Here is a 263,542-nt window from a genome sequence, read left to right on the forward strand (position 1 = left end):
TCATCCACCATGTATAGGAATATTTAATACAAATGAAAGGAAACAACACTTGAATAATATTATGCTCATGATGCACTGTTTGGAACCTTTGGTGTAGTAATGAACATTACTTATATATATATATATATATATATATATATATATATATATATATATATATATATGTTGAATCTGAAAGATAAATGGTCGGTACTTGGGGAGATTCAGTTTTCGCGTTACATGGGAACCGTGAGAACATCTCCAATAATGTTAGTAGCTTTTGCGGATGCCAGCATGGATGGATATGGAGCTGTGGTATATGTGCGAACAGTAACAGAAAACGGAGAAATTTCTGTTAATTTGTTATGTGCGAAATCCAAGGTTTCCCCCTTCAAGATTGTTACAATTCCTAGACTAGATGAGTTAGTGGCAGCTCTTCTTTTATCTCAGTTGGTCCAGCAGGTTTTGAAAATTTTCAATAATAAAATTTGTATTTCAAAACTATTTGCATTTTCAGATTCTACGACAGTTCTTCAATGGATGAATTCTACCCTGTTGAAAGATATATTTGTCGTCAACAGGGTTGCACAAATAAAAAAAAATATTTCAAATGCTGAGTGGTGTCATATATCTGGGTTAACGAATTCTGCGGATATTTTATCTAGGGGTGCAAGTCCTTCCCAATTGATGGAAAACTACTTGTGGATTTCGGGTCCAACTTGGATGAAATTACCGGCTGAAGATTGGCCTATTAGTGAGAAAAGTTGTTTTGAGAATTGTGGGCAGGACATCGATTCCATAAAATATCTCGTTTCAATGGAGGACACGGAAACGCATCCATTGTACGAGATGGTTATGAGGTCGTCATCATACATTACAATTTTACGGATAACGGTGAGAGTGCTTCGTTTTGTGAAGCTCCTTCCGATGAAAGAAATAATCACAGCAAGTGATATGAATAGAGCTGAACTGGTCTTGGTGAGATTCGTGCAAGGCAAATATTTTGCATCCGATATTAAACTTTTGAATTCGGGAAAGGAAATTTCAAATAGATTGCGCAAGTTGAACCCCTTTCTTCAAAACGGAGTTCTAATGGTGGGGGGTAGGTTAGAGAATGCTCCCTTATCTTTCGCGGCTCGGCATCCTATCATACTGCCTGGTAAGGATCCTTTCACGGAGAAATTAATAGATTATTATCATAAAATATATCTTCATACCGGTCCATATTTGATGGAAGCAATTTTGAGGCAAAAATTTTGGATATTGGGAGGTAGAAACGTCATTCGACAACGAGTTCATGCATGTATATATATACTATATATATATATATATATATATATATATATATATATATATATATATATATATATATATATATATATATAAGGAAGGATTTTTAAATATTCCATCCCCCCTGGGGATAAATGGGGCGCGTTTACATAGGAAAATTAACTTTCAATCACTGTTTCTATGTACCGCTATATTTTCGGAGGTCGAAATTTTGTATATAGATTCGTTTTATGCCGTAGATGTGGAATAAAAAAGGATTTTTAAGTATTCTAACTGGGGCGCCAGCCGCGGGGGATAAAGCGCGTTCATAAAATAAACTTGGCACTTCACCACTGTTTTTCCGTGCCGTTATATTTTCTAAGGCTGAAATCTTGTATGTAGGTTCGTTTTATAGTGTAGATGTGTAATAAGAAAGAATTTTTATTAAATATTCCAACTGGGGTGCTAGCTGCGGGGAAAAAAGGCGCGTCCATAAAACACAATTATCTTTTCATCACTGTTTCTCCACACTGGTAAGCGAAGATTTAGATTATAAATAACTGATTACATCGACAATGTTTATATCAAATACTTTAAAATATTTGATGACCCCCTGTAAATAAAAACATTTCTTGTTTTTACAACAGTTTTTTATTTATCTTTTCATTGAATGGATAAACTGACGTTTTGAATGTTCTTATCAAAAGGTCAGCGACGTATGATTTTTGGTTTGATTCCACCGATTTCGAAAACTTGAAGACACCGTATTTGAATGTACACGTGACATCATGTTTTCGCGCCTCATTTTCAAGTATAACAACTTTTCCTCAGGTCAGGTAAGCGTTTATTTTTGCCCTTTAATAGATTAATATGTGGGGATAATTGAGTATTGAAAAGTGAAAGTGTAATGCAGTACATCAAACCACACATTTTTGTACCGAGGTTGGCCAATGCTTCACATTTATTTTACTGATTATTCTGACCTCGTTGTTTTTGTAATAGTTTGAGGTTATCAGTTATTCTGAACCGCGTGTATCCAACATAAGTTTTAAATTGAAATATATATTTATATTAGTATAAAAGCATCCATCTCAAGCTTTGTTGGCATTTATAAATCTAATTCGAATAGTAGAAGGTTTCAAAGGTTAGTATCATAACCTATAAATTAAGTAGAGGTTCTCTCTGAAAACTATGAATATTTTTATTGGATTTATTCGTTTACAGATAAGGACATTAATCACATCTCAACGAGCAAAGATGAGCAAAGAGTGTAGTGACATTTCAAAAACACTGAATGCAAATCTTTGGGACTCTGATCCGGAATTATGGGAAATCATAAAGAAAGAAAAAAAGAGGCAGCTGAGAGGTTTGGAAATGATTGCTTCAGAAAATTTCACCACTCTACCTGTATTACAATGTCTTAGCTCATGTTTGAGTAACAAATATTCGGAAGGAATGCCTGGCCAAAGGTTAGTTTAAATAGGAATATATACATATAAAAAGAAAATAGAGGGAATAATTATATAATTTAAAGGGGATACTTACATACATTAATTTTTCAATAGAGAAAACTAGTATTTAACAACCATATTATATAATTTCTATGACTGCAATACAAGACAGCAAACAATGACTTCTTGAATCACGTCCCTCAAAATTTGAGGAAAAGTCAGTGTTCTATTTTGTAATTACAATATATACGAAAAAAAAAAAAAAGAAAAAACCCCAAAAAAAACAAAGAGGCCTTATTGTTACTATAATTTAATTATCAATAGGTGCTTTACACTATTGATTGGTTAGGATTCAACTACCATTTTTTTTTCTTACACATTACTTTATTCCTATTGAAAATTCCATGTTTTTTTTGGATGAGCTATTCACTATCTTTTTTGTTCTTGGAGGTTGGAAATATTCAAAACATTTATGTAGGTATATTCACCCATTTGATGACCTAGTTCAAAAGAGCAGTAACTTAAAAATTCATTTTGGAATCTTTCAAACAGATCTATATCTATTTCATAATGAGAATATTGAAGAGGATTTCAGAATCGATCTTTCCATCAATCTCTTAATGAAAGAGAATCTATGGCGGCCGTGTTCTGTGACCTATCGAAAGCCTTTCGATTGTGTAGACCACGTGCTACTTCTTCGCAAGCTAGAAGTTTACAGATTTGGAGGATCTGCATTACTTTGGTTTGAGACGTACCGCTCTCACCGGCGGCACAATGTTCTATTAGATGGAATTTCATCAGAGGAATATTTCATTGGCACTGGGGCCCCACAAGGTTCCGTTTTGTGGCCGGTGTTGTTTCTTATTTATGTCAATGACACTCCATGTTGACATAAGTGGTAAATTCACATGTTCAGCTGACGACACCACTATCCTCTGGCATATCAATACCGTCTTTTACTTGATCAAATCATCGTCGACATAAGAAGGGTGAAAGAGTGGTGCGATTCCGATCTTTTATTATTCAACATCAACAAAACAAATATGGTCACGTTTAGATGTAACATAGGGAAGTACACTTGGAAAATGTAAAAATTGAAAATTTGGAGAAAAATAAACTTTTAGGGCTCTACTTTGATGAAAATCTAAAATTTGATTCCCATGTCAACTACTTATGTAACAGACTAGCAACAGGATGCCATGCAGTCAGAGTTGTTGCAAGAGAGTTAGATACTATTATTACAAGATCGGTTTATTTTCCATAAATTGAGTCCTATTAACACTCTGGAATTTGTTTCTGTGGAAATTGTGCACAATTTCGTTTCAATATGGTATTCTCTCTACAAATAAATTCCATCAGATAATTATAAAAGGCTAGCTTCAGGGATTCATACCGCCCTTTATTTGTGAAGCAAAAAATTCTGACCTTAGGATTTCTATTTATTTTGAAAACAGTGTGTCTTATCCACAAAAAATATTAAAATAAATTCAATACCATCTCAACTTAAAGTATACATAAGTCTTACTTCATTTCCTTTCCAACACTCTAGCCCTTACACAAAATTCAATAGCAAGAAGTTATTTAATCACCTTCCTATTATTTCAAGGTTAATACATAATAAAAAAAAAGAATTTCAGAAAGAAAGTAAAAGAATACTTTTTTGGTAAGCCCTATTATAGTGTGGACGAATTCTACCTAGGCTCTATTGAGTAATTGGCACATAGCTTGGTGTAAACAAGCTATTGAAATCAACACGAAACAGCTATCAATGTTCACCACTTAGCATAATATATTTATATTTACTCAATAATCATGTACTTATATTTGTATCTGTTCAGCTGGGCTTAATATTGTTCTGTCCATATACACTTTTATTGTCTCTAAGCATTATTTTATAGCTTGTATTTGTTCCATATGTTCCATATACACGTTTTACTTTACTAGACTTTGCCAATAAGGTGTTCAAATGTTGGGTAATAAAGCATATTTTGATTTGATTTATTCAACCATTCATTTGAATTTGTATTTGTTGAATAAATAACTTTTTTTTTCTGATTCTCAACTATACTTGAACTATTAAATGATTATGAATCATTTCAGGTATTATGGAGGTAACCAATTCATAGATCAAATAGAATTCCTTGCTCAAAAAAGATCCTTAGAGGCTTACAATTTGAATCCAGAAGAATGGGGGGTCAATGTTCAGCCATATTCCGGTTCCCCCGCGAATTTTGCTGTTTATACAGGTAATTAAACTATACCAGATCCTGAAATGCTTTCTGATATATGTAACATTTTATTTTTTCAGGGGTTGTGGAACCACACGGTCGTATAATGGGTCTCGATTTACCTGATGGTGGACATTTAACTCACGGTTTCTTCACGCAAACTAAAAAAATATCAGCAACATCAATGTTTTTTGAATCCATGCCATATAGGGTATTTTCCATAGATATTTCAAGAAGAAGACATATTTTTACAATGTGTGATTTTTTTAGGTTAATCCAGAAACTGGTTTAATCGATTATGATAAAATTCTGGAGACTGCAAAGTTATTCAGGCCTAAATTAATAATTGCCGGTGTAACTTGTTATTCCAGAGCACTAGATTACAAAAGATTCCGTCAAATTTGTGACGAAGTAGGAGCTTATTTAATGGCTGATATGGCACACATTTCAGGATTAGTGGCGGCAGGTATGATGAGTTGATAATATTTTTTAAATAATGGATCAATTGATATTTCTTCATTTCAGGTGTGACACCAAGTCCTTTCGAATATAGTGATATTGTAACTACTACAACACACAAGAGTTTAAGAGGACCAAGAGCCGGTATTATATTTTTCAGAAAAGGTGTGAGGTCTGTGAATGGCAAAGGTGAAAAAATTCTATATGACCTTGAAAGTAGGATCAACCAAGCAGTTTTTCCTGGATTACAAGGTATTCTGATTGACTGTGAAAAAAATTAAAACAACAGGTTGATTTTGTCCAATTTCACACAGTATATAGTATAATCATTTTTGTATCTTCATTTTCCACAAGAATATCTCTTGTTACCTTTTTTGAATTCACCATTTTTGGCATTGAAAGCAATGATTAAGGTCAGAACTTCACAGTATTGCTATAAATAGAATGTACAAGTGTGAATCATCAAAACCATAAGCAAATAACAATTGAGCATTTCCAGAAAAATCCTGCTTTTGTTCTCCTTATAGTTATCAAGGGTATTTCACTTCAATATAAACAAGTAAACTTGATCTGACTGGGGGGATTTCAATTATTTCATCATTTGTTTTTGTTTCATCACATGTGATGACGTCTTATCATTTCAAAAGTCTATTGCAATTTCAATAATATAATTTTAAGTATCACTTATCTATCATATATTATTACCCAACTCTTTTTTTATATGGCTTGGGAAATATTCTGAAGTTTGTATTTTATTATGAAATACTTAATAAATATGTTGTACTTTTCATTAATACAATTTTTGAATTTACACTTTGTTGTACAATTGTTTTGAAAACAATCATTATTTACTGAGGAAAATATCCCTGTTGATCAACATTTTGTTATCCAAAATGAACACCAAACAACACAACTGCAAAACTTTTCTTGACAAACATTTCACCCAGCTTACGTCTACTATTTCAGAAGTTATGTCTGAGGTTTGGATGAAGATTTGTTCAGTCTGAGAAAGTTTTATTGAGGCAGATTCAAGTAATTTACTACATGGTTATGGAATTTTCAATAAGGACTTCATTAGTAACGAAATGAGAAAAGTCCAAAGTCTATAGTTGAGTTTGACAAACAATTGTAAATATAAATATTGACTTTTTCTTCACTTTTTCATTTTTGGTAACAATTAAAATTTGTTTTGGTACACTTATTGTTGTTGAATACGCACATCAGTATACTATAAAATAGTTTTTTGAGAGAAATGAAACTTTCTATGTTTTTTATCACTTTTATTTGTAACTAACGTTACTGCAGTTTCGTCCTATACAGACATTTTCAAACGTTTACAATAAATTTCAGTTTGTAACGTTAGTTACAAATAAAAGTGGTAAAAAACATAGAAAGTTTCATTCCTCTTTTCTTTATTATGATTTCCTACCACATAGTAACAGCTACATCCATCCATTTATTCAACCAAAAAATATTCAAGTTACACTTTATTGTGAGATTTTCCTTGGGAAGTTTACAAAACCACAACACATGTTTCGTTATACAATAGCTTCCTAAAGTAAGATCCTAGCAAATGCAATAAAAGTTACCATGGTTTTAATGTTGTTATCAGAAAGGATTTTTTTGACATCTTCAATAGCTGCATCTTTTCTGTTTTTCCAACTATTGTAATAATGGAGATATATCTTGTTACTAAAATTCTGGAACTCTATTCATACTTATATTTCACGAAAAAACTGTATATTACCTTATCAGTCTACTGGTGTTTCGGCAATAAACATTGAGACAAAATGAATTTGTAGAGGATGGGTACAAAATATTCAATAAATTGATGGATGTAGCCGTTACTATATGGTAGGAGATCATAATGAAAAGAGAAATGACAATTTCTATGTTTTTTACCACTTTTATTTGTAACTAACGTTACTGCAATTTCGTTCTATATGGACATTCTCAAACTTATACAATAAACTCTGTTATATGTCTTATACAATAAATTTGATACTTCTTATGTAATTAATGGCCATGGATTATCTTATGTTTTGTCTGTGAAGGATCTGGGTGTTTTTTTTATGAACAACTTCAATTTTTAGACCACTTGAACTATATTGTGGTAAAGGCGGCAAAATGTCTTGGATTTATTCTACGACATGGTTAACATCTGTCCCTTTAAGTCTTAAGGATAGTTTACTTGTCTCTGGTAGTATCAATATTAGATTATGGCTCAATGATACCCTCTCCATTTTATGACAATCACAATCTTACTCTTGAAAGAGTTCAAAACAAATTCCTAAGATTTTGTGCTCTTAGAATGAGTATACCTGTTATTGACCATGATAATAGCAACATTTTAGAAATCCTTAATCTCAATCTGTTGATAAAAAGGAGGGAAAACTTTGATCTAATTTTCATATACAAGTTACTGAATGGCTTAATTGTTGCTCCTGAAATTCTAGAAAATATTAATTTCAATGTCCCAAACAGAATTCTAAGGTCCAGCGATTTGTTTCACTACTGTTTCATTCTACAAATTATGGCTTACATAACCCTGTTGATCGTACACTTCGACTTATTAATGAAAGAAAATTGGAAGCAAATCAAATCAGCAAATTCAAAAACAATCTCTTAACTGCATGGTAGTATTATGATATGTATTTTATAATAACTTAAGTTAATGTAATGTAGTATATTACTTTATTATGTAATTGTTAATTTTATTCTCAAATGGGGGTGATCGCGTAAAATAAATAAATAAATACTGTTTATTGTATACGTTTGAGGATGTCCATATAGGACGAAACTGCAGTAACGTTAGTTACAAATAAAAATTGTAAAAAACATCGAAATTTTCATTTCTCTTTTCATTACAAAATATTCATTTATTCAACAAAAAGAGAAGACAATTTAGAATTGATCCTGATAACAATATCAATCAATTGTGGTAATGTGATCAATATAACATAATTTGATGGTCATGTTTCATCCTCTTTAATTGACAATACTTACGACTGTGTTTTCTTTAGTTTTGTTGCGTGATAATGGTAGTAAATTGAGATTCTCGTTAGAGTTTTGAACTTATTACAAAAAAAAATTTATCAACATTATTTCTTCATGAACATTATTTTCCGATTTCTCATTATTTTCTGATTTCTCATAAATATTCCATAGAAAAAATTCGTGTTCAATTTACATGTCATATTTTGTCAAAAGTTGTGTCATAAGCTATATAAATAAATATTTTTATCTGGGATTTATGAAGTTTTATAGTACGATTAGTACAGTAATAAATCTAAAAATATCAATACAAATAGAAATTCTTTTGCAGGTGGTCCTCACGAAAATGCCATTGCTGCAATTGCAACAGCAATGAAACAAACGAAATCCCCTGATTTTGTAACATATGCAAAACAAATTGTTGCCAACGCGAAAAGATTGTGTGATGGTCTTCAGTCAAAAGGCTACAAAATTGTGACAGGCGGAACCGAAGTGCACATGTTGCTTATGGATCTTCGGCCTAAAGGTATATCAGGTGCTAAAGCGGAATATATTTTAGAAGAAGTGTCCATCGCATGTAACAAAAACACTGTTCCTGGAGATAAAAGTGCGTTGAATCCATCGGGGTTGCGAATAGGTAAGATTTTATTGATTCTTTAATTCATGAAATCAACCAAAGGAGTTTCAATATTTTCAATTTTTTATGAAAAGAAAGAAAATTTCTACTTCAGAAAGTCTACCGTTCACTTTTTTGCTCTTTGGGAGCCATCCAACTCGTCCATTTCTTTTGAGTATCCAGAAAACAGCATTACGTTACATTTTCTCCTATCATCTTTCCATGATATCCATTCTAAGCATCGTGTTTACTGTACTAGTTACGTATTCTTTGTTGGATTTTTGTCATTTTTCCATTGGTAATGTTGCCCTCGAATCACACTGAAACTAGTAATTTGATACAATTTTAGAGAAAGTTAAAGATGATGATCCGTTTCCATTTTACTTTCTGTCATAGTAAATTCATTTTTTCAAAAGAATGATGTGTACTTGATATGTAGAAAAATATTTTTTGTTCTTTGTTTGGTTCATTTACATAATTTGTAAAATTCCAACTGTTATTGATTTTTGCTCAACTCAACTTAATGGTCTCTAAAATTGTGAGTTGTAGAAACCTTCAATTTTTTTCATAGGTTGCGATTTATTTTTGATTGGGGTACCTTGAAACCAAATTTTTCAACAATATTACTGATTTTGTGAAGACTTCAAGCAATTGTGAAATTAAAATTATTGGAATCATATCTTTTAGAAAATTGTTTTAAAATTCTATCAGCATTTTTTAAGAATCCACAAGTCGGCTTCTTTTTCTTTGCTATACTTTATGTTTTGTATATACAATTATTACACGTCTGAAGACTGTATCGAGGATCTTTCCTGCACTGATGAGAGGTAATACCTTGACACCGATCTGTAGGTGATCTCGAATAATTTCAGCATAGTCCTGTTTCTGGATGAACAAGAAATATCTGCAAGACTAACCTCTGTGGGGTATCTTTCATAAATGTCTTCGGATATAATTCAATAACCAGCATGGTATTAGTCGGGAAAGAAGTTGTTTTCCGGCAGGCATTTACCAGAACCTACTGTGTATGTATGTTGGGAAAGATGATTATTTTGAGATTTTACTTTGAAATATTTATTTTCTAATAATTAAAACGCAACTTTCAATTAAAACAACGATAAAAATAAAATAAAAACAACAATAAAAATTAATTGGCGCTCAGGGGCGACTTCATTATTATCAATAATTTAATTTTACTAAGTAGAACGTTGTTTCAAAAATCAAACAGTATACTGTACACACTTTTCATTCTGCAGTTTCATAATTACAAGCTTTTGCAAACATTTGAGAGTAAAGCATCAGTTTTAACAATATTTCCAAGATAGTTCTCGAAAGCTTGTCCAGCATTATCTGTTCTGTTTAAAAATCTGTTGTTCCGTTAACCAGCTGTCGCACCCCTACGAACGACAACCATCAGAAGTAGAAACTTGTGCGAGCTAAGGATTAACGAGGTCTTACCTTTTAACGTGTGATTCTTAGTCTTTAGATTTTTTCAGAACGATTCCACGTTCTTTTTACAAATATACTTTGATATTTAATAACAGTGAAATTAGTATGAATATTTGTTTTGAACAGGAACTCCTGCATTAACAACCCGCGGTTTCAAAGAAGAAAACATCGATGACGTAGTGAACTTCATAGACTGCGCCTTACAATTAGGAATAGAAATAGCAAAGACCTCTGGACCAAAGCTTGTGGACTTCAAAAAGGCAGTTCACGAACACTTTTCATCAGAAGTTACAGCCCTTCGAAATGAAGTTGAGAAGTATAGCGAGCAATTTCCTCTTCCTGGATATCCAGAATATTAGATCATACCACTACTATTTAATTTTTCATTTTGTATTGTTATTAAACATAATTTTTTTAAATGAAAAAGTTCTGCATGGAAGAATTGAACTGACTGAATATCTGGCACCAAAATATTTTTTTAAGATAAAAACGAGTTTTTTGAAGCGCAAAATTTGTTGAGGATAAATTTATATTGTGATAAGTAATGTTGAAGATATTTCGGTTATTTTATTTGATATAACATTCAATTTCGAATTTTTTATCAGACTTATTCTGGAAAGTATAGTTTAGAAAGAAATGGGTGCCTAATGTTCATGATCGAAACATTAAATGTACTAATAAGGCTTTTATGTTATCACACTTTTTTAAATAAAAGGTAGTTTTATTGCCAATTGGATAAGTCTTTCTGTATTTTTTATTGTTGACCTTTCAGCGATTCCCAGTTTTTTAAAAACTACATTTGTACTTCATCATTGGAATGTTAAGGCATTCGAAGTGAGAATATTTTTTTATGTGTATAGAGAACAACCGTTCCCAGTTTGGTTTCCAGCATAAGGGCAAAAACATTTTTGAGACTGCTTCTTCGATTGAATATTTTAATTTTCAACAAATGTCCTTAAAGTAAAAACTCTTATTCACAAATCCCTCAAGTAATAACTGTGAAGGGCTCCAAGAAGCAATTAAAGCCAGATTATTCAAACTTTCGTGTCTTCATTTGTAGAAACGGATTTCAGAAAAAAATTGTTATGTCAACAACCAACTAACTTTCTTTGAAGTGTTCAGAAAACATGATTTATACAAATTTTGAAATTGTTCAATATTTGTGATGGAATCGGTCAATACTTGATGAAAATCCAGTTTTACAAAAATGTAACTTGTGTTTCGCTTAATAATAGCGCCTGAAGAAGCTAGTGTATAGCAAAACACGTATTTCATTTTTGTAAAGTTTAGTAAAAATCTCACAAAGTGTTTCTTGAATTGTTCAATATTATAAACAAATATTTCATACATCTGTCTTTAACGGTGGCGAGTCCATGTTGTAACGGACACAAGCAGCCCTATTTTCAGCTATAAATAAAAATTATGATTAATGGAGGAAGTTTTAAGAGTTGGCACTTTGTTTATATCTGCCGCAGTGGCAGTCAAAACGTTTGGTATTCATGTTTCCATTAGACCACGACCTACCAGTACGGATTTTATTCTCTTTAATCATCCTCACCCGTGAAAGCCTGTTTTCATACTAAATGCCTTGTTAATCCTCATTTGTTACTAATAATTGAATTTTTTCTGTTCCACACAAAACATTTTTTTCTACGGGTCATTCTGAATTGAATGAGCTATATCACTTATGTCTACTTGACATGAATTTCAACTTGTTCACTATAATATGAATCCCGATTATTTCGATCAGGATGTTTAGAATTATGTTGGGACTGAAAACCCATATCAATCTTTGAAGATACTATATACAACTCAAGGTACTATTTCATGAAATCCAGTTTACTCATGTACTTAAAAATTTAGTAAACAAATAGAACTCTTGTATAAATTTTATTTATAAATTGATCTTTAGCAAAGGTTGTTATTCAATTTTTTAATCCCAATGATCAATTGAAGTAACTGGTCAAAATATGAATAATAATTCTTAATTAATATAAATTTATTCAAATCAATACAGAATACTTGAATATGAGCCCTGAATCCCAATATGTTCGATTATATATACAAAAATGCAAGTATTTTATACATAAACATCCATATCAAAACGATGTTAGAATAAAATTAGATGTCTTTACAAAATATATATTCTACAAAATATTACGTATCAAAAGAGCAATTGGCTACAATATTAATTCTTGCATAGCATATGGTTATAAACGTACCCGATTAATTCAAAAATGATACATATAAAATACTAGTATACTCGACAGATAAAAAATACAATCGAAAGACAGTATAAATGTATAATAATCTGTATAAATAAAATGCATCATATCAATCAATCAAAACATAAAAGTTATTCAGTAAACTTTAAAAAGATAAGCACAATAATTCTTGAAATAATAATATTTCGTGTTTTCCAGAAAATAAAACTTCTATATTCCAATACACTAATATAAGATAAGTTATATAAATGCTTCTGGCCATATATAAAACTACTCAGTTAAAAGTTGATAAGCTATTTTCTGTTAAACACTTGCTAAGTACTAGACAAAATATATACAAGAAGCCATTTTATTTGCATGGAATTTTGTTGTGAAAGTCAATAGTATAAGGGCGATTATTATCATTAATATAAAATTAAATAATTGAATGGTTAAAAAAGCATCGACACCTAATTGGGAGCATCATCTCCGTCCATTGCTTCGTCTTGTGTGGTTGAATCATCCCCTGATCCATTGCCACTGGTTTGAATTGACCCACGTTTCGAAGAACTTAACCGAGACGATGATGAAATACCCATTGTACCTCTTCTAGAAAAAAAGTGATAAAATTATTTTTTTCAAGTACTAAGTTGAGAAAAGTGATTTTTGATGAGAAGTTAACTTGATTTTAACCATAACTGTACTGGTAATATCAGTTCGTTTGCTTAATCTTGGAAGAACTTGCTTAGATTCAACACAGAAGTATCTTGCCATTTCATAAAATGATATCGTATCCAGTCTGATAAGTTTTATACACGTGTGTATGCATAATGCCTTGTATTACCTTTGATTGATGAATGAATTTTATTATTATTATATCAAAAGTTAAGGTTTGAAAGCCTTTTATGATAAATATTTTGAGATTATATTTGAAGGTCAATGTTTTCGAATAGTTGTTAGATTTGGGTGAATTATAGATTGCTGTAATGAATTACTCCTATGAAACTATCTAAACTTCAGAGAACCAATAAAGAAATTGTATAAGATACCTTGATCTTGTGATAAAAGTTATATTGGTAAATCAATTAAAAGTATGTGAGAATGAGATTACATCAGAAATAGACAATTAACAGGATCAAAATGATCAGAACATATTTTGAAATCAGTAACTTTTCGGTGTGAACTAAATAGTTTGCCTTTTCTACAAGTGACCAAAGTTCTCCATTACAATTTTCATATTTTTTAGATTGTGGAAGGAGAAAATACCTAAAAAGGTCGATGAAAATTCTTGATTTCCTCCACAAAAAATGACTCTTTTTCAATATAAATAAAAACTATTTTTCAATTTGAGTCGATCCAAAGCTCAGTTTCAATGCAATTATTTACAAAAATATATTTGTATTAGCATGCCCATGGAAACTTGAAAAAGTCATGCCACCCATGCCATACAAAAAATGCCGACATTCGGTAACTATTTAGTTTTTATGCCATGTGAATTGACTTTGTATATACTATACCACTAAAAGTATTTAGTTATTCTTGTTCCAAGCATACAATAACTTTATTTGATCACGCTATAAATATTAAAATTAGGCATTCTAATCTGAAACTCACCAAATCTCTGAATCGCAATTATTGAATGATTTTTTGTTTCAAAAAAGTTGAAAAGATATTAACTAAGGGTTTTTGAAGGGAATGCTTGGTAAGACGTTTCGATTTCAAACTACTACACAAAATTAATTTGTTTTTTTTTCATTAATAAAAAAAGTGACAATTCATCTTACCTTTTTATTTTAACCATGAAATTTAATTTTGTTATTATACCTCTGATCTTTGACTTCTGAACTTTAATTTCTGAGAAGAATAATATTTTTATTTTTCCATTAGTATGAGAGGGAAAATTCTAAAGAACGGAAGATGTGTGAATTGTACAGAGAATTTTCTTTCAAATACAAACCATAAAATAAAATTTAGTTGAAACAACTGATTTCGATTAAGAATTTTGAATTTGAAAAGAAATAATTTTTTGTTACTCAGTTTGTATAACAAAAGTAGTTGTTATTTTTTGTGGTTTGTATCTGTAAGAAACTTTTGAGCATAATCTACATATCTTTGTAATACATTTCTTTTGATAGTTTCAATTTTTTATAAATTATGTGTAAGTTTATTTCTCCTTACATAAAAATAGAGAAGCAGAAAGCTAATAAGTTTTTTCTAGCAATTTCTTGTTTTTCATGGTTTCAGATTATCTAAATGAAATATTCTAATATAAAAACAAGTTACTTCTATATATTACAATGAAATAAATATAATAAGAAACTGACCAAAAAAATCAAAAAGCATAAACATTGGAAAGATCACCATGATTGATTCTGTAGGAGGTACTTATTTTTGATTTCCCTGAATGTTCTTATCGTTTTAACATTTCTGCTTTGAATAAAGATCTTAGAGTCATTGTTTGTGTTTAACTTTTTATAAAATGTGAATCTGGTGAAAGTACTGCATTAAAATTATCATATTAGTATTGAACTGATAAGGTTAATATGAATAAAACACTACAACTCAAACAAACTATTGTTATTTGTTATTTCATGTTATGTTATTTCAAAAAGGTTAAAATCAAACTTTGCACTCAATGAGCTGAAGCTGATAAAATATTAAACACTTCAAATCCAACAGGTTATTTCACACATTTTAAATATGTTATTTTTAAAAAGGTTGAAATAAAACTTTGCACTCATTTGAAATATCGACAGCAAGCTATAGCATAATTCAATTGGATTCCAGAATGTCAGTGTGTCACATTTTGGGAAACAATACCCTCTCTAGGGTGATTCTACCCTGAAGGAATTCCAGATGATATTTATGAAGTTTAAAGTGAAAAAAGAAATCCCAAGTTTGATTTTTTTTGTATCCCAAAATTTTTTGAAACTGAATTGAAACATTATTAACTAACTATAGCACACAAAAAAGAAATCTTTTTAATGGTAGGCGTACAGGACTTCATCGAATTCAACTATATGCTATAAAATACAGGATGTGACACACAAACTGCGACACTCGAAAAATAAAAACTTTTTAAAAAAGTTTTGCCCATGCTAGAATTTTCAATAGTTCAAATTGTCGTAGACTGGCTGATACAAATTCAGTTATTATTGAAGATACGAAATCATTAAAATTGGCACACTAAAAGCTATCTTCATGATGAAAAAGAGAATAAACTACAGAGAAACGCATTTTTAAGACTCCATGCTTTTTTCAATACATTATTTTATTATTTCTTATTTCATTCTTCAAATAAACTCTCAAAAAATGGAGAAGGAATTTGATCATAAGACCATTAGATAGTCAGACCTTCCTATCCATTTATCATTTAACAATGACACCAGAAGCTACATTTATCTACAATTATGAACAGGTGCTGCAGAAAATATACAGTGTGTAATAACGAAAACTTAACAGAGCCGTTTTTTAATATAAAAATTAAGATTTTAAAAAAATCTCAGACACGTCGATTTCTTATTAAAGGGGGACACCTTTCAGACACATTAGATTTTTTGTAGTACGCACCCCCTCAGAGGGGTGCGTCCAACGACCCTTATTTAGATAGGGAACATAGGTCGACTGGCACCTTGTTTTAAAGGTCTTTCGAATACCTTCACAACTCTGTTAAAAGAAAGTTTTTGTAACGATTAGTTTTCGAGATAATTTGAAGTTAAAATTGCCATGTTAATAATACATTAGACAGACCACTCGGTAACTTATATGCCTAAATAAAAAAAATTTCGAGCAGTTCTTCTCATCAGTTTTTTGTTAAATAAAATCCCTTTTTTAAAATCAGTACCCACTCCTCTTCTTCCAGTTTTCATTAGTACATCGTTCAATTGTTTTGTTTAAACGGGTCGTGTATTGTTATTTGTTTAAAAATGCCTTACACTACTGCTGAAAGGGTTTCAGTTATTGCTTTATTTTTTGGCAACGACCAAAATGCTAATAGAACATCAATTTTATTTAACGAGCAAAACCCTGGTAAACACCTAAGCAGAAATCACGTTCTGGATTTGGTCACAAAATTCAGGGAGACAGGTTCGGTTTTAAATAAGAAAAGAAATGTTCAGACAAGGGTAGTGAATGACGATAATGCGATTGGAGTGATTGGTCAAGTAATCACCAATCCCAGGTTAAGTACCAGAGGTTTATCAGCAATGGCCGGAATAAGCCATATGAGCGCATGGAGAATCCTTAAAAACCACAAATTCCATCCTTACAAAATTAAACTTGTTCATGAACTCAATGAGGATGATTTTGACCGAAGACAGGAGTTTTGTGAGGGCATGAGTGAGAGAATAATGCAAAATCCTGAGCTGCTTCATAACATCTGTTTTTCGGACAAAAGCTCATTTTATTTAAATGGTTGCGTGAGCCGCAACCATTTAAATTGCCGTTATTTGTCACATGCCGTTATTTGTCAGATGAAAACCCAAGACAATACGCAGAAATACATACTCAACATCCCCAAAAGTTGAATGTCTGAGCCGGAATATTAGGTAATCATATTATAAGTCCATTTTTCATTGATGGAAATTTAACCGGTGATTCTTATTTACAACTTCTTGAAGAGGCAATACAAACTCTTATAGTTGAAATAATTGAACAGGATCCAAGATGAATGTATCCATTTTCAACAAGACGGTGCACCACCCCATTATGCCCAGCAGGTTAGAAATTTTTTGAATAATAATTTTGAAGGACAATGGATTGGCAGAAGAGGTCCAATTGAATGGCCAGCACGATCACCAGATTTAACACCACTGGACAACTTTTTGTGAGGATATTTAAAGTCTAAAGTTTATGATACATAGCCAGCCAATTTGGATGAATTACGTAGTAGAATTAATGATGAATGCCGAGCTATAACTCCCGAGATGTCGAATAATGCAAGAGCAAAATTCGAACAAAATCTTTATTGTTGCATGGAACAAAATGGCGCACATTTTGAACATTTATTCTAAATTTCGTATGTGAGTTACCCTTATTAGGTGTTACTTTTTTTGTGTGTGCTTTAAAAACAATAATTGGGATTTATTAACCATAAAACAGTTTTTTAAACTTTTCTGTGTCATCAGCATACAAGGAAACCAGCAGGTTGTATTCGTTGTGTAGGTAAGTTTTTAGTATGATTCACTTTTTTATCAGAAGCATAAAATATCCACGTCAAAAGGCAACCTTCATGAGGAGGTGCCACTCAATTTACCTAAAATGTAAGAGTGGTAACCAACATCATGCTCCGAAAAAATCTCCTCGTAATAAACAAATAATTCTTACTTTTTTACGAAATCAAATGGACACGTATTAGCAGGTTGTCATAAAAAGTAAACATTTTTTTTTTTGAAATTTCTGAACGTAAATTGTACCTTGAAAACAATTTGATTTTATTTTAAAAAAAGTTTAACTCAATACAAATACCTTTAAATCTTCAAATCATCTCGAAAACTAATCGTTACAAAAATTTTCTTTCAACAGAGATGTAAAAGTATTCGAAAGATCTTTAAAACAAGGTGCCACTCGACCTACTTCCCCTATCTAAATAAGGGTCGTCGGACGCACCCCTCCGAGGGGATGCGTACTACAAAAAATCTGATTAGTCTGAAAGGTGTCCCCCTTCAATTAGAAATCGACGTGTCCGAGCTTTTTTTAAAAATATTACTTTTTATATTCAAAAACGGCTCTGTTAAGTTTTCGTTGTTACACACTGTATATTATAATAAACTATACATGAATTGAAAATATAAACTAAAGTATCATTTTCTATCAGAAAAAATATATACAAGGTTTTCTATCAGATAAAAAGACATTCCAGTCAAAGTCAAAAATGTGTTTGTTTTTCTGTAACTTGCATCTGGAAGAGTATAAAAAAGGCTACATACCCGCCAACTGAAACAATTTCATATTCCCAATAATAACAAAAGTTATTCATAGAGCACAATCATTTCAGATAAGCCTGTTTCTTATTGGTTCAAATGTAGGATATTGGAAAGTAGGGGTAAAAACACACCAACACTCACTTGATCTCGAATGAGACCCCCCACATTTTCTTAATTGTTTCAGGCAAGCTTGCTTGAAGTTGCTCATTTGTTGTGAAAGCGGGTAAGCTAGTTATCTGAGAAATGCTTGAATAAAAAATATATAGGGATGAATATATAGGTTAAAAAACTGAAAAAAAAGTTTTTGTACCAAATCACTCGAAACGAACATCGGAATAGAAGTTTGAATAATAATGCTAAATGAAAATATTCTAGAAAGCTCATTATTTCTGAAACTAATTGTGGAAATTTTTTAACGAACTCAACATTGATGAATATTCATTAAACAGGCAATATTAACTGAGCCTTTCGTTACATTCCTTTATCTAACACTATTTCACATTATCTATATTACAAAAGGAAAAACTACTTCTTGAGGAGATGCATCAAACATTCATAAATGAAACAATCCTCGTTGGCACATGTTTATTAACATAATTTTTAATTTAAAAAAATTGATCCATACTAAGCTATTGAGTGGAATGTGGGCGATATATACATTGCAGCCAAAAAAGCAGTTTGAAACATTTTGCAGCAGAACACTGTTTCAATCACATACCAAAATTTACTTCATCGATGCAGTAGAACTCGTATATTCATTTAAGGCTGTAAAGTAATTGTTTTGGTATAGAATATAACATGAGGTTCACAAAGAGATCTAGCTTATAAAATGGAAAAGTTCAAAACCAATAAATTCCTGGCAAAAAGATCTCTTTAGATAGGTATAAGGATAACACAAAATAATTTTGTACGATATTGAATGATCCTGAATTTATAAGCAGGTAAAGGAGTTCAAGAGAGATGTTAAAACTTTTTGTCCTCAAAACTGACTATTCCAAAAACCAAGAATTTTAGTTATCAGCTTGGATAATATAGATCAAGAAAATAAATTAAAGGTTTCAATTTTTCAAAAACAAATTTTCAAACATACTTCTTATGCTGGTCGCAACAATTAAATTCTTGAGCTATCAAAAAAATAATTCTTTACAAATCTGATCACTTTGAAGAAAATCATAAAACTGAATTTATTCAAACTTTCCCTACTTTGAAGTGAACAAATTTCCTTTAATTTATTTGGCATTCAATTCCCATGCCATATACGATTATTCAATTTAATTTTGAACATTTTCAACAAAATTCAAATAGAAGAATATTTCTGGAAAATAAGTAAAAGATTACCCATTTTTCTTTTTGTAAACCTTATAAAAACGTTGAATTGTGGAACTTTATTAAAGAAGAACCAAAGTTGCAGATATTTGAAATTATTGAACTTCTTGAACTCAAATACCAAAAACGTAATTTAACCAATTCTGACGCTAAGACTGGTAAAAAACTTCATCAATAAACTCATAGGCAACTTACCTCAATTTACTTTTCAAATTATTTATTTCCCTAGTCATGGACTCATGTGATTCTAGCATGTCCTCGCATTCCCTTTGAGCTTTGCGTTTTTGTGCCTTTTCTCTTGTTATTTCTTCTTCCGCTTCATCTAATTGACGCTTAAGAGCCTTTACCCTGGAGTTACCCTTCTCAACTTGTTCTTTGTACTGATCTGCGTGACGACGTTCATCCTCCAACTGCAAAAGCAACTCCTTCGATTTCTTGTCGAGTTTTCGGTTTGTTTTTTGTTGTGTTAGCCTTTCTTTAGCTTCAACCTGCAAGAAAAATAAAAATAAGTTACCTCGTGAGGGTCTACTAGCCCAACATGATTTACCTCAAGCTGTTCTTCCAAGTTTGCAATCTTACTTTCGAGAGCGGCGATGGTTGCTTTGGTCTTTGTCCTTTGAGCTGTTTCGAGCTCTGCAAGTTTAGCCTTGAGATCTTTATTTTGCCTTTCAAGTAACAATCTTTGTGATTCTTGTTTCTGGGCGGCGGATCTTTCATTAGATAGCTCTGTCGTCAACTGTTCGATAGTCAACTGAGCTTTCCTGGCTCTATCTTGTAATATTTCATTAGTGCTCTGTTCTTCCTCTATTTCCTCCTCTAGAGTGGCTATTCTCGCTTCTAACCTACGTTTTTCGTCGATAAGTAAACTGCTTTTGTTATTACTGCTATTGATTTCTTCTAATAGTTCGTCTCTTTCAGCTTCAGCTGCTCTTCTGGCTCTTTCTGAACTTGAAACGTCTTCTGTCAATTGAAGAACTTCGGCCTCCAAAGTTTTGACTTTTCTTTCAGCTTCTTTGCACGAAGCAGCATATTCATCTCTAGCAGCTCGGCATTCTTCAGAATCTCTAATGGCTTCCTTGCACTGCTGCTGAGACTTCTTCAGTTGCTTCAGAGCATCTTCCTTCACCTTGCAGTGGAGCTCAATCTGACTTTCAAGTTCCTTGATGTCACCTGGAATAAAAATTAGATATCATATACGAACATACAAACTCTTAACCTACCTTCAAGCTTTTTTCGGGCACTAACTGCAGCTGTTCTTTGCTTCCTTTCTTCATCTAATTCAGCTTCTAGATCCCTCAGCTGTTTAACGATGCCTCTTCGCTTTTCCTCGGCTTGTTCTTCCTTAGCCTGGATGTCTCTTTCAAATTGCGCCCGAAGAGCTTGCATGTTGACTTCCAAACGTAGTTTAGCGTCTTCAGTGAGTTGAAGTTCATCTTCCAGTTCTTCATTCTGAGCTTTCAGCTCGGCTAATTGACTTTCTAAAGACCTCTTTGCTTTCTCCAGTTCATGAACGTTCTTATCCGCTGTACCTTGGTTGTTCACGAGCTCGTCTAGTTCTCCTTGCAGCTGTCTTCTTACTCTTTCCAGCTCTTCAATTTTACCGTTAGATTCGTCCAACTCTCGTTTCAAGGACAAGACCAGCGTCTCTTTATCTCTGGCTTCTTTTTCTACGGCGTCTTTCTCGGCAGCCAAATGTTCGCTAACAGCTTTTTCTTCAGCCAACACTTTGTCAAAGTTCTTCTGTTTCTTTTCAAGCTCAGAAACTTTTTGTCTCTGCGTCTCAAGGTCTATGTTAGCATCCTCGAGTTCGGCTGCGATCTTTTTCTTGCTTCTTTCTAGTTTGTCATTTGCGGCTGTCAATTCTTCAACTTGTCTCTGAAGAGCTTCCAAATCTTTGGCGAGCTTCTTCTTACTCTCTTCCAAAATGGCAGATTGTTCAGCCTCATCTTCGGCTTTTTTCTTTGCTTCAATCAGTTGAACACTCAACACAGAGAGCTGAAATATTAAAAATTGATTAAATGAATATCAATCAGAGAAATTAAAAAACTAACTTGTTTCTCGAGGTTTTTCTTGGCTTCTTCCTCTTCTTCTATTTGTTCTTGAAGGTTTTCTTTTTCGGACTCCAATTGTCTCAACTTCGAACTCAGAGCAAGTTTTTGTTTGGTTTCTTCCTCAAGCAGACCCTGAGCTTCAGCAAGCTGGGATTCTGTTGTGGCCTGGTTCTTCAGAGCCGCAGAAGCCCTAAAAAACAATTTATATATCTTTGAAGAAAAAAGTTCACTAAAGTGCATACTTAAGTTCTGCTTCTTCCAGCTGTTGCACAATATTTTCGACTTCTTGTTGTAATTTGATAGTTTTTTCCTGAAGTTCCTGGCGAGATCGTTCTACCTCTGTTAATTTCAAAGAAATTTCTGCTAGCTGACTTTCAGCTTGCTTACGACGTCTTTCACCTAAAAAAGGAATCAGATATCACAATAATAATTTAAAAAAAACACTAGCTCACCTTCTTGTCTACTAGCACCAACATTTCTCAATTCACTAGTGAGGTCAGCATTTTCTGCCTCAAGAGACTGTTTACTCTTTTCAAGATTAGCTTTCAGTTTTTTAATGTTTTCTAGCTGTTCACTCAATGCAGCAAGTTCCTGGGAGTGTTTGTGTCTCGTTTCAGCTTGGGATACTTCATGTATTTGGGTTTCCTCCTCCAAAGCCTTCTTCAAAGTGGCCAATTCCTGTTCTCTCTTAGATCTCAATTCTTGTTGGGCTGCCGTGGAATCCAGAGAATCAAGCAACTCATTCTTGAGTGCCTCCAATTCCTCGTTGAGATCTCTCTTCATTTTTTCGGCTTTGCCTCTAGCTGCCTTCTCTGCTTCAAGATCTTCTTGCAGTTCAGTAAGCTGGCTTTCTAATTCTCTAAGTGCTTTCTGAGCTTGAGCTTTTTGCGCACTTTCTTCATCTACCTTAACCATGGCTTGGGTTAATTCTTCTTCCCTCTTGCCCAACTGAAGTTGCAACTCTTCAATTTGAGAACGTTTTTCATTGAGCTGTTCTTTCAAATCATTCACTTCCGTTTCAACTTTCCTCTTTGACCTATCAGTTTCTTGTCTCTGTTGATGGTCTTTCAGGAGACGCTCCTCTAGTTCTGCGATCGTGGATTCGTGTTTAGTTTTCAGCTTGGCTAGGTGCTTCGCTTTCTCTTCTTCTTCTGCCAACGCTTGGCTCAAATCATTGCTGCGCTCTTCAAGAACTTTCTTTTCTTTCAAAAGTTTCTGATTAGTGTCATCACTAAGTGCCAGATCCTCCTCGAGTTTCTTGATTTTATTATCACACTGTACTTTCTCCAACTGGATTTTCTGCCTAGCAGCCTCTTCTTCTTCTAGTTGTTCCTCCAGGTCTTGAATGGTTAACTGTAATTTCTTTTTGTCATTAGTCAAAATATTTGCCCTCTCTTCCTCTTCCTCAATTCTAGCTTCCAAGTCGTGGAGAATTTCTTCCAACTCTAGTTTTCGAGCAGTTAATCTAGCGCGCATTTCCTCAGCTTCTGCGCATAATTCTACTTCAGCTTGCAGCTGTTCCTGGAGAACAATTTTTTCTTCTTGCGCCTGCTGATATTTCTTCTCGTACTCTTCAGCCGCTTTGATATGATGTTCGAGGTTATCTTTGACTAGTTTTAGTTCGTCTTCTTTCTGCATGAGCTTCTCTTCTTGCTTGGTAACTTCCAGCAAAGGCTTGACTTTGGTGTACAATCTCCACCACTGCCAGTTCCTTAGCTTGAGATATGCAGAACAATTCCTCTGTATAATTCGAATGGCGTTGAGCTGTTGGACTCTTTTTTGGTAGTTTCGCCGGGATAAGAAACCTCTACAGAATGCTTGGAAGTTGACTATGAGATCTGTGATTTTATAATCTCGTTCCTCTTCCAGATGGGCCAATACTCCAGCTCTGAAGAATATCTTCGACTGACCAACTCTGAACAAATTCTTGTCCAGTTCGAGAGATTTGATCATTGCCTCACAAGCTTTCTTGCCATCCATAAAGCCCTTATTTATAACATTTGGGGTCAGAAGCTCATACCTCTGCCTGAATTCTTGGAAGGGTATCCTGTTAGGGAATCCTTGACGACAAATACGGATACCCTCGAGTACACCATTGCACCTGAGTTGGTCCAGCACTAGAGGAGCATCAATTTTGCCAGCTCTCTTGTCGTGGTTGGGGATGATGCAACGAACAAAGTTGGGGTTGGTGTTGCGCAGAGTGACCATAAGATTAGCCAGCTGCTCCTTGTACAAGTAGGAAACGGTTCTGAACATTCCTTTGGCACGTCCTAATGTTTCAGCATCTTTCCAGATGTGAACAACGAAGGGGTCCTGGGAAGTTTGAAGCAAAGACACGACGTTTTCGTTTTGAGGATCCATGTTCTTTGTTAACCACTGGTTGGCACAATAATCGACCTTTCCAGCATAATGGATAATGGAAAAGTCAGCGACGCCTCGGAAGTCGCTCTTTTTGAATTTGGGGTGAATAGAATGAGCAGTGACTAACTTATCAACGAAAGTTTTATCAGTAGCTTTCGGGAAAAGGCATTCTTCATCGAGAAGGGCCATTATACCCATTGGTTTATCGATCAAATCGATAGTGGGTTGCAGGTCGAGACCAAAGTCGATGAATTTCCATTCAATGCCTTCGCGTTGGTACTCTTCTTGCTCCAGGATGAACATAGTGTGGTTGAAAAGTTGTTGCAACTTTTCATTAGTGTAATTGATACACAACTGCTCAAACGAGTTAAGTTCGAATATTTCGAAACCGGCGATATCAAGAATGCCAATAAAACTAGCTCCCTGCCTCTTAGTTCTGCCCAACGACCGGTTAATCCTAGTCACTAACCATTTGAACATTCGTTCGTAACAAGCCTTCGATACTGCCTCCACTGCAAACTCTACCTGCTCTTTTGTTTGGCTCTTGGTGACATAATCGCGACCGACTTTAATTCTTGGTTTGAGGAAAGCACGGGTCATATCGGTGACAGAGAGACCAAGTAAATGGGCAATCTTCTGGGCGACCGTGTTATCAGGAAGCGTTGCCTGATCGGAGCTACGATCCTGTTTGAATTCCATCTTGCTGAAGAGCATGACAGAAGACACGACGCGGAAAATGGCACTGAAATCATCATTGGTCATTCCCATGATGTTCATACTTTTGACGGTGGCTGCGAATTCTTGGGAGTCGTCTACGCCGGGGACTATATGATTGTCGTCTCGCAAGAAACTGTACGACCTGGCATCTTCCAAAATGAATTCCTCTGAAAAATTAATTCATTTAATTTCATGCTAAAAATAAGACTGATTTGAGGATCTTTCAAAACATAAAAATTACATAACAAGTGCTAGTTTCTACGTGCTTCAATTTGATCCAACCAAGCAACATAGTTTTAAAAAACTTGTTGCGCGAGGAGACTGGTTACTAAAACAACCAATCGAAACATTTTTAATTTTTTTTGGACATATCAACTGGAGAACAAAATACATTCAATACTTAGTAAATCTCAATATCAGATTTTTACTGTGCTATTATAGCACAAAAACTAAATTCAGCCCTCAACCTAAATCGACTTCAATATACTTTTTCCTTAATAACAGGTGATACCGACCTATAAGAACTGAAATGAATATTATTAGATATAAAAGTAATGATTTTTGAAGTCTTCCTATGTCTGCCTTGAATATAATTGCTTTTAGGTTTGGATAATTTTCTTTGTCTCAAACTAGCATTGCAGTATTGAAAGGGGGGATATAAAGGGTACATCTAATTTCAGACTTCTCTCTGTTAACATTACTTTCAAAATTAATTGAAAAATTATTGGAAATAAGAACGCACATAAAAGTCAACAACTCTAAAACAAGCGCTGCTCCCAATGATCAGAAATGTAATACTCTTCTCGACGCGTGCTTCACCAACCAAGTTGGCTCCCCGGGAGATGAACACAGCTTCATCTCCTGACGACGATGGCAACCAAGTTGGCGTCCCAGTTATTTTTGAAGGACAGAACACAAACACTACAGGAAACTCATTAAGGCGGTCTAAGAAAGGTGCCTGTGCCAAAGTAGCGATTCGCGTTGGAGTTTGCATCGCCATGATATCACTGATAGCAAAGCGACTGGTCTATAGTTGTTTGGAATATTTTTTGTCCTTTTTGGAAATAGGCTGAATGCGAGCAATTTTCCAACAAGAAGGAAAAACCCCTTCCAAGTATTGCATTTCTGGTGATTGAGAAAAGTGCCTGTTTTGGAAAAAGTGATCATTAACTGTTTTCGGGTTTATTGGCCGTGGTCTGCAAGTTTTTGAACCTGACATATCATCTGCAACTGCGGCATACTTTAACAGAGGCGATGCGGCTGTGGTCGCCGATACATAAAATGAAACTATAATGGGACTGGATAATCAGGAAGTCTCAGTATCTGTTCGGCGCGACTCTTCTTGAATAATTGGGATAATCTATGAATTGTGTCATACCATTATCAATATTTTATTGATAAGGTATATGGGTCAAAATAACAGGTTATACTGAATCCCAGGTATTCAGTATTAAAGAAGGCCAGCAATACAACTCTGATCGACATCCCGCCAGCAGGTTACCTATCAACAACGTGGACCAGCTGGGTCAGAACGACCCAGCAGAAGTGCGGATCAATCAAAACGACCGAGCAGAAGTGCCGACCAATCAAGAATGAGCATTCGCATGTACGCCACATTGGCTCTACCACCTATACCCTCCAATATTATAAATAGGAGTCAACAGAAAGCTCACCAGCCAGTCGTTGCTGAGACTTATAGATATATCCTTCGTCCTCACATACCGTCTCGGTGTAAGTTCAATGTCTGCCGCAATTAACCCATTATGACCTAGCATTACTTATAGGTAACGCAGTTAAAGGTTTCTTCTAATTGCAATAGTTGCTCTATTTATGAGATTTTTCACTAGATGGCATTGTGTACCTCATCTTCGAATGTCGAAATATCAAAACGTTCAGTTGCATGGTGATAGTCCAGCTGTAAGGTTCACTTTTTTTGAGTTATTCTGAAGCTAAGCATGAGCAGGGACGATGAGATGGACATTCGCTTCGAGTAAGTATTAGATAAAATTAATTTGTCAGTTATTTATCATCATTATCAAATATGTGGGTATAAAAAATGTATTTTGCATGTAGTATATGTTGAATTTGATGTTTGCCAAAACAGTATTAGCTATGGGGATTCGTTTGTTGATGTTACAAATAAGTAACGCTAGGCTTTCAGATATTTGGAACTGGACTTTTTCAACTTATGTCGTATTTTGATTCCAGGGCGGGTTTTACATTACAAGAGGCATTAGATATGGTCTATCTAGATAATATCGAAGAAATTTTCATTGAACCTCCTGATTCCAATGCTCTCAGCGATGAAGACTCAGCCACTGAAGATGATGGAGGTACATTGGATAATCTTAGTGGGCGGCAACTACAAAGTAAAGTTGAAATAAAGTTTGCAAATTCAACAGAAAGATTGACTTCTAAAAATCATACGAATGATCTGGTTACTTCAGACAATACCGCATTACATAATGGTAACATCTCATTACCTGAAAAGGTCAAACCGAAAGATAAGATTATCTGGGAGGAAAATGCCGATATAGTAGTTTTCAGAAGTCGAATATTCCCAGTACAAAACTACAATATGTTTCTTGAAAAGTCTCCTGTTGAAATCTTCGAAATGTTTATTGATGACAATAGAATTATTTGTGAGAGAAACTCAGAAGGATTCACTATTCAAGAACTGTCCCGATCCTCAAGTCACTTCCGAAGAAATGGAAACATTCATAGCCATATTGATATTGAGTGGTCATAATGGGTTAAAGATGAGGCCGAAAATTTTGCAGACCACGACTAATGAATGAAAAATAATCTGTTAGAAACTGGTCGTGAAAGAATGCAAACCACGAGAGGGAATATATCTTCTGGGGTGTTTTATTTGAACGATTTGGCTGTTATTCCGATTCAAGGAAGTTTAATAACAAACTTTTCTTACTTTTCTGAGCCTCGGAAGCACCAGCCAGGAGTTGATAGAAAATGTGGAAGGTCCTTTCCTGTTTAGCTTGTCTAATGGCACGGGATTTTTCTAATAAATAAGTTTCTATGTTCGCTCCAGCTATATAACCTGAAGCGTCGAAGTTAATCCTAATAAATTTTCCCTGAAATATGAAACAATCAGAAAATGTGTAAATCATCAAAATCAAAGTTTGTGTGGCATCCACGACTGCCGTTGATTATTAAGCTTATTTCAATTTGTGAAACGTTTCGGTTGATAATGATTTTCAACCAACATGAGATTATTTTGAAACCAATTAAACTTTTTCATGTACCCTAATAACCAGTAGCGTAGCCAGGAATTTCGTTCGGGGGAGGGGTCCAAAACCAGGGGGGTCCAGGTGTACCTCCCGGGAAAATTTTTGAAAAACAGGGTACTAAACTAAATAGAGGGTTTTAAACTAATTTTAACTCTTTCCATAATCGAAAAAACTTCATATTTCAATGAAATCTTTTTTAAACTAATGAAATTTCAATATTTTTATTTATTTTATGATGAAGCAAAGTAATTGTGATTTATCCAAATAAACATAAATATAGTGTTGTAGTTTGTCCAGTGTTTCACAATCTTTCAGATAGATGAGTAAGGATAGAGAAAAAACAGTATAGAGCAATAGTTAACATATATTTATAACGTTAAACATAACAAAATAATGAACTAATCTCCTATTTCCACTTCTGACCATTGCATTGATTATTTCGCCACTATTGATTCGAGCTGGATAATGAATTGGCAGTAGAGTCAATAATTCATGATTTAAACAAAAGGACAAACCAACAATGATATGATAATTTAATGTTTGTAGACAAGAGTAATGATAGCTTTTCTTTCTTTAACCTGTTCCATGCTAAATTCATTTTTTAATATGTCTTAAAATATCGGAGAGGGGTCCGGACCCTTTCCCCCCTTCACTACGCTACTGGTAATAACATTCAGATGTTATTGAAAAAATGCGAAAACAACAAGTACACCCAAGAACTGCTATGAAAAATTAGTGATTAAATGCCATTTACGAATCTGAAAGAAAATGAACTGTAAAAAAATTGAAAAACTACTGTGAATTTAGTTAAAATCCACCAAGCATCAGGTTTATAAAACCAAACACATGTAACTTTTATGAAACAAGCTGTAAGCACTAATAGTTGTACTTGTTCTGACACAGTCACAGTTATTTTCAAGTCTCATCTTGTGTATGTTGTATCAACCCCACTTATTATGCTTAGAATTTTGGCTTTTCGGCTAAACTTATATTCTAAAGGTCACGTTTAGATAGAAACATATACTTACAAATCTTGAAGAATTGTCATTCTTTATCGTTTTTGCGTTACCAAAGGCCTCTAGAATTGGATTGGCTTGAAGCAACTGTTGTTCGAGTCCGCCCTGTTCATAAAAAAATCATTTATCTAATTTCTAATAAGAATTGACAGGAATACTAGAATGTTAGTACTTCGCCACAATGTGAGAAATGATCAGTTAGATGAACGAAAAAAAAAAAATGGAAATAAAAATTACTGACGATCCCGACAAAGTTCACAGTAAAATTTATTTAAGTTTGTGATTTGAAGTATTCTTATTTCTGAATATCGTTGTGATATATCAGATTTATTCCACTGATCATGATTCCAAATTGTAAGGTATGAAAAATGTTGAAATGATTATTCAAATTCATAATTTTTTCCCAGGAAATAGAAAAAAATAGAGACTAAGAATACAGTAAATATTAATAATTCAATAGATAAAGAAACATTATATTACAAAACGTTTTCCCTACAAGCAACCAGTTATTTGTTTAAATTGTACAAAGTATAACAGAGAACTTCACAGTGTATTTTGATATTTCCAATATCTATTTCAAAATTTTATAATTCGCTTCATACAATTCTAATTTGTGAATTTCATAGAGTTGTCAATAGAATATTTCATATTTTCGAAACCGAACTTATATATTCCAATGTTATTAATTAACATATTTTTAAAATGTATCAATCAAACCTGAAATGTGATAATTGAAAGAAAAACTGCCTGAAGACTGTATCGAGGAAAGGTATAGTCGAAGTAAATGATATTGTGCACATTTAAAATTGGCGGCACTCTCAAAGGCAAAAAAAACAATACATAGAAATGAACCGGCAGCAAACTAGTCCATGTGGACTGAGACATTGGCGGTTCGTATTGGATAATTTTACTAACCGAAATTTATGATTCTAATAGCGATGGTGAACAATGCGAAAAAGACATACCAGTGAATAAGATTCGGAAGCATTTGAATATTGAAACATAGAGAGTATGTTTCAATGTATATAAGAATCTACATCTCAAGTTTGGTTTCGAGGGAAACAAACTATTACAAGCAACATCAGATTTGATGTTGCTTAACTGTACGTAAAATAGTCAAAAACAACACTTATGAACGCAAGACGCGATGTGATACAAGATTACCAAAACCTTTAGAAGTTCATCTAATAAAATCATTGAAAAAAAAACAATATACGACTGTTCCTACAAATGAAATCATAAGGAAGAAATTGAATACTTCCGGCCATAAGGTGAGCTGCTGTGACAAAACTCTTCAGAATTGGATAAAGAAACTAGAATTTATATTTAAAATAATAAACAAACGTCAAGCAGTTATCGAAAGCAGAAGAATAGTGGAATTGCGTAACAAATACTTAGAACAAATAACTAAATATAGACAAAAACAACGACAAATTTTCTGTTTGGACGAAACTTGGTATGACACTCACGACACAGTTACGAAAGAGTGGACTGATTATTGGAGAATGTGTACGCCTAACATGCCTGCCAACAAAGGATCGCTACTAATCATTGTGCATTGCGCAGGAAGTAAAGGATGACTGCAATGTTGACTATCTTAAGAACATGGAAGCTAATATTTTTGAGGAACGGTTTAAAAACACATTGATGGAAGTTACTTCCAATGGAGAGGAGATTTCTATGAGCAATTAGACGGCTTATCGATGGGAAGTCCACTCAGCCCAGTGTTAGCCAACTTCTTCATGGAGAAATTTGAGAAGAAGAAATTTGGCTACGATACGTGGATGACACTTTCGTTATCTGGACATATGGGAGGGACAGACTGAACCTATTTCTAGACCACATAAATGCTCAACACCCTAGCATCAAGTTCACCATGGAGACTGAACAGGAACAACGAATAACTTTTCTAGATGAAATCGTCTAAAGGCGTGGCACAAGACAGACACATAAAGTGTACCGAAAACCGACACATACGGACAGATATCTGCATGCACTTTCGAACCACCATCCAATACAAAAACGGGGAATTACTAACAACTTGACGGAACGTGTCCGTAGAATAGTAGAATATGTCAACCGGAACACCTACAAGAAGAATTGGAGCATCTCAAGTGGCTTTACGATCGAATTGATACACTGTAACCGAGATCAACAAGGCCATGAAACTGAAGACTTCTACAAGTCAAAATAGGGAGGAAACTCAAACGGTTGCACGTGCATTTCTACCGTACATCCATAGGGTTACAGACATAATTGGAAAAATCTCAAGGAAACATAAACAGTGTTCAAGCCCACCAGGAAAATACAACAAAGCCTTAGATCTGCGAAAGACAAAAGGGATCCACTATCTGCTGCGGGGTATATCGTATACCATGCACCTGCGGCAAAGTTTATATCGGTACCACCAAAAGATCCATGGGTACAAGGCTGAATGAACATCGAAGAAACTATAGATTAGGTCAAATAGAAAAATCGGCAGTGGCAGAACATGCGTTTGGTGGAGATCATACGATACTGTTTGAAGATGAAGATGAGAAACTACTTGCACCAGATCATGGATACCGCAGTCTGCTTGTACGGGAAGCCATAGAAATCCATAAACATACGGAAAACTACAACAGATAAGAGCAGGCGATAACGCTTAACAGGATTTGGAAACCCATACTGAAAGATGCTAAGGTGGCAACAGTGAAATGCAATGCAACGTCACAAACAGGTAATAACACTTCGGCCAATAGCAACGCATCAACAAAAAAGGCGGGCTACCTTAGTGAACATAAATACAACCTACGAACTAGAAATCACCAGTCATCGGTGAATCATCAAGATGAATAAACCTCTGAAGAAGCCAGCAACTTGTGCTGGCGAAACGTTAGGATACAATTCCAAACCACGACGGCCTTCGAACTCGAATGAAGATCGAAACACTAAAAATCTCGTCCGCGAAAGCCTTAACCAATTTAAAAAAATGTTTTTTTTTTGTTATCTCCATTTGGACTACCAGATAATGAAATGTGAATGAAGGCATTTCTTATTCAACGAAAGTCATTTTTTTTGTGGAGGAAAATCAGTTTTTTATCGACCTTTTTTGGGTCTTTGTTACCTTCCACAATCTGAAAAATATAAAAATTATAATGGACAACTTTATACAAGTGTAGAAGGGCAAACTTTTTAGTTTACCCCGATAAGTTACTGCATAAAAATCAAAGTATTTTTCACGAAGAAAAATCTTCTATTTATCAGTAACTTGTATTTAACAATTTTGCCTATCAATAAAATTGTTAAGAAATAATACAATACTTATCTTAACGTTTCGGAGGTCAAAATCTGCCTCCGTCTTCAGAAATTGACAAAAAAAATTTAATATATTGGCAGTTATTCCTTTTTGATTATTTATTTTTTTAAATACGACAAGTTACTGATAAATATAAGATTTTTCTTTGTGAAAAATACTTTGATTTTTACGCAGTAACTTATCGGGGTAAACTAAAAATTTTGCCCTTCTACACTTGTATAAAGTTCTCCATTATAATTTTTATAATTTTCAGATTGTGGAGGTAACAGATACCCAAAAAAGGTCGATAAAAAAGGCATTTCTTATTTTAGAAAAAAGGTATTTCTCATTTTCGGATAAAATTTTTGTATGGTCATTTATGAAAGTAGATGAATGTTAATGATACTTCAATTCTGTTGAACTTCCACAAAATATTCACACAACTGTAACAACAGAAAATTATAAATATCATCCACATCTGTTTTTGATGATTCATGGACATATGATCGCTGTGAACTTTGTGAAAATTGAGGAAAAAATAAAATACACATTGAACTTCTAGAATGACGGTTATTAAGCTGGAGTTAACAACAAAAAAACGGCACTGCTGCAATGTATTTGTTGAAATGAACCATCGGACAAAATTGCGTAAGACACCAAACTTACATACCGAAAATTCTCTCGAAGGACTCTGGCATTGACCGCATGTAAGGAAAAAAATAATGCTAATATCAATTTTTGTCTATAAATAGAAACCTTCTAATATAACTACTACATATTTTAGATAATGACATCACCAGGGCCTGATAACTTTAAAATATTTATAGCAGGAATACCTAATTGCGGGATATTATACTACTTTATCAGATTTCCTAATTGTTAGACGTAGACTCATTATTGTTGCAACTAATTCAAACGAATAGAGATACCTATGCACAATAAACATTTCTACTAAGAGTCTATGTCAATTATTTCATTGTTGCTAAAATATATTTATGGCAAACTTGGTTATTGATAACTAATTCTAACTCCACAAATGAAAATACTTTTGAAGTGATCTTCAACTATGTTAGTAAAATTTGGGCGTCTCACTCAATTATAGAACATTAAGCCTACTTCAGTTATGATGCCATCAAATGTGTTTTATTAAATCTATACTTATATAAATGTGAAAGTTTGTGAGGATGGATGGATGTATGCATATTTGTGCCTCTTTCACGCCTAAACAATTGAACGGATTTATATAAAAATTTACATAAATACAGTTTAGGGGGCGACCATTAATTACGCGAGGTGTTCAAGGGAGGGAGGGGGTCGAGTCAAATCTCATCTAATCTTACGTTGGAGAGAGGGGGGTCTCGGCGAATATCACGCAATTTTTATTTCTGATTGAAACAAAAAAAAATTATACTATTTTGGTCCATTCAATCAAGATTGTACATGCTTAAGATTTAATCTTAAGCGTAATCGTAATACGATTAAGATCATTCACTAATTCGTTCGAAAGAAAATAATTTCATTCATACTTCGACGTTATACATCTACTGACTGTTGAACCACCATATTTGTTTTATACCAAATAGCTCAATTTAATGAGTTTCTATTGAGTTACTGTGCGCAAGCGCCAACGGCTTAGAGTGACTAGATCAGAACGAAGTTGAAGGAGCAGATGATTTTACTGAAAATCATATGGACATGTTGGTTCCAATAGTCTCTCTTAAGACCGCGCATGATTCACCATGGACTGAATTAGAGTAGATATTCTTTTTTTAATCACAGTAGTTACGATTTAAGTATTCTATTGTTAAATTTTTATTACACTTATAATTAAACTCTCAGCAATATTGATTACTAGTTTTAACTAGTCGTAAATGAAAGCACGAAACAATTTTTTTTCTTTTTACAATAACCATCCAACGTGTTTACGTAAGAAACCCACATTTTGAAAAATCTCACGTGAGATTGGGGAATGAGGGAGGGGGTTGAGTAAAATCTCAAGACATCTCACCAGGGGGAGGGAGGGACAGAAAATTAAAAAAAACACCTCACCTACGATTCACAAAGGTTTTGTGTAATTTTGGTCATAATATAACGATACAAGTAAGTTGAAAAAATGCTTGCTCCATGTGAGCAATCTTGGCGTGCGCTGGCCTATACCGTAGGAGTTACATGTAGATACTGTACCGTAAGATTGTTTATCTTAAATAGTTCTAAATAAAAGTCCGCGATAGCATATACGATGGTTGCCTTTTATACAGGCTGATTCACGGTGGATGGCACATTAGACGTTTCTGGTGAACCAGACAACGGATCACTTTGAAAATTTAATAGAGGGCATATTCGGACATTCTCTAGCCAACTAAAATATTTTCGACAATGCGGTGTTGCCGCTTCTATTAGAAAGCAGTAGCAACTTTGATTTTTCAAATGGAACACTCTGTATATAATATTATTTTTGGAATCTCCAACAATTGCCCGACAACTTTTTTTGATATTTCCCTATACCTATCTGTTACCGTTTTCGAAATAAAAATTAATTTCAATTTTTTTCTTCGAAAATCATGACTTCTAAAAATGCCGATATCTTTTAGTTAAGAAGTACTATGATATCGAAATTTGGTTTGGAGTTAGGTGATACTTGGACACTTCCCACACGTCAGCCTAATCTCCGTTACTTCAATACAGGGTGGTAAAAAAATACAGTTTTTTCGTTTGCTTGAAAAAGTTGCTGAAATTTGATTATTTTGAATGGAACACCCTGTATATTATTGAAAATTCGGAAAGCTGCTGAAATTTGCTTTCTTTCTATGTATATCATACCTATACCTAACTAGTCAAGTTTCGGACTTATGAACATTTATTTGTGAAAATGTCCCTTCAGAATGGTATTTCCATTCGGTATTTGGTAAGCAGGCCATGATTACTATTTGACAGTAGCGTTGTGACATTCTCCTAATAATATCGACATTTTCGTCACTTCAGAAGTTGCAAATATCTTCAAAACGATAGAACAAAACTATTCAAACGAAGTTCTTATGAATTTGTTTATTATTTTTGGACAGTGTGACAAAATTATCAGCAGAACATGTAGAAAGTTCAATGAAATGTATCCGAATCTACCGCCAATGAACCTCAAGAAATTTATACGAATTCAGAACAATTTCAATATGTTTGGATAAACTTTAAAAAAGCACCAAGAAACTTGAAATTGGAAATATTGATATGAATAATTATAAAAAAGTAAAACAATCATGTGGAATATTTCAAAATATGTTCGAATCGCTGGCCGTTCACTTCCAAGCACTTTAAAATGCGGGTGTTGACTGCTTTCGTGGTGGCAGATCTGATTTCATTGGGATCCAAATCTTCAAATGTTTGGGCAATCCTTTCTAACAATTCATCTCTCGAACGCACGGGTATTTTGTAAACTTTTTCTTTAAACATTCCCCACAAATAAAAATCTAATGGATTAAGATCGGGTGATCTCGCTGGCCAATTCCATGGTCCCAAGCGCCTCATCCACCGATCGTCAAATAGTCTATCCAGTTCTGCGCTCACTTCTCTTGTGCAATGTACAGGAGCTCCGTCTAGTTGGTACCAACAGTTTCGATAATCTTCGAGTGGCAGATTATCCACGAAACTGTCTACAGTATTCTCCAAAATATTCAGGTAGCTTCTGGATGTTAATGACTCCTCGTATATCATGTACCTCAATTTGTTGCCCATCAACATGCAGAAGACATTAAAACTAAATTTTTCTTGAAATCCGGCTTCTTTTGTGACGTGAGGATTTTCACTGGACCAATAATGACGATTTTTTCTATTGAAAATCCCTTCTCTCGAAAATTTCGATTCATCAGTCCAAATAATTTTATTTAAAAAAAGTGGATCTTCTTGAATGCGTGTCAACAACATTTCACAAAATTCTACTCTCTGTTGAGGATCTTGAGGCTTCATTGCTTGAATTTTGGTGAATTTATAATCATGCGTTTTATGTCTTCGCAAGATTCTTTGAACCGATGAATATTTTATACCCAAATCTTCTTCAGCACTTCTTATCGATGACTCGGGAAATGCGTGAAAATATGCTAAGACATTAATCTGGTTGTCTTCGAAAGTTACGGGTCGAAGCAAGTTTCTTGGTGCTTTTAAAGTTGATCCAAATGCATTGAAGTTGTTCTGAATTCGTATAAATTTCTTGAGGTTCATTGGCGGTAGATTCGGATACATTTCATTGAACTTTCTACATGTTCTGCTGATAATTTTGTCACACTGTCCAAAAATAATAAACAAATTCATAAGAACTTCGTTTGAATAGTTTTGTTCCATCGTTTTGAAGGTATTCGCAACTTCTGAAGTGACGAAAATGTCGATATTATTAGGATAATGTCACAACGCTACTGTCAAATAGTAATCATGGCCTGCTTACCAAATACCGAATGGAAATACCATTCTGAAGGGAGATTTTCACAAATAAATGTTCATAAGTCCGAAACTTGACTAGTTAGGTATAGGTATGATATACATAGAAAGAAAGCAAATTTCAGCAGATTTCCGAATTTTCAATAATATACAGGGTGTTCCATTTAAAATAATCAAATTTCAGCAACTTTTTCAAGCAAACAAAAAAACTGTATTTTTTTTACCACCCTGTATTGAAGTAACGGAGATTAGGCTGACGTGTGGGAAGTGTCCAAGTATCACCTAACTCCAAACCAAATTTCGATATCATAGTACTTCTTAACTAAAAGATATCGGCATTTTTAGAAGTCATGATTTTCGAAGAAAAAAATTGAAATTAATTTTTATTTCGAAAACGGTAACAGATAGGTATAGGGAAATATCAAGAAAAGTTGTCGGGCAATTGTTGGAGATTCCAAAAATAATATTATATACAGAGTGTTCCATTTGAAAAATCAAAGTTGCTACTGCTTTCTAATAGAAGCGGCAACACCGCATTGTCGAAAATATTTTAGTTGGCTAGAGAATGTCCGAATATGCCCTCCATTAAATTTTCAAAGTGATCCGTTGTCTGGTTCACCAGAAACGTCTAATGTGCCATCCACCGTGAATCAGCCTGTATTTCGGGATTAGAGAACAAAAACAAATATTAATATAATCGAAAATCACTTTATTGTTTTTGACAATATTTCCCATGAAGATCTATACACTTTGCATGCATTTGAACCAATTGTCGAAGCACTTTTGCCACTCTGATTGAGGTATCTCCAAAACATGCATGCTGAATGCAGCAACCGCTTTTTCAGGTGTCGAAAAACATTGACCTCTTAGTTTGTTTCTTACGTGCGGGATTAAAAATAATTTGGTGCCAAGTCAGGACTATAAGGCGGATGACTCATCAAATCGATGTTTTGGGTGCTCAAAAATGCAGTTGTTTGAGCCGATGTGTGAGAGCTCGCATTGTCGTGGTGAAGAGTGATTCGTCTTCGGCGGTTAGTTTTCCTGATTTCTTGGAAGACAACTGGCAAACAAATGGTTGTGTACCACGCAGAATTGACTGTTCTGCGTTGTACTAGTGGTACGGTTGCGACATGTCCAGTTTTTCAGAAAAAAAACAGGCGACCATTTGTTTGGAAGTGCTTCGTGCGCGAACAACTTTTGGTGGATTTGGCCCGTCCTGAAACACCCATACAGTCGACTGCTGTGCTTTGACAATTGGTTCAAACGCATGCCAAAGTGTATATATCTTCATGGGAAATATTTTGAAAAACAATAAAGTGATTTTCGATGATTAATATTTGTTTTTGTTCTCTAATCCCGAAATATAAAAGACAACCTCGTGGTACTAGAGGTTATGTAAAGTTAAAATACTCCTTTTATGCACACTACTAGTAAAATGAATTACTGAAAATCCTAAATACTTTGGGTACATGTTCTCTTAGTATTGTAACAAAAAAATATTTGCACAATTGAAAGAAAGGAAAAAAAAAAGAAAAGTTTAAACTAACATCTCCAAGTTTCTCTTCCAGAAAATATAAATTGATAGAACTATTTTTGGAAATGAATCACTTTCAAGGGTATCTTATCAACGAATGAGACGATATCAGTCATGTCACTGAATAAATAATTCAAATTCACGGTTCAGTTTTTGTATTTACAATGAGAAGCGAGATTAATAGAAAAAAATAGGTACTACTTACGATAATGTCTTTCTGCTGTTTATCCCCAAAACGACAACATGCAAAGAAAATTATTATTAGAAAATATCAATCACCACAGAAACCTGTGTATGTATAAAACAATTGAATAGTGACCTGATGGCGGACACTGTGCAAAATTATTGAATATAAACTTTATTTTCGACCTAGACATGCAAATTTATGCATAATGTACAACTAGTCTAACAGGGTATATACAAAATGCTCGTATAACAGTGGAAAGTTGTAATAAAATTTCTTACCGCCCCCGCCCCTTTAGGAGATTTTGAAGCAGCTACGTAGGCTAAATATTGAATAACTTTCTTCGTGTTTTCTGTCTTTCCCGCACCAGATTCTCCAGTACATAGGATTGATTGGTCTTCCCTTTCTAAAAAAAAAAATCAAATTTGACAAAACCTATTTATCTAATGAATATATATTTCGATTCTTTAAGTCGGCTGGTAGCCCATTACAAGTCATTATTTTTTGCATAATATAATTTTTAATGAATTCAAACAGTTATGGCTATAAAAAAGTATCTATCATGACAATGTTAAATCCCTTCTAGATATTGGTGGCAGTTCGGATTATGTTATCTGTTTAGAAAATGGTCGTAAATGACCTACCAGAAATCTAACAGCACGAATAATAAACTCGCCTAAGTAAGTAAGACTTCATTTCCTTCATGACAAAATGATTTGTATGATAATTGATAAATATATTCCAAAAATAAAAAATGGATTGCCACAATACCACAATAATACACCTAAATAACCAATAAACTACCCAGCTACCAGGAATAGAACAAAATTGAAAGGTCAAAATATGAGGAGGAACAAACAATTAAACATGTTCACGAGCCACATGACACCGAAGTACACTTTAAACATGAAATCAATGGTTGAAGTTACTAACCGGGAAAAATGAACATGCCTGACGGGTCAAAAACAACATGGAACAGGAGCCGATAGTTTGTTGAACATGTAAGAAAAAAGTTTCCCATTTTAAATGGGAGTATCTATAGATGTTTTAGATTATCAAGATTGCATGTGATGTTTGTGTCTCCAATCAGGCGGATGGCTCCTTTCTGGATCGATGGAATCCGTCAGCAATACTCCATACTCGTTTGAAACGTCCGTTTTGATATAAATATGTTTTTATAATGATTTTTTTGATGACACGTCTTCGGGTGATGACTGTCATCACCCGAAGACGATTGTAGATACCAACAATCGAAACGTCGTGAACTAACGTGACTTGGAATCTCTACACTTTTTTATTTTTATTATTTTCTTTTTGCATTCCTTTAATTTTTATTTATTCAATTATTATATTTTTACTTGTAGGTTATTTTACTATCATTTCATTTCAGGTTTATTGTTGCTTAATATAATTGTTATTTTCAACTATTCTTTTTAATTATTCTTTTTTACTTGTTTCAGGGATTTCAAATCATTTTATATAATAGACAATGGAAGTCCGAACTAGTGAAATTCATCACGAAACATTGTCAATCACCTTCAAACAAACGAAAAAGAAGGTATATACAGCGTGATCAAACTCAAGTCCGCGATATTTTATCATTGAAGATACGAGTTCGGTTGAATTGGAGAACTAGAAGTGTTTCATCCGCCGATTAAGGTAGCATTAACAGAACAATAACTGAACATCGCGATTTCGATTTATTTAATTTTTTTTATGAGAATTCTTTTATGTTTCTACTCTAATCGATTACCAACTGAAAGGTTACATAAAACTTCATTCCGAAATCAAGCAACAAAGTTATGTGACTTTTTCACTTGTCGTTTGCCATGTACTTCATGGGCTGAAAATTACCGAGTCTAACATATAAATGGCGTTAGCTGTTGAAATTTCATGATATTCTACTCATAAGTTTCTGAGTCATTGTGCTAAAAGTGACACTACTTTTGTTATTTTTAAAACAATGAACCAAAAACAACTTCGTGTTTTAATTTTATACTGCTTCTTGATGGGAAAAAATACCGTTCAAGCAAAGCAATGGCTTGAAAAGTGTTATAAGGATTCCTCTCCATCAGAAGCAACAATAAAACGTTGCTTTGCTGACTTCAAACATGGTCGTAGAGACATCGATGATGCAGAACGCAGTGGACGTCCAAATGAGGCAGTAACACCAGAAAACATAAAAAAATACACAAAATCATTCTGTGGCTTTTGAAAAGTTAACTAGCATAAGTAAACTGACATTGTTACGATATCAAAAGAAGGTATTGGCATTATATTGCATGAGCATTTGGCTATGACAAAGTGGGAGCCGCGCGTGCTCACTGTTGACCAAAAACAAGAAAGTCTTAATGATTCTGAGCAGTGTTTGGTCATGTTTGATTATAATAAATCGGAATTTTCGCATCGATATGTAACAATGGATGAATAAAACGATCATCATCTGAGTGGAAAGCAACTGGTGAACCTCGTCCAAAGCGCCCGAAAGTACAACAATCGGCTGAAAAGGTTATGTCCTCGGTATTTTGGGATGTGCATGGTTCAATATTCATGGACCATCTTTTGAAGGGAAATACCATCAACAGTGAATATTATATAGCGTTATTGGAGCGTTTGATGACCGAAATTGTAAAGAAACGACCGCATATGGCAAAGAAAAAAATTTGTTTCATTAAGACAACGTACAGTGTCACAAGTAAATCAAAACAATGGCAAAACTACATGAATTGAACTTCGAATTGCTCCCACATCCACCGTATTTGCCAGATTTTCCTCCCAGCGACTACTGGCTGATCGCAGACCTCGAAAAAATGCTCAGAGGTAAGAAATTTTGCTCGAATGAAGAGGTTATTTCTGAAACTGAGGCAAAAAATAAATCGTTCTACAAAGGTTGTATTGAAATGTTAGCCAGCGCTGGAATGATTGTGTGACTCTTGATGGAGAGTACGTTGATGAATAAAGCCACACTTCGACTATTGTTCCTCTATCCTATATCTATTCAATCAGAATAAATTGTCTCAACTCCAAAAACTTCAGAATCGTGGTATGAGAATCATTTTGAAGTGCCGTAGAGATACTCCTATCACTATTATGCTCAATGTTTTAAATTGGCAATCCATTTCCCAAAGACTGCTATACTTCACAATGATCTTCGTATACAAAATATTGAACAATTTAGGACCATCTTATTTTAATCAGTATATTGTATTTCATCACGATATTCACCACCACTTCACTCGAAATAATAATAACTTATATATTAACAGAACAAAAAACAAAAATACTATGAACTCATTGTTTTTCAAGGGTTTTGATCGGTTCAACAAACTACCTAATGCTATTAAAAATAGCCCATCTCTGAACATGTTCAAAAATGAACTGAAGAAATTTGTTTTAAATGAACAAATATGATATGTATTATGTCTTTGTTACCTGTAGCTGTAATTTGTATAATTCCATTCATCTAATGTTCGTTATATATTTCAAATAATTATGTAATTTATCTTTCTACATGTTGCATTGAAATTTTTCGAATGTATAATGTTGCTGTTTTTGTAGTAATGTCTTCAAAAATATTTTATTGAACTTATGTTTGTCATACATTTAAGTCATTTCTAGATGTAACACATACCTTTTTTTTTTTTTTTCTACCATTCTAGTTGATTTGTATATTATTAGGATATCCTATTTAAATAAAGATCTATCTATCTATCTAATTTTGAACAAAAGACGCGTTTTCTTTCTAAGGCCCGGGGCTTTCAGCCCAGGTGTTAATTTGAAATTAAAACAAAATAATACATATCGGTTGTAATAGTTATTGTTTAAATTTCAAATCATTGTCAAAAACTGAATTTTTGAATACATTAAAAACCCTCATACTCATATCATAAATTTAACTTTCAAATTGGTCAAAATTCCGGCTCATTGGAAAGAGGCACTTGTTACTCCGGTATATAAAGCAGGAAAACGTAATTTATGAGTAATGATGAGTTTTTCTACTGAAAATCAAGTCTCATAAAATAGCTATTTTTGATATGAGTGTTGGAAGTTAGGTTTCATTTTGTGAGTAAATAAGTTTGCGAAACGAGCGTAGCGAGTTGAGAAATTTTACGAACAAAATAAAACTTTCAATACAAATATAATACAAAGTTTTTTGTACAACTGTCCTGTTTTCATAATGAAATAAATAAGTTTAATATTTCTATAAAAACACATTTTGACATTTCTTTTTAGTTAACTATTTTCATGTTATCGCATTTGCTGTGAAGCGACCTTGTCAGGTGACGCCGAATCCCCTGGTTATCAACAAACAGTATAGTTTAATGTCTTGCATAATGAAGAACAATAGTGAGGAATTGTGTGTTCCTGACGATATTGAAGAGGCTGCAAAAAGAGCTTCAATTGAATTGTTACCAAAAAAATCCGCTCAACAGTACGACATCGCATATTCTAATTTTTTTAGCTGTTGTAGACTTAAAAACGCGAAGGAAATTTCAGCGAAACCGTCTTCTTAGCCTACCGAGAAGAGTAATAAAAAATATGGAACTCGTCAACATTGTGGAGCAAGTTTTCAATGATCGCTCGTTAAAAATGTTGTTAATACAAACAAATATTTCAGGGTAATATCATTCTTAAAGAGGAAAAATGAAAGTTATAGTCCCAAAAAATCAAAAACTCTTACGTTTGAACAAGTCCCGAGGTTTACAAATGAGGCGCCAGATGAAAAATATTTGATGATAAAAGTTGCTAATATTTTCGGAATATATGGAGCCTATCGACGTGAAGTGCTGTGCCATTTATCAATAGAAGACATTAAATTAATGGATAAATCATCGATTGTTCAAATTCCAAATACAAAAACCAAAATAGGTCCTTCTTTTTACATTGTTGGAAAAAACATTGACTATTTCAATAAATACGTTGCATTACGCCCTTCTGTTATCAATCAATACTCAAATTATAAATGCAGTGCCAACCCAGCTGATATAAACACGTTTGGAAAAATGCCATATACTTTTGCCAAGTTTCTGAACCTTCTGGAACCAAAGGAATATACAGGTCACTGTTTCAGAAGTTCTTCTGCTTCTTTGCAAGCAGAACCAGGAGCAAATATAACGGATATTGAGAAGCACGGAGGATGGAAGTCTACAACAGTAGCTGAGGGCTACACCGATCAATATATTTCTTATAAAAAGGCTATTGCTGAAAGAATAATCCCAATAGCTAGCTCCAGCGTTACAGCATCGTTCTCTTCACTTCAAGAATTAAATGTCAATGCCCATGAAATTGTCAACTCATATAGTTCAAATATATTACAAGGCTCTTCAACATCGCAAGGTATTATTATCGGCAGTTGTTTTAATTGTACTTTTCATATTAATATTCATAAATAATAATAATAATGTTATTAATGTATTTATTACATTTGTAACAAAATTTAATTGTATCTATATCTATTTTTCATAATAAAACTTCCCTGAAAATTGAATTATCATCATGTTTTGTTTACTGCTATTTTGTCGAAAAAAATCGTGTTGAAAATACTTTTAATACTAGTGTTGAAATATTTTTAACACGCTACTTTGTAAACATCATCTTTTAATACTCTTGATAACCATTAGAAATGTCACTTTTAATGACATCAATTGTACAAAAAACATATTTTTTTTTTCAACTAAAAACGCAATGTTCAATTGTTTATCTGTTAGCACCACGTTAATCAGCGAAAACTAGTAGTTCTCTCAGTCAACTGAACTCGTATCTTCAATCTTCAAGTTAACAAAGCTGCCGATCACACCGATCGGTCGGTAGCCGGTCGGTTCGACATGGGTGCTTTGTTCACTCACTCAAATCGACCGCCATGTTGGTCGGTGGTTCAAGCCCCAGGCTGAACGATCGATTTTGACTTGCTATCGTCCAACCCATCTAAGGAATCACACGTTAAAACGTAAGACCTCGTTAGTCCTTAGCTAGCACAAGTTTGGACTTCTGAGGGTTGTCTTTCGTAGAGGTGCGACAGCTGGTTAACGGAAAAACAGATTTTAATCAGATTTTTCAAACACACAAAATTCATTTTTTTCTTACAGTACACGAATGATGATGAAAAAGTTCAAAATAAGTAACTGACCTTGTAACATAGACCGATAGGCAGTATCCGTAATGGCGAAAACATGAGGGGGAACTTCGTGCCTCTTTATGCCCTTGTACCTTTCCATAATTTTTTCTGTGTAAATTGGCAGTTTTTTGTAAGGATTCACCACCACACAGAAAAGGCCGGAGTATGTCTGAAAATCAGAAACAGGAATATAAACATTTGAAGAGTAAAAAGCGTTGAAAGAAACTGGTCAAGAAAATACATTATTTTTTAATAAACTGAATATATGTGGATCATTTTGGTGAAAGTTAAGGAACTTTGATTCCGACCAGTTGATTTCAACAAACACAGTAAACAATTCAATTAAGTCTTAGTAACGATCTCACAAGAATCGTATAGATATACGAAAAAGATACTGAAAATACTTGAAAAAAAGTCAGGGGTGAATCTTGCAAAATTTTACAATAAACTGACTGAATTGCTCATAGAATGAGTAAGTCTGTAAAAAACAACAAAACAACATAATAGTATATTTATGCGAATAGTATAATCAGTTATCAGAACTCTTCTTGATGGTATATGGTATCCATTATTTAAAACTGTAGGTACTTACGTATTTGGAAATCCATTACAGTGCCACATTCGTTAATTGTCATTTCATGTGAAACATTTTGAAGTTCCATGTTACAGGTCGACTTGAAAACCTATTCATCCAAAAATTCAAATTTATAGTTCGAATTAACTACAGAAAAAAAGTATGACAAAATAATAATTTTCGATCGAGTTTTACTTTTATTTCTTTTATGAAAATATAGGTGAACAAAACAGAAATTAATTTTCATTTTAATCAGTTATTAACATTTGGTGAACAAACTGAGAAGTGATTTCTGTATCATTCAAAATCCACAGGGATGGGAGAAATGGAACTGTTCTTCTGGTTTATTTCTAAAGGAAACATTTGTGGATGATCAGCTCATTGTTTCCAATTGAAAATGATGTTTGTTAATTTTATTTTCGTTTGCAAGAACGCTGTCTGTTCAAAAAATATGGTTTATTTTAATTTTTCTCTAAAGACATCTATTTATTTATCTATTTCTATTTTGTCCCTTTCAAAGTAGTCTCCCTCAGATATAATAAATAAACTTGTGCCAGCTATCTTCTCAATCGTCGCAAAACGCCGCCCTTTCATGCGTCTCTTCGACCTTATGGACAGAAAAAAGTCGCAGGGGGCCAAATCTGATGAATACGGTGGGTGAGGCATGATTACTGTGTTGTTTTTGGCAAAATAATTACTAACAAGTAATGACGAGTGAATAGGTGTATTATCGTGATGCGACAGCTATGAATTGCTTTTCACAATACCGGGCGTTTCCTTCGTATTGCTTCTCGCAAGCGGCGCATAACGTCAAGAATTCCCCTGATGGACTACACCATGATGATCGAAAAACACCTTGACCTTTGATCGAACTTGACGGGCTTTTTTGGTCTTGACTCTCCTGGGCTCTTCCATTGGACGATTGTACTTTGGTTACGATGTCATAACCATTTACCCATGATTCGTCACCAGTTATGACCCTTTAAAGCAAATCTGGATCACCATTGATGTCATTCAACAATTCTGGAGCGATGCTCATGCGACGGGTTTTTTGGTCAAAATTTAACACGCTTCATGCCCAAAATTCCCGTGAAAATTGCATGGCATGTGCTAATCGATATACCGACATCCTTAGCAATTTCTCTAATGATGATTCGACGAATTCCCTTAACAATTTTCTTCACTTTCCCAACATTTATATCTGTTGTTGATGTGCTGGATCGTCCTTCTATGAAAAGCGTGTATCACTTGTAAACATTTTTCTGACTCAGAGTACAATAACCGTATGCCACTGTCAACATTTCAAGTGTTTTTTGAGCACAATTTTTTTTTTGTTTTTTCAACAAAATGTGATGCAAATTTTTGTATCCATTTTTCTCGATAGCAGAAAATTGCCGAAACGTGGTAAACAGTAGAAACTGTGAACATACAATCGAGAAGAGTGTATAGCTCAAGTAAACGATTTGTGCAACCTACCTTCTTCCAACAGCTCCCCTTATATAATATAGTTAGGGAGCTAACTGATTTCGTTATTCAATAATCATTTCTGATTAAATAAGAATCACAATAATTAGATACTAACTTTCTTCGAAAGCTTCTGATAACTCATCTTCCATATTCTCTGTTTCACTATCACCGGCGTTATTTAAATCAATAATGAATTTATTTCCACCATTAATATGGAAGTGTCCAATCTCCATATAGTCTTTTTGATATGAAATTACTTTTTTAATCTTTTTCTGCCAGTCTTCTTCGGTAATATTAGACAGTACCTTCTCACCAAAGTTTGGAACATTATTTTTACGTCTCATGCTTTGTTTCAATTTTCCCCAGATCAACTCGATGGGATTGAAAACTCCAAAATAGGGGGAAGTTTCAGCAATCCTCTCAAAGGCATACACTCTTTCAAATGTTTTTGTCTGTAAAACTTCAAGTAGGTGGTTTTTGGTATAGGTAATAAAAATTGTTATCAAGCTGTCGCGAGTGATAGGAATCTATGTCTAGAACTATTACACTATTTGTATCCAAATTTGGGATCAATGTGTTTTCAAACCATTCCTCGCAAATATTTGCTTCCATGTTCTTATGATAGTCAACATTGCAATCAAGTTTTTTCTACATAATTTCAAATAATTCGGAACTCCGCAATGCAGGATGATTAGTCGCGATCGTTTGTTTGTAGGCATGTTAGGCGTACACATTCTCGAACCATCAGTCCACCCTTTCGTAACTGGGTTATGAGTGTCATACCAAGTTTCGTCCCAATAAAAAATTCGCCGTTGTTCTTGTCTATATATAGTTAATTGTTCCGAGTATTTGTTACGCAATTCCACTGTTATTCTGCTTTTCATAACTGCTTGACGTTTGTTTATTATTTCAAATCTAAATCCTAGTTTCTTCATCCAATTCTGAAGGTTGAACATCTAAAGGATTTGGCAATCCTGTATCACATCACGTCTTACGTTCATAAGTTCAGTTGAGGAAGGAATTTCGGTCAAATCTTATGTTGCTTGTAATAGTTTGTTTTCCTCGAAACTAAACTTGAGATGTAGATTATTATATACTCCAATATTCAAATGCATCCAAATCTTATTCACTGGTATCTCTTTTTCGCATTGTTCACCGTCGCTATTGGAATTACTACACTGGAAAAAGTCCGCGTTGCTATCACACTTGTTATTACAATTAGTACTTGTCCAAGGATGCCACATTTCAAACAGAACAAAAATTTTAAGTAATTATAACTGCACCAATATCGAATTTCAACACTCAAATCGCTATCAGTTCCTGAACTGAAGAATGATGGCACGACGGCGACAACCATCCCCGCATTCCCCGATTTCTATTCGTCACCGTAACAAGATTTCAAATTTAATTTTATGACTATTCAGCCAATCATAAAACTCGGTTAGTAAAAATTATGCAATACGAACCGCTAATACTACAGTCCACGTGGACTATATCGCAGCCGGTTCATTTCTATGTATTGGTTTTTTTGGCCTTTGAGAGTGGCCGCCAACTTTGAGTGTGCACAATATCGTTTACTTCGACTATACCAACACAAAAATTAAAAAAAAAAAACGCTTATCGAGTGTACGTAGCCTGCGAAATTTGAACATTTATCTTATTATTTGAACAGATCTCGTATTTATAATTAAAAAGGAGATAAAAAATATTTTATTGTGAAAATATTATTGTATATTGGAATATTTTTTCTAATTATCAAATATTACTATTTCCAAAAATAATACTGGTTTTGTAATTGTCTCATTGATGTTTACTTACACTTAATTACTTTACGTTTTGATATTGTTACACTAGTTCAACTTTGCAGCGTCTCTACTTTACTGTATTCTTTCGTAAATAAAAAACATAGGGATATATAATTTGATAATTATATAACTTTTTGAAAGCATTAATTCTCCGTATTCTTTTTTCTCAATGGTATTCTCAGTTAAAATAAATCATCGAAATATTTGACTGCGCATAATTTAAACTGACTGTTTGCCATCAAATGATGTCAGTGAATGAAATTTCTTTCGGATTATTCTTACACCTAGACGAACAGGTTTGGAACCCGTCAAAACGACGAACTCAGGTATGTGAAAACGTTAAAAAATTCGTATGACTAAGTCGATGAGTATCACTGAAAATATGGTTTTACCGACTACAATTTAGCCGTTACAGCTGCTTCAAGGTATACGAGATGACTCATGCGACTGATTTAACGCAATATTTACAACAAAACTTGATCGAGTAATATTTTTACGAATATCATTAAAAATCGTCGGAAAAACGGATAATAATGAATACTTCTGTATGAATATTGAATTATACAGAAGATACATTTCTCTACTCAGTTTGTATTTCAAACTTTCGTTGTGGAATAAAAATCAGATATCATTCACATGAGTTCTACTTTAAATGAATTGTAACAAATGGCACTTACATGGAACACTGTCATCCTCACTGGTATACATCGATGTTTCGCCTTAAGACACTTGCCCCAAGGCTCTTCAGTACCAAATTGGATAACATTATAGAAAATACACACAATTCATTCATTGAATTACGATTTTTAATGTCACGGAATAAGCTTGATCTGCTTATGTCATCGTAATGACATTCATTCACCTATTTGATTTAATCCCAGCCAAGAGGAATCTTATTTTAATTGAAGGGGTTATATTTTTGTAGGAGTGATTAATTTTTGGGGAAGAAAGTTTTTGGCTTTCTACTACTCCATCTTGATACCTACAAAAAAAGGATGAGGGAATCTTCCAAAGAAAGGAAGGAAGTAATCAATTTGAAAATAAGTAACTCTATACCATTCATTTAAAGACATACAGTATTGAAACAAAAACTTAATATTCAATTATATCAAATCACAAAACATCGAAATGAAATAGGTATTTTGGAACAAAGTCATTGATTTTCTGGAGATTATTTTGGAGAATTATTTTGTGCTCATGCACAAGTTTGAGCAACAAACCGATCTATTTCCTTATATTGAATAATTGTTATTGTAATTTTATATATTTTTGATGGCAAATAAAGATTGAAAGGTGTGATGGGTTTTTTACATATAATTACAAACGAGGATGTTGCTATTAGTCGTCTGTATGTAGTTTTCAATTGAACAACAATTGACATTTTGAACAATTCCATGTCCTTATTTTGTCTATGTACTATTTTTGCTTGTTGTATTATTTGTTGCGGTTGTTTATCTTTTATGTGTTAAAAACAGAAACTAAAAGTCTCGATTTTCAGTTCCGCATTTCAGTTCTGTTGTTGAAGTAGAAATAATTGCCTTCTAGTTGGAATATTTCATTGAAAGTATATTTGAAAACGGTTTTTCATTTTGAAAAATGAGAAATGAAACTTTCTATGTTTTTGTACCCCTTTTATTTGTGACTAATGTTACTGCAGTTTCGTCCTATAAGGACATTTTCAAACAATTACAATTGAAAATACCCTTATAGGACGGAACTGCAGTAATATGAGTTACGAATAAAAGTGGTAAAAAACATAGAAAGTTTCATTCCTCATTTTTCATGATGATTTCCTACCACGTAGTAACGGGTACATATATCAAGTGTTAGGAGTCACACGTTAAAATTTAAGACCTCGTTAATCCTTAGCTCGCACTAGTTTCGACTTCTGAGGGTTGTCGTTCGTAGGGGTGCGACAGCTGGTTAACGGAAAAATAGATTTTAAATAGAACAGAACAGATTTTTAATTCCAGTATTTTTTCAATATTCCCTATGAAATGTTCGAAAAATGGTTTGGTGTGTTAAATAACTTGCAATTTCACTTGACACATGACGTTCATATGAAAATAAATGGCGACCCTTTAACTGTACAGTTTTACGTTTGTTTGAAGGTGGTTGACAATGTTTCGTGGTGCATTTTATTACTTCGGACTTCCATTGTCTAATATGATATAAATTGATTTGAAATCCCTGAAAGAATCTGTGAAAAATTAAAAAGATTAGCCACTTTCACAATGGAGAAGGAAGTCCACAACGAATTGCCATTCTTAGACGTATTGGTGAAGAGGACCGACACTAAATGGGAAACATCAGCATATCGAAAACCCACTCACACGGGACAGTATCTGAACTAGAAACCCAACCACCATCAATCGACTGAGAGAGAGAGATCATCAAGACTCTACTAGACCGTGCTTTCGGGCTCTGTAATACAAAGGAAGGTCTCGAAAAGGAACTAGGCATCATCAAAAATGACCTTCAACGAAATGGTTACTCCAAAGTGATGGTGGAACAGGCTTCAGCTAGAAAACAGCAAGAACTCCACAAGGAAGAGAAACCGCCACACAACCAGTAGTACTTCCCTACATCAGAGGATTATCGGAAAGGATAAGAAGGATTGGATCTAAGTACACTATCCGTAGCAGCCTCACGAAAACCAGCCCACCAAACGCGGAGTGCGATTCCAAGAATTGCATTTACCGGATACCCTTGGAGTGCGGAGAATCATACATCGGTGAAACTGAGATGCCATTGAAAGTTCGCATTGCCGAGCACAAGAAACACAAACAGCGAGGAGAAATCAGTAATAGCAGAGCATGTTTGGACTCATCAACATAACATCAAGTGGGCTCAAGCTGAAATCATCCACAAGGAGGAACACTGGTTTAGGATAAAATTCAAAGAAGCCGCATATATGTTGCCCAACAACGCGTTTATCCAAGCTAGCGTAAAGATGCGCAACAAATGGAAACCTCTAATCAAACGGAACACGACCAACTCCCGCCAAACGGTCAGCTCCCGCTAAAACCGATGAAACGAAGACAGAGAGGAATTTTCATCTCGTGTTAATAGTTCAATATTTGTGTTTTTTTGGTTGTTGCTTGTATTTTATTTCATTGTAACTTCTGGTTTGTTGCTTAATATAATTGTTATTTTTCAGCTAACCTTTTTAATTTTTTACAGATTCTTTCAGGGATTTCAAATCAATTTATAACATATCAGACGATGAAAGTGCGAACTAATGAAATGTACAGTTTTGATTTAGGTATACGATTTTTATGCCGTATAAATTTATTTATCTTTAGTAATTGTATGAACTTTATTGTGGATCTATCATTGTTTCCCACACATTTAAAATCCACATGAATGTATCTATTTCTTTTCAATATATCGGGTGCAACTATTGGAAAAATCTGAAGCAGTTAAGCGACATGCACACACATTGTTATTGATTTAAATGCTGTATCGTATGTGGGTTAAATGTTCTGAACTCGAAACATATAATTTACCATTATGAAACTAGTTAGCCTTAGCAGGCATAATTCTTTATTGAAATAATTTCGAAAATGTTAATGATAATTGATACAACAGTTGTGCTTTGTGAGTAAACAAGCGGACTCTTGAAAATGCATCAAAACATCCTGTCAAGCTTTGAGTTCATTGAAATTTAGAACAATTTTCTTTATTCATCATTTTATTATTAGTACATTTGAATGTATTGTCTTTGGGGATTAGAGGAAACTATTTGTGAAAATATTGACATACTTGTTAAAGAGAAATAACCAACTGACATTTCAATTTGATTCGCTATTATGAAACAATTAACAATATTCTAGATTGGGTTTTCACTTAATTTCAAATTATATGCCATCGGAACCATCACTCAAAATCAATTCTGAAATGTAGAAGACAACAATTCGTACTGGTCAAATTTCTATTTCTATATAACAAATAACAATTTCAAAATTTTTACTCGTCTCACTATTATGAACAAAAAATTCGTGAATCATAATACAGAGCGTTCAATAGAAAACTTGCAATTTGTGATACACTGTTTGGAATCTAAACTGTAATGCATATTACTACACAAAAGGTTTAAAATGTTTAATCTTCCTCTTGAAGATGATCCCTTGGTGATCGAAACACGTGTCGTGGTGTTAAAATAACGGTTTGGTTTTGGGATGAAACTCTAGTAATATTTTTTAGAAAACTTACAATCGATTAAACTTGTATAGTCGAAGTAAACGATATTGTGCACTCTTAAATTTGTCGGCACTCTCAAAGGCCGAAAAACCAATACATAGAAAATGAACCGGCAGCAAACTAGTCCACGTGGACTGTAGACTTGGCGGTTCGTTTTGGATAATTTTTACTAACCGAATTTTATGATTGGCTGAAGAGTCTAAAATGTCATGTTACGGTAACGAATATAAATCGGGTGTGATACAGGATTACCAAAATGTGCATCTAATGAAATCATTGAAAAAAAAACAATATACGACTGTTACGAAAGCAATGATATTCCTATAACTGAAATCATAAGGAAGAAATTGAATACTTTCGGCCATAAAGTGAGCTGCTAGGATTTAGATTTAAAATAATAAACAAACGTCAAGCAGTTATGGAAAGCAGAAAAATAGTGGAATTGCGTAACAAATACTTTGGCAAATTTTCTATTTGGACGAAACTTGGTATGACACTCACGACACAGTTACGAAAAGGTAGACTGATGGTTCGAGAATGTGTACGCCTAACATGACTGCAAACAAAGGATCGCGACTAATCATTGTGCATTGCGGAGGAAGTAAAGGATAGGTTCCGAATTCTTTGAAATTATATGAAAAAAAACTTGAGGACTGCAATGTTAACTATCATAAAAACATGGAAGCTAATATTTTCGATGAATGATTTGAAAACACATTGAACCCAAATTTGGATGCGAATAGTGTAATAGTTCTTGACAACGCTTCCTATCATTCGCGACGGCTCATCAACGTACCGAATAAAATTTCGAGGAAAAATGAAATACAAAGTTTTTGATGAAAAACAGTTTTTATTTTGAATACTACTATACCAAAAACCAACTACTTGAAGTCTTACAGACAAAAACATTTGAAAAATTGTATGCCCTTGAGAGTATTGCTGAAAAGTATGGACACTCCATACTGAGACTTCCCCTTATTTTTGTGTTTTCAATCCCATCGAGTTGATTTGGGGAAGATTGAAACAAAGCATCAGGCGTAAAAATAATTTTCCAAAATTTGAAGGTGATAGAGCTAGTTAAAGAAAAAGTATCCAATATTACCGAAGAAGACCGGCAGAAAACGATTAAAAAAGTAATTTTAGTTGAAAAAGACTATATGGAGATTGGACACTTCCATATCAATAGTGGAAATAAATTCATTATTGATTTAAATGGCGACAGTGATAGTGAAACAGATAATATGGAGGAGGAATTATCAGAAGCTTTCGGAGAAAGTTAGTGAAGTGTTTTTGAAGCGATCGATTGTATATATATGTGAGTAAGTAGTATACAGAAGTATTTTCAATTATTTATCACAGTTTTATTTGAATCCCTACTTTCCCACTCACCTATATAAACGAAATATTTTCATTATATATACATTGTGACCCATTTTTAATGGAAAGACCCCCCTAAAATTTGAAGTTGTAAATCGATTTTAATATTTTTTATAAATGTCAAATACTAAAATTTTTGAGTTGTCATAACTTTGTTAATAATGAATATTCTTTCATGAAATTTTGGTCACACCTGTTTAGAGGCACTCTGAATCCAGTGACGTAGTGATTTTTTCAATAAAAAATCGCTAATAAAAAAATCCCAATTTTCGACTAAGAAAAAATATCGTAGTACCTATGCCCTGAAACTTTATTAAACATTTCAAATTTTGTCCCAAGGTAGACCTTTAAGTACTTGACATTTAAAAAAAAAAATTATTAAAATCGGTTATATATATATATATATATATATATATATATATATATATATATATATATATATATATATATATATAGTGATTCTTTTATAATCAAAAATGATTATTGAATTATGAAATTATATGATGGAATCGGCCGATACTTGATGAAAATCCATAACTAACGTATTCCAAAAACACTTTATTGTGAGATTTTCACTAAATTGTTTTACACACGCCTGATGAAGCCATTGTATGGCGAAACACGTGTTGCGATTTTGTAAAACAATTTAGTGAAAATCTCACAATAAAGTGTTTTTGGAATACGTTAATTATGAAATTAGTTAGCTCCCTAACTATATTATCAAAGGGGAGATGTTGGAAGGTAGGTTGCACTATATCGTTTACTTGAACTATACACCAGGCTATAAACTTAAATAAATCAATCAATTTCTGACAGTAACGCATTATGAGGTAGTTTCAACGAATGCATTGAAATTTCCATTTCAACTTCTCAGTTTATTGATTCAAAGCATGACAACATCGTATATCCAAGAATGATTAATTACGTGGCAAAGAGAAATCAGAGAAAACGCGTAAATAACACAACATTTTATACTGTTTCTCAGTAAAACAAACATTTTTCGAGTATTACTTGGTAAAATGTTATCTTAATGACTTACTCTCGAGGAATGTTGTTAATACCCACAAAATTCCAGAACGCTCAAGAACTAGTCGCATATCAAAAGCAGCTTATGAAAAGAAAATATTCATAATGACGCTTTGGGAGACTTTCGTCTTCATCACACATAATATGGTCGTTACGGTTGACTTAAGTACGTATTTATTTTACATGAAGCGAACGCATTCCGTAGTGTCGAAATTAGATCTTTCCTGCTTTCGATTCATTATTTTAGTGTGAGAGTTGGTGAACAATTCTGGGTAGGGTCTTGAGGCACTGGAAAAATATTCGTAATTGTTCTTGAATGACCCCTAAATGAGATTGTCGAGGTCTGGCTTAAGGGTAGCGCCCCCTGCCAGCCCTAGATGTTTTTTAATTCAAAAAAATGTTTTTGAGGCATTTTGAAATATTTATATTTTCAAGTTGAATATTTAAAGAATTGAGAAATAAAAAGCCAGACCCATTAGTCGAGTCTTAGTGTTACCCCACTCTGTTGAAAAATTACTTTTTAAATAAATGAAAACAATGTTTTTGGAGCACGCTGGTGTTTTGGGAGAGTAATATAGATACCGAGAGACAAATAATTCCAAAAAGCCAAATCAATTTGATGGAATTTTCCACCTACAAGACGATCGAGCTTGAGTCCCAAACATTCAATTTCATCGCTACAATCAATCTTGTAATTGTCGATCCTGATAGATCGATACATTAATGATTACATATTATTTATTTTGAGGCGACAAATTATGAAAATCATTATGTGATATTCATTGACATGTTTTTCACGTACTACAAGTGAACAAGTATTTATTCCTGTATTTACCTGATTTAAATCGTTGGTAAATAATTGTACCCGCTCAGGTAGTTAAATCTAGACTATAAAACATTAATTAGCTGATCAGAACGTGGATCACAGTAATGTTTTTAGCAGTTAATCCAATCCTTGATGAGGAAGATATATAGTCTGTCCAGAAATGAGAGAAACTACAGCAGTATATCTATATATATTAATGCCATAGGCGTACTGCATTCAACTCATTCACTCTCAAAGAATTGAATCAATGAATATACAATATTTATTCTTGAAAAATCTCATTCATAGCAAATAAAAGAAATCAACAACAAATGTTAAAATATATCCAGTAGTAACCAAGACATTCTCTAACAAATAAGTATTTAGTTGAAGGGGATTGAAAAAACATTGTTTTTTTGAAAGCGGTATGAATAGATATACCTTTGAATTATACCGTCAACAGAAATACTGCAGCCATTAATAGGACCGACTTGGCTTTTTCCATAGGAAGAAAACGTTACATTATTTCCTGTTGGGAGTTTAAAAGCCACGGTAGAGGGGTTAATCTTAGTGATATTCTTCAGTTTACTGCGAGAGCGCGTGTTAGAAATGACACGTTAAAAGGTAAGACCTCGTTAGTCCTTAGCTCGCACAAGTTTCGGCTTCTGAGGGTTGTCGTTCGTAGGGGTGCGATAGCTGGTTAACGGAAAAACAGATTTTAAACAGTTTTTTTTAAACAGATACAATATGGAAACTGTTAGCATTGAATATAAATAAAAAAACAATTGTTATAAATGTTTATAATTCTTTAAGAATACAATATCCGCACGGAATAAAAAGTAAGGAGGAAGTAGTGCAAAATTGCGCGAGTATGACCGGTGTCAATAGATCGACAATTTTTAGAATTCTTAAAGAACTCAAGGAAAACAACAGCTTTTTGGAGTCGAAAGTATCCACTGGCAGAAAGTGTTAGGTTATCGACGAATAAGTCAAGAATTCTATTAGGAGAAGAGTACATTTCATTTTACACAAAAAAACGAAATACCTACATTAAATAAAGTTTTGTCAGTTATTCGTGGAGACATTTTTTTTCCTGATATAAAGAGAACTAGAATATGGAAGATATTACAAGAGCTGAACTTCACTTTTGGAAAACAAAATAGAAAGAGCATATTAACAGACAAATCAGAGATTGTAGAATGGAGAAGAAACTATTTAAGAGAACACTGGGTAAATCTATTTTTTATTTGGATGAAACATGGGTCAATGAGGGTCATTCCGTCTCGAAGGTTTTGTAGGACCAGAACATCAGGAAAAAAAAGCCTTAAGTGTGTCTTTTCAACTTTTTGAAAATGGCTTCAAAGTTGAAGCCGAAATGCAATGCAAAACTTTGAGTGTGGTTCAATCCGAAATTTAGATTTGCAAATTTCTAACCGCGGAAACCTATTCCATTTGTATAGTTATTTGATGGCGTTTCGAATCTACGATCAATTTCGATATTATCAGTGTCAATAATAATAATAATGATATCAAATTTAATTACATCAAACGACGAATTATAACTACAAATTATAATGTTTTGATTTAAACAAGTTGGATATATATTTTTTAAGAAAGCTTATTTATCAAATGCCGTCATTTTTTGCCCTTTCAACATTGTATTTATTTTTGAATTTAATATTCTGATTATTTTATAGATCTGTAGAAGGTAATGATCCGAAATAAAAAAAAACTATTTTAAATATAAATTGCTCTCCTCAAAATGAAATATTTAAACAAAATTATTCACGATATTTCAATTATCTTCGCATCATACAGAATATATCATTGGAAAATTTATATTAATACCCCCAGTCCGACGCCTATTAATACTATTTAACGCAATATGATAAACAGCGTCGGCCGCCTCTTTTGAAGTTCTTTATTGCAAGTCACTATTTTAATGGTTCCTTAGCGACGTCCTCAAGGAGTATAGCAGGTAGAAATATCTCAGTGACTTTGTGGATGAATTACAGTGCCACTTGTTTGAGACGATTATGTTGCTTTCTTTGATGTACCGGCATGTTTGCATTCTTGAAATTCTTTCACTATCAGTTAATACCGAATGGACTATAGTATAGCGAAATACGTATCGCGGTTTTGTAAACCTTTTATTGTGAAAATCCAAATAAATTTTATTAGTGAGTTTTGAGTATCTTTCTTTTGTTCAATGGTAACGGGTTTGCTAGCTAAATGCTTCTGAATTTTTAATAACCAATGATACTTTGCGGTGCCGCGCAATTACACAAACGGTCAGATATCTGTGACAGCTGTTTTGCAAGTATCGTTTCTGCATTTGAAATGAAACAACAAAATTGAGGTGAAATTTCCTTAATCGTAAAACTTTTCAGTCGGTAACCGAAACAAAGTCAATTTAATTTATAGCGACATATCCATCAATAGTCATCGAAGACGTCGGGCTGACGACTAAACAAGTGTCACTGCAAGTAACATTATGCGATAAATCGTTGAAACGCCAAGAAACGCCTTATAGAGAATTAATTTGTTTCAATCTATCCGCAAACGGCATTGGTTGTTGAGGTATTGACATGTGGAGCACTCAAACGTGCGAGTTCGTTACAAAATGTCGATTTATTCCTTGTAGGGAAACGTTTCGGTAACGCAATATAGAAACCGCTACAATCGTTCAAGTGTTTTCGATACCAGATACTAAGGGAGGACGCAGTGTTTTGGTTATGTCCTATATTTATCACGGCTTGACATTGTCCAGATCCACAAATATTTTGAATAGGCGGTGTATAATCCCTCTTTAATCAGCTCTTCATCGACGAAAAGACTGTAGAGTGTAGAGAATACTAGGGGAAATTCGAGGTTTTATCGACATTATTTCAGTATTTCACCTTCCACAATCAAAAAATATATAATAATGCTCAATTTATTATTAACTTGTATTTAATGATTTTGCTTATTTAAAAGAAGCGCTGATAAATTTCACAGATACTTATCTTAACGTTTCGGATCTGTCTTGAGGTTTTTTCTTTGTTGGTTCAAAAGAGTTTTGAATTGTGAAATATGTCAATGTTGTTGATTGACTACTGAAACATTCTATGAATGTTCAATTCTTCAAGAATGTGATTTTTGAAGATTGTTGAAGTTTGTAAAACGGGCTTAATAAAAATGGGCATTGTAAAAATAACCAAATTATTCAAGGTGGCTCGTTCGAGCTGCAAAATAGATTTTTGGCGAAAACGGTTCATCAAATTTACGTTTTTCATACACCATTGTAAAGAGGCTTCCAAGATCTTTCAAATAAAGTATCACTCAACCCCTCTCCCCTATTCAAGTTTGAGGGGTTGAAGAGCCCACTATTAGGGGGTTGCTCGTTCAAGCCTAAAGTATACGTCAAAAGATGTCCCCCAAACAAAATCATTCGAAGTGTTTCGGGAAATTTTTCCACTCGCTATAGGATAAGAAATATACGGGGTGGCTCGTCTGAGATGGAACACCTTGTATATCACAATTCGTTCTCAAGTTATCATTGACAAAAGCTTCCAAGACAGACGGACGGACGGGCAGACGAAAGGATAGGCAGAAAGATGACATTTTAAAAATATATTTCGATGGAAATCATTTTCCCCAAATCAACTAGAGGTATATCTCGTTACATAAAGGAGTCTGAGGCCGTAGAATATGACTACTAAAGGTGCTAGCATAACAAATTATTGTTGATGTTGTACATTTGTACTCTAAAAAATAACTCTTTACTTGTATATACTTGTAGAAGAGCTGTTAATATTTGTCCAACAGATGCTTTAACATCATCTTTGACTAATATGGTGGAATTTACAACTAATTTTTATTTGAATATTGTGCACCACCGACAATGTAGAGATCTATGTCAGCTGCATGACGTTCCACGAAGACTTCCTTGATCTACCTTCCCCCCCTATCGCGATCTTCATTCGATAGCAAAATGAAAATCACAATCGCAGCATCAGCCCTGGCCTGGTGACCCGGCACACTCCATATAAGGACTAGCGGCAATTTATCGAAATAACTGCCAGCGAAACATATGAGTAACTGAAGGTGAGTCAGATTGTTAGGCTCGTACGAGGAGGTTTCTGATTTCTTTATTGCTGGCGACAACCCCGTTTTTTGGCGCCATATGGCAGCACGCAAATACAATGGCGTACAACTTGTTCACAAATGTCATTCCGATATTACTCGACATGTTAGATATTCTCTAAATGCACGAACTGATCTAGTCAGAACAAATGTAGACAGGTCATAAAGTAGAATCCAAAAGTTGATATTATGCACGTGTACATATACCTACGCCATCCTACCTTCAATTATAGAGAATTAGGGAGAATGCCTGTATTAATGTCTCTTACATTTGTTTCACATTCCTATTTTTCAGATTTTGTATAATTCCATCATCTATCGATCTAGTTCTTTGTCTTTCCTCATTTCTAATTTTGTATTTCTTAGTGTTTCATTTCCTTTCCAGGATCCTTATTTCTAATCCAAGATTATCCACATTTAACTGTCATATATGATTCCTAACCACTCTTTTAATCATTCCGCTTTCCATCATTTCAATTTTTTCATTTCATGGTTTCAAATGTTTGTAGCTCTTCTCAGTTTTATCTAATTACTTGTCTTAATGATGATCCACCATTTTGGAGATCATAGATAGTAGAACGATTGGTTTATATTCGGAAATGGCTTGTTTGACTTCTTCCTTTCGAAAGGCTCTAGATGTCTTTTAGATGGAAGGGAATGAAAACAATGGGAGGAATACAGTCAGTCGTAATGGGACCAAGAAAGATTCATCATTGCTGGTCCAGGGTTTATTAAAAATATTTGAACAACGTCTATGATATCGTTTTATTGTCTTCATAAAAAGACTCTCGATATGAAATTTTTATCAACTACTGTGTCAAATACAAGAAAAAATTAAATGTATTCGATCTTGGATTTCATTTGACCTTATGTGTTTCTTTAAATGTGTTGAGAATAAATTTTTCTGTTTAGCAGTTGTCGTTTCTGTACAAAACACAATTGTCAAATCTCTCTATCTCTCTCTCTCTATTTTGTATGGTCGTTGCTTCCTATCGTCAGGCGCATTTGACCAATGCTCCTTCTGTTGGTTAACCGAAGCTTCGTCGGGGGGAGCAGCGGTCTTGCACGAAGCAATGCTACCATCCATTTTTTTCCAACTTCTTTTTTTCAATATAAATACAATTCTTTATAAGCAAAAACAATTTGGTTTTTTAGGAGTCGCCTCCTGTTCGGGAGACCTTTTGGGTTTTTTTTTCACATATACAGCCCCCTTAACGTGGTTATCCGAACCACCCCGGCCTGGATACCGACGTGAATAAAGGGACCCCTTATTCTTCACTTAAAGAATCTCATACATTTTTATTATGATCACAATGGACTAGCACACAACAGAACACAAAACGGAGCCCCACGTTAGCACATGGCATCCGCGTACCTTCTTTGTGGGCGAACGTTATCAGCACGTCCGTCCACTACCACGGTCACCACGGAACTCCAATTTTCAAGTCGAAACTTTGCGAGCTAAGAATTAATCAGGTCTTACTCTATAATGTGTATGGTCCGAACCTCAAATCGGACATATTTTAAATAACCCACCGGCAACTACTGTACAGTCTTTGATGAAAGAAATGTCATATCAACGTGGTTTTCGGAACGAGCATCGAAAAGAGCATTTGGCAGTTATTGTGTATAGATAATTTTCATAAAATTCATTCTTAGCGATAATATCCACACCTTTTGAAAATCTACAAATGAAAATATTTCAGCAACTTTCTCACTTTCCGATAAAACCTCAAACCAATCCTTGATACGGCTATGAACGTCAGTAAACAGATGACGAACGAATGACTCATCGTCCTCGTCCAACAACTTCATAATCTATTTCGTAAGGGATGCTCTAGTATAGTACAATGGGGGAATGTTCCTCATGACGAAAATCGAGTAGTTTTCATAAAAGAGCTCTAAAACAACGCATTTAAACTTATCATTTCAACCTTTTTCTTTAAAAAATTATTTAAATACTTAAAAAAGAGGAATGAAATAATGCATTCAACATTCAAAGGGATTCGTTTCTATTTCACCATTTGGCAACATCGGCTATAGCTAATAAAGGACAGTGAATCTGTTACCTGTATGAGACAAACAAAGATGACATATTTCAGAGGCGTGCTGTTCTGTTTACTTATGTTCCGAGTTCCGAGACATTCTGTGACATATGACGTTTTATGCACCTAACCTATCTTCCTCTATATAAATAAATAATGAAACAACTGTCGTTTATGTGGCTTGTGGAGTTGGTATTGAACTATAATTTTATTTTTTGCCTTAATTGTTGATTTATAAAGATAAATTTCCTTTTTTAAAGTAGAATATCTAGGTACGTATAAATTATTTCAACTTGATATAGGCGCTGTTGCCAATATGTGAATTAGAAACAAACCCCTTTAAAAATTAAAACCCAACATTTGAAACATCAATTTGAATAATTTTCTAAGTGAATTTGAAAAACTCATGAATTAAACTCAACTTTATTTTGTTCAAGCTTGCATTTGCTGTAATAACCCAAATTGAGGAACATTCCCCATTTTGAATAAATTTTGGTCCGGTCTGAACCGAATTCTTGAGTTACGTGAACTCAGAGAGACTGAAATCATCAAGAAAAAAAGTTCATTTGGAATGGAAATACACATTATGACAGACAAAAAAAGGTTTGGGAATGAAAAATAGATCTCTTGAACTTGGAAAGTAAACAAACATGGCGTATGACAGAAAACTAAGACAAAGCTACTCAGTTCAAAACTATCCCCCCCAGTGATGGTATAGATTTTTGTAAGTATTTTTAAATTTTGATGTAAATGTATCAACAACCAGGTTACAAAATAATAAGTTTTGTCTATATTAACCCAAAGCAACATCAACAGAATTCATTTTCAGAATATATTGTCTGTTAAAATTTCTATTTGAAATATGTAACGTAAACCTTTCATTTCCATTTCATGAAATATGGTTGTTAATTAATGTTCTTCTAAACTTTTTTCAAACATTTTTGACTATCTTCAATATAAAGTATAATTCAATTAAGGCTGGACCAAAAGTTGATTAATTCTTGTGTTGCAGTCATATCAAGGTAGCGTCTTTACGGCTTGAAATATGGAACTGTTTTCTTAAAACATATCTACAGTTTTTTATTGTCTATAATAAATAAAATAATTTTAGGGTTACGCTGTTTCAATAACAACAAATTTTTCGAGTATTCTCAACAATATTTAAAAGTGTACGAAGTCAAAAGCCTATCGGAAAATCCCATCAAGGCTTTCAACTGGTTTAATGAAAGTGATATTTTTTTCTACTTTAAATATCTTGGTTCTCACAGAATTCAATTAATTATTACAGAAAATATTCTCTTGTAGCAGTTGAGCAGTAAAAAAAGTAGTATGGTTTAGTAAGTTTTTTAGTCTATTCGAGAAGGGCATCAAATTATCAAATGCAGAACAAATATAATGTTTAAAAAGGGATAACCAAGAGAAATCTATATTTTTATGTTGAAAATCTGGACTTGTCGAATTGAATTTTTTAGAATCTCGTAAAATATAAAATTCAAATCCGGTGCGTTTCCACTTCATAATGGCTGTATTCAATACCTACATGGATTATAGCAACAAAGCATAGTTCCATAGGCTCAAATATAAAATCATTTGTTGCTACATTTCATCTAATAAGTTTCTTTTACTTTCATAATAACTCCGAAATAAATCCGAAAATTTAACCATGCATAATTTTCTCAAGATCCGAAACAGAGAAATGGAAAATCGTATTCAGAAAGTGTGTTTGTAGTGATCACTAACTTGCATCAAACTTTGTGTGAAAAATGAAATAAGGCGCTCAAAAACACTTGAAATGTGTATACGGTGATAATACTTTGAGCCAGAAAAATGTAGCTTTTCACAGAAGGTCGAGAAGATGTGAATGACGACGCTTGCCCTGGACGACCCAGCACATCAACCGATAAAAATGTTGAGAAAGTGAAGAAAATTGTTATGGAGAATCGTCGAATCACAATTAGAGAAGTTGCTGAGGATGTCGGCATATCGGGTGGCTCAGGCCAAGTAAATTTTTCGGTAATTTGATCCAAATTGTCATAAATCAATACTAATTGTTAATTATAACGATATGTTGTAAAACTAAGCGGACCTGAATGACATATCATGCACTGAAGATACTGAATAACGCATTATCTTCGCCCCAATGCTTACAGAATACACATTTGGAGAGATTTTTTTAATACAATCAACGTAACATTTTGTAGAAATTTTCACACAGAATGCAATTTTGACATTTCATTTGACTTTCCGTGTTAGGTTAGGAATCACACGTTATAAGGTAAGACCTCGTTAGTCCTTAGCTCGCACAAGTTTCTCAATTTCTGAGAGTTGTCGTTCATATAGGGGCAACAGCTGATTAACGGAAAAACAGATTTTTTTTCCTGAGTTTTGTACCACCATCTTGCGGCAATGGTCCCCTAGACATAATTTTATATTAGGTTAATTTCTCGAGTTTCGTGGTGGCCGTGGTAGTGGACGGACGTGCTGATAACGTTCACCACAAAGAAGGTACGCGGATGCCATATGCTAACGTGGGCCTCTGTTTTGTGTTGTATGTTAGTCCATTGTGATCATAATTAAAATGTGTGAGATTCTTTAAAAATTGAAGAATAAGGGGCCCCTTTATTCACGCCGGTATCCAGGCCGGGGCGGTTCGGATAACGTAAAGGGGGCTGTATATGTGAAAAAAAAACAAAAGGTCTCCCGAGCAGGAGACGATTTAATAAAAAATTAAATTGTTTTTATGAAAAAAAGTTCGACAAAAAATGGGTGGCAGCATTGCTTCGTGCAAGACCACTGCGCCCCCCGACGAAGCTCCTGTCAACCTTGATAGGAGGAGCCTGGCCAAATGCGCCCGAGTGGGAAGCGCAACGGCCATCCAAAATATATATAGAGAGAGAAGTCAATTTCTGACAGGTGTCAGTTCTATGCCATCAATAAGTCGTATCACTTATTTTCGAACTCCAGAAAGATTTTTAGTTTTCAGACTCGAGGAGACTGAAAAATATAGAAAAAATTCGTTTCTTCACGAAAAAGACAATAATGAAACTTTATCGCCCGTAGAAAAAAAGAAATCACTTCATGGAATGGTTCGGTAAATCACGAGAATCAATAATCGATTTCCTGTGACAAATCACGATACGTTATACATTACCAAACAATAATTTTAAGTACCTACTTCCTCTGAAAACGACTCCAACTATAATAGGTATTTTAATGCATTTCGACGTTTCTCAGACTAGAATATTCCCAGACGAATAACTAGCATATTTTAAGTTTTTCAGCGTTCAATTAATTTCTCGATACCAAATTTGTCTTTGATAATTATGAGTGGCTAGGAAATTATGACGGCGCGAAGAAATAACAAAGTAATTGAAAGATTGAGATATGCCGAGATGAAACATCTTTATTTTCAAACAGAACTATAAATACGTCACGCATAAAATCAGGAATAGAACTGGCACTACTAATTTTAAACGTCGGAAAATATTTCGCGCTGCATCAACTCTAGCCGTATTGAGGCATCTAATCATTTGTGTGACTTTCACAAGAGGATTTTTTTCAGCGACTTCTACCTATTATTGCAGCTTGTTGATTAATTGGCTGAAAAATCTCGACCAATCCTTGAGGAGCATTTTTACTTATTCGATGTCAGAGATAAAAATCTCGATTACTCAATTGTAAGATACTACCAGAAATAAAACAGGTTATTACCTTTTCAATTTTTTTTTATAAGTCACCGTTCTGAAGTATTTGGAATTTGAATTATAAGATTCAGATGTTTATGAAAATGAAAAGTAACTAAAGTACAATTCCCTAATAAAATCATCTAAAGGAACAATTTGTTCAGGCCAGCCGCCCACTCCCTACACTGTAGGTTAATGGATTGACACCTATCAAAAAACAACTACATCCCTGGCTAATACCAGGAAGGGCGTTGGATTATATCCGACAGCTGTCAGTGCAGGATTCTTCACTGAAGTTACTCCTGCATATGCTGTTGGCGATACAACTGCCGCAACATATGTTCAATTATTGGAACACACTTGCAGACCGGTGTCGGGTTGTTTGACACCACGACAATGCAAGGTAGTGTCTATCATCAACATAAAATCGATGATTTCCGATAATTGAAAATCGAATTTCTTCAGAGTATCATTCCTCGAACCAGGCTGAAGTGGACAACAAACAACAGATTTGCCATCGCGCCATCTGCCTGTAAACGAGGTAACCAAGCGCATATCCGAAATTTGCTCAATTCCTCGTATATAAGGAAAAAAAAACTTCACATATAGTCAGTAGGCATACTTGAAGACGGGCTATAAATCAAATTATCTAAAGGAACAATTTGTTCAGGCCAGTCTCAACACCCTACACTGTAGGTTAATAGACTGACACCCATCAGAAAACAACTACTCCCTTGGCTAATATCCCGAAGGGCGTTGGATTATATCCGACAGTGATTCCATAATAGTAGGCACTAAATTCTCAGAAATATTATTGCATTGAAACGAAAACGTTGTTGTCAGTTTATCATTATGTTTCCTCATCTGTTCATTATAATTTCTGAGAATTTGTTGATAACTATTTTGGAATTATAGTAAAACACAACTATTATGATATGAGTAATTATTTCATCATGGAAATCACCACAAAAACTCTGAAACATCTGGTAGTCCCATTTTAACGAAATATTACACGCGTGTCATTAATAAAATAAGTGATAAAACTCATATAAAGTATCCTTACATTACGTGAACTTAATGTTACGGAGACGTAACGCTACGTCTCCGTAACATTAACGTAACGTTTAATAAATGATAGCTTCTTCTTGGACTTGCTACATCGATGACAGATAGCTGTACCTACAAATAATTTCTTAAATTTTGGGATCATTTGATGACCTATTACTATCGTGGCAATTGAATTTTCTTAATGGAAAAGTTTCTATTGTTTCAATTCTACACAAAGTTGTTTTCATAACTTATGAACTGTGGGCATTTTATATTTCACAGTAAGTAAATTTCACATCGTGATTTTACGTTTTAACCTCAAATTGAGAATGGCATAGTCTAATGTCCGGCATACTGAAATATTTGAATTGTCAAGATATCGGAATTGAAAGTGCTGACGAATTTACGTGACAAAAATAAAAGCAATTCTTCATTGAAAGCTTACGTTGTAGGAAGCTGTAGGCACGTCGTTTCGTTATCATTAGTTTGTCGACTTATATCGGATGTAAAATGATTACGTACTTATGTATAATCTTTCGTAGCCCCAACTGTCTAGTCTTTTATGTGTATCTTGTTTTTTTAAAGTTCAATATAATTTAAATAATGTATTTTATGTATTTTATTTATTAATGTATTATTTCACAAAATGACTTGGTTGAAGTACAATTTGTAAAATATTTTTATTGAAAAAATATCAACAAACCAATTTTTTAATCTAGAAAACGATGAAAAAGGTCTGCTCATTGATCAATTCAAACTTGCTGATTATTATAATGCAGAAAATGAAAATGTAAAGAAAATAATTATGGCTGAATTTTAATTCGAAGCATACAAATAATTTTGTTTACCACTCAATATTACTTATATATAAGATCATGCATAGATAGTGATCTAATGAAAACACTGAAAACACCTTCTCCTGTTGATGCAAAACTAAATAAGTACCATCAGGAGATGAGTCATCTGTTGATAATGCTAAAAAAACGAAAATTATAATAATAAACATTATATGAGAAATGAAAAGATTAGAATATTCAAGTTCAATTACAAGGGCCACTGACAGCATTTTTTACCCAATACTGATTGTAAACATGTCTAATAATGGAATTCTTGAAATTAATGGAATGCAATAAATAATATGTTCAGTGTAAAAATGATAATTATTAATCACTCCTTTTCCGGATGGAGTACTATCAAAGCATCCGTAATTATTACAATTACATGTTAACTTAAATAATCTGAGAGGACGAACAAAATAGTGACATTACGTTCAAAAAATAATCAACATAACTGTAACTGCAAATTTCATATTCAAAATTACCGGTTTTACTAACATGAAAGTATCGATTTGAAATTGCAACTGTAAATACCCAGTCATTCAGAATGAAAGGTAATCACGAGAATAGGAAGACGAGCCGGACAGTCATAAAAGTTAGTAATTCATTCTATTAATTCATTTTTAAGGAATATGCTGTTACTTTGTAATGAGATCTATCCATTTTGACATCAAGAATTCGAAATCAAACTATTGGATGTTTTAAAAAATGTTCAGATAATTTTTACATAACTTTTCGAGGCAAACAAAATGGTTTCAGAAAAACTTCGATATCTGCAGTTGTTTTGGAGTTATTGAAATGAGATTAGTTTACAAACAAAGATATTCATTGTACTATTGAAATCAATGATTTTTTTCCAGATACTTATGGGAGAAACAGAAAAATATTCTGTAAATGATAATTTGAAAAAAAAATGGAAAACTTTTTCGGCACGGACCCTTACTTTTTCATTTAAAAGGTTAGACCCATGGCTACTCCTGAGATGTCGTTCTGAATCGAAACTTTTTTTTTTTTGAAAAATTCTATCGCCTGTATGTCTGTGCGCACGACATAATCGGTGCTCTATCTTTTCCAAGAAATTATATATCATCGATTTCAAACTGTTTTTCTAGAGATTTTACGATAATTATGTTTCAAAAATTCATAAGACCCTTTTTATTTCTCTCATGAATATGTACAAAAAAATTTTCTTTCAATATTACAGTAAATATCGATGATTTTTTGAAAAGTTCATTACAAAGAGTTCAATGAGAATAATCAGGACATTTTTTCTTCAATAAACGTACCTAACGCTTCTGGATAGATTATGACAAAAAATACTTTTGTTAAATTAGGGATAAACCAAAACACTTGACCGAGGTTTCTCAACATAGTTCGCAAAACTCGTCCTTAATTAATAGTTTGTTACAGAAATAAATGGAGAATGATTTCATATTTTCAAGTTCCATATAGGTATAATGGATATTTGTGGTGAGGAAATATTATTAGGTATACAACTTGACAGTTGAAATGAGCAAGACATATTGAATAGCCTCAACATTTTATTCAATTCACTATTTATATATAAAAAGTATTCCAGATTGTGAAAATAACGTCTAAGTCCACTGTTGGCGTTATATTTGATAATTCATAGGTGGATTATGGCAATGCCAATGCAATAATAATTATAAAAGAAATTTCACCAACTCATTAAATGGACATGTAATAAATTAATCACCAATTTCTACATTCCAAAACAGATTTAGGGAAATGGAAGAATTCTATTCTATTTGGTCATTCAGCAAATTTCCAAGGATTCCAAAAGAGTGAGCTTTTGGATTCCAAATGTAATACGTCTGCAATAAGATGGTTTGCAAATGTACTGGACTTCACATCGAAGAAGCTACTCCTATGTTCTTTCATTCATTAGGAAAAGGTTCTTCCCTATTGGCCAATATAAAGTTTTGTCAAGAACCCCAAGTCCTGATCTACCAGACTTGTTTATGTGGTTTTTTAAAAAGAATGAAGTCAATAATATCTACTTTGTAACCGGTGTTGACAGTAATATATGAAAGAATAACTTTCAGTTCCTTTAAAGATTTGCATTTAATATATTTGATAACTTCTTGAAAAAAAAACAATAAAATCATTGAAACCGTTGTATTTATTGAATAGGCCTGTTTCTATTTGAAACAGTCATTGGCATTGAAACTTCAAGTAGCATTTTCTTATCAATAATATGAAAAAAATACGGAGAACACATGAGTAGAACAAACTCAGCTAAAAAAAGACAACAGTAGAGACACAAGTAGCTGATAGCCAAAGTAAATAGTACTTTAATCATATCAATATCAGGGAATGACTAACCTGGTAATTCCAAATGAAATAAACTCAGTTGAAGAAATTAAAATTTGATAATTAGGCAGCAATCAAATATTCAACAGTTGAAACTAAAAACGAAGACATACTTACAAATTTCTAAAAACTAACCGAAGAAGAATTTGTTGACAGGATGCCTGTTAGAAGTATAGTTTCTATTGAAAATTTGGATGCTTGAAATAGATAAATCGCTATTTTTCTAAATATTATTGAAAATCGACAAAATATAAATGTTTAGAGGTGATACCCAGTATCCTCGAAATGTTGAAGTCTGAACAAAAAAAACTGAGAAACCAAACCGTAGGATCCACATTTATATGAAAATACGCGAATGGCATCGCTGAATGCAGAAATAACGACAATTGTGACGTTCTTCAGCAAGATGTGGCAATTACATATTCAAGGATGTCAATCGATGGATTGGAAAGTGATCCAACAGAATGATCATTTCGTTTTCCTAATTTGATACAATTTGATTTTTTTACATAGAAGAAAATTGCGACGTCAACAACCACTAACAATTTGGAACTGTTTGACCTACCTCTTTTACATTCCTAAAATTATTACTCGAAAACTGAGAAAAAAAACAACAAGGTGACGTTTGTTATTTGACAGTGACGATTCGTAGAAAATACGAGAGCGGTCAGTGAGTCATTGGCGTACACTAGCAAATTGAATAGGCAAAGAAATTGTATAATAAAAATGAGCCGCAAGAATATCAAACTCTTTCATTTGAATCACTGCATAGTTTGTAATATAAGAATATAAATTTCCGTTGCAAATGTAATTATACTGATGAATCTGTAATTGACTTGCGAGTTAATTTGTTTCCGAACATTTTGAACTTTACACGCAATATAATCGGTTCAAATTTCGCGCAGATTTATTACTCCCTCGCGCGATATTATTAATTGATTTTCTATAGCTAACAAATGAATGGCAGAGGTCATAATCAGATCACAGGGCCAACAAAATATCGACACTTTAAAAAATGCTGCCGATAAAACCGCAATCAATTATTTTATTAGTTTGTTTATTCCATTTGCAAGTGTTCGAGAGGTTACCTAAAAACGTAGAGTTATTGCTTTTCCATGAAAACAAACCAGATTTAGATGTGCCGACTACGGTTACAATATTTGATTGGATGAATAAGTAGAAGAAAAGAAAAAATATTAAGTGCAGACAGTTGTTGGTTCACAGATGGATCAAAAACGCCTTCCGGTTCTGGTGCAGGTGTTTTGAGTCGCAGACCCAGGACAGAGATATCAACCAGCCTAGGAACCTATGCGGAAATTTACCCTATTGAACTGTGTGCGGAGAGATTGGAAAAATCCAACCTCATATACAAGTCAATAAAAATATTCTCGGACAGTCAAGCGGCAATGGAAGCTCCTGGCTCCGAACAATGTCTAAATTGGTAGCAAATTGTCAAAAACGACTCTCCTCGATAGGAAGATTCAACACATTGTATCTGGTCTGGATTCCTGGCCTGGAAGGCAATGAGGCTGATGACTCATTTGCAAAGGAGGGTGCCAAACAAAGACTGAACACCTGGCTATCAAAAAGATTTATGGAGTGAGCCAATTTTCCAGGATTGGCTCACTCCAAGGCGTTTACTTCCCTTCGAAGCTTGATACCAAACAGTTGTTGGACTATAGTAGTGATGAACTACAATGTCTAACAGGCCTTCTTACAGGTCATTGTAAGAAGGCCTGTTCAATAACAAAATTAGTTAGCTCCCTAACTATATTATTAAAGGGAGCTGTTGGAAAGTAGGTTGCACTATATCGTTTACTTGAACTATACCACATTGTATTTACACATTGAAATGGATATACTAAGTTATCCTTAAAAAAATAGACATATACCATCGCGGCTTTTTTGTAGACCTATAAGAGATATATGGTGAATTGTTTTGTTGAAAAAAAAATAATAAAAACATCGTTATTCGGAGTAATTGAACTTCCACAACTTTAGTAAAGACTATTTTTCTACTGCACCAATAAATTCGTATAGGTAAATATAAATATCCAGTATATTTTCAGCTCAGGTGCATGAAGCATAAAAGTTTCTGGCACGACGAACCAACAATGGAACAAGTAATTGAACAATATGTACTAGTACAGAAACGTCGTGGATGCATATTTTCGGAATTTACGAGGGATATGGAAATTAATTAGGAAACATTCTAATTGTCAGATGAAAATAATGAGAATTCATTTAGCATTGGATGAAAGTAAAAATACTTAATAGTAGGCGTTGAACTCGAAAACAACTTAAAAAGAATGCTTGAATTATTGAATGACAAACCTATTAATATATAGTTTTCTTTAATAAAAATTATATACGATTGCAATGTATTATTTATAGAAAAAAAAATTTCTTCCGTATAAATTTCAGAATCAAAATTATACAAATGCCCCCTCCATACATGAAAATTTTCAATATCACAGAAACGGACATTTTTTAATATTATTATGTACTTCGATCAAGCAGTAAGAAACTTTTTGTTGGCAGTAGCGTCAGCTATGACTTACAACTTGACTGAGAAAGTTGACAGTGCAATATATTATTAGAGCATACGAAGACTACAAATGAAAAAAATTACGAATTCAAACAGGCAACCGCATGTTCCAAAAAATTGTTCTAATTCGGTGACGTCATAAGTCTCTATGTTGGTAGCGTTCGCGTGTTGTTAAGTGTGAATACTTGTGTGCACATATAAACTTGAAAAGGCGAGTCTTTTTTCTCATCAGCTTGACGACACGGGGTCAGTTTCTGCCATTCTTTTTTGGTGTTGTATAATGATGTTATATGCTTGTTTTTAGGTTAGGTTCAGTTGTGAATTATTGAGTTTGGAATAAAAATGAAATATGTTGTATTTTTGGTATTTCTGTGAAGATATTTATTAAAGAATGTGTATTGTAAAAGGACCACCGTGTTTGCAGTAAAAAAGATATTTGTGTCATTAAATTTTTTTTTGGTGACTATCGACAGTATAATAAGAAAGGGGGACGTTTTGCTATGATGAAATCCTCCACCTCCATTCCAAATACAGTATGCATATGAATCGAGTGTATCTTCGTAATGATGAAAAAATAATTATGGATTTTACTGGCGTATAAAGTAGGCTGAATTTGACCGATGACGTGTGTCATGTTGGTTTCGACGACCGCTGTGGTCTGTGGTTTATTCGCATACACCTGCAACTTGAGAAAACCCCACAACAAAAAGTCTGACGGGGCCAGAATGCACAATGTTCCCTGCCGCTCTGGAATCAGCGAGAATAATGCACCGATTACCATATTTACGCTAGCCGCAAGCATATCGACACAGTCAAGTGGACGTTACAGTGCGGTACGCGAAGTGATTGAGTAAGGTGATAGATATTCAAATAATAGTTGAAGTTTTTGTTGTATTTAAAATGAAATAAAGTTAAGTTTGAGTATTCAGTGTAAATAAGGTTCAAAACTGTACCTTGTGATAAACAGTATGTAAAAAGATATACTGATTTCAACTTTAGTAATCCGCATATCCGAAATTTGCCCAATTCTTCGTATCAGGAAGAAAACTTCACGAATTGAGTGGGCATACTTGGAGACTGGCTGTAAATCAAATTATCTAAAAGAAAAATTCGTTTAGGCCAGTCTCAAATTACCTACACATTAGGTTAATGGACTGACACCTATCAGAAAAGAACTACTTCCCTGGCTAATACCACGAAGGGCGTTGGAATATATCCGACAGGTATCAGTGCAGGATTCTTCACCAAAGTTATTCCTGCATATGCTGCTGGCGATACAACTGCCGCAATCGATTTTCAATTATTGGAACACACTCGCAGATCGGTTTCGGGCTGTTTGGCCACTCGTCAGTGCAAGGTAGTGTCTATCATCAACATAAAGTCGGTGATTTTCGATAATTGAAAATAGAATTCCTTCAGAGTATCATACCTCGACCTAGGCTGAAGCTAACAATAAAGAACATGTCTGTCATCGCTCCATCTGCCTGTGAACGATGTAACTAACCGTATATCCGAAATTTGTCCAATTCCTGTCCAACGCCCTCCAAGTTTTATATCATTTTCTCTTTTCGAGAAATCAAACTGTTTTACTGAAGATACTTTTTTTTTTCAAGTCAACGCATATCCTGAATACCCGTCAAATTTTAGATCAATATCTCAACACTCGAAATGTGTAATGAATCATTCCACACAAACTATGGTTATAACTAATTATATGAGAACTTGATTGAACCAATGCTGGCTAATTTCACTATTATTAATGATTAATACAGCCATATAAGTGGAGGGAACTCTGAATAAGGATACAGATTCCGGTGCCAGAAAAACTTATTTTAAACATGGCCATAAATGGACATAGGAATTATATCAAGTATCCGACACGTTTCTCTTTTGAAATTTCACGTCGCATTAGCTAAAGCAAATTGTTTACGAATGTCACAAGAGACACGATCTGTAATAATGAGCAATACATTCTATATTAGCCTCAATGAAAAATCTCCGATTATACCGGGTGAGTGAAATGGGGATCTCAAAAACGGTAAGAGTCACGGAGAAGGTTAAACTCTGTCCAATCAAGCAACGGAGTGCTTCAAAACATTATCATGCATAGTGCACGTAATCTCCCAGGCAAGGCTGCTTGTATAGAGTCGCACTAAGGAATGTCCAATTTTTTTAAATAATATGCGGCTGGGTACAGGAAATTTTTTAGGTGGAGCAGTCTCTTCAGCCGTATCAGTACTTGACATTTTAAAAATTTCCAACTATATGTACACTATAAGCTATATGTACACAACACAGGCTTTAAAACGTAACTGACCACTCCGACTCTGTAACAATGAATTCCGCCAGCCGATTGCAGTTAAATCTGATTGGCCAGCGTAAGGAAGCTTGTTTATTTTACCCAATGGATGCAGATGTGCGTGTTGATCATGCTCTGATCACGCATCTATCATTGTATGGGTTACTTTGTTTGTTGGATGGATATAGTTTAGAACATATTATTACGATGTTTGAAAATCTGAGCTATGCTGAAAAATCAATTTCTTTTTTGAATTCAATTCTTCTAATTATAATTTTTCAATAAAACTTTTGCTTCGTAACCTTACGTACGTAGCGGCATAGCTCAAATTAATTTTAAACGAGCTAACAAGGATGTCTGTCCGAAATTATTGATTTGCTAGTCCTCTATATTAGTCTATATCAATAACAGTAACTCAATAACAAATGATATGCATTATATACGTGCTAGGAATCGCACGCTGAAAGATAAGACCTCGTTAATCATCAGCTAGCACATGTTTTGACTTATCAGGGTTGTTGTTCGTAAGAGAACGACAGCTGATTAACGGAAAACACATTTTAACAGATTTTTTTAAAGATGGCCAGATGGCTCCAATAAGTTTGAAAATAAATTGAGTTTATTACAAATAAATGTTGAAGAGAACCCTTATCTACGAAAAATTTGGCACTAAAGATCATTTTTTTCAAAACCATTTTCGAATTTTCTCTGGCTATATATTTGTTTCAAATAATAATAATGAAAATAATAATAATAATAATAATAATAATATTACTGTTGACCGAGAAACTCAATTTTAAGTTTACTTTTGAATATCGGAAGTCAACAATTTTTCAAAGATTCTCTGTATCAATTATAACATTGTGAAGGATAGTTTATAGAAAGTGCTGTTATGACTCGGAATGTCAAAATTATCATTGGATCTAAGGTTTCTTGGATGAGATTATTAACTTGATGAACAAATCTGAGATTGTAGTCTGAAGACCTAAGCATTTTATGATCCGTCAATGTGTGCTTCTGACGTCAATCAGATAACGATTAGTGTTGCTACCAAGACAAGATATTCTCGTTCCTTGTTTCGAACGAGACAAGCGAAGATTTTTCCCTTGAGAATCGTCCCTCGACAAGACAAAAACTGGGCCATTTTGGTCAAGACAAGACAAGATAGTGGTCTCTTGACAAAAGAGAACAAGAAACATACAATAAAGTTTTATTTGAATACGTTTCTTGTTGGGTAATTCAGTCAGTCAAGAAAAGTATAGTTTTCTACTCACGAAAAATGCTCATTGCTCGCTCAAATAATTTACGAAGTTGAATCTAATTTAAAAATAATCAAATTTGTCGCTTGTTGAATCAATATACTATCGAGAACTATCCTCATTTCCAGGTTGTACAAATTATCAGGTTAGTGACCGTGTTGAAACTGACCAACATGTGAACTGATGATATAAATGTTACAAAATTTGACGAGGACATTTGTTGCCAAAAAAAGCTGCGATATTAACAAAATTACTATTACATGACTTAATGCTTCCCCAAAAAGGTAATCCAGACAGAATTATCACACAATCAAAGGAATAAGTATAATGAGACAACACACTCAAACGTGTAAATTATTTAAGTTCAAGGTTAGCTTTCAGGTAATTTGTTACGTTTAGAACGATGTCACTTACACTGCCAAAGCCAAATATTCATTGTAATTAGTAAGGTCGTTGACAAAGTAGAATTCACACATCATCATTAACGCAAGATGAATGAGTTTGTGTGCACAACGGAAGCTATGGGTAATTCGATCAAGCGCATTTCCAAATAGGAATATTTAAGATGAATAAATTGTATCTCAAATGGATATTCTTACTTTACACAATTATTTTCAATTTTTTGAATGAAAAAAATATTGAAAGAATGTCGGTAACACGTTTCAATTTTCAAAAAGTTTATAGAATTCTGAGCCACCAATGACGATTTCCACTCACCATGTTTTTTAATTGAAGTGATAAAAACTGAAAACACCAAAAACTTATTTCGCCTTAGTTTTAATCTTAAATTTTCATTTAACTGTTACTTCAAATCTGTTGAAAGATGGAAAAATCTAAACTCCCCGATAATAAAAAGTTCACTTTCAACTAGATCAATATGAAAGTCATATCATCTTCGAGTCCGTTTTAAAAGAAAAAACAATTTGGTGCCAGTTGAATCACGCAAATGTTCAATACATTTGAAACTGTAATCAAGATACCAGAAAAAAAAACGAAAAGTGGTGGGGTAGAAAGTCTCTGCAATGTATAAAAAAACTATGATTTTAAATAGTAAATAGTACTTTGAATAAACAAATTTTGATATCTCAGATCCCAGCGTTACCAGTAGAAGTATATCGTCTATTTCTAGAGCAACTTTCTTTGAATCACGTAGATGTTCAATACATTTGAAACTGTAATCAAAATACCAGGAAAAAAAAACGAAAAGTGGTGGGGTAGAAAGTCTCTGCACTATATTCAAAAACTATGATTTTATATAGTAAATAGAACATTTGAATAAACAAATTTTGACATCTCAAGATCCCAGCGTTACCAGTAGAAGTATATCGTCTACTTCTAGAGCAACTTTCTTTGAATCACTTAGATGTTCAATACATTTGAAACTGTAATCAAAATACCAGAAAAAAAACGAAAAGTGGTGGGGTACAAAGTCTCTGCAATGTATACAAAAACTATGATTTTATATAGTAAATAGTACTTTGAATAAACAAATTTTGACATTTCAAGATCCCAGCGTTACCAGTAGAAGTATATCGTCTACTTCTAGAGCAACTTTCTTTGAATCACGCAAATGTTCAATACATTTGATTCAATTGTAATCAAGATACCAGAAAAAAAAACGAAAAGTGGTGGGGTAGAAAGTCTCTGCACTGTATTCAAAAACTATGATTTTATACAGTAAATAGAACTTTTGAATAAACAAATTTTGACATCTCAAGATCCCATCGTTACCATAATGTTCCGACGCTGTTTGTGGGTAATTAAAACATATTATACCATAAATAAAATTGAGATTACTCGAAAAATTATTCTGGTTTTTTAAAGAAAATCAAATGTTATCAGGATCGAATTTTCACCGAAAGTATAAAAAACGTCGTTGAGATACACAGTCTTCTTCGAGTCATTCACCTTTCGAACCCTTTACTTTTTCCGAAAATGCACCTGTCATCAGGAAGAGAAAGGTGTGTCACTTCCCCAACCCTGCACAGACAGAGGTGTGGTGAAACCACCATAGCCGTATCGTTAAACATCTGTTTCCAAGATTAACGATGCACGAGATGGTCTAGACAGGCAGGGTTGAGGGATTATATATAGGATTGGTTCGGGAAAATATCCAAACACGAATAATAAAACATATTCATTAACTTCCTAACAATTACAGCAGTGAAAATAAATGTAAAAGAAAACCTAGAGATGTCGCTCGTACAATATATCAAATAGAATTTCATAATATCATCACATGCTTTTATTTTTAACGTCGATTCAAGTAACGTTGGAAAGTGCTAGGAATCACACTTTGAAATGTAAAACCTCGTTAATAATAATAATCGTGTTAATTATTTACACATTCAAAAGAATACAATAAATATTAGAAATCAAGGTTCATATATGGAAATAAAGAGCGAAGTTTATTTTCTGTTGTGTAAACACGACAGACAATATTCTTCCACTTAACGCCCAAGGAGGGCGGACAGCTGGTTAAGGAAAAACACGTTTTTCTTGCTTGGTTTTGCAAAATATCATCATCTGAGTCACATTTTTCTCCAAATAGCACAAAATAATATTTGTAACACCCAAAGCTGTAACTTTCGGGGAGGATGAAAAACGAAAGTTTTCTCAAGTGAAAACAATTGAGTTTTCAAAAATAACGAGCTAAACTATAATTCCAAAATAGTAGGCACTAAATTCTCAGAAATTACTGACATTTCTGCCTTAATCTGTAGCTTGATGTGGCGTACGGAAATAATATTAAATAGACGAGGAAAAATGATGATAAATATATAAAATCACAACCTTGACAACAATATTTTCGTTTTAATGCAATACTATTTCTGAGAATGTAGTGCCTACTATTATGGAATTGTACTAACCCTGAAGAGGCATAAGCCTATAGCAGGGCCCCTCTCATAACACACTACCACAAACATTATGTAATTTAACCAAAATTTTGAATAAACATTTTTGACTTGACTTGGAATTGTACTATAGTTATTTTAATGAACTACCTTATGGCTATCAAATGAAAGAATTTAGGTACTGAAAATAATAAGAAATTCAATTAAATCACTCTAAATTCAATATAGGGATCTGCCCAAGATGACAGACCAGTTATTTTTCATGCCATCCCATGATATGGATGGCATAAATAAATATAAAGGTTAGATATGATATAGAATCTTGTCGCCAGACTAACCTCTCCAAATCTCGCGACAAGTTTTCATATCATATTAATTGTGTAATATTATAAATTTATAATTGAAAGGGGTTTATTTTTATAAGATAAATTTTTGGGAAAGAAAGGTTTTTTTTTTCTACTCCTCCATCTTTATACGAAAAAATATGGGAATCTTCCAAAAACAGGAAGGAAGCAAACAATTTTAAAAAACAAACTCTATACCCCTCTCAATTTAAATAAGATTCCCATGGCTGGGACTTAATCAAATGAGCGAATGAATGTCATTACGTCATCGATTACATGGGTAGACTACACTCATTGGTGACAAAGTCATAATTTTATGAACGAATAATTGAGTGATTTTTCTTATAATGTTATCTAGATTTGGTGCTAAAGATCCGATAACATCGGATATCCACCAGTGAGGATGACAGTGTTCCATATAAGTGAAATTTTACTTCTTACATTTATTATATTTTGTAGGAATCCTGTGAATGATATCTGATTTGATTCCATTACGAATGTTTGTAATACAAACGGATTCCCACCTTTTTTTTTGTATAAAGATGATGGAGAAGTAGAAAGCCAAAATCTTTTCCTATGAATTTATGTATCCGATGTTTAATTTGATCTTTTCAGAGAGTATAAATATAAACTTTTCACAATCAATTAATTGCCCTAGAATCAGGGGCAGTATAAAAATTGATAGCGTAGTTAGTCGACAGTGAGGATTTGAAAAAAGCAAGTATGAGAAAAAGTGGGAATCAATCGTGGAGGTTTTCTTACGTTGAATATTTTTTTACTTTTGAATTCCGAGAAGGGTAACTAAGATCGGTTGTGATTCCAAAAAAATTAGAATAAAGAAGTTCAGCAATTGACATACCGTGCTATATACAAGCATCACTTGACATGTCACAGACTGCAGTACATTCAATTTATTACGAACATTTAGCTGTCAAAAATATTTGTTTCAGACTGCAAAATTTGGCTACCGTTAGAAAAAAGACTCAGTAACTGAAGAACGTGACTATATCAATCGAAACGTTTCATAATATCGAGAAGAAACCCAACTATATCAACCTTCTTTTACTATGAAAATCTTAATTGATTATTCAATTAAAACAATACATTTCATTTAGATTTTATACATTTCATTAGTTCCTCTTGAAAAAAAATTAGGCTATATCCGGGATTTTTTCCAGTAAAAATACAGAGTGTACGACTAAAAATTACTCAAACCATATGTATCGTCTCAACAAACGATAGAGCCGAGTTTCACCGATATATGAGGCGTTTCTGGAAAGATTCATACGGGTTTTTGACAGGTGAGTTGATTACTATAAATCGAATATCAATCATCAGCAGTTTATCAAGAATAAAATACTTTCCAATCAGATAATGCATATCGCCATATTTGTAGAAGCACGAGCGAAGTCAGTATGAGTATCTAGTGGTTTCTCCATAATGATAGACACGTAGGAGCGGTATAAAAAAAACAAGATAAAACGAATTGTAAACATCCATGTTACAACAAACGTGATAACAATCTCACAACTGGGTTACCTAATCCAGCATTCGAAGTGAATATTCACGATATTCTCAACTTCGACGTAAAAATCAATAGAAGGTACTTTTTTCCGCCATTGCTTCCAGGTAGAAAACCAAGCTACTTACTCGAAGATTCCGGTTTGGGATTAGAGGTGTTGATCTAAATCGAATCAAACCTTTCATCAAATGCCAATAATAACAAATCATCATGATACTAGAGAAATTGACATCGAAAGGCCGTGAGTTCGATTCCTATTTGAGCAGATCTTTTTCTCGAGAGTATTCATCAAGTCGTAGTTGGGATGATTGTGCAACGTTAAACGGCTGACGGACAGCGAATAGCCATGATGCTCTTTAGGTGGATCGGGAAGTTCTTCATATTACATGTTCAGTACACGAGGCTAAATGACCGAAGTAGTCGATGCTGTTGACACAAAAAAAAATCCTCATTGGCCAAATTGATATAAGTGTTCCCCAGGGTTCTATCTTGGGTCCCGTCGTCCTGTTGATTAGACAGAAAGTGCTGTCGAGCCCAGGCTTTGTAACAGATCGTTGCAAGAACCTATCATAATATCTGATTTGAATTTGCCATATCAAATCTTCTAAATGCGAAACTAGTAATTGTTTCATTATAGCTATACTCCGCCGTATAGTTACAAATTGCTTTTTTCGCGTCAAGCAAATTTTTTTTTCAAGACTGAGAGCACTTTGAACCGGTCAAACTTCTAGGGAAAGTGCTAACGGTTGTTTTCAATTGTGGTGGCTATTATGGAATGATTTCTACATTTTCTTGTAGCCAAAAACATAGGGAGCAACATTATTATCGTCGTCGCTCATTCGTAAGTAGGTAATTCTTAAAACCTGTGGGTTCTCTGGTGCTTACTTCGTTGAGTTGATTATATGGTATATTATTAGTTTATAATCCATCAATAACGCGATTACTACAGCAGCTATTGATGCCATAATGAATAATATTCAATATATCTGATCACTTGGAATGTTCTCACGTCTGTGGACAAAACGTTCTACAATTTGTCTGTACGATTTACAGTCCACCACAATGAACGTTCTGTTTCACAACGATTTGTATCGTCTGTAAAATATGCTTATTTGTATACCCTTCCGGCAAAACTGTTTCAGAACTCAGAATGGAATATTTCAGTCGGAAATTCATCACCAGAATGATTCTTAACCCGCTTCTGACTTTGCTGGAAACCTTCTTACTCTGGTCGCTACCGATGAATTCCACCAACTTGTATAAAGCTACCTGTCCCGGCAAATCTCGGGAAGCGGAATCATTACAAATGTCCGATTAGAGCAATTAAACGGCATTCGCTGCAATTCTGCCTTGCATAACTTGTCAATTAAAATTAATAACTTGAAACTTCTTCTGGCCTAGTAGAAAATTCATAACCTTATAGGGAACGTTGGCAGCCGCTTTCATTCAAGTCTTCGTTTGTGAACGTAGCGAGCAAAAAATACGTTCAATTAAACTTTTAATTCGCGACATAATTCCAAAGAACGATCGGCTCGCATTCCGATCTTTCAATCAATTTATAATCCGACGACCTTGTTCGAATCAGTAGCATTGCGAGTATATATAATTTTCCACAACGTGCTTTCTGTCGTGGGTTACGTCAAATCAATCCGACCACGGGGTACTCATGCAAATGAGGTCGTTACTCGTTACTGGAAGACGTTGTGCATCGGTCGGAGTTCCACTGAAAAACAAAACCGTCAAGACGGGCCGTTTCACAAAGGACCGATGATCGACCGACCATCAAAAATGCGCGGGCGTCGGTCGAGCCCGTGGTTGATGTGGACCATCGCACAGAGCGGTAAAATCACCTAAAACCTGGCCATAAATGAAATTTGTCAACTTCAATTGTCACAGGTAATAATGGACATTAAGATAGGTAGATAAATGGGTCATCCTTTGTGACCATCATCGTCACGCCTTTTTTGTCAAAGAATAGTAAACACGATTCGAGAAGCGAACCGATGATAGAAAGAAACACATCCCATAGTTATAGCTACATTGATTATACAAAACTTTACACTGTGTTACAAAACGAAAATTGGTTTGATGTTATAAATTGCAATGAATCACAAAAATCCTATGATAACTTTATTACTAAATTTGAAAAACATTTAAAAGACTGCACTACAAGACACATACGTGAAAAAAAATCTTCACACAAACTTAAACCGTGGATCACTGTAGATTTAATGAAATCTATAGGGCATAGAGATAAACTGAAAATGAATAAAAATATGAACCCAGAATTGAGAAATGAATATAAGCGGTATAGAAATGAATTGACTAAATTATTACGAATTACAAAAAAATACTATTACAGAAATAAATTAAAGGAAAATAGTAAAGATTGCAAAAAACATGGGAAACAATCAATGAAATAACTAATAGAAATATAAAACAGAAAAATATAGGGAAAATCAAATTAAAAGATAAGATATTTAGGGAAGATAAGAAAAAGGCAAACGTTTTCAATGAATATTTCGCTAGTGTTGGCACAGTTGTAAATTCAATATTTCTCACCCCGGTAAATGATAAAGAAATTATAAACATTATATCAAAATTAAAATATAATTGTGCACCTGGTCCCGATGGAATTAGTTCCAAACTTATAAAAACTCTACACCTGTATTTGGTACAACCCCTTGTCTATATAATCAATTTAATATTCAAAACTGGCAAAATACCACTGCAATGGAAATATTCCATAGTCACTCCCGTTTTTAAATCTGGTGATAAATCCAATCCCAACAACTATCTACCAATTTCTGTAATAGATAATTTTGCGAAGATATTGGAGCATGCCCTCAAAATTCGCCTACTGGAATGTTTTCAAAAAAATGAGGTATTCACAGAAAGCCAGTATGGATTCATTAATGGAAGTAATACTGAACCAGCTGTTTTAGATTTATTCAAGCAAGCATCGGATGCCTTAGACAATTCAAAAAAGTGTCTTGCAATTTTTCTTGATTTGGCCAAGGCCATTGATACAATTTCTCGTGAAGCACTCTTAAATAAACTGAATTTATATGGAATACGAGGACCAGCAAATAATGTTTTTACAGATTATCTTTCTTGTAGAACCCAAAGGGTCAAAATAGGTAATAATGTTAGTGAACTGGCTAAAATCTCTAGTGGCGTACCTCAAGGTACCGTTTTAGGTCCAACACTATTTTTAGCATATAATAATAGTTTAAGTCGCATAAATAATTTCAATGGGCACCTCATATCATATGATGAAGATACTGCAATTATTTGTACAGGTGATACATGGCAACAGGTATATAAAGTAGCAGAAGAGTGTTTGGGTAAAATACAAATTTGGTTAAGTAACAATCTTCTCAACCTTGATGTTGAAAAATCGAAATTTATTACTTTCACTCTTCTGAGCAACCACCAACCTGTCCAACAAAAAATTTATTTACATATATGCCAAATTGTTCTGAAACCATTTGTGAATGTCCATATATTGAAAAAGTAACTAAACTGAAGTATTTAGAAGTTGTAATGGACCAACATCTGAGATGGGATGAACATTTGCAATATATAGTAAAAAGACTTAGACATCTTAGCTATAAAATGTATGAACTCAGGGATATACTCACAAAAAAAAGCTTAATTATTGTTTACAAATCTCTTGTTGAGTCAGTTATACGATATTGTATCACAGTGTGGGGTGGAATGTTTGAGAATGTGCTAAATATTGTACAGGTGCTCCAGAATACAGTTTTGAAAATAATGTTGAAAAAAAAAACAGGCAATTTGATACAGAAAAACTCTATTCTGAAACTAATCTGCTTGATATAAGAAGTTTGTATGCACACCAGTGTCTTATATAGATATACTCAAACAATATCAATTATTCTAAGGCAAATACAAAGTACACCAGAAATGTACATGATTTATCCATTGATATACCCCTTTACAAAAAAAGTCATACCCAACGTTCAGTCTACTATTTCGCTCCAAAACTGTATAACATGCTTCCCCTTGAAATAAAGATAAATACCACATTTTTAAAGTATAAAAAAAAATACAAAAGAATTCATAATTGTAAATAATATCCGTATAAACAGTTTATTCAAACATACCCATTAACACAGAAATATCACTCAGTACATTTTCTAATCTTCCAATGTGTCTTTCAATGTATGTGTACCTATTTCAAATATTATGTAGACCTAGATGTATAGATAATTATAGGTACTTATTCTCATAAAATATACCAGCTTCCTCTGTCTATTTACTAATACAACTGCAACAGTTATTTAATCTTTTATTACTTTTGTGCCTGATATATTTTTAAAGTACTTCCACGGGGAGACAGACGGAAGCACATTACAAGCCACCTGCGCTTAGGCTGCTTTTCTCAAACTCCTAGTGGTCCTAACAATAATATTAATAAATTGTATATTAACATATTCCAAATAAAATTGAATTGAATTGAATCGTTTCCTGTGTATGTCCATTATTTGTGACATGAGGGCAGTTGAAACCTAACGTTTGTTCACTACGTATGTGTTTGTTTCAAATTACCCCTTGAATCTCATTTGTTTGCTTATTTATTAATTTTTATTTGTGTTATATTGGTGAAAAAAATTGCTATAGATATTGTTGGTCAAGGTATGTACTACATTTTGAGACACATAAGTTTTATTTAATAGGCTTTATTTTCGAATATAGATGTAAAATTATTTGTATAAAAAAATGTATTTTTCGTCATTCTTCGGCAATCGTGGATATTATAAACATGTGCAACTAATTGCAACAAAATAATACTTACGTATTATGGCACTTCAAAGTTTCTAGAATAAGTTTATGAAGCAAAAGCATTCACAAGTATTCACATTTCATAGAATTTTTCTGTTGAAATTAACGCGAAACTAGAGTTTTAAGTGATATTTTATCAATTGTTACAGATTGTGGACCTTCTGGTATATCTATGACAAGAAAAAACTACACGAGCTTGTTAGAGCAAGTCCACAGCGACTGCTTGACAGAAAGCTCCAGGATTGGCAACAAAAATCGGTTGAAATAACCAAGTGCCCCCCGGAAAAAAGTGATGAACTTCAAAAAGTCGTTAAGACTTTCAAAGTGGTATATAAACGTAAATGTCTTGCTTGTAATAGTAAGTCGTTTCTTAGAAAAAGACTACGAATGGCTTAATGGTGAGATTTAACTACATGGTAAAGTCTACAAGGGTGGCGTAACCGACAAAAATGATAAAGAAAATATTCAAAATGCAAAGGAACAAATTCAAAAAGATTTTAATGACAAGTTGGGATTACACTTGGATATTCCAACATTAATAACGGCAACATTAATAACGGTAACACTTCACGAACATTTTTCTAGAACGTTGAAGAAGCAGCTTCAATAACGGGCATCGACATAGAATTAATCAAAAATATTCAAAACAATATTGGAGGTTTTGTCATATGGCTTTAAAATAAACTTAGAATAATTTTCAAGCTGTGCCAAGAGTACAGCAGAAATGTACATAAATTTATACTCTTGGCAAACTGTCACCTATACCGTACACAAAATATTGGTTCACTCATCCAGCGTTATAGCTCATGTCTTGTTACCGATTGGACAATTATCGGAAGAAGCTGCGGAAGCTAGAAATAACAAGACAGTACACAGATAATTTTTCTAGAAAGTTTTCCAGAAGAGAGTGCAACGAAGATATACTTAATCGACTTTTGCTTACTTCGGATCCATATCTTAGTAGCATGAGGCAAAAACAACACAAACCAAAGCAACCATTTAGTGCTGAGGCTAAGCAGTTTTTTAAATTGAATGACAGCCTTCCTCAGGAATAATTCTCATTAAAACTTATGTTGAACTGAAATCTATTTATTTAATTGTAAAAATGTTATTATTATTATTTTCAATACAAAAAAATATTTTATTTATCTTCATTATTGATTTGTCAATCCATAACATTAAAAAAAAAAGTGAGGATTTATTTTTGGCCACGTTTTAGGTGCTTTTACCGCTCTGTGCATCGGCTAAAGTCATAGATACTCGATTGTGCCCCGGTTTGTGCACTAACAATGAAAAAATGTCGTCCTAATATCAGCAAAATAATAAAAATCCTGTATCTGGGACACATCTTCTAAAGTACTTGTGATGCACTGTTTGGAACCTTTGGTGTAGTAATAGGTTTGTTCTAGTTCTGCAAAATTCAGGTTCTAGGACGTCAGGATCATGTACAGTTGATATAGAGCGTTCTGGTTTATTGAGGATAATTTCAGACTGATGAATTCTCTGTTCTGGTTTTGACTGCGAAATGATCCTAAACTGTTTTGAACCGTCTCGAATTGTTCTTGCTCTCGAGGCTGAACTGTTGAGAACTGTTCCCGTTGCTCATGCGCATTCATGTGGAAATTTGTTTATGCTATCTGCTGGGATGTTTATTTATTTATTTATTTGATTTGAAAAAGTTATGATTGAGGGTAGATAACATTTAAGCTGACTATAGGGATACGTTACATAACAAAATGGACATGATTAATAGTATTTTCTCGTCTTCATCTCTTTATATATACGATAGGTGGCGCAGTGGTCTCCTCAAAAGCGTTCTGGTTTAAACAAGTGTCCGAGACTATTTCGGTCTGTTTGAGATTTTTTGTTTGTACGCACCATGTCTTGCGCAGTTTCCAAACGTTTTGGGATGTTAGGACCAGAACAAACCTAATGAATATTACTGGAGTTTTTTCCCAAGACCAAACCGTTATTTTCAACACCTCCACACGTGTTTCAATCACCAAGTGATCATCTTCAAGAGGAAGATTGAACTGGGCAATTCAATCAAACACAAGTGCCTGTAGCGCTTAAAAAAAGACATGATACTGGGTATATCTCAAATACACTATGATAACTGATCGTACGTACAAATGTGGAAACTAATTATTCGACTGACGGTCAATTGCGACCGATCATTCTGCAAAGTATCCTGCCTGGTGAATATTAGAGGTAAGACATGGAAGCCAGAGCGAGGTCATCAATAGAGGATTATGGAATAAATACGATTTTGTGTCGGAAACTGCAACACAATCGAGAAGGAAGCTCACAATGAATTACCGTTTCTAGACGTGATAGTGCGACAACAAGTGAATAACGAATCTAATCTCCAATCCACCAAAAGAGGAATCGATAAGACCCTAATTGATTGTATATTCAGGGTCTGTAACACAAAGAGAGAGCTCTGGAAAAATCAAGTCAAGTCACCATCGTCTGATCTCCTTCAACAAAAATAGTTACTCGAAAAAGTTGTTGGAATCGACCCTGGTCGCCAGAGAGACAAGTCGTCACAGCCATTACCATCCCTTCCTAACATTGGAAAACTGCCAGAAGGGATGAGAAAAATTGGATCTCAGTACATTAACTAAAACTGTTATGTTGACACGAAAGCAAAAATTTAGATTGTCATCTCCCGATGAGGCTAACTTGGCTAGCAAAAGGCTCTGAGATACATTATTTTATTTGTTTGTTTGTTTTTTCCTTTAACCAGCTGTCGTACCCCTACGAACGACAACCCTTAGAAGTCGACATTTGTGAGAACTAAGGACTAACGAGCTCTTACCTTTTAACGTGTGATTCCTAACAGGGGTTGGACGATAGCACGGCGGTCGACTGAGTCAGTGTAGAAAGCACCCACGCCGAACCGATCGGCTACCGACCGGTGTGGGAAAAGAGCTTTTAATAGAATAATACCAAGAATAGCATTTGCCAATTAAATTCGCTAAAACTCCTCCAAGGGAGGATAAACCAGCAGCTGGATCCACCAACATAATATCAAGTGGTCCGAAGCTGGAACGACAGGGAGGAACGCTTGTTGAAAATAAAATTCAAAGATGCTGCTTACATGTTTAAGAACAATGCATTCATCCAGACTAGCGTGAAGATCTGCAACATATGAAAACCTCTAATCAAACGTGAAACCTGGCTAAGGTGTATTGAAATGAAAAACCGAGCATAGAGAGAGAAAAAAATTGACGTTCTGGTATACCACAACTTCTGAAACATAGCCCCCGGTATGTCATCGGGATTGTGCAGGTTATTATCCAGTTTTTTTTTCGACTACATCTTTGAGTGTGATGGTTGACGATTTATTTGCATCAAAACAGAGGGTTCTTGACAGATCATTTATTACTGTTGATATTCTACATCGTTATTACATTTCAAGGTATTGTTCGTTCTGATTGTAATTCTAATTATCCTATATCATTATTATCGTTAACTGATTATTATTGATTGTTACAGAGTGTTGTATGCTGAATATTAGACCCGTAATGATTCTGTTTTATCATCGGTGAAGATTTTTTTCGTTGCAATTGATGGTACTTATTGATCGCCCTAATTTTTGGATTATATTGCATTATACTGGCGGAAAGCTGCACTGAAGTGGGGTTTGGAAGTTCCTAAGTCGGGAATATCTCTACAGTCCATATTGATGAGAAAAATTTCAAGCGATTTCAAAAACATTGTATCGTATTACTAAAAAACCTCTTAGATTTTCAAGGCAAATCCCGATTGTAGACCATTCAAACAGCTGAATATTACGCAGCGAATCAAAATGCAAAGCACTTGTAAAATTTAAATACGGCAATGAATCAAAGCTTCTCCGCGTTTGCGACCCAGAATACAGAATAATTCGGTTCCATATATGGCATATTAACTCTCACTTTGAGCCCGATTTTTTCTCGTTTGTGAGGTAATTAGACGTGCCATTACGAAACAGGTTAATTCACTCCTACCAAAACGACTTACAAATTTTTGAATGTGTGTCAATTAAATACGCAGGAGCACTGCTTGCATTGTGGTTGCATTGCGTTTTTCTTTTCGTCGAATGCTTTATTGCGAAACTAAATTTATTGCATCAATAAATGCCTTAAAGTTGTTCGAATTTTTTACTGCCAATTCGTGAAATAATAAAGTCTTGTTTATGTGAGACGTTTTCTGAAATGTTTTTCCATGATGTCATCGAGTAGGAGTGTGTCCTAAATTTTTGGTAAAAGATATCATGGTGGAAATACATCCACATCTGTTTGTTAATTATTATGTTATCAAAATGTGTAACCATTCAAGGTGTTGACAGTTGAGCTTAATGAATAAAACTCATAATGAAAACCTTGATAAGATGAAAAACGTATTTGAATTGTGGCTCAAAAATAGCAAAAACAAAAAATGAATTTAATCGAAAGGGGTGTACGGGGATGGTCACAGAAGTACCCGGCCTGACCTAGAGATGGCGGCAGTTGTTTGAAAAATATCACTGCATTAGCTACCTATCGGGCGTGTCCCCAGGTGGAGGATAGGGGAACTGGTCAGTGGCAGAAATAAGTAGGGTGAGGGGAACTGAAACCCCCCAAAAGCCTTCGCAAAACATGCAACCGGGAACCAGCCTACCCAAGCTAAGGTGTAAGGAATCGTGCCGACAGCTGAATGGTCGCAGGGTGATATGCGGTCACGAACGATTCCCTTTTGGGCAACTGGGCGAAACCTCATCGTAATCAGCCTACCTCTGGTAATTCGAGGCTCAGCCAGAGGTGACCAACTCTTCCCTTGCTACTCGTTGGAACACACATGAATGAAACAAACACGAAAACAGAAACAACAAAAACCAATCCCGAGGTTGGACAGAAGTGCTCACCTCAATCTAAGGCGGTGGCTGGGGATGAACAGAAATGTCCACCCCAATCTACCGCTTGGAATGAGGCTGGACATAGCAGATCACCTCCAACAGCAAAGGCACTTCCTGCGGCGGGCGCCAAGAGCTCCGCATTGAAAAAAGGCAAGGAACCGGATAGAAAACTGGGAAGCCGTTAGTAAACCCTCCAAGACCATCCTGACAAAGAAAAGAACTAGATGAATAATAATGAAGTACTGAAGAAAAAGGAAGAGCCCTGAACCATCACTACAGTCTGCTATTCCGAAGTAATGCCCGAGGGCGGTTCCAGAGTAGCCTGCTTGACTCATGAGTGGTTTTTTAGTCGGTAAAAATCCGACACTATCTGGTCACAGGGCGACCAGGTGTCTTTTGAAGATTTTTCTACTCGCCGAAAACAAAAGTGCGCGAGCTAGCAGACTTTGTAGGCATTTCGAAAATTGCGGTACATTGTATATTATCCGAAAATTTGGTGTGTGCAAGATGGGTGCCGCGTTTGCTCACACTCGAGCAAAAACAGTGTCGTGAAGATGTTTCACTTGAGTGTTTAGAGAAGTTTCACAGCAACAAAGCAAAATTCTTGCGTCGTTTCATAACAATGGATGAAACGTGGATCCATCACTAATCACCCGAGACAGAAAAACAATCAAAACCGTAGATTCAAAAGGGAGAACCGGCTCCAAAGAAGGCGAAGGCCGTTTCATCTCCAGGCAAGGTCATGGCATCGGCTTTTAGGGATGTGCGTGGGATAATTTTCATTGACCGTCTTAAAAAAGGTAAAATTATCAACGGCGAGTATTATGCAGACGTATTGCAACGTTTGAGTGGAAAAATCAAGCGAAAACGGCCGCAGCTGGCTAAGAAAAAGTGTTGTTTCATCAAAACAATGCAGCAGCTTACAATTCCATTATCGCAATGACCAAAATTAACGAAATAAAGTTTGAATTACTACCTTATGCACCTTATTCGCCGGATTTCACCTCCTCGAAATAGTTTCTGTTCCCAAAATTGAAAAAATGGCTCAGTTGTCAAAGATTTTCCAACGATGTAGCAGTTATCGGCAGTTAATGGCTATTTTGAAGAGCAAGACAGATCTTATTATAAAAACGGTATCGAACTTATTGAACATCGCTGGGAAAATTGTATAGAGCTGAAAGTAGAATATTATGTTGAAAAATAAATACATTTTTTCTAAAATTTTTCTTTGTTGGGCCAGGTATTTCTGGTACCACCATCATATTTTTATAAGATTAATTTTGTTTGTATGAAGATGGAGAAGTAGAAGGCCAAAACCTTTTTTCCAAAAAAAAATATTGCCTTTGATGCTATCCAAATATCGGATGAATAATAAGTACCAGCTTAGATCGCCTAATAGAAGTCAAAGAACAAATGGCTCACACAAAAAGAAAATATTTTATTTTTAGGACGACGATGACGTTAGGACTGGGGTTTTCTCTGGTATGAATATATCAAATATTTACAAACCAAAAAAAATATGATGCTGACTAGCCTAAAAATATCTGAAAATATGTCGATTCGAGTATTGTCAAAAAATTTCCTTGTAATCCATCATGTACGGACTGTTGAAAAAATAACGTGAATGATCAGATATCGCGGGCTACATACATTAGAATAGAGATTTTTTTATGCTGGTACACTCGTCTCGAACATATATTCCCACTTTCAGCTGCTTACCATGTTTAGTTTGTTAGTGAGAGACATGAAAGTTAGAAGTGTTTTACGTGTTCGGCGATTTTCTGTTCTGTTGTGTGTTTGTGTTGAGCTCAACTTGAAATGTTGAGAGTGGCATGCGGTGATTGTTTTCCGAGTAAAAAAATGTACAATTGGTCAAAGGCGATCCAGATTTGTCCAAAATGGTCATAGCTGGACCAAAGTCCAATCTTCCCAATGGAAGATTCCAGGAGGAGCCAAGACAAAAAAGCACGCCAAGTTCGATCAAATTTTAAACGTTTTGCACACTGTTTTTTTCGATTACTGTGCCTCACTGCATCAGGAGTGCTTGCCACATGGTCATATGGTCGAAATAGGAGTATTGCTTCTCGCCGCTTGCGACAACACTGTAATCATGCCTCAGCCACCGTATTCACCAGATTTGCCACCTACAGAACTGCTTCGAGGATTGGAAAAAACGCTGGCACATGTGTATTACATCGGAAGGGGGCTACTTTGAAGGGGACAAAATAGAAATTGGTGAATGAATAAATATTTTTTGAGAAAAATGAAAATTCACTTAAATTCATCGAACATACAGCGTATAACCAATTTTTTCAATCGCATCTATTCTCAAGCAGTACCTTTGCAAAAATGTCTAGTTTAGGGAAATAATTTTATCGGATCATTTATTTCTGTTATCTGGTTTTCAACTGAAAATTATATGATATTACTGGAGTTTTTTCCCAATACCAAATCGTTATTTTTAATACCTCAACACGTGTTTCGATCACCAAGTCATAATCTTCAAAGAGGAAGATTAAAACTAAGAACTAGTTCGAGCTAATCCTATTTATGCTATAAAGGTAACCCATACAGGTAAACCATCCAGGCGTACCAACCATACAGGTATACCAACCTAAATTTTGCCTTATCTATTATTTTACAATATATGTTTATATAAAACAATTTTCAGCTATATAAAAATTAATTTCACAATATTGCCTATCCAAATTTATTTTTGCAATGTGTCCTTATGTAGTAATCAGTAAACCAACATTATTTTATTTTAACAAGCTATATAGTATATGCTCTTTGGTAAAGGTCCGTCATCGTTATTCATAATATTATTGTGTTTACTTATTTCTACACTCTCATAGACATCTAGTTGCCTGTTGTTGTTAACTTGTCCAACTAATCTCAATGAACTGAAGTCTATGGAATGGTTTTGTTGCAAAATATGATGGGCGACTGCTGATTTTCAGGTCTTCCATATTTTAAGTGTGCTGTGTTCCTTATATCTCACTTTGAAAGATATTTTTGTCTGTCCATAATATTTTGCATCGCAGTCATTCAATTTCGTAAACTCCAGACTTTTCCGAATTCTCGACTTTTTCTTTTGAACTTCCCAAAAGGCTCTGTAGTTGTATGACTTGTTTTAAAAACCACCTTCATACCTATTTCCTGATTACTACATAAGGACACATTGCAAAAATAAATTTGGATAGGCAATATTGTGAAATTAATTTTTATATAGCTAAAAATTGTTTTATATAAACATATATTGTAAAATAATAGATAAGGCAAAATTTAGGTTGGTATACCTGTATGGTTGGTACGCCTGGATGGTTTACCTGTATGGGTTACCTTTATAGCATAAATAGGATTAGCTCGCACTAGTTCTCAGTTTTAACCTTCCTCTTTGAAGATGATCACTTAATGATCGAAACACGTGTCGAGGTGTTAAAAATAACGATTTGGTGTTGGGGAAAAACTCCAGTAATACTCATTACTACACCAAAGGTTCCAAACAGTGCATCATAAGTGAAAATTAGATAAATCTTATTATCTATAAAACAAAACGTAGTATCGAACAAGCAGCACATGCCCAATTTTGGAGATCCGAAAAGTTTAGTGTCGCCGCCTTGGAAAACGGCTATGAAAACGGTTTGAAATCATAGAGCCAATTGTTTATCTTTATATGAATAACTCTGTTAAAATCATCGGAAACTTACACAAGGAAATTTCCCGTCAATTTTTATCAAACAAATTATTGACGTATCTAAAAGTGAAAGTTGGACATAAATAGGCGACTTTTGAAGTTGGGAACGAGTCTGCTTCATCTCCTGAAGACTCTAAATTAGTTGTTGAACGGCGCGTTGAGAAGATTGTTCTGGTGTTTAGGAGCAATGCTCGTTTTAGAGTTATTGAGTTTTATGAACGATTTTTTTATAGTTTGTGTTATTGCACTTTTTATAGCCGAAATAATTTTTTGAAGCGAAGGTTCTACCGGTGCGAAAGTTATCGAAGTGGTTGAGAAGATAGTAATCGGTTGAGAAGATAGTAATCGGTTGACAAGAGGTCTGGGGAGTATGGTGGGTGAAGCAGAGCCTAAAGCTCAATTCGTTTAATTTTCTGGCGGTGATTTGTGAAACGTGCAGACGGACGTTGTTGTGAAGCATAGGGCATCTTCTGTTGACCAGTGTCGGCTGCTGCTGACGCAATTTTCGGTACATTTCGTAATGGTTTGGCTTGGTTGCAGAAAGTTATAGTGAATCACACCAGCCGCTGACCACCATACAGTAACCATGGTCTATTTTTTGGTGGGTGGAAACTGCTCATCAGTGTTCAATCACAGCCATCAACGTCTCCTATTGTAAAGGATCCACTTTTCATCTCACGTGACGATTGGATCCAAAAAAGGATCGCTTTGGTTGCCCAAAAGCAAAGAAGAACAGACCTCGAAACGTGACAGTTTCTGTCACGTTTTAAACCATCTTCAAGGCTAAAATCTCCAGAACGAAATTTCGCAAACCAACGTCAAACAAGTGCGTTCATCAACACATTGCCAAATGCCTGGGTGATTTTTTGAGCTGTTTCGACAGGGCTTTAGTTCAATTTGAATTCGTAGAAAAACATTTGCCAAAAATCGCTCAACGACATCATATAGTACTAAGCTGAAACCGGTCAAAAAATTAAAATTTGGGGAAAAAATAACAGCATCAATGTATAGAGCACAACATTATCTATCGATCAGTATATATCACGACACAGTCGGTCGGTCGTTAGTCGGGCTGTTCGACGTGGGTGCTTTGTTCACTCAGTCAATCGGCCGATGTGTAAGTCGATGGTTCAATCCGCAGACTGAATGCACGATTTTCACTTGCTATCGTCCAACCTGCGTTAGGGATCATACATTGAAAGGTAAGACCTCGTTAGTCCTTAGCTCGCACAAGTTTCGACTTCTGAGGGTTGTCGTTCGTAAGGGTGCGATAGCTGGTTAACGGGAAAACATATTTTAAACATTTTTTTCAAACAGTAGAATAAATATTTATTGAGATATTGAGGTACAAAAACACATGAAATTGAAACAGACACAACTAGTGAAACATCCTAATATATTGCATAGACTAAATACTTGAATTGAATGAGTAAATTATAATATACACAATTAATTCAAATTCTGATGTACTTTTTAAGAAACTTCGACTAATTTTCATAACAATGTCTTGGTACTGATGTGTTTGTTGCACAAGGATTGCCATAAACTCAGCCTGGTCGCTTTATTTGAATATTCCTCATAACATTTTCCATAAACATCGCTTTCAAGTAACACTGTGTGGTTGAATAATGAATCGAGATTCAAATCTCAACATTGAATCGCATTCGAGAAAGGAAATTCCATATAAATGGATTAATGGATAATGATAATGAAGCCATTTACTCAATTAACGAACGAGAGTCGAGAAATTTATTCGTTGCTTCATAAAAACCGAACTGCATGTTGTCTGAGAATTATTTATTAATAGCCGTAAGTGTACACTTATTGGTTGAATGCAGACACTTCAAAATAGCAAAAGCGCATCGGGTGTGATTTATCAAAGGTAGGTTAGCTCGTGTAACATGGATGTAATAGTAATATAATAATAAATCCGTATTTTTTTTATAAATGTATGATTAACTATGTTATGTCTCACAAAAACACAAATTTTATCTATCTGAGAACAAAGAAAGTACTGAATATATGGGGCGCCAAAGTTGACAACTATCACTGCTACCCCTTTTTTTGAAGGGCGGTAAATTTATCGCGGGGTTGTTTGCGTTGATCTGTGTACAAAAACCAAATTATCTGCTATAATTCGGTGTCAATATTTTACAATATTAATAGCACCACCACTATTTAAGCAAGACTTTTTGTGAGTAAATTACTTTGAAATAGGAAACATAATTTTATTATAATTCACAATGAGCCTACATGTCCTAGATACTTTTTGATATCGTCAGTTGTTTGTGACAATTCAAAGAAAAGTCTTCGTATTTTTCATATTTTATCAAACATTTCCTGAACTATAACAATTACAGAAAAATTATTGTGATTGTGATTTTTTGTTGAACTTTTTGAGGCAAATAAGAGTGTTTTCACATAAATTTTTGATACTGTGAATAGTTTTGGAGATATTACGTATAAAGATTTGTGTTTTGTCTGTACTGTAAAAGATATCGGAAAATAGTTTGAATATTTTCTATACACTCTAATAAATGCAATGAATCAGTTCTCTTTCCATTCCCGGGATACAAGAAAATAAAATATGGAAGTGGCTCAAATTCTCAAAAAAAATTTCAGCTTGTTTTACGATTTTGCCAATTTCCAAAGATTTTAGAAAAAGTATAGAAAAACAATCCTCCGCAAAACGGAATTTGTAGGTACAATCAAAATATTGTGAAAATTTCAATTTATTCGGATGATTTTTTTTTCAGAAAAATATAGGCAGTGTTTTTTTCCTTCTTCGAGTTTTTGTATTTCAATATATCGCATAGTCGTAGTCAATTTCGAAAATTACACACAGCAGGTACATAAAGACAGAACAAAGTATAGGATAGGATATACATGTAATACATGGATATAAAGTAATTCTCTTAGAATTACTGTATATCCATGTCCACATCCACAAATAGATTTATTTTCTGTTGTTTTGTTGGTTTAGACAGATATTTGGTGGCAACCAAAAAGATCCATAAGAAACATCTCCTCAGATAATCTTTACCATGAAGGGAAGCACATTTCTAATGAAGTGATGACAAAAAGAGCAATTAATGGGGTAACTTCCACCAACATGATTCTTAAAATATTCCTACTTGGATGGATAAAAAAATTCTAAGAGACGTTTTGAGGATGTTAGAATTGTAATTGAAATAATAGAAAATACTCTTGTACTTTCCAAGATCTTCTGCCATGAAAATTGAATTTGATGATCTGATGGCAACAAAAAAAATATAATGAGTATCGCATACAGGATATCCTAGAATTGCGTATAATGTCACAGTTTTCTGTTGAGAAGGATTTACAAACAGTGAAAACAACCTGTAGTAATGAACCAGACTAAAAAAATTGCCAGTTCATTTGTTGTAAATAGGACCTATCTCTCTCTCGAACTTTTATGGCCGTTGTTTGTCATTCAAGCGCATTTGGCCAGGCTCCTTCCGTTCATAGTGAACAGAAGCTTCGTCTGGGGGAGCAGCTGTCTTGCTCAGGGCAATGCTGCCACCCTAATTTTTTTCATTCGCTTCTTCTTTCAACAAAAATACTTCATTTTTTTACTGGTCGTCACCTTTTCGGGAGGTCTTCGGATAAAAATAACACAAATACACATCGTCATATATTTTACAGAGCTAACGACCTCGTCGAATCCGTAGACATCCAGCCTGGTTACTGGCGTAGAGGACCGCCAGTCCTCTCATATTTCACTTCAATATGTATTTAAACATAACTTCATTTCAGATTACACTTCATCTGAGCCTTAACCTTTTTGACTTCACTCAGACCACGACATCCACGTGCCATCTTTGAGGGCGGTCGTTATCAGCACAAACGCCCTCTGTCGCGATCGGAGAGGAAGTCCAATAGAGCCTATCTAATCAAGACCTCTACCTATTATCATTTCATAGTTAAAGAATTTGGATGACAAAATATACCTGATCCATGCAGTCGAAAATACGATTTAGGTCACAAGGACACCCATACGGGATTTCTTCTACATCCATGTAATCTATGTTATTGCTATGGATTGCTAAAGTTACCGATCTGTCACAACAAAATCTATGTTGGTTTGTAAAAATAACATTCATTAACCTATTCAGGAAGCCATACTCAAAATACTTTTGAAAAACCGTTAATACAAGTAGTTAAAGGTCTATAATTTTCCAGTTGTGGGCGCATGAAGAAAGCGACCACAGTTGCGGCAGAAAAAATCGTAAATGCTTAATTAAAACAATGCTCCAGCACCGAACTGATTGAGTCCTTTTTGGCCAAGCATTAGATCCCTGTGTTGGAACATCCACCCTACTCATCGGATCTAGCTCCGTTAGAATTTGTTCCCGAAAGTGAAGGAAGCATTGAAAAAAGCCAGTGATGCAGAGAAGGCTAAGAAAGAAAAAGCGACGGAGACTATGAAAATGCTTTCAGAAAATGACTCAAAACACTGTTTTGAACAGTGGAAAATTCAAATGGTAAAGTGTAAGAATATTAGGGCGGAGAGTATATTGAAGGGAATAAGAATTACACAAAAAATTCTGATATTTTCTGGCCAAACTTCGTTGTAATGTTTATGGCGAGTGAGTGAATGGCTTCAAAGTCAAACAGTTGTATCATTATGTTGAGAGTTATCAAAATCCACATTCATCAAAATATCATTATTATTAGTAGCGTTTTCAACACGCTTTTATTAGCTTCACCTGTATGTATCTATATATGTATGTATGTTTATTTGTTTGTAACTCTCAAGCTAGGGATCAGCATTTGACAGAATTATCGACATTATTGCTTGACCTATTCGCGGGCAGATGACGCTGTAAGTAACCTCTTTGATATATCGACATGATTGCTTGATCTATTCGTAGGCAGATGGCGCTGTATGTAACCTCCTTGATATATCGACGCTATTGCATGATCTATTCGCGGGTAGGTGGCGCTGTATATAACCTTGATATATCTACACTATTGCTTGATCTATTCGCGGGCAGATGGCGCTGTACGTAACCTCCTTGATATAATTCGAACTCACTTTATATGTATTTCTTCATTCGAAAAAACTTTTTTTTTATCAAAACGTGCGGCTGCTGCCTTATTTGTAACCCTCCTTTGCGCGCCTGCTGCCTTAGGCTTGGTAGCTGTTCAGGCTCCCTCTCCGGAATCGGAAAATATCGATGGTCATTTTTCTAAACAATATACGGCTGATTGATCGCAAAGTTTAGATAACATAAATATATAACTTAAAAAAACTAAAAAACACAGTTTTAAAGAACATCGAACTAAAAAGTTAAAAAAAAAATTAATAAGCTCAAAACAATAACGAATGCTTTTTTCACAATAATACTAGTATTTTTCGTTCGTGTTTTAAGCTTATTTAAAAAAATATTTTCAACTTTTTAGTTCGATGTTCTTTAAAAACGTGTTCTTTAGTTTTCAAACTATATTTATTTAATAATGCGATTGAAAATTATCCGTAGAAGGTTCGTTCAATCTATATCTGAAAATCAATAAGTTACCAACACTTAGCACTTCCATTAAACAATACATAAGAAAATATGATGGAAAATTAAAATCACTCTTTCACATACGTTGAGCACACCTGCGGTGATTCAATTCCTACTCAACGACATACTAGGTATATAATGTCTTCTGACGTCATTGAAATACACCGAAATTTTAGCAATTCAACAACGGGTAAACGACCTTCACACAGCATGCCTGTTCTTATCAAACAAAACGCGTCCTACTTGAAATTCATTTCAGAAATTACAAACCAAATATTCGACATGTTCATTATCTTTGGAAGAATAATACACCAACAAAAATGTGCATAGACAAAAAATAAGACGTCGTGACATTCGCGTTCGAGCATATTCATAATTAACAGGCTTCCGATCGTCTTAATCATATTGTTTTGGAAGTTTGCATTTTTTTATGCATCGCTAGACAAACTATGTATAATCGCCGTTGATCAAAGTGGGTCATGAGCTTGGTCAGCACATTTCTTTGAACATGAGGTGGTTGAATCATATATGTACAGCATTGTGTTGCATGATAATGTATCTGATGAATCAATCTTTCATTATACGTCAATCCCAACTGTGTTTAATTCTTTGATTGCAAGGAATACGATGTAACATGGCCAGAAGGAAGCTCGTTGAAAATATTTCAGGATTCCTCGATATTCTAGTTCCATTCGACAAATGACTAAACTCGATTACCAAAACAGAGATTTGTTTAGTTTTACAAGGCATTGAAAAGCGTTTTCTTTTTCTCCATATCAGAGGAATTGACCTAATTTATTTAAAAGTACAATAAATTATAAGCTCAATAATGGGAAGATTAGCAATATTGGATACTGCTTCAGTTTAAGATCCTTGAATATTTACAAAAGTAAAACAACATGTTAACGGTTTTATCATTATTCATGCAAGATCTCACTACACTATGTAGATTTTCCACATGCTCACGAAACATACCTGAAGGGTTAGATTTTCGTCAGAAACTCTGGAGCATTTTCTTATCATGCTTCGACAAAACACCGTCGCTTCACAAAAATGATTTGGAACGAACTTCTCTGCCACACGCTTCGTGACCAAAATTTTCCAAAAAATGCATGGCATGTGCCAATCAGTATACCGACATCCTAAGCAATTTCTCTAATAGTGATTCGACGATTTCTTTCACTTTCTCAACATTTTCATCGGTTGTTGATGTGCTGGGGCGTTCAGGTCGATCATCGTCATTCACATCTCGACCTTCTTTGAAGAGCTTGTACGTAACACTTGTGAATATTTTTCTGACTTAAGAGTACGATCTACATATGCCTCTGTCAACACAAATGTTTTTGAGCACCTAATTTCATTTTTTACATAAAATTTGCTAATTATTTGATCCACTTTTTTCGATAGCAGAAAATAGCCGAACACGCAAAAAACCTTAATGCCTTTCACCAGCAAACTAATCATGCTTATTAACAGCTGAAACTGTGTATATTAAATTAGGTATCGAATTTAATAATGTAGAAAATTGTATAATTATCATCATGGATAGTGTGAATAGGTAATTTAATAATGGAGAAAAATCTCAATTGTAAAATGCCTGTTTTAATGTTGAAGACAATCATAAAAAAATGTTAAGAAAATCTGTAAAATAATCTCAGAAACACCATGTCTAACTTCGCTTGAGGAAAAACAATGGAGCTGAAACTAGTGATGGGACAATTCGAATTAAAAACCTTCAGTAATCCGATTATCCAAATATTTAAATATGTTCCTTTTATGAGGAGAATCGAATAATCTGCTCAGGTTGATTTCAATCGTACTGCTTGCTTGCTACCTTCGTTTTGGGTTATAAGTAAATATTGGTGGTGTTATATATACAGTGCCTTCGTTTCAAAACTTCCCACCCCCCTAGTACTTCGTTTAGCAGGGACAATTTGCCGTAGGCAAAAAACACGTCAATTTAGATATCGAGGGGGAAGTTTAAAACCAGTGCCAGTAGTATTTTAGGTTTAACCCCCTTACCCCTAGCTACCCCCACTTAATAATTTTAAATAGCACCCCCTATATTGTAACACATCATTTCAAAGATCTTAAAAATCCTTACTCAACCCCGTTTAGAAAACTGAAATTGGTTGATCCGTTCTCGTAAAATAGGGCAAAAAGAAAATTAATTATAATAAAAAATAAAATAATAGCTATTGCAATTAAATAAATGTACCTTACTTTATTATTAGGTGTTCAAAAAGTTCACCATTGGTAGCTAAGCAAAAGTACAATCTATTCTCGAATTCCTGTCGGACTTTTGTAAATGTTTCGTTATTAATTTGTCTGCATGTAATCCTGTGTCTTAGATCCTGAATGTCCTGCGGGGAAGTTTTGTATACATTTTCCAATAAGTTTAAATACAATTGACCAGTTGAATTTTCTTCAATAAAAATAGGGCCAATTATTTGGTTTCCCAGAATTTCAGCCCAGACGTTTATTTTTGGTAGATATTGCGTATGATCCTCTCGAAACAAGTGTGGATTTTCATTATCCCAGTATCTACAATTATGCTTATTCACAAAGTCATCAAGAAAAAAGTTGATTTGTTACTGAAGCAAATATTTTTAATTAAATTCGGGTCATTTTGAATTCTCGCAGTCATTATTTCACAAAATTCAATTCTCCTATCATAGTCATCCTCACTGAGTTGCTGAAGAATACTCATTTTGTAAGGAAAAAAACTTGTTTACTTTTAAAACTTTGTGTATAGAACCAACTGAAATATTTACTAACTTAGCGACTTTCGAAATTGAAATAGTAGGCTCAACAACGAATTGGCCTAAAATCTCAATCTGTGCGGCTTTGGTAAGAACTCTTGTACTCTTCAAATTTTTGAACAAGGTCTAGAACATATCGGTGACACATTTTGGTCTGCATGCCTTTCATTAAAAACCCGGGCTGTCCTACGAACACACCTATCTTCAGCACCATAAATAAAAGTAACTTCAGTTCTTTCTTGTAAAGAGTACATCATTGAGATTTGTATTACTGTCAGTGCAACTGACACCACTTGACAAACACTTTAAAATCAGGAATAACTAATTCTGATGAATGTTTTAACCATATAATTGTAACTGACGCCAAGAAGTAACTGTGTGCCCTAATCTCACTTTCAGCTAAAGCAAAAAACTCTGTAAAAAAGAGACATAAACATACCGTTATTGAGTCAGTGGTAGCGGTTCCATACATTTTTGCATTTTGTTATAATTAATTTTCTTTTTGCCCTATTTTACGAGAACGGGTCAACCAATTTCAGTTTTCTAAACGGGGTCGAGTGATGATTTTTAAGATCTTCAAAATGATGTGTTAGAAGATAGGGGGTGCCATTTGAAATTATTAAGTGGGGGTAGCTAGGGGTAAGGGGGTTAAACCTAAAATACCACTGGCACTGGTTTTAAACTTCCCCCTCGAAATCTAAATTGACATGTTTTTTCCTACGGCAAATTCTCCCTGCGAAACGAAGTACTAGGGGTGGAAAGTTTTGAAATGAAAGCACTGTATATGTGTTATATTAGAAAAATTACATTTTTGGAGGGTGTCTATTTCTTCTCAAATTGGTCCTGCCTTTGAAAATTCTCGTTCTAAGAGGAACTTTCAGGAATATAGTGCGGACGTAAATGGTCCTCTTTCTCTTTCAACTTTTGAAAGGAACAAGATATCAAGGCCAAACTGAATTTACGTAACAAAATATAATTTTCAGTACTTTCTGATAAGAAAAACAATGGTTCTACTCTGCTAGGACGTGCAAATTTGGCACGAATGTTTACATTTTCATAGTAGATGATCACATCTCTTAATACAATATGCAAATTAGTTTTATGTGCATTCAATGCCAGTTAGAAGAAGGATATGTTTGAATATTTGCAATAAATGATTTGTTTCATTTTTATTTTATTAATTATGTCAGTAACCGTGTTTTATAAATGTCAAAACACAGTTTACTAAAGTGATCATGAGAGATGAGACTGTTGTCCCTAACCAATAGTAACTACCGGTCTTTCTCAGCACAGAATTCTATATTCTTACATTTTCAGGTAATTTTAGTTGCCTGTTGAAACAAAACACATAATTGATGTCGAATTAGAAACAAATCAGTTATCTGTTTTCGAAAAGTGGGCAATAAAGATATATTTTATAACGTGCGTCTGAATGTCTTATCTCTTTGTATTTTATTGGGATCAGACAATAATAAAAAATCCAAATTGCACGCCTACCAACATTGAACGTGTCATTTATTTTCATATCACTTTATTCACTAACCTTCTCAAATAATTGACATGTCTTAGTTTACACAGTCCTTCAATGAGTGCTCAGTTCTTCCAGAGCATTAATTTCAGAAGGATATAAAAATTCGAAATGAGGCGTGTGTTATACAAACATAGACTTCGTATATTCTGTTTATCTAATATCACATATCGACACTCAACAGGATGTGTGGCGACACTTCTATTTATTGCCTCATCGAAAGTTTACACTGAAAAACTTCTCGGAAATCTGAAATCTTGGAAGATGTAACGTGTATATGCGTAAGATTTCTGTTTAATAAGACATTGTAATATTCAGTGGTGATAATATAATCTCTTTCATCGCTAAGCTCATTCGTCAGCAGAGGAAATAAAAACGAATGAGTGACAAATTATATTCACGTGATTTCGCCATCTTCAGGTTCACCTACTCACAGCTTGAATGGCCTTTTAAAATAATTCTTTGTTATAAAATAAACCTTTATCCTGCACTTTACCCAATCTATTTGGAGAAATAAAATTAACCAGTCCAGAGATTCAATAAAGACAGATAAATTGTGCATATTGATAAACTGATGAATCAAGATAATATTAACCATTTATCGATTTAAAAAATCCGTAGACGTAGTATTGGTGGCAGCAGTGGGATATGTGGTACTGAAACAGTAATACTGACTCAAGATTCATAGCGTATGGTTAAATACACTATAGTGTAACTATGTCAACATGGTGTACATGGTGCGTTCATAAAATTAAAGGAAATCAATAACAATATGGAAAATGACGATAAACCAGACAAGAACTTGAAGAAACAAACCACCTAAAATATTAGAACACAAAGACGCAAAAAGAAAATGTATAATAAATATAGTTCTTTTAAAGAACATCGAACTAAAAAGTTGAAAATATTTTTAAATAAGCTTAAAATAATAACGAACGAAAAATATTAGTATTATTGTGAAAAAGCGACGGGCGTTTGATATACAAAAATATGGTACAAAGCGCCCATGCTTTTTTCACAATAATACTAGTATTTCTCGTTCATTATTGTTTTAAGCTTATTTAAAAAAAAATATATTTTTAACTTTCTAGTTCAATGTTCTTTAAAAGCGTATTTTTTTGGTTTTTTAAACTATGTTTATTTTTCATTTTTTAGTTTCGTATGCTATAAAAGCGTGTTTTTTAGTCTTTTTAAACTATATTTATTTTATCTAAAATTTGGGATCAATTGTTTAGAAAAATGACCATTGATACTTTGCGAATCCGGAGCCTGAAAATCAGCTGCCAAGCCCAAGGCAGCAGGCGCGCAAAGGAGGGTTACAAATAAGGCAGCAAGTGCGAGTTAATAAAAAAAAACTTTTTTCAAATGAAGAAACACGTGTAAAGTGAGTTCGAATTATATCAAGGTTACGTACAGCGCCATCTGCCCACGAATAGATCAAGCAATAATGTCGATATATCAAGGAGTTACGTACAGCGCTATCTGCCTGCGAATAGATCAAGTAATAATGTCGATAATTCTGTTAATTACAGATCCCGAGCTTGAGAGTTACAAGCAAGCAAACGAACATACATACATACATACATGTAGGTGAAGCTAATAAAAGCGTGTCAATCAATAAAAATGAAACTAGAAATCGCTTAAGAAAATGGACACAATAGCACTCGTTTAACATATTTTGTGGTTTGAATATCACTATTTCGAAAGATTTTCCAAAATCTTAGATATATTCCATTTACATAACGTAAAAACTTTACTGAACTACAAAACAATTATAATCGTAGAGAAATGATAACAATTATTCAAAGTTTTTATATAATTGTGGAAAAAATTGTAATAGGTACTAAAAATTGTTCAAATGGTTGTAGATTTTAAAAAACAGCGTGTACCAAGATTGACAAAGATAATGTAAATACTTCTGAAGATTTAATAATATATATAATATATATTATTAATATATATTATTAATATATAATAATAAATAATGAAACATTTCTAATGGTAAAGGCAATTTTAACAAAATATTACGATTGTAGGATATAAAAGTATCAACTTGATTTGCTTTAGTTTCAGGTAGCAACAATTATTGAGTTAGCCGGTGCGTGTAGAGGGGAAGGACTAACCAACATGTCAATTGATCTAATAAACGACAAGAAAGACACGTTGCTTTTGAAAATACCACATTCCAAAACACTTATTGATAGAACTTTTGTTGTGATTGGGCAACAAAACCTGCCGTTGTACCTATAGTCAATATTTTATCTTTACGGTCATCCCATACTCCACAGATTATTCGTGAATTACAAAACAAAAAAAGTTCAATTCAGCCTGGTATCCACAGTTTTGGCAATTTTGGATTATTAATTGCAGAGTTTGTATTCGCTGATTTGAATAGATAAAGTGGCTGGAAGTCTACCAATTCTACCAATTTACTTACAAAAAAAAATTGTAAAATTGCTAAGACCATTCAAAAAATATAAGATGAAACAATCGGAAACTTTTACTTTCTTGTTCTGACTTCAACAAAAGGCATTTTAATATACCATAATAACATACAAATAGAATTCCTTCAATATTAGTTGCTAGAATTTTCACTAGTAATACCACTAGAGGTCAAATTATTTTCGGAAATTTTCTAAAAATATTCATGAGCGAGAAAAAAATTCCGGATATTAATTTGACCTCGCGTGGTATTCGGTAAGAAAATTCCACACCGAATTGTGGTGGAAAATCAAATATTTTTAAAATTCAGGCAATTTTTTAGGCCTTCAAATTAAGAATTTCTACTGATTGTAGTTGCATGGGAATACCATTTCAAGATAGAAAATAGTATAGTCTTCAATTTTACATAAGTTTTGAGTAACTACAAGTGGTAGAAAATTGTTTTTTTGCGTTTTTATTAATGTGTGTTATGCGCGGTTTAATGGTATATGGAATTCATAAACAGCGTCAGCAAGCATCAATCATAGGAGACTGTGATCATTGTATTTTGACAGTTCGAAACGTCAAAAAAACCCGTGTTTTGTTGCAATAAAGGGTATTGTACAGCCAGTGAAACCAACAAAATTCTTTGTTTAAAAAATCAATCGATTTGAAAATCATACTATATGCAAAATATGCGTGAAATTGTCTGATCATTGTCATGATGGTATGATGATCAATCATCATACCAATGACTTATTTACTAGCATTAATAGAGGATTACGGCTCCAACTTGAAAAAAGAAAATTTGTTCCGAATTTTCCACGAATATTTGCATCTAAACTACGCAAAACTGAAAGTACTGAATGGGAAAAAGGTGAATAAATTAGTGTTTAAATATTATATATATTCTATTAGACATAGACACTTAATTGAAAACATTCAAGTCCTGCTTTTTCGCCATTACGAAGAGAGGAGGTGTCAGAATATAGAAAACAGCTGTGTAATTAAAATGTAAAAAAACTAAATATTTTGTGAACAAATAAAAATCAATCTGTCAAAAATTGTCTGTTATTGTAAACGTCAAAAAATTTCCAGTATAACTCGCTGTTGGGTATCCCACGAGAAAAAAATTCCACTAAAATACCTCCTTTGCCATGGTGATTTGTCAAAATAACGTATTTTGATTGGTTATAGTGTTTCTTTTAGTACCTATCTTCTGTTCGAATTTCTATGTTAATTACAAATAAGAATAAAAATGTTAAAAATTGTGTTCTACAAAGAAATGTATCTCATTGATTTCTTATTCTACACGGTTGCCGAAAAAATACTGTATGCAACACGTACAACTGTCATTAAAAAAGACATTTTTAATGGTTGTCAAGAGTATTAAAATATGTATTTTACAGGGTCCTGCAACAGTGGCGCGGTGTTCCATATCTCTATTTAGGAAACAGATAAATCTAAATTTCTATAATATATTACCTTATTACTCGAGCTCGACAAAATAAACATATTGGAGGTAACATAGGGTGTTCAATTTTTTCTGGGCGGATCCCAACTGTGTTTTTTCAAATGGCAACCTATATTTTTTTTATCGTTTTTTCGGTTTCTACATAGAAAATGAAAGACACTTTATGCAAATCTTCACTTCGAAAATATTGACGGTTTTCGAGATATCTAGCATGACAGGTTTTTTTACAATATTCGTCACTCAGAATATTTGCAATTATAAAGTTGTGCCAAGTCCAATTGTATTTTTTTTCGTCAAATATTCTACAGTGGTAACTCTCTCAAACGATGTATCTGAAGCCGACCTGTGATATACAGGGTATGAAAAACCGCTTGCCACATATTGTAAACAAAAATTTGCAGAATCTTTCCTTATTTTAAATGGAACAACCTGTATATTATTGATCCATAAGGAGCGTCAACAAAACCTCTACAAATTTCATTGAGTATTCCCTATGGCTAGGTTCAATAGTTTTTCTTAAAGAAGCATTTTTTTCAAAAAATGATCGTTCTTCCTATTTCTACGCCATAAATTCGATGAAAGACTTTTTTCAAAGCGAAATCCATTTGACGACTGATAAGAATGTACGAAAGACATCTTGTTTCAATTTTGTACATTATAGCGTGTCCTATAATTTTTCTTATTTTTTATTTTTTTTTCTAAAAATGACAACTCTCTATTGTATCGCCATAATATCAATAATTTTTTCAATGTGAAATCCATATGTGAAGGCTGTGATCGAGATATATATTATGTTTATAACACATTTATTCTCTGAATAGAACACCGTGCAATTTCTTCATTTGATGCATATTTTTTGTCCAAGCCTTTCCTTAAAATATCGCCCCATGCCTAAAATTACCTGTTGCTAGATAAACAAGTTTTGAATAACACCTCAAAATGTACGTTCTTGAATAATTACAATAATTTCAATAATCTCAAAGTTTGTGCCATATTTTTTCGGTCTAAAACAACATTCAGCGAATAAAATAAAATTAAACGATTTGTTGAAACTGGATGTATCAATTATTCTAAACATGAGCGCATCAAGCCAGCTACTAATGAAGATAATGAATTGCAAGTTCTTCTTGCTGTTGAAGAAGATCCTAGTAGGTGTCAACGACAAATTAATGAAATAGTGGATATAAGTGAGAGATCAGTGCAACGAGTTTTGAAGAAACATCGCTTTCATCTCATACTACTGTATACCGATTTTGAGAAAAGAGTGAGATTTTGCAATTGGACCATGGAAAAATTCTTCGAAACGAATAGTTTTTTCAATAACATTTTATGGTCGGATGAATCGACATTCCAAAAAATAGATTTGTGAATCGACATAATTACCGTTATTATTCGACAGAAAATCCCCACTTATTGAGACAGGTGGACTATTAATATAGGTGGTCGATAATGTCTGGGGAGGCATCATTGGAGAATATGTAATTGGTCCATACTTTTTTCAGGTAAATATGAATGGAACAATGTATGTGCACCTGCTCACTATTCGGCAGAAATGAGAGAGAGATCATCTAAATGAAGTATTTCCCAATAAATGTATAGGACGGAATGGGCCTGTACGGTGGCCCGCTACATCACCAGATTTAACAAAACTGGATTTTTTCTTGAGGATACATAAAAAATATGGTTTACGTCGAGCCACCGAGCCACCTAGCCACCAGCTTCTTCCGAAAATATGCAACTTAGAATAACGAATACTTTTGGCAGCATTACACCAGCTGTCTTGCGCAGGATAGAACAGTTCTTCAAACATAGACTTCAGCTCTGCATTCAAGAAAATGGAAGACATGTCGAACATATTTTATAAAAGTTTCATTATCAACCTTCATTAAACTCTTTCTTTTTTAGTTTTGTAGTTTATCAGTTGCCAAATTTAAATATCTAGAGCTTAAGCCATGATTAATTCATGAATATACACCATAATATGAAAAAAAATTAGTAATATTCACAATGTTTTTTCATTTAATCTTGTTTGGTTTGATATTGCACGATTTATGGGAAAAATTCTGCATCCAATGAAAAAAATAATTTTCCATTTAGAAAAATGTGATAGGTACAAACATTTATTTCGTAAAAAAAATATTTGTTTGGACAAGCTATAATGTTCAAAATTGAAACAAGATATCTTTCGTACATTCTTATCAGTCGTCAAATGGATTACGCTTTGGAAAAAGTCTTTCATCGAATTTATGGCGTAGAAATAGGAAGAACGACCATTTTTCGAAAAAAATGCTTTTTTAAAAAAAAACTATTGAACCTAGCCCTAGGGAATACTCAATTAAATTTGTAGAGGTTTTTTTGACGCTCCTTATGGATCAATAATATACAGGGTGTTCCATTTAAAATAAGAAAGATTCTGCAAATTTTTATTTACAATATGTGGCAAGCGGTTTTTCATACCCTGTATATCACAGGTCGGCTTCAGATACATCGTTTGAAAGAGTTACCACTGTAGAATATTTGACGAAAAAAAAATACAATTGGACTTGGCACAACTTTATAATTTCAAATATTCTGAGAGACGAATATTGGGGAAAAAAACATGTCATGCTAGATATCTCGAAAACCGTCAATATTTTCGAAGTGAAGATATACATAAAGTGTATTTTCTATGTAGAAACCGAAAAAGCAATAAAAAATATTGGTTGGTATTTAAAAATACACAGTTGGGATCCGCCCAGAAAAAATTGGACAACCTATGTTACCTCCAATATTTTTATTTTGTCTAGCTCGTGCAATGAGGTGATATTATAGAAATTTAGATTCCTATCTGTTTCCTAAATTGAGATATGGAACACCGCGCCACTGTTGCAGGACCCTGTATAAATCAATTACATTATTATTATTTATGAACATTTATATGAAAAGTACAATTAGAACAACTGCTGATATCAGGTATTAATATTAATACCTTACAGCATTTTTCTGATTTAAGGATGCTATTACCTTGAAATATTTGCTTGTATTAACACCATTTTCAACGAACGCACTCGACTTTATTATTGAAAACTTGCTCCACAAAGTTGACCGGTTCCATATTTTTTATTTCTCTTCTAGATAGGATAAGAAGATGGTTTCGCTGAAATTTCCTTCGACGTTTTCAAGTCTACACCATCTGAGAAAATTAGAATATGCGATGAGCCGATTTTTTTGGTAACAATTCAATTCAATTCTTTTTGCAGCCTCTTCAATATCGCCAGGAACACAAAATTCCTCACTATTGTTCTTCATTATGCAAGACATTAAACACCAGCAACAACTGTAAATGTGACTTTAAATAAAACGCTTGAGCTGAAAACACTTAACAGCAAATGTGATAACATGAAAATAGTTAACTGACAAAATGTGAAAACAGGACAGTTGTACAAAAAAACTTTGTATGATATTTGTGTAAAAAGTAAGATTTATTTTATTCGTGAAATTGCTCAACTCGCTAAGATCGTTTCGCAAAGTTTTTCATTCACAAAATAAAACCTAACTTTTAACAATTTACTTTAAATACTTCACTTTTAACACTTTACTTTAAACACAAATAGCTATTTTTTGGACTCGCAGACTTCCAGGACTCGCTTACGGCTCATCCTAAAAATTTGTCTACCCGTCCAAAAAAAAAAAACAGTATTTATCGGGCTTGTTACGTAAATTACTATTTCGAGCGGTTACACAAAATTAATTGTCCTTTCTCATTTGACCAGTTTCAACTTTGAACATCAATCCAGGGGAGAATGAATCATTCGCTATTTCAACGGTTTCCTGTTGACTTTTTTGAAGCAGCTAGACGAATCTCAAATGTATTTCAATAAGTAAACTGATATTAGAAATAGAAGAAGTAGATTCCAAAAATGTTTCTTTTTTTCATCAATGTTTATAAAAGGACAGTCTGCTGTTTGAAAAAAAATACTGAATATTTCGCGATATATTTTAGAATTCACAACATTATGTGTGTTATGTTGTTGTATACACGCGGAACAAACGATATGGCCGAATGGAACTTTTACTTTACAAATAAGGTAATAACCTAGTATGCAATAGTAACAAATCAGTTTGATTTATATCCGGCTGTCGATAATTGTCGATACGTTTCATCAGTGGAAACCAAATATTTATGTTTCACGTGATGTTATTCGTCAGTTACAAATTGTGTAAGAAATATTTTGCATTTCCACATAAATATGGCGGTGGAGAAACCGAATGATAATAATGCAGCGACCGTGCCTTCATTTTCTTTTTTTTTTCGGCGAAAACAGAAATTGACTACATTTATCTCGATTCGCTCGAAGAAAAAAGGGATAAAACTGGAATGGAAATATATCTCCCTTTTTCGATGTATTAACACTATTTTACAGCCAATTTACGACTGTAATGCCACAGGCAGTTCTTTATTAATTTTTGGTCCCTAAATGCGAAAATGATAGTAAACATTTCCTAACACGTGAGATTTTTGAGTTATGATTTTTTTCACAAAAATTTAATGAACACGACATTATAATTTTGCTTTTTCCCTAAATTGAGGAAATTGTTTAAAATCTGGCAACACAGCGGATGTGTCAAAAAAAGACGGTCCTTTTTTCCCGAATGAAATGACCTAGTTCGGGACTAAAGAGAATGCTGAATCATTAGGGTCTAGGGTCAACAATAGAATTTACTAGCCCCTAGAACCAAGTAAAAGAATGGCCTCCGAGAGATAAATACATTCTAGGTTAAGCTAACATGAAGAATTTACCTCTTGTTGATCCCAAAAACGTTTTGATACCTCCATTAGACATTAAACTGGGGTTAATGAGAAATTTTGTAAAAGCATTAGACAAAGAAGGTGATGCGTTTAAATATCTCAAACACGTTTTTCCAAAATTAAGTGATGCAAAGCTCAAAGAAGGTATATTTGTTGGACAACAAATTAGAAAACTAATGAGTGATCAACAATTTTATCAAAAATTAAGTAATGCTGAATTAGCTGCGTGGAGTTCTTTCAAAAGAGTTGTTTCAGAGTTTTTACAGAACAAGAAAGTAGGAAATTACGAAACACTTGTAGAAGAACTACTTGAAAACTAGTACAGAATGGGATGTCGCATGCCTGTCAAAATCCGTGTCTTGCACTCCCAATTGAATTTTTTACCAGAAAATTTGGGTCCTGTCAGTGACGAACAAAGGGAAAGGTCCCACCAAAATGGAGCAATATTACCATGGCAGAAGAGATGCAGGAATGATGGGGGGATTATTGTTGGTTCCTTTTTATGGAAACGATGAAACATATAAACGAAAGTCAACATTTGCAGAAAGGTTATGCACAAAAGACTTCATTTGAGTGTTTTTTCATGTGTATTGTAAATAAAGTCTGTTATCCTCAAAATATATTGTTTTTTTTCTTGTTTTGATCTTATATTTCCCTATATGTGAAAATTTTTGTATGAAATAAAAATAACTACAACTCAAAATCTTTACGTGATGGAAAATTTTTGATGTTGAAGTCGCAGTCAGAATTTCGCTTTATTATTATTATCAATCAATCAATCAATCAATCAATCAATCAAACATTTATTGAATCAGTGTTCATTTACAATCACATTAGGCAAACATCATCATAAAATACTGGCTGATACAACAGGTCAAACTATTATAGAAAAACAAATACAAAGCATAACTTAAATAAAAATAAAATCACTAAGCTACAATCAAATTATGATTATGACTCAAGGAGAAACTCATCCACAGAGTAGTATGCTTTTTGCAATAGAAAAACCTTAAGCTTCCTTTTAAAGACATTGATGTTTGAGGACTTAATGTCATTACTAAGCTTATTATATAGTTTAATCCCACAGCACATGGGGTGATTCTTCGATACTGTCAATCTACTATAAGGCTGATAAAGTTGAAGGTTATTTCTGGTGAAATGTTCATGGATTTGCTCATTTCTAGGAATAATTGAAATATTTTTTCTTATATATATATATATATATCAGAGTTTGGTAGATATACAAACTAGGCATTGTTAATACACTATAACGAATGAATAATGGCCTGCAGTTTGCACTTGAAGATGCCCCAGCCAGAATTCTGATTACCTTTTTCTGAATAACAAACACTTCATCAGCTTTAGCTGATAAGCCCCACTGTTCAAGACCATAGGAAATCACTGACTGAATTAAACTGTGGTATAAAAGCATGAGAACATCAAAAGAGACTGTTTGTTTCAACCTACGAAGTAAATATATATGTTTACTGAGCTTAAGTTTGACACTATCAACATGGAAACTCCAGGTAAGTTTATTATCAATATCAACACCCAAGAATTTAGTACAATTAACTTGATGTAAAGTTTCATTATTTAATCTTACCAAATAGCTTTTATCAATAGTTATATTTTTAGTAACAAAGTTGAGCATTTGAGATTTGGCAGAATTTAGCAGCAGACCATTTGTAGAACACCACTCCTCAATTTGATCAGTTACTTCATTAGCTTTGACAATTACTTCGGACATAGTTTCCGCAGATACCAAGATATTAGTGTCATCCGCAAAAATTATAATAATGGAAGCTTTCGAACAAAATTTCGGAAGATCGTTAATAAAAACCAAAAATAAAAGAGGTCCTAAAACAGAGCCTTGAGGTACCCCTCTTACTATACAGTTACTTACAGAGTTAATTCCATTCACACAGACCAGCTGACTACGGCCAGTCAGCTGGTCAGCTGGTACCATATCTCACTAATATAATAAATTCATGTTTGCAAAATAATATATTTCCTGAAATGTGGAAGATTTCTAAAATACTGGCTCTTCCTAAAATATCTAATACAAATACTCTTAACGATCTGCGCCCCATTAGTCTGCTACCTACTTGTTCAAAAGTATTGGAAAAAATAATGAGTTTTCAAATCAAATGCTTTTTAAATTCCTTTAATATTTTACCAGTCAACCAGTCGGGATTTCGTAAAGAACACAGCTGTACAACTGCTCTCTTGAAAATAACTGATGATATTTTCGAAGCTGCAGACAAAGGTAACACGACTGCTTTTATATTTATAGACTTCTACAAAGCTTTTGATACTATTAGTTATCCAATTTTATTTGCAATTTTGAACTTCATCGGGTTCTCTGAACCTGCTTTAAATTTAATTAAAAGCTATGTTACAGATCGTTCACAGTTTGTAGAAACTTCGAAGGGAAAATCAAGCAGTGAATTTATTAAATTTGGAGTGCCTCAGGGATCTATACTTGGACCCTTATTATTTTGCATATACACTTGTGATCTAGTTTCTGTTTTAAGACATTGTAATTCACATATGTATGCGGATGACACTCAACTATATCTATCATTTAACCCTAATGACGTTGCTACTGCTAATCATAAATTGAATGAAGATCTAGCTCGTCTTATTTCAGCATCTGAAGATCATAACCTCAAAATTAATTCAAACAAAACTAATCTGCTTGTTTTTGGTACTAATCGTAGCTTGGTGGAAAGACATATTTATATTGTTATTGGTGATACAGTAATATGCCCCACGAACGTGGCAAAAAATTTAGGTATCGAAATGGACGTGAATTTAAGGTTTACAAAACATGTCACATGTTTACAAAACATGTGTTCAAAGAAGTTATATGAGTTTGAAAATGCTTTATCCTCATCGTCATTTATTATCAATGAGTTTGAAAATAAAATTAACAAGTGCGCTTGTGTTGAGTCATTTTGCATATTGTGATGTTGTGTATAGTTCATGCCCGGATAAAAAAGATATTTTAAGAATATATATATTTATATATGGTATTAGAAAATATGACAGAATTTCATATAAACTTAAAGAAACCAATTGGTTTTACACTCGGCTACCCTCTTTCATAAAATATTGATTAACAAATGTCCACCATATTTGTATAACAAAATAAGATTTCGTAGCGATGCACACACTCTAAAATTGAGGTTTAAAGGGTTACTTTCTCCTCCGCCCCAATGAACCACTCTATATCGACGATCCTTCAGTTATAATATATATAGTTTGTATAATAATATTCCACAAAAATATAAAGTTAGTAAAGTTTCTTCATTTAAGCGCTGTTACAAAAAATATCTCATCGCTGCTCAATCAGAAAGCCATTGATTTCATAGATTTTATACTTCTGAAATATGTTCAGTAATAAATTTAACATGTTTTCTCTTCCTGCTCTTCCCTCTCTCTCCTTCCTCTTTTTTTTTCTCTTCTTTTTTCTTTGTTTTTTCTCTTGTTTAGTTTTCTTTTCTTCAAGGCTAGAACTAAGATCAACAGTACCCTTCCGGTACATCTTGTTTCTAGCCTTATTTGTTTTATCATTTTTATAGATTGAATATTTATTGTATTTATATGGAACTACAAATAAATATTAATATTATTATTATATAATTCAATATCCAGCATGGTATTAGCTGGGGAAGTAGTTGTTTTCCGACAGACATTTATCAGAACCTTCTGTGTAGGTTGGGAGAAACGAATGTTATGAAATTTCATTTCGAAGTATTCATTTTCTTTTATGTATGTATATCTCCTCAATACAGTATTCAGTTTTGTTATCTTGAGATGATCAGCAATTGAATGATTTTAGTATAACATATATCTACGATTTCTCTTGTGTTAATTCATTTTATATCCATCAAAAACAACTTTAACGTTGGTGCTATAATTATCAAACTGATGAACTGTTATAATATCAAGTGACATACGGATAACTTTTTAGAAAAAGCCACGCAAAACTGTTTTTTTTATAAATCGCATACATATTGTTTAAAAATAAACAATATAAATAATTATAAAAGGTTTCCGATTTCAATAAATACAGAAAGAGAAATATTCGAAAAAAAAATCTTCGAAATCGGAGGCGTTTGTGAGGAGTTCCGCCAAGAGATGTTGTTGTTTCGACTACACACTACACGAACATTATAATTTTTTGACAAATAAATAATAAAAAATTCTTCCCTAGGGAGCGAACGCGTTTGGCGGGCACTGTGTATGTAAATATCTAAAAACAAAGACTCGTTCCCATTTTATTTTTCTTTGATCGAAAGTGCAGAAAGTTTGGCGACGAATGGACCCGTCGCCAGAACTGGTGACGCGGGGGCGGGGTGTGGCAATGACCCTGAGCGAGAGTCGGCACTCGTTACGGGCCCGCATTCCACGAGACTAAACAGTGGCGGCCTTAGGGGGTTGCGAGAAGAGCGACCGCCCAGGGAATCGCTTTTGAAGAGGCCTCGCCTAGTGGCAATAGTGGTACAAAATTAATATTTTAAAGTTCATTTCATTCGTCATTTTATTTGTTATATAAAAACAATGCTGATAGACTGTATCAAGGATACAAGACACCTGACGACGAAATTATTAATTAGGAAAACATAACCGATGCTTTTTGCAAATATTTTTCTGAAATTGGAGAAGAAATGACAACAAAAATTAACAAGTATTTCGAGTGATATGTATGAAAATAAAAAATTGAATCGAAATTTCTCTCAATCACGGATGAAGAAGTTATTGAAACGATCATTAATCACCTAGAATAGATGGTATACAAGAAATATGTCATGAAATAGCGTCCACATTTACCAATAATATAAATAAATCTGTTAGAGACAATACATTTCCAGATATTCCATATAAAAAACAATGGGGATGTATCAGATATGACAAAATACCCCACCATTTCACGTATTTCTAGTCGTGCAATTTTCGAAAAAAAAAAACTTTATTTCTAAATAACAATAACATTTTTTGAGAAACAATATGGATTCCATCTGACGCAAATGCAAGGTCAATAAAAATGATGCAGGATGATGTCGATGGAGAGCAGCCAGTATTTTTATTGGCCTCGCGAAAACAGACGACACGGTAGAACATAAGATGCTACTTCTGTCACTAAAGAAGGTGGGTTTTCTTACAAGTCATTGGAAAGTTATCAAGAAAATAGAGAACAAGGTGTTGAGATGGACCACATTATTATTAACTTGAGAATAATCGGCACTGGGGTACCACAAGGAAAAGTATTGGTCCCAATATTGTTTAATATATTCCTCAACTGAACTAAAGGAGAAGTTATAAGCTTTGCCAACGATGCTATCGTGTTCTAAAAAGATTCAAGTTGGAATCCGCTGAGAAATACGGGAGATTTTGACAGGACATTTTTCAATTATAATCTGTTAGCCCTTTGTTTGTAGGTGGTTGACAAAGAATCCCACAAGAAGCCCCGAGTATGGTTGAGATACGTGGACGACACCTTCATTATATGGAACCATGGGAATGCAAAACTAGACACCTTCCTGAAGCACATCAACAACGTAAGTTCTTCCATTATTTCACAATGGAGATGTAAGTCCACAACGAATTGCCATTCTTAGACGTATTGGTGAAGAGGACCGACACTAAATGGGAAACATCTGTAAATCGAAAACCCAATCACACAGGACATTATCTGAACCAGGAATTCAACCACCATCAATCGACTAAGACAGGAATCATCAAGACTCTACTAGACCGTTCTGTCGGGCTCTATAATACAAAGGAAGGTCTCGAAAAGGAACTAGGCATCGTCAAAAATGACCTTCAACGGAATGGTTACTCCAAAGTGATGGTGGAACAGACTTTAGCTTGAAGACAGCAAGAGCTCTACAAGGAAGAGAAGCCGCCACAACCAGTACTTGTACTTCCCTACAACAGAGAATTGTCGGAAAGGATATAAGAAGGATTGGGTCCAAATATAACATTAGAACATGTTTCTGATTCGGAAATAGTATCCGTAGCAACCTCATGAAAACCAGGCCACCAAACGTCAACTGTGATTCCAAGAATTGCATTTACCGGATACCCTGCGAGTGCAGACAATAATACATCGGTGAAACTAAGAGGCCATTGAAAGTTCGCATTGCCGAGCACAAGAAACACACAGCGAGGAGAAACCAACAAATCAGGAATACCAGAACATGTTTGGACTCATCAACATAACATCAAGTGGAATTAAGCTGAAATCATCCACAAGGAGGACCACTGGTTTAAAAGAAATTTCAAAGAAGCCGCATATATGTTGTCCAACAACGCATTTAGCCAAGTTAGCGTAGAGATACGTAACATATGTAAACCTCTAATCAAGCGGAACACGACCAACTCCCGCCAAACGGTCAGCTCCCGCTAAAACCGATGAAGCGGAGAGAGGGAAGAAGGGATAGGTGAAAACACTCGAAACCTACAAATAGTCAGATCTCATTTTTTTTTTAATTTTTTGGTTGTTGCTTGTATTTTATTTCATTGTAATTTCAGTTTTTTGCGTAATAAAGGCTGTTAGCCCTTCATTAACAAAAAACCCGTTTATGCCATTTATGGCATACATGTCTAATTTACCAACATGTGGAGAAATGAAAAAATACCCAAAAAATGCTGGCTAAAAATTTAAATAAGGAATATTTATAGATTGTCATATAAGAAATGAATAGGCTGATTACGTCATTGAAACTGTCAGATATATGATCCACAAATCCAAAAATTTCGCATATCTGATCAATTTGAAGTTTCTCAAAATTGTCATGCACTGGCTGAATCTCAATATATGGATGGATCTATTGGCTGAGGAGCCACGGCAATAACTACAATGGACAGACTGAATAAGATACAAAAGAGCATACTGACATCGACGATACTATCTCGGAGCTAAATTATATAATAGTAAAAAGTCTAATCACCAAGTGTACCCCACCACTGGAGTAGTCCTGAGAATTGTTGACCTATGACAGTTAGGTCTGCAGAAAGAAGTTTTTTGAACTTTGAAAAAAGAAATTATTAAAACACGTTGGAAAAATTCGATGACGTAAGATCGGTTCTCTCAATTGAAAATAACGTAGCTCATTCGTCTGATTGAGGTGGCGTAATTAAATATTTTAGCCTGCAGAAAAGTAGACAATGTCATTTCAAAATTCTTACGTGTCATTTTAAAATCCTTCTAAAAATTTGCTGTCTTTATAAATAAAAATTTATCATATATAATTTTTCATATAATGTTTTGTCATTATTTCTTGTCACTCGTCAGAAATACTTTTTTTTTAATTTACATATATTTCGTTATAGACAGGGGTATCAAAAAGATCTACCGGCTGGAGCCTCGAAATGGTTAAGACCGCCACTGATACCGAACGAACGTCGTAGTCGAATGGGAATGGGACATTCTATATGGCTCGATTCGTATCAACTATCAACATAACCAACCACTTGGCGAACGACGGAAGATTTCAGGAATCGAAATCTTTAGTTTACTTGGATAATGCACCACAAACTACTTCATTTCTTTTTTATACTTGGTGACACAGCTCGTACTTATGATCTTCTCATATCTATGCACAATTTGTTGAAACTGGAAGCAAAATGTCTACATCTTTAAAAGACAAATCTGGAGTACCGCAGGACTTTAACCTTCATTGTATTGCACAGAACCTATCCCTATCCCGAAAGACTGAGGACGGCCCAACTGCTAGCTTTTGACCAACGTCGACTAGCTAAGTATAACTATGCCAATCAGAAAGAACTTTTTGTTTTCAACAATGATTCGCGGTTATGTGGTCACACACTCAAATTAAAAAAGGAAAAATTCGCAACGAGGCAGAGACAATATTTTTTGGTGAATCGTATTTTCGAAACATGGAATAACTTACCCAAATATGTTATGAATTCCGACTCAGTGAACAGTTTCAAAAACAAAATAGACATATGCTTATTTGCTTAATCGGCTCTATGCATATATTAATTATTTTTCTTTTCATTTTGCATTGCATTGTATTGCAATTGTATTAACTTGTTGATATCCTTCCTTTTTACATTCGTTTTTTTTTCTGGACCCCGTTAAAATTTTAACACAGTATCCGGATCCCACCTAAAACTATTTGCTTTAAATAATGAACTGATTTTACCCAACTTTCACTTTTTTATAACTTTATGATACTCTATCTACAGGGTGAAATATTCACCTAATAAATAGTAACCACTTCTTATTGTGATTACGAAATAAAAAGGCCGTTTTGAAATTGAAGTACAAGACAAATTTAAAATAGTTTTCTGGCATTTTCGATACAGACATATTGAGAATTTTTTCTTCAATTCAAGAAGTTAGACTATAATATCGTTTGGGAAATGGTAGTTTTTATTAGTTTCTGAAAAATTACTGTATTCACTACATAAATAAATCTGTTTTCATTTCTTATCACAATTTTTTCATATCATATCATCCATCTATATTAATTGGAAATCAACCTCAAATAACTTAAATCATCATTGTCAGTATGAAAATTAAATCTCAACAGTTCCAGGAAATATTCAAACAGGAACTTCGTGTAATACTTTGTCTGTGAGAAACGTAGCCTACGACATATATTTGTGAGCAAGTGACGTCATGTATCTCGACTGTATTTACATTTTCACTAAAAATTGCGTTTTGCGGCAAAATAATATTTTTGAAAACAGTCAACTTGAAAATTTGATGAACCACATGAAACAGTAAGGTCGGACAAACATTGAATAACAAAATTTTGACTTTTTTGCAAACTATTGCTCTGAAAATTGGATATACAGTAAAAAGGTAGTCACATTGTAATATCTTTCTACATTTTTCATTCTCAATTTCAGTACTTGAGATAAAATACCTCATAAAGTAAGATTATTCCCAACACAGATAAGAACGGCCACTAAACCTCAAGACGACGTTCTTTGCCAGGAAGGATATCCTTGTTGATGATTCATCAAAAAACCACAAGCAGTAGGACGTTTAGCGACAAGTTTCCAAGAAAAGAAAATACATGGTTTGACCAAATCAAATTTCTCATCTGTCTCACTCTCGTATCATAAGATAAGTTGTCCACCTTTTCACTTGTTTCTCTGCTAATTTATTGAAGCTGAATTGTTGAAGAAAACTAGATATCCATGAAGGTATTTTTGTATTGTTTTGAAGCTTTTTGATAAAACTCAATAATATATCAGGCCGCCCTAACGACATTATCTATTAAAATTCACGCTAGGGGTTATGTGACATCTATTCATGTCTGTAACTATTTGAAAAAATAAGTTACTGAAAAATGGCATCTGTTTGGAAAAGGATAAAAAACCAGAGCACATACTTTGTGCCTGCCCCGCTGGGGACCGAATCAGGTTTTCAGAGTTCGGCAGAGCCATACTCTTACCATCTGACCTGAAAGACTACTCACCATACAAACTAATCGGCTTCGTTGAGAAGCTGGGTTTATCTGATCAAGTGTGAATAGGTGTGCGCCACAATAAACCCTTGCGGGTTGCGGTGTAGGATCGAATAGACCCACACACTTTGGACCTATCCTAACCCAAGTAAATTGTATATCGTAATCGATGTTAGTTACACTCTGTTTTAATGTGAGCTGACCTAACCTCACGTTACCTACAGAAAAAGAGATACAACAAAGTAGCTACATTTACTTAAAATTATCACTTTCGTAAAAGAAGACTATGTATCGTGATGCACTTAAAACCTAGGTTAAACTAGGTTAAATTCTTAAAGCCAAGTTCAGTTCAGTTTACAATGGTGAACCAGGTCTTGTGACTCAAGTTGTAACCAATTTCTTATTAAAATTTCAAAAACTGAAGCTCCTTGAACAGATAATTGAAATAAATCAATGATAATGAGGGGTTAAATTAGAAGAAAATGTTCCTTCTCTGTGCTACCTAAAATGACAATAAATACTATTGACCTCCATACAATATTACTGTTCAGTAAGAAGAAAAAGTCAACTAGGCACAACCCTTTCAAGGGAAACTTCCTTGACACTATAATAGTATATTATGCAACGATCATGTAATGATGGTTATTAAGACACGAGCATTAACCGGGATACGAAACGAGCCGAAGGCAAGTTTTGTATGGTTTATGCGAGTGTATTAATAACCATTACATGAGAGTTGCATACGCTATTTTTTCTAAACCCCATAAATAATGTAAAACTATAAATATTATATTTGTATTGAACACATTTACAGTAATTAACTCATATTTAAAAAAAAAACACAAACTTAATGGTATTATCATGGATATATGAAAACTATAAAGATTCTAATTATATTTATATTGAATATAACAACTGTAATTAATCTGATCTTTTAAAAATATTGGTGTCGATGGTATTCCTTCTATATCGCTGTTTTCAGACATTTTGATAAATAGGTAGGTAATATGAAAACTGATTTTGACAAATAAAGCAATTAGTTACTTAGGTTAGAATCTAGGACAAACAAAGGAACAGGATTCTTGATTGAAAAATTATGGGTTTCTATTGGTTGATAATCTGTATCGTTATGAAAAATCTGTATCATAATGGATATCATTATGAAACGTATTATGGTCATATAAGTGTATTGTTAGAGTACGGGTGTAGAAAAAATACTTTAAAAAATGATGCCACACAAATTGGGTAAAAAAAGTAGGTATTTGAAAGTCCTATCATTACAGAGATTATTAACCATATTATTATAACAGATATTGCCAGGTGAATAATTGGCTTCAAATTTAATTTTGGTAACAATTTAATTCTCTCATAAAGATGTAATTCTAATAATGATGTCTGTGGGAAAAACAAATCATGAACAGGCAGAAATCTAGAATAATTACTTATTTCCATTACACCTCAACCCAACTAGTGATAGAAGTAAATAGAAACAAAAATTCAAAAGTTAAATTTGAAATAAATATAAAATAAATAGAAGGTTTCAACAAAATTCATCAGGAACACTAGTTGTTAGAGATAATTCAATCAATCAATTTTTTAGTGAAGGCATTTTGTGGATTACAATATTTGGGATGTGGAACCTTAATTACAAATATTCTTCAGAGAACAATTGAGATCGAAACAGAAAACGACAATCCCCTTACAATCCAGAAAGTGTTGTTTCGACATGCTATAGTTTTCAGCGGACTCTTTTTTGAGCTCCATTTCCTGGGTTCTGACTCCATCTAGTTATATTTGCAACTGAACGCTTTGAGGTGACCCATTCATCTTTGAAATTTGTGGATTGAGTATTATGTCGATCCAATAGATGGCGTCTTACTAGGAAATGTTATCACCCTTCTTGAAAATTTTCCCGGAGTTCTCTTATTGAATAGCTTTTTTTTACTAGCCAAATGGTTTTCAAGAAAACAGGTTGGTAATAGTCAAATTTTTAGGACTCTATACATAAATAAATATAAAGTTATGCAAACACAATAACAGGTGATACAGGTGTCGTTTTGCATAAATTTGCTCACAAATTAACTGGCCTTAAAGCTGTATTTGTTTGGTGATATGGTAGTGTAAAACAATCCAAGAATAAAACACAAAATACCCTCGAAAGGCTTGGTGAAAGTTTTTTTTTACATTTCAAACGGTTTTCAGTCCTGTCATTTTTGTCCTGTTATAATTTATATAACCAGTGACTTCACATGACAATCTTTTTGGACAATTATATTGAATTTATTTATTCATTAGGGGAAACGTGAATTTCTGTACAAAATTATTTTGTTTGTGTCAAACATAATAATGAATTTACTTGTCAATTCATAGCTCAGAATCATATAAATATTTTTTCTAACTATATAATTCCAGAATGCAATTCTCTAGAATATCATTTAAAAAAAATTATGATTTCCTGTGATATTGGAAACTCATCTCTAAGTAAGGTTATAAAATACACTTTGTTTATTAGTTAGTTAAGTATGCTAATGTGAATAGAAACTTTTTCAACTCAATATTTTCATAAATGCACCTAACTTCAGCAGTCTTCTGGAATGACAATTAATGACAGAAAAAATCATACATTAGATGCATTACACTGATAGTTTTGGGACAATTGCGCTCTTGTTTTAGAAAATTTCATGAGTATACTTTGAATTTGCCAGAAAATCATACACATAGTCAATATTTTTATTCAATTTAGTTAACTTTGAGTTAGGATGTTTGCCCATATGGATAGTTTTTCTTTGGACTAAATAAGTAAGTTCACTGCGAAAAATTGCAAGATTTGTATTTTGGCTTTTCCTTTGAGGTTAAGAGGCTTATTTCAAGTTTGAAAATATTGAAAACGTTACGTACTGATACTTGGCTTCTATATTTTTGTATTTATAATAATTTGAACAGTTTAAAGTTTATTTACTATCAGTCTGTGAAGTAGGTCATCTGGATTACAAGAAAATTCTGCAGATATGAGTCACTACACCAACTTCTTAGTCAAACTTAACCTCTCTCCCAAAAGAACCAGGTTACAGTTGTCACATGAATGTCACAAAAGTGACTACTTCTGAAGGTTATTACTCTTCAAGGAATGGAAAGTGAAAACAAGTTCAAAAATTCCTCTATTGAAAAGAGAATCAAAAGTTCTATATTTCCCAATTCTAGTTGCAATATTTGCAACTAGTTTATTAAGGAAGATTTGTAACATCATGTGAATAACTAGCAATTTATAAAAACTTCAATGACAGAACCTTATCAAAAATAAAAACAAAATACATTAGTCACAAGGCAGAATCCCATATTGGCTTATCATTCAAAATGAAGATTTTAACCTAATCATGGTAAACATTATACCTCACTTCTTTAGTTGAATGACACCTCAAATGATAAAAATACAGTGAACCAAAAGATTTCAATATAGGAGACATTTCGAAAGAACTGTAGCAGTTCTCATTGATATAAATTAATTTTTCTTTTTTCATGATGAATACAAATTTTTACAATGCAGACTTCGAATAAAAAAAAAATGTCTTTGTTTCATTGGAGGTATAAACAGGCTCTCAAAAATATTAACCTTAAAAAGGTTTCAACAATATGTTTATTTCCTATGCCTAGTATTTGTTTTGGATCCTATATCTAGGTTTAAAATAACTAGATTGTTTCTGTCAAGCAAATGTCATATACACATATACATTTGAATTGTCAGTATGATGGGTTAGTTGTGTGAAAAGGTTATTTCTGTGTAATTTGATGTCTTCAAGAAACAATAAGTTGTTTCTTCTTGTTTGTTTATGAAAGAAAGAGGTCTACACATTTTTTCTAAGGAGCTTTCATTGATACTCCTTGATTTTGTATTCCTTTCTCTACAAGTTTCAAATTTTCATATAGGTACTAAAGGAAAAGTAGAAAGCCAAGGAAAGCATTAATATTTTCATATCCGGAGTTGTTTTGTTGTTTTTTTGAACTCACTACATGAATGTATATAATGGAAATAACACTTACATAAATGAGTCCTGAGTAGTACCTGTCTTTGAGATTGTGCAGCACACAAGCCTCATTTAAACAGGTTAGCTCGGCCATGTCCTCAACCTTGTCGAATTTCGGAGGATTCATCTTTTGGATATCATCCTTCGGTACGGTCGTTCTTTTACCGGTCTCTTGAATTTCGACCTCGACTTCATCTCCTCGTTCGCCCTTTATGCTTGCGGCAACGAAGCCCTGTGCTTCGTGGGGCACCCACACCAGTCTCTTCTGCGTCCATTCCGCTTGGGTGGCCGGATCGTTGTAATTATTCCTGTCCACATACAAATATTTCAGTTCTGGATCGAAACGATCTTTCGCATCGGGGTCGGCCATGGTTTACTTAAACAATGTGATGAATAAAAAACGCCACTCACGCACAAAAAAACCGATAGCCGAAAAAAATCACATCTAACGATGCAGTTTCGTAAAAAAAATGCACTTTGACAGTTTTTCTGTTGTGGGCGAAGCACGGTAGTATACTTCTCAACAGTCTTCACTGTATTCGCTGTCGTTTCTTAGAAGTTCTGTTGTGAAGTGAAGAGAATAAAAGGAATTGTCTTGCAGAGTTACCAATATAAAATGAACAAAATCCCACATATCCATTCAAACTAGCCGATTTCACCCGAGCTCGTCGTATGAAAACCGGTCATGTAGAGATAAACATACATTCAGTTTATATTATATCACAATGTTTCGAGTTTATGTAATCGTTAAGAATAATTGACATACCACAACTGTAGGAAAACGCAAGTTTTGAATTGGGATTAAATATTGAATGACCGCTATAACAAATTTGAATATTCAAATATATGCACCTCCAATCTGTTATTCAGATATTGCCAACATGCCAACTCAACTATTTTCAAATGGCTATACACCTTATTTCGTTTCATTACCCGTCATAATACACAATCTGAAATGAGTTTGGGTATACGTTGAATGAAATAATGTCTGGTCACTTTTTTGGTCCCCCTTAACGTTTCCAATGTTCGAATATTATTATTAGGCAGAATTTAAAAATTACTTCGTATTTGACATGTATACCAGTAAACTCCACGGTAATGCACATCGAAAGGATTGCTCTTTTTCTATTTTCATGTTCAATCCGTTGTTTACCTACACACTTCAGTCTGACTCACATACAAGTTCTCGTGCATTTTCTTTGTGTTCATATTAAAACATTAAACGTTTTCTATAGAAACCAAATTCAAAACCTTATTTATACTTTGAGTTTCTGTGGCTTTGATTTCATTATTAAAAAAAACTTTCATTCATTATATAAACTTAATTTCATCCCTGGACTGGAACATCTGGAACATCATGGTGACCTTCAAATTGTTTTCAACACCGATAGTGACGTAACGGCTCAATATTAGTCATCAAAAATGAAGAGATCAGCCGACCTTTCAACGTGTATATTAGCTATAAAATGTTATTTATCTATTTCGAAAAAGAAATACAAGATTTTCTTGGGTTTGGGAGTTTTTTCTCAAATTTTGTGAAGTTATTGACAATTTATATTTCAATCAGACAAAACTTTGCTTGGTTGCATTTTAGTTTAGTCAGTATTTGTAAAAAGTTCATCTATTTCTGTCAATTTAATATTGAACATACCTATATGGATTTTTCCTGTATGCGGAGAAAAATCCTCATAGTAAAATTTATATATTACAATTCCATAATAGTAGGCACTAAATTCTTAGAAATATTATTGCATTGAAATGAAAACATTGTTGTCAAGGTTGTGATTCTATATATATTTATCATCATTTTTCCTCGTCTGTTTAGTACGCCACTGCAAGAGACAGATTAAGGCAAAAACGTCAATCATTACTGAGAATGTTGTGCCTATTTTTTTGGAATTATAGTATAGTGAGGTTAAATCAGAAAATGTCAAGGGTCAAAGTTATTCCAAACCATGTAACAATTATTTTCCCGTTGAACATGCGTAGGACACTTTTTATCTCCAAAGAAATATGAATGGATAAAATCCTATTGTCCCATATGTCATTGATTTCTCTGTTTAGGAAATCCAAGTATTTTCTGAATTGTTTTAAATCGATTCATATCTTTTCATAGGCTTTTCAAAAAATATTGAACAGAAATACATTTCAGGGATAATTGTCATCAATATCATAAAAACAATATTCTCAAAACTTGAATAGTTACTGAGGTACAATTTGAAAAAAAGCATACGAAAAATTCGTCAAAGACAAGAAATGAGTTATAAAATCTAAGAAATGAAGAATAATTCACCCTTTATGAAAACCAAAAGAAATTTCTCTAATGAATCCGAGTGTTTTGCATGAAGCTCACATTATACCTTTTTGGTGATGAATTGAGTTTAGATTTTAATGTAGTCAGCCTTTTGAAAACATTTGTAGTTATGGATTTGTAACTGAAAAGTTAGGCATATTTATTTCGTTTGAATTTATCATGCGAAATGCTTTGAATAAAGAATAGAATTACGTGAGTATATATATCAAGGGTTCAGAAGTTAGACCAGAATTAATATAAAAAATAGACCTACACTGAGTGAAGCTTTCGCGGTCAGGTTCTATTGAATGTGTCGTATTTCAAAATTGTCGACTGTCATTTTCAGTGTGTTTCTCAACGTTTCACCGGCATGCAAGTTGGTATCATCAGGAGTACAAAAATATATAGCGGGTTGGTATCTTTAGGAGTAGGTAGAAATATAGTCTTTGGTAGGACGGTAGCCGATTGGATTAGGGCGAGTCCCCACTCACCCAATCGACCGTTGTGTGAAACAGTGGTTGAAGCCGCGAAGCCGGACGATCGGTTTTCACTTCATATCGTCCAACCCGTTCTGAGAATCGAATGTAAAAGGTAAGACCCCGTTAATCTTCAGCTCACAAGTTTCTATATCTGAGAGTTGTCGTTCGTAGGGGGGCGACAACTAGTTTACGAAAAAATGTATTTATCTCCGGAAGATATTAATCAGTCATTTCTGCGAAACGTTGAGAAATTTGAAATATGACAATTACAAAACAGTAAACTTTTTTAACATTTTTTTCGTAATATTGAGCATTTCAAACAAAGAATAATATAATAACAAAATAACAAATTCAAATTCTGGTATATTAGCTGTCACTGATTATTAATTCTGTTTACAATTTCTTGACTTCTCCTTCAACATTTCGAAAAATGACTATTGTATTTTTCATAAATTTTTCAGTGTACGTGAACTTCAAATAACTTACTTTACTAGGATTTGCTTGAAATGAGTTTCATTTTTCACTTTTCTTGCTTGCTGGTTTACTGATTTTTGTTTTCTTTTAGTCTTTTTTTCGAAAATTTCAACAGTTTTTGAAACACTGCCAGATGAAATGTCATCCCCCATACCGAAAAAGCAACATAGTACACAGATATTAAGTCGCTAGGCAACTCTGATCATATTGCTCTAGTGAACATATTAGTTAGTAAGTATTCGGTAAAGAGTTTAGCAAATTGGACGAGTATTTTATGTACGTTTTGAAACTACATCTTTTCACCAGCTGAAAAAATAAGTTTTTGAGAAAGAAAATATATACAAGGGTAAAAGGATAAACAATTAAATTTACCTGGCAAAGTCGCATCTTTGATCAAAATAGTGTTCTCATAATAGGTAAGAATGCAATTATAAATCACTCATAAATAACGTATGAAAAATAATTCTGTTCATCATGTTGACAAAACACAACATTTCAATTTTTCGAGATATTGTTTCTAACTCTTCTGGCTTTGACGGACGTCAACTTATTTTGACAAAGTTTGTAATGACGTTGGAGTCATTTGACATTAATTCTATGAATATACAGGCGTATCGTTAATGGCGATTCAATTTCAGGGCGCAAATCCTTATATTTTTTTTTTTTAGAAAACCAAGATGTATAAACTAAACAGATCTTGTAGAATCAGGAGGCGCATCGGAATTTCAATTTCAATATACCTAATTTCTAATTAGGTAAAATCAGTGTTACACAATGATTTTCATCATAAATAAAAAAAATAAAACAAAATTTAATTTCCTTTCTTTCTTTTTCTGTTAGGCATGACTTTGCCAGTTCATTCTAGTCCATGTGAAGGAGATTGTGGAGAAGGTGTGAAATCGAAGCACTAATTTGACTAAATTCATATTATTGGAGTTTAATCCCAACACCAAACCGTTATTTTTAACACCTCGACACGTGTTTCAATCAGTGATCCTCTTCGAGAGGAAAATGAAGATGATCACATGGTGATTGAAACACGTGTCGTTATAAATAATGGTTTGGTGTTGGGATTAAACTCCAGTAAGATTCATTACTACACCAATGGTTCCAAACAGTGCATCACAAGTACTAATTTGACCACTGCTGATACTGTTACGCCGCTGAGTTTTCCAGTGTGTCACCCACAGAACTATGCCTTTAGTTCTGTGGTGACACCTCTGAATGTAACGATCAGACTTCCGTATCGGTCAATGACATGGGACAATCATTACTATAGAAATGGTCAAACTTCTCCAATTAACGAAAAGATCCGAAAACTTTCAAAGTGTATAGCCTACACTTTGACCCTGGTCAAAGGGTCTTCAAAAAATGCAGATACCTTGATCTCATGAAAAAATGAGTGGAACTCAATTTTTTCAAACGGAACACCCTATATATTTCAACATTTTTGAGCTCTACATCCAATTTTAGATTAACTTTGTTCAGATAATACTATTTCTATTTTGAACCGTTTTCGAGATAAACTGTTTCAAACGGAAATTGACATAGTTTCCTTGTTCATCACTCATTTTTGTAAAACAGATTTCGTTTGATGTTTCTCAATTAGACACAGATAATACAATGAAAAGATAATTATTAAAATACTCCTCAACCATCGAATGAAACTTCTCTTCAAACAATAGTTTTATTAACGCTGAAACACGAACTGAAAATAATAAACCCATAAATTAATGAGTTAATTCAATTGTCAGTGTATTTCAGAATATGTTCAAACACATCTCCACCTCTACTTAAACAAACATCTCTTCCAAAGATTGAAATGTGTAGCGCTTCTGATCAAGTCTAGAGTCAAACTATTGAAAGCAGTTGTAACTCTCGATTTCATATCTTCCATTGTTGTTATCGGAGTAGAGTAAACCATATTTTTAATGAAACCCTACACGAAATAATCTAATGGATTGTCATCTGGTGTTCTAGGAGGCTAACGAAAAGATCCATTATTACCAATTCATGTGTCTTCGAAGATTTCGGTTAAAGCTTCGCTGACTGAATGAGAATTATGGGGTGGAGCACCATCCATTTGGTACCATACACGTTCTCTTCCTGGTCTATTATTTAAAATCATTTGAATTCCATTCCTCAGTAAATCTTCATATTTTGATGCATTCAAATTTTCATCATAAAACTCGATATAAAAAATTGACTCATTCTTTATGGCACAAAATACATTGAATTGCCATCTTTTTTGAAAACCCCTTTGGCCATATGATATTGTCAAGATATTGTTCATCCTCTTGAGTCTTGACAAGTAACCATTCAAAGAATTCCACTCTACGAGGTATATCAGTCTCTTTCAAATGTTGGACACAATAGAACTTATAGGGATGCCATTTATGCTTATTAAGAATTCGACAAATTGTCACGTAGAGTATACCTATCTCCCTTTCAGCCTCGTGCAGAGAAGCATTTGGAAATGCATGAAAGTATCCCAAAACTGTTATACCATTGTCATCATCATCCACTTTAGTCTTCTTACGAATGATTTTTGGACGGAAGGTTCCATTCAACCTACAGTTTTTTAGTAGTCGATTTATCACATTATTATTCGGCTTCGAAAGTTGTGGATATCTTTCATGAAATACTCGGCATGTTCTACTTGCAATTCTATTGCACTCACCATAAATTATTAATAAATTCAAGAAATCTTCATTACTGTAACCTAATCTTGACATTATTCTATTATAATTGGTAGCTATCACAATCAGTCAAAACCACGGACGAAAGTCTGACGTTAAATAATATGTTTATTTATTTTTCCAAAGCACACTATTAAAAACTATTAATGTGTACTGTTGTACGTTAGAGACCAATACCTCAATGTATACAAATTGTAACTTTTTTTAAGGTAGGTACATACCAATTTCGAATTGACTGATCTGAGACAGTTGAAAAACTGGATCAAAAAGAAATATTACTAAGTATAAAAAAAATGTTGCATGTCCAAAATAAGTGATGAATTCAAAAAAACGAGTAAGAAAACCACGTCAGTTTCCGTTTCAAACAGTTTATCTCGAAAACGGTTCAAAATAGAATTATCTGAACAAAGTTAATCTAAAATTGGATGTAGAGTTCAAAAATGTTGAAATATACAGGGTGTTCCATTTGAAAAAATTGAGTTCCACTCATTTTTTCCTGAGATCAAAGGATCTGCATTTTTTGAAGACCCTGTATGAGGCAAATGAAAATATGACTCGGAGTGAAGATCCTCATAGTATCACTCCACTCCATTTCAAATTTGATCGATTTAGTGCAAGAGAGTTCAAGATTATCAGCATTTATAAAAGTTCATGTTTGGTAAAAAAAATATCGAAATTAATTTATATCTTCTAAACGGTAATAGATAGGTATAGGAAAATAGTGTATGAATTTGTTGACAAAGTGATAATGAATCATAATATGATATTATATACGGGGTGTTCCATTTGAAAAATCAAAGAAGCCGCTACTTTATAGTAGAAGCGACAACGCCGCTTCGTCTGAAATATTTTAGGCGTATAGGTCATATTGATTTATGCATACTGTGTAATTTTCAGGTTGATCCGTTAAATAGTTTGTCAGAAACGGCTAATTAACCCTCATCATGAAAAGCCCTGTATTGGATTGTATTTCTTGTGGTGTTTTGTTTCAGGAAAAAACGCTTTCCAACTGTATTTTCATTTGAAAAGACCACTTTTATTTGTTCAGTACTGAGTAGCATTCCAAGTCTATCAGATACATTTTCTACAAATGGAATTTTGTGATATTTGAGTTTCAGAAAAATTATTGGATCACTAAACTAGTAAACTAAATTTTTTTAATAATAGAGGTTCTAAGTGGGATCCTTAGGGAATCTCTGAGGGAACATTCACTTCCTTGGACCTATATCCGTACACCTCAACAATCTGTTGCAGTTGAATAATTTACTTTCAAGTCAAACATTGAAAGGGCCGCTTTCAGAAAATGGATGCTTTTATTAAAGCTTTGAGGAAATCCATATATATGGAGTCCATACATATGGACTATGTACTTTATTCAACAATGTACACTGCATATTTCAACCTTCTACCTTGAATTTTTCTTTTTGGATAAGCGAATGGTTGACGTTGAAATAATATTAACATACTGAGCAAATCGCAGAGATACGTATTTCACAACTACAAATAAAGAGCAAGTGATTTTTCTGTATATGGAAATGTATTTGCAATCCATTATCGCTTTGAAAGAACTTAATGATTTCGATAATCTAATGATTGACAAATCTATTATATAAACATGAATACGTTCAACTGGTCTCAATTCGATATATTATTATATAGGCCCAGTCAAATTGGATTATTTGCTAATCTGTAGGTGTTTTACGTGACCAGTTCATTAAAAACTGATGTTCCATATAGGTATTTAACGAATAAAATCTTAACATCTGTTATTATAACACAAGAAGAGAGTTGATGTCGGCTTTTTCCTTATTTGGTACCTTCAATTCAAATTGTTTGCCAATCGCTTGAATAATTGCAGCAATGTTTTTTGCTAGTTACCTTCTGCACTATGAATCACCACATATCATCATCGTGCGTTCTACTTTGTCAAAGTATCGTGTTCGAAAAAAAAATAAACAAAATTCTAACTTGTATTTTATGAGTATACCTAGTTTGTTTCACGTGAAATATTACAAAGAACATTTTTTTAAGTAAATTTTTGGAAATAAAGGTTATGGCTTATTAACTATTAATTGCTTCCTTCTTTTCTTTGGAAAATTCCCACATTTTTTTTAGGAAGATGGAGCAATCTCTCCTAATTTCAATTCAACAACAGCTTTATTTTTCAACTAATAAGGAGGAGTATTTATCATCAAAAGGTAAATTTAAAAAATATCCAATTTGTATTCATCCCAATTCATGAATACTTCTATTATTTTGTAAATCATTTATCCAATGGCTATTTCATGTGGGATTTTGTTCATATTTTTGTAATGTGAGTAAATATTTCTACTTCATAACGATGTATTTTTGAATTGTTACTAGAAGCAGTTAGAAGAAAAAGCCCACATATGAAATACAGGCTGATTCACGGTGGATGGCACCGGTGAACCAGAAAACAGATCAATTTTAAAATTCATTGGAGAGCATATCCCGACATTCTCTGCCCAACTGAAATATTTTTGAAAATGCAGTGTTGCCACTTCCATCAGAAAGTACAGCAAAGTACTAGCAACTATTTTTCAAATAGAACACACTGTATATAATATTATTTTTGGACTCTACACTAATTACCCGACAACTTTTATTGATATTTCCCTGTTACCATTTTCGAAATATAAATAAATTTCAATTTTTTTCTTCAGAAATCATTACTTCTAAAAATGCTGATATCTTTGAGTTAAAGAATACTATTGTACGGAAATTTGGTTTGGAGTTAGGTGATATTTTGAGGCATCCACACTCCAGCTTAATCTCTGTTAATTCAATACAGGGTGGTAAAAAATACAGTTTTTTCGATTGCTTGAAAAAGTGACTGAAATTTGATTATTTCACACCCTGTGAATTATTACAAATTCAGAAAGCTGTTGAAATTTGCTTTCTTTCTGTGAATTTCATGCCTATTCCTAACTAGTCAAGTTTCGGATTCATGAGCATTTATTTGTTAACCTTCAAAATGGTATTTCCATTCGTTATTTCGGTATTTGACAGTAACATTATGATATTTTCCTGATAATACTGACATGTTCGTCACTTCAGAAGTTTAAAATACCTTCAAACGATGGAACAAAACTATTCAAACAAAGTTCTTATGAATTTGTTCATTATTTTTGGACAGTGATAAAATGATCAGCAGAAAATGTAGAAAGTTCAACGAAAGGTATCCGAATCTACTACTAATGAACCTCAAGAAATGTATGCGAGTTAAGAACAATTTCAATATAATTGGGTAAATGAAAAAGTGGAAATATTGATCTGAAAAGTTATGAAAAAGTAAAACAATCGTGTGGAATATTTCAAAATATGTTTGAATCGCTGGCCATTCACTTTCAAGCACTTCAAAATGCGGGTGTTGACTGCTTTCGATGTGATAGATCTGATTTCATTGGGATTCAAATCTTCAAATGTTTGGGAAATCCTTCCTAACAATTCGTCTCTCGAACGCACGGGTGTTTTGTAATTGTAAACTTTTTCTTCGAACATTCCCCACAGATAATAATCTAATGGATTGAGATGGGGTGATCTCGCTGGCCATTTCCATGGTTCCAATAGCCTTATCCACCGATCGCCTCATCCAGTTCTGCGCTCACTTCTCGTGTACAATGTGCAGGAACTCCGTCTAGTTGGTACCAACATTTTCGATATTCTTCGAGTGGCAGATTATCGACGAAGCTCTCTACAGTATTCTTCAGGTAACTTCTGGATGTTAATGATTCCTCATATATCGCGTATCTCAATCTCCTTTTTTGACGTTTTGACGTGAGGATTTTCACTGGACCAATAATGCCAATTTTTTTATTGAAAATTCCTTCTCTCAAAAATTTCGATTCATGAGTCCAAATGATTTTATTAAAAAAGAAACTTATCTTCTTGAATGCGTATCAACAAAATTTCATAAAATTCAACTTCTTTTGAGGGTCTTGAGGCTTTATTGCTTGGATTTTGGTATTTCATAATCATGCAATTTATGTCTTCGCAAAATTCTCTGAACAGATTTATATTCTATACCCAAACTTTTTTCAGCAACACATTAATCTGGTTGTCTTCACAAGTTACGGGTCGAGACAAGTTTCTTGATGCGTTTGAAGTTGATCCAAATGCATTGAAATTGTTCCATATTGTCTCTAATCCTCTTTTTATTATATATAAATTACTTATTGGAAAAAACCAAAAATCCAATATATTGCTTTGCTGACGACAGCACACCTGTCTCGTAATTCCATTTGGATTCCAGGACATCGGCTACGGAGGCACATCTTCGCCGGCAGCAGGAGGTTGCATATCTGAATGAGGATCTAGAAGTGATTTCGAATTGGGCTTCGGTTTTCTCCAAGAAGATAAATATCTCCGAACCGGATATAATAATGTCAGGTCAGACAATTCCGCTTTCTGCTTCGATAAGTTTGTTGGCAGTTACAATGGACACCAATATGTCTTGGCACAATCAGCAAACCTTTGGAGTATTGTTCTCATGTATGGAGCTCCACCTCTAAACATACACTGAAGCTACTGGATTCCATCCAGAAAACGGCCATCCGCCTGATTGGAGACACGAACATCACTTGCAACCTTGATAGTCTGGAACATTGAAGAAAGATAGATACTATCACCAAGAGCTGTACATATTAGAAATACGCGACGGACTGTGACTGCTCATCGTGTTGAAGTTCAACTCAGTACACCTCGAACTTCAATATTTGAAAACCATTTCATTTGGAGAACTGCGTTTATGTGGAATGATTTTTCTCAGAACGTTTTTCCAAATGGATTCAATCTCCAGCGATTCAAATCCAATGTGAGTCATTACTTTCGCACAGGCACCGCTCTGAGAGCGCCTTAAGGATTTTCCTGTATTGCTTGTGTTTCGTCCTTAGAAAAAAAACAACTTTCAATCACTTTTTCAAGCAAACGAAAAAACTTTTTTTAACACCCTGTATTGAAGTAACCGGAGATTACGCTAAAGTATGGAAAGCCTTCAAGTATCACTTAAATACAAACCAAATTTTGGTATTATAGTATTCCTTAACTCAAAGATATCAGCATTTTTAAAAGTCATGATTTCTGAAGAAAAAAATTGAAATTAATTTATATTTCGAAAACGGTAACAGGGAAATATCAAGAAAAGTTGTCGGGTAATCGTTGTAGATTCCAAAAATAATATTATATACAGAGTGTATGTAATAATGGAAGTGGCAACACCGCATTGTCGAAAATGATTTAGTTGGGTAGAGAATGTCCGATATGCTCTTCTTTGAATTTTTAAAGTGATCCGGTGTCTGGTTCACCAAAAACGTCTAATGTGCCATTCACCGTGAATCAGCCTTTATTATTTTCAAGTTGTGGTACGTTGATCTAGCCAGAACGAAAACATTTCTCATGAAATCCATACACAAACTTCATATATTTGCGAAAAAAGTGTTTTTTGAATAAATATGATGTACCTTCAGGAAATAAACTCACCTTTGGAGAATCGATAAAATCTCATCGTACTCAGGTGGATTATCATCGGAACTTGACTTATAAAAGACGGAGTCTTCCATTTAGAGATCGGAAGTTATCCTGGAAACAATAAATTTAAGGTTGATTTCAAGATGAGAATAAGTTTTTTCAATGACAAAACTAGGAAAAAGAGCTGCCAATGATGAAACGCAACATTGGAAATGGTTAGTATGTACCAAGTACTAATATTTTACTTGAGATTTACAATTGTTCTTTACTTATAACTCATTCGTTCTTATCATATTCAGTTTGAGAGGTACGTGGACTGTATTTTCGGTAACATGAATTTGAATATTCAAGAAACACTTTGTTGTGAGATTTTCATTAAACAGTTTTGCAAAAACACAACACCTGTTTCGCTATGCAATAGCATCTTCAGGTGTCAGCCTCAACCAATTAATCATCTTCAGGCTGTTTATGCTGTCCTGTATAGACACGCCTGAAGAAGTTATGGTATAGCGAAACACGTATTGCATTTTTGTAAAACTGTTTAGTGAAAATCCCACAATGAAGTTTTCTACAATACGTTATGGATTTTTATCAAGTATCGGCTGATTCCATCACATATGAATCTGAGCGTGAGCAAATACGTAAAAAGTGCGCCAATGAACTCGCACCAGTGTTTTGCAGACTCTTCAATCTATCTTACAAGGAAGGGGCAAGAAAAATCTTCCAAATACCTGTAGACTATCGCTAACCACCATATCCTTAAATATTTGGAAGACTTTAACATCATCAATATGGCTTTCGGAAACAAAGATCAACGGGCGACCTTTTATCGAAGAGTCAATAGCTGTAGCGCTTGATATTTCTAAAGCTTTTGATCGTGCGTGGCATCAGGGTTTGCTGGTCAAACTTCGATGCTATGACTTATCGGATTATTTGTATTTATGGCTCACAAGCTTCCTGAAAGAACGTTCACTGCAAGTGGCCGTCGATGGATATCTCTCGAATACTTTTACCATCAACGCTGGTGTTCCCCAGGGATCCATATTGTCCACAACCCTTTTTTTATTGTATATCAACGATTTATTGAAGAAAAAAAACGAAAATACAATATATTGCTTTGCTGACGACAGGACACTTGTCTCGTTATTCCATTTGGATTCCAGGACATCGGCTGCGGATGCACATCTTCACCTGCAACAGGAGGTTGCATATCTTTATGAGGGTGAAAGAAACCAGGTTCAATTTAGGGCCACGAAAACCCAGGCATTGGTTTTCTCCAAAAAGATAAATGTCTCCGAACCAGATATAATTATGTCAGGATAGACAATTCCGCTTTCAGCTTCGATAAGTTTTTTGGGGGGTTAAAATGGACACCAATATGTCTTGACACAATCATATCGCTGGAATTGTAAAGGCTGCTTCTAAAAAGCTTGGAACACTGTTCCGAACCAGAAAAGTGTACAATCCCCAGCAACTTTTGATGCTTTATAAAACACATGTACGGAGCTCCGCCTCTAAGCATCTCCCGAAGCTGCTGGATTCCATCCAGAAAAGAGCCATCTCCTGATTGTTGACGAACATCACTCAATAATAATAATAGCGTTTATTGCCCAACAGTTTCCCATTTACACAGCAAAACTAACATACTTGAAGGATTAATACTATTTGATATAAAAAACATAAATGACTTATAGGTGCGCACGAGACTTATTTTTGATTTCACAAATATTGCAACAAAAAATATCGATGTTAGTAGAGAGCTTGTTCGCATTACGACACATCAGATTGATTGGTGATTTCAACATTAAGTTAGTTTGTGCCCTTTTGCATAAAAAAGTATTGATGTGCCTAGAAGATATTCTTGGAACAAAGATATCAATTTCTGATAATAGTACAGGACAATCCAATTTGCCATTCAATAGCTTATATAGAAACAAAACAGATGCCTGATTTCTTATTTTTTCTAAGGCTACAAAGTCAAATCTGCATAGCAGATCAGGGTAATCACAGTTTCTTGGAAGATAAGTTCCGGTCATTCTTAAAGTACCAAAGAAGTTTTAAAAACTTCTTTTGGACTCTATCAATTGCTGATGTGTATTGATGGTATATGGGATTCCATATAATGGACCCATATTCTAGTTTTGGCCTCACCAGACTGAAATACAGAGAGGTCAAGGTTAGCTTATTATGAAAATTTTTGCAGGTCCTTATTATAAAACCGTATGCGTGGTAAGCTGAATTTATAATATGATTAATCTAATATATAAAAATGGATGTTTGTTGATTGATTGGTTGGTTTGTTGGTTCGTTGGTAAGTGATAAACTTCTACATCGCTCAACCGATCGTGATGAAACTTGACATGTATGAGTAATTTTTCATAGAGAAGGTTTTTAGTCTATCAATTTTTCTGTAACTCGTCACTAGATGCCGCTGTAGAACAATTTTTTGAAAGCACTGTTCTATAACGCTGCGCAGCGATACAGCAACATAGTACTAGTATGGTATATAGTTGAAAGTTAGTTGATGATCAAAATAGATTCCTAGATCCCTAATATTCTTGCAACTTTGATAGTCTGGAACATCGAAGAAAGGTTGGAGAATTGTCTCTCTTTTATAGATACATTCACGGGAGGTGTTCAAGTGACTCGGCACATTTGATTCCACCGAGAGGTACCTATAAGAAATATGCGATGGACTGTGGCTGCTCATCGTTCTGAGGTTCAACTCAGTACACCTGGAAATTCACTGCTTAGGAAATCTTTTATGTGGAGAACAACGTTCATGTGGAATAAACTTCCTGAGAACGTTTTTCAAGTGAATTTAGTGGTTCAAATCCAACGCGACTCGCTTCTTTCGCATAGGCACCGCTCTTAGAGCGCCTTAAGGGATTTCCTGTAGTGCTTGTGTTTTATCCTTAAAAAAATTGACCCGAACTGTGCTTACCTTGAGAACTTCAGTGACTCTCCTCCTACAGTCCCGACCGTTTTTGAAGGAATGTCGTATACGGGGGGTGTGCGATATTGTCACAAATGTAGGCAAACACAGAAATACCACGGTATTAATGTTGAAAATGCATACAAAAGGAAATACTTTCAGAAAACACCAGGGTAAGAAAAATAAAAAAAAATAATAAATCGAAATTAAATTCAAAATACAGATGAAGACGGAACAAACCGCCCACCTGATGCAGTGGCATTTTAATTCAATTATTGTGGAGTGGTAAAGGGCAGACCTTCACCACTGAGCACTGCAAGAGCCCTTGAGAGGTACGGACTGTAACAACACGCACGATTTCGTCTCGGCCAGGATGAATATCAGATAATTTATCTAGTTGTCAACATGAAGTAGGAATTAATTCATTTTTTATTAAGATCATTATTCCGATATTAATATTTGTTATAGGTGTTGTCCACTTCTTTTCTGTGATAAAATGTGCAAATATTCTCGATTCCAACAGTTCCAAGAATCTCTATACAAATGTGAACGGTAGAAAGTATTTAATTTCAGGGAAGAATATTCTTCGCCAGAAAAGGTATTCAGATGTTCCAAGGTTGAAAAATGCCCTAGAGTGAGTGGGGAGAGGTCATTGAGATCGGTACTATGACACGAGAAATGAGCTTTTACTTATTTAATTTCAGCTTCCCACAATCCGCCTATATGGGAACTAGAAGGTGAAATAAATTTTTATTGAATATATTCCTGGTCCGCAGCGTTTTGTATACAATCAAAAATATATCGAGCAGCGCCTACAAAATTGGTTGTATTACAACGCTCTGAATAACAAAAACCCGTAGCGAAGCAGGAGATAAGCTGTCGAGGAGTAACTAGAAAGTTTTCCGTTGATAAACCTGTTACCAACTCTAAATGCATAGCCTTTGTGGCATATACAAGCTTTCTGAGTTTTAGAACCACGAAATCCCCCCCAACGAAATGGTGAATGGACCTTCAAAATCTACCCCAATGGATGAGAAAGGTAGGGGATTGATAACAGGTATAGGCTGTTGTTTCCAACACACGAAACACCTAGAGAGAACTGATGACCTGCATGAAGAAATTGTTCATGAGTATTCTCAATAAAGAGCTAAGTGAGTCTATGATATGACCTGAAAGAAGAAGTGAGTGAGTCTGAGCCGAGTAGGCGAGACGACCGTCCACCCTTAACAACCCTTTTTTTATCGATGAATAGAGATAAATTGCGAAGGGGTTTACGGTTTGTTCGACCACTTGAAAGAGATTTCGAAAGCGAATTGTCGCTATCGAACATGTTTGATTAGTGTGAGAAGAGCTGTATATTACGCTCATTATAAGTTAAGTGAGAGGTTTTGCGGTCAAAGGTGCAGTTATTGATGAATCGCTAGAACATGGAGATCCACATTTGAATTGTAGAGAATGTAAATAATGTGTCTATGAACATATTCAATATGGAAGGCTTTGTCTGAAGAACCTGGAATTTTTTTTTTCTTGCAAGCAATCGTGGGTCACAGAAGAGTTGGAATAGTCAGAAGGTCAAGACGAAGAAGGTGAAGTTCAGATGGGAAAACTCCTATTGAAGCGGAATCTGTTGGGTTATTTATAGATGGTACATATCGCCAAACTTCTGAAGGTAAGATTTTCTGAATTTTGCTGACACGATTACTATAAAACTTTTTCCAAGCGAAGAACGAATCCAAGTAAGAGTAGTGGATGAATGTTATCTGGCAAATATGCTTTGAACGTTTATTTTACTGCAACAAAATCCCCCCCGCAAAAAAAGAGAAGAGCACTGCTAATAGTTTGGCACCACAAAGTTCAAACCGAAACAGTTTTAAGAGGTGAAACACGAGATTTGGCACAAAGTAATGATATACGGGGTGTTGTTTCCGCAACATATCGACAATATAAAACACAGAGGACCTTTCTAACTGTAATCCGCCAAACAATGGAAAATGCAGTTAGTCATTTTAGGGTGAAACAAGAAACGAGGAACCTGAAGATAAGATAACATTTGAAGTTCAGAATTAAATCTGTTCCAAGTAAGTATATATAACACACATTATTCTAACCGAGTCCAATGGTTCAAATATACTGAATGAGATTACTCATTTGAGAACCACAGTCGAGTAGAGTTCGAGCCTTTTGATATGACCCACAGGCATCCTTAATTTTAATGAGAGCTGTCGCTAAAAAAACAGTTGAATTGGAGGGTGATGATAAGTAGATTCCAGGCATAAAGAAGACGGTATGTGTTACTTGAAACTTGATTATTGGAAGCAGAATTTTCAGTGAAAGGGGCAATGACTAACGAATGATGTTGGGGAGGCAGGATATCATTTTTCAATTCGACGGAATGCAGAGAGTCGCTGAAATGTAATAGTGTGTGATGAGCTTGACCACATTCTATACAATGTGAACGTTAAGTGCAATCCCTGAAAATATGCATCGAACCCAAACAATTTACACACTACTACACTACTAACGAAATTTTTTACAAAATTGAATCGTTCGTGGGTGGATATGGACAAAAACTGAGGACATTTGTAAATGAGATAATTGGCGGTACACAGTGAGCAACTACTTTTGATTTGAGTATGAAAAGAAGCACTTCGCGGGGTGGATTTAGGAACGGGAATTGGAGGTATATTACGAGGTTAACTGTTTGTTTTGTTTGGCTCAAACGAGTATAATCAGCAGCCCTTTCGAGACTACCACATTGTTTCACTACAATCTCTACCAACGATATAAATGTAGGAATTCCATCTGAACTGATTTGTGATTCAAATCTAGAAACCGTTTTGGAATCGAGAAGTATCAGTAGCATGTTAAAAAAAAGAAGCACCAGTGATCCGTTGGGAAGCCTAAGTTTTTCAAAGCCGCAATATTTTTCGTGAAAGTGTATATCAATATTTGGAGATTGTGAGGAGTGACATCATTCTCATCAAGCCTTAGGCATTTTTCCATTTCATCAATATGGGCATTAGTTAAATCACATTTATTTTCATATATTTTTAATTAAGAGTTATAAGCAATTATACATATAGTTAGCATCTGTTGAGTTATTTCCTTAAACGACAGCCGCAATATGGTGGTCCCAAAAGGAAAGAAATCAGATAACTGAATTTTTTACTAATAAATATTCATCTCTACGATCTACCTACACAGTAGGTTCTGATAAATGCCTGCAGAAAAACAATTACTTTCCTGTCTAATACCACGCTGGATATTGAATTATATCCGACATGCATTCATGCAAGACACCTCACAGAGGTTAGTCTCGCAGATGTTTCTAGTTCATCCAGCAGCAGGACCATTCTGAAATTATTCAAGTAGATCACCTACCTACATATCGTGGTTTCATGGTATTACCTCTTGACAGTGCAGGAAAGAGACTCGATTAATTTCAACGGGGCTCCGATGCATATACGAAACCTTCGACTAAGAGAAACATTGTTAACTAGTAACAGCTCTATCTCGTGAACTAAGCTTCAAGCAGGGAAGACACATTACAAACAGTTGATCATTCCAATGAAGGTTTTCCATTGTTTGAGGTTTCTATCAAATTTAAATAATTTTTGGTAGCTTGATATGAGATTCGATATTTGAATCAATATTCGATGTAGTATTAACAAAAAGCTTTTCATGAATGAATTTAGAATAGTAATAATTTTGATAAAAGGACTTTGAAAGATCTTTAAATTCATCATTATTGTAGCTATCTATCAAAATCTGAAGTGGAGTCAATACTGCATTATAGGATTCGAACTCTTCATGAATTTTATCAATATGAGAATACCTTGTCTTGAAAATATCACAGAGGTCTGAGGAATATTTTAGTGAATCAGCTAGCACTGATAATTGTCTTTTTGGGTAAATGCATAACTCTTGCATAACCTTATGATATTTAAATTTGTTTTGTTTCGTCATGTTTACTCGTAATTTTATGATAAGGAACTGGAATTGTTGCTCGCCCCTCGTATTTCCGAACTATTTAAAACAACGAGAACCTTCACCAAAAAAATTTTTAAAACTGAGCAAAAACTGTTAGAATGTTAAACTGAATGATGAATTAAGTTGAACTAGTTCGAACGATCGGAACAATGATATTGAAATTAATTTGTCAAATTAACAAGAAAACAAAAAATTTAGTCGAATATTTACAAAAAATGAACTGAAATAAACATCCCTGTATCGAGACGAAATCGTACGATTTTATGAGGTTTTTGTCCCTTTTTATGTGTACCCACTGAATATTGAATACTGATAAATGAATAAGAATCTAATCAAACTAATTATAGAGCAACTCAATAAATCTACCCGTGATTGAATCACGAAAAAAAAAACCCTTTTTTGTGTTATCTGAAAGCAACAATACCATTCAAATTCGCAAAAACAGCGATCAAACTCAAATCACGAGTATCCAGGTAGAAGGAACAAAATTATGTTGAGTATCAATGTACCTACATGAAGTGTATTTCATGTGAAATGAATTTGAATGTTGTCCTTTTGCGTGATTTTGGTAAACAGAGAGAGAAAAGATTTAAAATTGATCGAACTGTGCTTACCTTGAGGATTTCAGCGACTCTGGTTCCTTCTCTCACATTCCTGACCGTTTATGACGGAATATCGTATACGGGGGGTATGCGATATAATCACAACTTTAGGTAACAGTAATACTGCGGTAAATTTTCGTTATGTGGACACCCGGCGATTTTGAAAAAATGTTTGACTGTACTTACGTATTTTGATGGGTAGATTACGAATCCGAAAGAAAAAAGCGGCGCTCTCCCTTATTTACAAAGTTACGGACCTTCAAAGTTCTGAAAAGGGCAACTTTTCAGCCGTCTTTTTCACAAAATAAACTATTCAAAAACACAAACATTCATTCACTAGGTCACCTTTACACCTTATTCCTCCTTCTTTGATACTTTTCACTTTAATAAAGGACATTTTTCTTATAACAAACTTAATTTAATAACGAATGCTTCTCCTGGTGACATTATTCTATTTTTAGGTTAGTTACTAGTGACATTTCTGAAAAAAGCGGTTGGTATTTGCCGCTGCCTACTATTTTAAATTCGTAATACTCCACCAAAAACCAATTTACGATCTGAAGAATGAAGGTAAAAAACATTTGAATTAATTTAGGAATATGGACAGCATCAGTCGTACCAACCATGCCATTAACCTTAAAACGTAAAATAAAGAGATATGTTACCAAAAAGCAGCTCCGTACATTTTTTAACATTTTTATAAGAAAAATGTTGATTATTGAAATGAAAAGTGTTAAAGAAGGAGGAATAAGGTGTAAAGGTGACCTAGTGAATAAATGCTTGTGTTTTTAAATAGTTTATTTAGTGAAAAAGAAGGCTGAAAAGTTGCCCTTTTCAGAACTTTGAAGGGCCGTAACTTTGTAAATAAGGGAGAGCGCCGCTTTTTTCTTTCGGATTTGTAATCTACGCATCAAAATACGTAAGTACAGTCAAAAATTTTTTCAAAATCGCCGGGTGTCCACATAACGAAAATTTACCCAAAATAGTATTTTGGAGTGTTATATACAATACTTTTAAGAAAGAGAGATGGTCCGAAGGAGTCAATCCATTTATCCGAAGGAGTTAGATCTGGGGAACGTGCTGGTCAGAGATATAGGTAAAAGTTGAAAATACAATTTTTTATAGTTATGATCCGATAATAGCATTTGTTTAATTATGAGATGATACCGATCTATTGGAAATCACTCAAGTTCAGCCTGCTGCAGGACGAACGAAAAATATCTGAAAAAATTTCTTCTGTGAGAAAACTTGCACAAATATTTGTAGGATATAATTAAATGTTCATCGTGGCATTAGCTAAGAGAGTAGTAATTTTTCTGGAAACATTTGTCAGATCCTACTGTATATAAATACGTTGTTGGATGTGTAGGATGTTTTGAATTTCAATTCGAAAAACGTTTTCTTTCTCCTCCCCGTCAACTTCTGCTTTTTAAATGAAACGCCCACCTGTAAATCTTTATAATTTTGAAACCCAAGTGTCTTGATTCCAATTATATATTCCTAGTGATATTTCAATTTTCCTTCAAATTGTATTGAAATTGAAATGAAAGAACAAGAAATATCGCCGAAAAAAATATGACAACAAGAAATGAAAACAAAAGAGGGATTGAAAGACAAAAAAAAAGCCGAGAAAGAGAAATCAAAACAAGATAGAGTTACATACTACGTATAAGAAAATCAATATTTCGAAATGAAATTTCTAAACATTCATTTCTCAGCTACACAGTAGATTTCGGTAAATGCATGCCAAAAAACAACTACTTCCCCGGCTAAGACCACGCTGGACATTGAAATATTTCTGACATATATTTATGCAAGATACCTAACAGAGGTTATTTTCTCAAATGTTTCTCGTTCACCCAGCAGCAGGACCATGCCGAAATCCATCGAGTAGATCACCCACAGATCTGTTTTAAGGTATTACCTCTCATCAGTGCAGGAAAGATCCGAACCAAACAGCAGTGTGTCGAAACTCGATTGACTTCAATGCGGTTCGACTACATGTAGAGAGAAGAAGAGAGAATCAAACATTAATAATTGAAAATGCTGCAACATAATGAATAATTTTCGAAAATACTAATAATTTTCATAGCAATGTGACGGGGGATTTGGAGAACCCATGATTCAATAGTTTTTCGTTTGAGAATTCATTTATGGAACAGATTGAAGCATAAACATTCATTGACGGTTTCAAGGGCATAGAAATGTCAATTGTTAATTATTCACGCCGACAGCAAAATCAGATACCTACAGCGATGTTACAACTTCAGATGTATTAAAACGAAGATGTACAAGGCATCAAAAGAATTAATGTACCAACTATATAGAAATAAACAATGAGTCTATCAGATCAAGGAACTATATAGTTCATTGAAAATATGTTTCTAGAAAGGCTAGTAGGTTGCTATCTACAGCTGAAAAAATCACCAAAAACTTCATTTTGAGGTTGAAAAATAAAAAATAAATTTTCCTGGTATTGACAGTAGTTCAAAAATGATTATTTCAATGATGACGATACTATTAAAAAAACTGACAAGATGAGCACAGGAAAAGTAGAAGTTGAGGGCGGGCAACGAATTAGATGGACAATTCTGCGGGCCCTAGCTGATAAGAGTTGGAACCTTGATGGGAGCTGTGGTTATATTAGGAGTTAGAACAGGCGTAGAAGATGAAGAGAACAACCCAGAAGAACTCGTGATCCAAAAATAGAGGAGGTGAGAAATCTGAACACTTTACTACAAAAACAGAGCAAAAAGAATTTTTGGATAATTGATAATAATTATAATAACGCTTCGGGGGATATTGAATCCGTTATGGAGAATGAGAAGTGCAGAATTTATCGGAACTATCCATTCCTCACCCTCATGCAAGCTAATGAGCCTGATGTAGTTCTTCTCGACCATCAGAGCAAGGATATTCGTCGTGAAGTTTTCAACTCCCGGTGAGACGAATACCGTCCAAAAAGAGCAGAAAAAATATTAATAATTAGTTTTGTATGCTTCTCGATCAAACAGGTGTTGAATGAAGAAAGCGGCCAATATTTACTTCGAGCAAATATATTGTAAAAGCATAGGTACTCGTTTTAAAGTTCATCTAAATGTTGACCTCTGTAAAAATTTTGCAAAGAATAAAATAATTTTATTACTTAGTATTAGGTACATACTTTTTGTTTGGTTTTATGTTATTCCTGAATCGTAAGAAGCACACTATACAATATATATACCAATTCCGTATGAAAAAAGTTTTCACTCACGATTTCGAAAAATATTAACGAAGTTCACTTTGAACTACACTTCAGATCGTTTGTGTTTGTTAATTCAATTCAGATATCACAGGTACCTATAAGATAAGATAAGTGTAAGTCGAGAGGAATTTTTTTATTAGTTTTCTGCCCGTACTGAAAAACATCACTCCATAAAAGATGTGCAGTCTGTTTTGTATATTATACGAGTATAGCTGGTATGGTAACAATCATACAGAGAGAAGATTGAAAAAAGAAGATTTCCTGATGCTTTAAAATAGGTAACACCGATGGCTCATAATGATGTTATTTAATGTCAATACGAACATCAATCAACCTGCTAGGGATCGCATGTTATAAAGTAAAACCTTGTATCTCGAACAAGTTTCAATATCTGATAGTGGACGATAGTTGGCAAACGAAATACCTATTTCGAACCCAAAAATCCATTTTGAATCCCCCCTCTAGGAACCATGAAAGCATAATAGGTATGCTCCCCCTAAGTCTGACTTATCCAACATACTTGGTAGAGACTTCATCAAAATCTAAATGTGAAGACGCAAAATGGGTTTGGAGAGAATGTCCTGATCTTCGCATTATGAACGCAGGCTTTCATTCGAACATCATTATCGTTTACTTTACGATGCAGAATATAACAAACCCACAAACGTTTTTTTCTTCCTAGGGTCAAGTGGGTCGGGTGAGATCCATATTAATGTTTTTAAAACTGTTTTCTCACAGAAGTTGAACTTTGAAATAGATGATTTTAAGTTTCAATACATTGAATACTGTGTGCAAAGGTTTATCAATTTCTCATTACTGAATATTGAACAAATATTAAAAGTTCGTTCGTTATATCAACGACGATGTATTGCTTTGCTGACGACAGCACATTTGTCTCGTCATTCCATTTGGATCCCAGGACATCGGCTGCGGATGCACATCTTCACCGACAGCAGGAGGTTGAATATCTTAATGCGAGGGTCTAGAAGTAATTTTGAATTGGGCTGAAAGTAACCAATGCCACAAAAACCAAGGCATCGGTTTTCTCCAAAAAGATGAATGTCTCCAAACCGGATATAATAATGTTAGGTCAGACAATTCCGCTTTCTGCTTCGATAAGTTTGTTGGGGGTTGAAATGGACACCAATATGTCGTGGCACAATCGCTGAAATTGCAAAGACTGCTTCTCGAAATTTTGGAACACTGTTCCGAACCAGAAAACTGTACACACCTCAATAACTTTTGATGCTTTATAAAGTTTAGATCAGATCTTCTTTGGAGAATTGTTCTCATGTATGGAGCTCCGCCCCCAAACATACCTTTAAGCTGCTGGATTCCATTCAGAAAAGTCATCCGCCTGATTGAAGACGCCAACATCACTTGCAACCTTGATAGTCTGGAACATCAAAGAAAGGTTGGAGATTTGTCTCTCCTCTATAGATACTTTCACGGGAAGTGTTCAAGTGACTTAGCACATTTGATTTCACCAAGAGCGGTATCAATCAGAAATATGCGACGGACTGTGGCTACTAATCGTTTTGAGATTCAACAGAGTACATCTCAAACTTCACTGTTTAAGAACTCTTTCATTTGGGGAACGGCGTTTATGTGGAATAAACTTCCTGAGAACGTTTTTTCAAATGGATTTAATCTCCAGCGATTCAAATCCAATGTGAATCACTACTTTCCCGCAGGCATGGCTCTAGGAGCACCTTAAGTCCTGTAGTGCTTGTGTTTTGTCCGTAAAAAACTAAACTGACTTGCTTTCCAACTGCTGTTTATGAAGTTGCAATTTGAGAAACAAAGAACAAGAAAAAATAAGAAGAGGACTAAAGGAAAAAAAGATACATACATTGTATTCACACACAATAAAAACTATAGAAAAATTGAAAATTCTCTTTGAAAAACTGAGATGCACGTTCAACAAAACAATATATTCTATGGAATCAACATTGATATAATATACATTTTGGATAATATTTTCAAGATGTGGTACCTACTATGATTCATTCAAAACCAAATAATTCATATTAAGATTACAAATTATTACAAATGTAATTACAATTTTTAAGATGTTTCAAAGATGTGAAAGTAGTGGCACACGTTATATTCGTGCCACTCACCAGTATACGGATATCTACTATGATTCATCCAAAACCAAATAATACATATTAAAATTACAAATTATTACAAATGTATTTACAATTTTCAAGATGTTTCAAACATGTGAAGTAGTGGCACAAGTTATATTCGTGCCACTCACCAGTATACGGATATCTACACATTATCTGCACATATTATATTTGTGCCACTCACCAGTATACGGATATCTACTATGATTCATTCAAAACCAAATAATACATATAAAAATTACAAATTATTACAAATGTATTTACAATTTTCAAGATGTTTCAAAGATGTGAAAGTAGTGGCACAAGTTATATTCGTGCCACTCATCAGTATACGGATATCTACAGTATGCTGTGAAATGTCCACTGTAACACGTTCCTTTGTGATTCGATAATGGAAAGGGACTGTGTTATCTACTGTATAATTACTCATTATGCAGCAGAATCACAGGAATACAAGAATAAAGCACAATCCTAATGAAGCACCTGAAAATTAGTGATAAAAGTGAGGTATCTAAGCGTCAAACTGTCAAAACTTAATATGTCATCAATCATAAAATACACCGTACATTGGTTACATGCAACTGAGTCGGGCTGCTCGCATAGGTAAATATTAGTTCAAGTATTGGAGTGGTCAAAAATAGCACTAACTCCTTTGCTGTGATATTCGCACATGCTTTTGGATATTTACGGGTCCCCAGGTCGAGCAAAGTTGATTTTTTTGGCGAATAGCTCTGTTAGCTGATGTCAACATGTAATATTTTTACAAAAATCAAATCATTGACAGGCCCCAATTGCGCCTGAACAGGAAGCATCGGCCAATAAAGAAGAGAGAGAGAGAAATCATTGACAGTGACATTCTTTGAGTGTTTGAAAGTGACTTGACATTCGTGGTGCAGCTCTCGACGTGTGAACATCGGACTGACGAACAGGTGTGCTACTAATTTTTTGGGGAACTTTTTCTTGCTAACCTTTTCTTTCAAATATTGACAAATTGAAATTAATATTGGGTAGATTTGCGAAGCATAAAAAGTGTTGATAATTTTTTTTTTGAGAGAAAATTTACAAAAATAAAATCTTGGGCAAATAAGTACTGTAAACATGTTAGAAGAGGAGGGGGAGGATATATCCTCCCCCAAAAAAAAACCACATATACATACTGATGACATCGAAAGCAATGATAGTGTTGATGCGGAGGTACAGAGTATCTTGGAATCGAAACCGGGAAACTCTGAAAGCCAAAGCAGTTCACGTTTTTTTGATAGGGGATATACGGAAAATTTATCAGTAAATTCACAAACAAATAATGAAATGGAGGAAGAACAATCAACTAATGAAATAATATTATATAATGAAATGGATAAGGGGCCATATACAATTATTGTAGAGTCAACTTTGGAACACAGAAATCTCAGACGTTTTTCTCATTTAGAAATCGCCAAAGATGTATGTGATTTGAAATTGGGAAATATAATAAAAATAAAAATAAAAGGTAATAATAAAATAGGCATAGACTATAAAGATAGGGAAAGTGCTAATAGCATGATAAATAATGAACAACTTAAGAACAAGGGATATAAAGCTTACATCCCGTATAGCCATGTAACATGTAAAGCCATAATAAAGGAAATTTCAATTTTATTTACAGAAAATGAAATTAAAGAAATGATAAAAAGTCCTTATAAAGTAATACAGGTTAAAAGAATGAATAGGAGAGTTATAATAAATGAAAAACCAACATATGTACCAGCTTCTACGGTATTAGTTACCTTTAAAGGAACAATAATTCCTAGATATGTAGATATTTGTTATATGACATACGTTACAACTCCTTACATACCACCAGTCACTCAATGCTATAATTGCCTTCTCTATGGACACATAAAAAAAAACTGCAAAGGTAAAAGGAAGTGTTTTTCTTGCACAGAACAACACAAAGACGATGAGGAATACAAAAATTGTACAATAATTAAATGTTTATTTTGTAAAAGTTACGAACACAAATCAAATAATAGAGCATGTGCAGAATATGAAAGACAAAAAAATATCAGAGAAAAAATGACTTTCGAAAACATTTCCTTCTATGAAGCAGTGAAACACTTTCCAAAAGACAAACCAACATACACCCAAAACTCACGTGAATTTCCAACACTACAAAAACAATATACAATCAACAACCAAATCACAGTAGAACAACGTAGGGAGGTATACAATACAAACAATGGTAGTCAAAAAAGAACATATGCACAAAGTACAGGTAAAGGGAGAAATGTGGAAAGAAATGATAAAAATAGAGGGACAGGGTATAATAGGCAAGAGATAAATAATATACTTATAAATCCAAATGGAAGAGTTCATCAACCAGATAACGGAACGGTTTTTAATTACATGGAAAATCAAAGACAAACAAATACAGGAGCAATTCCAAAAAACCCATTAAGGCATAGAGACAGCAAAGTAGGAGAAAATATCGAAAAAAATGACAGATTAAATTTTGCAGAAGTAGACACAGAAGAAAAAATTATTATTAAAACTTTTTATGAAAATTTTATTAAGTTACCGAGCAATACCATTACAAAAATAATAGATTTAGTTCAAACATATGATAGAAACAAAAAACATCAAGACTTTGACACACCAGATTTTTTCTAAACATTCGATAGTCAGGGGGATCCTAAAAACTTGAAAATTATACAGTGGAATATAAGAAGTATCAATGCTAACTATCACTACTTAATCAACATTATTCAAGAATATAATCCACAAGTAATATTGTTAAATGAAACATGGCTCAAACAATCTCAAACAATAAAAATTAAAAATTATAACATTATTAGACAAGACAGAGATGACGGATATGGTGGTATAGCCACAATCGTCCGTAAAGACATAATATATAACCTCATACAGGCAAACTTCGGCAATAATCCGGAAGAGTGCCAAAATATAATCATAAATATAGGGAATATTAACATAATAAACACATATAATCCACCAAATAACCAATTACAAGTAAATACATATGAAAGGATATTAAATCAGTTAAAAGAAAACATTATCTGGATGGGCGATTTTAACGCACATCACCCACTATGGGGAAGTAGGAATACAAATCATAACGGAAATACCCTGAATACAATAATAGACGACTTTAACATGATCGTCCTAAATAATGGGAAGAGTACAAGATTAGCAAAACCAAACGAAAATAATAACCCCTTAGACTTATGTTTAGTTTCGCATACAATAGCAATTAAATGCAATTGGGAGACGAGTGAAGACTGCGGAAATAGCGACCATTTTCCAACTATTTGTAACTATAAGAATAATATAAATAATGATTACGTTATTGATAGGGGGGAAAAACGAGTCTTCTCCAAAGCCAACTGGGGAAAATACGAACTAATACTAGAACAAACAAAAAACATAACAAACATGAGTTATGATGAATTAATACAACATATGAATGAAGCAGCGGATATGTCGATTCCTAAACAGTATCACAAAAACATTAAAGGTTCAAAATCACCCTGGTGGGATGACGAATGCCAACAAATTAATATTAAAAAAAAACAAACAATAAATAAATTCAAATCAAATCCAACTATAGAAAATTTCATAGAAGCAAAACGAATGATAGCAAAAGCAAAAAGATTTTTTAGGAAAAAGAAAAAAAATAGCTTCCAAATTTTCTGTTCAACACTAAATAGAGAGTCAAACATTTCATACGTGTGGAATATGATAAGAGGGTTTTCAGACAAAAAGCTAAAAAGAGCGGACAAAAACAATCTACCAGATAAAACAATAGCAATTCAAATGCTTGACAGATATTCGATATGCGATATGGAGCCTGAATTTAATGTAATAAATAATCAACAAACACTCAAACCATTCACATTTGTAGAATTAGAAAAAGCTTTGAAATGCAAAAAAATTACAGCACCTGGAGTTGACGGTATACCATACAGCATGTTTATGTATCTGCCAAGAAATTTGAAATTGATGCTACTAACAATATATAATAAAATATTACAAGGAAACCAGTTACCAGAAACATGGAAAGATTATTTATTGATAGGAATTAAAAAAATAAATATTGATATAGAAAACGTAAATAGTTATAGACCGATAGTATTGGCTAATTGCGGGCTTAAGATATTAGAAAAAATAATCAGAAACCGGGTGGAATGGGAAATTGAACACAATCAAATATTAACTAGATATCAAATGGGATTCCGTAAAGGATTAGGGACAATGGACTGCATTAGTTATCTAATTTCATACGTACAAATGGCATTTAACCTCAATGATAATGTAATAGCAGTTTTCTTAGATATAAAGGGAGCATATGACAACGTCAACATTCATAAACTATACAATTACATGATAAAATACGGAATAGATAATAACATAGCTAAAGTAATATTCAGAATTCTAAATAATAGACAAAACTATATTATAGATAAACAAGGAAATAAACACGGTCCACAAATAAATACAAAAGGAATACCACAAGGATCCCCAATCAGTCCCATACTATTTAACATATATATAAAATCACTTTTCGATATAATACCTAAACATGCCAAACTTATAGCGTATGCAGACGACCTAGTGGTAATATGTAAAGGGAAAAATATAATAGATATCAGAGACAAAATGAACATTATTCTAAATGAAATAAACACATGGATGAAAGAGCATGACTTCCAATTATCAGAGGAAAAATGTGAAACAATATTGTTTAAACGAGGGAGAGCATGCATAGAACAGTTAGATATAAAAATAGGGCAGTCTCAAATTAAAATATCAAGTGATGTTAAATATTTAGGAACAATAATAACACATAATCTAAAATGGGATAAACACATAGAAAACATAATAAATAAGGCAAAAAAGGGAATAAACGTAATCAAAAGTTTTTGTAGAACATGGTGGGGGGCGGACCCAGTAACAATGAAAATGGCGTACAATGGCCTAGTGAGAACACATTTAGAATATGGGGCTATACTTTTCAACCCATGCACAAAAAAAAACCTAAATAAACTAGAACAAACGTATATACAAGGTCTTCGGATTATACTAGGATGTATGAAATCTACACCTAGAAACGTTATACTTGCGGAAGCTGGAGTAATAAATCTAGAACATAGAAGGAAATGGTTAGCACATAAGTATGTAATAAAACGTATGGATTTTAAGCCACCTATTATATATATTTTGGAAATACTAACTATCATGGAAGGGAAACAAAACAACTATTGGAAACCCCACCAAACACCATATCTGATAGAGGCATATAAACAATGTAAAATATTTAAAAATAGCATATATACAAATGAAATAATACCAAATTTTAGTTTTGAGTATGATACCTATATACAAGAAGTAGAGACAATAGATACAAAACTTAAAAAAAATGATATAAATACAAAAAATGATTTTCTAAAATTTGCAGAAGAATATGAAAATGAATATAATTTCATTTATACAGATGCTTCCAAACAAAATAACAGGGTGGGAATGGGAATATACATACCAATAATTGACTACTCTTTTTCAGCAAGATTAAACGATTATACAAACATATGTGACGCAGAAATCATTGCAATAAATGAGGGTATGCGAATTTGTATTCAAAAAAACTTACACAAAAATATAATATTAACAGATTCTAAAAGTGCAATAGAAAGAATAAAAAATATGGATTCAACAGCAAACAATGATTTTATTACATTAAACATAAAAGATAAAATAAGAACAAATACAAATAATAATAAAACATTTAAAATAGCCTGGATACCAGGTCATCAACAAATAGAAGGTAATGAAAAAGTTGATAAGTTAGCAAAAATTGGTAACCGCCTTAATATTCCGCTGGATATTAAAATAGATAAAAAAAACTTTATACCCCACATAAAACAAATGATAAGTACATCATTTTACACCCAATGGAAACAGGAAATTCAAAACAAAGGTAAAATGTATTTTAGGGTCCAACCTGACTATCCAACAAAACCATGGTACACAAAAATACCAAATATGGACAGAAGACACATAACAAGTATCATTAGAATGAGAACAGGACACTGCAGTTGTAAACAACATTTATATCGCATAGGGGTCAGTGATAGTCCAAACTGTGAATGCGGACAAATAGAGACAATAAATCATATCTTTTTAGAATGCCCAATCAACAGTATCCCCGGACAAGATTTATATCAAAAATTTATTAACAACGGAATCAAAGCACCGTTCGATATGTTTACAGTACTTAGGAATTTAAATTTAAAAATTATTAAGGACATAACACAATTTATGCTACACAATCAAATTAAAGTATAAAAGAAAGAAAAGGTAATTGTATCGTTTAAAGACAAACCCTTGTATCATTCACCCTTGTATGTGTCTTTCGTCTAAATTTCTATCTGTGATATGTGAAAATACTAACAAACCTACACCGACTACAACAGACAAAAGATAGCAAAAAGTAATAAAGAGAGCAAAAGAAGAAGAAAGTGACACAATAAGGAAGCAGTCTGCATAAAGCAGGACAACTGCAACCCCGGACGAAGCGACTGTTACATAAGTGACGTGTAACAGAAGGAGAACTGGCTAAATGCGCCTGATCGGAAGCAAGGGCCAACCAAACGGAGAGAGAGAGAGAGAAGTGACTTGACACTGACAGTAATGACACAATTAATTTTTTACTTTTTCAAAACAAATTGATTTAAAAATTAAATACAAATAAAAAAAGCACACCTGCATTAACCTAAATATATAATGTATTTCAGCAGTAGTTCGCCTCTTAACAAGTTGTCAGCGTTTATAAATTAAATCATGAAATTTACATGGTGGAATATTCTTCTACTCACAACATGTTTTGGTGGAATACTTCTGGAGGAGGTTAGGACATTCATAATTTTCTCACCCAAAATTGTTCTAAGAAAGTTTCAATTTCAGAAAATTGGTTATTCCAGTTTAGATGTAGTACAAGAAAAAGATGAACGTTTATTACTTTTTTCCACTTTAGATGGAACCTTGACTGCAGTTGAACAGCAAAGCGGAAAAGTGAAGTGGAAAGTGAAAGAAAGTATGATTTCATCGTTTATGAGTTAGGATTGATACTTTTTATATTGGTTTCCCTATCACAGTGTCTAAACAATAACCTACGGAAAAAATTCTTTATGAAAAATAACATTTATATACTAGCTTACTTTATACGGTTGATGTGTAGGAAAGTAAGCAAAATCCATTCATATTTCCATTGTCAACCTTGATATGAATCTGAACTGAATTCTTGGAAAACATCCTGTATGTAAATTCATGTAGATTATCAAATGACATCTGGACATTTTATTCTTTGACATTTGTCACAAAGAATATATACCAGACTCCACCTGAAGTGTTTTTACATGTGAATTTTTTGGGCTTTGAGAATTGAAATGAATCAATTTATGAAAAGTTAACCATCTGAAGAAAGCTAAGTGTATAATTGCCTTTTTTTTCAAAGATTATTCAATTAGTAGCTTTGTTTGATTTTAAGATTGTGTAAAGTTAACTACCCACAAAACAGCAAGAAACATTGTCACCTTCCCAGAAATTTTACTGTACTCCTGGTGCAGACCGAATCAGGTTTTCAGAGTTTAGTAGAGCCATACTCTTACCATCTGAACTGAAAGATTGCTCACCATATAAACTAATCGGCTTGGTTAAGAATCTGGGTTTATTTGGTCAAGTTTGAATAGTTGTGAGCCACAATAAACCCTTGTGGGTTGCAGTTGAATAGAACCACTCACGTTTGACCTAACCTAACGTAACTTTAAGAAAATTCAAATAGAGATTTATACAACTTTGCTTTTCACTACTCACTATATACTTCAAAAACCCAAAACTTCAAAATTTGACCAAAACAAGATTATTTTGAAGGGAAAACCCTTGAAAAAGTTTCAATTGTCACTTGAGCCGTATTTAAATCAAAATTTTATCACTGTGAACATTAATATCCAGCTTTTCGTGCATTCTTCTGGCACAATAGTGCTGGCACTGTAATCTGATAAAAAATTAAATAAAAGAGTTATAAAATCATGAAAATCAATAATTGTTATATTATTAAAATGAAAGTAAAAACTATAGATAAAATCAACGTTTCTCATTGTCTAAATCAAATCAGAGTGTTCGTTTCTCCATATGATTACATTACATAAGAAAACATCGACTATACTAGAAAGAAAAATACACAAAATAAAAATTCATAATAATGAAAAAAAGTCGAGATAATATATTGTCTATCTACTGGGAATTGTTTATTATATATTTTAGCACTAATTCGAGATGGAGCTTTATGAGAAATATTAATATTGGCGCCTGGTACAGCTACCGGACTGAGTCATGGCCGGTGAGAAGCCCCTCCCTTGAGATGTGCAGGAGATGTGTAGAAATCTGTTATCAGTCTGTTAGATCATTCTAGCCGTAAACATCCAAATTCAGGACCGTATTTAGTTAGTGATGGAGTTCAAAAGTAAATTGCATAAACATATGTCATATACCAACCCAAACTTTATGCAGATACAATTTCTCCCACCGGCCATGACTCAGGCCGGTAGCTGTGAGTGTAATTCTCCATTGTGATGAGTATTATAATCATTAATAACATTGTTTTTGATGAAAAAGTTTTTGTTTCTGATTTCAAAGACACAAGTACATAGTACATGTTAAAATATTGATGGTGGTCAACATTGTCAACCACCTTCAAACAAACGTTAAAATATTGAGTTTTTTCATATTTCGCAGTCACTCAAATGAAATTAATAAAAGCACTTTTGTCTAAATACCACTGGACAATTTTTATTTATACGACCAGTTTCTTCAATTTAAATAAAGTCAATATGCTGCAAAAAAATAAAATTCACGAAATTTGCAAAATTGTCTTGTTGGCAAGAATTGCAAGGTTTCAGGAGTGCCATCATTTTCATTTCTCGTTTCACTACTTTAATTTGATTTCAACGCTTTCATTTTCTGAATAGAGTACCTGCGAATTTACTCTCACAACATTACACATAAATTATTATTAATATTTTTAGCAACGCTATGTGCCACACTAAACTACATCCACTCCAATCTTGGTCACTTTGTTCTTGAAAGGTGCCCCCTGCCGTATGTGGGTCAGGCTTTGTATATATATATAATACACACTCAGTATGAAAATTACTACTCCGAAATTTTGATCGTACACTCAACATGCCTCTAGAATATGCTCTACTCCTCTTCAACTTCTGAGCGTGCATTGTTTTGCAACTTAATTTTGCCTGAAAAATATAAACTGAAAAAATTGATCCAGGTTATTGGCAATTTCGATAGTTGAAGTTAAAATAATTGGAGCTCTACTGTTTGTGAATTTCAAATGAAAATATATTTCCTATCTCTATTTCTTTTCCAGCATCCTGAAAGAAAACTCATGAAAATTGCAAACAATGGAGAAAAGTCAATTAATTTCTAAATTTTATCTAAATACAGTAATATTCTGGGCAAACTTAGTAATTTTACCTTCTTATTTGATTCATATAAAAAATTGCTTGCCGTAGTTTATATCCAGTTTACAGTCTTTTTTAATTCTGTTTAATTTTCAGAGCCCATCGTTCAAGTTCCACTAGATATTTCTAATGCAATTATTCCCATATTTCTCCCAGATCCTAAGGATGGGTCTTTATACTTGATAGGTGATATGAGAGAGCCTTTCAAGAAGTTACCTTTTACTATTCCTCAGTTAGTTTCTTCATCTCCATGTAGAAGTTCAGATGGTATATTATATACGGGTAAGGGTTTTACTTTTAAAAAATATTTATATATTCAATATCTTGAAATGTTATATTTTCACTCGATTCAATCAGAATTATGTTTTGGAATTGCAGCGTGAGGATATATAGGAGAAAATTAAAAAATTAGAGATGGAATATTGATTTTTATTTATATATTTTATGCCAAAGAAAATATTGAATATTGTGAAAACTATTTGAAATTGAGTCCTTCCCTCCAAAAAATTGATCAAACATCGAGCGGAGATGTATTCTATAATAAGATTAGTGCCAGAAAACGCACCTAATATCTCCTGCAGTTGCTCAACATCATTTGTCAAAAAATTAAGACACAAAGTAGAATAAATATTTATTGAGATATAGAGCTACAAAAACACATGATATTAAAACAGACGAAACTTTTGAAACAACCCGGAATTCAAATGTTAATTCAAGTTTTATATTAAATATTTATTCTGCTATTTTTTTATTATGTTGTGAATTGGGTATTCCTGACGAATGAATGAATAAATAATGTATGTCGAGAAGAGTGTTATAGTTCTGATGTGTTAGTGCAGAGTTTGCTTTGGTTTTATTCTATGCCAGAGGTTCAAGTTTCACATTATTAGAATAATTCATTTCCAGAATACTTGGATCTATTTCAAAATATGCAAATGTTCATAATAAACAGAACAAAAAATCTTCCCAAATGCAAAATAATCTTCTAATACAATTTGATTTGTTTTTTGTAGGCAAAAAGAAAGACACTTGGTTCAAACTTGATTTAACAAGTGGCAAGAAACAACAGATACTCGGCTGGGATGATTACAGTCCTACATGTCCTATCGACACAGAGTCATCAATATATATTGGAAGGTCTCAGTATAATTTGAGGATGGTGGACGAAAAAAAGATAGAAAATAAATGGAATATAACTTTCTATGATTACACTGCAAGGACTATGACCAAAGAAGAATTAAGTAGTTATGGTAGGTGATATTTTGTAAATGAGTGTATTAAAGACTGATATTACTTCACATATATTAAATGGGCAGTGATATTACTTGTTCGGAATATTATTTTCACAGTTTGTCCTGAAAATTATATTCTACAACTGAGTTTGTTCTAGTCGTGATAAGAATTGTTTGAAAATGATTTTCTTTAATGAAGTTCACCCTAAAATGTGTGGAAATGATATATTTTATACAAATCAGTTTGTTCAAAAGGAAATTTTTTAAAGAGAGATTATTTTTTGGGAGAAAAAACCTTTTTGTTTCTGTTTCTTCATTGATATACAAAAGGAGAAAGGAAGAAAATTTTGGAAAAAGAAGTCGAACTCTCCACAAATCTGTGCGTAGACCATGCACAGAAATTTATTTCAAATTTTGGGTTGAGTGATATGTAACTATGTATATGTATATACACTGCATTTCTTTAATGTCCCCCCTCTTTTATTTTTTGAAGGGCTCAACTCAAAAAAAATTGAAATTAGAGATAATGAAATTATTGCATAAATACTTTATTTTGAAGTGAAATTGACAGATGAAACTTTCAAGATGGCGACCGGGCTTCGTTTTGGAAAAAAATTAAATGGAAAGGAAGGTCTTGTGACACATTTTTTGAAGCTCCTGACAAATGCTTCACAACCCTAGAATATAATGTCAATACCTTCAACTATTACAAAATGGCAGAACTTTTAATAATCAACTGCATACATTAACATTTAACTACATAATATGAGATAATAAGCTTGAGGTCAGTTCAGAAGATGCTCGAACTTCTTGACATATGAACAGCTTATCCGATATTTCACGCCGAACATTTTCGAACACAGTAACGTCAATATCTCTACAAATATTTATTATTCTCTGCCGTGTATCCAATATTGAAGCAGATTCAGTTTCGTGCACCTTTTGCTTCAAATAGTCCCATAAAAAAAGTCCAAAGGTGTCAAATCTGGCGAGTGGGCTGGCCATTCTGTAGGACCTCGACGGCCAATCCAACGACCGGGAAAAGTAGTATCCCGGTCGTTGTTACTCGTCTGGAGTAATATGATGGTGCTTCATCTTGTTGGAATACAATATCCATATCGAATTCATTAGGATTCGCTTCGACGATTTCAGTGATGAGAGGGTCAACAGTAGTTTCCAGCATATTCAAATACAGTTCTCCTGTTAAATTTTGGTCAATAAATAGAGGTTCTACAATATGGTTTCCCAATATTTCTGCCCAAACGCTAATTTTTTCTGTATATTGAGTATGTGTTTCCCAGAAAATGTGAGGATTGGTGTCACTCCAATAACGGCAATTTTGTCTGTGAACATTGCTGTTAAAAAACAAATATTGTGGAGATATGTTGGATGCCTTGCAATGGTTTCCGTCATGATTTCGCAGAATTCTATTCTTCGATAAGGGTCATCTTCAGTTAATTGGTGTACCATTTTAATTTTGTATGGATGATACTTATTCCTCTTCAAAAGTCTCCACACAGTAGAAGGAGACACCTCACTAACATTCGCGACGGACTGAGTAGACTGTTCAGGATTTACTACCATCTCACCAATTATTTGCATTTGCTGTTCTTCCGGAATGGACAGATGACCGGGGGCTTTTTGTTATGTACACTACCAGTAGTTGTGAATTTGGATACAAGTTCCCTCAAATATTTTCTACAGATAGGACGATTCAGAAAACGTTCATTGAAAATCCTTTCTGTCATGTGAAAGTTACGTGTCGCACTGTAAATAAAAATCGCTTCATTTTTTCTTCAAATGGACAAGAATCGACCATTTTAGAGATTGTTGACGTGGTACCTTTCTACTAGTAAAACCGAAAACTAAATGAGAATATTCTAACTGAACAATGATGTTCATTGTCGTACTGACATTTTTTGTCGTTTTTATAAACAAAAAATAACTTAACACACCTTAGGTCCGCTGATCTTTCTATTGTTTGTAAATGATCTACCTACTTATTTCACCAGTAATGAACATGCTCTCACTCTTTTCGCAGATGACACGTCTTTAGCTGTATCAGCAGAGAGTCAGGAGGAATTAAAATCAAAAACAGAGGAATTAATATCACTGTTCTTAAATTGGTGTGAAAGGAACAATCTGATTGTAAACTTGACCAAAACAAAATATATCTATTTTAATTTAAAAAACGATCCGAAAAAGCAATCGCTTGCCTTACTAATCAATGGAATGACACTGGCATGCACAAGTTGTACAAAATTCCTTGGCGTTCATGTAGACAACTGTTTGAAGTGGTCTGACCATATCACAGTTGTTTGTAAAAAAATCAATCAAGGGTATTATGCAATCTCAAGAATTAAGAATTGTATGCCTTTACGCGCCATTTTAGATGTATATTACAGTCTGGTCTATAGCCATCTAAGTTATAATGTGATCCTATGGGGAAACAGTGTTGACAAAGATAGAGTTTTCATTGCTCAAAAAAAAGTCGTTAGGAAATTACTAGGCATCCCTTGGAGGGAATCATGCAAGACATTTTTCATTAGTCATCAAATTTTAACCTTTCCCTGCATCTACATCTTTAAAATACTTTTATATGTTCGCGAATGTATAACAGACTGTACTAAGAACTCATTCTATCATAGCTACCCAACTCGATATGCAGAGGAGTTGAGCATTCCTAAACATAAAACTATAAAATTCGAACATTCTCCCAAATATATGGGAATAAAATCATTCAATCGGTTACCAGACCATTTCAAACAGATGAACACTGTAGCATTTAAAAAAGCAGTTAAAACATTGCTTCTTTCTAAGGCCTACTATAGTATTGGCGAATTTCTCTCGGACCATCTCGACTGAATGGGTTCATGCGGCTTTGGCATGACGTATTCAATTTTTATAACTACAATTGTTTTAATTTTTGTTATTCTGACTTATTTGTATAAATTTTTATTGTATTATTTTTATCTACTGATCTACAATTTTATCGTTTGATGTGATTTTTATCTGCTTAATACTGACCTATCCTATACGTTTGTCAACGTCTTTGAGGATGAATAAATATTATTATTATTATTATTATTATTATTATTATCAGGTTGTTGGAATTGTCATATGACAGATAAAAAGGAATATTTCTAGAAATATCGATATTAATGTGTTTGTCTTCTGGAAATTATTAAATGTTCCCCCATTTTGTAGTAGGTGAAGATATTGACTTCATATTCTAGGGTTGTGAAGTATTCGTCAGGAGCTTCAAACTGATGTATCACAAGACCTCCCCGTTCCGATTAATTTTTTTTTCCCAGATGGCGCCCAGTCGCCGCCTTGAAACTTTCATCTGTCAATTTCACTTAAAAATAAAGCAGTCATGCATTAATTTCTTTATCCCAAATTTCAATTTTTTAGTTGACCCATTCAAAAAATAAAAGGAAGGGGGAAATTAAAGAAATGCACTGTATGTATCTTTTCACAGCACTATAAAAAACCATCTGAATTTTTATTTTTAGTATGTCAATAAAACCAAAGGAAAAATCTATTAGAAACAACTACTTTTGAACATGGATTACACCCAAATCTCTTTTTCATTCAGATTGTACACTAAACATTTGTAACAGAATTGAAACAGATATCATTCACAGAAATATTATGCAACATAATTCATGAAAGAGTATTGATATGAAGTTCACTGATAGGAATTGTTTTCAATCTCTAGGTAGACCTTCAGGGGTTTCAGGCAAAGAAACTAATCTTCAACTTCTCATATTTTTTCATCAAAAAATCACTTTCTGAATAGTTTTTTACTTTCTAGAGCCTGTACATTTCACCTCTACTTCTACCGGAAAAGTTGTTACATTAAATCGAAGGCGGGGTAGTTTCATGTGGGAAAAAGATCTGGGAAGTCCAATCATAGGAATATATATTTTGGATTCCGAAGGACTTTTATCCTTGCCATTCACATCTTTGGCAAACCATACTATCTCAAATTTCAGGAACGAGTTGTTATTGAATGACGGACTGTTATACAACACTAATCATATGAAACTCTAGTAAGTAATTATTGTTGAACTTTCGTCTTGTATTCTAAAAAAAGGTAAAGTGTATGAATACCTGAAAAATTAAATTTGAGTAGGACAAGTTATCCTCTGCACAGTGATAATCCAAAATATATAATTGTCCTTCAATACTTCTGAAAGTTTATCAATTAATATTACACTAATATTTCACATTATATTAAAATAAATATTTCTTATTTACATACCTATAATACATTTTGTCTTTCAAGGTCATAAAAAAAGACTCAAAACAAATAAGCTACCTAAATGTATTTTTCATTAAAATTTCAATAAAATCCTTTTATCTGTCATTATGACAGGTTCACTTTTATCTCATCACTTTGAATTTTATAAAACATCACACATAAGTTTTATTTTGATTGGTTAACGTCACAAATTCACTTATGGTGCATCTTTTCATGCCTTTTTTGCATGGACCTGGTAGTACTTTTGCAATATGACATTGTACAGTACTTGTAAACCATTACTTTCTTAATGAATTTCTTCACAGAAACATCAAAATAACACGTCTAAGCTCTGGAAGAGGTCAAATTTCTGTTTATAAAATAGGGTCCTATGACGTGTCCACCAATAATGCCACATCAGACATTTACTTTTTGTGACCGTTCAGTGTGAACTTCCTCAATCCAATGTAAATTTTGATCTGACCAATACCTACAGTTGTGTCGATTTACGTGCCCATTTGAACAAAATGTAGATTCATCAGAAAACAATATGTGGTTGGCAAAGTTGATATTTTCATTTAATTTATCCATAATAACTTAACAGAACTCGATTCTATGAATCAAAATCGTCTTCACTCAATTCTGGTAGCAAAACAATTTTATATGGATGGAATTTTTGCAGTTTGCAAATTTTTTTAATGGAATATCCACTCATGTTATGATTGAAAGCCTTTTGTTCTGCCGAATTTATTGGATTTTCCACCACATCTAACATGACATTCAAAGAATTTTCATTTGTAACGCTTACCGGTTTTCCACTTTTTGGTTGATCTTTGACACCTTCAGTTTCATGAAATCGCTGTAATGTTTTTTGAAAAATGGGTTCCCGATTGAGATGCAATATGCAATTCATTAAAAATATCCACTACTTGGTCACAACTTCGTCTTCTGTCACCGTTTCCTATGATCATTAAAATTTCAATACGCTCAGTATCAGTTAAACGTGACATTTTTGCGCGAAAATTATTTGCACTAACTGTATTTTTGACATGTTTTGTCAAGATCGTCACTGTTAGACAAAACAACGACGCGGCGTTGTTTTATGGAGCTGGAAACTTTCTAAAGGAAACTTGATGGACTGTCAACTTAATGGACTAAAATATTTTTGGATAAATCATTAGAAAGTTGTTTTCAAAATTCGATATCTGAAGAACGGTTGAATTTAGAAAAGATGTGCTTTATCAGTTTTGTTCAGAATTTCGAGCTGAATTGAAATATGGAATAATATATAGGGTGTTCTATTGAAGAAAAAGCAACTTTATTTCTTCGAAACTTTTTGACTGACTCTGTATACTTAATTTTTATTTAGTGTGATAGATTTTGAAAAACCCTAAAACTTTTGAATCTTAATATTTTTTTGTAGCTATCTTATTTTAGGAAATTAATATTTTTCACTATCTATCTTACTTTAGGAAATAATCGACCGTTTCCATACATATCAGCAACCCTGTAGAATTTGAATCATTTCAATTGGCACCATCCATGAAATTTAAGACTAACTGTGATGGCTGTGTCACTTGCTTATAAGAAAATATCAATTGACCAATAATCTAGCTACTTGTTTTTAAAAAATATTAGGATTCTCGCAAAAGAAATCAATATTATTACAATATAAATTTTCCAATCTCAACATATTTCAGATGGGTGTAAAAAACCATAGTTGATTGAGTGATGTTGATGTGGTACAACGAATAAGATTATTCGTTTGGCTTGTCTATTATGCCAGAGATTATTTTGAAAAGATAAATGTTTTTTCAACATTCAACTATGCCATTTTATATATAGAAACATGAGAATGCACAAAATCTTAGATCCGTCCTTTCTTATTACAGTCCAACACTTTACGTGGGAGAACACTCATGTGGGTTATTTGCTTTACCTTCTCTTGTGGATCAAAATGTTGTTACGATAACCTCATCCGATAGTGGCCCACTGCTACTGGACGGCCCAAAGGGTACACAAGGTTTTGAACACAATGCAGAGTATCCTGTACCAGGACATAATTATCAGTTACCATCAGGTTTGTAAATAATTAAAAGATTGACAATATTGATTCTTGAATGAAAAGTTTCAATATAGTTGAATACGTTGGAATATATCTTTGTGCAGAAAAATGATTTCATATAAAATTGATTTTCTTGATTGACAGATCGGGAAGAAGATTTTCTCGTGCAAAGTGTACCGGCATTTGGAAACCACATCATCATATATACCGGGCATTACAATGTACCTAAGTTCAGCGAAGTCAAACTGTTGGGAGCCACCAAAGAACTTTTACTAATTACAGAAGCCAGCGTAATAAATTCAAAAGGACCAGATATACTACAAGAGACGCTTAAAGAAATAGACCAAGACTGCTTTATAAATTCTGATATAGATGATCGTGAAGGGATAATTTATTTAGACACTGTTTTTCACTATACGAAGAGCAGGTATACTAGTATGAAACTGTGGATCAACCAGCAAGAAAATAAGGGCTTGAAAATCGCTCTGATCATAATGACTGGTTGTGTAGTCACTATGTTTTGGTATTTACAAATTCAGGTGAGTGATTAGTAGATGAACAAGGCCGGTACGAGCGCATTTCAAGGTCGCGCGTCTTTGGTAAGTGTTTCAGAGAGAGACTTAGTTAGCGAATGGGAGAGACATGTGGCGCAATCAATGCAGAGAAGGATAGAATGAGTGTCGGAGAGATTCAAAGATAAGAGCGTGGATTTGGCGTCCCTTGGGACTCCGCCTCACCCCTCAGGCCTTCTTAGGGCTTCATCCCTGAGCTCCCTTGTCGCGTACCAGTCACATGGTCCTAGGGGTCATCGACAGCTGAGAAAAATTATATTAAAAAAAGCGATTGGTATGAGAATTGAACCCAGATGGTCGGCGTAGTAGGCTTTGTCGTTAGCCTCGACACCAACGTGAGATGTTGGAAATGATTGCGAATTGTTGATATTTATGGCGGTTGTTTTGTCGGCTGTCATCGACGATTCAGAGTGTATATAGGGTGTTTCAAATTACAGCATTAAAAAAAAAATGACAGTTCAACGTTTCAACGTGCGATCCCTCAATGTGTTAGGTTTGGTTAGGCCCAGAGTGGGTCTCCACTCCACCGCAACCCGCAAGGGTTTATTGTGGCTCACACCTACTCTCACTCGGCCAAACAACCCAGCTTCTTAATGAAGCCGATTAGTTTGTATGGTGAGTGGTCTTTCAGGTCAGATGGTAAGAGTACGGCTCTTCCGAACTCTAAAATCCTGATTCGGTCCCCAGCGGGGCAGGCACAAAGTATATGCTCTGTTAATGAGGTATTCGGATAGTCAAGTTGCAAGATTCCCACCTTGATACCCACGACAACCTTCCCATATGAGGGTTTTAGTACGTCAGCTACACCTGACGATGCCTTAGATTCAGACGTGCAGGGCTTTTTCGCCTCTAGTTTTGGTGAAACCTCATTTGAGCGCAAACGTTTGCTAACCTGCTCATGGGGAGTTGAGGAGTTGAGAAGCTCTCGCTCCTGAACTAAATTTACAGGGAGGTCAGTTGGAGTCGTAAACTCGACATCCATCTTCTCTGTAGACTCGCTTCTGAACTAAATTTACAGGGAGGTCCGTTGGAGTCGTAAAGTCGACATCCATCTCCTCTGGAGACTCGCTCCTGAATTAAATATACAGGGAGGTCAGTTGGAGTCGTAAACTCGGCATCCATCTCCTCTGTAGACTTAGCGTCAGAAAGAATTTTTAATTTTACTCTGTCCATAAAAGTCCCACGAGTAGCTAGGGAAAGAAGGTCAATCAGGGCAGAGCCCCGAATTACCGTGACGAGGCGATGCTACGACGAGCGGGCGCCCGCTATCTCGAAAGTTCCATAGAGACAGCTGATAGGCTCAGTGTCATTCATCCTCTCGGCACGGATACACACACCTTAGGATTAAGTCATCGTTGATGCCATTCAGTTGGGGAATAACAGAACCACAAGTGATTCTGTCATTCCCGTATCCAGCGGGGCTACGTGGAAGCAGGCATCCGATGGCCGGTTTGCTCAACCCCCCTTAATGTGTATAGGGTATCTCAAAATACATCATTTCAGAAAAAAAAACATGGTACAGGGCTTTTCAAAATACACAATAAAAAAAAACATGTCAGTTTAACACAAGTGCAGCGTTCAATGTGGGATCCCAATGAGAACCGTATATGACTGACTTGTGTAAACATTTTTAATGTCATCACACCAATAAAGAATTATTATTATTATTATATTATGTATATTCGAAAGTGTCGAGGAGTTACGTGTTGTGGAGTTAACGTTCGAAGGTGGAGCAATGGTTGTGCGAAGTATTCAAAAATGGCATTTCAAAATACGTTGTTTTGCGTACGTTTCGACCGTTTTACGTGCGTTTCGACCGTTTTACGTGCGTTTCGAGCGTTTTGCGTGCCTACCACGCCGACAAACTGGGTTCAATTCTCATATCGATTGTTTTTTTTAATTTAATTTCTCTCATCTGTCGATGATCACTAGCATCATGTGACTAGTACGTGACAAGGGGGCTCAGGGTTGAAGGCCTGAGAATTGAGGCAGAGTCCCAAGGAAGGCCAAGTCCACGCTCTTATCTTAGAATTTCTCCGATACCCATTCCATCCTCTGTATCGATTGCGTCACACGTTTCTCTCCCACTCACCAAAGTCTCTCTCTGAAACACCAACGACGCGCGACCTTGAAATGCGTTCGTACCGTGTTCATGTACTGTGATTAGTTTAAAGTAATAATTTTCGAATAATATTGTTAATGTGATAACCGACCTCATATTCATGTTGTTCCTTGTCGTAGGTAAGAGAAATACAAACTTTATCACGAAACGGTTCTCAGTCGAATAGTCAAAAAGGCCAGACAGATCGTGTACTGGCTGTATCAGAAGAATTACCAAATGGTTTGGTCAAAATAGGAAAAATTACATTTCATCCTGATCAGTTACTGGGTAAAGGATGTGAGGGCACTTTTGTTTACAGGTAATTCATTTTGAAAAATGAACATTTAAGATTTGAGAAATTTGTCAAACTGCTGACACGTTTCTAGCTAAAGGGCTCGTCGGTGCAGTTCAGTCGAGAGTGTAAAAGAAGGACAATATACAGAAACACTTGTCTGCAGTTTGCCAAATTTCTTATGTCACTGCCTGAGGAGCAGGCGATTTGAGTCCTCAGTGTAGCCATACTCTTTATTTTTAAAAAAAGCTTCAAAGCCTAAACGTCCAACAAAACCCAGACTTCAAAATCGCATATATATACAGGCCGTTTTTTTTTAGCTTATCCCACTATTGCTATCTCGTCAATGATAAGACCTACAATGTCGGTTAAACTGGACAAAAAATTCCTATTTTGGGGAACTAGCATAATCTCTTTTCATATCGAGAAAAGGGGTTGTTTTTGAAATATTTGCCAAAAACTAGGATTGCGAAATTCGTTTTTTGGCTCTACCGCCTCTATTTTGAAAAATATAAAAAAAGACAGAGGCGGATTAGGGTTCCGTATTTAAAAAAATGGTTGTTAATTAAATCTAATGAACGAAACTTCGCATTGCAAATTGGTTTATACCAGATTATAAAAAATATGAAGCAGTATTGAAAGTTCCTCGTTTTTTTATATTATTCGAAATGGAGGCGGTAGAACCAAAAAATGAAATTGGATAATTCTAGTTTTTGTCGAATATTTCAAAAACAACTACTGATAACTTTTACCCAATTTCGCCGACTTTGTAGGTCTTACCGTTTCCGAGATAGTATTAGTGGCATCAGCTAAAAACGGCGTGTTTATATTTCATCTGTTACTACTCTACTGAAGCGAAATGCTAATTAAAACTTTCTTTAATATCGAACTATATAAAAAATTGGTCTTTTATATTATCACAAAACAATTAGTAAATAATTTTTTTTAGAGGAGAATTTGATAATAGAAGAGTAGCTGTGAAAAGACTGCTACCAGAGTGTTTCACCTTCGCAGATCGGGAAGTAGCATTACTTAGGGAAAGTGATCATCATCCCCATGTGATACGATATTACTGTACAGAACAAGATAGAATGTTTCGATATATCGCTCTAGAACTTTGTCAGGCTACCCTGACTGATTATGTACAGGGTCATTGCGACATAGATCCTATCAGCCCTATCGAAATACTTAGGCAAGCCACTTCTGGCCTGTGTCATTTACATTCCCTAGATATTGGTGAGTACAAAATTGTCAGGTTTTTGACATTTCATTGCTTAAAAACAATTTTATTAGAATTTATTGAAATTAAATTTTGAAAATATCACAGGAATCATAAACTAAAGCTGTCATTGATCATTTTGATTGTCTTCTTGTGGACCTTTTGGTAATCTCATTTTTTTCATTTCTTCGTAGCTGTTAGTGTAATTTTGAACTATGGAATGTTATTGTTATTTTTCTGTTGGGGGAATCTATTTCATTTAATAATTAATTTATTCTATCTCTTTATTGAAAATCATCATGTTCTGTCATTTTGTCTTCATGAAATCAGTAATAACTTTGTGACGTTTTAGTTCATAGAGATATAAAGCCCCACAATGTCCTTATATCAGTACCGGACAACAAAGGGCAAGTAAGAGCAATGATATCTGATTTCGGACTTTGCAAAAAACTGCAAGTAGGGAGAGTCTCCTTTTCTAGGAGATCAGGTGTTACAGGAACCGACGGTTGGATTGCTCCCGAAATGCTGAACAGTACAGAACGAACGGTGAGTCACTCTAGAATAATCTTTTGACATGTATAATTTTCGGTTTTATTTTGAAGACGTATGCGGTAGACATGTTCTCACTTGGGTGTCTATATTATTATGTTCTGTCGAACGGACAACATCCCTTTGGAGATGCTCTTAGAAGGCAGGCGAATATTCTTACAGGAAAGTATGACTTATCCCAGTTAAAAAGTCATGAGTGGCTGATGATCGTGCAGAGAACTATAATATCTGCTTTATTATCTTCGGAACCAGATGCGAGACCATCTTGTAAAGCTGTTTTGGAAAACCCAATGTTCTGGAGTTATGACAACATATTGAGTTTTTTCCAGGTGAGGTATAACGCATTCATTCCATCTATATTTTCAATTTTTGAAATAGTGTGAAACGATGCAAGTTTCTCATATGAGTCTAAATAATGGTTGGGTACTTGTTACTCCAATTGCACTATACTGAACAAGCTTTTTCATTATGGATTTAGAAGAGTGGTTTTAACTCTCAATACTACAAGATAGAGAATACCACGAGCTTCAGTTCTTGGTCCTGTATTATTGCAATAAATATAATACATTTGCTGAGAATCATTAGAGCATCCAGCGTAATCTTCAGGAAAAGACATGGCAAAGAATTTTTTTATTCCTTTTGTTTGTAATTTTGTGATTCTCAAATGTTGATAAAAATTCTTAGACAAAACGCACACGGACACAGAAAATATTCAATCAATGATGAAGGTTTGAAACTACAGAAAACCTACTTAATTGATTTCAAAACAGGATTCCGGACAGTGCTGCCACACACCTCTAATAATAGTTTGTTTTTGGAGTTGGCTGTGCAAATACTCTCTAGAAAGCTTGAGACCCCAGGGGGGTCGCCAACCCTCTACAAAGCTATTGCTGAGGATCACAAAGAGTCAGTTGAAAAAAGTTCAGAAAACATTTTCATAAGAAAATGTTGATTAAAAAACATGTATTGTAGGCTAACACAAATTAACAAAATTTAAAAAAACCCGTCAGTTACGTATATAATAATGTGGTAATCAACAACAAATGTAGCTTGACAGAAGTCACAATAAATGGTTTTTAAAGGGTGTGCTACACTGGGTTCCAAATTTTGACAAATATTGAAACTAGCACTTGCAAGATTCCACAAATATTCTTTAGTTTTCAACTTTCTTGACATGAAACAAATGAGAAATATACTGTGAATATTAAAAAACTACTTCAGTTTTTTTCAAATATAATTTCATTTTCCATTTACGTGATTGTGGAAACTTGTGTATCTATTATAATAGTTTTAATTTCTTGGGAATATGATCAACTAGCTGTTATTATAATGACAAATTTCAGTTGATTTCTAGGTACATTTATTATTTCAATACACTTCATTCATTCCTTTCATGGTTCTATAAATTTTAATGCTTCCATTTTATTACTTATCTCTTTGTTGCCCAATCTTTATTTCCATTATGGAATGAAATGAGGTGAAGAAATTGAAAAAGAGTGATAATAATGTAGTCTTTGTATAAAAATAATTATGATTATTATTATGTAATTTCAGTACATCTAAAATTTTCATTTTAGGAAGTTAGTGACAGAGTGGAAAAAGCAGAATTAGAAGATCACGCTTTGCAAGAATTAGAAGATGATTCCCGTTACATCGTCAGGTGTGATTGGAAACAGCATATCCATGAAGAGGTGGCATCCGATTTGAAGAAATACAGAAACTATCATGGTGAATCTGTTAGAGATTTACTTCGTGCATTGCGAAACAAGGTGGGTAGTTTCGAGTGTTGAAATTATGGATAGTTTATCATCATTGCTCCTTTCCTGCTTCTATTTTTGATTTCATTAAATGCATGTATGCCTTCAGTAATTTATTATTCAACAGAAATTATATACTTTGTTTCTCACTACTACTTACTTCAAGCACTCTAGAAGGTTCGACAAGTTTGTGGATTCCGACTGTCACACTAGGTTAGGTTAGGTCATAAGTGAGTGGGTCTATTCGACCCTCCATCGCAACCCGCAACAGTTTATTGTGGCTCACACCTATTCACACTCGACCAATTGAACCCAGCTTCTCAACGAAGTTGGGTTCATATGGTGGGTAATCTTTGAGGTCAGATGGTAAGAGTGCGGCTCTGCCAAAGTCTGAAACCTTATTTGGTCCGCAGCGGGGCAAGCACAAAGTATGTGCTCTGCTGTTTCATCATTTTTCAAACAGAAGCGACACACACTGTCTACCGACAGCCCTAGTTCTGCGTATGATGATTCATACGACAGTGACATGTGAGAAGGATTGTTAGACATCATAGTTCCTCCCTACAGTCCAACAACTGTTTGGTTTCAAGTTTCGAAGGCTGGAGTCAGTCAGTCCTGGAAGATTTAGCCAGAAGTTCATGAATCTTCTTTCCATCCAGATGTTTGTTTAGCAAAGCTTAAAACGATGCCAATGACAGGTTCTGTCTTCCTATTGAGGCTAGTTGTTTTTGGTAATTTGCTACCAATTTAGATGTTGCTCGGTAGGAGTCAAGAGCTTCTTGAACCTTCTCGAAATTTTGTTAAATGTTTCTGTTCATTTTTGTTTGAAAAAGCTTTGACATATATCTGTTGAAATTTCAGAAACACCACTTCAGGGAACTCTCTCCGGAAGCCCAGTATATTCTAGGAAGGGATTCTGAAGCGTTTACAACATATTGGTTAGATAGATTCCCGTTATTATTAGCGCATACTTGGATCAAGATGCACTGTGTTGCTAATGAAGATAATTTCAGAAAGTACTACAACAATTCCTACAGATATTCAGAAAAACATTTCAAAGAATTTATTTCCTTACAAGATCCTTTGATTTTGGTTAATACCGAAAACTCTCCAGAATCTACTAATAAAAAAAATGTTACGTTTGATCCAAAAAATCTGATTAAGTCTGGAGGTTTGTACAGAAATCATGACTCTCCAGAAAAAAGTAGGATTACTCGTAACCCTCGGGCAAAAAAGAAAATTAAAAAGAAGGAAGAGCCTTTGGTTTGGGTTCTGGAGAATAAACCAGAAATTTGACTTATTTTAGACTGTGATAACCACATTAAAATAGTTCGTAAGTTTTAAATTAATTTTAAAGTTTGTACAGTTGAGTTGAGATATTTTTCTAAGACACAAATATTGTTAATATATTTTTGATGACAAATGGTTTTATTTTTGTACCTGTGACCTCTCCAAAACCACACGAAGAATAAAAATTCGTTCAGGCAACTCTTTGTCAAATGAAAAGTATATTGAAATTGATAAGTAAATACATATTTCATTTACTGCAAATAAAGCTAGTTTCTTAACACAGATTATATGCAGCAAATAAACAGTATGCAATTGAACACAAATATTTATTTGTAATAAACGAATATTCTTCAGTTATAGTGAATGAATTGTTCATCATTTCCTTTCTTATAACATTGTCCAATTGAGAAATACGACTATGGCTGGGATTTAAGCTAATTAATGTTATTTACGTACTGTCATCGATGACACGGTTGGATTCAACTCATTGCGTGACAAAAATTCGTAACTTAATGAACGAATTGAGTGTTTCTTATAATGTTAACCGTATTTGGTACTGACGAGCCGATAAAGCAAGTGTCTTATGGCGAAACATCGGATGCCTACCAATGAGGATGGCAAGTGTTCCATGTAAGTGAAATTTTACTTCTTACATTATATTGTGTAGGAATCCTGTGAATGAAATCTGATTCGATTCCATTACGAATGTTTGGACTACAAACGGAATAGAAAAAGGTTTCTTTTCCTGTAGAATTCAGCGTTCATATAAAAGTATTTGTTTCAAAAGTATTTTTTTATTGCTTCCTTCCTTTCTTTGGAAGATTCCCACATTTTTTTGTATCAGGTTGGAGAAGTATTTAGAAAGCCAAAACCTTTCCCAAGCATTAATCTCCCCTTTCAATTTAAACAAAAACTTATTCAAATCCCAATTTTAAGTGTTGTATGACAAATTCATTGGTTTGAAATCGCAGTGGCAACTGCGACCGTTACTACATCGCCTTTGATAATGTCTAACGCAGTAGTAGACGAAACGTCAGGCGTAGAAAACCTGCAGACCACGGCTCAAAAACCCGTAAAATAGCTTTCACACAGTAATTTCTTGTCGAAAAGTGGATTAAATTGTGCTATTAATTTTCACTTAAATGTTATGAAAATACCTAATTTGGTATAATATCTAAGTATATTGAACCAATAATGATAATTGGAGACAAGGAATTGCAGATTACCGAAACAAACTTTATTTTCTTAACACAAAACATATAATCGACAAATTCGCTTCTTCTTTTCAAGTTTCAGTGGCTCCAGAACTCGATACTTGCTCTAAATTCTTCTTGCTCAATCTGTACTCTGTGGGGGTTAACATTCCTCTCAAAATGGTGTCAAAGGACACGTTGATTCCCTTTTCAGTCATTTTACAGTACATGTTCCAACACTGTTTTTCTTTGGCAGATTTCAATTCTTCTTTGTCGTTTCCAATCATAATTTCTGTCTTCGCACAGTCGTTAGTGTCAACAGGTTTCTGGGAACTATGTTTTTCAGCATCGGTAACAATAATCTCTGACGGTTTTACTACTGAAGTTGATTCAATATTTTCCACCATTGGTTTCAATTTATTACTTTGAAGGAGATTGGCTTCCACGGGTTTTTCACAACTGAAAGAAGGGCATAATTATGATTAGTTTTGAAATATTATAAAGCATTGAAAGTAATCTTTTTACATAATGAGTAAATTATGATAATATGGAAGGTGATTAACCAGTCATAAATTCTCCTAACGAACTTCGGAACATTCTGCCGAATTAAAAAATAAAAGCAATTCTTTAATAAACGGGAAGTTTGTTCGGAGCAGTAATCGTTTTCATTAGTTTGCGCCGGTTTGTGGAGTTACATTGATGACGACGTATGGCCATTCATTCATCGTCCCAACTGTAGGTTTTCTTTCGTCATTTTCATCAGTACGTTTGTTTAAATCTCAATTGATATATTCTAGTCGATTTTATAAGATTTTGATTGAAAACAATAATAATAATACTTTGACGAACTACTGATGTCACTCTCGAGGATTTGCTCCATCAAAGAATTTGGTTGGTAATCGGACAGGTTACCTTCAGAAGGACTGTGTCATTTCCTCAGCTGTTTTGTTTTCTTCATCTCATGCGTTCAGAGACCTGATTCGGTCCCCAGCAGGGCAGGCACAAAGTATGTGCTCTGCTGTTTCATCATTTTCCAAACAGAGGCGACTGTCTTCTGACAATCCGAGTCTCTGTATGTGATGATTCAAATGACAGTGACCTGTAAGAAGGCCTGTTAGACATCTTAATTCATCCCTACTGTACTCCAACAACTAATAATAATATGTATTTATTCACTTTCTTAAGATTGTTTACAGTGAATATACATGTACATATAGAAATGAACAGTGAACAATACATCTTAGGAGGCAAAATGATCTGCCTATGTGTGGAAGGAATGAGAATACTGAATTGACAAGGAAGAGATATGCTCAAATGCTTGATGTTGCATAATAAAGAAAATTATCATATTCAGTCCATTTTGAAACCGAATTGTAATTCTTCCATACTCGTGGAGACAGTGGTGAGTAACACCAGTCATTTTACCACAAATGACATAGTTATTCTATGGATGGATGACGTAGTCATCCATCCATGGATGACGTAGTCATCCATCCATACCATCCATACCAAAACAATTTACAGTTGAAAAAAACGCTTCATATGATGAACCCAGCACATAACTGCCTTATACTTGACTGCAATAATTATTTGATGAAATCGAACTACCTTCGAAACGGTTATAATATATCATCAAAAGGAAAATGGTATTTATCTAAAGCAATCTGGAGTCTTATAATTTCAAGTCTTTCGAAACCCAAGCAACGTAATCTTGAACTAACTATTAACGACTTGACAGCTGCAAGTGGCAGCATTAATAAATCAATGGCAACGCAATCAACATCACTAGCACATGAGTTACAAGAAGCGATTTCTTCCAAGAGTAAGGAAACTCAACATTTTTTATATCCACGCCTATCCCAGGAAGCTCATCTATTGATTCCTTAATTAAGAAATGTAATGGTAATTTTAACGTGAATATTATACATGTTAATGTCCAGGGTTTATTTAATAATTTTAATTCGTTGGAATTATTTGTAAAGGGTAATAGCACTGATATAATTTGTTTGAGTGAGCATTGGATTACTGGAGATTTTCATTCTTTTATGAATTTTGATGATTACAAAATGGCATCTATTTTTTGTAGAAGAAACCATATTCGGGGTGGTGCGTGCATTTTGGTAAATCAAAATATTTGTTTCAATGATATTGAGTCAATAAAACACCTGTCTACAGAATGCCAAATTGAGATATGTGCAATGTGCTGTGTAATAGATAGTGTGAAAATTGTCATTATAACTGCTTACAGACCTCCTAGTGGTGAATCAGATTAATTCTTTGACTGTTTGTCGCAGGCATTACATATTGCTGAAAAAAGGTCTAAAAACATAATTCTTTGTGGGGATTTCAACATTGACTTACTTTCAAATGATAGGAACGCAAACATATTAAGAGATTTATTTTCATCTTTTCAGCTGTTTAATAATATGCTAGGTCCAACAAGAGTTTTCACTAATATTAATGGGTATACCAGTAGTACGTGTATTGACTATATGGCAACAACGTTATCTTCAAACGTATATGATTGAAAGCTAATCCAACCAAATATTGCTGATCATCTTTCTCATATCTTGACGTTAAACTTGGATAAGGTCGATCATGAGCTCAAAAGTAATCCTAATGCGTATGTATCTCTGAAACGTCAAGTGCACCCCAACAATATCAGTGAAATGAGATGGAGACTGAATAATACACAATGGTTCCCAACTCTTTCCTATTTCACAGTTAAGGAAGGTTTCTCCTACTTTTTGGAATCTATTAAATGGTATTTTGAAGTCTCCTGTCCAAAGAAAATTGTCAAAGCGAAAAAGTTAAATAATCGTTGGATAACCAATGATCTTGTCGAAGAGGGAAAATATTTGAGAGAAATGTTCCATGTCTTAACTAGTTTTCAAGTAATTGACTTGCTAAGCATGTCTAATTATAAAAATAGGCTTAAAGAGCATAAAAAAAACATTAGGCATAGTAAATTAGACTACTTTTCCACAAAAATTAGTAATGCTACCAATAAAACTAGGGAAACGTGGAATATAATAAACAATCAGCTTGGCAAACGTGGGTTTTCTTGTGCTGAAAGTAACATCAACCTGAAACTTGAATCCAAAACCATTGGGAAGCCCTTAGAAGTAGCTGAAGCATTTGCTGAGCATTTTTCAAAGGCCCCCGAATCTCTCATAAATAATCACTTTGGACTAAACTTATCACTGCCTTGCACTACAAGTACTAAGCTTAATATTCTCTATCCATACGAAGACAGTCCGATAACTAAACGTGAGATACATGATACCCTAAAATTAATGAAAAATAAAAAGTCATCAGGATTTGATGATCTATCTGTGAGTACTATTAATAGCATAATAGATGCTATAATCGACCCACTCACTTATCTTTTCAATCAATCATTCATCCAAGGATATTTTCCTGATGAATTCAAAAAAGCTCTAATTATACCGTTGTTTAAAAAAGGTAGTAGAGACGAAATAGATAATTACAGACAAATTTCTCTGCTTTGTGAACTTTCCAAACTATATGAGAAATTAGTGGCTAGCAGAATTATCAGCTATCTGGAAAGTAATACCCTGCTATCAAACTGCCAACACGGTTTTAGGAAAAATCATTCTATTGAAACAGCTAGCAATTGTTTTCTCAGTCATATTTATGAAAAACTTGATAAAAATGATTTTATTATCAGTGTGTTTTTTGACCTGTCAAAAGCTTTTGACACGGTATCAACTAATTTTGTGTTGACCAAATTAAGTGTGCTTGGTTTGCCTAATAACATAGTACTATGGTTTAAGTCTTACTTGAATGGTCGTAGCATAATTGTAAAGCAAATAAATTCAATATCTAATGAACGCGAGGTTAGATTGGGGGTTCCCCAAGGCTCTGTTCTTGGTCCCCTATTGTTTTTAATTTTTGTCAATGATCTGTCGGAATATATGAGTGATTGCTATTTAACTATCTTCGCTGACGACACCACCATTACAGTCGTTGGACCTACTACAGATGATTTGCTAACAAAAGTTAGACTGATTATAGACCAGTTCACAAGCTGGTGTGATCGTAATCGTCTAGTTCTGAATACCTCAAAGTCGGTATCGATGAGATTTTATAATAGAAGTAGGGGTACCATAAGTGAATTAGCTCAGTGCGATAATATCAATATCAATGCAGCAAACGAAGTTAAATTTTTAGGAACAATTTTGGATGAAACATTAAGTTGGGATCAACACATCGATATTGTCTGTAAAAAACTAAATAAAGCATATTTTGCGATCAAGCAAATGAAAAACTGTGTTGACCAACAAGGTCTATTGGCAATCTATTTCGCTATGGCTTATTCCCATATTTCACTCTATATAATGTCTTGGGGTTCTGGTAGAGATTTTAATAGGATATTTGTAGCACAAAAACGTATTGTAAGATTGATTTTCAATATGGAATATAGAGATAGCTGTAAACCGATATTTGTCAGAATGCAACTATTATCGGCACCATCAATTTATCTATTCAAATGTGTTAATTTTGCGAGAAAAAATCTGTCCACTTTTGCAACCAATGCATCATCCCACAATCATAACACGCGGCATGGTAGCTTATTGAGAATACCAGCCCACACCACATCTAAATTTAAAAACTCTCCCCAGTATAGTGCTATTACGTTTTATAATAAACTACCCAACTTTTTAAAAAACTCCAAATCAGACTATATTTTTTATAAAAGTACTAAGGAATTTTTTATTGAAAAATGTTTTTATAGTGTACAAGAGTATCTGGATGGCAACTTCAGCTGAGTTTTATTTTATTTCGTTTAGTATACTAACAAACTCTCATTGAGATTTTAAACTTTATATCTTACTTACTTGCTATATTTTAAATGTATATGTTTAGTATAAATAGTACCTGTGACATACCATATGTACATATTGTACCTCAGTGGCTAAATAAATTATTATTATTATTATTATTATTATTATTATTATTATTATTATAATCTGACATTGAATGAGATTCATGCTTCAAATTAAGTACTAAGATATACATTCAAAATAGCTACATTTAAAAAGAATATAAATAAATAAAACCAATAAATCTATTGAAATAAGTACTAGATATAGATAAGAATATAAGTTTAAATTGGACATATTCAAACAGAATATGAAGAATCGATATAACTAATGTATCCATACTAAGTATGGATAAAAACATAACTTTGAACTGGACACATTTGGACATAATATAAATAAATCAAACAATCAATGGATATAGAGATTTTAATCATAATGATTCCAGACTACAAACAAATCAGTACACAATATATATATATATATATATATATATATATATATATATATATATATATATATATCCACAATCGTGGAAGCAAGTATTTAAATTTATATTTGTCTATTTATCTCTGCTCGAAATATATTCTTGACAAATAATTTAATCTTTGTCATATATTTTTTGAGATTTGTTTCGCATCTTAAATTTTCAGGAAAAAAACTGTAGAGTTTTGGTCCTAAATACCGGAAGGATTTCTGCCCAACTGATTTGAGCATTAATGGTATGACGATAGTATGATTTCGACGTGTAGCATATTTATGGTGATAAGTAGTAAATTCTTTTTTGTTTTTATGCTGTACAGCATGCATCAATATTTATCAAAAACAGCTGTCTGGGATCAAATAATCCAGATTTTGAATAAAGTAGATCGCTAGTGTAGTCGTAACGTTTCCGTAGGATACATCTGATAAATCTCCTCTGCATGACCTCAAGGGAATATAGATGAGTTTTCGACACTCCACCCCAACCGATTATACCATATCTCAGATGGGGCTCTACTAAACTCTTAAATAACATAATTTTTTGTTTTTAATTGAGTATGTTTGCTATCCGTTTAAATTTGTAAAGTATGCAACGTAATTTTTTAACTATGTGGTCTATGTGCTGGTTCCTGGTTTCATCTGAGATTTCTGTCTAAAATTATTCCAAGATATTTTATTTTCTTTGTGGGTTTGATGACTTCCGTATTGGAGACTTTGATTTCATATTCTGGTAGAGAGTTGTCATAACTACTGAATGGTACGTAATAGGTTTTCTCAAAGTTAATAGATAAGAGAGCCTGTGGTCGAACCACAATTTGATTTGATGGAGGTCATGTTCTAATTCCTGTTTCAAATTAAATCAGTTTTCGTCTTTGCAAAATAGTACACGTTTTGTGTCGAGCTTTGATTTCAAACTTCGCAGGGTGAATAAACGCCTTGGAGTAAGCTAATCCTGGAAGATTCTGCCAGAAATCCATAAATCTTCTTGCCATCAAGGTGTTGAATCTTTGTGTGGCAAAGCCTAAAGCGATGCCAATATGACAGGTTCTGGTCCGATGAAGCTGCTTGCAGCACCTTCCTCTGCAAGAGAGTCAGCATCCTCATTACCTTCCAGGCCAGTATGGCCAGGAATCCAGACCAGAGACAATCTGTTAAGTCTTCCTATCGAGAAGAGTCGTTTTTGGCAATTTGGCAATTTAGACGTTGCTCGGTAGGAGCCAATAGCTTTCAACGCTGCTTTGACCTGAATGTATTCTGGAAAAGCGTGTAATAACTTGTGCAAGTACGCCCTCTTTTGTGTAATCGACGGATGGGCTGAAGATTCCAGGCATCGCAGAAAACCAGCATTACGGCCATTAGAAAATGAAAATGGGAAAACACATTTTCCGGCGATTTTTCAAAAAAATACTGGTCTATAAAAATTGAAATTACTACTAATCAGACAAACTATATTTGAAAAATCAAAGAATTTTGAACAGACCAAAACTTTTTACGAAAAGTTCAAGAAGTTTCGAGAGAAGAACACTTGTCTTATATCCTCAGCAACACCGTTTTTGGATAACATTATAAAACGAAACTGTCACTTCTTTCAAAACATTGCGACATTGTGAGATTTACTAGTTCGAGACTTCCATTGTTTAAATCTCTGGAAAAAAATTAAATTAATAATCAAAATGAATAGCTAAATGTAACAATTATATTAAGCAATAAACTGTGCAATGAAATTACAATAAATTAAAAATAAGCAAAAAATCAAAAACTGAACAACTAAAGATGGAAAAATTAAAATTAATATTTCAAACCAGGTTACTTCACGACGTTTCGGTTGTTAGTGTCCACAATCGTCTTTGGGTGATGATTGGACTATTCCTCCGAGAGATAACTATTTATAGGTTAAAGCTTTCGAATGACCTATAAATAGTCCAGTCATCACCCGAAGACGATTGTGGATCTAACAATCGAAACATCGTGAAGTAACCTGGTTTGAAATCTTTTTAATTTCAATTGTTTCTTCAATTGTTCAATTTTTTGCTCATTTTCATTTTATTGTAATTTCAATTCACGGTTTATTGCTTAATATAATAGCGAATGTTCCTCCTGACGAAAATCAAGTAGTTTTCATAAAAGAGCTCTAAAACAACGCATTTTAAATTTATCATTTCAACCTTTTTCTTTGAAAAATTATTTAAATACTTAAAAAAGAGGAATGAAAAAATACATTCAACATTGAATGGGATTCGTTTCTATTTCACCATTTGCCAACATCGGTTATAGCTAATAAAGGACAATGAATCTGTTACCTGTATGAAACAAACAAAGATGACATATTTCAGAGGAGTGCTGTTCTGTTTACTTATGTTCCGAGTTCCGAGACATTTTGTAACATGACATTTTGTGCACCTAACCTATCTTCCTCTATATAAATGAATAACAAAACAAATGTTGTTTATGTGGCTTGTGGAGGTGGTATTGAACTATAATTTATATTTTGCCTTAATTGTTGATTTATATTGATTATTTTCCTTTTTTAAAGTAGAATATCTAGGTACGTATAAATTATTTCAACTTGATATAGGCGCTATTGCCATTATGTGAATTAGAAACAAGTCCCTTTAAAAATTAAAACCCAACATTTGAAACATCAATTTGAATAATTTTCGAAGTGAATTTGAAAAAACTCATGAATTAAACTCAACTTTATTTTGTTCAAACTTGCATTTGCTGTAATAACCCGAATTGAGGAACATTCCCCATTGTATGTTTCAGATATTCTTTTTAATTTCATTTGGTTTTTCAGATATTTCAAATCATAATAGACAATGGAAGTCCGAACTACTTAAATTCGCCTTGAAACATTGTCGACCACTTTCAAACAAGCACTGCGACACCTAGAGAAGGGAAGTAAAAGGACAAAAAAATGTTTTTCCAAAATACTAATCTCTCCTTAAAATATTATTTTTTCGACAAACAATTGAATTTAATGCTATTTGAACCCAGATTGTTGTCTCTGAGAAGATAATTGAGGCAGAACCCGACCACTGATAGATAGATAATTTTGTATTCTATACATTTTTTTCTTATTAGTCAGTGGGCTATGCTTGAAGACTGGCAGTAAACAAATCTAAAGCAAATGGAACTTCAAACGTTCAAGCCAGTCTCTATATACCTACACAGTAGGTTTAATGGACTGACGCCTATCAGAAAACAACAACTTCCCTGGCTAATACCACGAAGGGTATTATGAGCTGAAATTTACTCATCTCAGCTTTCGATGTACTCATAAATTACATTATATAATTGTATAATCCAACCCCATTTTGATTATTGTGCTAGTCTGTTATACTCATTTGACCAAAATAAGGTATCGGCTTTACAAAAGTTACAGAATCGTGGAATGAAGATTATTTTACAAGTGAATAGGTATTCTAGTATATCAAACATGTTAAGTACATTGCAGTGGCTGTCTGTCTCCCAGAGACTGTACGAGTTAGCAATGATATTCATTTTCAAACTGACACATAACTTATTGTTTCCAACTTATTTTGAAGAACTCTGTATATATAAATCTCAAATTCATAACCACTTAACAAGAGCGAGCAGCTCCCAAAAATTCCACCTGCCTCGAACTAATTTGACTAGTACGATGAAGTCTTTATATTATAAAGGTTTGAATGAGAATAACAAACTCCTTCCAATTCAAAAAAAACTCATGAACTATGTATAAAATATCATACTTGATTTTATTTTTTCTGCTTGGTAATATATTTATTATGTATATTCTCATGTTGAAACCATTCTGGAATCATTGAAAAATGGTTTTTTTGTCTTCTATCATATCATCATTTTTGATGATTATGTCATTTATTTATATATTTTTAAAATAATATATGTATATTAGGATGTCCTAAAGAAATCAATAAATATTATTATTATTATTATTATTATTATTATATACCACAGGTAACTACACTTGAGACTACCTCCATCAAATTACCTGAATCCCTATAACTTTTGTATACCTGGGATACCTCTTCAATTATGATTACCTGAAGCATATTACCTCACGTCTACATCAATAATAATACTTCCTCAGTTCAATAATGGTGATCTATTCAAATCCACTTGGTAGTTCATTTGAATGTTTGAATTTTTAAGTTTATTAATTTCCATTGCTTCCAAATGATTCAGTTTCTATTGACGTAGAAGTGAGGTAATATGCTTCAGGTAATCATAATTGAAGAGGTACCTCGGGTAACTTGTACAGGTTTAGGTAATGTGATGGAGGTAGTCAAAAATCCTACATTTCCAGACTTTCGCGTTCAGATGATCTTGTTTATTTCAACATGAAACTCGTCAAGTTTCCACCCCATCCTGTATAACAAAGCGAGTAAAGCTACACTTGGAAAGTGTCCCAATTTTGCACCTCCACCCCAGTCGTGTCTCGTAGTTGTTCGTACGCTTCTTCATTCTTCATACTTATCGATAGTTGTCCAAAGTTTAAAATGATTGGGAGCGAGGCGTGGAAAACAATAAATCATAGGGCGTCTCAACAATTTCACGATGGGAAAGGCTTTTCAGAGATATCGCTACGTGGTTCACGAATATCGAATGCACTTTTATGAGTTTCTACTAAAACTTAATTACTTGCATTAGGTGTTCATCTCGAAAATACAAACGATGTTCTTGAAGAGTCTTAGACACATCTGGATTAATTATAGGTAGAGGAATACAGTTTTATTGGCAACGATTTGATCAGTTATTCATACGGAATCCCGATTTCCAGAAACATCAAAGACATATTTCATACACCTACTCGTCAAAAATACACATACATTCCTCATTTACAAAAATCCAAATTATATTTATGAAAGATATAAAACTTTTAAATCTCAGAAAAATTCGAGGACACGAAACCGTCGCACTTTTATTATTACAAAATACTCGACAGCCTGCTTTTCTCGTAGTTTTATTTACAACTCTATCAAACAATATAATGCTGTGCATAGTGCCCAGTGAATTTAGACACTACTCCATATATAATTTCAAAAAAAAGTTGAAAACATATCTGGATAGATAATATATCATGTTATGCCTTGCTCATATGGTTTTTCCCTTTGTCTCATTTTCGTGTATGTGTATACAGGGTGTAACTAAATAAGTGTAAAACATTCAAGGAGGTGATTCCTCATCGAAAAAAAGATCTTTCATATAAAGAAATTTCATTGGAGCATCCCTTGTTAAGATACAGCCCCTTAAAGGCGGTACATAAAAGTTGTATAACAAGTTTTTTCACAAGCACTAAAGAAGTTACAATATTGAAATTAATCTGACGTTTTGTACTACCAAAAAGACACTTAGCCAGAAATTTATTTGGTTTACCCCATGGTTGTAAGGGGTGGAAAACGCAACCCCTAAAATGTATTTTCAATGTAACTTTTTATCTTATTATTTGTTTTCCGATAGCCTGTTTCATTCTAAACAAAAAATGTCTCTTGGATTTTTTGCCCAAAATAAACCAGTTCGCAGCAAAAAATTATTTTACGAACAACTACAGAGATACATCGTCAAAAATGTGAAAATACGAAACTAATCTATCTAGTAAGTCGCTATTAGCGATAGTGACAATTAAATTGGTATGACGCTGTCAGTTTGTGAATTTTTGGAATTGAATTAATACTAATTGTGTGTTGTTGTTCTGTTCCTAATTTGTTATTTTAATAATTCACTTGTTATCAAATGGCTGATATGCATTACGTTTACGGTCTGTCGCAGGGGAATGGTTTAGAAGATATGCTGAAATGTATCCTCAACGGCAGCATCCTTCACATAGAATATTTGCTCGACTTCATCAACGATTACGAGAATATGGTTCATTCGACAAAAGAACGCAGGATTATGGTCGCCATCGAGAAGTACGAACACCACAGCTTGAGGAAGCAGTACTTAATTTGATTGAAGAACAACCTACTACCAGTACTAGAAAGATTGCTTTCCAGCTAAATGTTGATCATATGACGGTATTTCGAATTTTAAAGAAACAACTCTTATACCCTTACCATCTGCTTCGAGTACAGGCACTGTTACCGCGAGAATTTCCGAACCGTCTTAAATTTTGCAATTGGATGCTGGAAATGATTAGAAGAAATTGTGACTTTCTGAAGACGATAGAATTCATAGACGAATGTAGTTCTTCTCGGGGAAAGATTATTAATTTTCATAATTACCACATATGGGCTGATGAAAACCCTCACGCTATTGTCGAAACTAACAATCAAGAACAGTTTTCTCTTAACGTATGGCTCGGAGATATTGGGGATGATTTAATTGGGCTTCATTCTACCTCCTCGATTAAATGGTGAGGCATACGTTCAATTTTTAAGAGAAGTGCATCCAGTACTGCTGGAGGAAGTTCCTTTGGGCATCAGAAGGGATATGTTTTTATGCATGATGGGGCTCCCTCACATTTTAGAAGTGGCACGTCAGCATTCAACTGAAACATATGCAAATCAGTGGATAGGTCGAGGAGGACCACAGAACTGGCCCGCTCGATCCCCGGATCTCAATCCTCGCGATTTCTCTATTTGGGGCCATTCACAGCATTTGGTTTATCGTACCCCTGTTCGCGATGTAGAGGACTTAAGAAACCGCATCATCGATGCGTGCAGGGTAATCAGAGAGACTCCAAGAATATTATAGACATATTGAACATTTACTATGATTTCTACATCTTGTGTGTTTTGTTATTAATAAATTAGTTTTGTTCATTACCCTTCAATCGTTCAATACAGGTACTAACTATAAAATAACAATAAATCCAGTTCGCATTTATGACAATGTATCTCTGTAGTTGTTCGTAAAATATTTTTTTGCTGCGAACTGGTTTATTTTGGGCAAAAAATCCAAGAGACATTTTTTGTTTAGAATGAAACAGGCTATCGGAAAATAAATAATAAGATAAAAAGTTACATTGGAAATAAATTTTAGGGGTTGAGTTTTCCACCCCTTACAACCATGGGGTAAACCAAATAAATTACTGGCTGAGTGTCTTTTTGGTAGTACAAAACGTCAGGTGAATTTCAATATTGTAACTTTTTCAGTGCTTGTGAAAAAAATTGTTATACAAATTTTGTGTACCCCCTTTAAGGAGCTGTATCTTAACAAGGGATGCTCCAATGAAGTTTCTTTATATGAAAGATCCTATCTTTTTTTCGATGAGGAATCACCTCCTTAAATGTTTTACACTTATTCAGATACACCCTGTATATTTCAACTTATTTAAGCTAAATAGATTTTTATTATTTATTTTGAAATTTATAGCCTTTGTTTTTTCTTTGTTTTACAAAGATTCATAAACTACCCGCTTATTAATGTATACCTACTAGGTAATCATTTTTATATTTCTATATAATACATGATATCCCCTAGGTTAAGTTGTAAAACAACCTCGGCTGAACTTCGCCTTTTCATTGATTTTTGTATCTACTTCTTCTCTATAAACAATGTATGTCAATGAATAAAGGCCATTTATTATTATTATTATTATAAAAGAACCCTATTTTGTTCTTGTAGTTTGGTAGGTACATATAAAAAATGTGAAAACATAATATTTTTTCAAATTGAAAGGGGTATATTTTCAGAAGAGATTAGTTTTTTTGTGTCTGAAAGTTACTTCTTTGCATGATCTACACATCTTTGTATAGACTTCCTTTTTTTGAAACTAAATGATTCCTTTCTTTCTTTGGAAGGTTCCCACATTTTTTGTATAAAGGAGGAGAAGTAGAAAGCCATAACGTTTCTTTTCCAAAAATTTTATTTTTCCTAAAAAAATATTACATTCAATTCAAACAAGATCCCTGTGGGTGAGATTTAATCAAATAAGCGAAATAATGTCATTACATACTATCATCGATGACATGAATAGATTAAACTGATTCAGGCGATTCTTTAGGTTTCTCAAATTAAAAGTATATTGAAATTGATAAGTAAATATATATTTCATTTACTGCAAATAAAGGTAGTTTCTTGACACAGACTAGTAAACAGAATGCAATTGAACATAAATATTTATTTACAATAAATTTATTTATTATTTATAATAAATGAATATTTTTCAGTTATAGTAAATGAATTGTCCATCAATACTTTTCTTGCAACATTGTCCAATCGAGAAATACGACTATGGCTGGGATTTGAGCTAATGAATGTTATTTACGTACTGTCATCGTTGACATGAGTGGATTCAACTCATTCCGTGACAAAAAAGTCGTAATTTCATGGATGGAGTGCTTTTTCCAAAATCCAGATTTGTTGTTGAAGAGTCGATAAGGCAAGGACAAAACACGAGCACTACAGGAAAATCCTTAAGGCGCTGTACGAAAGTAATGACTCACATTGGATTTGAGTCGCTGGAGATTAAATCCATTTGGAAAAACGTTCTGAGGAAGATCATTCCACATAAACGCAGTTCTTCAAGTGAAAGGGTTCTCTAACAGTACAGTTCGAGGTGTACTGAGTTGAACTTAACACGATGAGCAGTCACAGTCCGTCGCGTATTTCTTGGTGGAATCAAATGTGCCAAGTTGCTTGAACACCTTCCGTGATAGCATCTATCTTTCTTCAATGTTGTGTGTTTTCTGGATGGAATCCAGCAGCTTCAGTGTATGCTTAGAGGTGGAGCTCCATACATAAGAACAATACTCCAAAGGTCAGATCTGAGCTTTATGTAGCATCAAAAATTGCTGAGGTGTATATAGTTTTCTGGTTCAGATCCGTGGTCCAAGCTTTTAAGAAGCAGCATTTGCAAACTTATCGAAGCAGAAAGCGGAATTGTCTGTCTTGAGATTATTATATCCGGTTACAGCCGATGTCCTGGAATCTAGGACATCCTCCTTGATATAATTCGAACTCACATCGGAAAATATCAATGGTCATTTTTCTAAACAATATACGGCTGATTGATCCCAAACTTCAGATAAAATAAATATAGTTTAAAAAGACTAAAAAACTCGCTTTTATAGCATACGAAACTAAAACTTTTGAAGAACATCGAACTAAAAAGTTAAATATATATTTTTTAAATACGCTTGAAACAATGACGAACAAAAAATAACAAAATGGTTTAGACTTTCACGGCTGAGGTTTTCAGTGTCATTGCTTTTCGAGTTTGAAAGCCGTGGATTTTTGGAATTTCTTCCTGACGTTTCGCTGACGCGGGTGGCTAGCTTCTTCAGAGGTTTAACCATCATGACAGCAAGCCATGATGGTTAAACCTCTGAAGAAGCTAGCCACTCGCGCCAGCGAAGCGTCAGGAAGAAATTCCAAAAATCCACGGCTTTCAAACGAAAAGCAATGACACTGAACAAAAAATACTAGTATAATTGTGAAAAAAGCGCTTTATGGGCGCTTTATGCCATATTTTTTGTATATCAAGCGCCCTTCGCTTTTTTCACAATAATACTAATATTTTTCGTTCGTTATTGTTTTAAGCTTATATAAAAAAATATTTTAAACTATTGAGTTCGATGTTCTTTAAAAGCGTGTTCATTAGTTTTTTAAACTATATTCATTAATTTCTGGTAACTTATAGTAAGTCAACTATTTCTTAAGACTGGTATACACATTCGTTGTGATACGTAAACTTCAATAACGCCAAATTTTTGGTGGTCAGGTACCTACCTTCTTTATTTTCAGCAAATACTGCGATTTGAAAGTGGTAAGTTGAAAAATAATAGTAGTGTTACGTTTTTCCCCGTGGGTTGAACAGTAATTGACTATGCTGAATAATCAAACTTAACTTTATTTCACTTTAAATAAAACAAACACTTCAACTAAACTTCAACTATTATTTGAATGTCTATCGCCTTACTAGATCACATCGCATACAGCACTGTAGCTTCCACTTGACTGTCTCGATATTCTCGTGGCTAGCCTTCAAATATCGTAATCAAATGTTCTGTCGAAGTCGGTAGCATTATTCTCGCTGTTTCTCGAGTAGCGGGGAATCGTCGTGCATTCGCGCGCTCTTAGCTACGTCACGTTTGGTTTATGGTTAGCAGTGGCAGCCGGCATTATTTTCTTTCGGGCATGATTCACAACAGTAGCAATAAAATGAGTTTGTACACGCGTTTTACTGGAGCGTTTTTTTTTTTTTTCGGTCTAGTACTATTTTTGGTTAACGTATTTGAGAAAACTTCGTATTTAATTTAGCCTAAACGAGTGCTTCCCTTAGACACCCTATCCTTTTACTGCAGTGCAAGAACCAGCTCACTATCCTTAATTCATTTCCAGGTAGTTTACGGATCAAATAACATCAAATAATGCAAGTTTCGGTAACTACGAGGGTGGTCCTAAAAGTATCCGGCCCAACAAAGAAAACACATAAATTTTGGAAAAAATGTATTTATCTTTCAACGTAATCTCCTTGCAACTCTATATACTTTCCCCAGCGACATTCAATAAGTTCGATAACGTTTTTATAATAAGAACTGTCTTGCTCTTCAAAATAGCCATCAATTGCCGACATCACTCCTTCATCGTTGGAAAATCTTTGACCACTGAACCATTTTTTCAAGTTTAATAATAATCCGAGGGAGCTAAATCTGGCGAATAGGGTGCATGAGGTAGCAATTCAAATTTTAATTCGTTAATTTTGGTCATTGCGATAATGGATTTGTGAGCTCGTGCATTGTCTTGATGAAACAACACTTTTTTCTTAGCCAGCTGCGGCCGTTTTTGCTTGATTTTTTTCACTCAAACGTTGCAATACGTTCGCATAAGCAAAGGAAGGGAAGAATACTGAAATATTTTATGGAATTTTTAGAACTGTATCAATGTAACAAAATTTTGAATGTTAATAATCGTACTCTAGATCTCGTTCTAACAAAAACTGTTTGTAATGTTCGTAGGGATATGGATCCACTTGTAAACGAGGACAAACATCACCTTTCCATACAAATAGATTTGATAACCTCACATAGTCCTGATCATTTTAATAACTTCTCTCATTCTTGTGACATATCAAAAAATAATAATTTCAGAAAAGCCAACTTTCCTATGATGTATCAACTTGTTGCCAATGAAGATTGGTCTCGTGTTTTAGAACAAACAGACGTAAACACTGCGTGTCATAATTTGAACAATATTCTGTACAACATTTTCAACGTCACTGTTCCCCTAAAATCTAATCGTACCCGTAGATATCCGCACTGGTTCACATCAACTATTATAAAAAATATTCGAAAGAAAGAGCGGGCCCACAAAAACTTAAAAAAGTATAATACATCTTTTTATCGAGAACAATTTATTTAGCTAAGAGCTGAAGTCAAGCTACAAATTAATGAAGCTTATAAAAACTTCATTGTTGAGAGTGAAAACAATATACACGGAAATCCAAGTACTTTTTGGAATTTTATTAAGAGTAAAAAATGCAATTCTAGAATTCCCGGCATTATGAAGGATGACAATAAGTCTTATTCCAAACCTCAGGATATCGTCGACGCTTTTGCGAATTATAAATTGTTATAAATTAAACAATTTATTTATACTTTTAATAATCGGTTAGTTTATTGATTTCCACATGCGAATTTATGTATATTTAAAACCTTTCTAACCCGCCTATGACACCGACTAGGTCGGTAAATAGGTTGTGTTCCTTTTTTTTCTCACACCCAATGACATAAGGATAAGGACGGAAATTTTGGCGGAAAGATATTTTTCGATCGTGAATTGCTGAATGAACTGATTGCCTGGTTGAATTATTTCGCTCGTTAAATACCTAGAAGGGATTTTCGAATTTTCAGCCAACTGTGGTTCCTTTTTGATATTGTGAAGTTTGGAGTATTTTGGGACAATATTGGAAACCACCGCTGCAAAAGCAGGATTTTTATAAAAAGGGCAAATAGTCAGTATTTTCTCTCAATTCTCAGAGGACGATCTTTGTTTTGTGTTGGAAACACCCTCGATTATTAGGAGGGTGTTAGAATATTCCTAAGAAAGGCATATTTGCATCAGCTTGAATTTGGGAAATTGAAATCGATTGCCAGATCAGTCTCTTGAAGAAGTTTTCTGATCGTTACCTTTACTAATAATTACCACTGGGAATATTAACAGATTCCTACTACATCCGTATCCACCGATACTGCCGGATCAGTATTCATTCCCTGGCAGCTTACGAAAAAGGAGCACCCGAAAAGCAGCTAAGTTTAGACTAAGTTATTTGAATAAAGAACCCGGTGTTTATTTATTTCCTATAATAAAATGTACAAGTTACCTCATTGAGAGGAGTGGTGTAAGCTTTTACGTGACGTCACATATTAGCACATATTAGCGAATGTATTATGATAGTGGTAATCTAGCAATTGAAGTGAGTAATCGGCAAACAGAGGGGTCACTGTATTTCTTTTTTTATTATTGTAATAAACTTCGTTAGTCATTGCAAATAGAATTATTACTTTTATGAGAAGTTAAATATTTCAATAGTGGGCTTCCCCAATAACTGGGCAGTTTTCCGATTTTTAACTGACCAACAAACATTAGTGGCGCTTCCCCATTTAGTTAAAAATCATTGTTTTTCTTTTAATTAGTTGCACCCACGACTTTGTGCAAACCACTGACCTAGTCGGGCACGTTAGTGATGTTTTTGATTTTCGGCAACCCTATTGTAAATTTAATTATCTTGTTCAAAACATCGCGTAGCAGTGTATACATCATATCGGATATCTTCCTGTGTGGTATGTTAGATAACTTTCCAAACAATTTTCCGGGTATAAATATCGAACATATATTAATGAGATATTATTAAGGTCACTAAGAAATTGAAAAACAAACTAGTTGTTGGATCGGACCACATACTGAGTTTTCTAGTAAAAGATTGTATCCACCCTTTATCAACCCCTTTGCTTCACGTCTTCAACCTTTTACTTAAAAACATCTACGTTTCCAGAGATTTGGAAAACAGCACGAGTATCTCCTATCTTGAAGAAAGGGGACACAACTGTTACAGGTCAAAAATTACAGGTCTACTTCTATATTAAGCAATTTCTCGAAACTTTTCGAAATAATTCTATACGGTTTTATTTATAACTCGATCAGAAATATAATATCGGACGATCAACATGGGTTCGTGGAACAAAAGTCATGTGTGACCAATCTTGCATGCCTTTCACAACATGTTTCAGATGCTTCAGACCAAAAGCAACAAGTTGACGTAGTTTATACGGACATGCAAAAGGCACTTGACCAAATTGATTTTTACATCCTCATTCAGCGACTATCTTCGTTTGGCTTTTCTGGAAGTTTAGTTGATCTTTTCGCAAGCTATCTCTTTGACAGAAAGCAATACGTAGAACATGAAGGTACACACCTAGCTAAGGGGTACCACAAGGCTCGAACTTGGGACCTCTTTTATTTCTGCTTTTCATTGATGACCTGGCGAAAATGATGAACTACCCAAAACTTCTTTACGCTGATGATCTAAAGCTATACAAAGTAATTGACAATTATGAAGACTGCTTAAATTTACAAAATGAAATCGATTTAGTATTCGACTGATGTTCCAAGAACCATTTACGTTTGAACATATCGAAATGTTACATTTTATCATTTTCTAGAAAAAAGAATATAGGTAAGAGAATTTTCTTATGTTATTGATAGCATTCCAGTTTGTCGAGTAAATGAGATGACGGATCTTGGAATCACTTTTGATTATAAATTCACTTTCACTTCCCCCACTATTTCATCAGCGAATCGAATGTTGGGCTTTATTATAAGGAGTGCCAGAAAATTCAAGAATATTAATACGATTATAACACTGTTTAATGCCTATGTGAAGTCTAAACTAGAATACGGCGTGTTAATATGGTATCCAATTTACAATTGCCACTTGCCACATACATCATATTGATGCTGTTCAAAAATTTTTTTGAAATATCTGTCTTTTAAGGTCACAGGAATATATTCTCAGAGGGGAATCGACTATTCTATCCTTCTGAATCAATTAATGTAATATCTCTGAATACACGACGACTTTTTGTCACAATCTCCTTTCTTCACAAACTGCTAAACAATAAGATCTCGTGTGCCCCTCTTTTACAAATGATCAACTTCCGCATCCCACGCCTTAATTCCAGGTACCAAACGACATTTTACTGTGATCTTGTAAGAACAAATAACAATTTGAAAGCACCAGTGTCAATACTTTGTAACAACTACAATTCAATATGTGATATGTGTGATATCAATCACAGTTCTCAAAGTTTTATTTTAAAATGTATTCTCACTAGAACCTTTTAAGTATGATCACTTTTTCTTTTCGCTTCTTGTGATATATTTCTATTTCTACTTATTTTTCTTTTAGTTGTAGCAATCTTTTTTTTTTAACTAATTATACTGTTTTGCATATATTTTCATCAACACCTTTGTACATTTCCTGTAATTGAATGAATGCCTGTTGGAAATAAAGTGCTATCAATCAATCAATAATACTCGCCGTTGATAAATTTTAACTTTTTTAAGATAGTCAATGAAAATTATTCCACGCGCATCCCAAAAAACCGATGCCGTGACCTTGCCTGTAGATGATACGGGTTTCGCCTTCTTTGGAGCCGTTTCTCTCTTTTGATTCCATTGTTTTGATTGTTCTTTTGTCTCGGGTGTAAAGTGATACGCCCACTTTTCATTCATGGTTATGAAACGACGCAAGAATTCTGTTTCGTTGCTGTGAAATTTTGCTAAACACTCAGTTGAACCATCTTTACAACACTGTTTTTGCTAGAGTGTGAGCAAACGCGGCACCCATTTTGCACATAACTATGTCATGTCCAATTTTCCAGATAATATAACATGTACCGCACTTTTTGAAATTCCTACTGAGTCTGCTTGCTCGCGCACTTTTAGTCGACGATCATTCATTACCACTTTGTGGATTTTCTTCACCGTTTCTGGAATCATCACCTTATTTGGTCGACCACTGCGATGCTCGACTTGGCAGCTCGTACGTCCTCGTTTGAACCTTGCTACCCAATATTGTACTGTTGTGATCGAAGGAGCAGACTCACCGCCCAGAGTAGAATCCAGTTTAGCTTTTACATTGGTTCAGCTGAAGTCTTTCAAACTAAAGTATTGTACCACATATTGATGACCAATTTTCTCCATTTTCAAAAAATCGTCAAAAACGTTCACTATTGATGACTGCCAAACAAATACTTAACAACGCAGCGTCTTCAAACCTCAAACATATGCTTTAGAGTTTGGTTACTTTCTAATATAGCCATCTACAGTTCAGACCGGGTACTTCTTCGACCACCCTGGTAATATATTAAATACTTGCATTTCCCAAATAGTTTTTTTTTCATTTTTGAATCCATTAAACATATTTTCAATAACTAATTACAATCTGCGAAAGATACCTTAATGGTTTGGCAAATCATAATTTTTTTAATCGTAGTTTCGACAATTTTCTACAATAATTATTACGGTCCATATATCGACAGACATATGGCAGACATCAATAACGCTTCGGAAAATTCCAAAGAATATCCTGAAAGCTGTTTTCTTACAATTGTTTTCTATTGTGAAACAAGGTACTTATGCGTCGATCTAAATTCACTTCAACTTCAATGGAATCGATCATCGAATGAAATATGGAAATGCTTCTGACTTAATGGGTTATTGATTGGTTTTCATGAATCTTAAAAAATGCAAACACTATCTACGATCTAGAACAGATTGTTGGTACCAATCGCGAGTTGTATTATAGTATGAGATAAAATAATTTCCATAAAATCTAAGCTTTATTGAACGTTCAATAATAATTTTTATTTCATTCAGGTTAACCTTGTTTAGATACGATTTTGTGTTTGAATGGATGTAGGGCGAATTCAAGGCCTATACATAGGTATCGAATCCTGAATAACCCCGATCAAAATATTTTGTGTCAATTTTTTGATGTCAGAAAGAATTGCATGAGTACTTATTTTGCTAGACTGATTAACTAAAACTTTATTATTACCCCTTCTGTCGAATATAGAAATTACATTTTCAAGCACTTAAAGTAACTGCAACATTTCTCAGAGCAGCAGCACCGTGAAACAGTGACTTCTTCATGTGGATTTTCAGCAATCTAAAGAACACCTGCTTTAGATTTGAAGGGGGATATTTTTAGAAGAGATTTTTTCAAGGACAAAACACAAGCAGTACCGGAAAATCCTTAAGGCGCTCTAAGAGCGGTGCCTGTGCGAAAGTAGCGATTCACATTGAATTTGAATCGCTGGAGTTTAAGTCCAATTAGAAAAACGTTCTGAGGAAGTTTATTCCACATAAACGCAGTTCTCCAAATGAAACAGTTCTTAAACAGTGATGTTCGAGGTGTACTGAGTTGAATCTCAAAACGATGAGCAGTCACAGTCCGTCGCGTATTTTTGATATGTACTGCACTTGGTGGAATCAAATGTACCAAGTCACTTGAACACTTCCCGTGAAAGTATCTATAGAAGAGAGACAAATCTCCAACCTTTCTTCGATGTTCCAGACTATCAAGGTCCAACCAGGCGGATGACTCTTTTCTGGATGGAATCCAGTAGCTTTAGGGTATGTTTGGGGGCGGAGCTTCATACATGAGAACAATACTCCAAAGAAGGTCTGATGGAGGTTTATAAAGCATCAAAAGTTACTGAGATCAAGACATATTGGTGTCCATTTTAATTCCCAACAAACTTATAGAAGCAGAAAGCGGAATTGTATGTCCTGTCATTGTTGTATCCGGTTTGGAGACATTTATCTTTTTGGAGAATACCGATGCCTGGGCTTTTGTGGTATTGAATTGAATCTGGTTACTTTCACCCCAATTCGAAATCACCCCTATATCCTCATTGATATATGCAACCTCCTACTGCCGGTGAAGATGTGCATCTGCAGCCGATGTCTTGGAATACAAATGAAATTACGAAACAAGTGTGCTTGCTGTCGTCAGCAAAGCGATATATTGGATTCTTACTTTTTTCCAATGAGTCATTGATATAGGTACAATGAAAAGAAGGTTGGAGATAATATGGATTCCTTGGTTACACCAGCGTTGAGGGTAAAAGTATTCGAGAGATATTAATCGACGGTCGCTTGCAGGGAATGTTCTTTAAGGAAGCTGGAGAGCCCCACAGCGAAAATGATTCGACAATCCATAGCATCGAAGTTTGGCCAGCAAACCTCCTCATGTCACACACGGTCTAAGGCCTCAGAAATATCAAGCGCAACAGCTCTTGACTCTCCATGTTTCTCGATTGCATTATTCCAATATGGGTGACATAAGATAGAAGGTCGTCTGTTGATCTTTGTTTCCGAAAGCCATATTGATGTTCGCTCAAGATGTTGAAGCCTTCCAAATATTTAAGGATATGGTGATTTACGGATTTTTCCATCATTTTTTATATCACTGAAGATTTATTTGGGAAATTTTTCTTGTTTTTGGTTTTGGGAAAGAAATGTTTTGGCGTTCTACTTCTCCATCTCCATGCAAAAAATGTAGGAAACTTTCGAAGGAAGAAAGAAAGCAGTTAGTTTCAAAATAAACTCATTACAAAGATGTGAAGATCATGTATAGAAGTTGCTCTCAGATACAAACTGGAAAAAAGCCCCCCTAAAACAACTACTTCCATATCAATATTGAATTATACGAAAATCACTTTTTTCATTAAGTTTGTACTCCGAACATTTTTTGGAGAAGTAGAAAGCCAAAGCTTTTCTTTCCCAAAAATCTGCTTTAGGTATTTCTTTCGGTTTCCTTTCAACTTGACACTCCACATCAAGGTTTTTTGATCAGTATCATAACTATAACAGCAGAGGTAAGAAAGACACAGTTTAAAAAGAGTATGCATTTGACCACGAGCCGAAAGTGCTTCAATGTCCTGGGGTTTGAACTATACAACGTTATTTTCTTCGAAGCAAGAACCAAGAAATTTTCAAAACAAATGACGCCCTATCATCTCAAAGGATGTTTCGAGTATTTTTGATATTTTGATGTATATTTTGTCTTATGTTACCTCTCACCTGAGCGTATACTGTCCTGTCTGTTTTGATTTCGAAGGCGGATCGTTGCAAAGCCATGCTTCTACATCGACCACTGTCTTTCTCTGTAGCTTTCACTATAAAGCAACTGGTTGAAACCAGAACCCAAAGCTCTCGAAAGGCCGAAAGACCTTTACCTACTTACTAGTATTTTTACATTCATATATGTCTTTGTTATTTGACCACTTTTTGAATGGATTCTTTTTATTTCTTTTTTAATAGTGAAAGTGTTCTTGGAAAATACTACTGCTTCTTCTATCTTATTTGCATTGGTTAATCTAGCTACAGATTAGAGTGATTTTTCAGGAAAACTTGACGTTCTATAATGATCACTGAATCGATTCAGGAAAATTTCTTCGTTCTTCAAAGTTTTTTCATTAACGATCTACACAGATATACAGTACGGACGTGAATAGTCTCCCGCACTCTTTTGAACAGAAACAAAAGGTCGGATAAAATTTACATAAATAGTACTTTCCAATAAAATAGACAATAGTGTTGCATTGTTGCATCACTCGCCGCCGAGAGGGCGCTACCAACTTTTTTCAAATAGATAAGGGGGTCTTGTGATAATTCGTTTGATAGGCATTTCAATTCTCTTTCCACATTTTTTCATTTTTGAGAATCAGATCAGCCATTCCTGAGTAATTAGCAGTTTTGTATCAATTTTAAGGATTGACAAAAAACGATAAATGTCATAATTAAAAAAAAAATGTATTCCAAACTCACTCAGTTCGTTTCAGTAAAAGTTTGAATTGGTCACCATTCACTTCCCCACAATACTGAAGTACATTTAGGAATTCATTATAGACTGTTTCTGGGGTTCTTTCGTTGGGAACACCTCTTATTCTAATCATGAGCTCTGGAGTACACTACTGTGTAACGTAAACTTTAGGTTCCACCGATCCTTACAAAATTCTGAGGGTGTCATGTTATGTAATGCTGCGGGTCATTCAAAGGACTAACGTTCACATATTCACTGGTTAGGATGATTGTCATCTCGTCACTTTTAAACCAGCTCGTCGTAATGAATAGGTACCTCATCTTGCTGAAACATAATATTAGTTGAAAACGGATTCGGGTTCAATCATTTTCCAAAACAGTTAGATAGGCAAACATTGACATTGATATTAAATTGTGTGTATACTCCCCATATTTTTGTTGGCAAATTTGTCATCAGTTCCCTCTATTATATGTTGTTACGAACATGTACCTGTTCTCAAGTGATGATAACTCAATTTTCCCCCGTTGTAACCATATTCCCTGTAACTAATTTGTAGGTAGCTTGGCTTATCTCATCTAGAACCTCACATTTTAATTGTTGCAATGTTAGTCTACAGCTTAGCTCTCCGTTATACAATCCTATTTTGTTCAGGTGTCCCCTAAATGTATAGTTACCAGCAAGTAGTCATGTATATGAGCCTATTCTTGTTCTGTTGAAGCAGATCTGGGTCCGTACCAATAATTTTGTCTCGCCTACTCAGCTGTTTCGGTGTCCATATATGGATTTGAAAGTTTTATTGCACTCAGTATAAAGTCCACTGATCTATTCCTTCTCTCAGTTCATCACAGAATTCCCAGATTAGTCTCAATGTCATTCTTGAAATGATGATATTTCAATATTCTCTTTCTGTTTATCAATAAAAAGAAAAATGTTTGCATGACAAATTATTCTATGTGATCCCGTGGTCTATTGCAAAGTTTTGACATCGTTCGCTATTTCTATAGCTTGTTCATAATAAAGAGAAAATATCTTGAACGTACATTCATGACTCTGCCTAGTACTTACTGATGAAACCTATGTCAGATCTAAGTAGGATTGTTTGCAGTAGGATGTTATATGAAACACTATATGGCTTTATGTTTTTTTTTTCATTTATTTCTTCTTGCCAAATTATTTAATTTCATTTTATTATTTCCCTTTATTATTTTTCCATTTATAACTTGAAAACATCACTGAAAATAAATCTTTTTCAACATTTTGACGACATTGGATGTTCTGGGATATTTTAATTACCACATCTTCTTCTTCTTCTGCTGAAGATATAATATCTTAAAACATGTTACCTGGACAATTCGAAAGTTGATGAGTGAACCCTTGTACCCCAAATCATGTGCTGCAAGTGGCTTCATTGGACCAGAACCTGTCATTGGCATCGCTTTGGGCTTTGCCAAACAAGAAGAGTTATGGACTTCTGGCAGAATATTCCAGGATTGGCTCACTCCAAGACTTTTATTCACCCTTCGAAGCTTGATTCCAAAGAGTTGTTGGACTACAGTAGGGATGAACTACGATGTCTAACAGGCCTTCTTACAGGTCACTGTCATTTGAATCATCACATGCAGAGACTTGGACTGTCGGAAGATAGTGTGTGTCGCCTCTGTCTGGAAAATGATGAAACTGCAGAGCATATACTTTGTGACTGCCCCGCTGGGGACCGAATCAGGTTCTTTGAGTTTGGCAGATCCGTACTCTCATCATCTGACCTGAAAGACCACTCACTATACAAACTAATCGGCTTCGTTTAGAAGCTGGGTTTAATTGCCCGAGTGTGAATAGGTGTGAGCCACAATAAACCCTTATGGGTTGCGGTGGAGGGTCAAATAGACCCACTCACTTTAGACCTACCTACCCCAAATCATTATATGAAGTTAGTTGTTCAGTTGAATAAAAAAAATGCTTTAGGTGAAGATTAATTGTGTTATGAAAGGGACCCAAGCGTTCGACAGTTTTTAGAGCTAGTGTGCAAGACTTTATAAGGGGGTGACAGAAATTCGAAAGACAGTCAATTTCAACCGAAAGGAAGAGGAAATTAACGTAAACCATGTTTGTCTACCTTCACTAAATTGCACACTAATCAGGCACGACAACTACTGAGGGAACCAGAAATCAGAAACTCGAACCCTGAACAACGTGTATGCACTGTGACGGCAAGTACAACACTTAGTCCGATGCCTCTCGCATGTCTACCGCACTTGTAGATGAAATGTCTAGGCATTAAAACCTACAGACCACGGCCAATAGACTCAGAAAATAGCTTTGATACAGTTATTTTCGGCTGTGAAAGTTTAAAATCTGTGAGGAGTAATATTATTATATTACCAACCTGACAGTCTTTGGTTCCTCCGTGTTATTCCTAACAAGGCGTCGTTTTGGCACTCTTTCGTCATCATCAGGTAGGGTGGAATTGGTACTTCTTTTCTCTTGTATCTTCGGTGGATACGCAGGCGATTTCGAATGATTTCCCAACATGAGAGCGGCGCTAACTGAAGCTCGTCTCGCCGGAAAACTCGCTGAAAAACTTCTGATGGCATGAATGCTCGATTGCTGAAAAGACACTGAAACAAGAATTGGACAAATATTATGATTGTAGAGATATCAAGAGCAATAAAGAGATGCCGTGTTTTATGTCAATCGCAATATTATAAATTAAATTTCTATAGCACGGTTTAAGAGAGGTTTTTCTTGTCCCGAATCGAAGTATGATTTGTTGTCATTAGCAGAGGTGAACAGAACGTAACATAACCAAAGAAATGCTAATTTCAGTAAAAAACTGAACGCCTGGAATCTACGAATCTGATGATCAATACAGTAATGTATAGGGATCTATTAATGAGTCAAGATATCAATGGAGGGTATCATTCCACCAAGAACTTCAATAATCTGAACAACCATTTCAACATCTACAGAGTGGTCTGGATAAAGTCGAAGACATAATTGCAGTATTTCATCCGTTATCCTCCTCTTTTCGAACACTAATGCTCTCGCCTGGAGCAAGATTGTATCAGTGAAAGTTCGGCACTTCTCTATTCCCATAACGGATTCAATATATACCAAATCGTGAGGTAACACCGGTGTTTCGTCTAGCTTGGAGCTATGTAAAGACTTTGGGTAGCAACTCTTTTAATTTCCCTCCAAGCTCCAAGCGCTCATCTATGTCACGAATTATCGATAAGTATCAATAATAATAATAATGATAACTCTGTCACGATGGTTGTTCTGATTATATTGGAGTCCTTGGTGGAATGATGCCCTTTCTACTACGACTTGCCGCACTGAGGAAGAAATCTCAGCCGGACAGATGCAGAAGGCTGTCATTTTAGGTTAACTGCTCTTGCTCAGGGCACATGATTCTCGGACCTAATGATCACTTACCCTACGGTGTGAGGAGGAGGCTTTGGGGATAGATCCTGACTAGCGTACACTACGGTGAAACATCTAATATTACATAATAGGCGAAGTTTAGCTATATACATACTCTTACACTTAATCTAATATGCATTATAAAAAAAGGGAGTAACTGGACAAAAAAATATAGATTGTGTGATGGAACAAATTATTATAGAAGTATACAACAAGCAACATAGTTTAAAATAAAAATTAAATTATTCTGGTCACATATTGAATTTTGCTTTTAGTTTCTTTTGGAATGTATTTTGAGAATTGCAGGAGATCTTTAATAATCGTGTTGTGAAAAAATACCGCTACCAGAAAATCCATGTAAACAGCAACGTTATACCTACTGTGAGAGAATTAACATGAACGTGCCATATATGCAGTGAATCCGAGATGGAAGCATAGTGGCATACCTACAAGCTTAAAACTTAGCAATTTTCCAAAGATCAACAGGAATGACCTGCTTCAGAGACTTATATTTCATTTCTACCAACGCAATATATATGTATCGTTTATTTAGCACAAGCTAATGCAGTTACAATATTAGTCTTAATCTAATTTAAAAATTTAAATGTCACAATTAAAATTTAAAATTTAAAATCATGTACATTGAAACATATAAATAAAAACAGCACAATAAATAAAATAAAAAGAAGAAAAAAAACTGTATTAGCAGGTTCCTATACTAAACACTTTGTAGGTCTAAAAGGTGCACTTTTAATTTTCTTTTAAATATATTTAGAGAGGTAGCATTCTTAATATCCTCCGGTAGTTCGTTGAATGCTTGAACTCCTTTAATGAAAACTGTATTATTTGAATTGACATTACTAGTCTGACGTATATGAAAGTTATTGCGATTTCTTGTATTGTATTCATGATATTCAAAGTTATACTTTAATTTGTCACGTAGATATACAGGAACATCACCAGTTTTAATTTAAAAAATAAATATTAATGCTAAATAACGAAAGTAATTTTTTACTGATAACCATTTTAATGTATTCAACATTAATGTTATAAGTGTTCTTCTATCACAAGATAATATTATTCTCATTCCTCTATTTTGAAGTTTCTGAAGTCTTCCAATTTCATTTTGGTTTAGTAAGTACAAGATGGTTCCACAATAAGTAAAATGAGGTAAAATCAAGCTATTATACAAAAGTAAAAGCGACCATTGGTTTAAGTGCTTAGATTGCCTACTTATGTAATTAATTTTGAATGCTATTGTTCCTTAAAAAATATTCTATTATCTACAATTACACCCAAATATTTAATTTTTCTTACTAACTCAATTTTATTATTTGATATTTTAATATTGTAATTATATTTTTTGAAGTCATGGTACTGCTTCTCATTTCCTATAATCATGAATTTTGTTTTATTTTTATTAATTTTTAACGAGTTGAAGCAGCACCAGTTATATACAGATTTTAGTGTCTCATTTATTACATTAATTATATCAAGCAGATCATTTGATGCATAATATATTAAAGTATCATCTGCAAACAGATGAACAAAGCATCTATCAATTATAAATGAAATATCATCGATATACAATAAAAATAGAAGAGGACCTAACACGCTACCTTGCGGTACACCACACTCGTTTTTAATTTCTGAAGATAAAATGTTATTTAATTTTAATTTCTGTTTTCTATTATCTAAATATTCCATCATCCATTTTAAAGCATCATCAATAATACCAAAGCTTTCTAGTTTTCTAATAAGTAAAGAGCGGTTAACACTGTTAACAAATGCCCTCTGAAGATCTAAAAAAACAGCACCTGTGATTAATTTATTATTTTGGTTTAGTTTCCACTCATCTAAAACATACTGCAGTGCTGTTTCGCAACTGTGTTTGCCCCTAAATCCTGACTGTACACTACTTAACAAACTATTTTCTTCTAAATATTCAACAAGTTGCCTATAGACTACTTTTTCCAATACTTTCTCAATAGTACAGAGCATATTGATTGGTCTAAGATCAGATGCCTTATTCGAATTAGCAACTTTAGCAATTGGTGTTATAGTTGAAATTTTTAAGATTGATGGAATGGTACTGGTTTCTATAGAAGTATTTATGACATTAATTAAGGGCATTGCAACATTATCAAAACAATTTTTTTAAAATTCTGCATTTATATCATCAGGACTTCCTTTATTTGCCAATTCAAAAATAATTTCCTTTAAAGTGTCTCTGTTAATTAATTTAAAACTTTTTAAGTAGATATTGTTACTTCTATTTACAATAGGAAAATCTGGACCAATATAATCTATATTGTTGACTATTTCTTTGATACTGTCAACGTAATATTTGTTTAAAACCTCGGGCATTTCACATATATCTTTCACAACTTGATTTTCACTCACCTCAATCTCCGTGAATATAGGATAATGAGTGAAATCAATTTAATATTCATGTCATCGGAAAAATAAATCTCCACCGGAAAAACACAAACTGTGATAATTGCGTATAAAGCTTGACTCGACAGTGTGTTGATGGCAGGCAGTGACTGGCGTAGTGGTGGATGCCAACCGCACACGTACTAGGCATTTGAGCTAACTTGAAGCTAAGTAAAGAATCGTGTTAACAAACTTTATAGCTCCCATCCAGGTTCACAGCACCAGCTATTTACCTACTGCGGGAAATTGGTTGTGGCGGCAAGCGAGTAAGCATTATTATATCCAGTTTCGGAGAAAACCGATGCCTGAGTTTTTTGTAGCATTGAATTGAACCTGATTACTTTTATCCCAATTCTAAATTACTTCTAGATCCTCATTAAGATATGCAACCGAGACAAGTGTGCTGTCGTCAGCAAAGCATAATATTGGATTCTTGTTTTTTTCCAATAAGTCATTGATATACAATAGAAAGAGGGGTTGGAGACAATATGGATCCTTGGGGAACACCAGCGTTGATGGTAAAAGTATTCGAGAGATATCTATCGTACAGGAAACATTGTTTCAGGAAGCTGGAGAGCCGCACATAAGCCATAGCATCGAAATTTGACCAGCAATACACGGTCAAAGATCTTGAAGCTCCACGTTTCTCGATTGCGTTATTCCAAAAATGGGTGACATACGATAGAAGGTCGTCTGATGATCTTTGTTTCCGAAAGCCATATTGATAAAGATCAAGATGTTAAAGCTTTTCAAATATTTAAGGATGTGGTTTAAGGCTTTCTCCACGATTTTTGATATCACTGATAGCAAAGCGACTGCTCTATAGTGGTTTGGAAGATTTTTCTTGCCCTTTTTGGGAATAGGCTAAACGCGAGCAATATTCCAACAAGAAGGAAAAACGCCTTTCTTGTAAGACAGGTTAAAGTCTGCAAAATACTGGTGCGAGTTCATTTGTGCACTTTTTAAGTACGATGACGGGGACTTCATCAGGACCAGACGAATTGTTGATATTGAGCTGTTTCAAAATTCGCCTGACTAGACGCTGTCGAAAAGTAAATTCTGGCATTGTGGATTCTAGCGTGGAAATAGTGGGTGGTGCCTTTCCCAGAAAATCTACTGTGGAGTGGGACGCAAATTGTTCAGCTAATAAATTTGCTTTTTCTATGGCTGTTGTTGCAACTGAACCATCCGTCTGTGTTAGAGGTGGAATTGTGAATTTTGAAAAGTTTTGATTAGCAGCTTTAGCTACTGACCAGAAGAATCTAGACCCGTTGGGACTGGCAAGCAGTTTTTCGCTAATTCTCTGAATGTGAAGTTATTTGCTTTCATTTAGCCTAAGTTTGCAGATGTTGCGAGCATTAAGGAACCTAGTTCGGTTTTGGGTACTGGAATTTTTGCGCCACTGCTAATAAACGAGATTTTTGGAGGCGACAGCTTGCTCGCAATTTTTGTTGAACCAAGCAGGGCCGTAGCGAAAAGAAAAACCGGGGGGGAGGGAATCCAAATTTTCCCAATCCCACCATCAAAATTTCCCAACTTCGAAAAAATGAAAGCCGCGGGATTAGTTACTACTATAATATATTAATTTTTTCACTTAGCTATCCAAAAATTGGCTGAATGCTTTTGCCCGTTAGGGTATTCACAAACAAAAGTAAATTTTGGTAATTATAAAAATAATAATGGGAATTATTCTATTTTGGATCAAGGTCCTTGGTCTTCCACCATATCCGCCATGTATAGGAATATTCAATTCAAATGAAAGGAAACAACACTTAAATAATATTGTGCTTATTGTTTTCTACTATTATTTTTGCTATCTTCACGGCCCGAAATTTCCCAACTTTTCCAGGTCGAAAAAACGGCGAAAAGTTGGGATTTTGTAAAATTGTCACTTTAAAATTTGTGGACTGTTCAGGACTGTTCTCTCACTTGGGAGAAATTATACTTTTTTGAAGTTTTCAAACAACTCAAAATTTCAAAGTATGGGATCTCCAAGTTATGCATGTTGGGAAATCCCAACCTTCTCCTGGTTCTTTCCCTTATTACCTCTCTTTTATTACCTTTCTTTTCTCTCATTTTTATTTTTTAAATTTTTATTCATTTTTTTTACTATTATTTTTTTCTATCTTCACGGTCCAAAATTTACCAACTTTTTCCCAAGTCGAAAAAGCAGGGGGAAAGCCCCTCCCATGGCGACGGCCCTGGAACCAAGGTTTGCTGTTGGAAGTTCGCTTCATTGAAAAAGGAATATATGCAACCATGGATGATAGACTAACTTCCGTTACTTCAGAAGCAAAAGATAGATATTTAGAGCTGAAACGAATATCTAGCCAGGGAAAATGGTCTTGAAGATCCTCTCAAAGATTTGTAGATAAAGCAGAAAAATCATTTCTCTCATGAAAGGCATGAAATTACCTCATTTCGAATGTTTCAAATCATCCTACGTGTTTGTGGAGGATAGATCAGAATTTTGAAAACATGCTGATAACATAGATGCTCCAAGGTATTTAAATTATGGCTATTAGTTGCTCATTTCAATGACGGTACATCAACTTTTCAGTCAATCACGTGAGGACTAGCATTCTTCAACATTGACACAAAATAATGCAGAAAACAGCATTTCATATTCAGTTATAATATTGAAAGGAGTATATTTTTAGGAGAGATCATTTTTTGGGGAAGAAAGGTTTTGGCTTTTTACTTCTCCATCTTTTTACAAAAAAAGTGGGAAGTGGGAAAGAAAATAAGAAATAAATTGATTTCACAATAAACTTATGTAAAAAGATGTGTAGAATATGCGAAGAAGTAACTTTCAGACACGAACCGGATGAAAAACCCCGCTGGAAACAACCACTTTCATATAAGCATTGAATTATACAAAAAATTCTTTTTCTATTAGGTTTATACTCCAAATATTCGTTATGAAATTGAATCAGCTATCATTCACAGTAGTGCTAAAACAATATAATAGTTAATGAAAGAGGAAAAATTTCACCCATATGGAACTCATTCAAAAAATTGCGACCATATGAATTGACTGCCTAATCTTGTAATGTTATCCAGATTGGTACTGGAGACATCGAAACATCGATGAACGCTATTGAGGATGACAGTGTTCCATATAAGAGACATTTTTTCGTCCTTCATAGACTATATTGTGTAGCAATCCTGTGAATGATATATGATTCAATTCTATAACGAATGATTGGAGTATAAACTGAAAAGAAAAAGTCTTTTTGTATAATTTAATGTTCATATTTAAGTAGTTGTGTCGAAAGTATCTTTTATTTCGTGTATTTTAATGTTTTTAGAAGGTTTTTTATTCCAGTTTGTCTCTGAAAGTTACTTCTTTGTATAATCTACATATCTTTGTAAATAGTTTATTATGAAATTAATTGATTTCTTTCTTTGTTTGTTTGGAAGATTCCCCCACTTTTTTGTGAAATGATGGAGAAGTAAGCCAAAACCCTTCTTTCCCAAGAATATTTCAATTATGATATTTTCAAGAAATGATATCTCATCTGAGAACAAAAATCTCTTCCAATTATTGACCAACCAGTATAGATACATTCTGGAGAAACGCAGATTTTTAACGTTGCGAACCTGGTTAGCATTTTTTTCACCGGTCCCTTATTGTAGAAGATTGAACAGCAAATTAACGTAACTTTTGAGAAAATTCAAAACTATGAGAATTTCGATTTTGAAACAAATTATTCTTTAACGTCATGTGTTGAAATTATCAAAGAAGTCTCCCAAACACTTCCTGTGAAATTCCTTGTAGAAAATCTTGCTTCTTTTCTGAACAGAATACGAAGCCTGAGAGTATGCTTAGGGGCGAAAGTGTTTATATATAATCCACAATCCAAAGAATGTTCAATGTCAGTTTTATGAAACAATAAAAATGCTGAGGTATATAAAACTTCCTGGTTTGAAATAGTGTTTCATGTTTTTGCCTTTAATTTTTTTTAATTTCCAAAACTGACTCTTTCCACGATGGAATTTTCTTGCATTAAAATGGAATAATATTCTGTCATAGGCTACGTACGATATGAGGCATTGAAACATTGAGAACCTGAAGCACTTTCGTTATTATGTATACTCTAATATGAAAAACATATTTTTTATTATTCATGGTTTCAAATTGGCTAATCAGTGACCTTTTTTCGGCGATCAAGCAATCACCAATCTAGGACTAAGACGTTACCACTTTTGAATTATGTCAAACTGTTAGTTCAACGAAGAAAATCACTCCATTCAAACTAATGAAGGTCGAACTTCACCTAGGAATAGCGTGACTGAATTTCAGTTTCTCCACTTCAATTAAATTCAGCAATTAACTAGCTGGAACTCAAGCATTCGAAAAGGTCTCGTCCAAAGAATTAAACTACTCGAAAAGATCGAAAAGTGATTTTACATATCAGAAACTTTCGGAATCGTAGTCGAGCGAAAATTTCATCGACAGTCACGACACTCTTGAAAAATTTCAATAAGAGGAAGAGTTAAATATACAGAGAAAAATACTTCTACTAACAGAATAAACAAAGTGTGTGCTGGATAAAGAAAAAACAGAATAGATTTTCAATTGATCCATTACTTATTACTCATGTATTGCATAAATGCATCTTGGGAAGTTATTAACATAGCCTACTCAAAACACAAATTCCTCGTGATTTTATGTTCATGTAAAACGAATGATGTGGAAAAAAGAACCGGATTTTTCTGATGAAACTGTTCTGACTATAAACTACATTGATGGAATAGTGTCTTTCCTATTGTCTAATTTTAAGATTATAGTGGCAAAAATCTAGGTTTTTCCTCCTGTCTAATCTCTATATTATACGGACTTCACGTTATATAGCAGAAATATCTGTCTTTCCTACTGTCTAATTTCAGGATTCTACCTACTTGACTTAACATGGCAGAAATATCTGCATCATCAGGAGATGAATAACTAATAATCTCCTGAGGATGCTAACTTGGTTGGCGAAATTCTCGTTGAGAAAAAAAAAGAAAAAAGTTTTATGTATAGGTCTATTATCTGAAAGATCGATTGTTGTTATTGACAAACTCCAAAAACTAATCAACAGCAACGTGAATAGTTGGAACCAGAGCCCAAAAACAAGAAATTCGTGATCCGACACCAGACAGCACTGTTTCGATCCGCCATAGAACTCTTCAGCGGTTCTGGTGGTGCTAGACTGAAACACGAATCCCTCATTGGACTCAACTATTCTTAAAGTACAAACCTGAGTAAGTAAAGGCTACCACATCCTCCCAGACGAAGGCTCTCCAAGGTGATTCGTTGCAAAGCCAAGTTTTGACATCGGCCGTCGAACGAAATTCGTCATCTGTCTTATACTGTCAAACTGCGAATGCTGATCAAAAATAATGTGAACAATTGAAACCAGAGTTCAAAAACGAAGCATTCGCAATACAATATCAAAACAGCGCTGTTATGGCCCGCCAGGAGTTGCGTTAGTGGTATTAGGTTGAACCACGAATTGTATTGCTGAACTATCCATGAAGACTCAGCCTAAGTAATTAAACATTATAGCAGGGGAGCCCACGATGCAAAATGAGGATTTACTCGAGCGTCATTGAGACATATTAGGTTGCAAAGCTTAGATGATAAGAAGAAAAAAATGTTATATAATATATACCTTTTCATCGGTGGGGGAAGCGGCTATATATTTTTAATATGTTAAAAAATACTGTTGCATGGACATACTCGAGCGCGTCAGATATTGACAGCATCAATGTCCTACGTATTTTTAATAATGTTGGTATATTAATCTGATCGTTTGCATGATGTGGGTGGTTGTACGTAAGGGTTAAAAGTGAAAAGAAAAAAATGTAATCGAGCGCGTCAGATTTTCTAAAGGGGTGTTAAGTGCAACAAAAAAAAGCTCTCATTCAATAATCTGACGATTTCGATCTGACGCAAACTCGCGGCCGCATTATTATAATGTGCAAAAAAAAATCGTCATTTTGAAATACTCAAGCTCGTCAGTTACTGCAGTTTCGTCCTATAAGGACATTTTCAAACTTATATATTGTATGAGTTTGAAAATGTCCTTATATATAGTATAAGTTTGAAAATGTCCCTATAGGACGAAACTGCAGTAACGTTAGTTACAAATAAAAATGATAAGTTTAATTTCTCTTTTCTTCATTAAGATTTCCTACCACGTAGTAACAGCTACATCCATCATTCAATTGATTAATTAATCTTCATCTTCATCACTAACGAGTCTCTGTGATCAGCTGTGATGGCGTCATGGCAACAGAATTCAGAGTGGGGACGGAGTGAGAAAGTAAGAGATAGAGAAAAAGTGAATAGAGAATAGAGGAATAGAAACTCTGAGAGGGAAATATAGGTAAAACACAGCTGCACGCATTAAACTTTATCGACGAATTTTTGTTATTTCGGCTTGCGGAAATCGTCAGATTATATATTTTTGGTTATCCTTGAATTATTTCCTTCAAAATAAAAAAAAATTAGCTACGCTCGAGAATGTCGAAATGACGTAACTTTTTTAAAACTTTGCTGCCCTCCATTTTCTTTACGTCACTCTCAAATTGTCAGATTACTGGAATATACACTTTTTATCAGGTAATTAACTCATCCTACCTTAATCTGACGCGCTCGATAATTTCTGATGATCAATTTTTTTACTAATCTGATCCTTTATGCCTCACAGGCGGCCTTATATATGGGGCTCATATTTGGTGGAGGTACTCAACCGGGACAAGGTATATTAATCTGCCGCGCTTTAGTAAATCCCGAAATCCCCGCTTGGGCTCCCCTATTATTATCTAAAGTTATAGGATGTTAGAGCATAATTTGTACGTTCGCAAATATCCCGAAACATTCCAGGTTATTGTGGAACATTCTCGAATGCTGTGGATGTTGTAGAATATTGTTGACCATTCGAAGTCTTTTTGTATAGGTGGGGCTATACAAAAAGCCCCCCTATTGCCCCATATTGGGGCTATAGAGGGGCATTCCTGACGATATTTCAGAGTCAGCCATACAGGACTTTGACGTCTCTGGTTTGGGTAAACCATTGTTAAAGTATAAGCGTTTGCAGGACCTGCTCAAGGGGAGATTGGTTCCTCTCATGTTGCAGATTCTGCTGGTGATGAATTTGGTGCAAGGCAGATTCATAAGTTATCCTGCTCTTGAGGAGACGCTCCCTGGTTGCACCACCTATCCTCTTAAATTTGTTCAAAAGTTGGAGAATTGAGAATCTCCTGCTCTTGATCCGATATCACAGGGAGGTCAGTTGTGGTCGTTTGGTCAGCCTTCATCTCCTCTGTAAATTCAGCTCGAAACCTGAAGAACTGAGAAAACTTTTTTTTGCAGGAAGAAAGATTAGGATCGTTTAGTTGATGGGGATCTGTAGACTCTGGTTTGGATTTTTTGGTTACTACATGATCCATAGAAGGTCCACGAGTAGCTAGAGAGGGAAGATAAGAGGGCGGCAGGTATATTGAAGGTTCCGTTACACTGTCACTGAGTGTACTCTGATACACATACCTTAGAATAAGGCGCTATTCAGGAGGACTTTTACCTCCACGGGTGACACCTCAGGGGTATTCTAACGATCCCGTTGCAGGGCGATCATAACATTATATTCTGAAATTATTTGCTTCCTTAAAAATTATTCTCTCCTAAACATATACCCATTTCAATCATAAGCAAATGATAATACACAATCGACCAAAAATCAAAAAACACAAAATATATTAACCTTCCTGTAGCATACTCCAAATTGCTACTAAAATCAAGTATTTTACCATACTGATAAATCAATATTTTCATTGCATTGATTAGACAATAAAACGATCCCCTAAACTATTTTATAACTTCCGCCAAATTACTGAAATTTACTGAATAGAAAAACTATTAATTTTTCGTGGTCCTTTGGTTCAGTTCATTATAATTTATTGCATGATAGTATGGTGAAAAATGTTCAATACAATACCAAAGTTCAACATGTACGTGTAATGAATATTGTGAATTCTTCAATAGGGCGAAAGCATTGACAAAACTATAAAACGATTTTGAATTCGATGAGAATCGCTAAAAACTACTTTCCAGGCTAATTTTCACAAAAGCTTCGCTTTCAGAACGATTCAAAGAGTTTTCCAAAGTGTATACAATTCTTCTTTAAAAAAAAATAAGAATTGAATTTTATCAGACAGTTATCTCAGGAAGTTTTCCGCAGTGCTTAGAACTTTTTATCACTAAAATTGTAATATGTATTGAATGTATTGTCGCAAGTCAGTACTCGCTTTGCTTATTTCGAGAGGATTTTTCACTGTTTCATCCGTTCCTCACTCATTCAAATAATGAAAGAACTCATTTGAAAACTTAATAAAATATTTATCATAAAAGAATGAGAAAAATTCGCTCAGAAAAGTATAAGGAATCACCAAAAACTTACATTATACTGCTACACAGCAGGATCGACGAAAAGGAGATGTGCTGCATCCTAAAAATGCTTTGAAAAATTTTCTGAAGAGTGATCAATTAATACTGAATGAATTTATTAATACTTCTTGTTTATGATCTTGACCTCCCTCAATATTTATAAAGATTCATATTCTAAGGCAAAATGTTTAATGTGCATCCGTGCAAGTTTGCGTATTTGGAGATTGTCTTTATATTTCTATATCCTGAAGTCAGCAAAGTTTCATAACGTAGAGAAAAAGTAGTGCGGTTGAGCCTTATTACATTCATGTTATATATTGTTCATTGACCTTCTGTATTCATACCCAAGCTGACATGGATAAACAAGATCAATGTCAATGCTGACTTATGCTGAATAAACATCCGGCAATACGCAGTTCTTCAACAACGACGCAAAGGGCCTTCATTTTCTTTGTTCTATTTTCAGACTATGTAATCATTTATTTTCCTATGAATACGTCCTGCGTGGCAAAATGAGTTAGTTACATACAGTTATAGTTACAATTAGTTTCTGTCAATATATAATCTTGTAATTGTTCAGTTGTAACTCAGGGGAATTCAGTACCTACTCAGTCTCACTATCTTTATTCGGGTTTGAAGGCCGTCGTAGTTTGGAACTGCATCTTAACGTTTCGCCAGCACGAGTGGCTGGCTTCTTCAGAGGTTTATTCATCTTGATGATTCGCCGATGACTCATCGGCGATGACAATCCTCGATTAAACCCGAATAAAGATAGTAACACTGAAAATCTCGGCTGCGAAAGCCTTAACCAATTTTATCAGTACCTACTGTTTCCCCTTTTTCAAAAATATTTTTTTAAACTTATATTTCCAAAGTAAGATATAACATATTTTATGAAAATCACTATGTAGGTATAAGTAAATTAGGTTGGGAGTTTGCTAGTATATGTAACAGTTTTGGAACCCTGAAAGTTTAAATCTGCTAGATTAGGAAATAGTTAAGATTTTACAAAACATTTAGGTGAAAGAGATTCGCAACTTTGGAAATTCCATGAACTCATGTGACGTGATGAATCATTTTAAATACGAGTTTCGCGAATGTGACGGAAGACACGCAAAATTCCAAGTGCTTTAACTTTCGGAAGACACATATATTCCAAACTTTGGGATTGTTATTCGAATTATAAAAAATTGAATTGAATACTATCAATAAATCGTGAAACATCAATAAAATTGTAATAATTTTTGATGAGATCTTTAAAAAAAAACTTTAAACATGTTAACTTATACAATATTTTACAATGCCTTTTTATACAAGGAGTGAGAAACTCACTTCGTCTTTAAAGTGAGTAGTTTATATTTTCAACAAAAAAAAATCTAATACATCTCACTTGAATTGAACTGAAAAATCTACACCAAAATTTCCGGAACAGTCAAAAATTTCCATTGACAAAATTATTTTAGAAAAATTTTGGGACATGTTAATTTTAATTTTAAAATTGACATTTTCCATTCAGTTACTAATAGAAAAATCAGTTGAATTTTTTCAAATAATGAATAAGGGAAACAACATATCTTCAATTAAAAAAAATAATACTGAAAAATGAATTAAATCAAATTTTCGAATTGCTGTCCATCAAAGGCGAGACAATGTCCAATACATGAAAGGTTTATTGAATATTTGAACATTATCACCAAACCGTTATTTTAACACCTCGACACGTGTTTCGATCACCAAGTGATCATCTTCAAGAGGAAGATTAAAAGCTCTGTTACACCAGCGACGCAAAGTACGAAAATCGCATTTACAAAATGCCAAAATTAGGTACTTTTTAAGTGTTTTTTAGGTACCGAAGTCTAAAACCACCATGACTGATTAAAATTTTACTTTAGATGAATTCAATGAAAAATTATCAATTTCATAAATTGGGAAAAATGAGAAATTATTATCAGTTGAGCAAGTTGCAATGATTGAAGCAACAATATGTCAAAATGAACATCTCATTACTGCTGCAATGGATCAGTATTTTTTTAAGTTTTTTTCACTAATTATAATTTTAAAAAAGTTCTCTGACACAAATTGATTGAAAAGTATTTAAATAAAACTTTTGGGTCCTGCAAAAGAAATTAAAAAATTGAAAAAAAATGGGATATTTTTGTTTTAATATATAGTAGGACTCAAAAGTTTTAATTCAATATTTTCCAGTCAATCACTGTAATAGAACTTTTTTAAAATTATAATTAGTAACTGGTTCTGCAAGGCCAAAAGGGCGTATATTTTGAGATACGCCCTTATTACTTTAGAAATGCGATGTACAATGGTACAATATGATAAATAATACCTAATGCAGTGTACTGCAACTCATTTCTGTATCGTTTCAAAATTTACAATCACATATTCATTAATTATTTGATACTTCCTCGACGACTTGAATTGTTTTCGAAAATTCAATTGCCTGTAAAACTCACCTATTCATATTCAATATCAAATAATTTAAAATGTTGGGTACAAATTTGTATTATAATAATTAACTGGACTATTGTAGCATTTTATTTAACTTCTAACATTCGTTCATACACAAAATGAACTAGCACTGATAAAAAATTTCACCAACTTCTCATAGTGGTTTTCATATAAGTTTCCATAAAAGTCCCATGGGCATTATGGAATCTAGATTCACTATAAGTATCTAATGAGCACCTAATTAGCACTTTATTCTCATGCCCTTCACTATTAAGGAACGTACTGTAAGAACTCAGTCCATCAGTCATAGCGGTTTTCAGATCCATAAGCCCCATAGGCATTATGGAATCTAGGTTTACTATAAATATCTAGAAAGCAACTAACTAGCATTTTATTCTCTTGCCCTTATTTATTGAGGAACGTACTATAAGAACTCAGTACATCAGTCATGGTGGTTATCGGGTCTATAAGCTCCATAGGCATTATGGAATCTAGATTTACTATAAATATCTAATGAGCTCCTACTTAGCATGAGGAACGTACTGTGAGAACTCCGTATTTCAGTCATGGTGGTTTTCAGGTCCATGAGCCCCATAGCAATTATGGAATCTAGGTTTACTATGAATATCTAATGAGCACCTGATTAACACTTTATTCTCTTGCCCTTGTTTATTGAGAAATGTACTATAAAAAACTCAGTACATCAGTCATAGTGTTTTTCAGGTCCATGAGCCCCATAGGCAATATAGAATTTAGGTTTACTGTGAATATCTAGTGAGCACTTAATCAGTACTTCATTTTTATTGACTAATGTATTAGTTTACGAGCATTTGAAGACTTTATTGCATATTGTTATTTTTTTTTCTCAAATCACCTGATTTGAGAATTTTTTTCCGTTTATTCACAGTCGTTTTCATCTTAATTTCTTGCAAGCGCCTAATTACAACTTTATTACCACGCTTAGTTTATACCTGATTGAGCATTCGTTCTCGTTTTCGAGAGACCTGATTCTAAGATCTGGAAATTGGAAGAGTTTGTTTATTAATTAGAAAATTTTACGATCCTCACCGTTCAACACTTAATAAGCACCTAATAGTGTTTCCTTAACATTAATTATTTCATTATTATTTTTATTGCGTTTCTAGCATTACATAATGCTAGCAACGCAACTTTGAGTATTGAGTTGCGGTGAAGTTACAGAGCACCTACTTTTTGACTTCGGTACCTAAAAAGCACCTAAAATGTACCTAATTTTGGCATTTTGTAAATGCGAATTCCGTACATCGCGTCGCTGGCGTAACAGAGCTAAGATTAAACTGTTTATCTGCTATTCATAGGGTGATTGAGGGATTTACCTACCGATTCCTTCCCGTTAACGCCTCGATGTTTTCAATTGTATTAAAATGAACTTTACTTTTTATCAACTCTAGAGAAAATAGTCCGACGGGAATAAATCTGGTGATCTTATCGGCTACTCAATGGGCCCCCATTTGGCAATCCATTGATGAGGAAATATTTGATTGAGATGTTCCAAACTGAATTTGCAAAATGTCGAATCGAACTCTCTTGTTGCAACCAAAATCTGTAAAATCGTGTATCAGGATTTTATGCGTTAGGAAACAATAGAAATAGGTAATTTAACTCGAAGAAAGTTTATTAGGTACTGTTCAGTTCACAATTCAGTTTTCCAACGGAAAAGTATGGTCTAGTAATAATAAATTTGATTCGCGCAACAGAAATTTCATTTATTGACGGTATCATTTTCTTGTGACCCCAATAAAATGTAAGGTATTTTTCCACGAAAAGCCAAATTTCAGGCAAAATATTCAAATATTCAACAACAGTTCGGTGAACTGATTAAGAGTTTTCATTCACAATGTTAAGAGATTGTTTGGAAAAAATCAAAGAAATAAATTCGTAATTGTAAAAAATTTGAAGTAAGTTTTAAATATTACTGTTGCAGAAGGACCGAGAATTACTAATGACAAATATAGGTATAATGAAATATATCGGCAATCACTTTTTTATTGTGAAAATTATATTGACCAAAAATAGTTCTACAGAAAACAACAACAATTTCAGAGGTTAGCGATTACTCTTTGCATATGAATACTGGCATTTTGGGCAATTCATTCATTGATTTCAATTATATTACTATATAATTGAATATCTCAATATAAACTTGTAAAGCATGGGGTTCCTAAAGAAGTAGTACTGGGGCCACTGTTATTCATTACAAATTAGTTTTGTTTGCTGACGACACGGAGGGTACTCTCAACGGTAGGTAATGAAGTGAATAATATGGCAGAAAGTTGGTTCACAATGAATAATCTTAAATTGAATACTAATGAAACCCTAAATCTGCATTTTTCTGCGCGTACTGTAAATGATGACGTGCAAGAGGTACAATTATTGGGAAAAACTTTGGAGAATAACCTGACTAGGAACTATCACACTAATCAGTTTAAAAGTAAATTATAATCAACAATATTTATTTTACGTATATTGAGATATGTAACTAGTCCCCATATTCTAAAAACAACGTATTTTTCGTTTTTTCACTCTCCCATTAGCTATGGTGTAGTTCTCTCGGGAAATTCGATGGGATCTACGAATATTTTTAAGATTCAAAAAAGAGCTATACAAATCATCAGTCACTCTAATTATAGAGAACATTGGCAAAATCTTTTTATAAAATTTAGCATAATGCCATTACATACATTATACATATACGCAGTTTTAGTTTAAATTCATGAAAAGTCGAGTTTCTTAATCAGACACTACAGCAGAGCATGTTTGGACTCATCATTAACACATCAAGTGGGCTCAAGCTGAAATCATCCACAAGGAGGAACAGTGGTTTAGGAGAAAATTCAAAGAAGCCACATATATGTGGTCCAACAACGCGTTTAGTCAAGCTAGCGTAGAGATACGCAACATATGGAAACCTCTAATCAAGCGGAACACGACCAAGCTCCGCTAAAACCAATGAAGCGGAGAGAGGGAAGGGGGATAGGTGAAAGCACTCGAATGACCTATAAATAGTCAGATCTCGGAGGAATAAGTCCAGTTATCACCGGAAGAAGATTGTGGATACTAACAATCGAAACCTCATGAAGTAACTTGGTTTGTAATCTTTTAATTTTTAATTTTCTTTTCTTGTAATTGTTTAATTGTGTACTTATTTTTTTTGACTGCAGAATATTTTAGATAATTTTTTAAATGTTTGTGTTGTCTAATATTTGAAATGTTTGTGTTGTCCAATATTTATGACTTATTTTGATTGTAAATGACTTGCTACAAACATATTTGAGTGTGTAATGTAGTCAATAAATTTATTTTACTTTACTTTAAATTTCGTTGTTGACAAAAACAGTCGCCTGCGACACATACTCTTCAAAATGTTTCTTGATTTGACAACTCAAGTTTTTGTTTTGTCGAAATCGACAGTTGATGTTTTGTTGTGGTTTTGTCCTTTTGGTGTAAATCCGCCTCAACAGCGGACGTCGCTGTTTCGACCTGACATTGTCTCATCGGTGGTATCAAGCGAATGCATTGCCGGACTCATCTGTCCTTAAAGGAAACGCCTGAGAAATCAAGAGCGCTGACATCTTGTTTTACGAAGACGCAGTCTATGGGACCACAAATATCATAGATAAACGAGGTTTCCAAGACGGAAATAACGGAACAATTGTTGCCCCCTCTTTCACTGCAGATCTCTCTGAAAGGCAGTTATATTAAACAAGAGCCCAACAACTATATATATTCTATATTTGCTAAAATGTATTTTCTAAATATACATTCCCAACTTCAATTTTGAGTTGACTGAATGAGTTTTTGTTCAGTATGTATATAAATTCTTTGAACTTCTCTTTCAATTTAGTTTTTTTCCAATGAATAAGCTTTATTTTTGACCATCTTATATATTGATGGGCCCAGACATGTTCCCATACTCCAGAATTGCTGATTTATTTTCGTCGTTTTTTTTGTTCTCACAATTTTTCTTGGTATAAGTTAATTATAGTTATTATTCTGATGCACGTTGGACGCCAAAAAACCACTATTATTTGTGGAAATATGAGTAGGTACTTGTCAAAATTGATAACTTTGTCAACGTTATTTTTTATATTCCTTTGGTATAAGTAATTTCAGTTATTTATCTTTCGATTTCGAATGGAAACCAAAAAAAAACATCAATACTAATAACCACTAAGAAAACAAACAACGTGCTGGATAGATTTTTATAAATATCTGAACTATCTATACATAGTTTCAGACGGATTCAACTTTAGTATCAATATAAAGTAAATAGATATATTATTGAAATATATTTCTCACCTGATTTTGCAGCTTTCCGTAAAGACATGATTTTCGGGATATTATTTTCTTCTTGCACTCTAGGAGTTTCCTTCTTCTGTACCCCTTTCTCATTGATATTCTCCAGAACTTCTTCGCAATCACTTCCAGCAGGACTCACTAAGGAGACCATGGTCACGACATCACACCCATTTACGGCAGTTGTTCTATTTAACTCTTTCTTACTCTTTGGGTTCTTTTCGTTATTTTCTCCGACTTCATCATTATCTATAGACGCCTGCTTAGCCTGAATTAACCTCCTAGAAGGTTTGAATTTGTTCTTGGGTAAGTTCAGTTTTGATTTTCCAAGGTCAGGTTTGCAGGGTGCAGAAGAGGATCTCACTAGTGGACGTCTAGGTTTTGGTGTTTCTCTAATAGTAGATGTAAAGGCGGAACTGATACGTTTTTGGAACTTTTCCCTTTTGCTAGCTGCGCTGACTGGTCTGATTATTACGGAGTCTATGGCTTTGATTCCCCTTTCAACAGAATTTGTGGTTTCTTTAGTAAATAACGAATCAGTACTCACGTCTTCGAAGCTAGGATCGTCGCTATCCATTACAGGAACCACCACAACGGTGCTACTTTCGAAAGCATGCTTAATAGTTGGTGTTGGGGAAGAAGAACTACACGATTCGCTAAAAATAGTCCTAGATCTACTGATTGGTTTGCGTAATTTAAACGGGTTCTTGTTGATTACTAAAGGCGTCATTAACTTTGGCGTATCGTTTGGGGTTTCTAGAGGCAGTTCTGGTTCTATTTCTTTATTGTGGCGACCATCTTCATCGAGGTCTTTACTATCGTGCGCCAAAAATATTCTCAAATTAAACTTCTCGTTTCCTCTATCTTTGAGGGTATGTCGCAATCTTTCAGCTAATTCCTGCTTTGAATGCAGGATTGATTCCTTCTCCAAAGACTTTCCGGAGGTGCTTGTTTTTGCTTCCTTGATGCATTTGTTCACAACCACAGCTTCCTCTGTTAGCGGGTCCTCTACCCAGGCGTGTTTTACAGGAGGTTTACCTTTATTGCTCAAGGATATTTTGATGCCTGCGTCTGGACCGGGCCATTCTCGCAGATCTGGTATGTCCTCGGAAAACTGTTTCTTCAAAGATAATTTATGTTTGATTTTGGGTCCGTCGCAGCTGAGAGATAACTGTCGGAAAGCTGAGAGATTTCTATTGCCGGCCATGTCCGTGGAAGAACAACATACTTTTCGGAACGAAAGCAGCACGTGTAAACAATTCTCATTCACGGGTGATTGTGATAAAGTTTCAGTCGTGGCACGAACGCTCACGGGGAGGTTGTTTACTCCCTGCTCGCAAAACTTTGACTGGAACGTGTTTCACATATTTTCGTTACAGTAGACATTCATTTCTTTATTGATTAGGACTTTCGCTTGCTGGCTTTTGATTTATTTTTTGCGTGCATTCGTCGGATGCCATTCTGACAAATGTTTTGGAAGGTCATCCCTTTGTAAATTTGAGTACGCTGAATGTTACGGAAGGTTTGGTGTTTGGAAGCAGACATTACGAGTATCCGGCGGCCTTGGTGGTCGATTATTAGGTTTGGAATTGGATTGCAATTGTTTGGTTGTCATGGTTTCTTTTATCAATTTCAACACTTTGTTATGATGTAGCGTGTCACTTACCTACATAGTGATTCGTAATTGATCTTGGAATGTGTAAGCGGGCTGGAGGACACTAAAAAATTTGAGGGGTGTCGACGAAATCGAATAACGTCAACTTTCTAAATTATTCGTTCGTTTTCAGTGAAATGATTGTGTATAGGTTCAATAATATGGGCGAACTTTCTATGAGAGCATAAAACTTTTTTTCAACCATGATAACATAAATCAGAAGGAAAAATCAAATACCTACACTGTACATGAAAACCACAAATTAAATACGAACCTGTACGTACGTACGAAACACAATGTATTATCAACGTATTGTATTTCAATGGTTGATAGTATTTGAAATTACAGTTAAATAGAAGAGCGCATTAATCAATAAAGGAAACCCGCAATTAATCAACACCTATAGGCCAATATTACCAATATCAAGTTTCAGCAAGATATTCGAAAAAGCACTCAACGCGAGGATAATACCGTACTTCGAAAAATATAGATTGATTTCCTGTCAAAAATATGGTTTTAGAAGAGGTATCTCAACAAAAAATGCAATAGCTGCCCTGACAGGGTAAATAAACGATCATATGGGTAGATAACAAAAGACCTGCATTGTGTGTATTTTTGGACTTAGCAAAGGCCTTTGATACTGTTGATTATGTCCAGCTGTTGGAGGCACTGGAGAGTTCTAGAATACGTGGAAAAACTTTACAACTTTTCAGAAGTTATTTGGTTGGTGGAAACAAATGGTTGAAATAAATGATATCTACTGTCAGCTCACAAAGGGAAATTACCTATGGTATACCACAGGGAACTGCGATTGGACCCATGCTCTTCAAAATATATATTAATAGCCTACCAACTATGGAAATTTACAGTTTTGTTGCTGACACGGTCATACTTTACACCGATAAAAATTGGAGTAGATTGAAAACCAAAGTTGAAAATCAAATCGGAACATTAACAGATTGGTTCGATGACAAGTCACTCACGATTAACTTTGAAAAAATCAAGTTCCTGCCGTTCGCAAACTACGAAAGTCATTTGCCAAACTATGATAAATCAATACTGAATGATCACAAAAAAACATGAGAATTTCACGAGCAGACCAAATTAAATACCTGGGAGTTACAATAGATCCTCATCTTAGGTGAAATGAACATATTACCCAGATCTCGAAATCTTTAAGATGCATACAGCATACTACATAAATTTAAATACTTGAGATCTATCCTCGATATTAATTACCTTAAAATAAATAATATACTACGCCTTAGTGCAATCTCGACTCCAGTATGCTATACTGAACTGGGGTGGTATTTTAGATATCCGTCTTTAAGAAAGCTGAAGTACTATAGAGAAAAATACTTAAAATCATTTACCATAAAAAATGACTATTCTTCTGATCAAATCTTCATTGACTCGAAGTTACTCGATATCAGACAAATATACATGTACAACTTAATCTTGTATATCTACAAAAACAAATACGTCGATCAATTAGACACGAACTAAATCAAAGGGTGATGTACAACTGAACGCAACAAAAAAAATCCATTGGTTAACACTCATACAAATACCACAGTGGGAAAATCTTCAACTTCTTACCGGACATGTACAAGACCTAGATACATTTATTCAATAAATAATATTAACCTACTCAAAAACATCTTCAAAATGTATGTACTCAATATTAATAGGGACCTCGTTCATAACATTCTCATAAAAAAATAAAAACGACAATAGTTCAAAATCGATTATACTTTCCTCTTATACCGTTGCACAATTGCACTTCTCACTCAAATATTCCTATCAAAGTACTGTAATTTAATATTATATTTATGTTCATATTTATCTACATATACTTCTAACCAGGGCCGTAGCAAAAAGAAAAACCAGGTGGAGGAGGGAATCCAAATTTTCCCAGCCCCACCAGCAAAATTTACCAACTTTCGAAGAAATGAAAGCCGAGGGATTAGTTACTACTATAATATATATTAATGTTCTCACTCAGCTATCCAAAGATTGGCTGAATGATTATGCCCGTAAGGGTATGCACAAACAAAAATAAATTTTGTTGATTATAAAAATAATAATGGAAATTATTCTACTTTGGACCAAGGTCCTTGGTCTTCCACCATATCCACCATGTTTGGGACTATTCAATACAAATGAAAGGAAACAACACTTAAATAATATTGTGCTCATTGTTTTCTACTATTATTTTTTCTATCTTCAAGGCCCGAAACTTTCCAACTTTTCCAAATAGAAAAAACAGCGAAAAGTTGGGAATTTTTTAAAATTGTCACTTCAAAATGTGTGGACTGTTCAGGACTGTTTTCTTACTTAGGGAGAAATTAAACTTTTTTGAAGATTTCAAACAACTCAGAATTTTCTTCAAGTTATGCATATTGGTAAATCCCAACCTTCTCCTGGTTCTTTCCCTTTTCTTATTACCTCTCCTTTTCTTTTCTCTAATTTTTATTTTTTTAATTTTTATTAATTTTTTTACTATCATTTTTTTTATCTTCATGGCCCAAAAGTTCCCAAATTGAAAAAGCATGGGGAGAGGCTCCCCCCCATAGCGACGGCCCTGCTTCTAACTATGATCTATATACAGTACGTTATATTACAAATAATTGTATTGTTTCTCAATTCGGCTCATTAATTATACATTTCATAATATAGGAGTCCCACACACAACTTCAGTTTTAGTAGGTTTCTCTATCTTTGTTTGTACTGCATTTCTTAATATCACTGTTTCAAATTATTGTAATATTTATTGTATTTATGTATGAATTACGTTATTATTATTGTTATTAAAGTTATACTTAGTCTGAATTTGTAACCCTTTTTGAAACGGAAGGTATTAAAATCGAGATGGAATGAAATTTCGAAATATTAGCGCAAAAAAAGTTGTTCAAACCGTATAATTTATAGCATTTAAATATGTTTTTTACAAAAAATGTGTTTTCTAACCCAATTTTTTAATTTAAACCTATTTCTTCTTTAGTGGGTTTCGAAGAAATTACAAAACTACTAGCATCCTCAATGTTTCGGCTCTACTATTTTTCATTTTCTGCAATAGTCACAATTGCTTTTTTTTTCGTTGAGAAAGAACAAAAACTTATGAGAAAAATTCTATTCTCAGTAATCTCTTACTTACTTTTATGATTTCTGGTAGTGAAATTTGGCAAAAGAACTACCTATCATCTCCACATTTCGCCAACCAATTTGTTTTCATCAGATACAGTTTAATAATCGTTCACTATTGGTAAATATAAGGAAAATACTTTCAATTCACTTCATATATTAGGTTGTTTCAAAAGTTTTGTCCGTTTAAATGTCAAAAGAAAAAAAACAATGGGAAAGGAAAAAAAACAAAGTCACGAAAAAGAAGATATCACCACCATCATCGGATGAAGAAGAGTATTTCTGTCTGTATAGGTACATATTCTGAAAGTAGGCCTGGCGAAAAATGGATCAAATGCTAAGGAAAATGTGAACTTAAAGTGCGCAGGTTGTAGTCGCCATTACATTTGTCATAACTGTGATGAGTCTGATTAGATCTCAGTATCTCATTATTCAGTTTTTAGAACTCAAAATTAATCTTAGATTTCTTATATTACTCGCAATAAAAGTAATTTCAAATCATTTTTGTGTATTTTAGAACTTGTCACTACCGACCCCCAACTCTGTCACAACCGCCCCTGGGGTGTGGTCGGTTGTGACATTTGTTTCATCTCTTCTAATTTTGGTCCTATGAGTTAACCTTTTTGTTTAGGCACAGTATTTTAGTATTTATGCGTACACGAATACACACTTTACTAAAAAAAAATGATTTTTTGTGTCTAACTGGCATACTAACAAAATTATGGGTGATCAAATGAAAATTGTCACAACCGTACCCAGTTTACCCTACTCATGACCATTAATGGACTATAATACAACTATGATCGACATCCCACCAGTAGCATACTCATAAACAACGTGGAACAACCTAGTAACAGTGCAGATCAATCATAACAACTCAGTAAAAGTGCGGACCAATCAGGAGTGAGCATTTGTGTACTATTCGCCATCGCCCCCACCGTTGGCCTAGCCGAGGTCACCACCACCACCCCCTGAAATTATAAATAAGAGTGATGAGTGAACACATAGCTCGCCAGTCAGCTGAGACTTCGAGATATATGTAACTTTCGTATTCGCAGTCAACACTCATACCACTGATGACGTCTGCCGCAGTAGCAGACGAAACTTTTGGTACCTACTTCAGGTTTCACTCGACTACGACCTACTAGCCCGAATTTTGTTCTCTTTAATCGTGACTCCGGCCGCGAAAGCCTATGTTCTTATATAGAAGTTGAACTTTTAATATTTCCCTAATTTTCATTATAAACGTAGTATATTTTTGAGGCTATCCAGTTGAAACTTGTCAGGCAACCTTAGATAATCAATGTCCATGAAACGTATGGAAAAGTATTGAAATTTCTATACGAACTTATTTTTATGGGTTCCTGGCCCTTTTTAACGTTCTTGATTTTTTTAGGGACGTCACTGGCTATTTCTTCTAAAAAACATTTTTCATTCATTCCTCATATCTTGTTCGATTTCAATATTTTCCCGTTCAATTGGTATGTGGGATGATACTGGAAATATTGAAAAAATGTCTTTATATGGAGCCTGTTGTTGATATTTAGAATACGCGTCATTTTTATTTTGTATGAAAAATTAAACAAAAAAAAAGAATGTGAACTGATAACTTCCCCAATAAAATCAATGAAATAAATTAACACTAGATGTTTAACCGACCAAAATGAACATGAATTGGTGCTATTTCACTTCAATAATATTTGATATTCGAATTGACTTTTTAGAGTTGATATTATCTTCCGTCTCATTTAAATAATCTCAAAATTTGTACATCAAACCATATCATCAAAATGCGTGCCATCTCATAATTTAAGAGAAGCTGGAATTCACTGTGTGGGCATAAATCTTCATTTCAGTTACCCAGTCGGGCAGTACACATCAGTCTTTCAGACTGAAGTGTATGCAATCTTGCAATATACAAGGAACATTAATTTGAGGTATTAACAGATGGCCAGGTTGCACATAGAGCACTGAAGAACTGAAAAGTAGCATTGAGACTGATCTGGAAATGCCATGAAGAACTGAGGAAACTGGTGGAGAGAAATAAATTGACTGTACAATGGGTGCAAGGACACTCAATCAACGAACGAGTCGAGTGTGCCAAACATGGATCATGAACTCCATATATAAGCTGATGGATGTAGCCGTTACTACGTGGTAGGAGATCATAATGAAAAGAGAAATGAAAATTTCTGTTTTTTACCACTAACTGCAGTAACGTTAGTTACAATTAAAAGTGGTAAAAAAGCATATAAATTTTCATTTCTCTTTTCACCATATATAATTCCCGAACCAGCTGTGGGTGTATCAGAGTCTTTCGTGCAGGAAAGTAGGTCTATGAGAAACATGGATAGTACGAGTAAAACATACCAGGGAACACACATGGGAAATTGTTTATGAAGGGACTTCCGAGAAGACAACCGAGGAACTACTTCTACAAAGCAGGGATTGGCTCAGAACATCGGTATACTGCCCCGTGAGTTGCCTACCTGAACGAAATGAGGCTGAACAACGGAGACCTTTGCTACAGGCAATGCAACAAAGAGACAGAAACAGATCGTTACATTTCATGTGAATGTCAGGCATTGGAACACAGGACGCAAATAATTTACGTACAACCTAAATTATGTCCAGAAGAATATGACATGTATCCAGCAAGGGATTTGTATAAACTAGTACAGGGCACTAGATTGGAATGGCTGTCATGAAAAAGATGCGAGAAAAACTTCAATAAGTCAACGAGGCTGCAGTATTGCCGGCGACTTGGGAGAAACGTACATATCACACGGTTCAGAAGTGGTAAAAAAAATTTGCAACATATCGTATATAATATATATAGTGGGAAATTACTTGCGACAAATCTTCCAAATCGAAGATGTTGCACAGATGCCTGATGGTTTTACTTCAACTCTCTGCGCGGCATTAGCTGGGTTAGTTGTTTTTTTTTCGGTCGGGTATCTGCCACATGTACCTACAAAGTCGTAGGTCTACTGAGAGGCAAGGGGTAAGGTATTTTCACCTAAACCCGGGAATGTCATCCAATCTCGTTTCTGATACATATAATAAACAATGAATTGGTAATATCATTTGTGTTTAATAATTTATTTACATATGATATTTCAATTTACAACAGTGACAAAGATGTCCAAATATACCAAGCTATTTACAAATAGTCTTCCAAATGACCATTATGAATCAACACCATCTCCATTTAGTTCATCAGCAATGAATGATGTTTCTTCTGATATAGATGCCGCAGCGATCACTTCTTTAACAGGAGTTTGATTTCCATTAGAAGTGGACGGTTCAGTTTCAACAATAGTTCTTGGCGTTTGTGGCCTTCAAAAGCAGGAGATTAATAATCAAAAATGCGATTCGAACAATTACATTCTAGAATCTAGAACAATTTTGTTTATCTAAATGAAGGAGTTCATGCGACAAGATTATTAATTCACTTTTAGATTATCTACTGAAATTCAACAAATCAAAGATAAAATAATACCTTGGAACTATTGTGATCTTTGGCGCCATATCAATAACAGAACTGGGTGCTTTTTTGATTAATTCCAATGGTATTTCTTCTGACCTAGGCCTCGGCATTCGAGGAGACCCCTCTCTTGATCTAAGCCTGTTTGTCGAGTTGTCACGTGATTTGAGGTCTTTTCGGCCATTGTCTTTCTTGTTGGGGCTATCTACATCTCTGTTCCTGCGAGTTTCATCTGCTCTGTGTATTATTCCAGGTGAACTTTCTCTTCTTGGTGCTGCAAAACCAGGGCCTCTTGAGATATTGAATAGGGGTCGATTTTCTCTACTGCCTCGAATGGTCGTCCTCCCAGTATAGGAACCCTGACCTGCAAATGCTGGGCTTGGGGGTCCTGATTGTCCGGGAATTTCCAGTAGACGAGCAATGTGCTGCATCTTTTTCTGACGAGCTTTTATTCTCCCCTGAAAAGTAAACATTCTTCATTAGACAAGCCGCAAATTATTTAATTTTTTATCCAAATAAAAGATGGAATATATAGAGAATTGAAATGTAACCGAAAAGTACTCTTATAATGAAAAAATAATATTACATAGTTGCAACCGAAGATTGATATATACATATATATACATATATATATATATATATATATATATATATATATATATATATATATATATATATATATATATATATATATATATATATATACATACTATACAAGTATAGCTGAGGCACCAGTCAATCTAATAATAACACTGATGATTTTCAAACAAGACTCAACCTCTAACGGAAGCAAGAAACTCTTTGGAAGGTTCGAAATAGATGAACATTTCAACCTAGCAGACCACTGTTATAATATTCATGCAGTCATTGTTCACTGTGGTTCTGGCGTTGAATGTGGTCATTATTACGCCTTGGTCAAAGAAGAAACGGACTGGTTTAAGTTTGACGATAGTCGTGTCACGAAGTGTTCTGGCGATGCATTGAATTTATTGGAGCCTCTGGAGAAACCCTACATTTTGTTTTATGAGAGAGAGGACATTGTTAGATCAAGATCTTCAGATGATGTGGTGCTGCAGGTTTTTCCGGGTTTTCCTGCAGCTGAAAAAGCAAATGCGCCACTGGAATCAATGAAGTCGCCCCGGAGCGCCAATTAATTTTTATTATTGTATTTATTTTATTTTTATCGTTAGTGAAACATAATATATATATATATATATGTCACACTGTACATAAAAAAGTGTTATATCAAGTGTTTATGATTTTTTAGAAAAAGGAGGTGAGGGAGTGGGGGAGGGGGTCATAAATAGAACGATTATAGAATAAATAAAATATGTCTAAAACTGTTGACATCGGTACATGATAACAGATTTTTAGATGATTTTGAAAGTCTAGAAATAGCAAAGATGTGACATGAGAACCATGAACAGTGACAAAGGTCCCATTCCAAAAATCTCTCTGTTTACCTTTTTATGAATCAATCTGTTAAAATTCGAGGGAACAAATTCTAGCAAATGTATACCCGAAATCATTGATGTGTGTCGGAAAATGAAAGTGTACACTGTTGTATATAAAGAGACCAGTTTTCGCTAGGAATTAGTGTTACTCATCTCCTATGCCAAAGGTTCCAGTTGTTCCTTTTACTATAAATGGTTGCCTAGCCAGTTGGTGTTAAAAAATCAACTCATCATTTATTGGGGCACTATATGAATTTTTACCTATCAGATCCTCTGCGCTTCATTAGAATACATCAATATGATTTTCTGTCAGCTTTATGAATATTGGTCAAGTTTCTTATCTGAAAATATTACTCATAGGATTTTCTGTGGGCTACATAATATTTTGTGTTCCGAGACTCAAATATATCAAAACTCTTGGATCTCTTTGTAATCTCCTCATAATCCTGCAAGGCCGATCACTGTCCCTTCCTTCCCATTTTGTCTTGTTTTGTTTTGTTTGGTTTTCCAGTATAAGAATTTTTTTTCTTTTTTTTAACTTCCATCTTCATCTACATTCTCATACTTATACTCAACTACTGCTGTTATTTGATATATGTTATTACACTATTTGAATACCTCATCAACGAGTGGGAAAAAAGCACAAAACAGGCGTTACACGCCTAGGTGTATTTTGTTCCACTCCGGATGAGTTTCAAAACAGAGCGATATTATTTATATTAAGATATACCTATTGTATTCACCAAGGATTACTTTGTGTATTATTAGAAATTCTACTTATTTTTCCGACATTCGCTTTGTATATTGTTAACTAAATGAATAATTAGATAACCTTGAAATTGCTTCATCAGCCAACTGAACTGTAATAACTGGTTTTGTTCTTGTTGAAATAAATTGATTGATTGAAATTGATTGATTCTAAATAACCCACATCATCAAATTCACTTGCAAACTACTCACCTTAGATAACCTTTGTTTAGCAGCCATGCACCGGATGTTATCATCAAACACAAACTTGGCATTTAGTAATGGCACCCTATTCGTTGTAGCTCCAGATATCGGCCTGTGAATAGTGATGTGCAAACATCGAGAATCATCCTTGTCTCCAGTAACTTCAATGTCTTGCAAGAACCCTACCAATTTCGCTACACCCCACCCTAACCGTTTCGTGTCGGGTTCCACAAGAATCAGTTGAAGAATATCGATCACTAAGAACCTTCTCATTTTGGTGCCGTCTTTCCAAACTACAGTGCAGGCGATAAGATCAGAGTTGTCTACAAAAAGAAATATTTTCATGAGGGATTTTGCTAAGTTTGGATGCCACAAGATTAGGTCAATCACTAGTGCTTGATTTTGGATGTTTAAAAGCTATGTTAGTAACAATTCTACTATGAAGAATATGGATGGTATTTCAGCATTGAAAAAATATTTTGGTAAATTAAAAGAGTTCATATACCTAGATTATATTAGTAAAAACCATACAGATTATTAGGAAAGAAATGAATCGTTCAATGTGTAATTTTTTTTGTAGTGTGAATAAGTAAATTAATAAAAAAGCAGTTTCAACGTTCATATTCTGTAAAAAATGTACTTGTATATCTTTCCTGGAATTTAATCCTTTGCTTTCATTTCAGATGGAATTCTCAAGATATTTAAGAACATTCAAAGAGGTTAATCTCGTGGGGTTGTATACTCAAAATGCGCTCAGAACATATTTCTAAATTCAATGGTCACCATTGAATAGAATAGAGTAAGACGAGAATGACAACCAATGAAGCACATATTAGTAAGAAGTTTAAACTTGAAGAATAATACACTATTCTGTCTTACATATGTCAATCAACAGCTTTGATATATATCATATTTCAAATTCCCTTTGACATCAATCAAAAATTTTTAAATAATGACATCATCTATAAATAAAATGAATTTTCAAAGAGAATTGTTGTATATGAGTGAATTGGCCGATACTTAATGAAAATCCATAACATGTCATTTTAGTGAAACGTTATAGAGTATTAATGTATGGATATTGTACAGGGAGGTAACAAAAGGTAGGTAATAAATTGACCACACACATTCTGGGGTCAAAAATAACTTGATTGGATATAACTCACCCTACTGCAAAACGAAAATCAATTTTTTCCAATAGTTCATGAACTATTCAACATTTTGTAATGAAAATGAATTCATGGATCTCTTATCGTAAGAGCATCTTTTTCATATAAATTCACAAAATCTGTTCTGCCCATAAAATTTTAGGGGATATTGAACCCCTTAAACCCTGCGAACATTTCCATGCATTACGATTAAACAAGTATTATAAGACTGTAGGTTTAATACATAATTTTTAAATCTTTTTGTCACTTACAACTTTTTCGAAAAGCCAGTTGTTAGTGAGATGCAGGGTCTTTTTCATTATCCTTTAAAAATTATTCAATTGGCTGTTTAACACTTATAGTTCCTACAGATAAATAATATACAGTTACTTTAACAATTACTGTGTCTGTCTTTAAAACTGTGTTTATGCTAACACATATACATGTGTTCTGAAATTACCAATGAACTCTTCAATTTTTATGCCTCTTAATAATTCAAAATTATGACAAAACTACAGATATAATGGCAATATTCAAATAAAAATAAAATTTTGTCTCGAAACGTTCGTTATCTTTCAATAGGAATCCCAAAAAACACATTTTTTTTTCTGAGTGATTTAATTAATCGTTAATGATCAATTATTGTGATATAATTAAATCACTCTGTGACAAACATCAAAATGCATGACGTCACTTGTTCACAAACATCACTATAAAAGACTATGTCAATTGTCAATATTATCTTATAAAAATTTCCTGCAATTTCTTTGAATTTATCTACGATTTTGAAATTTTCTCCCATAATGGAAAGTGACTTCATTAGACAAGGCAAATTGTCCAATTTTGCAGATAATTGTTTGGAGGTGGTAAATTTATTCATAACAAAGAGCAATTTTGACCTTAGCAGAATTTACAAAGAACCTCTTTTGATTAATATACTAGCTATACTAACTAAAATACTACTAAAACTATTTTGAATAAAACGAATACAAAAGTCACTGTGTTCACTTTCAAACCTCAAAATTTCCATTCACATCTTCGAAAACTCAAAAAATGATGGCGTTCACTATAAAAAATCAAACAATATTATTTAAAGTAAGTACATCCAAATTATCTGAAGGGAAGTACATTTTAGATTCTGTCGACACAAGTGCCGAATCTTTGCAACTTGGCTCAATCACTTTTCTTCCCATTTTCCATAAATTGAATGTGAATGAATAACTTTTTAGACATTTCAATTATAGTATTTGCAAAATGAGGTATCTCATAACACTTGAAAAATTCAGAAAGCATCTTTCACTAGAAAAAATGCATACAAATGTTATATCGCCTTATCAGTTTACCAGTGTTTGGGAACATGTGACGTCGCAGAGGTCAACAAGTATCAGCTTTTTGGAGCGAAATTTTAAACGGATTCTAATAATAATAATTGTAATTTATTGAACAAAATTACAATTTTGTTCAACTGGCTATCAACCAAAGTCCTTCCACCCGTGTAACAAAATTGCTTTGAAATAACATAGCTTATTTTACAATATAAAAAAATTATATGGATATAAAAATGAACCAACAAAACAATTTCATTGATAAAGTTGTGTTAATTTTTCTAACAGTGTTTCTGTTGGGAACGGATTCTAAATACACGATTTTTGAATCCGTTTTCGAGTATATTATTATTGTTATAAAAAAATTGAATATTTTGGGTTATATTATTATTGTTATAAAAAAATTGAATATTTTGGGTTATATTATTATTGCCATTTTTCAGAAGATATGTTGACTACATTTTTACTACCATTCTGAAAAATAAACAATTAGAAATATTAGACACTTTTTACAGCCTTCATCCGAAACTGAAGTTCACTCTAGAAATGGAAGAAAACGACTTGTTAGCATTTCTAGACATTAATATTATTGAAGATGCAAACCGAATTTCGAAATTACGTGCCAAATTTACGTTGGTACCAGTCATGTGGGTATGACTAAAATAACTAATGGAAAGTCTCCATCTCCAGCTCTGCCAACTGTGCTGATAAAAATTTGAAAAATATTCTCATCAACGCTGCTTCAGAACTAACGAAATTTAATAATGAATTTTATTTAGGCTGACTACAATGAAAGGTTGTTGAAAATAGTTGAAAATAAATTAGTAAATTTCATACTCTATGATTAAGTTCAGGGAAGTTATTCAATAATCTTCAGAAGACATCTATGAATTTCAGTCATATCTTGGAAATTGTTTTAAATCTGACTATAAGTAACCACAAAACATTTTCTTTATAAAAAACAAAAAAGTGGAAACCCATGCATGACAGACAATGATATGCAAGTAAATTTGAAAAAACTCCCACTAAATTCAAGAACAAAATACTTGTAAATCAATGATATAATTGTAAAATATAAAAAATGAGAATGAGCAGGAATTTTTTCAAATCATTTATCATAAAAATTGACGAAGGATTTCTGGCTCCAATGAAAGAGATCAATAAATTGAAAGAATTAAAGTGTTCTGAAACACTGAGTAACTCTTACCAAAGACGTTCATATTTATTCTGCTACAGAAGACAGAAGCTACCTTCAGTTCATAGTTCCTTTGTCAATTTTCATTGCCCACACCAAACACAGTAAAACAAAAGCAAAGCGAAAATAAAATATAATAAACTATGAAAACGAAAGGGCGTTCGAAAATTTTCAACAAATAAACTAGTGATTGATCAATGCATGCGGCTTTGACACACAACGAGTTATACTCAGGTCCAGCGCTTGATCGATCTGCACGCAGCTCTGCGGGTTCGTCAATGGCAATTGGGTTTCTATTTCACCATTCAATGTTAGCACCAAGTTCCTTACCAAAAAATACACCCGGATAGCCCTTCTGGCACGTTCCACCTAAAAAAATGCTAGATGTAATTCACTTGATAAGTGCATAATCAGGAATCTCTCTGTCAAATTAATTTATATTTTGCAGCCCTAAAGTTGGAAAAATTGATTTTAACAGAAAAATTAGACTAAAAAGGTTCCACTATGATCAACCAGTTGATGTGCACTTACTAGAGAACTATATTGATATATGCTAGGTGAGGTTAGTTTTTACTTTCCAATGATTATAAAAAGAAAGTAAGAATATGAATTCAAATAATAAAGAAATCAGGCTAAAAAACGTATGACCAGTATAGAAAAATAATAAACATTCAAATATTTCATATATCTTACAAGACAACATAAACTGTACAAGAAAATAAATATTTGCCCGGCTAATATCACGTAGGATATTGTACGTATATCTCCTTGATACAGTTTTCATGATTTTGATTTAAAAACTGTACAAATAAAAAGCATTTTGGAAGGAAATTCATCGATGATGAATAATAAATAATTGAATGATTTAGAATTATTTAGAGTCAGTTACTTGAAAAGAAACGACTCCGAAATTAACAGATAAAGCGCCTAAAACATATTTCCATTTTCTACAAAGGTATCCAAGTGGTTAGGTTTTTCAAATAAACGAGTATTCGTGTATTATAGGACCAAGTCCGAGATAATTCTTCGTTTACCCTAAAGTTTAAAAATGTAATGAATTTATTTTGGATTCTGTCAAGCTAACCTTACAGAGGTTATAACCAGGACTCCAGATGACGCTGGCAAAACTCAGTCTACTATATAAATAAGCAAATTATAATGATTTAATAGCTTCTTGCTTGTTGAAAGTTTCAAAAATCCTGTCAATGAATCCTATCATCCTGTTACATTTGTTTATGGTATATTCGCAATGTAAATTGAAACTCAATCTGTTGTCGAAGATGACTCCTAAATCCTTAATATAGTTGACCTTGTCAAGATTTTTTCCAAGTAAATGGGCTTGTGTCATGATTTTTGGTTTATAATTCACTTGATAGAAATTTTGAATTGAAAAACAGTGCACTTTGTTTCATCTCTCTAAGTACCGTAGTTTTCCCGTAATTAATTATTAAAAATCGAATTTGGTAGGGTGGTGACGTCACGACCCTATTCCCGCTTCTTGTTCGATTGACCAATAGGAACAATAGAAATAATCAACATTGCCAAATCGTAAAATTTACGGAGCCTATAATTATCAATTTATTTATGGAAGTGTATATGAACCCTTTAACGTTTCAATTAATGAAAAATTCTACACATGAAATAAAATGTATACGAAAAATCATGTTTGGAACTGTAACTATATCTAAAATCAGTACACAAATTTCAAAGATCACAAAATATTTACCTAAACTATGATTTTATGCATTTTTTAATAATATACAGTTATGAAAATAAAAAAAATATACAAACTGGATTAAGAAATCATTTCGAATATTCAATTCATTCTACAATCCTCAATCTGTACAATTGCAATTTATTATGGAAAAAAAAAAACGATTTCTACATGCATACCTCTTTCTAATATTGCTATTAAATTCAAGCGTTATAGGCTCGCTTGGGTAATCTGTGGAATCTTCCAAAACTTGAGAGAAAAGTTGAATGAGGTCAAATATAGACAGAATTGATTGTATTCGAACTGATCTAACAAAAGCTTCAGAGATAATACCATTAATCATATGATAAAATTTAATGAAGTAAAATGAAAAGCATTCGATTTTTTGCAAAAATATTAATTCATTTTCTTTCATACTTTCAGCAACAGTATTAACTCCAGATAAGACTTTTTGTGGAGAATACTTGAAGTTGAAATGAAAAACTGTGTCACCAAGTTCCATATTTTCGTTAAAGTTACTTTTTAAATGATTTCTATAAAGTTTTGGAACCTATAAACCAATGCGCTTTCTGTTTTCTTGTGCCTTTCCGCATAATTAAAATCAGCACAAGAATGCACCATATTAATATTCAAATATATCTCTAAAACACTTTTAAAACACACACAAACTGAACTCAATGAAAAAACGAATTGTTTCTACGCGAGCTGTCAGATAAGAAAAAGTTGAAACTCAATGTTGCAAAAACAAGCAGAATGGATGAGATATGACATACATTTTCAATGCCGAATAAACTAATAAATTGTGATATGGGTACTACATTTTCCTGTAATTATTCATTCATTTTTTTAAGAATAGAGCCAGCAAACAAATAAATATACAATAATAAGATCGCTAGAATCCACGAATTAAGCATAAAAATGGACAATAATATTTGCCTTGACAACTGATATAGTACAAGTTATATCTAAATATGATTCTAAATAGAATTTAACGAGTTGTATTTTCAAATGGTTTTCGAATGCTCATGAACCCTAATAAAATAAATCAATTATGCATTCATGCCACCCGCCAAAAATAAGAAATTCAACGTTACTGGTATATTAGCCATATTGTCATCCAGTCACCCAGCGCTCTCTGTAGTGTATGCGACAATGTGCTCTTTCTACTGTCAATGGTTTCCACACATAACTTCGTATTTTTGTTAAAATAATTTCAAAATTAATGTTGAGCCTAGTTTTGTTAAAGCTGACTCCAACAACTTACCGAGAGTCGATTTTGAAATGATCGATGAATTCTACTTGGAAAATTTGCAATACTTTGGTACCGAAGAACGAAAAATTGAAACGGTAGATGGTATATTTAGTAGGTCATTTCAGACTTTGTTTTTTATGGATGGAAAGTTTTTATTTAATTTTAATTTTAGCTCGGCCAACTAAAGAAAACCATAGATCTCCTAGAGTTTCGTTTTTCGGAATACTGAAAAACTTTTTGTCTGGTATGGATAATTTGTTTTTACAACTAGGTATAAAACATATTTAACTATTATGATGGTAGTAATGGTAAAATTCAATCCAAAAATAACCTGAAAAAATATTTTTCGGAATGTAAACTAATGACACGGAATATGCAGCAAAATAGGCACCTGTCGAGACCTACCTTTTACAAAAAATAAGTTGTTTAATTAGATAATTGTAACAGTTGTATTCACACAGAGTTGACAACAAAAACAACAAAAATGGCATCTGTCAAATTGGATCATCAGATCCAATTTGTTTTCTTGCTTTTCGAATTGTTTTTTTTTTCTGTAAATATAAAGAGATTTTGGAACCGATTAGGGTTGATAAGTATAATATACCCCTAACTTGAACAGTGTATAATCAAATCAGTATCATTTTCCATATCATGAAACAAGTCAAATTGAATCAAATACTGATTTTTTGTAAATGAGACAGTCGAACATTCAAGTTGAGAAACAATCTGTTACAGTTGCAATATTGAGCGAATCGATAAAGGTCAGATTGAACGTTTAAGCAGTTTGCGTTTGACTTTATTCTTGAAAATATCTTTAGGTCGTCTACGTACAACAATATTTTGGAAAATTTGAAGTTCTTTTTCGTCATTGACCATATCATCATCACCATCCATTGATCAATTGATGACTGAATACCCAAATTGTCCTAATTCATTTCCTTACGATTTTTTTTGTTCCTCTATGTGAAACAAAAATGCTTGGACAGCGAGTTTCATTACCTTAAGGAGCTATTGAAGCCTTCCAAAATCAGGTTTTTGAGATTCCAACTTCACAGTCAAAAACTTGATTCAAGAATTGGCTTTTTTTACTTTTTGTGAAAATTTAAATGGTTAAAAAATGTCTAGTTTAAATCTAATAGGCCTAGAAAAATGTAAAAAATTATATCAGTCTTGAAAAATCAGAGTCACATCGAGATCACTTGTTCTACTTAATATTGAATCTTTATACATCTATGATTTCGTTTTTGATAACATTTTATTGTGAGATATTCATAAAAAGGTTCACACAACCATACTCCTAAAGAAGCTATTGTACAATGAAACATGTGTTGCACTTTTGTAAACAATTTTTTAAAGAAAATATCACAATGAAGTGTTACTTCAATACGTTTGTCACGGATTCTCATCAAAATTTGTTTTCACACTCTGACATTACTTTAACAACTTCAGTGTAATTCATGCTTCGGTACTAGAGAATACATTAAGGATTTCAACAGGTCTATTCTGTAACTCAAATCCAGATTGTTGCTCATTTGAAAAACATATTTTTTCAATATTAATAATAAGTTGTCACTGAACACTTGGTTTTTTCACTAGATATATTGTCATTGTTACATGTGTTCGAGCACCAAACTATCTCATTGCTCATAACTATTTTGTTGAGATGAAGAAACAAATTATGAATACTTCAAAAGATCTGCCTTTAGTACGTCAGCTATTTTAAAATACGATTTGAATGTTGCCTGTTCTGATTTAATTTGAAATAAAGATTTATCAATATAATGATATCAGAAATGTTTTATTGTGTTTATTAATCATTTCTTACCTCTCCACAGGGCAGTCTTTTAGTAAAATCAATACCAGTCATAGGAGTTCCAGTTGGAGGCAATAAGATTGCACTATCCATACATAGCCATTCGACATTAAGAGAACCTTTAGACATATCACAGTATCTACAAAAAATAATTAGGAATATTCTAAAATGGAGATTTTTTTTTATTTTATTATTAAATCCAGAAAAATTAAGTGTCTTACTCATGTTCGAACATATCCAAAAAAATCTCTTCGCTTTTATAGAAATTCCTCAATAATGCTGTACTCTGGGTTTTGGCAGTATCAATCGTTAATTTATGTGACTCTAAAAGGATATTTTTCCCATCACACATCACAAGCTGGACGAATAACTTAAGTGATAATTCCAAAGTTACTAGTCTGACTCTGCAAGATGGTTGGCACGAAAATATTATGATTTGCAGCATCTTCTCCACCAAATAACTATTGTACGTATATCGAACGTCTTTTGACGATGTTGAAGATTTTGATATGAAACATTTTTTTGGCCTCAATACTTGCTCTGTGATATCTGAGGTGACACCTGAAAGAGGGAAAGAAGGTATCACATCAAATGACTGATTTTTTGAATTTGTATCAACAGTTAAGGCATTTGGTGGATCTTTAATATATTAAAGATATTCCACATGAGTCTTTTTCGTAATCCAACACCAGACAGCGCTGTTTCTACCCGCTATCGGTTTCATCAGTGGCACTAGGCTGAATAACAAATAGCTGGACTCATCTGTCCTTTCTCTTTGATATTCGTGCAATGAGTCTTCTGGCGATCTCAAAAGTGGCGCCTTTAAAAGAGGAGATGTCATAACCTCTACATACTCAAGCTTGTCCTTCAAAGGCAGCTGAGTTCAACAAATCAACACCACTGCCTGAAATTGGATTACAAATGTCTTTTTTTGTCTCCTTTCAACATGACACCTAATATTAACTGAATTCACTTCAAATTATTATATAAGAGAGTAAATAAGGGGCTGTCCAATGTAACAATTTGAAGTAGAATTCAGGTAAATGTAAGGTATCATAACAAGTACTCATTACACTTATAAATTAGGAATTGAGCCATAATCATAAACTAACACAATAACTAATACTTCGAATTCATTGATGACCCACATTATCAGTAAATAAAAGACCTAGGTTAGGTTAGGTCCAAAATGAGTGGGTCTATTCGAATCTCCATCGCAACCCGCAAGGGTTTATTGTGGCTCACATATATTCACACTCGACCAAATAAACCCAGCTTCTTAATGAAGGCGATTACTTTGTATGGTGAGTGGTCTTTCATGTCAGATGGTAAGAGTACGGCTCTGCTGAACTCTAAAAACCTGATTCGGTCCCCAGCGAGGCAGGCACAAAGTATGTGCTCTGCTGTTTCATTGTCACACACACTGTCTTCCGACAGTCCGACTCCCTGCATATGATGATTCAAATGACAGTGATCTGTAAACCTGGGGCCGCACTGCAGGATGCTAGATGGTCGCTTGGAGGGTGGATGGTGGAGGGACAATACATCCTGGACGCAGTGAAATGAAGCCAGTATCCAACTGACAGCGGAAAAGTAACAATCATGTCTCTCTCTAAACTTGCGAAAAATTTTTTACTAAGTTCATATTCAAGAATTATAGTGGCAAATAGTTTTTTAAAAAAACCGTGGGTGCATACTTACAATTTGAGGCGTCAACAGGACGGAGAATTTGTGAGAGTCTACAAAAAAATTGAGACAACACCCTGACAAATTTCATTTGTATTTAAGGATGTTAGTTGAGGCATTCGACCTACTTTTGAAGTTGACTGAATGCAAATTGCAAAGAACTTCAGAGAAGCTATATCAGCAGTGTCGTCAAAATATTTGAATTTTTCCCTAATGGGTCTGCTGGGTCCCAAATTGCCTTCTTTTGTACACAGAACTTATTATGCTTTCCTTCCTAGCTAGGCTAGGAAGGAAGAAAACACGACTGATTAGGTTGGATAGACGCCTGGCGTACCTTTGGATGGTTTCTGGAGGTTAGATGGTGGTGGGGGGCCACTGAGGCTACCGTCGTTCTGTTACTCACGTTTATAAACAGCAGGATGTTCGCCAGGCAGCTATCTACCATCCACCATCCTACCAACCTTCCTGCAGTGCGGCCCTAGCCTAAGAAGGCTTGTTAGACATCATGGTTCATCTCTACTGTAGTCCAACAATTATTCTGATATTTGGTTTACAGGTAGGCAAAGTTGCATCATTGAAACAGTTCATTCAATTTTTTTTTTCAATGTGTTTTAACTGATGATAACATTCGTCTATAAAAATCTAGGTGTTCCTTAAGGATTTATCAGAGGTACGTGGGAAAATTTGCCAAAAACTCTAACGGTTTATGAAAGTTGGGATATTTCAACAATATGAACGAAGTATATTTCGAATTAAAATTCTTTCAGGAGGTGTATTTTCAATATTAAACATAAAGGCACTCAACAGAAACCTAACCTAACCCATGATACATATTCACAGATCTGCCTCCCAACATATTTCACTAATAATTCACCTGTCTGATTGCCTGCTTGGCAACTTTTATCTATACTTATAATTTTTTATGCCTAAGTGATTTTTGGTCTTTAAGTACATACTGTGTTCTATATACAAATTGTCCACACCTCATGACCTGAGGTGTATGTATTTTTTTATATAACGCAGTCAATAAACATCTATCTATTTATCTATCTAAATCTCCCTGAAAATTTCAAGGTGATGGGAAATATTTACCTGAGTTACTAGCCATTGCATATAAAAGACAAAGAGCAAATAAAGAGGTGTAATCGTTTTCTGTACAGTCCAGCGAGTCATAAACAGTTTCCAAAAAAGGATGGTCTATCACTGCAGCCACCCCATCTGTCGGACTTGTTGCCAACCTTTCTTTTTCTTCGTCTGTTATATTCAGGTTAGTTTGTTCGTCTACAATATTCTCCTTAGAACTACAACTATCTTTAGAACTAATATCACTTGTAGCCTGAGCACCAGCTTCGTCTTCCAATCTTTTCTTTTCTTTTTCTTTCTCATAATATTCCAACAGCTTGTCGACGCCGCTTTCGAAAATAGTTCGATCTGTTTTCAAAATTATCCAAGCCAGAGTTTGTACTAAGGGCGAGTGAGTTATTATCAAAAATACTTGCGACAACAAAAATAAAGCTACGACACACGATACCTTGCCGTTTGTAAGATCGTGAACTTTTGGACTACTGTTCTGCGAGCCTTTTGGAGTTAAGGACGATCTACTCAGATTTTGGGACAAAGCATCGATAGCTGACGTTTTCTTCCTATTTGTTGATAATGAGTATATGTACAGGGGAATGAGCAGTTTGTGTAGCAAATGGTCGGTTAATACATGATTAAGATCTGTTATATTCAGACAAAGAATGTCATTCAGATAGTGAAGATGATCCAAATGTTCAGCTACCAAGTCCGAGAGTCTGTTTTGAGATTGATGACTGAAACAAAATTAAAATAATATAACAATGATGGTGTATACTCAGTTTGTCTTGATCAGAAATATGGTGCTATCGAAGTTCGAAGTATTTAATTCATTTTACAAACCGAAAAATATAAATGTAACCATTTCATAACATTATAAAATACAAGCCAGATAATGTAAACAAGAAGAAAATGTATTTGATAACATTGATGAATTTTTAATGCAACTTTTTAATCAAATATTTCATATTGTTGTTTCTTTTTGTTGTTGTAGTGGTGTAGTAGTATAGTAGTGTTGTATTTACATATTTAGTCTTCATTATTTGTTTGAAGGTGGTTGACAATGTTTCGTGGTGTATTTCATCAGTTCGGACTTCCATTGTCTTAATATGTTATAAATTGATTTGAAATCCCTGGTTGTAGATCCCTGGTTGTAGCTTGTATGTTATTTCCTGGTAATTTGAATTTTTTGTATTAATTAAATTGATATTTTCGGTTAATCTTTTATTTTTTTCAGGGATTTCAAATCAATGGAAGACAATGGAAGTCCAAACTGATGAAATAGTCTTTATTATATTTATAAACATGTACTCAGACAGAAGAACAATACTCCAGGTGTGGTCGGACCAGCAAACAATAAAGGGCTTTGATAGTAGTTGGGTCAGTGAATTTGTAGGTTAGCCATCTGATAAACCCTAGCATTTTCATGGTTTATGGATAACTGTGTGTATATGTAGATTGAAGCTCAAGGTGGGATCAAGAACAACCCCAAGGTCTTTTATTTGATTTACGGACTCTAAGACATGACCATTTGAAGTGTAATCAAAAGTGTATGTGGCATTCAAGTCCATGCCATTTATGGAGCACCAGTTTGATAGATTGTCAAGGTCAGACTGAAGCCTATGGGCATCCAATGAGGTTTTAATAATCACGAAAATTTTAAAATCATCTGCAAATAATAGTGCTTTGGCGTGCGAGAAGCAATGAATAATGTCGTAGGTGCATCAGATGCAATGCTGTAAACCCGATTGGTTGAAATTGGACCAGTCTAGAGAGGTTACCTTCTTCAATTAACTGCGATTTTTTTTCGCAGCGAAAACATAATTTGCAATTATTTTCAGCTTTGGTGTGAGAAATCTTTAAAAATATCAATTAATTATGAGAAAATAATTGCTATTCAGATCCTTGTTGAGAAGAATAATTCAGGTTGGTTTTGATTATTTTATATTAGAATTGTGCAAATGTTTAGCCTTTTACAAACAAAATAATAATGTAGTAATAGTAGATAAAAAACAATAAATTGATTGATTGAGCCATTACTACATGGTAGAAGATCATCCTGAAAAATGGGAAATGAAACTTTCCATGTTTTTTACCAGTTTTACTAGTAACTATCGTTATTGCAGTTTGTCATATATAGACATTTTCAGATGGATACAATAATACAATGAACATAAAAAGATTCATTTCTCATTTTTCAAAATGCAAAACATTCTACTTACTCAGCATCATTCCTCACACAGAAATCCAACTCTTGTATATGTTTACCAATAAACCAAACAATATTCGAGAAATATGGAGCAGCAGTTCGGTCTCTAATGAAAGCAAGCATGCTGGCATCTTCGACCTTATAGACATTCAAAGTTAATGTTCTCACTGCTATCCTAACCATGGATTCTGGATGATTGAAGAATTTGATAGCTTCGGTGTATAGTGGAAAATCATTTGTGTGCTGGAAATTTTAACATATATATTACATGCTCTGAAAAAAATTCTCACAAACCTCATTATAAAAAAAGTGAATTGTATGGGCATTGAGTTTCAAGCTGAGCGTCTTCAGGAACGAAATGTAGTAAGCCATTACTTCTTCATCAGAAAAGTCAAATTTATGTACTATTATAGAGTTGACATGATTATTAGAAAGAAGGTAGTCTGAAAAAGGAATCAAATTACTCTGTTTCACATGCGATGTTCCAGTAAAAAAATACTTACACAATGAAGTTTCGTTTCTTATATTTTCAAAAAGAATGTTGAGAGTTTGTAAAAGCTGGACACATACAAAGCTGGATCCACCACTTCTTTGCCTCATTATCCGTAAAAAAAATGATAGCATATTTTTTTCCAAAAAGAAACTGTAAAAATCCAAAACAACAAATTATTTAAACAATTTTTTTTGGATATCTTCAATGAGCTTCTATATAGATCTGGAAGAGGGTTTTCAATGACTGGTTAAGAAGACCACGTATTTCTTACTTTGCTTATTCAACATTGAAGGTATACCAATATTTTGCAGAAATAGTTCGCCTTTAGAGATATCATAGGTTAGCCAGTAAAATTTGTATATAATAACAAATCAATTTTCAATTGTCCAACACATTATAAAAATAGATATTAATTGTGTTGACAAAATGGTTAAAGCTTTCGTGGCCGAGGTTTTCAGTATCACTATTTTCCGGGTTTGAATGCTGTCAATTTTTTTAATTTCTTCCTGACGTTTTGCTGGCACGAGTAGCAAGCTTCTTCAGAAGTTTATACATCCTGAGTTAATCTCCGATGATTGGATATTACGGCTGCGTAAAGCGTTTATATGTTGACTCTGGTAAATTTGTGCAATAATACCTGTACCTAGATTAGGTAAATTGTCAATAACATTCGTTGACCCTTTTCTACCTGACTGACCTGACTGACTGTTTATGGGGATGCTGCTCTAGGTAAAGCCAGAATCTACGAGTGGTTTGAAGGTGATGTTCACATGACAAAAAAAGAGGTGATGTTCCTTATCTTTTCGATGGCCAAACAAATTTAACATCAGTTATTCTTAGCATTTATGGGATTGTACAACTCTGTACATTTTTCCAATGTGTTTTCTGTTTATTCTACAAGTTTTTCAATGCTCAAAGTGAGTTCCTGATTTTTGAAAGGCAATATTTTATTGTTTAGTTTTTAACACAGCATGATCTATTTAGATTTTAGCGACTATAGAAACAAATTATTTCAGAAATTAAACTAAACAGGACACAGCCAACAATGTTTTGAAATTTGAAAATTATTAGGTTAGATTATCCCTCATTTCCACTGTCCATGTTCTGAAATGAGCCATTTCATTTGCACACTAGTAGAAAATTTGCTACAATTGAAGTAAGAAAGTATAAAGTTGGCCGACTTCTACTAGTCACTTGATAATTGTTAATTTTTCTGAACAAACGTGTCATACATTGGAAAGTGAGAATTCAACTTATATTAAATGATGTCACATCCTAATTATTACTTGCTACTTTATATGTTTGTGTGTGCATAAATTCACCATTAATTGATACTGCTGAAGTTATATTTTCACATTCACATTTCATGTCCATGAATTTTAGTTGAAATGTATTTCTGGCCTGAACTTTGCAACAGTAAAAACTGTGAGCTTCAATAAAATCTATATATCCAATTACTTACTCAAAGACGGATGAATCGTTTTGGTCACCCCATATCAAGATTTCTGCAATTGACCTCAAAGATTCAACCAATAACCCTCGATTGTGTTCCGAAACTGTTTGATTTCTGGAAAGTACATTGTAGAGATACTTCAGATGTTCCAGAGAATGCAAATTTTTGGGACGACCCCAACCTCCAGCAAACCAACTTCTACTCCTGAACATTGTTTGCATTTATTATTTTGATAAATCCAATTTGGTAACATCTGATTATAATTCTTTGGCAGATCAATCTTACTGAATAACAATTTCGTAATGTTTATCGGTTTGTAATCGTCTCACAATATCAATCCTGTCTTTTTTAATCATATCAAAAGCCAATGAAACATCATTATTTGAAAACATTTCATTTTCCGAATGTCCACAAAAACATTGGTTCTCTTCAGCTGATATTTAGACGTTGACAATTGACATTTGAACATAAGACGAAATTATAAGGCGTAAAGATCGAAAGAATCCCTTAGGACTTGATAGACAGAATATGGATAATCAATCAATCAATCAATTTATTCATTGTAAATGAAACATTACAACGTCGTTATTTCCTTAGTATTAAAATTAAAATTAAAATACGTATACACAGAGATGCACAGATCAAAATAAAATAAATAAATATATACAAAATTATCATGCACATGTAAACCTACAAGAGATGTAGTACATGTATTATTCATTTATAAAATCTTCTATTGAATAGAAACATTTTTCTATTAGGACATTTTTCAGCCAGATGGAGAATTCATTCGAGTGTTTCTTTTTTGCAAAGTCTGGAATTTTATTATATAATTTTGCGCCCCAATAATCGCATCCTTGCTGTGTTTTCTTCAATCGATGAAGAGGAACTTGCAGTAGATCTTTATTTCTGGTATCATAAGAATGATTGAGTACATTTTTTGAGAACATCTCTGGATTTGCGTGAACATATTTTAGACAACTATATATATATGCACTGGGAATGGTGAGAATTCTTTGTTGACGAAAAGCCTCTTTGCAGCTATCTCTATATACAAGTCCGCATAGAATTCTGATGGCTTTTTTTTGCTGAACAAATATTTTGTTTGAATCAGAACTTGTGCCCCACAAAAGGATTCCGTAAGTTGCTATGCTGTGAAAGTTTGAAAAATAGGTTATTTTAGCCGCTTGATGTGTTGAAATTGTTTTCATTCTCCTTATACAATATATTGCTGAATTAAGCTTCTTACTCATTTTGCTTATTTGTACCTTCCAATTTAGTTTTGAGTCCAGATGTATTCCAAGGAATTTTAGTGATTTTTCCTCTGTATTGTTTTTGCTTGAAATCATTAGCCTTTGAGTTTTTTCTTTGTTTAGCAGGAGTATATTTGCCGTAAACCAAATATCTGCTTCGGCTAGAACTTGCTCTGTCTGTTGTCTTATGTCACCTTCATCTTTGCCTTTAACTAGAAAAGTTGTATCATCTGCATATGTACTTGATGCATAAACCTTGATATTTTCGAGAAGATCGTTTGTGTAGATGATAAACAGAATTGGCCCTAAAATAGAACCTTGAGGCACTCCTTGAGTTACCGGAATTGTCTGAGATAGTGAATTTTTCCACCATGTCGATTGAAAACGATTTGACAGGTATGACTTGAGCAGTTTATACGAAATTCCTCTTACTCCATAATATGATAATTTCTCTAACAGTATTTCATGGTCAACAGTATCGAAAGCTTTACTCAAGTCACAGCTTAATATCTGGGAGTCCTCTTGATTATCAATGGCATCTATGATTTTTTGAATAATCTCTATCATTGCTGTCATTGTAGATTTTCCTTGCTGATATCCATGCTGAGAGCTGTTGAAAAATGCTGAACTGTCAAAGAACTGGACTAATCTCTTTTTGATTACCATTTCGAAAATCGTTGATATTACTGGTAGAATTGAAATGGGTCTAAAGTTATTTGGAATATCTTCCCCTTTTTTAAAAACTGGTATAACTTTTGCATGCTTTAGTTCATCTGGAAACACCCCTTCGTTTATGCATTTATTGATTATTAATGCAATAGGTTGCGCTATTACATCACCTAAGTCCTTCAAAATTGTGGTTGAAATTCCAAATATATCTTCAGTTCGTTCACGTTTAATTTTATTTAAAATTTGTTTAATTTCTTTTTCATCCGCTTCAGAAAAATAGATTGATCGGACATTATCTATATTATTATTTCTCAGCATTTCAATAGAGGGAACATTGATTTGTCCTATTTTACTTGCTGTTTCTGATCCTACCATTGCAAAATAGTCGTTTAACTCATCAGTCATGAGTTTAGATTTGTTGATTTTTGTAATATTCGGTGCAGTTTCAGACTTAATAATATTCCATATTGCTTTAGTTTTGTCGACAGCCTGTGCAATGTACTCTTCATTATACCTCTTTTTTCTTTCTATTATGTTTCTATTATAATCGTGTTTGTACTGAACATAAGCTCTTTCTGATGCTTCATCTGATCTTACTTTCCTTATTGTGTCTAAGGCATCCAATCTATTTTTCATCTTTTTCAGTTCTTCAGTGTACCATTTTGACGATTTTGTTCTGCTTTTATTTGTCTTTTCTTTTATAGGAAAACATGATTCATATATTGTCAGAAATGCCTCATGGTAGCATGTGTAGGCTGTACAGGGATCAAGATTTTCAAGTAATGTTGTCCAATCCAATTCTGATAATTTCTTTTTGCATTTTTCAATGTTTTTAATATTTATGTTTCTCGCTGTCACCATGTGATTTTTTATTCTTTCATCTTTTTGAGACAAATTTAGTATTTGTCCCATATGATCTGACATATGTAAATTTACTGTTTGAGAGTTCGTTTCAGAAATTGTGTTTGTGAATATGTTATCGATGCAGCTTTGAGATCTATATGTTACACGTGATGGTTCTACAGTTGTTTTATGTAATCCATAGGATGACAGCAGATCCTCCACAGAACAGCATGTGTTACTTTCAGTCATGAAATCGATGTTAAAATCTCCCGCTAAATAAATATTTTCCATATTATTCGTTCCTGTTATAAATTGCAAGACTGAGTCCAGCTGTTCTAAAAATATATCGATTTCTCCTTGTGGCGATCTGTAGAGTGCCAGAATTATTCCATATTTTGTTATAACTCCAACGATTTCAATCTGCATTTCAATTGAAAAACCTGCCACCTCTTTCATTTCTCTGTACTCCATATTGTTTCTGAGAAGTATCATAACCCCCCCATGTATGTGATGTGTTCTAGAGTAGTAAGTCCCCACAGTGAAATTTTCAATAACTAAGGTATTTATTTGCCACTGAAGCTTTTTTCTCTCAAATAATTGATGTGGTTCTCAAATATCTAAAACAGTGAGTTAAAATAGTCTAAAATCGTAACTTGACAACACTATAGATATTATAACGTATACAGGGTGTCCCTGGACTTCCTCTTTTCCTCTCGGGAATGTATAGATGGGGTCAAAATATCACCAGTACTTCATATAACTTTTTTTCCTAAAAGTCTTCGTAACCAAGTTACGGGCCCTCGAAGTTATAAAATGAAAAATGTTTTTCTTTGATAACTTTTCAAGTGAATATTCAAAATCATCCAAATTTTGGTAATTGACTAAACAAATGACTTCCTTCGATGAGCTTTCATGCAGGAGTCAGTTGTTTTGCTACAAAGTCAGGAACGGACTACCCCGATGGTCCACACCCCAAAACTTTGAAATGACAGATATTTTTCAACAAATTAAGGTTACTTGGACAATTTCATCAATAAAAGTACTCGTGTGGAAAGTCGATCGGAGCAACGAGTCTTGATAAAAATGTAGTTTCACTCGACGACATCAAACCCGCTCGTCCACCATTATTTGAAATGAATAATTATCAAAGCAGAAATAATAATGATAACGTTAATTCAACAACATTTATCCTGAGATGTCTACCATTATTCGAAAATATTAGTTTTTAAGGAAAATGGAAATGATAGGTAAAATGTTCATAACGAATTTTTATAATGCAAACACGTTTAACTAACGAAACTCAAGAGCCTCAAGAGCAAACAGAAATGAAAAATCCGCTACAGAAACTGCTCGATATGACCACCTTCTCTCTCTATACATTTTCTTAGTCGGCGAAGACACCCTCTCTGTACTTGAAATAGCATTCCAGGGTCGTTTCGTATGGCTTCACAATGTAATGTTATTCTATTCAACAATGCATCTCTTGTGTGAATAGGTGTAGCGTAAACAAGGCTTTTTAGATGCCCCCACAGAAAGAAATCCAATGGATTTAAATCTGGAGACCGCGATGGCCATGAATATGGCCCACCTCTACCAATCCATCTATTGTGGAAAATATGGTTCAGATGGTCACGCACAATCAAACTAAAATGAGGAGGAGCGCCATCATGCATAAACCACATATCTCTTCGGGTTTGCAATGGAACATGTTCCAAAAGTCCATTCAAATCGTTCTGAATGAACTCCAAATAACGTTCTCCATTCAATCGGTCCTGTAGAACGAATGGCCCAAACATTCACGTTGAATTTCCGTTGGTGTTTGGTTTGCAATATCCCATGGGGATTTTTTTCGGCCCATATATGGAGATTATGAGAGTTGATAACTCCATCTCTACTGAAACCTGCTTCATCAGTGAATAAAACTCGATTAATAAAAGTCATATCCTCTCTTTGCCTATCCATGAACCAATTGGCATATTCCAGTCGTGCTGGAAAATCTTGAGGTGTCATGGCATATACCTTCTGGATGTGAAATGGGTGGAGCAGTTGTTCCCTAATTATTCTATGAATAGTGGACTTAGATGTATGGAACTGTTCTGATAGATTTCTGATGCTCATTGAAGGATCATCAGCGACGGCTTCCAAAATATTTTCCTCCAATACAACGGTACGTACAGTCCTAGGAGCGCCCTCACCACCTCGTTTTGGCAAAACTGTACCTACAATAATATCGAAATTAAACAACGTGCTCAAATTAATTATCAATTATTACATACCTGTCTCCCTCAAGCTGCGATCGACACGCTCGAATGTTTCTCTTGACGGTACCGTTCGATTGGGGAAAATGCTCGGAATACAGACGACGAGCTTCTGCAGCATTACAAAATGCTCGTCCATAAAATACATGCATATCTGCGTATTCATTGAATGTAAACTGTTCGGCCATATCAAAAAAATTCAAAATATCCTATAGAATATTGATAATACAATGATAGTCATATGACAACAAAACAAAATCGCATTCCAGTTTCTCATTTTTTATCAAAACTTTCTAAAAGGTTTTTTTGTCAACATCTGTGAAAGAAATGGAACATAATTATTCCCTGGATATTTTTCACCTGATCATGTGCAGCCGTTTTTGTAGTTCATTCGTTTGCTTTTTATTAGTATAGTAAATATTTTTTCCGATGTGCGTTTTTTCAGCTAAATTTAGATTCGTGTTAAAGAATTTCTCCCATAAAATTATAATTATCAGTGAAACTCCTCAACAGTTTAGCTGTGAAGAAGAATTTGAAACATTCGAATGTTGAGTTTCATGAGATTCAGATAACTGATCAACACGAAACGTGATTATTCCACACGTATTATGTACATACAAAATATGGAATGAATTCGATATTTCATAGTAGAGTAGCTTGTTAGTTTAAAAACACCACGAATCTACAGAACTTGATATTTCTTTTGAAAAAATATCTGCTATCACAATTGTGACTTAAACTTCCATATAGGTACTGTACTTTTTGTTTACGACTTCATTTTAGCATACTTTGTATTATTCCTGTTATAAATGTTGTTGAATTAACGTTATCATTATTATTTCTGCTTTGATAATTATTCATTTCAAATAATGGTGGACGAGCGGGTTTGATGTCGTCGAGTAGAACTACATTTTTATCAAGACTCGTTGCTCCGATCGACTTTCCACACAATACTTTTATTCATAAAATTGTCCAAGTAACCTTATTTTGTTGAAAAATATTGAAAAATATCTGTCATTTCAAAGTTTTGGGGTGTGGACCATCGGAGGTAGTCCGTTCCTGACTTTGTAGCAAAACAACTGACTCCTGCATAAAAGCTCATCGACGGAATTTATTTGTTTAGTCAATTACCAAAATTTGGATGATTTTGAATATTCACTTGAAAAGTTATCAAAGAAAAACATTTTTCATTTTGTAACTTCAAGGGCCCGTAACTTAGTTACGAAGACTTTTAGGAAAAAAAGTTATATGAAGTACTGGTGATATTTTGACCCCATCTATACATTCCCGAGAGGAAAAGAGGAAGTCCAGGGACACCCTGTATATACGGTCGGTAACCAGGCGGTTCGACGTGGGTGCTTTGTTCACTCCCTCAAATTGACTGCCCTGTTGGTCGTTGGTTCAAGCCCAGTCTGAACGATCGATTTTCATTTGCTATCGTCCAACTCGTGTCAGGAATCACACGTTAAAAGGTAAGACCTCGTTAATCCTCAGCTCGCACAAGTTTCTACTTCTGAGGGTTGTCGTTCGTAGGGGTGCGACAGCTGGTTAACAGAAAAACAGATTTTGAACAGATTTTAAACAGATTCTCTTAAACTTATTTATATTATAATATATGTGGACAAAAATCATAACTAACCATGAAGAATAATACAATGGACTATGGTAGTGATAAATTATCAATAATAATGAAAAAATTATTTCAAATGTTCACCTCCTAATTTACAATGATACTAATAATAATAATCCTCAGAAAGCATTCATTACTTAAATTTTGACAACAAAAACTCCTCTTCAGAAATAATTATAACTGAAAGAAGTAACGATCTATTTGTCCACTAGAAACTGCTAGAGGTACGTTTTCTGGCGATAAATCGAAGTTATAGTTGCAGTTCCAAATTGTTTTCACTGCTTCATTGAGGTTAATCGGCTGTTTGAAATCAAAATAAAATAAAAAAACTTTTTTCACCAGAACAAAATACAACTCGTTTCACTGAATGAGTTAGCGTATTTATATTCGAATTATAAAATCTAGATTAATGGCCACTCCTTCGAAGTGAAAACAAAATCAAGTGTAGATTTTATCTCCTAGTTGTGAACATGATCACTTCCAGAATAGCATGTCAAATTTTATATACAAATTACAAAAGACTATTTGTTCGTAGATACTTTCGGTAATAGGAGCAGAATAGCCTTCACCAAAGCTTACGGAAAATTGTTGAGATGCTTGTATACCTGCATGATTTTCCGAAAAGCATGTCGCGAAGTGTTCCAGTAAATTATTCAAGTAGTTTGAAATGACGTAAAATTAGTGACTGAATGATATCTATGCCGGTTGGATTCCTGCATCTCCCAAGGAAGTAAGATAAATAAAGTAGCGAAGCCCGATTATAATCATTGCCACCTTAAAATTGAGCATATGACTAAGGTCGACGCCCATAAAAACCAGAAACCAACCTTTGTAGTCTATATTCAAAGCTTCAATTAATAGAAACGTTTTGAATGAAGCAATAGATGAATCCATCGGTAAAATGATTGGTGAATTTAAGAATCCCTCTTGTGTCATCTGTCTTTGAGATGCGATGTCAGATTTTGATTTTAATCAGTTACTATTTATGTCAGAAGCCCAGAAGAAAGTGTATTATGCCGGGCCTGGATCTCACAACTTACAGTATGTTGCAGAATTTACCGCAGACCAGATTTGTGAGTCTTCTGAATGTTTTCAACAGACTCCTGAATGGTTCCATTACCATCCCAATGGAGTGGAAACGGCAATTACTCTGCCTTATTCCAAAGCCAAGCAAGGATATATCGACAGAGTCGGGTTGGAGACTCATTACCCTCACATCTTGTATTGGTAAACTTCTAGAACTCATGATAAAAAACAGATTGGATTGTCATGTGGAACATCTCAGTTTGCTAGATCTGCTACAGTCAGGCTTTCGTCGAGGTACCACTGATAATCTCATCGGAATTAGTTCTATGATTGCATCAAATCTAGCATCAGGTAACAATGTGGTAATGGTCCTGCTAGACATCAAAGCAGCTTATGATCATGTTCTCATCCCTAAACTGTTGGAACGATTGGCTCAGTTCCACATGATCTCGCAGCATTAATCGGGCATATCTTTATCAACCGGCAAATTTGCATCCAAGACCCAACCACAGGGTGCATTATAGGACCTGAATCTGCTAACCGAGGTCTCCCACAAGGATCGCCAATCAGTCCTATTCCTATTCCCCTTAAAACATTTAGTAAAAGACCAGGTATCTTTATTTGGGTATGCTGATGATTTAGCACTGATAAACGTCGGCACAGACACTCGAAAACTTATACATGATCCCAATGTGTCTCTGGAGAGAATTGATAACTTTCTGGAAGAACATGGGCTATCTCTTTCCATCAATAAGTGCCAAGCAATAAACATATGTTCGATATCCGCGACCATATACTTATCAACAACAACCCCATTCTATGGTCACAAGAGGTAAAATACCTGGGCATAATTTCTCATCATCAGCTATCCTGGCGTCCACATATATAGGATTTGTGCAAAAACATAAAAGGGAATAAATCTAATAAGGTCTCTATGTCGGACGTGGTGGGGGAGGGGGGGCGATCCTTCTACCTTGATCCTATTATATAAAGGTCTAGTACGTCCACATCTTGACAGCGGCAGCATATTTTTTGGCAGATGTTCGAATACAGTGTTGTACCAGCTCGATAAAGTACAATATCAAGCATTACGCGTAGCTTTGGGTTTTATACTACTATCAGTAAGTTCAGAGATGCCCCTTGCTCACAGGCGAAATTAGTTGGGAGTTAGATGCATTTCTAAATTGTTATCTTACGAGAATCCTAATATTCATTCCGCAATGGAGTTGCATGATACATATATTCAATATCTTGCATATTGGCGGCTCAATTGTCTTCCCCTCATCCTTACTGCATATATCAGACTAATACCTACATCCCGAATACTATGCTACTTCCCAATTTTTCTTGTTACCGCTATAGTTTACATGGTCAAATCTTCCCAATTTCCCTCCACGAAATGAATCTCTCCAAAGAGAATGATAATCACCAGGATTTTCTCAGACTCGCCGAGCAACAATTTATCAATCCTATATATTTTTTCACCGATGGATCAAAATATGAACGCGGTAACGTTGATATTGGAGTTTTTTCACACAATCTACACAATTCTGGATGATTACCCTCTTTCTTTTCAATACGTGCAGCTGAAATAACAGCCATCCGAGAAGCAGTCAAACAAGCGGTCATCTTTAGCGACTCAAAAAGTGCCCTGGCAAAAATTTCCCAGTCAACCATATCTGCAAACAGCGATTACCTTTCATTACGTACCAGCCAGCTGATATATAGAGCCATCACCCTCTAATAGTAGGAGATTTGAGCCGGTTCTAAGCCTCCCCCCACCACTATGACGTATTAATTGCTTTTTTATTGGTTGTTGTTTGGTGAAGTCACTGTGATGTGACCTTGAAGGGTGTGGTGTATGGATTGTTCAGAAATTTTTTCCCGGTTCTAATCCTCCCCCCACCAATATGACGTGTTATTTGCTTTTTTTTGTTGTGCAGTGAAGTCAAGGCGTTGTGACCTTGAAGTGTCTGGTGCATGGATCGTTCAGATTTTTTTTTCATATGAGATTTTGTGTGTGTATGTGTGTGTGTGTGTGTGTAAGAGAATGCACGGTACAGGGTTTCATCATGTGCTTGTTTGTCTATGTACAAACATACGTCTGCATACTTCGAAGATCCTCCAAGTAATGAATGCTCCATCGGTGTGAGGGCACCAAGTTAGTAGTGGAGTGACGTCACAGCAATAACCGTTCAACGGCTAGAGAGCGACATGTTCACTCCACGACGTGTGGCAGAGTATTGCGTATTCATCGGTCTGCTCTCACCTCCCTCGATGTAGTGAAGGATGTGACGTAACGCCCCAGACTCGCCATCAATGGTGACACGCAGGCGGGCGAGGACTGTGCTAACGTCTGTCCTCTCCGAGAGCGCAACGACAATTGCTTGTTCGGCTATCGCTCTCGAAGCAGTGAATGATGTGACGTAACGCATCACCCTACCCTCGCTATTGATGGTGACACGCAGGCGGGCGAGGACTGTGCAAACGTCTGCCCTCTCCGAGAGCGCAACGATCACTGCTTGCTCGTGCCGGCAACTGTTATCGCATCAAATTGGGAGATGAGCTTGGCTGTGACGTCAGGCATCTCTAGTGGATAGCAACTAGCAATGTGAACCTTTCACGGTTTCATGGTGGGGGTGACTCGCACTGTTTAATATAAAAGAAATGCTTGGCACACTATGAAATCAGTAGACGAATATATCTGCAGCAGTTAGCAATTGGTAGAGTGTTATTCAGTTCGTAATAGAAGGAAGACGGTGAGTGTATTTGTCTGTTGGAAATTGTTTATATTTTCATATATATTATCATCATGTCCGTTTCAAAAGTAGACTTGAATAAAATTAATAATTTGATTGTACAGGAGGTTGAAATACTAGAGCAAAAGGCCTTATCATCATTGCCAATTGATGAAGTGTACATAATTAAAAATATGTCAACTTATTCTACACGATTTGGTAAATCAATTTTATTAACTTTGCAAGATGTGAGCAATGATAAATTATTTAAAACATGGCTACCAAAACGTATTTCGTTGCAATTCAGTGATGACGATATATCTTGTATCAACTCATCAGGTGGTAAATATACGATGGTGTATTTAGGACAGAGCCAACAAAGTTTTGCTGGCATGAAAACGCGATCTCTAGTTAAATTCAATATGATTGAATAATAATTGTAATAATTTATAGCGAATTTCTTTAGGTCATAGCTTACAAAGTTTTTTGGTGTGAAAACGCTAACTCTAGTCAAATTCAATATGATTGAATAATAATAGTAATTATAATGAATTTCTTATTGCTTCATTAATATTCATATATTAGATGATAATTATATGGAAATATAAACATTACTAACTTAGTTGAATACACCCACTTTGTAACTACAAGTAAAATGGGAATGTGAGTATTATATCACTGATAAATTGGAGGTTGCTTATTGTTTTTTTTTATTCGATTTCAGTTCCACCATTTAAAGATGTGGATGCAGTACGCAAGTCAAGATTGGGTCGATGTTGTAGATCTCAAATCATCGGTTCAACATTTGTCGTCTAAATTGAAGGTGTTGGGTGATGGAGCCGAACATGCAAGCAATTATGATATGAGTGTATGCTATGATGAAAAACAAATCGAATTATGCCTTCGTGATGCTGAGAACTATTGGAGTGGTGCAGAAGTTTGTAACAAATTTTTGGATAATGAATTGGAATTGTGGCAACTTTGTGAGGTTATGATTGAACTGAACCTAAGAAGATTCCTGTATAGCCTCCAACCATACTTGCCAGAATGGATTATTCATCACTTTGAATTGAATGATGAAAATCGAGAGGAAATTGAAGATGGTCGCGAAAATGATGATTATGAGGAAGAAGTTATTTTAGATAGTCTGTATGTTCCTGTAAATCATAAATGATGTCAAATAAAAAACTTTGTATTATTTTCATGTTTTATTTATTTAAATCTCATGAAATACAATAGAAAATGATTACAAAACAATAAATATGATATAAAATACAATACGTGATATAAGTCAGTTACAAATAAAAAAAAGATCATAAAACAGTATATGATAGAGTGAAAAAAAGTGTCAATATCTGCTATGAACTGAACCATCCAATGCATTGTATGTTAAAACTGTATCATGCAAAATTAATGCATATACTTTAGTGTTGTCTGGAAACTTGGTCTTCCTCGTCTCAAACTCAATCTTTATATCAATAGTTGATGATTTTGTTGCATTCGGTTGATGGGAACAATCGATGACGAATAGTGGATTCTCTCTAAATTGCCCAATGTCCATCAGAGGTTCACTCATATCTTTATCATAATAACTTCGCTGGAAACTCTCAAAAGCATAATAAGCAGGAGCATCAAGTTTTTTATCGAAATTCAAATTCCAACGCTCATATGGATAAACTTCAGAATTCAAGTATACTCGAATACTATTGATATCAGCAGTTGTGAATTTTGTAATATCCTGTGTTCTATCTTCAGATGTGGTAGTACTTTGGAATGCGATGATGACAAAACGAGGAGTTTCCAATGCATTAGTTGTTTTGATGGCCCATATGTCTGAAGAAGTCCCACGTAATGATGGTAGTTCATAGAGGTCCCACATATGATATGCCAATTTGATTTTGGCATTCAGACCGCTTTTGTTTATTCTACTCAAAAGTTTGAGCTTGTGTTTATCATCTGGTACAATATGTCTTATTTTCCATTCGATTTTATTTATTTCCAAATCAGCATCAACCTCACCTATATACGAGTTTTTGAATGATCGAGCGATAATCAAAATCAATTCCTGTTTGGCATTCAAGATACTTTTGTTGTAATCTTCAGCAAAACCCATCAAATATTTCAGTGGTAGTTTTCCACTAAAAACATGACTGCTTGTATCCAAGATATCTTGCTTCAATTGTGAAAGTCCCCAACCAGATGTCAATAATGTGTTAGCATGAGATTGTCCAAATGATATCATGGTTTTCATTGTAGATGTTATCCCAGGTTTTCTAACAACAGCCACTTGTTCACCACCCATTTCATAACGAATTTCGTCAAAGAGAAATGCAATTGCATTATTCGAGAGATAGCATGTTTTCGCTACATCTTTGGGGGTGAATTTACCTTCTATGTAAATGAAGCTGTCGGCAATATCTAGTATAACATCTTGATTATTGATTGCAATTCTGATTTCATCCGAATTCCTGAATAGCGGTGATCCATAGGGCTTATATGTGTGCTCATGTAAACTTATGAGAGAATGATCGAGCACTGGTTCATTGAATATATTCAACTTTTCACTGTTTGTTTCGAGCACCATTGTTATTTTCTCACTTTCAATCCAATCGATTTCAAAAATTTAAGATCACTCACAGACAGAGCGTTATGTGCTAACTGTTTAGCATACACTTGTGGAATGAGCTTCTTTTTATGCACACTTTTCTTTTTATGCACACCTTTCTTTTTAATAGTACAACTCGTTTGGGATTGTTCAATGCGATTTTGTCTATTGTAAATGAAACCCATAACAACAGTTATTCGATTTTCTTCAATTCCAAAATAATGAAAATCTCTTCTTCACTTCCAAAATCGATAAGGTTATTTTTTTCATCCAAAATACGCACTGTAATGTTGTGAATCAATTGACGACCTTCTGGACTGACAGGCATATATATAATACTGTGTGGTTCTTTAGTAAGATTGTAGCCAGGTTCAACATCAATATCGAATGAGAAAAGAATGTGAGATTCTTCACCATTTATATATGAACCAGATATTATATTGCAATCTAAGCGGATAAGTCTCACAGTTGTAATGTTTATTGGTAATGATGATTCATGTATCTGATTTGGTGGAAATATTCCATGAGCGAACCCCATCATTTCTGCTATAGAATTTGGATGTGTCAGATCAATTTCATATTTGGATCGCATTTCACATTTGAATGTATTATTATTGGCGTGTAGATAGAAAATATCATCTGCAACGACATCATTTGGTTTTTTATCATGAAACAATCTGAACATGATATGTTTCTGTATGACGGCATTGATCTCTTCTATTTCGTAAGCACCACATGGAATTTCAATTGTCAACTTTTGGGATATCGATGAGTTGTCATTACTGATTCTAAAACTAACTAAGTTATTAGCTTCAGTTATATTATTGATTGTATTGCATCCATAGAATCCCAAAAGTCCTAATCCATAACGACTGTTCCTATCCAATTCAATTGGTGGAAAAAAATCCGCACTCAAGACACTTGTCCCGACAACTTGTAGCTCGAACTTTCGTGACATGACTGATGAATATTTTGAAACACATTTCAATTTATTATTGTACACAGCAACAGCACATTTGAGACAATTTACACTTTTTGGAAGGTGTTGTATTGTAATAAGTATCATTTTTATTGATACCAATATTCACATCCTCTATATTACAAATACAACACATTGATTTTCGAGGTATAGGACCATCATTAACATCCGAATCTGAATTTTGATCGTGGTGGTGCTCATAACAATATCTATGTTTCATTATATCGATGTCATCTTGCAGATGCTTAGGCAACTTTTCCCAAACATATGCAATCTCATGTGCAACACATGCAAGTATCACTTCCTTAGGCATATTTGCAAGCATCACTTTATCCATTTTTTTCAAGGTACCATATTTTGAAAACATTCTAAGTGAAAACCCCATTCCCTTGATAGCCTCCCGATCCAGTTTTGGTGTTGAATCCATTTTTATTTGGAAAATTATTTAGAGAGAAACTGCAAGCACAAGTGACCACAGAGAACTGTATTAAATTTCTGTTGTCGATCATAGTTATATTTGATTTTTACATTCGAACATTTTCGAAAGAATCGAGTCAATTCCAATGGTGGGGGTAGATCTCCAAAACTATCGAAATATGTGACTTCTTTCCCACATTTTTTATATGCCACCCAATGTGTTCCTGGTCCACTTATTCCATCTAAATTAACAATAGCTGTCTCGTTTTGTTTTGGACCTGAAGATGGTAATCTATCACGCATAAAAACACCACGAAAATGTGGAATTTTCATTTTTTGTGCATAATAACTGAGATCGAGATCAGTAAGAGGCCTCTGAGGTAGGGGTTCAATCAGTTTTTTGTTTTGTTTGTGGCTTTGTATGGTTTTAAATATAGTCCTAAACCTTTACGGTATGGTTTGAGATATATTCCACTTCCGTGTTTGCCTAATGCTACAGCCTCCATGGTTTTATTGTGACGATTGGCTTCCATTAAAGCCGCTCTGCTGGCTTTTGCCGAATTCACGGCCTTGGTAATACCAGCAGCGGCTCCCGCCAAACTTCCTAGTGCGGATAGTCCAGCAAAAATTGGTATCAATGGTAAAAGTCCACCGATCTTGGGAACAGGAATTATGCGTGGTGTGCGGATTTTCTTCTTTCCACCGGCAGCTTTAAGGTATTTACGTGCCGCCTGCAATGCCACAGTGATAGCTTTTTTGCTATTATTCGTCACAAATTGATTCCCACCAGCTTTCTTCAATACATTTCGCACTTTATGGACTATCCCAGCACCAAATGCAACTTTTTTAATATTATTTTTCTTCGATTGTTTCCTCTTACATTTTTTCTTATTGGTACTACAACCCATGCCCATATGTCTTTTCGCTTTCATAATGTTGGTGACAAGTAATGCAGCTGCTCTTTCCCCAATACTCGCGTCCTTTGATTTAACCCTATCCCAAGCGCTGTATTCAAGTTCTTTGTCGGCTAAATGTCTTGCTGCAAGATCAGATGGATGCTTAGAATATTGAATATCGTGTTTTTTGCATTCAATATCTAATTTATTGATTCCAGGATCGTTACGAGCTAAACGTTGTTTCAATTTTG

General features: G+C 34.0%; 8 protein-coding genes across 19 annotated transcripts; 4 read left to right on the top strand and 4 right to left on the bottom strand.

Annotated features, from left to right (window-relative positions):
• The first annotated feature begins 1,930 nt into the window (after positions 1 to 1,930).
• Shmt (Serine hydroxymethyl transferase) lies at positions 1,931 to 11,187 on the top strand. 2 transcript variants are annotated; one of them, XM_023160589.2, is made up of 8 exons: positions 1,931 to 2,084; positions 2,473 to 2,717; positions 4,800 to 4,945; positions 5,008 to 5,138; positions 5,198 to 5,393; positions 5,453 to 5,638; positions 8,712 to 9,017; positions 10,572 to 11,187. In XM_023160589.2, exons 1-8 carry the CDS (start codon positions 2,037 to 2,039, stop codon positions 10,802 to 10,804), a joined length of 1,491 nt encoding a protein of 496 aa, XP_023016357.1. In that variant the 5' UTR covers positions 1,931 to 2,036; the 3' UTR covers positions 10,805 to 11,187. The 2 variants fall into 2 exon arrangements, with proteins under 2 accessions (XP_023016357.1, XP_023016358.1); XM_023160590.2 differs by lacking the exon at positions 1,931 to 2,084 and adding an exon at positions 2,215 to 2,392.
• A 1,547-nt stretch (positions 11,188 to 12,734) lies between these two features.
• Positions 12,735 to 148,616, bottom strand: zip (myosin heavy chain 10). Of its 8 annotated transcripts, none has more exons than XM_074183289.1 (17): positions 148,468 to 148,616; positions 137,790 to 137,888; positions 126,362 to 126,653; positions 44,837 to 44,993; positions 38,991 to 39,115; positions 38,731 to 38,745; positions 33,240 to 33,260; positions 29,305 to 29,397; positions 27,958 to 28,120; positions 22,403 to 25,195; positions 22,193 to 22,349; positions 21,951 to 22,140; positions 21,120 to 21,894; positions 20,447 to 21,069; positions 20,095 to 20,387; positions 18,715 to 18,819; positions 12,735 to 13,258 (listed from the first exon to the last, which is right to left on the bottom strand). In XM_074183289.1, the coding sequence occupies exons 2-17, from the start codon at positions 137,867 to 137,869 to the stop codon at positions 13,120 to 13,122; spliced, it is 6,021 nt and encodes a 2,006-aa protein (XP_074039390.1). In that variant the 5' UTR covers positions 137,870 to 137,888; positions 148,468 to 148,616; the 3' UTR covers positions 12,735 to 13,119. The 8 variants fall into 8 exon arrangements, with proteins under 8 accessions (XP_074039390.1, XP_074039391.1, XP_074039384.1 ...); XM_074183290.1 differs by lacking the exon at positions 148,468 to 148,616 and adding an exon at positions 145,317 to 145,404; XM_074183283.1 differs by lacking the exons at positions 137,790 to 137,888; positions 148,468 to 148,616 and adding exons at positions 129,604 to 129,897; positions 129,964 to 130,077.
• Positions 26,850 to 27,777, top strand: LOC141487468 (uncharacterized). Its single transcript, XM_074186554.1, has 2 exons — positions 26,850 to 27,018; positions 27,237 to 27,777. The coding sequence occupies exons 1-2, from the start codon at positions 26,984 to 26,986 to the stop codon at positions 27,775 to 27,777; spliced, it is 576 nt and encodes a 191-aa protein (XP_074042655.1). The 5' UTR covers positions 26,850 to 26,983.
• An 8,735-nt stretch (positions 148,617 to 157,351) lies between the features above and the next one.
• Positions 157,352 to 175,666, top strand: Ire1 (serine/threonine-protein kinase/endoribonuclease Ire1). Of its 2 annotated transcripts, none has more exons than XM_074183309.1 (13): positions 157,352 to 157,583; positions 157,641 to 157,791; positions 160,307 to 160,492; positions 161,224 to 161,460; positions 165,260 to 165,497; positions 167,581 to 167,768; positions 167,898 to 168,292; positions 170,567 to 170,745; positions 171,668 to 171,954; positions 172,290 to 172,483; positions 172,540 to 172,815; positions 174,064 to 174,255; positions 175,105 to 175,666. In XM_074183309.1, the coding sequence occupies exons 1-13, from the start codon at positions 157,518 to 157,520 to the stop codon at positions 175,537 to 175,539; spliced, it is 3,024 nt and encodes a 1,007-aa protein (XP_074039410.1). In that variant the 5' UTR covers positions 157,352 to 157,517; the 3' UTR covers positions 175,540 to 175,666. The 2 variants fall into 2 exon arrangements, with proteins under 2 accessions (XP_074039410.1, XP_074039419.1); XM_074183318.1 differs by having other exon boundaries at positions 157,641 to 157,770.
• Positions 175,667 to 176,755: 1,089 nt separating this feature from the next.
• Positions 176,756 to 223,259, bottom strand: LOC111508752 (uncharacterized). The gene is made up of 3 exons (XM_023164358.2): positions 221,926 to 223,259; positions 203,215 to 203,446; positions 176,756 to 177,185 (listed from the first exon to the last, which is right to left on the bottom strand). The coding sequence occupies exons 1-3, from the start codon at positions 223,127 to 223,129 to the stop codon at positions 176,819 to 176,821; spliced, it is 1,803 nt and encodes a 600-aa protein (XP_023020126.2). The 5' UTR covers positions 223,130 to 223,259; the 3' UTR covers positions 176,756 to 176,818.
• A 6,535-nt stretch (positions 223,260 to 229,794) lies between these two features.
• On the bottom strand, positions 229,795 to 248,430 carry ema (C-type lectin domain containing ema). 2 transcript variants are annotated; one of them, XM_074183341.1, is made up of 11 exons: positions 247,987 to 248,430; positions 246,535 to 246,674; positions 246,326 to 246,474; positions 246,045 to 246,274; positions 243,838 to 244,559; positions 241,281 to 241,620; positions 241,072 to 241,198; positions 236,511 to 236,649; positions 232,622 to 232,935; positions 230,223 to 230,665; positions 229,795 to 230,059 (listed from the first exon to the last, which is right to left on the bottom strand). In XM_074183341.1, the coding sequence occupies exons 1-11, from the start codon at positions 248,196 to 248,198 to the stop codon at positions 229,909 to 229,911; spliced, it is 2,967 nt and encodes a 988-aa protein (XP_074039442.1). In that variant the 5' UTR covers positions 248,199 to 248,430; the 3' UTR covers positions 229,795 to 229,908. The 2 variants fall into 2 exon arrangements, with proteins under 2 accessions (XP_074039442.1, XP_074039436.1); XM_074183335.1 differs by having other exon boundaries at positions 236,499 to 236,649.
• Positions 239,147 to 245,644, top strand: LOC141485802 (uncharacterized). 2 transcript variants are annotated; one of them, XM_074183347.1, is made up of 3 exons: positions 239,147 to 239,357; positions 239,419 to 239,490; positions 245,060 to 245,644. In XM_074183347.1, the coding sequence occupies exons 1-3, from the start codon at positions 239,276 to 239,278 to the stop codon at positions 245,221 to 245,223; spliced, it is 318 nt and encodes a 105-aa protein (XP_074039448.1). In that variant the 5' UTR covers positions 239,147 to 239,275; the 3' UTR covers positions 245,224 to 245,644. The 2 variants fall into 2 exon arrangements, 1 of the variants encoding a protein (XP_074039448.1); XR_012467474.1 differs by lacking the exon at positions 245,060 to 245,644 and having other exon boundaries at positions 239,147 to 239,361; positions 239,419 to 240,858.
• A 792-nt stretch (positions 248,431 to 249,222) lies between the features above and the next one.
• On the bottom strand, positions 249,223 to 251,213 carry LOC141487484 (uncharacterized). The gene is made up of 3 exons (XM_074186576.1): positions 250,253 to 251,213; positions 249,369 to 250,069; positions 249,223 to 249,315 (listed from the first exon to the last, which is right to left on the bottom strand). Exons 1-3 carry the CDS (start codon positions 251,211 to 251,213, stop codon positions 249,223 to 249,225), a joined length of 1,755 nt encoding a protein of 584 aa, XP_074042677.1.
• Positions 251,214 to 263,542: the final 12,329 nt, after the last annotated feature.

Source organism: Leptinotarsa decemlineata, unplaced genomic scaffold (assembly GCF_025532065.1).
Source record: "Leptinotarsa decemlineata unplaced genomic scaffold, Ldec_3_MD MMD2_P_RNA_scaffold_2, whole genome shotgun sequence".
In the NCBI taxonomy this organism is placed as follows: Eukaryota; Metazoa; Arthropoda; class Insecta; order Coleoptera; family Chrysomelidae; genus Leptinotarsa; species Leptinotarsa decemlineata.

What these genes read in the sequence shown, in the direction of transcription:
- Shmt (XM_023160589.2), top strand. Translation starts at nt 2,037, where the DNA reads ATGTTTTCGCGCCTCATTTTCAAGTATAACAACTTTTCCTCAGGTCAG. An exon ending in GAATTTTGCTGTTTATACAG is followed by an intron (nt 4,946 to 5,007) that starts GTAATTAAACTA and finishes TTATTTTTTCAG; the next exon opens with GGGTTGTGGAACCACACGGT. An exon ending in TCCATCGGGGTTGCGAATAG is followed by an intron (nt 9,018 to 10,571) that starts GTAAGATTTTAT and finishes TGTTTTGAACAG; the next exon opens with GAACTCCTGCATTAACAACC.
- LOC141487468 (XM_074186554.1), top strand. Translation starts at nt 26,984, where the DNA reads ATGAGCAGGGACGATGAGATGGACATTCGCTTCGA. An exon ending in GAGATGGACATTCGCTTCGA is followed by an intron (nt 27,019 to 27,236) that starts GTAAGTATTAGA and finishes TTTTGATTCCAG; the next exon opens with GGCGGGTTTTACATTACAAG.
- zip (XM_074183283.1), bottom strand. Translation starts at nt 129,743, where the DNA reads ATGGGGGATGACATTTCATCTGGCAGTGTTTCAAAAACTGTTGAAATT. An exon ending in TTCAAGCAAATCCTAGTAAA is followed by an intron (nt 126,654 to 129,603) that starts GTAAGTTATTTG and finishes GTATGTGGACAG; the next exon opens with GAATAATTACAACGATCCGG. An exon ending in TGGTGCTAGTAGACAAGAAG is followed by an intron (nt 22,350 to 22,402) that starts GTGAGCTAGTGT and finishes TTCCTTTTTTAG; the next exon opens with GTGAAAGACGTCGTAAGCAA.
- Ire1 (XM_074183309.1), top strand. Translation starts at nt 157,518, where the DNA reads ATGAAATTTACATGGTGGAATATTCTTCTACTCACAACATGTTTTGGT. An exon ending in AGATGGTATATTATATACGG is followed by an intron (nt 160,493 to 161,223) that starts GTAAGGGTTTTA and finishes TGTTTTTTGTAG; the next exon opens with GCAAAAAGAAAGACACTTGG. An exon ending in ACTAATCATATGAAACTCTA is followed by an intron (nt 165,498 to 167,580) that starts GTAAGTAATTAT and finishes TTCTTATTACAG; the next exon opens with TCCAACACTTTACGTGGGAG.
- LOC111508752 (XM_023164358.2), bottom strand. Translation starts at nt 223,129, where the DNA reads ATGGCCGGCAATAGAAATCTCTCAGCTTTCCGACAGTTATCTCTCAGC. An exon ending in ACGGAAAGCTGCAAAATCAG is followed by an intron (nt 203,447 to 221,925) that starts GTGAGAAATATA and finishes TTCTTGTTTCAG; the next exon opens with TGTCTTTTCAGCAATCGAGC. An exon ending in GAGGAACCAAAGACTGTCAG is followed by an intron (nt 177,186 to 203,214) that starts GTTGGTAATATA and finishes CCCTTCTTTCAG; the next exon opens with TTGTGAAAAACCCGTGGAAG.
- LOC141485802 (XM_074183347.1), top strand. Translation starts at nt 239,276, where the DNA reads ATGATCGATGAATTCTACTTGGAAAATTTGCAATACTTTGGTACCGAA. An exon ending in AACGGTAGATGGTATATTTA is followed by an intron (nt 239,358 to 239,418) that starts GTAGGTCATTTC and finishes TTTTAATTTTAG; the next exon opens with CTCGGCCAACTAAAGAAAAC. An exon ending in ACTGAAAAACTTTTTGTCTG is followed by an intron (nt 239,491 to 245,059) that starts GTATGGATAATT and finishes TATTTTTTTCAG; the next exon opens with GGATTTCAAATCAATGGAAG.
- ema (XM_074183335.1), bottom strand. Translation starts at nt 248,198, where the DNA reads ATGCAAACAATGTTCAGGAGTAGAAGTTGGTTTGCTGGAGGTTGGGGT. An exon ending in TGCAATGGCTAGTAACTCAG is followed by an intron (nt 241,621 to 243,837) that starts GTAAATATTTCC and finishes TCCCTCTTTCAG; the next exon opens with GTGTCACCTCAGATATCACA. An exon ending in AAGATCACAATAGTTCCAAG is followed by an intron (nt 230,060 to 230,222) that starts GTATTATTTTAT and finishes CTGCTTTTGAAG; the next exon opens with GCCACAAACGCCAAGAACTA.
- LOC141487484 (XM_074186576.1), bottom strand. Translation starts at nt 251,213, where the DNA reads ATGGAGTACAGAGAAATGAAAGAGGTGGCAGGTTTTTCAATTGAAATG. An exon ending in GGTAGGATCAGAAACAGCAA is followed by an intron (nt 250,070 to 250,252) that starts GTAAAATAGGAC and finishes TGAAGGACTTAG; the next exon opens with GTGATGTAATAGCGCAACCT. An exon ending in AAGCAGATATTTGGTTTACG is followed by an intron (nt 249,316 to 249,368) that starts GCAAATATACTC and finishes AATGATTTCAAG; the next exon opens with CAAAAACAATACAGAGGAAA.